Source organism: Homo sapiens, chromosome 11 (genome assembly GCF_000001405.40).
Source record: "Homo sapiens chromosome 11, GRCh38.p14 Primary Assembly".
In the NCBI taxonomy this organism is placed as follows: domain Eukaryota; kingdom Metazoa; phylum Chordata; class Mammalia; order Primates; family Hominidae; genus Homo; species Homo sapiens.
This window is the reverse complement of record NC_000011.10, coordinates 1,343,186-1,614,453: the sequence shown is the minus strand read 5'-3', so window position 1 is coordinate 1,614,453 and position 271,268 is coordinate 1,343,186. Positions and strand designations below refer to the sequence as shown.

The window sequence follows — 271,268 nt, the reverse complement described above, 5'->3', positions numbered from 1 at the left end:
TCCTGACTGACACTGGGTGACCGAGGGGCTGGAAAAGAAAACATGCCGAGAAAGGCAGTTTCCACACGAATACACAAAAATCTATACTGCATTAATCAGGGTTCTCCAGAGACACAGAACCAGTGGGAGATTAGGTACATAGGTAGATTAGATAGATAGATAGATGCATACATACATAGATAATAGATACATAAATGGATAGATAGATACAAAGATAGATAATAGACATATAGATACATAGATGGATATATATAGAGATACATAGATGATAGATAGATACATAGACACATAGATACATACATAGGTAGATACATACATAAATAAATAGATGATAGGTAGATAGATAGCTACATAGACAGATACATAGTTAGATAGCTACATAGATAGATACATACTTACATAGATACACAGATAGATACATGGATACATAGATACAAAGATAGATACATAGATGGATAGATACATATATAGATACATAGATGATAGATACATGCATAGATAAATAGATACATAGCTACATAGTTACATAGATAGATAGATAGATAGATACATACATACATACATACACACAGAGAGAGATACACAGATACACAGATGATTATGAAGAATTGGCCCATGCGATTCTGGAGGCTGAGCAGCTCCATGATCTGCTGTCTGTAAGCTGAAGACCTAGGAAAGCCGGCGGGGTCATTCTGTTCAAGTCCAAAGGCCCGAGAACCAGGGAGCTGACGGTGTGAGTGTAAGTCCGAGGGCAGGAGACCGATGTGCCAGCTGGAGCGGTCAGGCAGAAAGGGACTTCCTCCACGTTTTGATCTATTCGGGCCCTCAGTGGATCAGAGGAAGCCACCCACATTGGGGAGGGCGTCTGCTTTCCTGAGTCCACTGATCCCAATGCTGGTCTCATCCAGAAACTGCCCTCACCGACCACCAAGAAATAACATTCAGCCAAATATCCGGGCACCCTGGGATCCAGCCAAATTGACACATAAAATTAACCATCACATATACCTGATTCAAGATTTTAAAACAGATGACAAAAGTTTTCAACTTTTACAGAAAAATATATCATGATCTCAGAGAAGTATTTCCTAAATAAGGCCCCAAATACTCTAATTCTAAAGGAAGAGGTGGGTGAATTGATAAGTTAAAATTAAACACTCAAGGATTCTCATTTAACAAGGGAAGGCCTCGCGAGAATGAAAAGATGAACCAAGGAGGATCTTGCAACATAAAAGCTGACCACACGATAGTTTGCTGAGTAAATGACGAGTAATGGGAGCAGCACACCAACATGGCACATGGATACATATGTAACAAACCTGCCCGTTGTGCACATGTACCCTAAAACTTAAAGTATAATAATAATAAAATAAAATAAAATAAAATAAAATAAAATAAAGCTGACCGTGGCTCAGCATTTGAAAACCCAAAGAGCTCACACCAATTAGCAAGCAAAGAAAACAACTAAACAGAGGAACCAACTCATAGACATCAGCAGGCATTTTATAAAAGAGGAAAGACAGGTCGGGCGCAGTGGCTCACACTTGTAATCCCAGCACTTTGGGAGGCCGAGGCGGGCAGATCACGAGGTCAGGAGATCGAGACCACGGTGAAACCCCGTCTCTACTAAAAATACAAAAAAAAAAAAAAAAAAATTAGCAGGGCGTGGTGGCGGGCGCCTATAGTCCCAGCTACTCAGAGAGGCTGAGGCAGGAGAATGGCGTGAACCCGGGAGGCGGAGCTTGCAGTGAGCCGAGATCGGGCCACTGCATCCAGCCTGGGTGACAGAGCGAGACTCCGTCTCAAAAAAAAAAAAAAAAGAAAGAAAGAAAAGAAAAGAGGAAAGACAAAGACTTGGTGGGTGCAGTTACCTTTGTTCCCACGGGCTCCATAGTCTGGTGATGGGGGTGGGGGCTGGAGTGAGCAGGCATTTCCCAGTCTTAGAACTCCAGCTTCAGCCTTCAGCCTTCTCCAATTGCCCACATGGCACAGGGGCTCTCTCCAGGGTCTTTCCCGTGCCTCAGCTGTCTATTGCAACAGCAACGGGTTTTTTGGTATTTGAGATGATCAAGTTGGTTCTAAAATTTAGCTGGAGAAGTAAAGGAATTGGAAACAAACAAAACAATCTTTAAAAAGAAGAATGAAGTTGGAGTCTCACAATACTTAACTTCAAAACCTCCCATAATGTCACAGTGACGCTGTGTTTGCATTAGGAAGCGGCATACAGACCTGCGGAGCGGGACACAGGAAGAAACTCGCCATCGTGTCGGCTGATTCTCATTAAAAACACCAGTGATTTCAGTGGGATAAGCACGGTTTGTTTGTTTGTTTGTTTGTTTATATCGAGACAGAGTCTCACTCTGTCACCCAGGCTGGAGCGCAGTGCTGCAGTCTCGGCTCACCGCAGCCTCTACCTCCCGGGTTAAAGCGATTCTCCTGCCTCAGTCCCCTGAGTAGCTGGGATTACAGGCGCCCCCCACCATGTCTGGCTAATTTTTGTATTTTTGGTAGAGACAGGGTTTTGCCATGTTGGCCAGGCTGGTCTTGCACTCCTGACCTCAGGTGATCTGCCCTCCTTGGCCTCCCAAAGTGCTGGGATTCCAGGCGTGAGCCACTGCGCCTGGCCAGGAAGGTCTTTTTATCAAATGCTGCTGAAACAATTGGATGAAAATGTGAAAAAATGGATCTCAACTCCTACCTCACATTACACGCAAAAATTAGCTTGAGATCCATCATAGAACTAAATATAGAAACTAAAACTCTAATGCTTCTAAAGGAAATGCTAGGAAAAAGGGTTTTCAAAGAGGTCACAAGAAAGCACTAGCTGTCAAAACAAATGTTAACGTGGACTTCAAAATCAAAAACATTTCCATATAAAAAGTTCAGATAACAATAAGGCAAGTCAAATACTAGAAAATTATATACAATATATATATTCTACATATATATATTATATACACACATATACACATGTATATGAAATATATATGTAAATATATATACGTACATATGGCAAAGCACTTCACATATTCATTCTTGATATAGAATTTATGAAGAGTTCCAACAACTCAATAACAAAAAGACAAAAAAAAATCACAATAAAATGGGCAAACAATTTTAGCAAAACTTTTTAACAAGAAAGATGTGCAAATGTCCAATAAGTGCAAGAAAGAATCCTTGCGAACATTAGTCATCAGAGAAACACAGGTCAAAATGCACACGAGATGCGATTTTACACCCATCCGATGCCTCACATTTGAAAAGCCGCTGGCTGGTACTGACAGGCCTGGGGCAGCGGACACTCTCAGGCATTGCTGGGGAGGGGGAAAGCAGCATGAGCATTTGGAAAGCTGTCTGTTTCTTAGCAAGTTAAGCATACACTACTCTATGGTCTAGCAAGGCCAGTCCTCAATATTTGACCAAAAAATTAAAACTAAAAACATGAATACGGAAGGACTGGAAGGCATGATTATGTGTTATTCATCATCGCCCCAAACTGTGAACGATTCAAATATGTATGAACGTGAGAACGGGGGAACGCAGTGGAGAATATTTTTACATGGAATAAGGGGGGCCCCACCCCTCATATTTTCTTATGCCCAATTTCTGTCTCCAAAGAAAAAAGAAGTAAAAACTAAATCCACAGGCAGACAGCCCGGTGCCACACCCTGGGCCTGGTAGTTAAAGATTGACCCCTGACCTAATCGGTTATATTATCTATAGATTCCAGACATTGTATGGAAAAGCATTGTGAAAATCCCTGTCCTGTCCTGTTCCGTTCTGATTGCCGGTGCATGCAGCCCCCAGTCACGTACCCCCTGCTTGCTCAATCGATCACGACCCTCTCACACAGACCCCCTTAGAGTTGTAAGCCCTTAAAAGGGACAGGAATTGCTCACTTGGGGAGCTTGGTTTTTGGAGACCTGAGTCTGCCAATGCTCCCAGCTGAATAAAGCCCTTTCCTTCTACAATTCAGTGTCTGAGGGGTTCTTGTCTGCGGCTCGCCCTGCTACAGAAACACTATGCGGTGATTACAAAAGAAGAAGAAGGCCAGGCGTGGTGGCTCATGCCTGTAATCCCAGCACATTGGGAGGCTGGGGCAGGTGGATCGCTTGAGCCCAGGAGGTCGAGGCTGCAGTGAGCCATGAGCGCACCACTCTGCACTCCAGCCTGGGTGACAGAGCAAGACCCTGTCTCAAAAAAAAAAAAAAAAAAAAAAAAAGAAGAAGAGCAAATCATTGACACACAGAATAACATCGTGAGGGAAAGAAACCAGAGTACATTTTTAATGATTTCATTTTTGCAACATTCAACAACAGGCACAACTGGTCAGCAGAGCTGTGCCTGGAGCGATGGGCAGGAAGGGAAGGCGGCGAAAGGGAAACTTCTGGGGGTGAAGCAGTTGGTCATGGTTGGAGTGATGGGCACACGAGTACATGTTTAGCGGAACTCATGGAATTGTACACTCAAAATATGTGCAGAGCCCAGGAGACCAAGGCTGCAGTGAGCTAGGATCACACCACTGCCCTCCAGCCCGGGCGACAGAATGCGACCCCGTCTCAAAAAAAAAAAAAAAAAAATGCAGCCCAAGCCTGGTGGCTCATGCCTGTAATCCCAACACTTTGGGAGGCCAAGGCAGGTGGATCACCTGAGGTCAGGGGTTCGAGACCAGCCTGGCGAACATAGTGAAACCCCGTCTCTACTAAAAATACAAAATTAGCTGGGTGTGGTGGTGGGTGCCTGTAATCCCAGCTACTTGGGAGGCTGAGGCAGGAGAATTGCTTGAACTCGGGAGGCAGAGGTTGTAGTGAGCTGAAATTGCATCACTGCACTCCAGCCTGGGTGACAGAGGGAGACTCAGAAAAAAAATTTTTTTTCACTGCATGTAAATTTTACCTTAATAAAAAATTAAAATTTGGCTGGGTGCAGTGGCTCACACCTGTAATCCCAGCACTTTGGGAGACTGAGGCGGGTGGTTCACCTGAGGTCAGGAGTTCGAAACCAGCCTGCCCAACATGGTGAAACTCTGTCTTCACTAAAAATACAAAAAAATTAGCCAGGCCTGGTGGTGGGCGCCTGTAATTCCAGCTACTGGGGAGGCTGAGGCAGGAAAATTGCTTGAACCCAGGAGGCAGAGATTGCAGTGAGCCGAGATTGCGTCACTGCACTTTAGCCCTGGTGACAAGAGCGATACTCCTTCTCAAAAAAAAAATATTAAAATTAATCTTTTAGAAAATAAAAGTGTGTTAGAGAGGTTGGCTAATCAAAATTTTTGTAGCCTTCAAGAAGAATAAACTTGAAGAATATCCATTGATTTGTAGAATTTTTACAAAGAATTAATAGAGGAAAACTCAAAAGCATTAGAAAGGGTCCTGTTCCTCTGTTCCCTCTGTGAGCCCAGCTTGCCTGAAGGGAACGTGGGTCTAATCCGTGTCTGGAGGAGTGAGCCAAACCGCAGGAGGAAGAGGTAAGAAAGACAAAGGAGAACCAGGGCCACACTCAAATCCATGCTCTTCAAAACTTTGTTTTACAGATTTGACAAAATATTTATACTTGAAGTTTTTAAGCGGTGGAACCTATAGACAGCCTTTCTTTCAGCTTATTTTTTTAATTTTTATTTTATTTTATTTTTTACCAAATGACCATCCTTGATATAAACACCAATGCCAGGGGGTGGAGGGTCTGCATCGCTGAGGAGAGCCCTGAGCACCAAGGACAATGGTCCACCCTTCGGCCAAGCAACCACCGCCTCCCAGGCTCCTGGGACACCCACTGGAGAGGGAGCCCAGTGTCTTCTAACAAAGGGAAACACCTATGAGGAAGAGGCCAAATTTAGAAACCAAGGAAAGGACAGCTTGGCTTGAGCTGATGGTGGCTCATGGGATTGTGGAGAGATTAAAAATAACACTTGTGCATGTGAAATAGCAGAAACAACAACAGAAGTATTCACGTGTTCAGTATAAACACCTGGGCAGGAATATAAAGAGCCCGGGCTCAGAGAACTCCACACCTGCACACCTCCCTCTCACCTGCTCCTCTACCTGCTCCACCCTCAACCCACCAGAACCATGGGCTGCTCTGGCTGCTCTGGAGGCTGTGGCTCCAGCTGTGGGGGCTGTGGCTCCAGCTGTGGGGGCTGTGGCTCCGGCTATGGGGGCTGTGGCTCCGGCTGCTGTGTACCTGTCTGCTGCTGCAAGCCCGTGTGCTGCTGTGTGCCAGCCTGTTCCTGCTCCAGCTGTGGCTCCTGTGGGGGCTCCAAGGGGGTCTGTGGCTCTTGTGGGGGCTGCAAGGGGGGCTGTGGCTCCTGTGGAGGCTCCAAGGGGGGCTGTGGCTCCAGCTGCTGTGTGCCCGTCTGCTGCTCCTCCAGCTGTGGCTCCTGTGGGGGTTCCAAGGGGGTCTGTGGATTTCGTGGGGGCTCCAAGGGGGGCTGCGGTTCTTGTGGCTGCTCCCAGTGCAGCTGCTATAAGCCCTGCTGCTGCTCCTCAGGCTGTGGGTCATCCTGCTGCCAGTCCAGCTGCTGCAAGCCCAGCTGCTCCCAGTCCAGCTGCTGTAAGCCCTGCTGTTCCCAGTCCAGCTGCTGTAAGCCCTGCTGCTGCTCCTCAGGCTGTGGGTCATCCTGCTGCCAGTCCAGCTGCTGCAAACCCTGCTGTTCCCAGTCCAGCTGCTGTAAGCCCTGCTGCTGCTCCTCAGGCTGTGGGTCATCCTGCTGCCAGTCCAGCTGCTGCAAGCCCTGCTCCTCCCAGTCCAGCTGCTGTGTCCCAATTTGCTGCCAGTGCAAGATCTGAGGCTCTGCCCACAAACCTCAGTGGGTCCTACAGATCCGGGCTCTCCAGGAATGATTGCAGCTGTGTCCTGAATTCCTGAAGCACGTCTCTGAATCTGTCCTCCTCTGGACTAAGGCAGCCTAGCGTCCAGGGCTCAGTACTCAGCCGCTCAGCCTCTGAGGTCATGAGGGCTTCTGGCATGCTGGGTCCTGCCCATCAACCCTCCCGGAATCCCGTCTTCCTTTCCTGACCCCACCACTTCAACCTTCTCAGGGCTTCAAGATCCCACATCCCTGGGCCCCTCCTGTGAGCCTGCTGGAAACACGCTGACACTGGAATCCTCCGACCTGCTGCCGCCTCTCCCCGGTCCCCGCAACCTCCTGGCTCCTCCCCGCTTCGTCTTCATCCTGCCTGAGCTGCCACCGCTCCGATTGCTTTTGGAGTTGACCTAGAGGACTCGGAATTATTGGAGACCCCAGGATCCTCTCCTGAGGAGGAGGGGCGCCCAGTCTCCTCTTCTACCTCCGACCTGGCCCTGTTTCTTTCCCCAGGGCTTCGCCTTGTAAGTGCCTAGGCTAGATCTTCTAAATAAATACGATCTGCACCTCCCACGAGTTTGCATTGTGATTCTTTTGTTTCAACTTCTGTGTGATTAGAGAAATGTACACTTTCCACAGAGTTGCACTCCCAGGCATTTGGGAACCCCCCGTACCCTGCTGTGTGAGTTTGCTAGGGCTGCTCCACAAACCGTGTGGCTTAAGCAACAGGAGTGGATTGTCTCACAGTCTGGAGTCCGGAATCCGCCATCGAGGTGCCTCAGGGCCGGGTCCTCCTGAGGCCTCCCTCCGTGGCTTACTGATGCCGCCATCCCTATATCCTCACGTACTCATCCCTCTGTGTGTGTCTGCGTCCTCATCTCTTTGCATAAGGACACAGATTAGACTAGGGCCCACCCTACTCCATTAGGTCCATGTTTGAACTAATCACCCCTGTAAAGACCTATCTTCAAATAAGGTGCCATTCTGAGATACTGCGTTGAGGACTCCAACATATGAACCAGGGGGCACAACTCAGCCGTGGCATCCACTTGGCTTGGGGCGTCTCCGTCTTTCCCATCTTCCAGGATACAGAATTGGGAGGCCCCTTGGGCTTCTCTCCCCCACAAGTCGCCAAATCCCTCAGCATCTCCTGGAAGGCTTCCTACAGACATCTATTTCCTGCCTCCTTGTGACACCTCCCTACACAGACTTCTGATTCAGGTGCCCACCTGTCCCTTCCCTGCTGCCTCTGTCAGCTGGGGCTGCCAGAACAAAACCCACAGAGTAAGCCTGGAAGACGGAACAACAGACACCATTTCTCCCAGTTCCGGAGGCTGGAGGGCCTAGACCAAAGTCCAGCATGTTCGACTCATGGGGAGGGAAGGCAGGAGCTGGCGGAGGAGGAGGTGGGCTGCAAGGCTGGAGCCCCCAGACCCAGGCGTCTGTAACAGCAGAGCGCTGGAGGCTGCTCGGGAAGCCACCGTCTCACAGGATGGTAGGCAGTGAGTGCCTGGCGGAACTGCGACAAGAAAGTGAAAACTCAACAACACGGAAGTTTCAGAAATTGCTTCTGAGTTTCTGTTTCGGTAGTAAGGTTGACTAGACACTATTCACAACCCTGAAACTTCTAAAAGGACATGGTGAAACCCCGTCTCCACTAAAAATACAAAAATTAGCCAGGCATGGTGGTGGGCGCCTGTATCCCAGCTACTTGGGAGGCTGACGAAAGAGAATTGCTTGAACCCAGGAGGCGGAGGTTGCAGCGAGCCTAGATCGCACCACTGCATTCCAGCCTGGGCGACAGAGCTAGACTCTTTCTCTAAATAAATAAATAAATAAATACATAAGTAAGTAAATAAATAAAGCTTTAAAGTGCTATGTTTAAAGCATATATATTTTTTTTAAGTCACTGAGCTGTTGAAAAACTAAATAATCCTCAGAGCCAACAAGCAAGAGAGAGCTGGACCCACAGAGGAAGGTGAAAGTCAAAAACGGCCTCCACCCCATGGCTGGACCAGAAAGAGGCCCTGTCTGTTTTCTTCCACCTGTGTTATTGGAAAAAAATATTTGACAAGGAAACATACACCAAACCCAGCTCTTTTGTTTAAAAGCCAATTGCAAAAACACAGAACGAGTGACCTGGTTTAATGGTGGCTAAGAACGATAGAAAAAGGGCCTGGTCTATCTGAGTTAAATTTGAGCTCAGGATGAGGCTAGGGTGTGGTGTTGCTGCCGAAATCCACTCTGTGGTCTGAGGGTGGATTCGTAGCCACACGGTGTCCAACTCAGGGGTGAATGAGCCCCTCCCCATCAGCCCATGCTAGTTCCTTTAATGGACTTTTTTTTCAGAGCAGTTTTAGGTTCACAGCAAAATTGAGAGGAGTGGGCCACAACATCCCCCGTGCTCTACAATGAGAGCACTTCCTCAGAGCCCAAGACAGTAGGCCACTCTCTGGGGGTCCCCAGGGGCTCAGGGTGTGGCTGGCCTGTCCCCAGCTCAGGAGAGACCAGGAGTTGTCTAACAGTTCCTTCATTGGAAGTCTCTGTGGATGCCTCCCACGGACCTGAATGTTGAGGGCCCATGATTTCTACAGTACATTGAGGAGCCGGGATGCAGGGCCCCTATTTCCTCTATGTGTGCCCTGGACACCCCAGGCACAGGGGACAGGCCTGGCCCTGCAACCCCACCAGGGTCCTGACACCAGGCTTGGCCTGGCCTTGTGATGAGCAAGAGAAGAGGCAGGTCCAGAGACACCTCCTGCACGGGATCGCCTGCTTCCGACCCCCATGACAGGCAGTGGCCAGCATGGTGTGGAAGGGGCCAGGATGGCACACGGCAGGCTGCCCTGTAGCCCCAGATGGCTCCTGGCCTCAGGAAATTAATATCCACTGGAAAACTCATCACTTGGAGGCTGCCAGAGGGAAGGGTGAGTGTCACGTTCCTGCAGCCATGGCCAGCCAGCAGCATGCCCTGTGGCCTCTGGCCCAACCTGTGGGACAGGGACCCCAGACAGGGCACAAGTCCCAGTCCCAGAGGGTCCTGGCCTGATGCTAACCCAAGCCCTGTCAAGGGAAGGGCATCAGGGGCGCCATGGGCACCCAGCAGCAGCCAGGAGGATCACACAGGGGACTGAGCCTTCTGTGGCAGTGGCCGGACCCAGAACTTAGCCAAAAGCAGGGCAAGCCTCCTGGATCAGAGCGGGTGCTGCTGCCTGTGCATGCCCAGCAAGGCTGAGCCAGTGATGCTACCAGGGTCCATGAGGCAAGGGTGGGGCAGGAGCAGGCTGACCAGCCGCCAACCTCGTCCACTCCAGGAGGCAGGGATGGCCAAGCTCCCACGCCCTCGTGGCCGCCACCTGACCACCGATGGGGCAGAGGCCTGAGGCCAAGCAGTCAGTGCTGGGGCCCTGCTTCCAAGGTCTACAAACTGCTCCAGTCCGGAGGGCCAAAGATAATTGGGCACGTGAGGGCCCAGGAGGTCAGTTCCCTACGTCTGCCATCCTTGGCAGGTGCATTTCATGGTCAGAAAAAGTCAAGAAAGGTGACACCTCTCAGGTGTTATTATGAAGGACTCTCCCAAGACACATCTTTTTTTACATTTATTTTTATTGTACATATTCATGGTGGACAACATGGTGCTGTGGTAAACATGTACACTACTGAAATGATGGCTGCAATTAATATCTCCAACACCTTCCATGGTTCCTTTTTGTATGTGTGTGTATAAGTGTGTGTGCATGGGTGTGTTTGGATAAGTGTGTGTATGAGTGTGTATGCATGTGTATGAGTGTGTGTGTTTGTATGATTATGTGTGTATGAGTGTGTGTAAGGTGTGTTTTTAATTGTGTGTGAGACTGTGTGTATGTATGTATGTGTATGAGGGTGAGTGTGTGTGTGTATGTGTGTGTATGAGGGTAAGTATGTGTGTACGATGTTAGTGTGTGTGTATGTGTGTGTGGTAGGAGCACCTGGAGTCTTCTCTCAGCACACCTGCCACACACAACACCTGACTGTCACCTGTAGTCCTTGCACTGTGCACTGGACTGCTCGGCTCCCTCTCCTACACAACCGCAAGCCCTTGACCTCCTCCTCCCCCTTTCCTTCTTCCTCCAGACCCTGGTAACTACTGTTCTATTCTATGTTTCTATGTATTTGACTTTTTCAAAATGTGGAATATATGCATACATCTATACGTGTATATATGGAATATTCTTCAGCTTTCAAAAGAAGGAGATCTGGTTACTTACAACAACATGTACAAATCTGGAGGACATTACACAGGGTGAAAAGAGGCAGACACAGAAAGACAGACATCACACGCTCTCCCTCACACATGGAGTCTACAGGAGTGAAACTCACAGAAGCACAGAGTGCAAGCATGGGAACCAGAGGCAGGGAAAGGGGAAATGAGGAGGTGCTGGCCCAGGGGTCCAAAGCTTCAGTTCTTCAAGATAAATAAGGCTTGGAGACCCAATGCATAGCAAAGTGACCACAGGTAACAACACGGTGTTTATTATGTACTTAAAACGTACTGAGAGGGTAGATCCTACATGTTCTCACCACCAAGAAAAGAGAGAGAGAGAGAGAGAGCTATGTGAAGTGGCAGATGTCTTAATTATCTTGACTGTGGTGATTATTTCACAATGTAGACATATATGAGATCATCGAATTGTATGTCTTAAATATACACAATTAAAAAACAATAAAAGCCACCCCCAGTGCCAGGCCCCACAGGCACCCCCACCCAACCCTCCTACTTGCACATACAATGTATAAAAAATAGATGCGCATACACAATTGGGTATTGCTACCAATTCGGATTTTATTATCCACATTTCTTTGCAACTTAATTCTTTTCACTAGAACTTGTATCATGGTTGCCTCTCCTAGGAAGTAGATCTGGGTATAAGTCTATGTTTCTTTACGCGCATGCGTATTCATATATGTGGAGTTTTTCCACAAGTAGGATCACACATACTGGACTCACTTTTCACTGTCATTTGCTTTTTGTTGATTCCTACACACCTTCCCCACTCCACCCAGCCACTGTCCTACGTACCCCAGGCACACACTCAACATATGTGTAAAAGATATTTTTATTGCTTGCTACTAAAATAGGATCCTACAGGGCTCATTTCTCTGCATCTACATTTCACACTAGCCAGAGCCTTGAGGAAATTTCTCCAAGTCCACTGGTACAGGTGTAATCTTATTTTTTAGTGGGTATGACTTTTAGTATTAATTTTCAATTTGCTAGGATTCTTTTTCTGACACTGTAAATAATAGATCATACACATATATGTATACACGAATATGTTTACGTTTAATCTTTTTTCAGTAATTTCAAGACTAATTGTATTGATATGACCTAATTTTATTAGATATTGTTTTCAAAAAAACTGTAATAAATTGTATCCCCAGAACAATGTATGAGTACCTTTTCCCCCAATTTCACTAGCAATAGGTGTTATTATTCTTGTTAATTTTGGTCAGTCTAGTAGATATAAAATGTTGCAGGTAGCCACTAACTGAGTCCACTAGCGTGGGCAGAAAAGGAATTTACCAAGACAGTTGTAGGTAAGGAAAGGCAGATTTATTAGAGAATGTAGGAAAATACGTTGCAAGAATGGAAAGGGCAGGTCAGCAAGGGAGGAGCTGGCTGCCAGGAGACAAAGGCTTGCTGGGGATTTTATAGGATGGTGCTTGTGCCGGAGAGGGTTACATGCAGTGCTGATAATGCCAAGGTTTCAGTGAGCTAATTTGCATTTTTCTATCAACTGAGGTCATAAGTTGAGTGCAGGAAGATTGTGAGTTATGTGAGTTATTTGCATAGGAGGGCTAAGTCCTGCACCAGGAAGAAAGGCAGACTTGTAGTTCATCTGCCTTCTCTTTTTGCTTTCCCTTGGTCCAACCAACCTGGCTCCTTTTCCATCATTAGGACTCCACAGAAAAGATCCCGTGTATCTGACTACCAGTGAGTCTGATTTACTTTTTATATTTTTAATTGCACACTTCCATTTGTTTATCAGAGAATCATCTTTTTAAAAACTTGGTTGTTTGTATTCTACTTGTCAATTTGTAAGAGCTACTAATGTTTTATAGATTTTTTTTTTGAGACAGGGTCTCGCTCGGTTGTTGGAGTGCAGTGGCACAATGTCAGCTTACTACAACCTCTGCCTCCTTGGTTCAAGCAATTCTTCCACCTCAGCCTCCCAAGTAGCTGTGATTACAGGCATGCACCACCGTGCCCAGCTAGTTTTTATATTTTTAGTAGAGATGAGGTTTCACCATGTTGGCCTGGCTGGTCTTGAACTCTTGGCCTCATGTGATCCACCTGCCTTGGGCTCCCAAATTGCTGGGATTATAGGCATGAGCCATCGTGCTCGGCCAGTGTTTTATAGATTATAGAACTAATAAATGAATCCAGCAAGTTTTCAGAATACAGGACCAATATATAAAAATCAATTGTATTTCTACTCACTTGCAACTCTGAAAGTGACAAAACACTGTTGAAAGAAACTAAAGAAGATCTAAAACATCCCAGATTTGTTGTGGACTGAATATTCATGTTCTTTCAAATTCATATGTTGAATCCATCACTCCCATTGTGGTTGTATATGGAGACGAGTTCTCCAAGGAAGAAATTAAGGTTACGTAAGGTCATAAGGGCTTCCACAGGATTTGCATCTTCATAAGAAGAGACACCAGGGAGCATTTGCCTCTGTCTCGCTCTCTCTTTCTCTCTCTCTCTCTCTCTCTCTCTTCCTCCCTCCAACTCTTTCTCTCTCCACACACAAAGGAAAGGCCATGTGAGCAAAGAGTGGGAAAGCGGCCATCTGCAACCAAAGGAGAGAGCCCTCACCAGAAACAAAAGTTGCTTGCACCCGATCTTGGACTTCTGAATTGTGAGAAAATAAATGCCTGTTGTTGGGCCACCAAATCCGTGGTATTTTGTTATGGCAGCCCAAAAGCAGACTGATGTTCATGTATCAGGAGACTTAACATTTTTCAGATGGCAATACCCCCAAAATTGATCTACAGAGTCTATGCAATCTCTATCAGGAAAGCAGCTGGCTTCTTTGTAGAAATTCACAGGCTGATTTTAAAGTTCATGTGGAATCTCAAGGGACCCGGAATAGCTAAAACAAGGTTAAAAAGAAGAACAATGTTGGAGGGCTCACACTTGCCAATTTGAAAACTTACTACAAAGCTGCAGTCATCAGGGCAGTTTAGCACTGTTGTTAGAATAAATGTATAAACCAGTGGAATAGAATTGAGAGCCAGAAATAAACCCTCATGTAGATGACCAACTGATTTTTGACAGGGTGCCAGATCATTCAATGGAGGAAGAGCAGTACTTCAACAAATGATGCTGGGAAACTAGACATCCACATGCACAGGAATGAGCTGGACCCCTACTTCACACCACATACACTAATTAATTTAAAATGGGTCAAAAGGCCTACATTTAAGAGTCAAATCTATAAAACTATTAAAAGAAAACATGACCTTGGATTCGGTGTGGATTCATAGATAGGACACCAAAAGCACCAGCAACAAAAGAGAAATACAAATACATTGGATGCCATCAAAAGTTAAATATTTTTGCACCAAAGGACGCTATCAACAAAGTGAAAGAACAGTCTACATAATAAAGGAAGAAAAGATTTACAAATCAGATATCTGATAAGCATCTAGTATCTAGAGTATATAAAGAACTTTTTCTTCAACTTTTATTTTAGAATCAGGCAGTACATGTGCAGGTTTTTCACATGGGTATATTGTGTGATGCTGAGGTTTGGAGTATGAATGAATCCATCACCAAAATAGTGACTGTGGTACCCAGTAGTTTTTCAGTCCTTGCCCCCTTGCTCTCTCCTCTTGTTCCCCAGTATTCAGCCTTTGCCCCCTCCCTCCCTTCCTCCCTCCTCTTGTTCCCCAGTGTCTATGGTTTTCATCTTTATGTCCATGTGGACTCAAAGTTTAGCTCTCACTTATAAGTGAGAATATGTGGTATTTGGTTTTCTGCTTCTGCATTAGTTCCCTTAGGATAACGGCCTCCAGCTTCATCCATACTGCTGCAAAAGATATGACTTCGTTCTTTTTTGCAGCTGTGTAGTATTCCATGGTGTATATGTACCACATTTTCTTTATCCAATCCACCATTGATGGGCACCTGGGTTGATTCCACATCTTTGCTTTTGTGAATAGCACTGCAATTAACATATGGATGCATGTGTCTTTTTGGTAGATTGATTTATTTTCCTTTGGGTATATACCCAATCATGAGATTGCTGGGTCAAATAGTAGTTCAATTCTTAGCTCTTTGAGAAATCTCCAAACTGCTCTCCGTGGTGGCTGAATTCATTTACATTCCCACCGACAGTGTACAAGTGTTCCCTTCTCTCTCAAGCTTTGCCAGCATCTGATTTTAGGTTTTTTTGTTTTGTTTTGTTTTTTACTTTTTATCAAAAGCCATTCTGACTGATATGAGATGGTATCTCGTGGTGGTTTCGATTTACATTCCCCGAATAGTTAGTGATGTGGAGCATTTTTTCATATAGTTGTTGGCCAGTGTTGAAGGAGGGGCCTGCAGGGAGGTGTCTGGGTCATGGGGGTGGATCCCTCATGAGTGACTTAGTGCCACCCCCTTGGCGATGAGTGTGTTCACTCAGATCTGGTTGTTCACAAGTGTGTGGCTCCTCCTCACCCCTTGCTCCCACTCTCACCATGTGGTGTGCCTGTTCCTGCTTCGCCTTCCACCGTGAGGAAAACTCCCTGAGGGCCTCCCCAGAAGCTGAGCAGAGGTGGGTGCCATGCTTGTGCAGCCTGCAGAACCATGAGCCATTCTAACCTCTTTCCTTTATAAATTACCCAGCCTCAAGTATTTCTTTAGAGCAATGCAAAGAATGGTCTAACACACCCGGAAAGCTGAGACTGGCATGAGTATAAAGATCGTGGATAATTTTGAAATCTAAAAATGTAAAATTAATATTATTGAGGGAGTCAACACAGGAAAGATGAGAGCACGTGGGCAGAGGCTGTTGCCCATTGGTCACATGTGGTCAGCAGAGAGCAGGTGACCAGCACCCTGGAGCTTTGCAGGAAGAACCAGACAGCCTGGAGCTGAGGTTTTAATTGTAGGGGCCAAAACAAATGGGGAAAAAGACAAATTTAGAAAACAAAGAAAGTAGATGCTCAACTGAGCCAGAAGGAAGTCACTAGCAAAGAGGAAAAAAATAGAGCTCTGGAAAAATAGTGTAAACAGTCACAAGAAAGGGACCCTGTGTCATGCCTGACATCTGGACAGGTATATAAAGAGCCCAGGCTCAGGGAGCTCCACACCTGCACCTCCCTCTCACCTGCTCCTCTACCTGCTCCACCCTCAATCCACCAGAACCATGGGCTGCTGTGGCTGCTCCAGAGGCTGTGGCTCCGGCTGTGGGGGCTGTGGCTCCAGCTGTGGGGGTTGTGGCTCTGGCTGTGGGGGCTGTGGCTCCGGCCGTGGGGGCTGTGGCTCTGGCTGTGGGGGCTGCAGCTCCAGCTGTGGGGGATGTGGCTCCAGATGTTATGTGCCTGTCTGCTGCTGCAAGCCCGTGTGCTCCTGGGTGCCAGCCTGTTCCTGCACCAGCTGTGGCTCCTGTGGGGGCTCCAAGGGGGGCTGTGGCTCCTGTGGGGGCTCCAAGGGGGGCTGTGGCTCCTGTGGGGGTTCCAAGGGGGGCTGTGGTTCTTGTGGCTGCTCCCAGTCCAGCTGTTGTAAGCCCTGTTGCTGCTCCTCAGGCTGTGGATCATCCTGCTGCCAGTCCAGCTGCTGCAAGCCCTGCTGCTGCCAGTCCAGCTGCTGTGTCCCCGTGTGCTGCCAGTCCAGCTGCTGCAAGCCCTGTTGCTGCCAGTCCAACTGTTGTGTCCCTGTGTGCTGCCAGTGTAAGATCTGAGGCTCTGGACCCAGACCTTCAGGTTTCTCCTGTTTGGTGAAAGCATTTCTTATGGTTCCCTGAGTCAGTTCGTCCCACACATCCTCCCTGAGGCACCTGCACCTGCTCTAGCTCACCATCCATGCACACACCTCCTTCCATGGCTCAGCTCTCCTCTGGGCCCTGCCTTCAGCCTCCTCACTCCAGAAACGTGTGTTTCCCTGATGCGGGAGGTGTCCTCGCCTGGACGCAGGCACCCAGCCGACTGCCACGATGTTCCCTGCACTTGGGTGTGGACCATCTTCTTCTTCTCCCTGGGCTGACTGAGATGCAAGGTCTGACCCCACAAGGCCAGGCCGACGTTTCTGAGTGATCACTAAGAACCAGCTTCTCAACCACCATCAGGACCCTGGATCCTCCTGGGCCGCTGCCTGTTCTCCTGTGGCCCAAGTGTGACCAGGAAGGTCTCTTTCCTTCCTGTTGTCTCCATCTGTTTAAAAAAAAATAACAAAATAATGAATGAATTTCCTTGCAATAAAGCCTCTCATGTCTGTAAATCAACTGTATACTTGGTGCAATTCTGTCCAACCCCTTTCCTGTGCGGTGACCGATTCTGTGTTCTGATCTGTCAGCTAAGCTGGGAAACGCCTGCCAGCAGGCCTGGTACATTCACAAAAAAGCCTGCCATTCCCTTCTGTCCTCCTCTCGGCCTCAAATATCTTCACAGTCTCTGCTTGCAGGAGAAGAGGGCTCAGCCCGGGGAGGATTCGGCATTCAATGCCCGCCCTAGAGGCGCAGAGGGGCAGGCGGGCCCTGAGTCCTGACGACCAGCCAAGCAGGGCCTTGCACAAGACCCATGGCTTCCAGCTTCCCGCTCTCCTCTGGGGCCTCGGAAGGACCCCAGGCAGGGCAAGGTCGGAGGAGGGAGGAGTGAAGCACCGCTGAGCTCCAGCGCGGTCTGATTCAAACACTCAATTAGCCTTTTACAATCATGAGGTCAACGGCTTTCCATAACTAAAGGTAACCAGGAAGTTACAGAATGGCCCAAGGTGTCCTCGGAGCTCAGTCTCCCGGCAGGAAAGGGGAGTTCCTGGGAAATGACACATTTGGGGACCCTGAGCCAAGTCCATCTGTTTCATGGTGACGTGCCACCACGCTGAGCCTGTTCTCTGACCAGTGTCACAGGCAAGGCTTTAGAAATCACGCACTGGGGAGGAGGGGACGAGAGTGATCTGAGGATGATCTCCAGACAAGCGAACCTGGAGGGAAAAGGTGGAGGGAAGAGAGCACACAGGGAGCGCTGGTGAGAAATGAGCTCCCACAGAACACCCACAGATCTAAGCGACTGCTGATAATGCCAGGGAAGAGCAGAGTGGGAATTTCCAGGACAAATTTCTGAGAGAAAAGAGATGCAATGTAAGGAAAAATGAAATAATCTAGAAATAAAGGCTTAGATTAATTCAGCCACTTTTAGGAGAGGGAATAAAAGTGTGTCAAAGGTGCATCTTGCTAGGGGACATGGCTATCGTTAGTTTCACGACGTTAAAAGGAAATGCTGCTTAAGACAGTTTACTCAAAAATCCAAACTGGGAAACTCCAGAAGGTGGCAGCAGACATGAACGCAGAGTTCATTACATTTGGGCCCTGTACATTCCCACAGCCCACAGGACACCGAGCAACTCGGTAACAAAACCAAAAATGCATGCTGGAGACTTATAACAAAACCAGGTAAGCCAGGCATGGTAGCGCAAACCTGCAGCCCCAGCTACTTGGGAGACTGAGGCAGGAGGATGGCTTGAGCCTAGGAGTCTGAGGCTGCAGTGAGCTGTGATCGCACCACTGAACTCCAGCCTGGGCAATATAAAGTGAGATGGTGTCTTAAGAAAAAGCAGGTGAACCTAAAAGTACAAGAAGGTGGGGATAAATTTCCAAGAGCCACAGTCCCCCAGGGTTTCAGTGTCTGTGCAGGAGAAAGCGAAGAAACATCTAACAGAGACGAAAACAGGGGAACCTCAAAAGAGCCAACAGGTGTGTGCTGGAAAAGCGCAGCATGAATTTTGGATTTGGCTCCTGAAATGGGGAAGGTTTTCCTCCCTCTAGTGGTGAGTGGGTGCAAGGGCCCTCGGTAAGTCCCTAGAGGCAATGGAAGAAAGCTAGGAAGCCTGCCGTGAAACAGATCACAGTGGTAGCCTACTGTTTCCAAAGGAGCTAATGAACAATGAAAGGAAATGATACCAGACATAAATAAGGCCGGGCGCGGTGGCTCACACCTGTAATCCCAGCACTTTGGGAGGTGAGGCAGGAGGATCACTTGAGGCCAGGAGTTCAAAACCAGCCTGGGCAACATAGTGAGACCCCCACCTCTACAAAACATTTTAAAAACTAAGTGGGTATGGTGGTGTGTGTCTTTAATCCCAGCTGCTAGGGAAGTTGAGGCGGGAGGATTGCTTGAGCCTAGGAGGTTGAGGCTGCAGTGAGCTATGATCCTGCCACTGCACTCCAGCCTGGGCAACAGAGTGAAACCCCATCTCAAAAAAAGAGACATAAATGAACAACAAAAGTCATAAATAGAAGAATTGCTAAATGAGGGGACATCACTTAAGAGAAAATTAGAGTTAAAAGAAATCACTCTAGAAATAAAGTCTAAAGTGGGACAAACGTATGAGTAAAAAAGTACAATAAATTTTAAAAACCAAAAAGAAATGAAGAACTAAAAAGGATTCAAGAGACAATGACAAAAATTGAAAAGAAGCAAAGAAGATCCAAGACTCCTAACCAAAGTCATGTATGACAGTCAAACAATTACATAAAAAACTAGAATAAAAAAGCACTAATCAAAAAGAACAGAAGAGAAAAAGAAATATAGATCAGGTGATGCAATAGAAAATTCAGACTAAGAACATAGGTTTTAAACCCAAATATTTCAGTAATTATTTCACAAGTAAATGGACAAAATGCTCTAGTTTACATATAAAGATTGCTAGACAAGTTTTCTTAAAAAATGTATAACTAGATGTAAAGTCAAAAGTTGCATCTAAAACATAAGGATTCAAAAATGTAAAAAAAAAAAAAGAAGGGGGGGTAGAAAAAGACATAACATGCAAAGCAAGCTATACTAATAGTAGGCAAAATAAAAACAAAGGCCTGGCTGGGTGCAGTGGCTCACACCTGTAATCCCAGCACTTTGGGAGTCTGAGGCGCACAGATCACCTGAGGTCGGAAGTTTGAGACCAGCCTGACCAACGTGGTGAAACCCAATCTCTACTAAAACTAACAAAAAAAATAGCTGGGCATGGTGGGGCACGCCTGTAATCCCAGCTACTCAGGAGGCTGAGGGAGAAGAATCGCTTGAACCCAGGAGGCAGAGGTTGCAGTGAGCCAAGATCACGCCACTGCACTCCAGCCTGGGCAACCAGAGTGAGACTCCATCTCAAAAAATATATATATACATATATATATATATGCATGCATCATATATGTGCTGAGAATTTTATAGATCACAATCCTCAGCTAATGAATCCTATATAGACATTGTTTTTATTTAACTTTTTTCTCCTTCATTATCCCAAGTCCCATCATCCTCTCCACCCATAGGCATCCATCCTTGCAGGTATCTTTCCAATTCATCTTCCATAAGTTATTTACAAACATTTGCATATAATCATGACAAATATGTAGCATTTTTCAATGTGTATGTATTTGGTTTTGGTTTTGTTTTTGAGACAGGTCTTGCTCTGTCACCCAAGCTGGAGATAGAGTGCAACGGTGCAATCTCAGCTCACTGCAACCTCCACATCCCGGGCTCAAACGATCCTCCTGCCTCAGCCTCCCAAGTAGCTGGGACTACAGTCGCACCTCCACACCTGGCTAATTTTTGTATTTTTTGTAGAGATAGGGTTTCACCACGTTGCCCAGGCTGGTCTCGAACTCCTGGACTCAAGTAATCCACCTGCCTGGCCCTCCCAAAGTGCTGGGATTACAGACGTGAGCCACTGTGTCCAGCCTTGTGTATGTTATTTAAATTCATGATGGTTATAAATTCTGTTCTGTTTCTTGCGTTTTAAGCAAATCTGGTGCTTTTGGCATGTATTGCTACATGAAAATACAATGCATTATTTCTGGCCACTGAAGTGTGTTCCACTAGATTCCTGCCCCCCATTTCCCACATCCATCACCCTTTTTTGAGCTCTTTGCTGCCATATAATCCACCATGATGAATATCCTCATTGCTCAGCATAACACCCAGGAGTGGTGAACCTAGTGAATGAGTTTTCAATGATCAATGAGTGGGATGCTGAAATGGGGAGCCTGGGAGAACAGATTTCTTTTCCTTTTTTTTTTGAGATACAGTCTCATTCTGTCGCCCAGGTTGGAGTGCAGTGGCACGATCTCAGCTCACTGCAAGCTCTGCCTCCTGAGTTCACGCCATTCTCCTGCCTCAGCCTCCTGAGTAGCTGGGACTACAGGCACCCGCCACCACGCCCGGATAATTTTTTGTATTTTTAGTAGAGATGGGTTTTCACTGTGTTAACCAGGATGGTCTCCATCTCCTGACCTTGTGATCTGCCCACCTTGGCCTCCCAAAGTGCTGGAATTACAGGCGTGAGCCACTACACCCGGCCCCAGATTTCTTGAGAAGTATCTGTTTTGGAAGGAAGGCGACTGAGGTGTTGATCAGTGCCATATCTACATCTTCTTCATCAATATGGAATGATGCTTTCATGATCTAAAAAGGCAATAGCCATAGAATGAATGTGCTTCCCAGAATCAAAAGGCCATACCAAAAAAAAAAAATGCAGTTTATAACAACCAAAAATATTGCTCCTCCTCAAGGCTGTGTACAGAGCTAGTATATTTGTGTGATGGATGGATCCCATTACACTGTATGTGCTTGAAAGGCAGAAGTCACGTAACGACTCCCGCTGTATGCTGCAGGTAAGCACATAGCTGCTCACGCCTCTCACTAAATACCACGCGCTAAATGTAACATATCAGTAAGACTGCAGGTGTTTCCATTCTCTTCAAAAACCAGGGGCGTTTTGTTTTCATTGCTTAACTCTGATTAAAAATAAGGTTGAAGGTCTTTTCGCGTCCTCACTAGCCATCTGTGGGTGGTCTATTCCTATGCTTTGCCCACTTCTCCACTAGGTCTCCTGCCCTCTTCTGTTGATTTTCAGGGTTCCTGTCTAGACATTAGCTTCTAGGGGTTATAAATATGGCAAATGGCAAATATCTTCTCCCAGTTGATCAATCTTCTTTTTTTTTGAGACGGAGTTTCACCTTGCTGCCCAGGCGGGAGTGCAATGGTGCAATCTCGGCTCACTGCAACCTCCACCTCCCAGGTTTAAGCAATTCTCCTGCCTCAGCATCCCGAGTAGCTGGGATTACAGGCATGCACTACCACACCTGGCTAATTTTGTATTTTTAGTATAGATGGGGTTTTACCACGTTGGTCAGGCTGGTCTCGAACGCCTGACATCAGGTGATCTGCCCACCTCGGCCTCCCAAAGTGCTGGGATTACAGGGGTGACCCACCACACTTGGCCCCAATCATCTTTTAATGGTTTTTTTGTGGGGTGATATCCAGACATATATCAGTAATTTTGATGTGGTTAAATACAGCATTTTCCTAATTACTGTTTATGTTCTGGGGATCATATTTAAGAATTCATTTCCTGACCCCAAGATAATAAACACAATCTCCTATATTATCTTCCACTCTTTTTATATTTTCCTTTCACTTTTACATATCCTTTTAGGTCTTCAATCCATGTGGATTATAGAGGGTGTGAGGTAGGCATCTAATTTTAATTCTCTGCATAGAGTGAGCCATCTTCCCCATTCAATTTGTTAAAGATTAAAGCTCCTCTGGCTGGGCACGGTGGCTCACGCCTGTAATCCCAGCACTTTGGGAGGCTGAGGCAGGTGGACCACCTGAGGTCAGGAGTTCGAGACCAGCTTGACCAACACGGAGACACCCCGTCTCTACTAAAATACAAAATTAGCCAGTGTGGTGGTGCATGCCTGTAATCCCAGCTACTCGGGAGGCTAAAGCAGGAGAATTGCTTGTACCCGGGAGGTGGAGGTTGTGGTGAGCCAAGATCGTGCCATTGCACTCCAGCCTGGGCAATAAGAGTGAAACTCTATCTCAAAAAAAAAAAAAAAAAAAATTAAAGCTCTGCAATAGATGGGTCTTTTCTGGGTTCCTGTTCTGTACTTCTAACTATTTATCCATTCATGTGCTAGTAGCAAACTGTTTTAACAACGAAGACTTTATTATGCCTTAATATCAGGCAGAGACTACCCCTTCTGAATATTATTCAGGAGTGTCTCAGTTATTCACAAGTTTGCACATAAATTTTAGATCTATGGAATAATTTTCAGAATTAAATCCTTCTGGAATTTTAATTGAATAAAATCCATTGAATGTATGAATATAAGAAACTGAACTTTTTATAATGTTAAGACTTTCCACCCATGAACATGATATATTTCTCCACTTATGACGGTCTTCTTTTATTTATTTATTTTTTTGAGATGGAGTCTCACTCTGTTGCCCAAGTTGGAGTGTAGTGGCAAGATCTCAGCTCACTGCAACCTCCGCTCCTGGGTTCAAGCCATTCTCCTGCCTCAGCCTCCCAAGTAGCTGGGATTACAGGCATGCACCACCACACCCAGCTAATTTTTGTATTTTTAGTAGAGACAGAGTTTCATCATGTTGGCCAGGCTGGTCTTGAACTCCTGGCCTCAGGTGATCCACCCACCTTAGCCACCCAAAGTGCAGGGATTACAGGTGTGAGCCACCACGCCTGGCCAGATTGTGGACTTTTAAATAGACAAACTGTATATGCACATTTATCTCAATAAAACGGTTTTCTTTTTTTAAAAAAGACACATGGGGGCCAGGCGCAGTGGTTCACGCCTGTAATCCCAGCACTTTGGGCAGCCAAGGCAGGCGGATCATGAGGTCAGGAGTTTGAGACCAGCCTGGCCAGCATGGTGAAACCCCTTCTCTACTAAAAATACAAAAAATAAAATAAAATAAAATAGCTGGGCATGGTGACAGGCGCCTGTAATCCCAGCTACTTGGGAGGTTGAGGTAGAAGAATCACTTGACTCCGGGAGTTGGAGGTTGCAGTGAACCAAGATCTTGCCACTGCACTCCAGCCTAGGCAACAGAACAGGGCTCTGTCTTAAAAAAAAAAAAAAAAAAAAAGACATATGGGGACATGTAGTAGATTTGACATTTGTCCAACTAGAGATGAGAGAGACTCGGGAGAGGTGAGACAGGGAGAGTCTCCCAAGGTTGAAACTGGAACCCTCGGTCCAGGAAGGACATGGCATGAAGCAGGTGGGAGAACCAAATGTGCAAGCCAGCTTCCACAGCAGACATGGAAGGCCAGGGACTCCAGCCTGCACAGCAGACACAGAAGGCCAGGCAGCTCCAGCTTCCACAGTAGACACGGAAGACCAGGACTCCAGCTTTCACAGCGGACACAGAAGGCCAGAGACTCCAGCTTCCACAGCAGACTCAGAAGGCTGGGGACTCCAGCGGAGGGGCAGAGAAAGTGACAGCAGCAACAGACGAAACAGCCGCCAGTGACACCTTTCAAGCACTGAGGAATTTTGTGCCAACCAAAGCATTATTCAAAAGTGAGGGCAGGCCAGGCATAGTGGCTCACGTCTGTAATCCCAGCACTTTGGGAGGCCAAGGTGGGAGGGTTGCTTGAGCCAAGGAACTCTAGACCAGCTTGGGCAACTTAGAGAGACCCCATCTCTACACAGAAATTAAAATTAGCTGAGTGTGATGGTGTGCCTTTGTCATCCCAGCTGCTGGGGAGGCTGAGGAGAAAGGATGGCTTGAGCCCAGGAGCAGGAAACAAGCCACCTCCATGTGAAAATGCAGGCTGTCTACTGATGAATGCTCGGGAGGAGCAGGAAACAAGCCACCTCCATGTGAAAATGCAGGCTGTCTACTGATGAATGCTCGGGAGGAGCAGGAAACAAGCCACCTCCATGTGAAAATGCAGGCTGTCTACTGATGAATGCTCGGGAGGAGCAGGAAACAAGCCACCTCCATGTGAAAATGCAGGCTGTCTACTGATGAATGCTCGGGAGGAGCAGGAAACAAGCCACCTCCATGTGAAAATGCAGGCTGTCTACTGATGAATGCTCAGGAGGAGCAGGAAACAAGCCACCTCCATGTAAAAATGCAGACTGTCTACTGATGAATGCTTGTGAGGGAACTTCCGGAGGATGTTTTCAGGAAGAAGGAAGCTGAGCCCGGAAGGAAGAAGTATGGTGTAAGCAAGAACCACGCCTAGAGTTGTTGGTGGATGTGTGGCAAGTTTAAGCAAATACTGACTATAAATAAACAATGATGAGCAATGTGAGAGGAGCTAAGACGCTGGAGAAACTCCCACAGCTGACACCGGAGGGGCTGGGCAGGGGAAGAAGCTGTCCCCAGCTCCCTGCACAACTCTCAGCAGGGGAGGAATAGAGGGCCATCACGTGTAGACAACATTTGTTTAAAAATACACATGAAATGCATAAGGTTGCTGCTAAAAACAGGAATAGTGTATATAACTTCTAAGTCAGTCAAAGCAAAACAAAATAAAAACAAAAACAGAACCTTAAAAACTCCATCTAAAAGAAGAGGGGAAGGAAGCACTACCACAGGATGGTGAAATGCAAAGGGTGGTGGGAAGCAGCCCACGTATGTCAGAAATCACAGCAAACCCCACAGGCTTAGCTCATCGGGTAAAGAACAGAGACCCCAAAATATGGGAGCTTTTAAAGCAGCCCCACAGTAGTTACCTCACCCAGAAGCTTGCAGAAAGGCTGAAAGAAGCTGAATGAAAATGACTGCAGAAAAGGGAGGGAGGGAGGGAGGGAAGGAAGGAGGGACAGATAGAAAGCCCAGATGGCAGTGACTCTCTATCGCACGCCTCCTGGCCTGACAGTCCACGTCCAGCAGACAGTCACGCACCCCAGCACCCGCATGTTTAGAAAGTGCAAAAAGAACAATGGAGAAAATAAAGATATGAGCAGAACTAAATAAAAATGTTTAACACATACAACAAACAGAATCAACAAAATCAAAAGCTGGTCTTTCAAAAGACAAAGAAAATCAACAATATTTAGCAAAACCAATGAGGAAAAAAAGGGTCGGGCAGGAGAAAGAGCATGTATAACCTGAAGCAGGGATGAAAAACGGCAAATAGGCTGGGCACGGTGGCTCACGCCTGTAATCCCAGCACCGTGGGAGGCCAAGGCAGGTGGATCACCTGAAGCCAGGAGTTCGAGACCAGGCTGGCCAACATGGCAAAACCCTATCTCTACTAAAAATACAAAAATTAGCCAGGCATGATAGCAGGTGCCTATAATCCCAGCTACTCGGGAGGCTAAGGCAGGAGAATTACTTGAACCCGGGAGGCAGAGGTTGTGGTGAGCCGAGATCACACCACTGTACTCCAGCCTGGGTGACAGAGTGAGACCCTGCCATAAAAAAAAAAGAAAGAAAAGAAAGCAAATAATGACAAATTTAGCAGCTATTAAAAATAACAGGCTACTAAGCCAGGCGTGGTGGCACACGGTAGGGATTTGTAGTAGTCAAATGTGGTAGTCTGTAGTAGTCCCAGCTACTTCAGAGGCTGAGGACCACTTGAGGCCAGGCGTGAGTTCGAGACTGCAGTGAGCTATGATGGTGCCTGTGAACGGCCACTGCACCCCAGCCTGGACAACATAGCAAGATCCCATCTTCAAAAACAGAGGCAACTATGAAAAGTACATCCCAATAAATTTGAAAAACTTAGAATAAATGACATCTATGTTAAGAAGAAACACAGGAGGATGAGGCAGGAGAATTGCTTGAACTCGGAGGCAGAGGTTGCAGTGAGCCGAGATCACACCACTGCACTCCAGCCTGCGCAACAGAGCGAGACTCTGTCTCAAAAAAAAAAAAAAAAAAAAGAAGAAGAAGAAGAAGAAGAAACAAAAGGCTGGGCGCTGTGGCTCTCGCCTGTAATCCCAGCACTTTGGGAGGCTGAGGCAGGTGGATCATGAGGTCAGGAGACCAGCCTGGCCAACACGGTGAAACCCTGTCTCTACTAAAAATACAAAAATTAGCTGGGTGTGGTGGCACGTGCCTGTAATCCCAGGGGAGACTGAAGCAGGAGAATTGCTCAAACCAGGGAGTCAGAGGCTGCAGTGAGCCGAGACCATGCCACTGCACTCCAGCCTGGCAACAGAGCAAGACTCCATCTCAAAATAAAAGAATCCAGAAAATTCAAAGAACTTCAGACACCAATAAAAATAATAATGATCTTGGCCAGGTGTGGTGGCTCACACCTGTAATCCCAGCACTCTGGGAGGCCGAGGTGGGTGGATCACTTGAGGTCAGGAGTTCAAGACCAGCCTGACCAACATGGTGAAACCTTGACTCTACTAAAAATACAAAAATTAGCCAGGTGTGGTAGCACATGCCCGTAATCCCAGATACTCGGGAGGCTGAGGCAGGAGAATTGCTCGAGCATGGAAAGCGGAGGTTGCAGTGAGCCGAAATCGCACCATTGCGCTACAGCCTGGGAGACAGAGCAAGACTCTCCATCTCAAAAATTAATAATAATAACTATCTCAATTTTGTAAAGTGGGCCAAGGACGTGAAATTAACGAGACTCTAATGACAGGTGACCATATGGAAAGAGGCACAGCATGGCTAGTAACCAGGAAGAGGGAATATTAAACCACAGTGTGTAACACTGTGTTACACACCCACATGAAGGGTGTAAGTTGACAGTTGCAAGTTTTGGTGGGGGTGCCAGGAAACAGGAGCTCTCTGGCAATGCTGGTTGGACAGCAGCTGGCTGGGGGGATCCCTTGGGAAGACAGCTTGGTAACAAGAACCTCCTGACTTTCAGGCACCCACACCTGCAGGAGGGGTTTTGGGCAAGAAAGTTGCAGCTTGCTTGAAATAGCAACAAAAAGGAAACAAAAGGTCCATCAACAAGTAAATGGATAAGTCAATGTATATTTAGAAATCAGAGAAAACAAATAAATTAAAACCATATGTATCCCTAGAGAAAATCTCTTTAGCCTAACACCTATTTTTTTCAAAAGCAATTTACAGAAAGAGAAATACAGTGTAATACCCATTACATAAAGTTTTCAGCATGTAAAATTTTTTTTTCTTTTTTCTTTTCTTTTTTTTTTTTTTTTTTTGAGATAGAGTCTCACTCTGTTGCCCAGGCTGGAGTGCAATGGCGTGATTTCAGCTCACTGCAACCACTGCCTCCCAGGTTCAAGCGATTCTCCTGCCTCAGCCTCCCGAATAGCTGGGATTACAGGCACATGCCACCATACCTGGTTAATTTTTGTATTTTTAGTAAAGACGAGGTTTCACCATGTTAGTGAGGCTGGTCTCAAACTCCTGGACTCAAATGATCCGCCCACCTCAGCCTCCCAAAGTGCTGAAATTACAGGTGTGAGCCACCGCGCCTGGCCACAAAACATTTTTAAAGGAACATACATATTAAGTAGGAGTGTGAGGACCTTCATGAGAGTGGTGAATTCCAAATTCAAGAAATTATTAGGGTGGGACAGAAACAATATGGAGAGATGGAGGAACAGAGACTTCATTTATTTATGCCATTTTTTCCCAAGTTGAGTAGGGTTTTTTTTTACATTTTTTAAATATATTACTCTTTATACCATCGTTCAACTAAAATAGATCACTTTTTTTTTTTTTTTGAGACAGAGTCCCGCTCTGTTGCCCACACTAGAGTGCAGTGGTGTGATCTCTGCTCACTGCAACCTTCACCTCTGGGTTCAAGCCATTCTCCTGCCTCAGCCTCCCAAGTAGCTGGAGTTACAAGCATGCACCACCATGCCTGGCTAATTTTTGTATTTTTAGTAGAGATGGGGTTTTGCCATGTTGGGCAGGCTGGTCTCCAACTCCTGACCTCAAATGATCCACCTGCCTCGGCCTCCCAAAGTGCTGGGATTACAGATGTGAGCCACCACACCCAGTTAATTTTTGTGTTTTTAGTAGACACGAGATTTCACCATTTTGGCCAGGCTGGTCTCCAACCCCTCACCTCAAGTGATCCACCTGCCTAGGCCTCCCAAAGTGCTGAGATTACAGGTGTGAGCCACCATGCCCAGCCTAAAATAGATGCTTTTGTAAATCCAGTGTGACTCTGGAGTCAACAGGGAGAGGCTAGACCCTTGGGGGCCTCCATTAAGTCTGGACACAGATTCAGCAAGAGAGCAGCAGCCCACTGAGCAGCCCATACACCAAGGGGCGGATTTCTAGAGGAAACAAGAAAAAGGGGCCCTAAAAATGGCACAAACAGGAACCAGGAAATGTGTGCCCAGCCTCACACATGACCCTGGGCAGGGATATAAAGGGTCCAGGCTCAGGGAGCTCCACACCTGCACCTCCCTCTCACCTGCTCCTCTACCTGCTCCACCCTCAATCCACCAGAACCATGGGCTGTTGCGGCTGCTCCGGAGGCTGTGGCTCCAGCTGTGGGGGCTGTGGCTCCGGCTGTGGGGGCTGTGGCTCCGGCTGTGGGGGCTGTGGCTCTGGCTGTGGAGGTTCTGGCTCCAGCTGCTGTGTGCCCGTCTGCTGCTGCAAGCCCGTGTGCTGCCGTGTGCCAACCTGTTCCTGCTCCAGCTGTGGCAAAGGGGGCTGTGGCTCTTCTGGGGGCTCCAAGGGGGGCTGTGGCTCCTGTGGAGGCTGCAAGGGGGGCTGTGGCTCTTGTGGGGGATCCAAGGGGGGTTGTGGCTCCTGTGGGGGCTCCAAGGGGGGCTGTGGCTCTTGTGGGGGATCCAAGGGTGGCTGTGGTTCCGGCTGTGGGGGATGTGGCTCCAGCTGCTGTGTGCCTGTCTGCTGCTGCAAGCCCATGTGCTGCTGTGTGCCAGCTTGTTCCTGCTCCAGCTGTGGCAAAGGGGGCTGTGGCTCCTGTGGGTGCTCCAAGGGGGCCTGTGGTTCTTGTGGGGGCTCCAAGGGGGGCTGTGGCTCCTGTGGAGGCTGCAAGGGGGGCTGCGGTTCTTGTGGGGGATCCAAGGGGGGTTGTGGCTCCGGCTGTGGGGGCTGTGGCTCCGGCTGCGGTGTGCCCGTGTGTTGCTGTTCCTGTTCCAGTTGTGGCTCTTGCGCGGGGTCTAAGGGAGGCTGCGGGTCATCCTGCTCCCAGTGCAGTTGCTGTAAGCCCTGCTGCTGTTCCTCAGGCTGTGGGTCATCCTGTTGCCAATCCAGCTGCTGCAAGCCCTGCTGCTCCCAGTCCAGTTGCTGTGTCCCCGTGTGCTGCCAGTGCAAGATCTGATTTCTGGCTTTGCAGGACTCTTACCATGGCCAGGCATTCCTGCCCAGCCTTTACCTCCTTTTCCTGGCACCCAGTGAGCCAGACTCTCCTTCCCCACCCACTACCCTATCTCCCACCCTCCTGCCTTGCCAAGCATGAACACTTCTCTTTGACCTTCTACCAAGAAATGCCATGGGCCCATGCATCCAAGAAGAATGACTTTCAAGGCCTCCCTTCCAGGCATCTGGAGACCAGCCCCCCACCGCCCCAGCCACCTGCAGCAAATGCCTATCCGCAAGCCCTGCCTGCTGGCACCACATCCAGCACGGACAGCCCTGCAGGACAGCCCAGGGTGCTTGCTCACTCTGCAGTCACTAGGAGTTCAGATCTCTGTCCTTTAAACATCCAATAAACCGCTCACCCCAGCACCCCATAGCTGTCTTGGTATATTTATGTTTATTTCCCTCTCGAGGCAGGTGGGGGGCATCTGTGGCTACACTGGGTCCCCTGGGAACCACACACACACACACACACACACACACACACACACACACCGGCCCTGAACCAAACCGGAGCAGGCAGGTGGGCGCCCTGGCCAGCAGGGATCCTGGATACATGGTGGCGGTCAGAGGCAGGAGCACCAGCAGCCACCTGGCTCAGCCCCTTGCCGTGCAGCCTCTACCACACCCTCTCAGCATCTGGCTCAGGGCGGGGGTGCCTTGCCTTGATCAGGCAAAAGCAATCACTAGGGGGTCATCATGGCCTGTTACCACGCGGTCTTATTCTCTTTGGGCTGATGTAACAGAACACCATGGACTGGCATGTACAACAGAAGTGTATTTCTCAGGGTTCTGGAAGCTGGCAGTCTGAATTAAAGATGCCGGCGGCCAGGTGCGGTGGCTCATGCCTGTAATCCCAGCACTTTGGGAGGCCGAGGGGGGCGGATCACCAGGTCAGGAGATTGAGACCATCCTGGCTAACACGGTGAAACCCCCCTCTCTACTAAAAATACAAAAATTTAGCCGGGCATGGTGGCAGGCGCCTGTAGTCCCAGCTACTCAGGAGACTGAGGCAGGAGAATGGTGTGAACCCGGGAGGCGGAGGCTGCAGTGAGCCGAGATCGCGCCACTGCACTCCAGCCTGGGCTACAGAGCAAGATTCCGTCTCAAAAAAAACAAAAAACAAACAAAAAAAGCCAGAAGAATGCAAATATGACATTCCAGAGGGGATGTATATGGAAGGTCAGCAATCCCATTGCAGCAACCAGAGAAGGCCACATTAATTACAGAACTCAGATGGTAAAATAAATAAATAAATAAATAAATAAATAAATAAATAAATAACTTCAGGAAATCCTACCGTATGTATCTTACCACAATTTTTTTTTTCTGAGATGGAGTCTCACTCTGTTGCCCAGGCTGGAGTGCAGTAGTGTGATCTCCACTCACTGCAACCTCTGCCTCCTGGGTTCAAGCTATTCTCCTGCCTCAGCCTCCTGAGTTTCTGGGACTACAGGCATGAGCCACCATGCCCAGCTAATTTTGTTTTGTTTGTATTTTTAGTAGAGATGGGGTTTCACCATGTTGGCCAGGCTGGTCTCAAACTCCTGACCTCAAGTGATCTACCTGCCTCACCCTCCCAAAGTGCTGGGATTATAGGCGTCAGCCACTGCATCCGGCCCACAATTTTGAAATACCGGAAAAATGTATCTATAAAAAAGACATTGGAGAACTGTAGAAGCAACAAGAACCAGATGAAAACATTCAGAGAGAGCCCTTCCAAGATGAGCTGAATGTCGGCTTCTCTCCCTTTAAGGAATTAACCAGTGCTGGGTATGAGCTGAGCCTCGGTCCCACTGGGGAAGAGGAATTCTACTGGGAGAAATACCCAGCAGGGCTCTTGGCAACCACAGGGGCTGGAGCAGAAAACTGGGACATTTGCAAATTTCTGGGGAGGCTAAGAAGTGAGGCCTGAGGCCTCCGCAGGTGCGCTGAAGTCTCGCATAGCCTTGTGGAGCTTAGTACACAGAGCTTTTCTAGAGGAAGGGGTCCTGCCCCAGGCACAGGTTAATCTGGCCCTTAAGACATTTTCCAAATTTTGAAGCTGCCTGAGCAGACAACTAAAGAGCTAAGCCTGTACCTCAGGGAAAGAAGTGACTCTCTGACAGCCTGTCAGGGATAAGAAGACACGGACTGGCCAGGCTCTTAACCAAAACTCCAGGAAAGCCACACAGAGGGACGATTGACTGAAGTGGCCCAATCCCTAACTGAGCGGGTAGACGAAATGTTCAGCTCCTCTCCCTGTCTGCACTAGAGAGGGAGGCCACGTGCTCACTGTTGGAAGAGAGCAGCTAGACCCCCACAGTCCTTAGATGGAGACCCCCACGGTCCCGAGATATAGACCTCCACGGTCCTTAGATACAGACCCCCATGGTCCTGAGATATGGAGCCCCACGGTCCTGAGATATAGACCCCCACGGTCCCGAGATACAGACCGCCACAGTCCTTAGATATAGACTCCCACAGTCCCTAGATATAGACCCCCACGGTCCCTAGACACAGATCCCTACGGTCCCTAGATACAGACCCCCACGGTCCTGAGATACAGAACCCCACGGTCCCGACATATGGTCCTTAGATATGGACCCCCACGGTCCCGAGATATAGACCCCCCACGGTCCCGACATATGGACCCCCATGGTCCCTAGATATGGACGCCACGGTCCTTAGATATAGACTCCCACAGTCCCTAGATATAGACTCCCACGGTCCCGAGATACAGACCCCCACGGTCCTGAGATACAGATCCCCACGGTCCTGAGATATGGACCCCCACGGTCCCTAGATATAGACCCCACGGTCCTTAGATATAGACTCCCACAGTCCCTAGATACAGATCCGCACGGTCCCTAGATACAGATCCCCACGGTCCCTAGATACAGACCCCCACGGTCCTGAGATACAGAACCCCACGGTCCTTAGATATAGACCCCCACGGTCCTGACATATAGACCCCCCATGGTCCCAAGATATGGACCCCCACAGTCCTTAGATATGGACCCCCACGGTCCCGAGATATAGACACCCCCACGGTCCCGACATATGGACCCCCCACGGTCCCTAGATATGGACCCCCACGGTCCCTAGATATGGACCCCCACGGTCCTGAGATACAGAACCCCACGGTCCTTAGATATAGACCCCCACGGTCCTGACATATAGACCCCCCATGGTCCCAAGATATGGACCCCCACGGTCCTTAGATATGGACCCCCACGGTCCCGAGATATAGACACCCCCACGGTCCCGACATATGGACCCCCCACGGTCCCTAGATATGGACCCCCACGGTCCTTTGAGGCATACCTCTGACAGAAAGCACGAGATACAGGACACAGCAGGAAACAGTGATCAATAATCATGCGGAAAGCTAACAGAAGAAGCAGATTACAGATAAGCCACATATTGGAGTTAGGAAACAAGGGCTTTAAAATAACTATGATTGGGCCAGGCACAGTGGCTCACGCTTGTAATCCCAGTGCTTTGGGAGGCCGAGGAGGGCGGATCACCTGAGGTCAGGAGTTCGAGACCAGACTGGCCAACATGGTGAAACCCCATCTCTACTAAAAATATAAAAAGTAGCCAAGGGCCAGGCACGGTGGCTCACGCCTGTAATCCCAGCACTTTGCGAGGCCGAGGTGAGTGTATCACAAGGTCAGGAGTTCAAGACCAGACTGGCCGACATGATGAAACCCTGTCTGTACTAAAAATATAAAAAGTAGCCAAGGGCTGGGCACAGTGGCTCACGCCTGTAATCTCAGCACTTTGGGAGGCCGAGGCAGGCAGATCACAGGTCAGGAAATCGAGACCAGCCTGGCCAACATGGTAAAATCCTGTCTCAACTAAAAATACAAAATATTAGCCGGGTGTAGTGGCATGCGCCTGTAGTCCCAGCTACTCAGGAGGGTGAAGCAGGAGAATCGCTTGAACCCGGGATGTGGAGGTTGCAGTGCGCCGAGATCGCACCACTGCACTCCAGCCTGGGCAACAAGAGCAAGACTCTATCTCAAAAAAAAAACAAAAAAAAAAGTAGCTGGGCATGGTGGTGGGCACCTGTAATCCCAGCTACTTCGGAGGCTGAGACAAGAGAATTGCTTGAACCTGGGAGGCAGAGGTTGTAGTGAGCCAAGATTGCACCATTGCACTCCAGCCTGGGCAACAGAGCAAGACTCCGTCTCTAAATAAATAAATAAAACAATATTCAATGTCCTATAAAATTTTTAAACTTTGTGGAAGTAAAATATATGACAACAGCACAGAAGTCAGGAGAGGGATAAACAGAATTAAATAGTTGTAAGGTTCTTGCCTTGTTTATGAAGACACGAGATTATTAACTGATAATATGTTATCATAATCTCTGGATGGGTGCAGAAGCTCACGCCTGTAGTCCCAGCACTTCGGGAAGCCAAGGCAGATGGATTGCTCAAGACCAGGAATTCAAAACCAGCCTGGGCAACATGGCAAAACTCCATCTCTACCAAAAATACACAAATTAGCCGGGTGTGTTGGCAGGTGCCTATAGTCCTAGCTACTCAGGAGGCTGAGGTGGGAGAATCACCTGAGCCTGGGAGGTCAAGTCTGCAGTGAGCCATGATTATGCCACTGCACTCCAGCTTGGATAACAGAGTGAGACCCCATCTCAAAAAAATAAATAAATAAATATAACCATCTCTAAGGTAGCCATTAAAGGATAATGAATACATAACCCGGAAGCTAACAGAAGACAGAAATTAGGCCAGGTACGGTGGCTCATGCCTGTAATCCCAGCTCTTTGGGAGGCCAAGGCAGGCTGATCACTTGAGGTCAGGAGTTTGAGACCAGCCTGGCCAACATGGTGAAACCTCGTCTCTACTAAAAGTACAAAAAATTAGCCAGGTGTGGTGGCCCGTGCCTATAATTCCAGCTACTTGGGAGGCTGAGGCACAAGAATCGCTTGAATCTGGGAGGCAGAGGCTGCAGTGACTCGAGATTGCACCATTGCACTCCAGCCTGGGTGACGGAGTGAGACTCTGTCTCAAAAAAAAAAGGAAAGAAAAAAAAACAGAGAGAAGTTAAATAAGATGCATGTTGTTTAGAAAAAACAAACCCTAAATATCAAGATCCAGGAAGATAGAAAGCAAAAGAATAAAAAAAAAGATATATTAGGCAAACATTAATGTTTTCAAAAACCTAGTATAATGATAGTAAGATCAGACAATGTGGACTTTGAAACAAAACCATTATTAGAAGAGATAACATTTCATGATGATAGGAGAGTTCATGCAACCAAACAGAAAACAATCCTAAACTTCTATGTGCCAAATAACTGAGCTTTAAAACATATAAAGCAAACATTGACAAAACTAAAATAAGAAATAGATAAATCCACAAATACAATTGGGACTATAATTGGGAATGTATAGGAATAATTGGGAATTTTAATGAACCTCTCTCTCACTCCACACAATGTGCCAGCTTCCCCAAACCCTCAGACACTCTGGCCTGCCCAGCAGCTGCCAAGAGGGGCCAGTAACACCACCTGAAGATGCAGGGAACTTAATTCCTCGGGAGAGCAACTCTGACCTATGAGAGCAGAAGACAGGAAGGAGCTTGCAGAGAAACTATTCTCCCTTCCTCCTCCCTGTGGACCATTCTGAGGTGGAGCATCGCTGTATGGTCTCGTGGGAGAGGGTGTGCAGACGTGGCCAGCTGAGCTGCAACTTCCAAAAAGCCACAGCAGCTGAGTAAGAAGCAGCCTTGCCTCAGCTTCACCTCCTCCCTGGCTCGGTGTGTTCCTCCCTTCCAGAAAATGTGTACACTGAGCTTTGCATCTGGCTACTTTCTGGGGAATGGAAGCTAAGACTCCCACCATCACCATGTCCACTTAGCATTATAATGGTGATGCCAGCCCATGCAATATGACAAGAAACAAGCAATGTGAGGTTTGGAAAGAAACGAAAGTGCAGATTCATAGATGATAGGGCCATCTACCTGGGAAATCCAAGTGAACCTACAGGCGGCCTGCTTGGAGGAGTAAGAGAAGTCAGAGAGGGTGATCGACAGCCAGCCCATGACAGGCAACAACACATCAGAAATTGTGGTTTTTATAACCTTTCACAAAGCAACCGAAATCATAAGCTCAGGAGTAATATACGCAATGGGAAGACTGTAAGGCCTCCCTGGGGAAGATTATAAGGCAATATAGAAGGACGTCTTCAAACTAAATATGGAGTCTGTGTGAGAAGACACTCCAGTGTCCTCCTAGTCAACCCATCAAGTAATGCAGCTATAATCAAAATGCATAAAATCCCAAGTGTTGGCAAGGGTTTTATTTTATTTTATTTTGAGACAGAGTTTTGCCCTTGTTGCCCAAGCTAGAGTGCAATGGCACAATCACAGCTCACCGCAACCTCCACCTCCCGGGTTCAAGGGATTCTCCTGCTTCAGCCTCCTAAGCAGCTGGGATTACAGGTGCCCACCACCACACCCGGCTAATTTTTGTATTTTTTAGTAGAGATGGGGTTTCACCATGTTGGCCACGCTGGTCTCAAGCTCCTGACCTCAGGTGATCCGCCCACCTCAACCTCCCAAAGTGCTGGGATTACAGGTGTTAGCCACCATGCCCAGCCCTGGCAAGGGTTTTAAATGGAGTTCTTCTAGCCTGCTGGCAAGTTATTAGAATTCTCCACTCAGGGCAACTTTGCAATATCTGGGGACATGGGAGTTGGGGGCAGGGGGCGCTGTGGCTCACGCCTGTCATCCCAGCACTTTGGGAGACCGAGGCGGGCAGATCACCTGAGGTCAGGAGTTCGAGACCAGCCTGGCCAACATGGTGAAACCCTGTCTCTACTAAAACTACAAAAATTAGCAGGGCATGATGGCAGGCGCCTGTAATCCCAGCTACTCAGGAGGCTGAGGCAGGAGAATCGCTTGAACCCAGGAGGTGGAGGTTGCAGTGAGCTGAGATCGCACCAGTGTACTCCAGCCTGGGCAACAGAGCGAGATGCCATCCAAAAAAAAAAAAAAAAAAACTAGGAAAGAAAATAATCCTGTAATCCCAGCATTTTGGAAGGCTGAAGGCCAAGAGAGGAGGATTGCTTGAGCCCAGGAATTTGCGACCAGCCTCGGTAACATAGTGAGACTTCATCTCTACAAAAAAAATTTTTTTTTTCTGAGATGGAGTTTCATTCCGTTGCCCAGGCTGGAGTACAGTGCCACGATCTTGGCTCACTGCAAGCTCCGCATCCTGGGTTCAAGCGATTCTGGTGTCTCAGCCTCCCGAGTAGCTAGGATTACAGGCACGCACCACCACACCTGGCCAAAAAAAATTTTTTTAATTAGCTGGAGATGCTGGCACATGCCTGTAGTGCCAGCTACTCAGGAGGCTGTGATGGGAGGATCCCTTGAGCTCAGGAGGTTGAGACTGCTGTGAGCTATATTTCCACCAGTGCCCTCTGGCCTGGGTGACAGAGTGAGATCCTGTCAAGAAAGAAAAGGAAGACAGGAAGGACAGAAGGACAGAAGGAAGGAATGAAGGAAATGGAGAAAGAGAGAGAGGGAAGAAAGAAAAATAATCTGAGAAGTGTGTTACAAACATGTAAGAGTTGGGTGTGGTGGCACGTGCCTATAATCTCAGCTACGGGAAGCCTGAAGCAGGAGGATCACTTGGGCCCAGGAAGAGTTCAGTCCAGCCTGGATAAAATAGAGGGATCCCATATCTCTTTTTTTAAGCATATACAATAGGATGCTGTCTGCTGCAGTTTTTTTGTTTGTTTTCTTTTTTGTTTTTTGTTTGAGATGGAGTCTCGCTCTGTCACCCAGGCTGGAGTGCAGTGGTGCGATCTCGGCTCACTGCAAGTTCCGCCTCCCGGGTTCAAGCAATTCTCCTGCCTCAGCTTCCCAAGTAGCTGGGACTACAGGCGCCCGCCACCACGCCCAGCTAATTTTTTGGATTTTTAGTAGAGACAGAGTTTCATCACATTAGCCAGGATGGTCACGATCTCCTGACCTCATGATCCACCCGCCTCGGCCTCCCAAAGTGCTGGGATTACAGGCATGAGCCACCGTGCCCGGCCTGCTGCAGTTTTTTATAGCCCAAATATGAAAATAATCTAATATGTAAAAAATAAAGAATTGGTTCCACTCTTGCCATACACCCATGAAATACAGAACCACACAGACGTTATCATCAGGTTGTGGGAAAGCAGCAATGTGGACGAATCTCAAAAGTATTTCCTTAAGGCCAAGCAAGGTGGTTCACGCCTGTAATCCCAGCACTTTGGGAGGCCAAGGTGGGCAGATCACCTGAGGTCAGGAGTTCGAGACGAGCCTGGCCAACGTGGTGAAACCCAATCTCTACTAAAAAATACAAAATTTAGATGGGCGTGGTGGCGGGCGCCTGTAATCCCAGCTACTCAGGAGGCTGAGGCTGGCGAATCGCTTGAAACCGGGAGTCGGAGGTTGCAGCGAGCTGAGATCGCGCCACTCCACTCCAACCTGGGGGAACAAAGAGACTCTGTCTGGAAAAAAAAAAAAGTATTTCCTTGAGTGAAAGATGCCAGGGGCAAAAGTCCTCTCATTGTTTGTTTCCATTGTTTCCATTTTTATAAAGTGTACGAACAGATAGCAGTAACTCACGGTGACAGGTCAGAGGGTGAGGACAGGGCACCAGGGAACTTCTGGGATAATAAAGTTTCTAGGTCTCATTTTGATGGTGATAAAACTACATATACAGTTGTCAAAACCCATCTACTGGCTGGGTGCAGTGGCTCACGCCTGTAATCCCAGCACTTTGGGAGGCCAAGACGGGAGGATCACCTGAGGTCAGGAGTTCGAGACCATCCTGGCCAACATGGTGAAACCCCATCTCTACTAAACACACAAAATTAGCTGGGCATGGTAGTGGCCGCCTGTAATCCCAGCTACTTGGGAGGCTGAGGCAGGAGAATCGCTTGAACCCAGGAGATGGAGGTTGCAGTGAGCTGAGATCGTACCACTCCACTCCAGCCTGGGCGACAAGAATGAGACTCCGTCAAAAAAAAAAAAAAATCTACTTGAATAATGGGTGCCAAGGGCTGGGGAGGGGGTTGGGAAGTTGGTGTCTAATGAGGACAGAGTAGAGTTCCAGTTTTCCAAGACGAAAAGCTCCAGAGATGGGTGGTGGTGACGGTTACACAGAAAGTGAATGTACTTAATGCTGCCAAATTCACTTAAAAATAGTTAATATGGCACACCGTATGTTCCTGCATGCATTTTACCACAAGAAAAAATCATACGGTTTTTAAAGAAATAACGGGAGAAAAAGTCTACTTGAACAGCTGGGATGGGCATTGTATTGAGTTAGCTATGCCTTGACTTAAAAAAGTTGGGGAAATAGTGGCATGGAGGTTTGCTACACATAATTAGTTGCAACGATTATATGCACATTAGCGAGAAAAGTGAACCCCACTGTTCCTTCTGCGCAATAGGGATGCTTTAAGAAACGACCTTGGACGTCCTCCCGGAGGCGAGAGGAGCTTCAGGCGGCCGAGCCTGCGCCACGGCCTGCGGACGGCAGAGGGCGCGCGCGAACCGCCGGGCCGGCCCCGCTCGGACCCCCACCTGCACGGCCCGGAGCGCGCGTCCCCGCCCCAGGCTGCTGGACCCCCGCACGTCCCTCGCCGCGGCCTTGGCGCCTCCCCGGCCCCTCGCAAGGTCCTCCCGAGCCCCAGAGACCCCCGAGGCGGCGTCTACAGGCCCGGGCCGGGACTGACACCGCAGCCCCCTCCCTGGTCGCGCCTCCCACCCCCGTCCACACCTGTGCCGGGAGGCGGTGCGGCCGCCGAGCTGAGCTGAGCCGAGCCGACCTGGTCGGGCACCCAGGCCCCTGAGCCCACCGCCCAGGCCGGCCTCTGCTGGGTGCAAAGGCAACGTGGAACTAAGGCGGGGCTGCAGAAAAACCACCGTCCTCCCCAGGGTGCCACCTCCCTAGTCCGCCAGCCTGGTTAGGGGCAGAACCTAACGCTCTCAGTGCTTATTTGCATGAAAATGGCTACGGGGATTATAACAATCGCCGCCCAGGGCACTCTGCCCCCCAGGGACAGCCCAGGCCCTCCAGGGGAGCCGTATTCCCCTCCAAACCGCCCCCTGGGAGCCTCCAGGAGGGACTAAAGGTCGCTGCCTGCCACCTGCTCCAGCCTGGCCAGTAGCTGCCCAGGGTATAACCAGAGCTCTTAGGGGACAATGGGCACTCCCAGGCCACAGGCAGATGCTGGCCACATCCCAGCTGGGCAGAAGACACGCCCATCGGGCTCACCTAGGCCTGGCAGGGGGAACAAGCCAGGTGAGGCTTCCCCCCAGGCGACAGCCCCTCTATCTAACGGCTAACAGCTCCCATGCCTGCGGGTCCCAGGTCCTTTCAGGCCTGTGACTGCCTCCTCAAGGACCTCCTTCGCCCCCTCCGGGTCTCAGCCTGAATCCTCCTGCCCCCTCCCAGGGCCAAGCCTCCCCCACTTTTCAAACCCAGCAAGGCTGCAGCAGGCAGCCCTACTCACCTGGCCCCGCATCCGGGTCCGGCACCTCCAGTCTCAGGGTCCCCCTCCAGCCAGGGCCTCCCTTCTCGCAGGGCCCTCCCGCTTTGGGGCGCAGCCCCAACCCCAATAACCCCTGGGCTCCCTTCCGGGACAGACCCACTCCCGCCAAGGCGTTTGTTTGTGCTGTGTGCCAGCTCTGCGCCAGGACGCACTCCACCGCCACCCCCACCCCATACGGGCCACTGCCGCTCCCCTCAGGCTGGCCAGGGAAGGGAGCTGCAAGCGCTTATTAATCGCCAACGGTGTACTCAGCTCTGAGGCTGGCAGGAAGACTGAGTATGGAAAGGGGGAGCCCCAAACCCCGCTCAGCATCCCCTGCTGCCCACAGTACTCCCCACCCCCAGCCATCACCATTGGCACCCTGAGCTCCGTGGTCCTGGTGCCCACTGAGGGTTCTGCGGTCGTTGCGCCAGCTTCATTTTCTGTGGCCCTTCATTCAACCAGCGGCCGAAGCCCCCTTCAGAGCCCCAGGGTGACCCTGGGGGGCCCAGGCTGGCTGGGGGCTCGGGGGCAGAAGGCGGATCCCCCCACGCTCCCTCTCCACCCGGCAGCGGGGAGGGGGCCTTTTAGAAATGTCTAGGGTGTCTCGTGACAACCCCCCCCCGCCAAAAAATCATTACTTTCAAAGGCTCCCAGGCTCCTGGGCAGGGGTCTTTGTCCCCTTCCTCCAGGACAGCGAGGCCTCCCCCGCCCTCCCCCTGCAGCGCGAGTCTGACCCCCTTGCTCCCGCCCAACACCTGCCGAAGGTGCAATTACCCGTGCGTTCTTCCTGCCCCGGACTCGCCGCGTCCCCGCCGCACGCGCGGAGGTGTTCCCACAGCGGTCGGCGGGGTGCGGCCCCTCAACAGCCCGCACAGGGGTCGTCGGGGCGGCTTTCCACGGAAGCGGGAGGGCTGGGGGTCGTGGGGGGTCGGCGGCGTCCTGGGGAGCCCGCCCCCGGAGTTCGCGGATGTGTGACCCGAGGCAGCCGGCTCGCCTCTGAGGGTCCCAGGTCCGCCCGAGTGCAGGGGGATCCGGCTCCGTCCTGCGGGGGTCGCGGCGGGGCGAGCACAGCCGCTGCAGGTAAAACGCCGCGCCTGGGTCTGGGGAGGGCTCCCCGGCGGCGGCCCAGCGCCAACAAAGGCCAGGAGAAGGGGGGAGCGGCGCCGGCGCCTGTCCGGGTCGGGGGGAGGACTTCGCGCCCGGAGCCGCTCAGCTGGACCGTCCGGGGTCTGTGCGACGCGGCCGGGGGCCCGGGTGACGGGGGGCCTGGGTGACGCGGGGCCCGGGGCCGGGAGGGCTTCCTGGAGGCGGGGTCCCGGACGCCGCGTGGTCCCTTTAAGAGCCGGTCCCGGGGTGAGGGCGGAAGGCGGCGGCGGCGCGACCCACCCGCACCCTGCACCCCGCCCCCCCCCCGCGGCAGCCGCCTCAGCTTCACCCCGAGCCCGGGCTCCGCTGACGTCACCTGCCCCCGAGCCGCGCGCGCTGATTGGCTGCAGGTGACGTCAGGGGCTTTTTTCGCTCGGCATGACCTCATCCCCGCCGGCGGCCCCGCCCTCCGCCCCGGGCCTGTCACTCGCGGCCGAGCGCGGCGGCCGAGCCGGCTCCCCCCACGACGCCCCGCCGGACGCCGGACGCCCGAGCCCGAGCCCGAGCCCGAGCCCGAGCCGCGCCGGAACCTCCCGGCCGCGCCCGCCGAGCCGCGGGGCTGGGATGCGCGCCGCGAGCGCGCGTGCCCGCCCGCAGTGCGCGCGCCCCGGCCCGAGCGAGCGCTCCCCGCGGCGTTGGCGGCGGCGACGGCGGCGACGGCGACGCGGCCCGCGCGCTCCCCCGGCCCCTGCCCCGGCTGCGCGGGCCCCCGCCGGGCCCATGGACGGCGCGGCCGAGCGGGCGCCCTGAGCGCGGCGCGGGTCCCCGGAGCGCCCCCGAGGCGAGCGCGAGCGAGGTGAGCGGAGGCGCCGGCGGGGCGGGGGCGGGCGCCGGGGATGGGGTTCACCGGCCCGGGCCGGGGGGCGGAGGGCGCCGCGTCGGGGGCGCTGGGGCAGCGGCACCCGGTGGGCGCCCGGGAGGAGGAGGCGGCCCCGGAATGAGCGGCCACGGCCGTCCAGGACGCCAGGGACAGGGAGGCCCCTTCCCCGCCCCCCGCAACGCCCGGCGGACCCGGGCCCAGCCCACGCCCGCCCGCCGCGTTGCCGCCCTTCTCCCCGCAGCTCCTTCTTTGGGTGTGGAATGGGGGGGGGACAAAAATCCAGGACCCACCAGGGCCGCCTGAGATCCAGCGCGGATCTGCGCGAGCCCCCGACGTCCCGAACGTCACCCCCGCGGGGGCCAGAACCGGAGCAGGCGGACCCTGGCCCGGAGTCGGTCCGGGAGGTGTGGAGCCTCGGCCGTGGGAGGGACGCGACGGCCTCTGGCCTGGGACACCCGGGAAGGGGCCTTCCCCTGTCGGGGGGGAGGGCTGCAGATCCATCCCCCCAGTGTCCAGGCCGCACTGCCTCCCCATCCCGGGGTGCCCAGCCGGCCCCTGAGGGATAAAGCCCCCGCGCCCTTCCGCCTGCTGCAGAGGCAGCCGCGGCGCTGGGGGAGGGGCTGGCACAGCCAGGCTGCTGCAGCCACCTCGCTAGGCCCAGCTGCCCAGCCTGGGATGCGGAGCAGACCAGGTGGGGATACCTAATAGTCTGGCCTGGAGGGGAGGGGGCAACAATAGGCCCAGCCCCAACAGGGTCACCCCTTCTGGGAGAATCTGCCTCCGTCTCCCTGCTGCGGGGTGTACCGGCCTCTGCTGAGGGGAATAGGGGCTCTGGTGCTGCAGTGATGGGGGGCGGGGACACTGTGGGATGGAGGAGGGGGTGGCAGGATGTAGCGTGGCTCCGCAGTGCTCTTGCTGTGCAGCTTGGGGTGGGGGTGGGGTGCTGCAGGCCAGGGAAGCTCCTTTTGTGCCCCAGCGGGGGGTCTGAGGGGAGATCCAAACCCCGGCACTCTCCCTTGCCTCCCTTCTGGCACAGCCCACCCAGAGACACTGTTGCACCTAGGGCGGTCCAGGGGTGAATGTAGCACCCCAGGCCCCAGCCCTCCACCAGGAGGACAGTCCCATGCATTCACTGCTAATAAGCACTGGATGCGGATGGCAGATCATGTGACCCCAGCTGGAAGTTCATCCTGAAGTCTCGCTGAAATACCTCCTGCTGCAGCCAGCCGGGGGCTGCACGAGTGTGGCTGGGCAGGTTCTATTCCCCTGGTATCCTCTGTCCTCGGGGAGGCTTCTGGGAATAAAGTCCCATTAACAGAGGTGCAGAAAGACGCTTAGAGTCAGTCTCTGCTCCAGGACCCTTCTCTTCTCAGGCTGGGGCTGAAGTCAGGGCCTAGAGGCTGCCACTGGACAGGTGCCTCGAAGGGGCATCAGCTAGGGCCTGGGGAGACCTAGGTGTCACTTCTTGCAGAAGGCAGGGAAAGGGGCAGACCCACAGTGAGAGAGAGGTGGTTGGACTCTGGCCATGAGAACTGCACCCGCTGAGGCCCCCTCTGCCGGAGTTGCTCAGGGCAGTGAACCTTGGAAGCGCCACACTGGTCCTGATGTTTAGCATGTGGCACAGTGACCAGGAGGAGGGACACAGGTCTGGTGGGAAGGGAGGGAACCTGGATATGTCCGGCTCTGAGACTCGACTGTCACGGCCCCTTGTGCCAAGTCCTCCCATCCCCTGCCCTGCCCGGACCCCGTTCCTGGGATCGGAGGGAGCCCCCCGCCCCACCCCACTTTCTCCCAGGTCCACAGCTTCCCCAGGCCAGCGGAGCAGAGTGTAGGCCAGCTTGGGTCCTACAGCACTAGCCAAGGGAGCTGAGGGGAGGCAGGGATGAGGGCATCTGGGGGAGCCCAGTGAGGGAAGATGAGCTGACCTGTGTGAGTGCAGGGTCCCTGCCTCCCAGAGTTGCCACCCACCAGTCTCTCCTCAGCCTCCTTAGTGTGACGATTTCTGCCTCCAGAAGCATCCCTGGGTAACAGTGAGCCGGACAGCTCCAAGAGCCTGCCTAGGTGTGAGGGGGAGACACAGTCCCATCCCCCCATGCTTGACAGTCCTGGCAGCTGTCTCTGAAGGTAGTGAGTCCCCATTTCTAGGTGCTGAGCAGAAGGTAACATGGTAAGGATGCTGTCAGTTGAGAGCTGGGGGTGGCCTGGGACTCCCTGGTCCCGTCTGTGCTCAGGGACAGGAATGTGCTGCACAGAGACGCTGGGTGTGGGAGCTCGTGTTTGTAAGGAGTCTGAAGCTGACCCCTCGGGTACTGGAGTCCTGGGGTTCTCAGGGGATCCTGCATACAGAGGGCAAGGACGTGCGTGTACTCTAGTGTATGTCCAGCCCACGCGTGTGCACATATTCACGCGTGGGTACTTGCACACAGGGCAGGTGGATTGTGGGTAAGGAGCACCAGCCCTGTGTGTGGAGTGGGTGTGCAAAGAGGTGTGTTCTGGCACGCACAGAGGGCAGTGTGCACGCAGCACTGGAGCCAGGCGTGCTGTGTCCCAGGGGAGGGTGGCGGCCTGGTGCCTCCTGGAAGGTGTGGGCCTGGGAGGAGCCTTCTTCTGACTTTGGACTTGGAAACTGCTTCCTCCTGGGCTCAAAGACTTTTGAAAAGGGTGTATGGGGCTGTGCTAGGGGGCATCCTGTCCCCAGCCCTGCCTCTCACCCCCCAACCCCTAGGCACTGGAATAGCAGGGCCACAGGTACTCAGGAGGGCTTGGCATGTGGGGCCGTGAAAGGAGAGGCATGGAACCAACACCATCCACATTTCCTTACCTCTGTTCCCACATGGCCAGTGCTGGCCCCACTGATCTGCACCAGACTGTCCTTAGTGTCTCTGCTCCCCACCCCACCCAACCTGCCCCATCCCTGGCATAGCTGAGCCCCGATCCTTAGCATCTGGGGAGACAGAGGTGAGGAACATGTCCCCCTGGGAGCTGTAGGTCCAGGGAGACCCTGTGGGTGAGGATGCTCTCCCAGAGGCCAGCATGGCACAGAGGCTTCCTGCAGGAGGGGGCACTCGGCCAGCCCTTCGCAGTACAGAGAAGGCCTCTGAGGGGGCGGGGAGCCGGCGAGCTGCAGGGAGCATGCTGGGCACAGCAGGTACCTGGAGTGGGAAGGAAGGTTAGGACCAGGTAGGGCAGAGGAGCGGAGGGGCTGAGGACTGGGCTCTGCACTGCCGGGCACCTGCTGGGGTGGGTAGGAGAGAGCAGGGAGGGGCGCGTGCCCACTCTGCAGAGGAGCCTGCTCCATGGTGGTGGCTGCCGCAGGAGCAGCGGTTGCCTGGCACCTCTGCTGTTGCCATGGTGACGATGGAGGTGCTAACTTGCTAATGAATCCCCTTCGGCTGCAAATAACAATACTATTGTGGGTGATAGGCCCAGCTCCAGCTCAGCGTTGCTTAGGAGGCAGAGCAGGGCCAGGTAAAGGCCAGGACCCGTCCTCCCGCCCCTCCAGCCCCTGCCCACCACCCTGCAGCTGGACTTGCCCTCCTCCCTCCCCTCCCTCTGGGTCTCAGATCTGGCTGGCTGCACCGAGGTCTCTCATGGCAGTGTCAGGACTCAGGGCTGCATGAAGGCTAGGCCCTGGCTGCAGAGAGGGCGAGGGCCTCTCCTCACACCTGCCCTCCTCCCTGCACTGGGGGGTATTTGCTTCTGTTGTTTTCAGTGAGAGAGAATCCACCCCCACTTAACGGATGAGGACATTGAGGCCGGGGCAGCTCCTCAAAAGACCCCCAGCCCAAGTGTCCCTGCCACTGCAGCCTTCTCGGGGTTCTGGGTCTCTGAGCTGGACCCTTGGGTATCCTACGGGGCACCTGGAGCCGCTGTCTCACCAGAACCACACATCTGGGCCCTCGCCTCTCACCACCTGTGCAAGGCTCAGGTAGAACTCGGGAAGGACAAACAGCTCATCAAGGACCCCCTGTGGGTAGTCAGGGACCCCCTTGGCAGGCAGAGACCCTCCACAGCAGGCAGGCAGCAGGCCCTTTTGCTGTTGAACTTGCTGGGTCTGGCCCTGGAGAGGACTCCCAGGCCTCGTTCCCCACCCTGTGGTGGAGGCTGGAGCACCAGCCCAGGAACGTTATCTGAGTGGGATCCTGAGGCCCTGCTGACCAGGTGCCACTGCAATCCCTGGTGTCAGCCGTGGGGTCAGCTGAGGCTGCCCATCCACAGTCAGGTGTTTCCCTGGCCTCTGGCAACAGGAGGGATGGTGGGAATGCACAGAAGCCTGGGCCCAGTCGAGGCGGGAGGGGCCAGGCAGGGGCCAAGCTTGAAGTGTCTGGAGAAGGAGAGTGAGTGCGAGGCTGGGGCTCCTGGGCAGGGAGGAGCTGGGACCTGCCCCTCAGTGTGGAGTTGGGGCTGGGCCAGGGACGAGGTCCACACCAGCCTTGCACCTGCTGCTCTGTGAACTCTCTCACTGGCCCCCGCCGGCCTGGGAGCTGACCTGGAGAGTCCAGAAACGGTGGTGGCCTCTGTCCCCAGCCTGCTGTTTGCAGTGCATGGGTGTCCTCAGGGCGCCTCCCCCCAGTGCCTCCTGTGGCTGTGGGTTGGGGGTCTGGCTTGCTGAGGGCCCGCTACCCACCGTAGCCCGCTTTGCACAGGGCGCAGGGCCCAGGGTACATCTATCTCCCAGCCTTCCCTCAGTCCTGAGCTGGGTGGAGTAAACTTCCTGACTGCCTGGCAGCTGTGGGGGCACAGGGAAGATGGCATTGCAGGGACACCCAGTGCCCATCTGTGTGTGACCCAGGTGTGACCCAGGTCCCAACCCTGCCCCAAGCCTCGGTTTCCCCATAGTTAAAGCAAACTCATCATCCTTAACACTATGCGCCTCCTAGGGGCTGTGAGTGTAAAGTGGACCCAGAGGAAGGCCAGTCCTGGCAGGTGACAGGGAGATGGGGCCCGGCAGTGGGGCAGTGACAGGCTTGTCATCAAGCCTGCAGGAGGGGCTTCCGGAGACTCCATCCTCAGACATCCCTACTCCACCTGCCCACCCGGCAGTCTGAGGCCTTTGCAGGCCATGCCGAGGGCCTGGCACCTGCGGGGTCCCCGACACTGACCCTCCTCCCAGGGCTGCCCCGCCCCTCCCATCCTGGGCCCTATCAGCCCATGAAGGAGCCTCCTAGACCCCAGGCTCCGCTAGGGGAGAGGCACTGTGTGGGTGCAACACGCCCCTGCAGGAGCTGGGCACTCACCCCCAGCAGGCACGTGGCGCACACTAAACCTCAGCCTGCAGGTCAGGAGGGCAGCAGTGGCAAAGGAGCCGTGCCTCTGTGCCTGAGCCCCTCCCGCACCCGCCTGCTATCCGGCTGCCCCCGGGAGCCCACTCTCCAGTGGAGGCAGCCCCAAGGCCACCATCCACCAGGGGCTGGATTATCGGCTTACGGAGCTGCCCTGGAGTCAAGTCTCCAGGGATTGGACTCCCTGGGGCTGTGCTAGGGAGAGAGGGGCAGGTGTGAGGACAGCAAGCCCGGAGGAGGGCAGAGAGCTTGACCATGTGGGAGGGTGAGGTGCAGTCCAGACCCCGACTTGCTGGGGGTCCTGTGGTGGAAAAGATGCAGAAGTCACAGCAGGGAGATGCCTGTGTCCCAGGGATGAGATGGAATGTTCTGGAATGCCTAAGGGTCCGTGAACCCCAGGGCCCACAGGAAGGACCCCTGGCCTCTTCCAGCCCTCAGACCCTTCTCTGTGGGGCCCATTTGCCCCCCTCTGCCTTGTTGCATCCTGCTGAGAGCTGGCCTTGTGACCTGGACGGGGTCTCTCCAGAGGGAGAAGGGTTCCCACGGGCACATGTTGGTGTGTCCTGGTGGGCGCAGCTCCCAGCTCTGATCTGTCCTGGGGAGCTTCTGGGTGCCACCCAGGGGCCCGCAGCACTGCTGACCATCCCCCTGTCCCTGCAGGTCCAGCACCATGTGCTAGGTCACTCCCAGCGCGAGGCCACACCTGGGCCGTCGGAGCAGCCCCTCCTCACTTCAGGGGTCACCCTCCCCAGCACCCATTGCCCCACCATGGCTGGGGACCGGCTCCCGAGGAAGGTGATGGATGCCAAGAAGCTGGCCAGCCTGCTGCGGGGCGGGCCTGGGGGGCCGCTGGTCATCGACAGCCGCTCCTTCGTGGAGTACAACAGCTGGCATGTGCTCAGCTCCGTCAACATCTGCTGCTCCAAGCTGGTGAAGCGGCGGCTGCAGCAGGGCAAGGTGACCATTGCGGAGCTCATCCAGCCGGCTGCACGCAGCCAGGTACCCAGCCCACTGCCCACCAGGCATGCATCACGTCCAGGGTCCACAGCTAAGGGGCCCTCAGCTCGGGCAGCACCCCCCTCCTCTGCCTTCCAGTCCAAACTCGACTCCTTGGGGTCACAGCCAGGGGCGTGTGGAGCAGTCCTCCCTGGCACTTGCCTCTCACCGCTGCCTGTTGCCCCTGCTCAGGGCATCCCCCGCACCCCCGCCCGCAGCACCCTTCCCTACCCTCCCTCCAGGGCCTCCTTGCTCAGCTTCTGCACAGAGGTGCCGGGCCCTCCCCACGCAGATAGGACTGTGTGGCCAGGGCCAACCCAGGCTCACAGAGGGGAGCAGTGAGTGGAATAGCAAGGTGTGACCACATGGCAGTGGGAGCAGCCCAGCTGGCCTACACGGGACAGGGACAGCTGTGTGGTCCACTTCCACTGCTGTGAGGACAGGAGGGGTGGTCAAAAGGCACACGTGAGCAGTCCATGTCCCCGTCCCACAGCTTCCCCCAGCCCGCAGAGTATTCAGGGACCCAGAATTCTCTCTGTGGCCCCCCAGGAATGTCCTTCTGGGGAAGGACAGCTCATTCTGCCCAGGACCATCAGGTGCAGCTGGGGAGGGACCAGCGGGGCTGTTGACCTGTGAAGGTGGCGGCACCTCCTCCTTCTACTGCCTCGCAGGGGACAAGGGTGACAAGCTCTTGGCCCTGGAGGCTTTGAGAGGGGTCTGGGTCACTGATAGGCCCTGTTCAGAGCTGGGACATGGGAGGACTCAAGTGGGATGGCCACTGGCCAGGAGTCCGCCCACCCCAAGGCCAGAATCGGCTCCCTTTGGTTTCCAACAAGGGGAATCTGGTGATTAATGACCCCCAGCAAGGACTCCCGGCAGAGTGCGATCCCATTGGCTGCCGGTGACGTCACCCAGCCCAGGGTTGGCGGCTCAGCTGGCTTAAGGGCTGAGTGTGTGCTTGCAGGGCGGGGGCACCGGTGCTGTCTGAGCAAAAGCCGCTCAACATCTGGGCTGGCCCTTGGGGTGGGGGAGGAGGGCAGGAGGAACCCAGCTTCCAGCTGCTGCCTCCGGAATTGGTGCAGGGGCCTGGGGTCCTGCTGCAGCCCTCTGTTTCTCCGCTGGGGGTTGGGGAGGGGATAGGGTGGGGAGCAGAATTGCTGGCTACACAGTTAGCCCCACTGAGAGCCCACACCCGAAGGCATGCGTTTCAGGGCCGAGCTTCTCTGTCCCTCCGCCACCCTGGGAGCCAGCCAGGTCCTATCCTGGGCTCCCATCGCACTCACCTGTGTCTCCTCCACACAGGCCTGGCCCAGAGCGTCCGTCCCCTTCACCCATGTGCATGGCATGGGGGCACAGCTGCGCAGGGCAGGAGTCCACCCCTCCCTGCCCCCATGGCTTGCTGTGTGGTGTGGGTGTGTGCATCTGGGCCTCTGGCAGATGGAGGAGAGTGTGTGACTGCACCTGCCCTCCCCTCCAGGCAGCAAGGTGACAGCTGCCTGCCTCCCATCATCTGATGCCCTTACTATTCCCTTGAGCCAGCATATCTGGGACGGGGCCAGGGCATCGATAGGTGGAGGCGGCATGCTGATCTCTGCCCCATGGCCCCCAGGTGGAGGCTACGGAGCCACAGGACGTGGTGGTCTATGACCAGAGCACGCGGGACGCCAGCGTGCTGGCCGCAGACAGCTTCCTCTCCATCCTGCTGAGCAAGCTGGACGGCTGCTTCGACAGCGTGGCCATCCTCACTGGTGAGTCCATGACCCACGCCTCCCCGAGGCACTTGCTCCGCCAGCAGTGGGGCTGGGGCTGGGGCTGGGGCATCAGGGAGGTGTCCGCTGGGCACGGGGGGATCTCCATACATCTGTGGTTCTTGAGGCCCCACCATCCTCTCCCCAGGACGCCCACACTTCAGGACCCACCAATATGACTATCCTCAACACAGAAGGAAACCTCACAGTACAGCTGGGCTCCAGAGGTGTAGGGCAAGGCATGCAGGCTGGGAGCCCCTCCCACTCCCGGAGCTCCTGTCAGAAGCCGGAGGCAGAGGCCCCATCCTCTGGAAACTCAGTTGGAGCCGTGGGGTCCCGAGGAAGTCCCCCCACCTCCGAAAGCCCAGCTGAGTGCAGGTTGCCTGGCAACAGCCTGGCACCAAGGCTGCTGCCTGGGTCCCAGCAGACAGCCCCCAGGGATCCCTGTGGCCCAAAAGCAGCCTGGGCAACTGGCCCCAAGCCCTGGAGGCAGGGAAGCCGCCCCCCTACACACGCTGATACACACTCATATACACTCACACACTCGTGGTCCCAGAGGGTTCTTTCTTTCCTTGGGCTGTGGCTGAGGGCGTGTCTGTAGAATCCACCTCCTGGGGTCGGCCCAGGTCCCAGAGCCGGACGGAGCTGGCCTGTCCCAGGGATGTGCACCCTCCCCCATCCAGGTCTGGGGTCTTTGTCCAGGCTCCTTCTGCCTGGCCTCTGCTACCAGGGGCTGTTCCAGGCAAGCAGAGGATATGGGGGACTGTGGGGTGCAGGCACGGTGGGGTGAGGAGTAGGCAGCCAAGCCAGGCCCTTGGCCCTGCATCCAGTGGAAGCAGGGACCTTCACCCAGCCTGAGGGCGACTGTGGGGGATGAAGGGGTGGCAGCCGCTTTGGCCAGGCCGACCTCCCGACATGGCATGTCCTGGGACCTAAAGGGCACCTGGGAGGCTTGAGGGTGGTCCAGTGTCCTGGGCAAGAGCATTGAGGCCAGGCTCCCTCCCCACCTCTCTGTGGGTGAGACCAGCACCCTGCACTGCTGGGTGGCCATGGTCAGAGGGTGTCTGTGCGTCTGTGCATGGCTCTGGGCGTCTGGTGACCAGCATCTGCCTCTGCGAGTGTGTACGTGAGCATGTGTGTGCATGTATGTGTGTGTGTGCATGTGCATGCATGTATGTGTGTGCATGTACATGTGTGCATGTATGGGCATATGCATGCCTGTGTGTGCGCATATGTGCATGTACGTGTGTGCACGTGTATATGCATGTATATACATGGAGGTATATTTGTGTATGTACCCGCCTGTGCTTGTCTGGGTGAGATTTGGGATTTGTGTGCATATGTGTGAACTCTCAGAACCAGAAGCCACAGAATGACGCACTCTGATCCAACCCTGTTCCCCTAGGTCCAGTTTGAGGACTGAACTGGTGGGGGGCGGGGAGAGAGTAGTTTGGGGCTTTTTACAGCTCACCAGGTGTAACAGGACCCCTCCCAAAGGCCAGTTTGCTGCCCTAGCCAGGAATGGGAGTCAGGAGACTCTTCTTGGAGGCTGAGAAAGGTCCCAGAGTGGCACCTCCCTACCTGCAGGCAGATCCCAGGAAAGTCCCAAGCCTGGAAGGGCCTGTCTCCCTCGAGGCCAGAGTGGGACGGTTTGGGGGGCTGGGGCCCTCACCCAGCACTGGTGGGTGGGACAGCATGGGTGTGCAGGTGGGCGTGGATGAGTATGGGCATGGGAGGGGCCGGGCCTGTGCTAGGATTTGCCAGGAGGGCACTCCCAGGGCCTGGTCATGCCACCCTCAGAACTGCCTTTCTGTGCTGACATCTGCCCTGCAAGGTTGAGGCTGTGTCCCCTTTTCTCCAGAAGTGCAGCTGCCAAGGAGTCCCAGGCCCCGTGGTATACAGTGGGCTCATGGCGACACCCAGGCAGGCCCACGGGCTCTGCCCTCAGGCTCCCTCCCACCCTGTGGTGGGCACAGCCCCTGCTCTGGGCTGGCTCTGCGAAGAACCAGGGAGAGTGGGAAAGAATATATTGGGGGGGGCAGGGGTGCTGCCCCTCACCCAGGAGAAGGGATGTTCCAGGATCCCGCGGCACAGGCAACACAGCTCCTTGGTCCATTTGCAGGGACAGTAGAGGCCGGAATGTGAGGACCAAGCCTCTGTCCTCCCCACAGCAGGGCAGGTTTGCGGGAAGCGGGAGAGAAACAGTGGCAGGACAGGCTGTGCTGGGGTCCCAGGACTGCTGTGAAGCCCACCTCCCCCTGCCGCTCCTCTTCCCCCACTCCAGCTGCGCTGCTCACGATGTTGGGGGGCAAGCGGCAAGGGATGAGAGAGGGGCCTGGCCCTTTAAGCAGCGGCCCGCAGTCGGCCTTGGACCCTTGGCCGGGCGACTGCACTGCAAGTGGGTGGGGTGGCGGCCCCCGCCCTGGCGGGGAGTCCAGGGGTCATGGAGGTGGCGGGCAGAAGTGCGTCTGTGACTGTGGCCATAAGCGCTTGCAGGGTCTCCCAGGTGGCATGGGGCAGGCACATGTCCTGGTACACACGCCTTTTTTCAAGTCTGGGATTTCACTGTGAGTAACAGGTGAACTGCAGGCGCTGCCCCAGAAACCCCCGAGTCAGGGAGCAGGGATACTGGGAAGGCGCCTTTGGAGATGCCTGGGGGTAGGGGTGCCTCCCCAGGGCCCAAAGAGTGCTGGGACCTACAAAGGGTCCACTGAACCCCAACACCCCTCACTTATCACTCACCCCCAGAGCCTGGGTGGTTCTGAAATCCCTGGAGCCTCGGTCCCTGCTAGGCCTGGCATCCACAGTGGGGTGTGTAGGGACATCCACACTACCTGCTCCGCCTGGGGAGGTCCTGGGAAGCTTCCTGGGGAATTGCTGACATAGCTGTCGGTTCTCTGCACCTGTCCAGAGACTTTCCTGCCTTTACCTCCTCTGGGAGAGGTGGGAGGGTACTGATGGAATCCCCAGCACCTCCTCCTTTGGCCAGGCCCTGGAGAAAGCAGAGAGTAAGGCACAAAATCCCTGGGAGAGCCACAGGGAGGAGGAGAGGCAGCAGGTGGCAGAAGAGTCTGCAGAGAAGTGGTGCAGCCCTTCCGCCTCCCCGGGGCTGTCCTGCAGCGGGAACATCCAGGGCTACCCCAGCTCAGAACAGTGAGTGGAAGCCAGCTACAGTGCCCATCCCAGCCTCTGCTCAGGGGAACCTGCAAGCTGGGGCGTCGTTGGTGACAAGTCACCTACCTGCTTTCCCCTGTCCAGTCAGCAGGTTCCCACAGAAGAGACTGTTCCTCCAAGGCTGCTGCCTCAACCCACCCAGCCTGGAGCTTCCCCTATCTCCACAGTCCCCCAGCGTCACGCCCTTTTTAGGGACACGGGGAGCTGGCACAGCAGGTGTTCTGGTTGGGGGTTTGCACACACTCCCCTGTCCTCAGGAGTTATCCAGGGTGGCTCTACTCCACCCAGCAGGGGAGAATGGAGAGAGGAGGAGCCCTAGGCACTGGGGGCACGCGGGGCAGGCAGTGGGCACCTGCTACACATGTGGCACCAGCCTCTTCTGCAAACCAGGACAAAAAAGAGCCCTGGGGTTCCCAGGCCCTGAGCTCCCGCCGTCACTCCCCTGCCCCGTCCAATGGGATAGGGCAGGCCTCAGCCCAGCTGCCTCAGGCTCTGCACAAGCAGGAGCCGGCTTGCCATGGGGGCTTATGTTCTGGAAGGTGTCCTCGGGGTGGTGCTGGGCCATGCTGGCTTCACCCTCCCAAGAGCTGGCAGCCACCAGGTGGGTGCTGCCCAGTTTCTGGTCCACATCGGTGGTCGCCCCAGCCAGGTCAGGGACGGCCAGGTCCATTCTCACCATGTGTCTTCGTGCTCATTATCTTCTTGGAACCACATGATGCTGTGTGGCAGGCAGGAGGAGGAAGCTGAGACCAGAGCCATGGTGTGCACTACCCATGGTCACTGAGTCAGACATCCAGGGATTCACGTTCGGGTCCTTCCAGCTGGTGCAGGGCAGGGGACTTCCTCCCACCAGCCTGTGGCCTCGGACTTGGACGTGTGTGGAAGGCAGCAGCACACGCTGGTCACGTGTGCAGCGGGTGCCCACTGCCTGCTCTGCGTGCCCCCAGTGCCCCGGGCTTCTCCACTCTCCGTCCTCCCCTGCTGGGTGGAGTACAGCCATAACCAGACAGCAAATGCCCCGAGGGCTGTGCCAGGGTGATGTCATGCCTGGGGACGGGGAGGGCCTCTCGGAAGCCCTGGCCTCCTGGTCCTGGCACCCAAGCCCAGGCCTGGGGCTCCCAGCCAGCTGGAGGCAGGGAGGCATTGCATCAGTGCAGGGGAGGAGGAAGGCCCAGCCTGGCCCCAGGCCATGGGTATGGGAGATGGCCGGGCTCGTGAGGGCCTCTCCTCTGGGCTGTGTGACACACACCCTCAGCAGGAGACCCCTGTGGCCTCTGAGCCCACCCCTGCCTGGGCCCAGCGCGTGCCGTGATGGCCAGCCACCTCAACGCCACCTTTACGGGCATCCTAGCGGCGTCCTCAGCTGGGTCAGCCCCTAATTAGCATGAGGAGGAATGTGGGCGTAGGTGCAGGCTGTAAATGTGTGGCAGTACCCCCTCCCCCCACCGCGGGCAGAGCAGGTGCTCCGCCAGAGGCTTGCCGGCTGGGCTCAGGCTCGGGTCTGGGCTGGGTGTGACTGATCCTCAGCAGTAGATGGGGTGCCCTAGGCGGACAGGGCACCCTAGGCGGACAGGGAGCCCTAGGTGTTCTCTCAACCCACTTGACGGCCCTCCTCCTACAGGGGGCTTCGCCACCTTCTCCTCCTGCTTCCCCGGCCTCTGCGAGGGCAAGCCTGCTGCCCTGCTACCCATGAGCCTCTCCCAGCCCTGCCTGCCTGTGCCCAGCGTGGGCCTGACCCGCATCCTGCCTCACCTCTACCTGGGCTCGCAGAAGGACGTCCTAAACAAGGTGTGTGTGCAGTGGAGTTCGGGGGGTGGTCAATGGGAAAGGGGCAGGAGCTCCAGAAGCAGCTTGGCAGCGGAGCGGGGGATGAGGGAGGAAAGGAGCTGAAGGCAGTGGATGAGCTGGGTGTGGGAGAAGCATGGGTGGGGGCCCAGGAGGACCCCAGGCTCCCCACCCATGCCCCTGGAAGGACCACAGCAGGGCTTGCGGGAGGGCCCGGCAGGGCTCGGGGGAGGAGCGGGGAGCTGGCATGCCAAGCTGCGGATGTCACTGGGCCTCTGGCCAGCTCTGAAAGAATCCCATGTTTTAAAAATGGTGACGAGGGAAAAGGGTAAAAGCCACCACCCAGGCAATCATAAAATTCCTAGGAGCCCACCACCAGCCGTGGGTGGGGCCTGCAGTCGGAGGCCAGCCGTGCCCCACCCCCCGCACGGGCCCAGGGTGCCAGGGTGGACCAGAGAGGCCTCCTGGGCCCTCCCCTGGATACACTGGGATCTGGGACAAATTCCAAGGCTCCCAGGATTCTAAAGGCCCTCCTGACGGCAGGGCAGGAAAAGCCTCCACCTTCACTCCCGCCCCGAGCTTCTCCCACCCCTTTCCAACCCGCCCTCCCGCCCCTCCAGGATCTGATGACGCAAAATGGAATAAGCTACGTCCTCAACGCCAGCAACTCCTGCCCCAAGCCTGACTTCATCTGCGAGAGCCGCTTCATGCGGGTCCCCATCAACGACAACTACTGTGAAAAACTGCTGCCCTGGCTGGACAAGTCCATCGAGTTCATCGGTGAGTCTGCGGTGGGCGGAGGGCAGGGACCTGGCTAGAGGAAGGCTAGAGCTGTGTGTGGCCACAGACACAGGAGGGGTCCCCAGGAAGTAGCCGGAACTGTTGGCAGTTGGGCGGGTGGGGTCCCCTACCTGGGCCAGGGAGAAGCTGTGCAGTCTTAGCCCTCACCTGGCCCCCATGGCCCACCTGCCCAGATAAAGCCAAGCTCTCCAGCTGCCAAGTCATCGTCCACTGTCTGGCTGGCATCTCCCGCTCTGCCACCATCGCCATCGCCTACATCATGAAGACCATGGGCATGTCCTCCGACGACGCCTACAGGTACCACCTTCCCCAGTCGCGCACTTGTGGCTCACAGCGTCGCTTCCCTTCCCCCGGCTGCCCACTTGCACCAGAATGACCCCACCGTCCAGGACCCGTGGCAAGGGAGGAGGGCCTGAGACCAGCCTGGCGCACATGAGCTCGTGGGTGCCCAGCGGGTGCGTCAGGTGGGCAGCCTGGCCCCGGCGGGCGCCTGGGACTGAGCCTCCTCCCCCGCAGGTTCGTGAAGGACAGGCGCCCGTCCATCTCGCCCAACTTCAACTTCCTGGGCCAGCTGCTGGAGTACGAGCGCAGCCTGAAGCTGCTGGCCGCCCTGCAGGGCGACCCGGGCACCCCCTCAGGGACGCCGGAGCCTCCGCCCAGTCCTGCCGCCGGGGCCCCGCTGCCACGGCTGCCACCACCTACCTCAGAGAGCGCTGCCACAGGGAATGCGGCTGCCAGGGAGGGCGGCCTGAGCGCGGGCGGGGAGCCCCCCGCGCCCCCCACGCCCCCGGCGACCAGCGCACTGCAGCAGGGCCTGCGCGGCCTGCACCTCTCCTCGGACCGCCTGCAGGACACTAACCGCCTCAAGCGCTCCTTCTCCCTGGACATCAAGTCTGCCTACGCCCCTAGCAGGCGGCCCGACGGCCCCGGGCCCCCCGACCCCGGCGAGGCCCCGAAGCTCTGCAAGCTGGACAGCCCGTCGGGGGCCGCGCTGGGCCTGTCCTCGCCCAGCCCGGACAGCCCGGACGCCGCGCCTGAGGCGCGCCCACGGCCCCGCCGGCGGCCCCGGCCCCCCGCCGGCTCCCCCGCGCGCTCCCCCGCGCACAGCCTCGGCCTGAACTTCGGCGATGCGGCCCGGCAGACTCCGCGGCACGGCCTCTCGGCCCTGTCGGCGCCCGGGCTGCCCGGCCCTGGCCAGCCGGCCGGCCCCGGGGCCTGGGCACCGCCGCTCGACTCCCCAGGCACGCCGTCGCCCGACGGGCCCTGGTGCTTCAGCCCCGAGGGCGCACAGGGGGCGGGCGGGGTGCTGTTTGCGCCCTTCGGCCGGGCGGGCGCCCCGGGACCAGGCGGCGGCAGCGACCTGCGGCGGCGGGAGGCAGCGAGGGCTGAGCCCCGGGACGCGCGGACCGGCTGGCCCGAGGAGCCGGCCCCGGAGACGCAGTTCAAGCGCCGCAGCTGCCAGATGGAGTTCGAGGAGGGCATGGTGGAGGGGCGCGCGCGCGGCGAGGAGCTGGCCGCCCTGGGCAAGCAGGCGAGCTTCTCGGGCAGCGTGGAGGTCATCGAGGTGTCCTGACCCCTCCGCTGCCCTCGGCCCCGCCGCCCGCAGCCAGGCCCGTTATAAATGTATATTATATATAATGCAAAGAAAGGTAAATGGTTTTACTGGGATTTTTATCGAGAAGTAAATATTTCGATTTTTTATTTATTTAAGCTGTTCATTCTGGCAATGATTTGGCAACAGTGCGGGTGGTCCTCGAGCTCTATTTTTACTGTCTGGTATTTAAACTGAAACATACGTTTCTAAGCAATACGAGGCCACCTTCAGTCGCAAGCTGGGTGCCAGGCCTGGGGCCCCTCCCAGTTCCCCCGCCCCAGGAAACACTGCTGACCTTTGCAAAGGCTGCCGAGCTTTCGTGCACTTTTTACATAACAAAAAGGTGAAAAAAAGGAAAAAAAAACTTCTTTGCCACAAACTGAGCCGCAGAACCCCCCTTCTCCCCCCACCCACCTCCCCTGCTCCCTCCCTTCTCTGCGCCGGCCTAGGGCTCTGCACCAAAGCCATAGGATGGAGGAGCAGGAGCTGGTGTGCCCCGGAGAGGTGCGGCCAGCCCTCCATCAGCTCCAGGCACCAAATCTTGGTGGCAAGGAGGGCACCCCGCTGCCCGTTGCCCCAGAGCTGTTCTCTGGCAGGGGAGGACAGGCATTGGGCTTCATGGTGCCAGGGTGTTCAGAGGGGCTGAGAAATAGAACAGTGTGTGTAGGGGCTTCGGGCAGGGGGTTCTGGAACGTCAGATGAGGTGCAGCCCAGGGGAGGACAGAGGTGTTAGTGCCCCCAACTCCTGCCAGAGCCCCAGTCCAGCCACAGAGTGGCTCAGAAAGGCCATTCCTAGAGGGCTGCGGCCCTCCCTTCTCCCTTGCCCATGCCCCCAGAGCTGCCTGCCGGGCAGGGTGGCACCATTGCAGGAGAGGAGCTTGGCCTCCGGGGGTCAGGCAGGAGGCGCCTGGCTAGCCAGTGCTGGCTCCACTGGGCAGGAAGCCCTGGACCCCCAGGTATGAGGAGGGGGTGGTCTTAGGGTTCTGTTCCAGGTCTGCCCCGCCCCCCTCCCAGCCATGCCCCAGGCAGAACTTGGAATTCAGGTGTGCACCTGCAGGCTGAGGGGCTCTGTGAGCAGGTGCTGCTCACACAGGGAGTTCAGGCGCCAGCCAAGCCCCTGTGCTGCTGGGATAGGCCTGCTTCACTTAGGGAGCACTGCCTCAAGACAGGTAAAGCCCCCTCGTTTGCCCCCACCCCCATGGGGCCGCTCAGGAGAGAAACTCCCATTCACCCCTTTCCCAGGGTGCTCTCTCTCTAGGTGGCATGCCAGCCCCCAAACACAAGTGGCTTTTGGGCCCAGGTGGGTCAGCCTGCTGCCCCTGCCCCATACCCCCTCGGGCCATTGGGACCCCTGCCCTTCAGATGTCCTAGGGTCTAGGAGTGGGGCCAGTCACTGTGGGAAGAGGCCAGGGGCTTGGCCGGAGAGGCAGCCCAGGGCAGGACCCAGTCCTGAGTCCTGGAGCAGGGCCAGGGAGGCGCCCATCCCGCCCCAGCCAGCCGCCCTCTCTGCTGTTTCTTCTATTTGTTCTTCTTTTCACCCACAGCTCTGTGTTCCTGTCATCCCTCCTTTCAGCAAAAGTCCTGTTCCCGTTCCCTCTGTCCCCACCCACTCCTGTTCCCCCAAGAAAATAAGCTATCGTTGTATTTGCAATCTATGGATTAGAGGTTTAAGTATTTATTATTATTGGTTAATTATTATTAATTATGTAAATTTGCCTCCCATATGTCTGTTGCGTTGGGTTTCTGAGGAGACCCTGGGTGAGGAGGATGCACTGGCTTCCCGCTTCTCGCCCCCCACCCCTGTGCTGTCCGGGAGACAGTGGTCTGGGGCCACTGGTTGGGCCCCCTTCTCCCTTCCCCCTTCCCCTTGTCCCTTCTGCAGGCCGTTGAGGGGGGCTGTCTGTCTCAGTCTGTCTCTGCTCCCACTCTTGAGGCACTGGTTACCGCAAAGTGAGCAGCCAGCAGGGGGGCGAAGGTCCTGTGTTGGCCACTGCCTCCTCCAGTGCTGCAGGAGGCGGGCTGAGGCCCCACCTGGTGGCTTTCACCTGACCCAGCCCTGAGTCCTCTCCAAGCCTCTCTCCGGCCCCTCCCACCTGGCCACTGCCTCCTCCAGTGCTGCGGGAGGCGGGCCAGGGCCCCACCTGGTGGCTTTCACCTGACCCAGCCCTGAGTCCTCTCCAAGCCTCTCTCCGGCCCCTCCCACCTGGCCACTGCCTGGCATTGGGATCGCCCCAAAATGGACCCGGCCCCTCCTGTTATTTGCTGGGAAGTCCAGCGGAGGAGAGGGTGCAGGTCCCCCGCTGAGCCTCCAGTCTCTGTAGACTGGGCTGCCGGCCCTTCAGCCCCCCTTGGAGCCCCTCCCGCCACAGCCGCACCTTCTGCTCCCGGCCCCTCCCTTTGTATTTGGAGACAATGTGTTGTAATAAAGCTTAAAGTGGATGTTTTCCCCACGACTCCGCGCCTCTTCCTTCAGACTGGTGGTGGGCAGGGTGGGGGCAGAGGCTGCTGGGAGGCAGGCCTGAGGCCAGAGCCTGGTGTGTTGGGTCTGGAAACTTGCCCCAGGCTCACACCGCGGGTGAGCTCTGAGAATAGTCCCTGGGGGCCAGGCATGGGCACAGGTCCTCAGCTGCACCTTTAGGGTGTAAAACACACTTTTTCAGTTGTTACAGGCTAGTAAAAGCTTAAATAACTTAAAACGATATAAAACCTCAGTGTTACCCACCAGTCCCCTCACTCCCACAATCCCAATGTGAACAGTTGGATGCTTCCCTCCCAGCCCCTCCATGTGTGCTGTGTGCTGTGTGCATGTGTGTGGGTGCATATACGTACCAGCAGAAATAGGGGTCTAGCTATATATAGTGTCTCCAACCAGACTTTTTTTTTTTTTTTTTTTGAAATGGAGTTTCGTTCTGTCATCTAGGCTGGAGTGCAATGGTGCGATCTCCGCTCACTGCAACCTCCGCCTCCCCGGTTCAAACAATTCTCATGCCTCAGATTCCCAAGTAGCTGGGATTACAGGCACGTGCCATCACACTTGGCTAATTTTTGTATTTTTAGTAGAGATGGGGTTGCACCATGTTGGCCAGGCTGGTCTCAATCTCACTGACCTCAAGTGATCCGCTTGCTTTGGCCTCCCAAAGTGCTGGGATTACAGGTGTGAGCCACCGTGCCTGGCCTCCAACCAGCTTTTCAAATCTTAAGTAATGTGCATGTCATACAAGGATTAAAAGCACACCAGGGTATGTGGTAGAAAGTACTGGTTTGTCTCCCCCAGGCTTGTCCCCAGCCTCCAGGGTCCTCTCCCTGGAGGCAGCCCCAGCCCGGCCTGCAGAGCCCCGCCTCCCCCCCCCCCACCCCCCACCGAGGGCAGACCTGGCTGCTGCAGGTGCCACAGGCTGCAAAGATTCACAGTGTGCGTGCAGCCCGGGCTGAGGCTTGTCTACACTGTGGCGGAGGATACCAGATCTGTCCTTACCACACAGACCTGGTTCATGCAGCTTCTTCCAGGTTTAGTATACCTCTCCCAGGGACCCCTCCCAACCAGTGATGCTGTCCAGACCGTGTGTGTGAGTGCTCATGAGACAGGAGGAAGAGGAAGCAAGAGAGGGGAAGAGGAGGGGGCCAGTCCCTCCTCGGGGGCTGCAGGAGGAGGTAGGGTCCTTGAATCCTGCATCTTTAAGAGTCCTCAAAAAGGAGGAAAGCTAGAAACATAGTCTGATGCTCCCGCAAGGCTATTTTTGGCTCAAGAACATCTATTTATAACTCAGGCAGCCCCCAGCAGTCAATAAAACTGAGGCCTGGAAAGAGCTGATGGCTGACTCAAGCAGCACCGAGGTGCTCCCTTACCCCCTGTGCGCAGGAGCACCTGCAGCTCCAGCAGGTGGGTGACGGCCTCTCCTAGGATGCCCATCTGGGGCACATAGGTCTCAGGACCCTGGGGGCAGTGTAAGACTCCAGATGGAAGGAGGGGGTCTCATTTACCAACTCAATCAGGCTCCTAGTGGTCCAAGAGCTGCCCAAAGTAGGCGGTGAAGCAAGAGTTGAACACTGGTGGACTGGCCTCCAACTGCTACGTAGAGTCCCCTAAAGGCTTGTTGCCCTGCCTACAGCTGTGTCTCCCCCCAGGACAAGAGCTTTAGTTGCTGGATGGGTCTTGGATGGGTGGGTAGATGGGTGGATGAGGGAGGGAGACATGGATGGATGGATAGGTGAATTTATGGATGGGCAGATGGATGAATGGTGGATGGATGGATGGGTGCATGGATGGGTGGGTAGAAGGGCAGATGGATGAATGGGTAGAGGGATGCGTGGGGTGGGTGGGTGGGTAGATGGATGGATGGATGGATCAATGAATGGGTGGATGGGTGGGCAGATGGATGAATGGGTAGAGGGATGAGTGGGGTGGATGGGTGGATGGATCAATAGGTGGAGGGATAAATGGGATGGGTGGATGGATGGATAGAGGGGCAGATGGATGAATGGGTGGAGAGGGATGAGTGGGGTGGATGGATGGATGGATGGATGGATGGGCAAATGGATGAATGGGTAGAGGGATGAGTGGGGTGGGCGGGTGGATGGATGGATGGGCAGATGGATGAATGGGTAGAGGGATGAGTGGGGTGGGTGGGTGGATGGATGGATGGATGGGCAGATGAATGAATGGGTAGAGGGATGAGTGGGGTGGGCAGGTGGGTGGACGGATGGATGGATGGGCAGATGGATGAATGGGTAGAGGGATGAATGGGGTGGGTGGATGGATGGATGGATGGGCAGATGGATGAATGGGTAGAGGGATGAGTGGGGTGGATGGGTGGGTGGATGGATGGATGGATGGGCAGATGGATGAATGGGTAGAGGGATGAGTGGGGTGGGTGGGTGGATGGATGGATGGGCAGATGGATGAATGGGTAGAGGGATGAGTGGGGTGGGTGGGTGGATGGATGGATGAGCAAATGGATGAATGGGTAGAGGGATGAGTGGGGTGGGTGGTTGGATGGATGGATAGGCAGATGATGAATGGGTAGAGGGATGAGTGGGGTGGATGGGTGGGTGGATGGATGGATGGATGGGCAGATGGACGAATGGGTAGAGGGATGAGTGGGGTGGGTGGGTGGATGGATGGATGGATGGGCAGATGAATGAATGGGTAGAGGGATGAGTGGGGTGGGCGGGTGGGTGGATGGATGGATGGGCAGATGGATGAATGGGTAGAGGGATGAATGGGGTGGGTGGATGGATGGATGGATGGATGGGCAGATGGATGAATGGGTAGAGGGATGAGTGGGGTGGATGGGTGGGTGGATGGATGGATGGATGGGCAGATGGATGAATGGGTAGATGGATGAGTGGGGTGGATGGGTGGGTGGATGGATGGATGGATGGATGGGCAGATGGATGAATGGGTAGAGGGATGAGTGGGGTGGGTGGGTGGATGGATGGATGGATGGGCAGATGGATGAATGGGTAGAGGGATGAGTGGGGTGGATGGGTGGGTGGATGGATGGATGGATGAGCAAATGGATGAATGGGTAGAGGGATGAGTGGGGTGGGTGGGTGGATGGATGGATGGGCAGATGGATGAATGGGTAGAGGGATGAGTGGGGTGGGTGGATGGATGGATGGATGGATGGGCAGATGGATGAATGGGTAGAGGGATGAGTGGGGTGGGTGGGTGGATGGATGGATACGTGGGCAGATGGATGAATGGGTAGAGGGATGAGTGGGGTGGATGGGTGGGTGGATGGATGGATGGATGAGCAAATGGATGAATGGGTAGAGGGATGAGTGGGGTGGGTGGGTGGATGGATGGATGGGCAGATGGATGAATGGGTAGAGGGATGAGTGGGGTGGGTGGGTACATGGATGAATGGGTGGAGGAATGAATAGGATGGATGGATGGATGAATACATAAATGGGTATTCATAAATAGGCAAGTAGATGTGTGGCTAGGGAGTAGAAGGAAAGGAAGGTGGACAGATGGATGGACGGGTGGAGAAGTGATGGGGTGGATAGGAGGTGGAAGAATGGGTAAATGAGAGGGAGGGAGGGAGCGAAGGTGGGTGGGTAATAATGTTACATTGCGTTAGTTGCACTTCTGTTAGTCTTACATTAAAGCCAGCTTGTGCTTACCTCCATTCTCCATTGGACTGCAGATGGGTACCTGGTCTTTGCATACAGAAGGTACCCAGTGAATGTCCAATGAATAAGCCACATACTAACTGTCTTGGAGTGGGACATCACAGGAGAGACCCTCTCCAAGGCCCAGGGAGAGGAACAGGCTTGGTCAATGTCCCTTAGAGGGTCAGGGGCCAAGTTGGGGCTGGGCTTGGTTCCTGGTCTCTCAGGCACCATTCCTCTGCCTGCCGAGCCATCCCTGGAAGTAAGCTGGAGGCTGGTCTCAGTGGCACCCCTGCCAGCTGCCACTGTACTCCTGTGGATGGACTTACCAAGGCCCTTCCGGAGCTCAGAACTGAAGAGACTGAGCAGGAGAAAGGGCAGAGGGCCAGTTCTCAGGAAGCCTTTCAGGAGGAGAGTTTTGGCCTCTGAAGGCCAGGTTGTGTTTGGAGGGGCTGGGGGCAGGTGGGGCAGGAGGACATTGCAAAGGTCCACAGCATGGGAGAAAAGGCAGAGGTAGGAGCGCCCTGCGGGGAGCCAGGCAGAAGCTGAAGGCCTCTGGCCAAGGCAAGGCCCGACGGGAAGAGGGTGCATCTCGATGGGGCTCTGAATGGCAGGTGGGTTGGGGGAGTGTCTAAGAAGAGTGGTTCTTTGTGGGCAAGATGAAGGGAGGACTTGCTGTTAAGGGGAAGCCATGGAGTCTTTGAGGGGCCTATACAATGGACACCAGCAGAGGGTGCCCCAACCTCCCCGGAAGGGCGCAGGGCACAGGGCAGGGCGGGCCCTGGACAGAGGGTGGGAGAGGAGGGGCTGATTCTCAGCAGAGCTTCACAACAAATGCCTTGTGTCCATGGTGGGAGCACGTGGGGAAACTCAATTATCCCTGCAGGCAGCTGGGGCTCGGCGGCACAGTCCCTCCAGAGAAAGCACAGCCTTCTGGCCCAGGGGTGAGGGTCTAGACCTGTAAGGCAGCCCACAGTCCCAGGCCCCACTCCTGCCCCTGGGAATGGGTCTCCTGGGGTAGGAGCCTCTGTGGAAGACACTAGGCCCTGAAGGCGTGATGATGGCTTGTTTGTGAAGCGAGTGGTCCCTGACTGTGGGGACCAGAGCTCAGAGGGGATCCTGGTGGGGCGAGGGGAACATGCGTGTGCCTCCCACCCCCAAGCAGGGCGATGCCAGGGCAGGCCTTTGCCAAACACTAGGCAAGTGCCTGGGTGGATGCCCTTCAGTCCTTCCAAACTGAGCAGGTAGACTTGTCTTGCTTCAGAACCCTTCAATGTCCCCCTCCAGAGGGGCTGGGTTGGGGGTGGCCTCAGGGAGGGAAGGGGTATGGGAGCTGAACTGGAGTTGAGTGAGAATGCTGGGGAGAGGGAGGCCTCAGTAGTGGGGTGAGAGGAGAGGAACTCAGTGAAGGGCCTTCATTCTGGAAGGTGGGCGGGGGGAGGGGGACGGGTGCTAGGTCCAGGGGCATCTCTCCCAGTCTTTGCAGACACCACCCATGAAACCAAGGAACAGTGGCCTGTCCCCAGGCAGCTCCCAGGAGGAAGCTCTGGGAAGGAAAGGGGAAGACGCCGCTTACCCCTTCCCCGCCAGGAATTCTGCTGCCCCCCCCCCCCACCAAGTCCAGTGCCCTCCCACTCTGCCCCAGCACATGCGCCCTCATGGCTGAGCGCACCTGCAGAACGCACTCCCGCCCCCCACACACCTGGGGCCTCCGACCAGGACAGCGCAGGGCAGGTGACTACCCAGGAAGGGTAGGGGAATGTAGGGGGACTGGTGGCACCGTTGGCATCGCCGGCCGAAGCCTGCCCCTGACTGACGCAATTGCCGGCCGGTCGCAGCTATAAATAGCCAAGGAGAGCTGGAAATAGAAGCCAGGGAAGGGCCAGAGGCGGGTGGAGGGAGGAGCTTGGGCTTGAGCACCTGATGCCAGAGGAGGAAAACAAAACTCCATTCTAGGGCTCCCCTCCCTCATCCCACCCCAGCCCAGAGGGGCGTTTGCACCCGGAAACGTTTGGGGAAGCAGGGTGAAGTCAAGAACCTGCCCAACAGTGGGCGGGGCCTCCCTGCCGCGAGGGTCGGGGCGCGTGGAGCCTGCGCTGGCCACAGCCCGCGGTCTTCGGCTCTGGGTCATCTGCGGGGCAGTGGCCCCTCCTGATATCCGCCCGCCCCCACTCCCAAGCAGAAAGAGATTCCGGTGCCTCTCCACCCTCCCCACCCCACTCCCTCCGTCAAGCCCCTGGCCCAGGAGACCCCCGACAGCCCTGGAACACAGGGCCGATTGGCGAGATCAGTGGACACTAGGCCTGCCCAGAGCCTAGCCGGTGGGGGCGGCGTCCTGGGGGTGGGAGGGGGGCTTGTGGGGCAGTTTCCATATCTTCCTCGCCCAACCCAATCCTTCGGCCAGCGGCAGGAATGGGGCTCAGAGACTTTGCCGGCCTGGGGCAGGGCGCACTGCAGCCAGTGTGGAAGCCAGACCCAAACCGGACGGTCCCGGTGCCTGGTTCTGCTCGGTCACCTCTTGCCCACCTACCCAGCGGGCGCTCACAAGCTGGGGGCCCAAAAGAGGAACAGAAAACCAGAGGACTGGGGGGGCTTTGAGGCTGAAGGGCGAAGGCCCTTCCCGGACACCCTTGAGCCCTCCACCCTGAGCCCCTAGCAGCGCCAGGGAGTGACTTCAGTCCGGGTTCCTACTGTGGGGCCTCCGCCTCTCGGAGGGCATTAGGGCTGGCAAGGCGCGGCCGATGGGGCCCTTCGCCTGTGTGGACCGTAACAAGAAACTCCAGGAGGGGCAGGATTGAGGGCAGTAGGACGGGGTTGGTGTGGGCGAGGGGAGGTTTGGGTCCCCCCACCTCTCCGGGCAGCTGGTGGCGGCCCCGCCCTCCCTGAGGGCAAGGAACCCGCAGCCGGGAGGACGGCGGCTGCAGGCCAGTGTAGGGTGGGCGCGGTCCCATTAGAGCGGGCGGGGTCCGCCAGGATGGGCGGTGAGGTCAGCCCCGACGTAGGGGGCCCAGAGCATCGCTGGGTGGCTCGGGTGGCACCGGCGTCCGGGCCGCCAACCCCGCAGGAAGCGCCCAGTCACAATCCCGCCCCAGGGCTCCTCCACGCCCCGCCGCCCAGAGCCCAGAACCTGCCCAACCTGCGCGCGCCGCGGGGCGCAGCCGGGGGCTCCGAGGACCGGGAGGCAGGCGCGGGGGGTGCGCCAGCTGCTCGCGATGACCTCACGCCCGGCGGGGCCGCGCCCACTCCCAGACTGCCCTCCGCGGCGCTCTCCATCCGCAAAGCGCCGCTGCTCCTCGGCTCCCGCGTCCTGCGCGCCCCTCGCGGGTCCGGGTCCCCAGGCACTGCTGGCGTGGAGGGCGGGCGCGGGGAGCAGCTGCTCCGCTCCGAGCACGTGGGCAGCGCGGCTCCGGGTCCGGGGCCTAGGTGGGCAAACACCTGTCCCGCATGGGCGGGGCGAGCGCCCCTCCGGAGCCCGCCTGTCCGGCCCGGGGAACGTAGTATGAGCTCTTCTCCCGCCTCGGGCTTCGACTTGGGCTCGCCCGCCACCCCCACCCGGCGCTCCCCGAACCCGAGGCGGAGCGCAGCCCGGCAGCGCCATCTGCTGCCCGCGCCCGCCGAGGCTGGGGCCGGTTCTCGGGCCGGGGGCCCTGCACGCACGCCCACCCGTCGGGAACCCACCTGCTGGGAGGAAGGCACAGCCCTGTCTCCACCCCGCGCCCCCAGCCCACCCTCCTTCTAAGGCCCTCCCCTTGGTCCTTCGGCTGCCTCAGCTGTACCCACAACCTGCACCTGCTCTGGGCTTGCGGGTCCCGCAGGAAGGTCGCCCACACCGCGGCCCCAGGGACTCAGGCAGTCAGTGACCAGCTGTGTCTCCAGCCAGGTTTTCTCCCTGTCCTCCAGACCGGGCAATGCCAAATGGCAGCGGCCACCTGCGTCTGACTAGGCCCCCATCCCAACGCCTCCAACCCCCTTCGCGGCCACCCCCCCTTCTCAGGTAAGCAGTACACCTAGCTGCTGTTCTTGGCTCTCCCGCCACCACGCCCTCACCTGGATGGTTCCGCCAGACCCCGCAGGCCCCTTAGTCCGCCCCAGCCCTACCCAGCTGTCTACAAAGCGCATTCCTGGAAGGGCCCCTCCCTGGTCTGCCGGTGTGCTCTGCGCTCCTCCCCCAGCCCAGGTGCAGGGCGGCACTCTGAATCCCCTACCGTGCAGAGGGCATGTTCACCTCGGCCCTTGACTTCCCAGCAGGGCCTGGCATTGAGGGTGCCGCCCTGGGATATTGTGTGTGGCCTGAGGCTGCTGGAGCCAAGCACCGCAAACCAGGCGGCTTCAACAGAAACGTCTCTCCAGCCCTGCGCGGTGGCTCATGCCTAGAATCCCAGCACTTCGGGAGGCTGAGGCAGGCGGATCATCTGAGGTCAGGAGTAAGACACCAGCCTGGCCAACATGGTGAAACCCCAGTCTCTACTAAAACTACAAAAATAAGCCGGGTGTAGTGGCAGGCACCTGTAATCCCAGCTACTCAAGAGGCTAAGGCCGGAGAATCCCTTGAACTCGGGAGGTGGAGGTTGCAGTGAGCTGAGATGGCGTCACTGCACTCCAGCCTGGGTGACAGAGCAAAATTCTGTCTCAAAACAAAACAAAAAAAGAAGAAAGAAGGAAAGAAAGGAAGGAAGGAAGGAAGGAAGGAAGGAAGGAAGGAAGGAAGGAAGGAGGGAGGAAAGAAAGGAAGGAAGGGAGAGAAAAAGAAAAGAAATGTCTCTACAAGGTCTGGAGGCCATGAGTCCAAGATCCAGGTGTAGGCAGGTGGGCTCCGTGGAGGGCCAGGAGGGAGCATCTGCCTCAGCCCCTCGCTGCAGCCTTTCACAAGGCCGTCCACCCACCCTACTCCAGTGTGGCCTCATCTTAACTAGGTTCTTCTGCAGTGACCCTAGTTCCAAATAATGAGGTCACATTCTGAGGTACTGGGGTCAGGACATCGACATATGAATGTGGGATGCACAATCCCACCCATAACAGGTATCGGTGGGAGAAGGAGGCGTGTGCAGGCTCTATGACCACCACCGGGAACCCTTCAGACTGCCCTCACCACACTGCTGGCAACCAGTCCTAGGAACGGGCTCCGCAGAGGTGAGTTTGCAGAGCCAGCATCCCAGGAGGTGGGGCCCGCATGGGTTTGATAAGTAAAAGCTGTCAGGCTGTCAGGGTCCATCTGGTCCGGGGACTCCCACCCTCCTGCCCTCCAGCAATGCCTGGGGGGATCTTTAAATGCAGGGCCCAGGGACCTACATAGCCAGCCTCTGTGGGGGCAGGGCTCAGGAATCTGTATTTCCAAAGTTTCCCTACGGAGTCTGCTGCATCTGTTGATGAGACATGTACATTTGGGGACCTGAAATCTAGGGGTCCCTACCCAGTGGATGGAGGGGACAATAGTGAACCCCAGCTGGCTAGAGGCAGAGCCAGGAGGAAGGCTGAGCCTCCTGGCCTCCATCTGTAGTTACTGTGTGGGTGCATCCCCACGAGGCCGAGGCCCTGCTCCTTCACTGCTTCCTGACCCTCCACGCCTCCAGGCCACGCTTTGGCCATGTGCACCATGCACTCTGTGTCCCAGGGCACAGGCTCCCACCAGGACAGCTTCTCCCAGTCTGGCTCCAGGCACTGCGTGGCTTGTGGGAGCAGCAGCAGCTCCCACTGGACCCTGGAGGGCAGAGCTGTCCTGCCAGTACCCCACCTGTGTAATGGGCCTCAGTGTCCCAATCCAGGAGAGGGAGCTGGAGCAGGCCTGGTGCCTCCTCCTTCCCATAGGGAGACGGGGAACCTGTGCACAGGCTAGCTCTGTGGGGGCCAGTTCCATACTGTGCCGCACCCACTGGGCCCTCTGGGGCCTCAGGGTCTTGTCTGCAAAATGGGAATTGGGGAGGGGTGGAATGTCAGTAACTTACTTTCCCGTTCCTGCTTTTTGTGGATTTTTTCCATTAACATGTGTGGAACCCTTCTGGTGCTGGGGATGGCCCCTCGGAGCCCCCGTGCCTGGGAAACAAGCCTCTGTCATCACTCTGAGATCAGTGGTTTCTGTGACAGGTGTGTACAAAAGGTGCCACCACTCAGGAAGGCTGCCTGGAGGAAGGGGCATGTGAGAGAGGCCTTGTGTGATGAGCAGGAGTTCTTTGAGAGGAGCAACTCCTTCCCAACAGTAGCAGCACATTCGAAGCCCCGCAGTGCAGGGGAGCCCATGACTGCAGCCACGGGAGCCCCTGACCGACCACACACCCACCTAGGGCCGGGCACCCTGCCGAGTGCACAGGATGAAGTAGTTCCTAGAGCTGGGGAGGGGGCAGGGAACGGTCAGTTCCCAAGGATGTCAGACTCTGTCCCCAGGGCAAGGGGAGCAAACCTGCAGGTCCTTGCCTGAAAGGGTGTTTTGTTAGGGGCTGGCACCACCGGCCAGGAAGGGTGGTGGATCCCGGCCGGGTGGGGGTGGCAGGAAGGGTGCTCATTGGGGACACAAAGGGCAGGTTCCCAACTCCCCAGGTCAGTCACCTCTTTGCTTCAAGGAATGGCCTGCAGGTGACCCTGGGGGTCAGGGCCTCAAGGAGCAACCCACGGCAGCCTGGACGCTGCCTGCCCTGAGCGCTCTCTGCCCAGGTCTGGACAAGGACTCTGCCCATCCTGCACTTGCCAGCTGGCAGGTGGCCTGTGCCCCAGCCTCAGGCCTCATCTGCATTTGCAGATCACTGGCACCTTACAAGAATGATTCCCAGGGGAGATGAGCCCCGTCTCAGCCTCAGGTAAAGCACACCCTATATGCTATGAATCATGTGGCCGGTAACTGCACCTGTTACAAGTTGAATTGTGTGCCCCAGAAAGATATGCTCAGAGATGGGGCACGGTGGCTCACACCTGTAATCCCAAGGCTTTGAGAGTCCAATGCAGGAGGATCGTTTGTACCCAGGAGGTTGAGGCTGCAGTGAGCTGCGATGGTACCGTTGCACTCCAGCCTGGGCAGCAGAGCCATACCCTGTCTCAAATAAATATATATATATACACACACACACACATATATACACACACATACGTGTGTGCGCATAAAATAATAAACATATTTTATATATATACATATATATGTGTGTGTATGAGAGTGTGTATATATGTGTACATATATATGTATATATATGTGTACATATATATGTATATATATGTGTACATATATATATGTATATATATGTGTACATATATATATGTATATATATGTGTACATATATATGTATATATATGTGTACATATATATGTATATATATGTGTACATATATATGTATATATATGTGTACATATATATATATATGTATATATATATATGAGACAAAGTCTTGCTCTGTCACCCAGGCTAGAGTGCAGTGGCACCATCTCAGCTCACTGCAACCTCTGCCTCCCAGGTTCAAGTGATTCTCCTGCCTCAGCCTCCCGAGTAGCTGGGACTACAGGCATGTGCCACTACGCCTGGCTAATTTTTGTATTTTCAGTAGAAACAGGGTTTCACCATGTTGGCTAGGCTGGTATTGAACTCCAGACCTCAGGTGATACACCTGTCTCGGCCTCCCAAAGTGCTGGGATTACAGGCATGAGCCACTGCTCCTGGCCAGGACAGGGCAGCTTTCTGGGAGCAGAGGCTGCAGCCCTCCCTCTACTGGACCTCAGTGAATCCTGGCTAGCGGGACCTTTGATGGGGGTTGTTGCAGCCGCCTGCAGGTCCTGGGGGAGGAAGTGGCCTGGAGGGCCGTGCGTGAATGGGCAGGTGACAGCCCTGGATGTGGGTAGCAGCATCCACCAGAGATGAGCAGGAGCACCCAGCCTGCCTCCCTGTGGTGCCGCCGTGGCCTGTTTACTTAGCCACACCTGGAGATAGGGAGGCAGAGGGCACCCTCTCAGAGAGCACTGGCAGCTGCTTCAGGTCATGCACACGGAGCTTTCGGCTGCACCTGGCTCATGGGACGGCCCCAGCCATAATCCCAGGTGACACTGATTATCAGCATCCTCATGCCCTGCCTGCATTCCGGTCACCCCAGGGGCACCAGGCCCCCACGGAGAGCTAAGCCAAATGCAGGGGCTGTCCTGGCCTCTGGAGGGGAGGCGGGGATGACTGAAGCCTGGAGAACACTGCCCAGCCTGCTCCCAAGGGTGACCACCTTGACTGTTTCCTCAAGACCCAGGGAGGAGCATCCCTTTGGTAGGCAGGTCATGGTGGGACAATGGCGGGCTTGAGAGCAGATGTTTCTGGAACCCCAGCTGCCCGCCCACTCGCTGAGTGACCTCGGACAAGCCTCTGGTCCTCCAGGAGCCTCAGCCTCCTCTCTGGATTGTCACTGCCTGGGGATTAAGTGAGGGAGCAGGAGCAGGACAGCAGGCACAGTGCGATCAGCAGGAGGGCATCTGAGGCGTTTGTTGAAGGCTTGGAAGAGCTGGCGGCACCTTGGGACCGGGAGGCAGGGCAGGCTTCTGCGCCACCATCCCCAAATCAGACTCTGTTCAGGTCTAGGAGGTACAGGGAATGCTGAACCATGGGGGTGCTGGGGATGGAGGGGCTGCCCAGGCAGGCGCTGGCAGCTGTGGCTACCCTCAGCCTCACTGGGGACTGTCCCAAGCACAAGAACCAGCTCAGAGGTGAGAGGGAGCCATTGTTCTCCAGGCTCTGCAGCGTAGGAGAATGTGTGTGTCACGAGGCCTACCCCGTGCCAAGGCCTCTCGGCGGCGCAGCCTGGGACAGAGAGGGGACGCTGAGCACCAGCTATGTCCCCTGCTGGCCCCGAAAGGCAATGAGTGGGCCCGAGAGAAGGACAGACAGGGTCAGAGCAGAGTCCGTGAATGACCCCGCAGGGCTTGGCCTGCATCCTGGAGTCAGCGGTTGACTGGGGAATCAGGTCTTTCCCCTGAAACATGCCATGAGGTCACCCTTATCCTGGAAGCCCCAGCTTTCCACCCCACAGTGGAGGACAGCTGCCCGAGGATCTCCACAAAGGTCCTGCCTGTAAGGGGTCCCCAGTCTAGATGGAAGCATGATTGGGAAAATCAAGCCCCTCACTTCTCTGGCCAGGAACTCCCAGTGGGCACAGCAGCCCCTGGGGCTGCTCTAGAGCCAGGCAGAAGGAAGGAGCCTGATTAGAAAGGGCAGGGGCTGTCACGAGGCGGCTTCAATCCACAGAAATGGACTGTCTCTCAGTCCTGGAGGCCAGAAGTCTGACATTGTCAGCATCACCAGGGCTGGTTTCTTCTGAGGGCTGTGAGGAAGGGTCTGCTCCAGGTGTCGCTCCTCGGTTTGTGTTGTAGATGGCCTTCTCCTTCCTGTGTCTCTTCACACTGTCTTCTCTACGTGAGGCTGTGTCCAAACTCCCCCCGACCCTTTTTATTTTTTTTGAGACAGTCTCTCTGTCACTCAGGCTGGAGTGCAGTGGTGTGATCCTGGCTCACTACAACCTCTGCCTCTCGGGTTCAAGCGATTCTCCTGTCTCAGCCTCCCGAGTAGCTGGGATTACAGGCGCCCACCACCAGGCCCAGCTAATTTTTGTATTTTTAGTAGAGACAGCGTTTCACCATGTTGGCCAGGCTGGTCTCGAACTCCTGATCTCAGGTGATCCACCCGCCTCTGCCTCCCAAAGTGCTGGGATTACAGGCGTGAGCCACCGCACCCAGCCTAAATTCCTCCTTTTTATAAGGTCACCAGTCATATAGGATTGGAAGCCCCCACCCCACCAGGACCTCATCTTAACAAATGACATCTGTGGACAGGGCATGGGGGCTCACGCCTATAATCGAGACCAATCTGGCCAATGTGGTGAAACATCGTTTCTACTAAAAACATAAAAATTAGCCGAGCGTGGTGGTGGACACCTGTAATCCCAGCTACTCAGGAGGCTGAGGCAGGAGAATCAATTGAACCTGGGAGGCAGAGGTTGCAGTGAGCCGAGATCGCACCATTGCACTCCAGCCTGGGCAACAAGAGCAAAACTCCATCTCAAACAAACAACAACAACAAAAAATGACGTCTGCAGTGACTCTTTTTCCAGATAAGGTCCCTTTCAGACCTTACTGGTACTAGGGGTTAGAACTGCCTCTTATCTTTCCAGGGGACACACGTCAGCCCATGACACTGAGTGTGCCGTGACCCTCTCCCTGGCTCTGTTTACCCCAGGGTACTGGTCATTTTGAATGCGCTGCCTGCTTTATTATTTTTTTCACTGACACTCCACAGCTCCTCAAGGGGAGGCTTTAGTCTGTTGTGTCTACTACTGTTCTCCAGGCACCTTACAAGTGCCTTGTCCTTGTACGTAGTTGGCACTCACTACCTATTTGTCAGATGAATGGGTGAATGGAAGGAGGAGAGGGCTGAGTGGGAAACGCTATGGGTCTTCCTTCCTGCCAGAACTGTCAACCAAAAGCAAACCTTAATCTCCAGAGATGCCCAGAAATGGGTGCCACCCTCCCAGACCCCAAAGTTGCAGAGAAGGGGCCCCTCTAGGATTCCAGTCTCACTCCCACGTGTTGTCTGTGCGGAAGACAGAGAGTGTTGGTGATTGACAGTGGATTGAAAGATGTAATGATTCCAACTGCAGCTGTTCTTCCAGACGTGGTGTCCTTATTGGAGCCAATCAACAGTTATGATTCAGCTATTGATCAGGCAGCCACACCCACCTCAATCCCAATAAACAGAGAACATCAGAAGCAGGGTGTTGTTATTTGGAGAAATTGGCAGTATACCTCCCCACTCAGGCCTCAGGGTCCTGCAAACTCGAATTCGCTCTGCCACAATTTCATCCACATCGACTTTTTTATTTTTTTTTGAGACAGAGTTTCACTCTTGTCGCCACGCTGGAGTGCAGTGGCGCCATCTCGGCTCACTGCAATCTCTGCCTCCAGGGTTCAAGCAATTCTCCTGCCTCAGCCTTCGGAGTAGCTGGGATTACAGGTGCACGCTACCACGCCCAGCTAATTTTTTTTTGTATTTTTGGTAGAGATGGGGCTTTACCATGTTGCCCAGGCTGGTCTCCAACCCGCCTCAGCCTCCCAAAGTGCTGGGATCACAGGTGCCTGCCACCACGCCCAGCTAATTTTTGTATTTTTAGTAGAGACGGGGTTTCACCATGTTGGTCAGGCTGGTCTCAAACTCCTGACCTCAAGATCCGCCCGCCTTGGCCTCCCCCAGTGCTGGGATCACAGGCGTCAGCCACCGCGCCCGGCCTCGTCCACACAGATTTTGATTGTCTCTTAGGATATCACATCGTATGAATGATGCCACGTTCACAGGCCCCGGAGCCGAGGACCTAGATACTCTAGAGGCTAAATAATACACGTGTGGCCGGGCGCGGTGGCTCACACCTGTAATCCCAGTACTTTGGGAGGCCGAGGTGGGCAGATCATGAGGTCAGGAGTTCGAGACCAGCCTGACCAACATGATGAAACTCTGTCTCTACTAAAAATACAAAAATTAGCCAGGCGTGGTGGTGCACGCCTGTAATCCCAGCTATGTGGGAGGCTGAGACAGGAGGATCCCTGGAGCCCAGGAGGCAGAGGCTGCAGTAAGCCGAGATTGTGCCACTGTACTCCAGCCTGGCAACAGAGCAAGACTCTGTCTAAAAAGAAAAAAAGAAAAAGAGAAAAAATATACATGTGCTTGCCAAGAGATATATCCCATGAACATTTAGGGATTTGGCAACATTTTGGGGATCTAATGATCTGAGAACATTCTTTTCAAAGTAAAGGATGGGCTGTTTCACCTCCAGCACCATGATACACCGATGGATGTGTCAATTAGACATTGTCTTTTCCTTCAAGTAGCAGAAATTCGGAAGAACGATGATTTAACCCATATTTCTTTCAAATAACATAAGCACCTTGGTAAGAGAATCAGGATTGTCGTGGAGGGTTCTGAGTTTCAGCAGGAACCCAGGTTCTTTCTGCCTTTCTGCTCTCCATCATCACTTCCTCATGCTCCAAGGTGGCTGCAAGAGCTCCAGCCATCATTTTTTTTGTCTATTCTGGTCAGGAAGCAGGAGACTGGGACAGGGCTGGGGTAGACAGGAAGGACAAAAAGGATTTCCTGGAAGCTATGCAATAATTTCACCTTACATCTCGTTGGCCACCTCGCCTACCTGGGAAGCTGGATAAAATAGTTTTTCCTGTGGTCATATTGCTCAGCATTCAATTACTAAGTAAAAAGAGGAGAAGGAAGGAGGAGGAAGAGGGGGAGAAGCAAAGAGAAGAAAAAGGAAATGGAAGTAGACGTGGGGCAGCTAACCTACCCTCTCTGACCAGTACTTACTGAATGTGCTGTTCTTAACTAATTAGCAAGAGACCCAAGAGTGCATGAAAGCTTTAAATGTGCCCCAGATTGAAAACAATGTTTAGCTGGAGCTGCAGTACAAGCAGTTCTGTCAGTTGCCACTTTTTTTTTTTTTGTCTCATTCTTGCTGCCCACACTAGAGTGCAATGTCATGGTCTTGGCTCACTGCAACCTCAACCTCCCAGGTTCAAGTGATTCTCCTGCCTCAGCCTCCCAAGTAGGTGGGATTACAGGTGCCTGCCACCATGCCCGGCTAATTTTTGTGTTTTTAGTAGAGATGGGGTTTCACTGTATTGGCCAGGCTGGTCTCAAACTCCTGACCTCAAGCGATCCACCTGCCTTGGCCTCTTAAAGTGCAGGGATTATGGGCATGAGCCACCACGACCAGCCTGGGGGACAGATTCTTGTGACCCTTGTTAAGACTTTGGTAACCAAGTAATCCTCCAGGGAAGGATGGTGGTACACTCATCTCATGGGCCCCAGGCTGGGTCTGGGTGCCAGGGGAAGGCTGGTGAGGACCTTGGAGCTGCTGCCTCAGAGGGCCCTGGCCAGGGAAGAGGTGTTTGCCGTTGCCTGGCTGTAAAAGTGGGCAGTTCCAAGAGGGCAGTGAGATTTTCAAGTGGGATTAGCATGGAGTGCAGTTATCTTTGCATATGTGGTTTCAAATCTATTGGACGTTGTGAATCATGAATTCTTTAACAATTCCTTAAATATATGCTTCCCCCCCTCCTTTTTTTTTTTTTTTTTTTTTTTTGAGACGGAGTCTTGCTCAGCTGCCCAGGCTGGAGTGCAGTAGCGCGATCTTGGCTGGCTCACTGCAACACTGTTTCCCGGGTTCAAGTGATTCTCCCCTCTCAGCCTCCTGAGTCGCTGGGATTACAGGCGCCTGCCACCACACCCGGCTAATTTTTTTGTGTTTTAGTAGAGATGGGGTTTCACCATGTTGGCCAGGCTGGTCTTAAACTCCTGACCTCAGGTGATCCGCCTACCTTGGCCTCCCAATGTGCTAGGATTACAGGCGTGAGCCACCGCGCCTGGCTGTGCTTCCTGTTTTAAGAGGTACATTTCAGTGGTCAAGTACTGCTTTTCCTCCAGAGCCTGTTTTAAGCTGGTATACAAGGATGCAGGGCAGAGAGGGCCCAGGGACTACTCTGTCTCTCCTTCCCTCTGCTCATTTCACATGTTTATTGAGCATCTACTATAAAAATAAGTTGTAAAAGCTGAAGAGTGAGCGAGCCGCAGGGACCCACAGGTCTCTCTCATTCTGGTCCACTGCTCACTTAATCAGGCTCTGCCACTGGAGAGGGGTCAGCGGTGAGTGAAGAAGCTTGCTCCTATCTCAGCAGCTTTTGTGTGGTCATTGCCAGCGCTTTCGTTGGCCATTAATCCTTCAACTAGCTGTCAGTCTGGGATTGGGGAAATGTGTTATTTTTGACTATTTCTTGATATTTTTAATTAATTCAAAGCACTCACTGTCAGCCAAGTAGTTAGTTTGGAATACAGGTCTCTTACGTTTTAAAAGTTTTTGTTTAAAGAAAGGATTTCTTTGAATTAGTTCATCTCAGATGACAAAGTATGGACTTGACAGTAGCAGCAAACAGTGCCTTTGCCTGCCGTGTTCTCTTCTGATCACCGGAAGAGTGTTCTGTGGATGTGCAAGTGAAAAGCCATGTCTTCCTTGTCACTGGGAGAAGAGCTAAGAGCCTGGCCTGCTGAGCATTCTAGCAGCCTTATCATCAGCACTCCTAGCCGCTCCTGAGGAACGGGGGCCCTGCAGGGAAACCTGCTCGGGAAACCGGAACAGAGCCCAGCACGTCAGGACTGGTGATGATGAGCGTGGCTGGGGCTTTTCCGGAGAAGGTTTGCAGGCATGGCTCTCCACCATCTCTTTCTCGTAGGTTTCCTTTGCTTGGCATTGCTTTGAGTTTGCTGGTGAAGTAGCTGTAAAGGTAAACTTTTTTTTCTCTCTTTCTTCCTTTTACAAAGAGTAATTTGTAACTTGAAAGCGGTTTCCACTTTTTGTATACAAGCTCTGTTCCATTCTGGGCAGCCAGTGACAGGATGTCATCCCGCGCCACTGAGTTGTAGGCAGGTGGAGAGGAGAAGCTTGAGCTGCGGTGGTTTCTGTGGAGGCTAGGGAAGGGAGGAACTCTACCACACACTGTTTGGAGTTTAGGAGAAACTTTTGTCTTGTCTTCAACTGACAACAGGCATTTGTGAAGAGGTGTGTGTGCAGTCAGTGTTACCCAACGGAACGCACAGCCCAGGAGCAGCTGAGCATCTGGGAATACAGGAGAGGAAACACACTTCCTCCCCTCCCGACTGATGGGAATGTAGCCGCCCTCCTGCTGGCCCTGCACAGGGCCCAGTGTGGTGGAGTTTGTGGGGAAAGGCCCCTCTCCTCCAGGCACCTTCTCTGGCTGGCCACAGCCAGGGCAAGGGGGCACGTATCTCAGGCACCCTTCCTTGGGGCTCTCCTGGCTCCTTCTGAGGCCGCACGGTGCCTTGACACCAGTGCCCTGGTTACTCTCCAAGCAGCAGGTGAACTGTGGGTTAGCGGGCTCGGGCTGTGGCACCACAGTGCTGGTGATTGAATACAGACTGCAGGTGAATGGGGAGGGCCTCTCTGGGGCCGCTGGCCTGTGCTTACTGACTCAGCTCTGATTGAAGACAGACTGCAGGTGAGTGGGGAGGGCCTCTTTGGGGCTGCTAGCTTGTGCTTACTAACTTGGCTCTCCCAGCTGCCTTCAGGGGTCCTCCTCTCTGACCGAGATAAAATCTCGTGAGTGTGTGTCTCTGCAGGAATGTGAATGGAGTGATGATGACCTTGTTTTTCTTCTTTCTTTTCTTTGCCGCATGGGAGGATGTTACTGGTGGTTGACAATTGATTCTGATTATGAGGACACCCAGGCTGAACTTGCTTGAATCTCTAGAGTTCTTTTAACAGCCTCATTGAGGTATAATTTACATACCATAAAGTTAACTTAAGTTTGCAATTAAATAATTTTTGGTAAAATTACAGGGCTGAGTAACCATCACCACAGTTTAATTTGAGAACTTTGCTATCATGCCCCAGAGAAGCCTCATGTCCACTGGCACTGCTCCCCATCCCCACCTCCAGCCTCGAGGCGGCCACCAGTCTCCCGCCATCTGTGTGGGTGAGCTGAATCATGCAAATGGAATCCCAGTACACGGGCTGTGTGCCTGTCCTATGCGGCGCAGTGTTGCGAACGTCCATCCATGGCGTTGCGTGTGTCTGCAGCTCCGTCCTCTTCATCACCAAGTGCAATTCCGTCCTGGGGAGATGTGCATCTGCCACTCTCCTTCCACCACTGATCCGCGGTTTGTGACTGTGACTTTTAGGACAGTGAGCTGGGCCTGTTCCTCAGCCGGGGGCCCCAGATTCCTGAGTTCATGGGCTGCCGTGTACCAGGCTCTGTGCTGGGGCGGAGGTCCAGAGATGGAGACACAGCCATTCCCGCTTTCCTAGAGCTGTCAGGCTGGTAGAGAAGGGCCCCAGGCAGCAGGAGAATTGAGGAGTGGGTGAGTGCGGCCAAAAGCAGGGGGCTCGGTTAGAGCAGGTATGAAGGGCTTTTCCAAGAGGGAAGGAGGAAGGAGGTGGCCCAGGAAGAAGCAGCAGCACATGCGGAGGTGTGAGCAGAGAAGCCGGCTGGCCCAGGTCTGCTGTATCTCCAGCGGGCAGCCCTGGAAGGTCTGGTTTCAGGAATAGCCTCTTTCCATCAGGGCTCCACCAGGGCACTCTTAGGCCTGGGTTTCAGAGGTGTTTGCCTAGGGTGGTGTTGCATTCAGAGTCCTCTTCTTTAAAAAAAAGTTTTCCATCATCCCTCCCGTTTCCAAATTAACCTTAAAAAGAGCAGTGGTCGGCCAGGTGCAGTGGCTCACGCCTGTAGTCTCAGCAGTTTGGGAGGCCGAGGCGGGCGGATCACGAGGTCAGGAGGTTGAGACCATCCTGGCTAACACGGTGAAACCCCGTCTCTACTAAAAATACAAAAAATTAGCCGGTCGTGGTGGCGTGTGCCTGTAATCCCAGCTGCTCGGAAGGCTGAGGCAGGAAAGTCACTTGAACCCGGGACGTGGAGGTTGCAGTAAGTGGGGATGGCGCCACTGCACTCCAGTCTGGGTGACAGAGTGAGGCTCCATCTCAAAAAAAAAAAAAAGCAGTGGTCGTGGATACATGGAGCCCTTTTTAGAATGAGCCTCCCCGTAAACCCCTAGCGACACCCCTCCCATTTCTCCTGCTCGGACTGACTACTAGGAACCCTTGCACAAGTGTCCTTGAAGCTGGGGGTGAGCCCACCAGGGGAGCTGCAGACGGCCTCCCCTGGTCGGGGGCTGGTAGACAGCAGGGCTGCGTTTCTCATCACGAGTGTATCTGAGACAGCGCAGCCCCCACCTTTGCCACCACCAAGTGCCACCCTTGTGTCCTGGCTCATGAGGGCCTCTTCCCAGCCCTGGGAAAGCCAGCCACCCTAGGGGTCTGCCTGCCAAGTGCTGCTGTCAGATCGAGCAGGGGCTTGGTGTACCACCAGACCCCCTCTCCAGAGGAAGCTGTGGTCTCTGCTGCGGTCATCCGGTACGGGAGGAGGGGTGTTGAGGCCACTGTGAGGGAGGACCCCTGTGCCATGCCCCTGTCACCCCAGTGTTTCTCCTTTGTCCACACAGCGGTCTGGGTTAGAAACACCAGGGCCCACTGCAACTTTTGTTAGGGCCACTTAGTGCTGGTTGGGAGCCACAGGGCCGTGGCCTTTGTTTCTCCGTGGTGATTACTGCTTGTGCAGCCTCCTGCCAGTGCTAGACCTGTCTGGAAGGGAAGGGCGTGTGCTGTTCCCGTCTGTCTTTGGCCAGAAGAGCCTCCCATTCTTTGCCTTCACCATGTTTGTTTTTTTCTGCACAGGATTTCTCCTGGCTGGGGCACACCCATTGGTGTTCAGTGGAAGTAGAAACAATTGGAACAAACAAAATGTGGAAGCTTAAAGAGAAAAGAAGGAGATGGTGGGCAGGGCTTCCAGGCCACGTGTGATCTGTGGCACTGCTTGGCCTGTGGACTGTGGCCACAGTCGCGTTGCTGTCCCTGGCTCCCTTCTCTTTGAAGGTCTCCTTTGCCAGCGCACACGGCTCCCTGGGCTGGAATGTCTGTTCATTCATCCCTGCAGTTGTTTGCGGATGTCCCGGGGCTAACGTGAGTTAGTTAATGTGAGTGAGTTAAGTGCCGCAGCTCCTGTTTTTCGCCCTGCGTGGTGGTGATTTTGGTCTGTGTCATCGAGCATTTCGCTGTGGTGGGCGGGGAGGCAAAGAGCTCCCACAAAGGTATGCAGCTTTTCCCTGCAGAAAGCAGGCAAGCTGGAGGGTTGGAAAGCATGGAGGCACCATGCTGTTTCCCTTTTGCCCGTGACCTTTGCGGGTTGGGAGACTTTTCTTCCAAGCACCCTTTCAGCAGCGCCTTTTCCCCTCCAGACATGGTGGCTGTGCAGGCTGTGGGCTGGCAGACCCTATCCCCACAGCAATGCAATCTCAGGAGCCCAGGTGGGGCTGTTGTCTCGGGGTTTGGCCTGCACCGTCTACGGAAGCTCCTAACTCCTGCTTTGCTGGGACTTGTCCTCAGCCCATGGAAAGGCCTGATGGTGCCAGGTGGCCCTGAGGAGCCAGATGCCTGAGCCTGGGGCCAGGCCTGGGCGTGAGCCCAGGAGCATAAAATTAGCTCCGGCGTGGGTTGAAAGCTGCTGGCGTGAGCATGGCTTGTCTGTGTTGAGTTTGTCTTGCACAGCCCTGGCCTCTCCCCACAGCCTGCGGCCAGCCCTCTACATGGGCGGCCGCTCTGGGTTCCTCCTCCCGGCACATCTGCCCTTCTGCTGCGTGCCCTGTTCTTTGTGCCACATGTGACAGGACCATTTGTCATAGCAGTGGTGTCATGAAATACAAGAGTGTGGGCCTGAGAATCTGGGTTGAGTCAGGTTCCTGTTGGAGGCCTGCATGCGCGCAGCCTGCTCTGAGTGCTCCGGACACGCGTGAACAGAGGCAACAGGAGCCACCCCTGGGCAGCTTCCCCACTGCCGAGGGGGACGGGAGTAAGGAGGTGTGGGATGGGGTGCCTGGAGGGGGTGCGTGGGAGAGCTGTTTGAATAGGAGCTCTAGAAGGCCTCTTTGAGAAGGTGCTGTTGAGCTGAGACCTGCGGAGGTGAGGGAGGGGACTCGCCATGCAGGCCTATGGAGGGAGCCCTGGCTCCCTGGTGCTTTGTCTCAGAAGGGCTGCCTTTGCCTCCTCCCCCTCATGGTTCCAGGGACACGTGGGTTTTTATTTAATATTTTTCAGTCGATTGTCGTCTTTAATAATATTTTGATGAATGGGCTGTGTCAAATTTAGCCAGCAGGAGCGCATGTGACTCAGCTCCCGTATCAGTTGAATAGACGAAGGGGCAGGGAGGGAAGCCTCTGTGAGCAGGAACTGGTGAGCCTGGCTGTGTATCACCTGGATAACCTCTGAGCTGAAGAGCTGTGCCAGCAAAGCCCTTGAGCTCATGTGGGCATGGGGGACAGTCTGAGGACAGGAGGAACAGCAAGGAGACCTCAGGCTGCGCTCAGGAGGCTTCGGTGGCAGGTCAGATTGCTCTTACAATTTGGCAACCATCTTATGAATATTGTGGGTTAAAAGAAATAATCAGTGTCACCGGTAGCCAAGTTTTTAATGTTAAAAAAGATGACAATATAGAATAAAATGAACCCCTGCAGGGTTCCGTGGGGAGTATTACCATGAGAGCATCATTCTGTGCGTAGGCTGTGCTCCCTGCCAGCGGTGGGCTTCCCAGCAGGCGGCCTTGGCTCTGCGTGTGACATGCTCAGCCTGCAGCACCGTGTGCCCTCCTGAGCAGCTCTGCTCTGGTGGATGCTCTCAGCAGAAAACACACAACTTCGTGGTCCCCTCTTCTGCCCCTGGGTGGGCCAGGGTGCGGGTGTGCATCCCATGCCCAGGACTGCCAGGCAGGCCGCATGGTCAGCCACCAGGGTCAGGTGTCAGGCGCTGCTCCAGACGCGTGCGTCTCTGATCTTGGGCATGGCTCAGCAGCCTCCGGCTTGGCCGTGGGTGGTTCCTGCTCACCTGTTTCTGAGTGACCAACCCTGAAACTTCTGGGCCTAACATGAGGCCTCATCACCTTTCCCGCATCTGTGGGCTGGTGGGTGGGGCTCTGGCCCCACAGGTTATTCCTGCACTGCCACCCGTGGTGGCTGGGCTGGCAGCCCTCAGGGGCCTTGCTGTCATGGGTGTCTGCTGGGGTGCCACAGTTTCCCCCACATGGATCTCTCCAGGCAGAGTTTTATATCCTCACCCTAGAGCAGAGTTTTTGGACTTCTTGCTCTCAGGACCCCTTAAAGTCCTTGTTGAGGCTGGGCATGGTGGCTTCTGCCTGTAATCCCAGCACTTTGGGAGGCCAAGGTGGGAGGATCACTTGAGACTGGGAGTTCAGGACCAGCCTGAGCAACATAGGGAAACCCCATCTGTACAAAAAAGTAAAAAGAATTAGCCAGATGTGATGGTGTATGCCTCTAGTTCCAGTTGTTTGGGAGGCTGAGGCGGGAGGATTGCTTGAACCCAAGAGGCTGAGGCTGCGGTGAGCTCTGCACCGCTGCACTCCAGTCTCAGTGATAGTGAGACCCTGCCTCTAAAATTAAAAAAAAAGTCCTTATTGAGTTTACATGATGGAGCTATGAATATTCATCTTTCAGAAATTAAAATTGAGAATGTAAAACAACTTTAATTCATTTAGAAATAATTAAAAACCCAGTATATCTTAACATAAGTAATATTTTTAAAATTAAAAAAAAAACCTATTATCTTCTAGAGTCAAATAAATAGAGTGGCTTTACTTTTTGCAAATCTCGAGAGCTGGATCTGTCAGGTTCTGTGTTTATCCTGCTGTAATTTTACAGGCCAGGTGGCTTCCACAAGGCTTTGGCACATGGCACCTTTGTGGTACTGTAAAGACAGTGCTAACCTCATGGTCCCAGACCACACTTTGGGCTCTAGGACTCCCCACGTGGCCTCTCTTTGCCTCTGCCGGGACGGCCTTCATCCCAGGAGAGCCATCATGAAAATGGCTGGAAGACAATACATCCTTTCAGCCACCTTCTGTTGGTCAGGGAGTCACGGAGCCACCTGGATCTGGGGGTGGGAGTGGTTAAGAGTGGACAGCCTGCCTCTGGATGGAGGAGGGCTCTAGGAGGCCCTGGTCCTCCTGCCTCCTTCAGGAGGCCCTGGCTGGTCACCTCAGAGACCAAGGCCTTTTCTCTCTCCCTCTAACTTCTGGGCAGGGCTCGGCCCTCCTCACGGGCTACCTTCCTCTTCCTGCCATTTAGTTTTCCTCCCAGGGCGTGCAGCCCGGCACTACTGTGGGCCATGGGGTTGTGCAGGTGGGGCAGGTGCTGTCTCCGGGTACCACCGAGGGCTGCCGAGGCAGAGCCAACACTGGACAGCCCGCGTTTCCATTGCTGAGCTTTCATGGTGCCCGCTCAGGTGAGCGTCGGCCTGTGCAGGCCATGGCCCAACGTGTTCTGTGGCTTCACCCAAGCTTTCAGCTTGATTCAGTCCAGTGTCACTGTGACAGGGCTTCAGTGTGGCCCGGGAGACGCCTCTAGGGAGAGGCTGCTCAGGCAGCCCCTCGTTTAGGAAGAGTTCCTGAGCCCTAGTCGCCGGTCTGAGGGGGTGTCGGTACTCAGTGCTGGCCTGGACTGTCTTGGGAGGTATGGGGAGCACACCCCGGAACCCACCGAGCCACACTGCCTGGGACTTACCAAGCAGCAAGCTGGCCCTAGCAAAAATGGCAGAAATCGTATAAAACAGGCTACGAGCAGATAAGCTGCTCCTGTGTGGCTGTGTCCGCGGTGTTTTCAGAAGCCGCTGTTTGTGGGCTTTTGTCCTTTCTCGTGTTTGGTCAGGCTTCTCTGTGGAGGCACTGCACGCCCCTTCACCAGACGTCTCTCTGCACTGGCAGTGGTCTTACCAGCCCTGGGTGGGTTCCTTGGCTACTCAGCAAGACAGACCCCACAGGGCTTCCCAAGTGCCATTCTCTGACTCAGCAAACGGGACCTCAGCATGGGCCCAGTGGTCTCCAACAGGGAAGGAAAGGTGCATGGGAGGTGAGGTTTACTGAGCCGGGTTTCTGGCCCCACAGGGTGGGTAGAGGGAACCGCGGGCAGGGACAGCGGGACCCTTCCCTGTCACCGCAGCTCCCTCTGGGTTGATGCTTTTGTAACAGTGGGTAGCGCTGGCTGGTGGAGTCCAGGAGTGGTGCTGAGGGTGGGGCTGACCCGCACCTGCCTCTGGCTCCGCAGGGCCTGGCCTCAGGTTGTTGTGCTCAGCAGCCATTCATCTTCCCAGCACCCATTGGACCCTGCTGGTGTCCTATGTGCCTTGTCCTGCGGGGGTGGGGGGACCTTAGGAGGAAGGACACATCCCTGCTCACCTGGGACTTGGTGTTACATGTCCATTGTAGAGACACAAAATACAGGAAAAAAAACCCAGAAAATCAAAAGCAAATCCTCCTACCACCCAGCGATAGTCTGTACTTAACATTAAAACCAGCCTCACTCTGTAGTGGGACTCTTGCTACCCAGGGGAGTTGTCCACTGCTCCCCTGCCGGTGGGAATGGGGACGTTCCCAGGTTGTGTGATGCTTCCCAAGTCCCTGGGAAGGGAGCGTGGTGCCAGTGCTGGTGTTTCCACAGGTCGGTGCCCGCCACTTGTGTTGGTCTTTTCTGAAGAAGATCTTTGCCACGTTGACAGGCAGAGAGCGGTGCCAAGGTTTAGTCCGTGTTTACTGCAGGAGGGCTGATATGGCCGATGCTTCTATGCACGGTGGGCCATGCCATTATCTGCTTGGTCTTTGCCTACTTTGTCTTGAACTGGTCCAGTTTTCTTATGACTGGCATGGGTTCTCTTTAAGGGTATTAATCTTGAGTGTTAAGATTTTAGAGCTTGTTCTTAAAGAGAAAAGTAAAAGCCCAGGCGGAAACGATGGGAAGTGCTGGAGCCCGAGGCAGTGTCTCCACGACTCCCCTGGCCTGCAGAGGGGCAGAGGACAGGTACACTGCGAGCCAGCCCAGAGGGCCAGGGAGAGCCGGGGGCCGGGGGAGCTGGGGGCCAGGGGGCAGCCTGGGAGGGCGAGTGCCAGGAAGCCTTGGGCACCTGCTGGCCCTGGGCCCGCTCCTGCCCTTGGCTGGCGCCTGAGGGATGCTCTTCTTTTCACCATCCCTTACTTTTTATTTTTTATTTTATTTTATTTTTTTTTTTGAGACGGAGTCTCACTCTGTTGCCCAGGCTGGAGTGCAGTGGTGCGATCTCAGCTCACTGCAACCTCTGCCTCCTGGCTCCTGCCTCAGCCTCCCCAGTAGCTGGGATTACAGGCGCCCGCCACCACAACTGGCTTTTTTTTTTTTTTTCTTTTTGTATTTTTAGTAGAGACGGGATTTCACCAGGTTGGTCAGGCTGGTCTTGAACTCCTGACCTCGTGATCCACCCGCCTCGGCCTCCCAAAGTGCTGGGATTATAGGCGTGAGCCACCATGCCAGGCCTGTCCCTTACTTTCTTTTACAGCCTCCCACCTGCCTCCTTTCTGAGTGGCTGGAGCTGTGCGCTGGTTAGTTCCTCTGTCAGGAAGAAATCCAGGCCACGCTGGCACCTGACACCACTGACCTGTTCAGGACTTTGGTATGGCCTGGTACAGGTTGGGACCACGTTTAGTCACTGAGGCTCCTCAGAGCATGGAGACGGCAGTGGGCACGGGGCCACGCAGAGGGCTTAGGGCCATGTTTCTCACCGTCTCTCAAGAAACACTAGTCCTCCCAGACAACCAGGTGAATTCAGGAAGCCCCAGGTAAAGTCTGAGGCCCTCTTGGAAGCTCAGTGGATGGCAGTAGTTACAGGCTCTGAGCAAGGGAACCGTGGTTGACTGTGTGACCTGTAGTTGCCACTGCCCGGCCGCTGCCACCCGCTGTTCCCACCCAATTCCTACTCCCGTTGCCCGCCCTCAGCCTGTTCTTAGCTGTCAGAGGGGATGGTGGAACGGGAGCAGCCAAGAGAATTTAAAGCCGCCGATGGTCCACAGGCACCACCCCCAGTGCCGACGGGGGTGCAGGCCTGGTGTCTGCCCGGCTGTGCTCCAGAGGTGATTTTACTCCCCACCGGGGAGTCGGGTATTATGCCCTCAGAGATCCTCTTTTCATGCCACGGGGCCTCTGGGATGTGTGGCCTGAGACTGCCTGGGGCTGGTGGGTAGCTGTGTGGCGGGTGTGCAGTTGAGGCTTGCTGCTTCCTTGAGGGCAGAGTGGGCACCTTCATTTCCCAAAGCTGGCTATCTCTCCCTTCGTGACAGCAGCGTTTTCTGCTGAACAGTTTCCTGTGTCCTCCTTGCCTTCATAAATGTGTAACAAATACTGCTTCAGGGCAGGCTTCATCTTCTCCACAGACCCACACGTACCCCTGCTGTACCTGGCGTGCCCAGGGCAGGGAGCAGGCGCTGGATGGGTCTGACCACCCAGGGTATGCCTCTGCCTGGCCAGCTGGCTGCCTCCTGGACACCTGGACGCAGAGCTTTCTGAGATGAGCTCTGCGTTGGGATGCACAGAAGGGATTTGCTTCCTCTCGTGCTTGGGGTCTTGGGAATGCTTTTTTTTTTTTCCCCTGAGACAGGGTCTTGCTCTGTCATCCAGGCTGGAGTGCAGTGGCATAATCATGGCTCACTGTAACCTCCGCCTGCCTCCCAGGTTCAAACGATTCCCATGCCTCAGCCTGCTGAGTAGCTGGGATTATAGGCACATGCCACCAGGCCAGTGTAATTTTTTTTTTTTTTGGATGGAGTTTTGCTCTTGTTGCCCAGGCTGGAGTGCTGTGTCGCGATCTCGGCTCACTGCAGTCTCCGCCTCCCGAATTCAAGCGATTCTCCTGTCTCAGCCTCCCTAGTAGCTGGGATTACAGGCGTACTCCACACCTAGCTAATTTTTGTATTTTTAGTGGAGACAGGATTTCGCCATGTTGGCCAGGCTGGTCTCGAACTCCTGACCTCAGGTGATCCGCCCGCCTTGGCCTCCCAAAGTGCTGGGATTACAGGTGTGAGACACCCGCGCCTGGCCAAATTTTTCTATTTTTAGTAGAGATGGGTTTTCACTGTGTTGGCCAGGCTGGTCTTGAACTCCTGGCCTCAAGCAGTCTGCCCACCTTGGCCTCCCACAGTGCTGGGATCACAGGCGTGAGCCACTGTGCCCTGCCTTGGGAGTGCTTTTTGACATTCACTCCTGCACTGTGAGTGTGGAGACCCAGGGGCTTTTCTGGAGGTGGCCACTGTCAGGAGGTTTAGAAACCCTTTTTCATTAAAACCTTTATCTTCAAGTACATTCTGTTATTCCTGCTGGGAAGGCCTCCTACCTTTTTGGCTGAAGAAGTGCTGGGCCAAGCTGAATTGTGTGAGGGTTCCTGGGTATTTATAATTCATGTGAAAATAAAAGTGTTGTTTTCTGTGACCCCGTGCCTCTCCGAGGCCCTTACTCCAAGGCAGACCGAAGGCAGCTCTGTGCTGACGACGCAGGATCCTGGCCCACAGTTGTCCTCAGAGACTTCTTGGTAGGAGTGGTGGTGTCTCGGGTGCTCTCCTGCCCAGCAGTCTTCCCTCCTTTGCTGTCTTCTCCTTGTTGGACACACAGGTTCTAAGTAGCAGCATTTGTGGTTTGTCGGCTCCCGAGCTCTTCAGTGTCCCCCGGAGTGCAGCAGGTCCCAGGGTTCACTAGCTAAGTGTCCTGGCTCCTGAGCTGCCCTGGTGGTGGAACAGGGACTTGGGGCCTGGGTGCCCCCCGAAACGTTTGTGGAGCTCATATCCCACTCCCACGAGGGTCTGGACAGGCCTGGGTCCAGGGACTTGCTATGCCATGCAGTGGCTGTCCACGAGGCACCTCTGTGAGGGCGGGGCGGGAGGCCTGTTCTGTCTGGGCCCACGGTGCAGTGTGGACTTCAAGGGCGTCAGTCTGTACTATGCTGGGGCCTGTGGCCACCTTCCTTCCCCTTCCCCAGCAGGCTGGGGATCAGCTCAGGTGATCCGCCCGCCTCAGCCTCCCAGAGTGCTGGGATTATAGGCGTGAGCCACCGCGCCTGGGCAGGTCATTTCATTTCTAATCAAAATAATGAAATGGGACCCGGTGGCTCACACCTGTAATCCCTGCAATTTCGGAGGCCGAGATGGGTGGATCCACCTGAGGTCAGGGGTTTGAGACCATCCTGGCCAACATGATGAAACCCCGTCTCTACTGAAATTACAAAAAATTAGCCAGGCGTGGTGGCATGCGCCTGTAATCCCAGCTACTCGGGAGGCTGAGGAAAGAGAATTGCTTGAACCGAGGAGGCAGAAGTTGGAGTGAGCCAAGATGTGCCACTGCACTCCAGCCCGGGCGACAAGAGCAAGACTCCATCTCAAAAAAATAAAAAATAAAATAAATAAAATGTCCCCCAAAATGACGTGTGGAGGGCTCTAGGGTGAGGATGGAGCCCTTTCAGATAAGGACCTTTTGCGTGGGTAGGTCCCTGTTACAGAGCCTGAAGTTGTGGTGGTGGCCTGTGTGTCCCGTGCCTCGAGCCTGCTGCTCAGGAAGGCCACGTCCTGCCTCCCCTCACGCCTCGCCATCCATGCCATGGGGCTCCATCCAGAAGGCTGTGAGGGTTTTGCTGGATTCCCTAAGCAAGCCCGCAGTTCCCTGGGCTGAGGCCTAGGCTCTTATAGCCATAGGCACCTGGCGGTGGCGGGGATGTATGTCCTTATCTTTGACTCATGCTCCACACAGCCACCTGAGAGGATCCACATGTCATCCTCCTATATACAAGGCACTTTGGTGGACCCCCATTGCCTGTGGGGTGAAGTCCCCTGTCTCTCTCCAGCCCCACCCTGTGTGGCCCATGTGCACTTCAGCCTGGCTGGCCCTCCAGTGTCTGCAGTTCTGCCGAGACACCTGGCCTGTGTGCACACATGTCCTTGCTGTGGCTGTTGTCAGGTCTCTGAGCTTCTTTCCTGCCACCTGTTGTGGGCACAGGGCTGTGACCTGCTGACTCCCGTCTGTCTTTCTGACCCCGTGCAAGCTTCTCTGGCTGTGGGCTCTCAGGCACTTGAACTCCAGCCTCCCTTGTGTCCTGAGCTTCAGGACTGAGACATAGGTGGGGGCAGGTGGAGCTTTCTAGTCACCGTCTGGAAGATGCTTGTCCTTCCTCTTCTTCCTGCCTTCCTGCGGCTCCTCGACAGCCCTTGGTGAGAACAGGGCTGCCCCATGGCTGGGGCCCCAGGAAGGTGTTGGAGGGTGAAGTTTGACCCCTGCCCTGGGCTAACACCAGGGAAGGACTTGGGGCCTGGGATGGTGGGCCTTTGTCCCAGCAGCTCAGCTGTACTCACAAGTCAGCATGAAGATTTCAAAGCCAGATTCACACATTTCACCTGACAGGAAGAATAGGGAACCCACCCCTGACAGGCTGTGTGCCCCCTTTACACGCTGATGGAACGTTGACCAAAACCTCCGCTTATCTCGGTGAATTGAATTCCTCTGGAGTGTGCTCTTGACCCAAGTGGAGTTAAACTAGAAATCAGCAAAGTGATACTCCTAGTATTTAGAAATTAGGAAGCACACTTCCAAGTAACCAGTGGGACAAAGAAGAATTTGTAATGGAAATTACAACATACTTTTTAGCTGAAAGATAACAAAAATATGCCATGCTGAGACTTGCAGGGTGCACACCGGCCAGGAGCGGTTCACAGCCCTCAGGTACTCGTCACTCTCGGAGCAGTAGCTGGGCTCAGAGACGGTGGATGGAGGGAAATGAGGCTGGAGCAGAAGTTAACAAAGCAGAAAGTCAGTCTCCCACAGATATAGTCATCGAGGCCAGAGTTGGATTCTTTGAAAACAGGAATATAGTGGAAAATCTGGCAAGAGTGATCAAGACAGGGAAAAAGAGATGGCACAGATAGCCAGTCTTTTTCATAAGTCATGCTGGCCAACCAGATAGCCATATTTAAAAAAACCTTGGCCTGTACCTCACACCCTACAAAGAATAATTGAGCCCAGTAGAATGTAGGTCTAAGTGTAGAAGGTTCTGGAACTGCTGTCCAGCACGGCCTCCAGCCATGTAGCTTGGCAGCGCTAGAGATGTGCTGAGTGTAAAATACGCTAGACTGAAAAAAATACAGTGGCACCTTGTATTTTCTGTATTGATTGTAAGTCGAAAATATTTTACATCTGTTGGGTTAAATAAAATTAATCTTGGCTGTTTCTTTTACTTTTCAATGGGGCCATTAGAACATTTAAAATTATATCCATGGCTCAGATTATGGCTTGTGTTATATTTCTCTTGAACAGCACTGTTATAGAAGATGCTATTCTTGACCCATGGGTTAAGAAAAGTTTTTTTAAACAGGACTAAAAAGTACTCATCATAAAGGAAAAGATAGATAATTTGGTTTACATTAAAATTAAGCAGCTCTGTTTATCAAAGATATTCCTCAAAAACTGAAAAGGCTGGCCGGGGACCGTGGCTCACACCTATAATCCCTGCACTTTGAGGGGCCGAGGCTGGAGGACTGCTTGAGCCCAGGAGTTCAGGACCAGGCTGGGCAACATAGTGAGACCTCATAAATAAATAAATAAATAAAAATAAATTAACTGGACGTGGTGGCATCCGCTACTCAGGGGGACTGAGGTGGGAGGATCCCTTGAGCCCAGGAGGTCGGGGCTGCGGTGAGCCATGATCTCACCACTGTACTCCAGCCTGGGCCACAGAGCAGGACTCTGTTTCAAAAAAAAAAGAAAGCAACTTTTGCAGGGGGAATTTACCATACCTAGAACTTACCGGAGCTCAGATCCAGACTTCCCCACGGGCTCCAACAAAGAACAAGAAACAGCTCGTCCCGTAGAAGATGGGCAGAGGCTTGAACAGATGCCTCATGAAGAAGGACGTGCAAACGGCCCCGAGCCCTGGGAAAGAGCCCTTGACCACGTCTCCCCTGGGGTGAGCCCGGGAAAACCCCAAGCCTTAGACGCACTGCACGTGACAGCGGGTGTCTAGTGAGCACCGCGCCACTAGAGCGGGTGTCAGGGCGCCTTGCTAACCCTTTCCACCTGGTGTGCTCGCTGCTGTGTGGAACTCCCATCTTGTGCTTTTCATCTTCCCATGCTTTGTTTGAATTTCTTCTTTTTATTTTTTAATTATCCTTCTTTCAAATTGCCTTGGAAGTTAGGTACTTTATTTTATTTGATTTTTTGTAGAAGCAGGGTCTCACTGTGTTGTCCAGGATGGTCTCAGACTCCTGGCCTCAAGCCATCCACCCACCTTCACCTTCCAAAGTGCTGGGATTACACTGTGAGCCACCGTGCACACCCTCCTTTAGTGGTTTTCTTACAGCACACGCTAAACCTCCAGGGTCTGATGTTGATTAACAGCTTTATCCGCCTCCCCGAAGTACCCAAGATACTAGACCGCTTCTGGGTACTTCCCCTCTTGAGTTGTGAGCACTTGCTGTGTTTTAAATTCTGTACACTTCGGACCCCCACATGCTACTGCTGTGTTTTAAATTCTGTACACTTCGGACCCCCACATGCTACTTGTACGCTGGTATTTATTTAGGTTGGCTGGTTTTGTGCTCCATCTCTTTGGCTGTACCCTCTCCTTCCTCCTTTGTCCTTCTGGGTTTGTCCTTTTGCGTCTGTGACCAGTTTTCCTCTGCTTGTGCTGCAGCCTTGAGCTTTCTTGGATTTTCTTTCAGGTGACTCTGCTGGGGGCGCCCTCTCAGTCTCTGTCTGAAAATGCCTTCAGTTGTCCTTCATTCTTGGCAGAGCTTTTCGCTGTGTGTCGTGTTCTTGGTTGGCTTGCTTTCAGCCCTCTTTCGACGTGAGGCCGCCGACCTCCGGCTTCCGGCGTTGCTGTGGAGAAGCGGCTGTCAGATGCACTGCTGCTCCCTCGAGGGTATCTGCCACCTCCTGGCCCCAGCTGCTTCTGACGTTTATATTTTTAAATTTTTACATAATTTCAAAGTTAGAAGTTGCCAAAGTAGTGTGAATAATTCCTGCATACCTTCTCCCAGATTGGCCAGTGTCAGCGTTTCTGCCACATCTGCCTTGCCGTTTTCTCTCTCTCAGTACCTGCACGTGGGTCTTTTCTCAGCAGTTTGAGAGTGACTTGCATCTTTACCCCAGCATAGGATAGAATGCACTTCTGCAGGGAGACACCTCGGTGCACCCACACAGAAAGAGATGGTGAAGGGGCCAGACTGCCCGCCCTGTTCAGGATAAACTTTGAAACAGGCTCAGAAGTTACTTCATGTGAGATGTGGGGGAGACACGGAGGCATGGTGTGAGCGAGTGATAGCAGATCAGGCTTGCTGCATACTGGGAGGGGGACTTCAGTGGAAACTGCCAGCACAGAGCAGGACCGTGAGGATGGAGGGAGCCCGGGGGTGGCCAGCCCGATGGCCAGCGTCTCAGTGGCATCTCCCTGGGCTGCAGCCTGAGAGGGGCAGGGCAGCAAGCACGGCTGCTCTCTGGAAGCCCCACTCTCAGTATTGACGTGCAAGTTCACAGTCTAGTTCCTGACGCCGTGGAGACCAAGCCCTTCCCTGGGGACTGGAGGAGAGATGAGCAAAGGGAACAGAACACGACCCTGAGAAACTGGGGATCTGACCCCGGGCCCGCAGAGTGAGCTGCAGAAACAGTGGGCAGTCCCCACATGGCCTTGTTACAGCCTAGATTTCTTACCGAAATAGTTTTTTTGTTTTGGTTTTTATTTTTTGTTTAGAGACCAGGCTGGAGTGCGGTGGTGCAATCACAGCTCACTGCTGCCTTGACCTCCTGGGTTTAACAGATCCTCCTGCCTCAGCCTCCTGAGTAGCTGGGACCACAGGTGCGCACCACCGTGCCCCACGAATTTTGAAAAAAATTTTTTTATAGAGGCAGAGTCTTGCCGTCTTGCCTAGGCTGGTCATAAACTGAAAGACTTAAAGCAGTCTCCATTAATGAAAATTAGCAAGACTCTGTTTTTCATTTCTCCACTGATTCAATAGTATTTAGTTTTACGTTGTTTAAAAGGAACATTCAATCTCCTTTGCAGTCATAGTTCTTGATTTCATATTACTGAATGGTTGCATTAAAATCCCTTTTGACTAATTATGAGGTTGGGAATTCTAAAGTCTGTTGAGCAGACAGCTTGTGTCAAGTGAGGCAGCTGGTGATTTCTGGACACTCTTGATTCCATCTGAGCTTCCTTTTCCAGCACAGCCTTATCCTGAACACCTGATTTTGGGGTAACTTCTTATAAAGCCCACTGTGTGTTATTGTGGACACGGTCTCCTGGTGTCCCCCCTTGTGATGACAACTAGAATGCCTCCGGGTTTCCAGCACTCGCCGTCCTCACTGGTGTAAAGCTTACCGCTCTGTTCCGTGTCCTGCATCTCTGGTCAGCACCGCAGTCTGTTTCCTGTGCTTCTGCCTGGGTGGCCAGGGGCTGCCCAGAAATGACCCAGATTCACACCCCAGCCTCCTGCTCCCCTGTAGCATGCTGGGTTTCTGTCCATGGTAGCATTTGCTGGAAACATCTGTTGTTCCTTTCCATCCTGGCCTTCGTTCCTTCACTTGCTGGCCTTCCCTGGGAGGCAGGGGCAGTGAGTTCTTGGGTTCGGAGTCCCAGGGCAGTCCTGGGGCAGGTGTCCAGTGGATGGATGTGTGCTGGGGGTGTGTGGAGGACCCTGCAGAGCATGCATCGAAGTCCCTCTGCTACACTCACTCACCCTCAAGGGGAGTCTGCTGCGTGCCGGCACCGTGCCGCTGAGAACTGGGTGCACACGGCCCCACTTGGTCCCCATTGCATCTCTGCCCCAGAATGGAGGTGCAGAGAGGCCAGGTGTGTGCCTGGCGCTGTAGGGCAATGGTTCCCCAGGTGGGGTGTGGGCACCAGCAAGGGCAGTGATAAAAGAAAAACTTAATGTAAAGGTCTTTAATTGAACAACAAACGATTCTTGGATTGACAGCCTCTTGAGCCAGAGTAGGCTCATAGACTCCAGAGCAGCCCTGTGGGGGAAGATTTATGGAAAGGGAAAGTGACCTACGGAAAACGGAAGTAAGGCATAGAAACAGCCGATTGGTTACGCTCGGCATTTGCCTTATTTGAACACAGCTCGAACAGTTACCTACATATGATTGGCCAAAACTTGGTGATTGGCACAAGTATAGGCTATGATCTGTTTACACCTGTACTTGTCATAGTTCACGATGTACAAAGAAACCTTTAGGTGGAACTTAAAATATGTAAGGAGGCAGCTGTAGGTGAAACTTAACAGTGGGTTGCTTGGGACCTTGTTAGAAATGCACGTTCTTGGGTTCTACCCGGAACCATTGCTGCAGAGACAAAGGGTGGCCCGGCTGGCTGTGCAGACGAGCCCTAGGCAGGCGGCTCCAGGGACCACGGGGGCCCAGCTCCCCGCAGGCTTGTCTGGCCCGGAGGTCCTGCTCCCCTGCTGTCACACGCGTGAAGCCGTCCCTGTGCGCAGGCCAGTCTCGCGGGGGTCACCACGGAGCGTGTGCACCACACTTTCCCCATCCCTTGATCCATCATTGGGCGTTGAGGTTTTCCCATGTCTTGACTGTTGTACCTGGCGGCTCTGCGGAGTAACCGCTGCGGACACACAGTAGGACGGGAGGGAGAAGCCATTGCGTTTCACCCTTTCATGGCCCTTCCTTTCCCCTTCCAAGTGAGCTCTTTGAGGTGAGTCATGGAGGGCAGTGTCCCTCTGCATCCTGTCTGGGGTTGTCAAATATGGCCAAGTGGGCTCCATCGGGGCAGCGGGTGGGGTGGGGGGTGTCTGTCAGAGCAGGCAGCATCTTCCTACTGTCCCCAGACCCTTGTTTCTCAGCCACCTCCTTTCTCTGTGGTTATGTGGCTAGTTAGGCCTATAGCTGTGACATCAGGCAGAGTCACAGTGGGCACAGTGCTGGCACAGGTGCTGCCGTGACCAGCCCTGGAGTTCCGACTGTCCCCCTGCTCACCGCCACACCCTGCAGGGCGCTTACCGTGACCCTGTTATGTAGGTGGCAAAATGGAGGGACAAAGTGATAGGAGCCTGCCTGAAGAACTGAGAGGTGGGAGTTGCGTCTGGCCCAGCTGTGCTCGACCCCCTTCCAGGGTGCTCTGGCCGATAACGGAGGGAATTGACAAGCCTCACTCTGGGGAGGGAGGTGGTGGAGATGGCGGCCGGGAGTCCCTGAGCAGTTGTGGTGGGGCATCGTCTGTGGAGAGATGGCAGGCGTTGGGGGCGCCTCTCAGAGGCAGACACGGTACCTGTGTCAGACATCTCTGGACACAGTGAACTGGAGGTGAGCTGTCTGGTATACCCTGAGCGTGCTGCCTGGGGGAGCCAGAGGTGGGGGTAGCGGTGACAACAGGAAGAGCTGGTGCGAGAGAGAAGGAGCTGGAAGGAGCTGTGACGGGTGGCTGCAGGGGAGGCCATGATCAGCCTCCACAGGTGCCTGCCCTGTGTTACAGGGATGGGAATTGAGGACACGGCCAGCTGAGGGTGGCCTCAGCCAGAGCTGTTTGTGGCATGGCGGAGGGTGGTGGAGAAGGAGAGGCAGGGGGTTGAACCCCCAGAAGGTGAGGGGGTGGAGCCGGCACATGAGGGTAGCGTGTACCCATTGTGGCTCTGGAGGGCCGGAGAGTGCTGCTGGCCGGGGAGGTGGGGCCGGGCAGCCTGGCCCCTGGGCACTCTCTGCCCTTTGCATCCTCTCCAGTGAGCCTGGGGTCGTCCTGGAACGGGGGCCACAGAGGCTGGGCACTGGCCCAACTGTCCTGGGGGGGCTTGTTGTGGCTCTGTGTTTTATTTTTTGGTTTATGTAATGTTTTTCTTCATCGTTGGAAGAGAGACTATAAAAGTAAAGTCACATGCTTCACCTTACAGTGGTGAAAAGTAGCACTGAAGCCTCCATCCCTCCCCACAGGGGCCTGTGTGCTAGACCGGGACATGCCTGTCTTCCTTTCTTTGTCTGAAACAAAAATGGGTTCCTCCTCTGTTCTGGATCCTGCCTAACGGCATCCCCTGCAGGCTCTGCATTTGAACGCAGCCCTGCTGCAAACAGGACTGGACTCCGATTTCTCTCTCCTTTCTGCCTGTTTGTGGCGGTCCACTCCACCCCACCGTGCAGTGCTCAAGCAGCAGGGCCCGCACTGGCTCGTCTCTCCCTTGCTTGTGTCTAAGAACGGGCACCCGTTCCCCCTCTGGCCTGATAGGTTTCACCACTGTCTAAGTGTCCCCTTCCCCTACAGGGCAGGTGCCACTCTTTCCCTGCCCCCCGCTCCATCAGTGGCATGTGGAGGTTTCACCACTGTCTAACTGTCCCCTTCCCCTACAGGGCGGGTGCCAGTCTTTCCCTGCCCCCCACTCCATCAGCGGCATGTGGTTTCACATGCATCAGGCTGCTCTGTTTATTGGTGAGGCCGAGCATATTTCGTGTCCTCATTACCAGCCGTCTCCTGTGATTTGCTTACCATGGCCTCAGGATGCCGTGCTTCTGATTCATGTGGCCACCGCTGAGCAGTGGGTGTTTTGGGTACTGCCCTGGGGCTGATAGGAGGGGGATGACAGTCAGACCTAGAGAGACCTAGAAAGCAGCCAGTACTTGGCACCTTCTGTTTGCACAGCTAGAAGATTCAGCTTCTTCATGGCCACTCGGAGCAGAGCTTGCCATAGAAGTGCCTTTTTTCTCGTCACCTTGGTTCTGTTAATTTTGAAGATGATTGCCCAAATGGTGTGTTCAGAAGCACTCGGGTCACTGCTGCCCCTGTTGGTGTGGACACTCCTTTTGGGCAGCTGGGAGGTGACTTTGCTGGTCTTGCCATGCCCAGGAGCATCCAGGGGTGTCCAGGGGCTGGTGTTGGATTCCCCGGGGAGGGCCACAATCTTCTACCTGCTCAGGACATGCTGGAGGTCAGCATTCCCATTTTATAGGTGGGAAAATGCAGAGAGGTGATGTCACTGGCCAGGGCCCTGCAGCTGGGAATTGAGCCCAGGCCGTCTGGCTGATAAGTGGCAGCCTCCTCTGCTCCAAAGCCCCTCGTGCCTCTGTGAAGGCTGTGCCTCTGAGGAAGGTCCAGGCAGATCCCCTTCTCTGCTTCCAGGAGCGCCCCTGAGGCCGGTAATTCCTGGAGGGCCAAGGAGTGCAGGTGTGGAGAATGGGCGCCAAGGACCCTGCCAGGGCTGAGGGAGAGAGAGGGGCCTCCTCTAGGACTTGGGGACTAGATGGACCACTGCCGTGGGAATGCAGTGCCGCGGAGGCCGAGCCAGTCTCCACCAGAGGGCGCTGCTGGCCACTCGGAGGGAGCCGGGCGCTGGGCAGGGACTGCCGTTGGCCCAGCCTGCTCGGTCCTGGCTGTGAGCATAGTGGTTGGGGTTTCGCTCTGGAGCCCCGACCACGTTAGTGTGACTCCCTCTGTGAGGTCTCTCGTGTTGCTGGGGGGTCGAGCCGGTGAGCACCGGGGAATGCACCAGCTACCTGGGGCAGAACAGGAATGGGGTGCCAGTGCTACGCAGCACACATGTGTGCACACGTGCCTGAGGAACTAGACATCCAGGGCTGTCCCTTTATCAGGCATGTGGTGCAGCCGCGGCGGGAGAGCTTGTGTGCTCACCTGAGTCGGCGCCGGCTGGCATCAGTGCCTTCGCCTCTGACCGTGAGCAAAGGTATTGTCTTAGTTGAACCCCTCTGTCCTGTTTACTTTAACCTCCCCACCCTAGTGCTGGAGTCTTGTGTGAGGGCCTTCTGGCACCTCCCAGGTCGAGGGCCCGGGATTGGTTCCCCTCCCGAGCTCCAAGCCCTGGAGGCAGGTAGTACCCATGCCTGGTTCCGTGCCCAGCTCATGATGGGAGCCAGTGTTTGAGTACCTTTTCTGAAGGGGGCACTGGGAGGAGGTCTGCGTTTCCCCCAGGGTCGACCTTGGTTTAAGTGTTCACTTGTCGAGGTCTCTCTGAAGGTTGTGCCCTGCTCAAGGGCTGCTGTCCACCGCTGTCCCCACTCTCACGGTACGTGGGGACCTGGAGCCGGTCACTGCCGAGATTGGGGCTCCCTGTGGCTCTCCCCGTCGGGGTGGGACTCTCCGAACCTCACGAGCTCATTCCACGGTTATTGCCATTAGACGCATGGCTGAGCTTGCATGCAGGCGTGGACTTGGGCCAGCACACTCTGTGCTGTGGCTCAGAGCTCCTGCTTGGCGGGACTCCTCATCAGTCCGCTGTGTGAAGAGAGAAGCGGTGTGGGTGTCGCTCAGCAGCTGTGGTTGGGGGCCTCTGGGAAGGACAAGCGCCGTGGCCTGCGGTGATGAAGGGCTCCGCGTCATGGTGCACTTGTGTTCCCTGGGTGCTCCCGTCCCACTAGGATGCTGAAGAGCAGAGAGACAGGGCTCTGGCTGATGAGCACCAGTGAGCCTCTGTGCTGGCCCTGCTTCTCGACCCCACTTGGATAAGCGCCCAGGGAGTTTCGGAGAGGCAGAAATCTGCAGGAGCAGAGAGTGCAGAGGAGACGAGAGCAGACACATTTTGGAAGTTGGAAAGCTGAGGGTCGGGTGGAATGAACGCAAACTCAGGAAAGCTGAAATCTGACCAGCAGGGGAAGTGTTTTCACTGAGAAACTGTGGATGGCTCCCATGGAGTCTGGGAGCCCCTTGGATGGTGGAGCTGAAGACAGCAGAGCTGGTCTGGAGGCTGGAGGTGTGTTTAGAAGCAGCTGGACACCCCATTCATGTCTGATCTGTGTCTGGAGGATTAGTCCGAGCACGTGGGATCATAGCACTGTCCGCTGAGACCCAGGCGTAGTGGAGGGCATCATCCTGCACATGAAGCCTTGACAGCTTTCCACATCCACCAGGGAGGTCCCCTTCTGCCCCTCCCACACCGGGTCCTCAGGACCCCAGCAGCTGAGGTCCACCCTCCAGCAGAGAATGGGAGTCTCCTCAGCCAAGAGAAAAAACCCTTGGGCACTGGGAGTGGGGAGGAGGGGCCACCCATGTCCCTTAGTGTTCTGAAATGTCAGTGTGTTCCCTGATGTGGCCTCTGCATTCAATGACGTGGATGCTGGGTGAGTCCCTTCAATCTGGTAAGTCGTTTCCTGTGATGCTGGAAAGGTGTTGAATACAGCCAGACTCCCCCAGCGAAGCCCCCTCCGTGCACCTAGAGCCATCAGTGAGCTTTGCAGTGCCTCCTGCCACATGTGATGTGAGGGGGCAGGGGTCACCAGATAGACCAAAGCAGATGAAAAAGCAGGAAGCCAGCCCAAACCAAAGAGTAAAGCATAGCGTTCGTGGGTCTCCTCAGAGTTGTAAAGACCACGTAGCAAGAGCAGACTTGTACAGAAAGGAGCGTCCGGTGCACAGCAAAGAGTGCCTGAGAGAGGAGGATCGGACAGCCAGTGAGGTGTGGGAGATGGTGCTGCGCGCCCTTCCCAGCAGGCCGACTGCGCAGGGCGGGTATCAGGCATGGACACCAGGAGCACAAAGGTACGGAAACCGAGCATCAGGCAGGGGTCACTGTAGCTTGGTAGGAGTTCCAGGAAGAGCAGGAAACAGAAGGGAGGAAATCACCAAAGGAACGCCACAGTTGTCCAGAAATGAATTCACAGATGAAATGGGCTCACACAGTGTCCAATGCAGTGAATGAAAAGGCGACACCAGAAGACACCAGGGATAAAGAGCATATTTTTACAACTTCCAGAGAGAAGAACAAAGCAAAACAAAACCCCTTCGTCTGTTTGTGCCGCTGAAACAATACCTGAGACTGAGTGGTTTACAGAGAACAGAGGTTTATTTCTTACAGTTTGGAGGTTTGGAATTCCAAGATGGAGGGTCCCATGTCTGGCAAGAGCCTTTGTGCAGTGTCACCTCGTGGGGAGAGGTGGAAGGGCAAGAGGTGGAACTCACAGCCCCAAGCCCTTTCAGAATCACATTAATCCATTCCTAGGGCAGAGCATCCCGCATCCCTAATCACCCCCCACCAGGCCCCACCTCCCAGCCCCACCCCTAATCACCGCCCACCAGGCCCCACCTCCCAGCCCCACCCCTAATCACCGCCCACCAGGCCCCACCTCCCAGCCCCACCCCTAATCACCCCCCACCAGGCCCCACCTCCCAGCCCCACCCCTAATCACCGCCCACCAGGCCCCACCTCCCAGCCCCACCCCTAATCACCTCCCACCAGGCCCCACCTCCCAGCCCCACCCCTAATCACCCCCCACCAGGCCCCACCTCCTAGCGCTGCAGCACTGGGTGTTCAGTTTCCAGCACATGCCTTTGGGGGACACATTCAGAGCGTAGCACCAGGTTATCTACAGTGTACTGAGAACCAGAATATGAATTCCAACCTGGAAAGTAGAAGATGGTCTTCAAAATGCAGTCAGAAAAGGATTTCCAGAGTAGACTTCAGCATCAGTTAACCTGTCAATGATGTAAGAGTAGAATGAAAATATTTTCTGATGTGTGAGTTCTGAAAGAGTTACTTCCCAAGCACCCACTTCAGGAAGTTCTGAGGAGGTCGAATGTGAGGAGAGAGGAAGGGTCTAAGGATGCGGAGAGAGTGGGCAGTGGGCAGCAGGACCACCGTGTGTGGCTGTGCCAGCAGTGGGGAGTCAGAGATGAGACTTTGCCCCTGGTCGTCAGGAACCACTTGGAGTCTGCCGGGGAGGCCCAGGGCTCTTCCCCAGCTGTGTTTCGCTGGGGGGCCACCTCTGCCACCTGTCTTGCCTCAAGCCCATCTTGGGTCTTCCACATTCTGAACAGGCTGCACCTGGCTTCAGTGTAAGCAACTAGAGTGACGGCGCCTTACCTGAGACTGGCGGAGGGGTGCCTGTTGCCTGCAGTCCTGACACACACATGTGTTCATGGTACCCGCCCATGCTTTTCATTCTTCCTTGTTCTACGTGCAGTGTCTACTTGTTAAAGACAGTTTGAGGGGAAACCATTTCCCTTTGAGGGAAAACTAGTTTACTTCTTAAAACGGAGGAAAATTCAACCCTAGCCCTGTGTTCCATCCTGAAGAAAGTTCTAATGATGGAGTGAGTTGTCCCGGCCGTGGTACCAACCACCTAGGAGCCCACCTGATGGGGGTGGCCGCCCAGCCCCCCAGCCCATCTCCACAGCCATCACCTTGTTTGTGCTTCAGCAGCTTCTGCTTGAATTGGAGAAGTGTGCGTGTGAGCAGCTGGTTTTTTTTATGATACAGGATTTTGCACACCCACGGGGGGGCCACATCCAGAAGCCCAGCAGCTTCAGACAGCCCCAGGAGGCAAGGCCGGTGACACACCAGGCTCATCCCCTGCAGTGTGAAAAGTCACGATTCCCAGTGATAGAAACATCCCAGGAGCCTCAGCCTCCTGAGTAGCTGGGACCACAGGTGCACGCCACCATGCCTGGCTAATTTTTATTTTTTTTGTGGAGATGGGGTCTCACTGTGTTGCCTTGGCTGGTCTTGACCTAGGCTCAAGAGATCCTCCTGCCTCAGCCTCCTAAAGTGCTGGGATTTCAGACGTGAGCTACCACACCTGGAAGCAGCTGTGTTGAAGGTGTTGTTTACATACGGCAGAATTCTGTGATTTCAGGCATGCAATTCAGCAAGTTTTGGTGAACCTACAGGTCTGTGTGGGCAGTGCCTGCAGCCTGTGCCATCCTCAGGAAAGCTCCTCGTCCTGCTGGAGGTTTTGCCTGTTCTAGAATGTGGGGCGGATGCTCCCCATGGCCCCGCTGTCTTCTGTGTGGCTCTCTCCATTCTAGAATGTGGGGTGGATGCTCCCTGTGGCCCCGCTATCTTCTGCGTGGTTTTCCCACTCTGGTGAGTCAGCACACTGCGTGTGGCAGTTGGTCCTCTTGGAGCTTAGTGCAGATTCGGTGACTGATGTCCCTGTTCCCCAGCAGTGAGCATCTGGGACCCAGTTTTCAGCCATCACTACCAGATTCCTTTGATTCCTCGCAGACAAGCCTCCAGGCGCGTAGTGAGGCAGGCATCATCGAGTGTGTGTTTAAGTTTTTAGGAAACTGTGAAATGTTTTCCTGTATGTACTTCTCAAAAATCTGTTAGAATGTAGATAGTGCACTTTTTTTTTTCAATTATAAAAGGAAGATTAGTGAAAATTTGGAAACTAGAATAAAATGCCTCCTCTGGGCATTTTCTTTGGAGGTCTTTTCACTTTTCCCAAAATTAAATTTTTTTTTTCTTCTGATTGTGGTGATGATGTATTTTAACATGGAAAATTCCAACAATTCGGAGAAATATAAAGAAAGTAAAATACACAGGCTTACCCCTAAAGCTCTGGAGGTGTGTACCTTCCAGCTGTCCCCCAGCAAGCCTGGCTCTGACCTTCCGGGTCCCCCGGCAAGCCTGGCTCTGACCTCCCGGGTCCCCCGGCAAGCCTGGCTCTCACCTCCCGGGTCCCCCGCAGCCCTGGCTCTCACCTCCCGGGTCCCCCCGCAGCCCTGGCTCTCACCTCCCGGGTCCCCCCGCAGCCCTGGCTCTCACCTCCCGGGTCCCCCCACAGCCCTGGCTCTGACCTCCCGGGTCCCCCGCAGCCCTGGCTCTGACCTCCCGGGTCCCCCGCAGCCCTGGCTCTGACCTCCCGGGTCCCCCGCAGCCCTGGCTCTGACCTCCCGGGTCCCCCGCAGCCCTGGCTCTGACCTCCCGGGTCCCCCCCGCAGCCCTGGCTCTGACCTCCCGGGTCCCCCCCGCAGCCCTGGCTCTGACCTCCCGGGTCCCCCTGCAGCCCTGGCTCTGACCTCCCGGGTCCCCCGCAGCCCTGGCTCTGACCTCCCGGGTCCCCCCCGCAGCCCTGGCTCTGACCTCCCGGGTCCCCCCCGCAGCCCTGGCTCTGACCTCCCGGGTCCCCCCCGCAGCCCTGGCTCTGACCTCCCGGGTCCCCGCCGCAGCCCTGGCTCTGACCTCCCGGGTCCCCCCCGCAGCCCTGGCTCTCACCTCCCGGGTGCCTCGCAGCCCTGGCGCTGACCTCCAGGTCCCTGCCCACTGGGCTCTTCTCCCTCTTTGATGACTGCATAGCAGGACTTGCTAAGGAGACCCTGCGAGTGTTAGGCAGTTTCCAGCATTTTCTTTTATGAGCAATGCTTCATTCAGGTTTATTATTCATAGTCATTCCGAGTTTGAATACTTGAGATAAATTCCCATTTTACATTCTCAATGTTCTGAGGAGCTTCTCGGCTGGGGGTGCCTGGCACTGGCTGTCATTGGAAGGTCTTGTCTTCAGTTGCTTCTAAATTAGGCAAGTTGATCTTCTTATGTTTATTAACCATTTGTAGTTATTTTCTGCCTGTGAATGGTTTTTTCTTTGCCCCTTTTTTTGGGGAGGGGTGATGGTCATTTTGTTCTTATTGGTTTGCACACATTCTTATTTGTATATGAGCAGCTCACTCACTCAAACGCTTTCAGGTTCCAGCTGCCAGCACTGCCCCTGTTCTCAGCTCCCAGGACAGAGCAGAAAATCACTGCTGCACTCCTGCTTCCGCTCCTGTTGGACTGTTAGGACCCAGCAGGACACAGAGCGGATGGCATCTCTGGTTGAGGTGGAAGCTGGGGTCTCCTAGATGACATTGGGCAAAGGCTGGCAGTAATGATGTTGGGGGTGGGAGGAACAGTCTGGAGGCTCCTGGGGCTGAGGACTCCGGGGTAAGGCTGGCCTCAGGGGGCACGTGCATGACCCTGAGAGGGAGAGGCAGGCCCTGGTGACTTGGGTTTGAGGAGGATTCTCTGGCTGAGGCCCGAGGCTGGGTCAGGGTTGGCTGGGTGGCCAGTGCAGAGGCTGCGTGGAACTCACTGTGCATGAGGGACCAGGCTGCCAGGCCAGGCCTCGCCCTGTGTGGGGACAGCTGTTGGCACCCCTCTGCTCCCAAGGGCACCCTGTGCTGTGTCTCCTCCCTGCGCAGCCTCAGCCACGGACCCCACTTGAGGAATCTGAAGTGTGGGCCGTGGCGCCTCCCGCTGTAGTTTCTCCTCTTGCCTTGGAATGTGGGGTTCTCCCGCATGTGACGCATTTTCTCCAGTTTCACAGACAAAAACAGCGTTTCCTATTAGAGGGGAATGTGCCCCTGCAGGAGCAGCCCCTGCCCGCCCGGTGTCCTTTTCCCCTGGGAGTGGGCTTCCGGGTCTTCAGTTGCCTTCCTCCCAGCCTTCTGGAGTCCACCCTGTTACCCGCTTTACCAGACACCTCGGGCCAGAGCCCTGTCCCAGGCGCACCCCACACCAGCGTCCACAGCAGGACAGGGAGGATGGTGTTTGTTCGAACTGTCACCTCAAGGGGGTCTGTGCAGTGACGTTTGACCACACCCTTTGCAGTGTAGCTGGTGTGTGCCCAGGAAGCTGCCCTGCCCACCCAGAGCTGCCTGCGTGCACATCAGGAGTGCCCGTTCTCCCGCAGGCCTATGGCGGGTGGCTTTGCTGAGGGCTGTGAGGGGGAGGGCAGGGCACCAGTCACCTCCATGCATATCTCGGGGTTGTGTCCGTCTCTGGGGACCCCCACCCACCGTTCCAGAGCGCAGAGGGGCGGGCAGGGCACAGTCACCTCCATGCGTCTCTCGGGGTTGGGTCCGTCTCTGGAGGCGCCCCCCCCCCCCCCGCACTGTTCCAGAGCGCAGGGGGGAGGGCAGGGCACCAGTCACCTCCATGCGTCTCTCGGGGTTGTGCCCTTCTCTGGACCGCCCCACCCCATTCCAGAGCGCCAGGGCACGTTTCCATTTCTCTCTGGCATTTTTCTAAGGAAAAGCTGTTTCTCGACTGATCTCAATATTTTTTGGGGAAAAAAATACTGACAAAAACATTGATTTCCAGTTTTTCTGTTTGAGCCCCTGCAGGCCAGGTGGCCATGGCAGCACCCGGGGTCAGGCCCGTGACCAAGAGGGTCCCCACAGCCAGGCGTCCTCAGGAGCCGGCGAGTGGGCGCTTCGGGCTGACTTCTCGCCAGCTCCAGGGGGCCGTGGGGTGGGGGTTGTGCTCTCGCAGGCCACTCCTCCTCCCTTGTGGGGCTCCCAGCTTCCTTCCTGTGGGACTCAGGGACTCAGCCTGGACTAAATTTTGCAGCCAAGGTTTTTATACCAGCCAGAGAAGGGCAGCGTGGCCTGGCAGGGCTCCACCACCCTGTTCTTAGGCGGCCTGGGCCCTGCTGGGCTCTGTGAAGCTGGGGGTGGGGAGAGCGCAGAGTGACAGAGAGGCAGGGTCTCACCTATCCCCTGGCTTTTCTGAGCCTGTGAGCTCCTGAGGGATCGTGAGCGCTCTTGTTTGTTTTAACCATCAGTCCACGCCCCACCGCCTTGCTGTGAGCAGGTGAGTGTGGGGGCTCCTCCACTTTTTTCAGCAGCATGATAGATGGGGGCTCTTAAGTCCTACCTGCCCCCCAGCCCAGGGGTTTTCCTGGATGAGCGAAATGCAGGCATCAGGAGGGAGAGGGGTCAGAGATCCCTGGAGGCCCCTGCCCTCCCGCAGTCAGTGGTGGCTGGGGGCCGGGAGAATGACTAGGCAGGCTCCAGTAGCCACTTTAATTGTTCAGAGTTTGGCTTGACTTGAGCTTGAAATGGACAGTTTTGGAGGTGCGGTGGTGCATTACTCTGCCTTCTAAATTTATACCGAAATCTCGGCCCCCAGCCCCACCGCCGATGGCTCCAGGTGGCTCCTTCTGCATGGCCTCCACCTGGCTCTTGGCCTCCTGGCAGTCTCTGATCACCCTTACCCCAGGAGGACCCTTGACCCCCAGCCTGGCCCCCCTTGTCTTCCTTCCTGGATGTCCCCTGGCCCACGGGCTGTGCTGTGCTTGGAAGGCATACTGTCTGAGGGTACGAGCCCTGTGGCACTGCCTGGGACTTCTTTCAGGGCTACGATGGCCCTGGCTTGCTTCAGTCCTTCTCTGCATGCTGGCAGCGCCACAGCCTGTCCAGGCCCCATGGACGTTGGCACCTCCAGGTCAGCTGTGGCAGAGAGGCCCCTTGCACTAGGAGGAGAGGCTATCACTGTCTCCTACTAGGGTGGCGTGGAAGAAAGCTGTTGTGTTTCGGGTGCTTTCCTGTTTGGTGTGAGGCTTGTTGGCCAGCTTGCTAGGAGCAGGGGTGGGTTTGGGGTAGACTTGATGGCATTTTCTCCTCCTCTGCCTCCTCCTCTGCTGACTGGGCTGTGGGAACTAGGAGGGCAGTGCCCCCCTGGGAACAGGAGGTGAGCCAGGGCAGGATGGGCTTGTGCTGCGCTCTGGGCCGGGCATGTAGGAATAAGCTCTTTCCCCTTCCACATGCTGCTGTCCCCTCTTGGGGGACAGTCACGTGTGAAGGCTAGAGCCAGGCTGCCAGCACGGGGGTCAGCACAGAAATAGCCTTGGCTGCTGTGTGAGGGGAAGTGCGGGGCTTAGGGGGCCATGTTCACCCCTGCACCAGTGGCTCTCCCTGCAGAAACCTGCCCCATCTGCCCATCCCCTCCTAGTCCAGACTGCGTCTTCCTCATGGTCTGTGGTCTCCTTTTGATTTGTGTTGCCGATGGACATGTGTGTCCTGAGTGGTCTCTCCCCGACTCCAGCCGGGGTTTTACTTGCTTGGCAACTCCAGTTTTCCCTGCCTCTGATGCACAGTATGGAGGCTCCACGTGGACGTCCAAGGCTCCATGCAGTGCTCCTGACTGTCCGAAGTCATAGAGCAGCTTTTCTCAGGTGGCTCCTGAGACGTTTCTTTGTTTTTGTTTTGTTTTGTTTTGTTTTGTTTTGAGACGGCGTCTCGCTCTGTCACCCAGGCTGGAGTGCAGTGGCGCAATCTCGACTCACTGCAACCTCTGCCACCCAGGTTTAAGCAATTCTCCTGCCTCAGCCTCCCAAGTAGCTGGGACTACAGGCGCCCACCAGCACGCCCGGCTAATTTTTTGTATTTTTAGTAGAGACGGGGTTTCACCATGTTAGCCAGGATGGTCTCGATCTCCTGACCTTGTGATCCGCCCTGCTTGGCCTCCCAAAGTGCTGGGATTACAGGTGTGAGCCACCGCGCCCGGCTTTTTTTTTTAAAACCTTCTCTGCCCCTGCCGCTACAGAGGTGGTATTCCAGGACTCTAGGGAGGCTTGGAACCTCCAGTGGTACTTTTCAGTGTTTGTACAGGGTCTCTTTTCTAGATCCGAAAACGCCATCAGCGGATGCCAGGACCCTGTATGAATATCCTGTTGAGCTTGCTTCCTTATCAGTAAAATGGGCAGGGACAGGTCTCGGGGGTGCCAGTTGAGGAAGTCGAGGGGTTCTGAAGCCTGGTTATTCAGAGCTGGCTGGAGCGCTGCTCTTGGACTGGCTGTTCTCAGAATCCAGCTACTCCCTTCTTTGGGCAGGCCCTGTAAGAGCGCCCCTTCAGGTCAACCTTTAGCTTGATGTGGGCGTGGTTCCTTTCTGGGTAGTGTTGCCGATCCCTACCTCGGGGCTTACTTGCTTCAAAAGCCATTTTTGGGGGTCCTGGAACCAAGTTCAAAGGCAGTGTGTTTGGTTCCTAAAACGCACATTTGTGTTTCCTTTAACTATCATTGATTTATTTAGAGAGTCAGGGTCTCGCACTGTCACCCAGGCTGGAGTGCGGTGGCGCAACCATAGCTCCGTCGCCTTGAACTCCCGGCCCCAAGCAGTTCTCCCACCTCAGCCTCTCAAGTAGTTGGGGCCACAGGTACACCACCACGCCCAGATAATTTTGAAGATTTCTTTGAGATGGGGTGGGGGGGTCTCCTTATGTTGCCCAGGCTGGTCTCAAACTTCTGACCTCAAGTGATCCTCTCACCTAGGCCTCCCAAAGTGTTGGGCTGGGGTGGCTAAATTTGTTTTTTCTGCAACAGGACCGTGCTTTAGAGGGAGGCAGCCTTGAGTTCCAATCAAAGGCCTCCTTGGTAGCGGAGGGTCCGGTGAGGCTGTGCACGTCTGTTCAGGTCTGCCCTGCAGCGGCCTGTTGGCTGAAGTCGGGGGATGCCTGGGAAGCACACGCCAATGTCATGCGAGGCCTGGCACTTAGAAGGTTCTCTGTGAACGAGTCTCTTTCCCTTCCCTCGCGTTTTATTCCACGGTTTGCCTAGAGTCTTCTGACAAAGCCAGCCATTCGGTGTCTGTGCCTGGCGTCCGTGCCCCAGTGCGGTCCCCTTCCCCTCAGTTCACCCTCGGGTGGCTGCCGGGCTTGGTGTGTGGTCAGGAGAGCAGGTCCCCGGCCTAGCCTAGGCACTCTGTGCCGCAGATGTCTCGTGACACAGCTGCTGCGGAAGCCCTGGGGGTCTTCTGGGAGTCCCGAGAGTGCCCTGCCCTGGCTGTCTTGGACTCGCGTGAGTGCAGACACAGCGTGGGTTTCTCCCCGCTCGCTGCAGCCTCCACCTTGAGTTCTCTAGCTGGCTGAGTCTACTCTGAAGGGAGCTGTGGGGAAGAATTCACACATGGGGCTCTCCTGTCACCTGGGGTTTTTCAGTGCCCCTTGTTTAACAGTCTTAGCTTCTGGGGCAGCTGAGAGCATAGCGTGGGTGCCAGGAGCCGCCAGCCATGTGGGCTGCCCAGTGGGCAGGTGCTGTGAGCCCTTCCATGGACAAGGCCCTGGCGGCCCCAGAAAACTGCCTCCTGAGTCCAGACCTCCCTTCTTCTCGCCCTCCCAGGGCTGACATCCCCCTTGGTGCAGCTGTCATTGTGATTTTCGACCTCATGGGCCATTTCTCAGCTATAAATTGCGTAAGCTGCTGAGAAAGGGCAGCGGATGCTATCTGGAGTGCAGCTGAAGGCTGCTCCCTCCCACCTCCTTGCCCCTGCCAGTCTCCTCTCCGTTCTAGGAGCACTCTGCTCCCATCATGGGTGGGCGGGCCAGGCAGTCACCCTCTCTGCATCCCCTGGGCTCTCTGGCCTCCTTCTGCCTGGGGGCATCTCCTTTTCTGCAGGCTCTCAGCTGTGGGCTTCTGGTGACTGGAAGGCAGGAACGAGCTGCCCCAGCCAGGGCTGAGCGGGTGGCGCTTTCTCTTGGCAATCAGAAGGCTGCCGCTCATTCTGGACCTCTTCCTGAGAGTGCTCTCCCGGGCATGCGGCTTGCGAGGAGTGGCTCCCACACCCCAGCCGGGTGCGCCCTTGGCCAGCGCCTGCCAGCCACCTCTGTCACTTCCAGTGAAGTCCAGGAGCCCACAGGGCCAGCGGGTGCCATGTGACCTTGGAGACCAAGGGCCCCTCACCAGACTCTCCCATGTGCTCTGGAGAGCGTGCTGGCCATGCTCACTCGTGACAGGCACTGAGAAGCCGCTTTGCCATTGTCTGTGCTTTCCTGACAAGTGGATCTTGCCCCAGGAACCCGATCCAATTGTGAAGTTGCCCCAGATGTGGCCGTTTGTAGACATCAATGTATGAGAGTGTGTGGGGGACACCTGTGCCCACGCAGGGGCCCTGCTTTGGGGTGCCCGCTGTTCTGGGGACCCACGGTAGTAGCTGTGCAGTGCGGCAGCCGGCTCTGTGGGCTCCTGTGGCCTCTGTGGTCTTGGCCATCTGCCCTTGTGTCCGGCACTACAGACCATGTGTGCGGTCACCTGGACAGGGCCCAGTCTGGAGCCAGAGGAAGGAGCTGTTTGGGGGTGTCTCTCGGTTGACCTGGGGCTGCCTCATTTCTGTCTCCAGGGTGGGACAGGGCCTAGGTAGGGATTCCATACTTCTACATGGGGATGAGCAGTGCCACCTGAGGTGACAGTGTGCGTGGTGTGGCATCCAGGATGTCCGGGTCAGGGCCAGGGCCTGGCTCCAGCCCTGTTAGACGAGCCTCGCGCCCATGTCTGGCTGCGGCCCAGGGCTGTCTGGATCTGTCCACTTCTCCGTCTGCCTCCTCTGGGCTGCCAGCCTTCCCCTCCCCATCCCTTCTCCACAGGCTCTGCAGGCTGGGCAGCCTCAGCTTTCTGTGCCTTGGCCAGAGTCCAGAGCCGAACCTCACACACTTTCCGCACCCCGCCTCACTGTGCTTTTGGTGGGTGGATTTAAAGCCTCCTCCCCAGCTCTCTTCTGCACATGCCTCTCTCCAGCCATCCAGAGCCCTCCTCCTCTTTGTCGCCTGAGCCCCTCACCCCTGAGGCCTCCCTCATCCCACGCCCTTCCCCTTCCCTGGTCGCCTCTTCCCGCAGCCTATCGGTTTGGACATTCAAATGCTGAGACCCTGGGCTTACTGGCCACAGGTCCGGGCTGTGGTGGGCTCGCCGTGAGCAGAGGGCGTGTGACCTGAGCTCAGAGGGGAGCCTGCCCGGAGCGCCCCCGGCACGCTGTGCCTGGAGCTCCCCAGGAGCAGCACTCTGGCCTGATGGCCCCACCTGGGCTGTGGGGGAGCTGGGATGGAACCCAGGATGTCCTGTGGTGCCACATTTTCTCCCTCAGGGCGCTGGGGGCTGCCAGGGTGTCCTCGCCTGGCCGCGTGGTACTGCCTGGAGCAGGTATCCATCTGCTCATAGAAGGATCTGCAGGAGAGCAGGGTGTCAGATGCTGGCTTTTCAAAGTCAGGTGCCCAGGAGCCAGTAGGTCGTGCCTGGTGGGAGTCATGGGGGCCCAGGCCTGGGGACAAAAAGCAGGGCCGTCTCCCTACAGCACCAGGCAGGACACTGCAGTTCGAGGGCCTGTGGACCTATGAGGCCACATCTTCACCTTGGGCTGACCCCGGGGCTGACCATCAGGCCTTCCTCCCTCTGGTGGCACCTGAGGCCCCTGGCCTGGGTGGGCTGGAGGAGGACGTGGGTAATCCATGGAACAGGCCTTCCTAGCTGAGGTTTGATGGGACCCCAGCCCAGCGATGTGTGGAGCTGTGTATCTGTGCACTGGGTAGGGCTGGGGCTTCAGCGTCTGGCAGCAGGCCTGGGGGATCTCCAGAGCAGCCCCCTCATGTACAGTTGTCCGGCACCCTCATCTCTGTCCCTTAACACAATTGCAGCTAGTGATGAATGCTCAGTGTCACCGGAATCGTCCAGTGCAGGATCAGGCACGAGGAAGGCCGCAAGTATGAACAGATGGCTGGGCTGAGGGTTGACTGTAGGCACAGAGAGACGGTGGTGGTTCTGGCTGGGTGTGGAGGGGTGCAGGATTCGTCCCCTGGCCTCCCATCTCCATGGCAGGCGCAGTGGGGTTGGAGGCAAATCAAAGGAGGTAGAAGCAGATGAGAGGTAGCAGTGCAGCCACAGGAGGTGGTTGTGTGTGCAGATGTGCACTTGCGGGGTGGCGGGGCGGGAGGCAAGCCTGGAGGGACGGGAAGAGCCGCAGACCCGACGCTCACTGCCTAGCTGGCCACCCTGCCGCAGGCCCTTTTCAACTGGGCCAGATCCCACGTTCAACAGACAGGGCACGTGGTTGGCTCTCCCCCAGTCCCTTCCCTTGGCACAGGTGCCACAAGTCCCGAGGTCTGCTTCCCCCAGATGCCACCATGGCCAGTGCCGGGGCTGTGGTTCCCTTCTAGTTGAGTGCGCATTTAGTGCTGGCGTCCGCCCTAGTGTGGGTGACTGAGCCCTGGTAAGCACCGGGGCAGAGTGTTTCGTGCAGACATCACACCTGGCTGGAGAGGTTCAGCCCCCCTGAGGATCCCCTGGCACCCTGGGTGTTAGCATTGCCCTGGATGTCACTGTGCAACTGCAGGGCACGGGCATGGACTGAGAACATGGGTGAGAAGGGGAGACAGGTTTCATTCGCTTGCCCTCCACTCACCCAGCACCTCTCTGCTTTGAGAGCTGCTTTCTTGCTCTGATGCTGACTTGGCATTTCTTCCGTTCATTTAGCAAATATTGACTGCCTGCTGTCCCCCTGTTCCGGGTGCCGGGAATATAGTGGACACAAGACCCCTGCCCTCCTGTTCCGGGTGCCGGGAATATAGTGGACACAAGAGGCCTTACATTGTAACAGGAGTGCTGGACAGATGTGCCTGTCTGTCGCAGGCTGAGGAGCGCCAGGTAGGGCAGCCAGAGACGGAAGAAATGAGTGGCCGACCGGAAAATGGGATGTCTGAGGAGGAGCGCTCCAGCCACAGCAAAGGACAGGTGGCCAGCCCCGCGGTGCCAATGTGCTGGGTGCCCAGGCCACAGAGGAGACTCGAGGGACCAGAGCGAGGGGAAGTGGGGAGGGCACAAAGGCGGCGTGGGGAGCACTCAGGCTCATTCGCTGCATGGCGCAGGAGTCGTGAGGGGCTTTGAGCAGCAGGGGGTGGGATCAGAGCTGACTTGCCAGGATCACACTCCCAGTCATGTGGAGAGTGGATTGGAGGGTGGGGGCACAAGGGGGCCTGCCTGAGACCATGGTAGTGGCACAGGAGGCCCGCAGGGGTGTGTGGGTGAGGGACGTAGGGGGAAGAGACACCCCCCGGCGTGTTTTGTGGGTAGAGCCGTGAGGACCTGCTGATGGATGGATGTGGGGTCTGAGAGGGGTCCAGGGAGGACTCCCACATTCCTCTGAGGCAGTGGGAGGATGGAGCAAGTGTCTCTGGAGTTGCAGAGGACACCCGAGGAGCCAGTTCTGGAAGGAATGCCTCAAGTCTGAGATGCCCATTAGTCTAATGGGGACAATGGGCAGGCACTGGGCCAGGAGCCCAGAGAGGAGTTGCTTTTCTTTTAAACCTTTACTGCAGTCTGCTTGACATACCGTGAACCGCCTGTGTTTAAAGGGTGCAGCTTGACAAGTGTGGACATATGCATGTGTATCCCTGAAGCCACAGCCACAGCCAGGGAGAGGAACACACCCATCACCCTGGGGTTCCAGTTTACTCCTGCCTTTCTGTGACACTTCTCTCCCCCACTTCCTCGCTCCCAACCACTGACAAGCTTCTGTCATTGTGGTCACACCTTTATGTTTCCTGGAATTTCCCGTGAACGGAATCACAGTGTGAACCTGATGTTCACCTGGCCTCCGTCACTCAGCACACTTGCTGTAGGAGTCTTCCGTGTTCCGCGTGTCTCCCAGGCCACTCCTGTCTGTGGCTGAGGCGCGGTCCGTGGATGCTGAGGCCGCACTGTGTCACCTCCCCATGGTGGGTGTGCAGGTTCTCTCCTTTCTGACCAGCACACTTGCAGCTGCCGTGAACATTCGTGTGCGAGTCTCAGTAGAAATGTGTGCTTTCCATGAAGTAGCTGAGAGTGCAGTGCTCAGACCGTAGGTGGATATAGGCTTAACGCTTGTAGAAGCTGCCCAATTGCATTCTAAAGCAGTTCCAGTTCCACCATTTTGCATCCCCACCAGCAGCCTCAGGGCCCTGCTTCTCGGCACAGTGGTGGGCACGTGGCAGGCATGTGGCATGCTCATCCCATGGTCATCCCACAGGCATGTGGCATGCTCATCCGTGGTCATCCTGCAGGCACGTGGTTTGGCTGTCCCATGGTCATCCCGCAGGCATGTGGCAAGCTCATCTGTGGTCATCCCGTGGGCACGTGGCCTGGCCGTCCTGTGGTCATCCCGCAGGCATGTGGCAAGCTCATCCGTGGTCATCCCATGGGCACGTGGCCTGGCCGTCCCGTGGTCATCCCGCAGGCATGTGGCAAGCTCATCCGTGGTCATCCCGTGGGCACGTGGCCTGGCCGTCCTGTGGTCATCCTGCAGGCATGTGGCATGTTCATCCTGTGGTCATCCCACAGGCACGTGGTGTGGCCATCCCGTGGTCGTCCCGCAGGCATGTGGCATGCTCATCTGTGGTCATCCTGCAGGCACATGGCCTGGCCGTCCTGTGGTTGCAGCTATCCCTTGCGTGGCTGCAGCATCCTGTGCTCGTGTTTGGCGTTCTGCTGATGGCCAGTGATGTTGAGCATCTCTTCATGTGCTTCATTCGGCTAATCATCTCTCTTCTTTGGTGAAGTTTCTGTTCAGTCTTTTGCCCATTTTTTATTGGGTGACTTGCCTTCTTGTTATTGAGTTGTAAGAGGTCATTATCTGTTTTAGATAGAAGTCCTTTATCAGATCTGTGTGTTGAAAAAATGTTTTCCAGCCTGTGGCTTGTCCTTGTTAGGTGGCCTGAGCTCAGGCATGGGCTGTTCATTTTCAGTCCTTTTCTGCTCTGGTTTCCTCTGCAGAGTTGCCGCTGCTGTGTCTTTGAGTTCAGCCACCTTGGCTCTGCAGCGGCCCCCATGGTGCTCATCTCAGACATCTTCATGCCCACATCTGGAAGTCCAGTTTGGATTTTAAGAAAAATCTTCTTTATCTCTGTTTACCACGTCTCATGTTTCTTCTGGCTTTCTGGATGGGTGGGATACAGGTAGCCTGACTTAAAATGTCATCTACTAATTCTGCCATTCGGCCATTTATGGGACTTTTCCTGTGGATCGATTTGACTCCTAGGAAGGGATTATTTTCCTTTCTTCCTTGAACACGTGGTGATCTTTGATTACAAGCAAAACACTGTGACCTCTTGGCTTTGTGCTGATGCACACACAGGCACACGTGCACATGCATACACACACACATGCACACATGCACATGAGTTTTGTGAGCCAGCAGTGCTGTGCATGCACCCTTGCTGAGAAGAGCTCACATCCTCGAGCCACACCTGACCGTAGAGCTCTTCCGTTGTGGCCCCATGATGCCCCCACCACGGCTGCGACGCTGCGATGGAGTATAAATCGCTAAGCTCAGGTAGCTCTGCTGTTCCGAGGAGCCGGGAGAACCGATGGAAAGCTGTTGTTAGGGAAAAGACTAGTTGGAGTGTTCACGGGGCAGCTTCTCTCTGGAGAAATTCTGTGCATGTCTTTGATAGAGATTGGATTCATGAACTGATTTTAAAAGAAGGGTGAGTGATTTTGGTGGGTACGTGTGTTCAAAGCCACACCCACCTCAGCTGTAATTTTCCCGCATCACCCAGATGATTTTGAAGGAAATTCTGAACATGTTTCATCCGTGACTATTCTGTATGTCTGTAAAGGAGAGGGATTCTTTTCCTTAAACATAAGATGTTTCATTATCATACCAAAAGTAGTGATTTCTTCATAACATTGAGTATCAAGCCTTTATGTTTGTCTGGTGTCTCATGACTTGTTTTTAGAGTGTTGAATGTGGATTCAAATAAGGTCCATGCGTTGCACTTGGATGACAGATTTTGAAACTCTTTAACTTTCTATTTTGAAATCATTATAAATTCATAAGAAGTTGCAAAAATAGCACAAATTCCAGGGCCACCCTCAGCTAGCCCCTACAGGGACAGCACCTTACACACTGGAGCGCGACATTGGACCAGAGGTGATGGGCACAGGTGCCGAGTGGTGACCAGGCTGCAGGCTCCGCCCCATGTCTCTGGATCCACTCCACCCTTCCTGTTTGTTTTTTTTCCCATCCACTTACTTTGTTAGTGGAGCCTGCCTGCTCTTCCTGTGATGTCTCCCAGGGTCTGAATTTTGCTAATTGCATGCTGTGGTATTGTTTAGAACATTCTTTTTATTTCCTGTAAATTGGCAGCTAGATTTAGACCTTGATCGCATTCTCATTCTTCTTTGGAGGCCAGTTGGCTCCGCTGGTGGCTGTGTTCCACCACAGGAGGTGCATAATATCTCGTTGTCTTTTTGTGTTGTTTGCAGCTACTGCTGACCTCTGCCTAGAACCTTCCTCTCAGTATAAGGCCAGTAATCCTATCTGGGGGGCCCCACCCTATTTCATGACTTCATCTAACCCTGATTACCTCCAGTGGTGCCATCTCCAAATAGCATCACAACACTGGGGGTACGGGCTTCAACCTGTGAATTCGTGGGAATTCCATCCATGACAATAGCCTTTTGATTTAAAGTGTTACTGGTGTCTAATGGAAATACAATTTTCTTTCCTTTGTATGCAAACTTACCTTTTATCAAAGGACTTTCTGTTCGTCATAAGTCTAGTAATATTACTAGAACGCCTTGGTGTGAGTTGGTCTGAGGTGACATGTGCCTTTTCCATATGTAGTTGCAAGTGTTTTTTCCCTTTAATTTTGTCTGCCATTTTCTCTTAAATGCTTTCTCTCTTTCCTCCTTTGTAGAAACTTTTAGTTTTTCAGAAGTTGACATATAATTTACAAACAATGAAATGCACGGATCTCAAGTATTCAGTTAAGTGAGTTTTGATGAATATGAATTCCCCTGTAGCCCACACCCCTGTCAAGATGCAAAATGTTTCCGTCTTCCCGGAAAACACCACCACATGCCTTACCAGTCAGCCCTGTTTGCCTGCCACCTCCCCTCCCAACAGGCAGCCACTGTCTGATTTATTTTCATCAAGGACTAATTGGGCCTTTTCTAAACATCAGATACATGGAGTCTGATGGTCCCCGCTCTTGTCTCTGGCGTTTTCCCACTGACATCACATCTGTGGGGCTTAGCTGTGCATTGCATCTTGGTGGTGGTTTTATGCTTTGGGTTGCTGAGTGGTGTTTTGTTGTATGAATATACTGTCGTTTGTTGAGCTGTTCTTCTGTTCATGGACTTTGGGTTGTTTCCAGTTTCTGGCTATTGTGAACACTGCTGCTGTGAACGTTCTTGTAGGAGCCTTTATGTGGATGTATGTTTTTGTTTCTTTTGGGTCAGTACTTAGCCATGGAATTATGGAATCCTACATGCATATTTAACTTTCCAAGAAACTGCCAGCCCTTTTCCTCAGTAGTTGTGGCTTTTTCCTCAGTAGTTCCTCGCCCTGCCTGTAGCGCATCAGTCTCCTGGTTCCTGCCTCCTCCACACCTTGGGTGTTCTCAGTCTGTGCAGGTTTAGCCATTCTGGAAGGCGTGGCACTTGCTCTTGTACTTATCGGCCATTATTTGTCTTCTTATGTAAAATGTCTGTTCCAGTCTTTTGCCCTTTTTAAATGTTGAGTTGTCTCTTTTATTGTTGAACTGTAGACCTGCTTTCTATAGTTTAGCTAGAAGTCTTTTGTTGGATATATGCCATCCGTGGCTTGCCTATTCATTTTTCTTAACAGTATATTGAATAGAAGTGTGTGTATGATTAAATTTTGATGAAATGTATTTTGTCACTTTTTGGTTAGTGCTTTTTACATTCTAGGAAATCTTTGCCTACTTTGAGCTTGGCACAGATACTGTCCGTGTTTTATTGTAGAAGCATTGTAGTTTTGCTTTTATGTCTGAGTTTCTGATCCGTCTTGGTGTGAGGTAGGGATTGAAGGTTTCTTTTTCTTCAGAGATACTCAGTTTTCTCCAAACTATTTATTTAAAACATTTTCCTTTCCCCCTTAGATTGATTTCACACTTTTATTGAAGTCTAGTTGACCATGTAAGTGTAGGTCTAGTTCTGAACATTATTCTGTTTTATTTATGTTTATTTCGGTGTTTAATACTGTAGCTTTAAGGTAAGTCTTGAAATTCGTGTGAGTCCTGCTACTTGGGTCTTCTTTTGCAAGAATGGTTGGATCCTTCAAAGTCCTTTTGCATTTCCACGTGGATTTAAGAATCCTCTTGTTAGGCCGGGCGTGGTGGCTCATGCTTGTAATCCCGGCACTTTGCGAGGCTGAGGTGGGCAGATCACCTGAGGTCAGGAGTTCGAGACCAGCCTGGCCAACATGGTGAAACCCCGTCTCTACTAAAAATACCAAAAATTAGCTGGGTATGGTGGCGGGTGCCTGTAATCCCAGCTACTGAGGAGGCTGAGACAGGAGAATCACTTGAACCCGGGAGGCAGAGGTTGCAGTGAGCTGAGATTGTGCCATTGCACTCTAGCCTGGGTAAGAAGAGTGAAACTCCGTCTCAAAACAAACAAACAAAAAACAAACAAAAAACCAAGAATCTTCTTGTTAATTTCTTTTAAAAATAAGAAATTATCCCGGGATTTTGATAGGATTGTATTTAATTAAGAAAATTGACATCTTAACAATATTGAGTCTTCTAATCCATGGCCATGGCAAATTTTTTTATGTGTTTAGGTCTTTAATTTTTCTCAGCATTGTTTTGTGCTTTTCAGTGAGAGGCTTTGTACATTTGTGTTAAGATTATTCCTAAATTTAAAAATTATATTGTAAATAGCAGTTTTATAATTGTATTTTCCATTTATTTGTTGCTATTATATAGGAATAAAATTAATTTTCTTTACTGACCTTGTGCCCTGTGATGCCACTAAATTTACTTATTAGTTCTAGCAGACTTGCCCCAGTTTCCTTAGACTTTTCTGTTTACATAACCATGTTACCTGCCAAACAAGACGACCTTTTCCTTTCCAGTATTTATGCCTTGTATACCTTTGTCTTGCCTCATTACAGTGGCCTCATTGTGCCGCTGGTATAAGAGTGACACCGAATAAGAGTGGTGAGAGTGAGAAGTGCTCAGAGCCCCTTCCTTGTTTCTGATTTTAGGGGGAAAATCTTTACTCCATCAGCAGCATTTGATGTTAGCTTCAGATTTTTTATAGGTGTCCTTTCTCAGCTGAGGATGGTCCCTTCTGTTCCTGGTTTGCTGAGAGTTTGCATACACGTTTTGCCATGTGCTGTGTCTGCATCTAATTGAGATGGCCATATTTTTTTCTCCTTTCATTAATGTGGTGAATGACATTGATTTTCAGGTGTTAGCTAAGCTTACATTACTGGGTGAATCTCTCTTGGCTATGCTGTATTATCCTTTCAATACGTTGTTGAATTAGTTTGTTACTATTTTATTACAGAGTTTTGCATCCACATTCATGAAGGATATTGGGCTGTAATTTCCCTTTTCTAGGAATGCTGTTGTCTCACTTTGGCAGCAGCATTATGCTGGTCCTCCTCCTCTGTTTTCTGAAAGAGTATGTGTATGGTTTGTATTATTTCTTACTTATATCGTGTGTAGAGTTCATCCGTAAGCCACCTGCACCCACCATTTCCTTGTAGAAAGATTTTTAATTATAAATTCAGATTTTCTACTTCTTTGTATGTCAGTTTTGGTAGCTTGTGTTTGTGAAAAATTTGTCTGTTTCATCTACATTTTCTCTTGGCATTCAGTTCCTTATAGTGCTTTGTTACCCGCTTAATATCTGTAGGATCTGTAGGAATGTCCCTTTCATTTCTGATATCGGTAATTTATGCCCTCTTCCTCTCTTGGCTCTCTGTCTCTTTTCTGCTTAGTCTGCTTGGGAAATTGATCTTTTTTTTTTTTTAAGTTTTCCAGGCTAACTTTGTGTTTAATTCTTCATTATTTGTCTATTTTTCATTTCATAGATTTCTGTTATTTCCTTCCACTTTGCATTTAATATGCACTTCCTTTTTCTGGCTTCTGAAGGTGGATGTATGAATCACTCATTTTAAGCCTTCTCTCCTAATATGAACATTTATAAATTTCTTCCTCAGCTGAGCTTTAGCTGCATTCTACACATTTTTATAAGTGATGTTTTTATTGTAATCTTCTCTTTAGCACTGTTTAATCTGATGTTCATTTCATCTCAAAAATTTCATTTTCGATGTATTCTTCAGTTCCAGGAATTTTTGTTTATTATTTTGTGGAGTTTCCGATTTTTTCAGAGCCCTAATTGCTTTGTTGATTATGTCCAACCTTTCCTCTAAATCTTTGGATATATTGGCCGGGCACAATGTCTCATGCCAGTAATCCCAGCACTTTTGGGAGGCCAAGGCGGACAGATTACTTTAGGTGAGGAGTTTGAGACCAGCGTAGCCAACATGGTGAAACCTCATCTCTACAAAAATACAAAAATTAGCTGTGCTTGGTGGCGTTCGCCTGTAATCCCAGCTGCTCTGGAGGCTGAGGCAGGAGAATCACTTGGGAGACAGAGGTTGCAGTGAGCCGAGATTGTGCCACTGCACTCCAGCCCGGGCAATAGAGGACACTGTCTAAATAAATAAATAAATCGTTGAATATATTTATTTCATTCTTTTAAAGTCTTTGTTTGTTACTTTCATTATCTTTGTTATCTCTAGGCCTGTTTCTGTTGACTTATTTTTCCTGGTTATGAGTTACATTTTTCTGCTTCACCTGTCTAGTAATTTTTTTGTACACTAGGTATTGTGGTAGCAATGTTGTTGAAAGTCTCAGTTCTGTTTTCCTCCCTTAAAGAGTAGTGTGGTTTGTTCTGGAAGGCAGTTAATTTGCTCTTGGTTAGCTAGGATCCGTTTGAGGCTTGTTTTTAAGCTTTATTATGCCAGGTCCAGAGAACCCCCTCACTCTGGGCTATTGTAGCCCAGTCCCCATGGCACAGCCATTGTGGAATCTCTGTTAAATCTATTCGCCCAAGGTGTCTCCAGTCTGGGTGTGGGAACACGTCTGTCTCCTGCCCCGTGTGGCCTCCAGAACCTCTCTTCCTCACGCTTCCCAGAGCTGTTCTCTGCCAGGTCTTGCAGATGTTCTCTCTGACACCCTCAGCTATTTGTCCAGAAGCTTCCTTGGATCCCTGTTGATGTTTTTAGAGTCCCTTCTCTGTGCAGCTCTGTCCTGACTGCCTCCTCATCCTGCAAATTTCAACAGCTCAGCGGCTTGAGACTTCCATCCCTGCCACCTCAGCTTCTCCAGACTGCAGGCCCCATGTGGTTTCACCATCCCCACCTGCAGCCTGAGAGGCTCCCAGTCATCGCCTGTGCGCAGGGGCCACCGTCCTGCACGGCGGTATCCTGGGTCTGAAGCCAAGCACTTCATATATTCTACCCAGTTTGTAGTTGTTGACAGTGGAGGTGAGGTCCAGTGTCAGTTACTCTGTCATGAGTGGAAGCAGAAATCTCTTCTTTCCTTTATTATTTTAAGAAATTCTTCCTTCCCATCTTCTACTTGGACATCATGGTGGTTTTTGTATTCTAATTTAGACTTCATTTCAAAAATGGTTTATCCTCTCATTCCTGATTCTTATTTTGCCTCTTTTTTCAAATATTTTCTTTTTCTTTTTTCTTTTCTTTTTTGAGACAAAGTCTCGCTCTTCTCCCCCAGGCTGGAGCGCAATGGTGCAATCTCGGCTCACTGCAACGTCCATCTCCTGGGTTCAAGCGATTCTTCTGCCTCAGCCTCCCAAGTAGCTGGGATTACAAGCGCCTGCCACCACGCCCAGCTAATTTTTGTATTTTTAGTAGAGACAGAGTTTCACCTTGTTGGCCAGGCTGGTCTTGAACTCCTGACCTCAGGTGATCCACCTGCCTCAGCCTCCCAAAGTGCTGGGATTACAGGCATGAGCCACTGCACCTGGCCTCAAATATTTTCTTAAATTGCATTGTTTCCCTGATTGTCTTATTGGGTTGTAGTCTTCATCTGTGTTATGTGTCTTCATCTGTGTTGTGTCTTCATCTTTGTTGTGTGTCTTCATCTGTGTTCTGTGTCATCTGTGTTGTGTGTCTTCGTCTGTGTTGTGTGTCTTTGTGTGTCTTCATCTGTTATGCGCGTGTCTTCGTCTGTGTTGTGCGTCTTCATCTGTTGTATGTCTTCACCTGTGTTGTGTGTCTTCACCTGTGTTAATGTGTGTGTCTTCATCTGTGTTGTGTCTTCGTCTGTGTTGTGTGTCTTCGTCTGTGTTGTGTGTCTTCACCTGTGTTATGTGTGTGTCTTCGGCTGTGTTGTATATCTTCGTCTGTGTTGTGTGTCTTTGTCTGTGTTGTGTGTCTCCGCCTGTGTTATATGTATGTCTTCGTCTGTGTTGTGTGTCTCTGCCTGTGTTATGTGTATGTCTTCGTCTGTGTTGTGTGTCTTCATCTGTGTTGTGTGATTTCGTCTGTGTTATGTGTGTGTCTTTCTGGGATGTTTTAATTGTCAGTGGGAGAGTGTTACTCTCCTCTATTCTTCTTGATTTTCATTGGACTCAACTGTGAAACTTTCCTGCTTGCTTTTAAGTGACCCCACTTTCCCTGTGCCTTTGTGAGGGTGCCGGGGGCATTGTTTTGCTGCTTCCGTAGCTTTTGAGCTCCTTCTTCTGTTGTTTTCACAAAGTGATTAAAAACACGAAGCTCTCCACGAGTCTCCTTGTTGGAGGGGAGGCTACAGACGAGCAAGTGGAGGGGCCAGTGTGGTCCAGGCAGTGATGGCTGCAGGGGTGGGCTGGAGACCTCAGGGGAACCCCTGCTTAGCTTAGTATAGATACAAATGTCGACATGTGGGTGGAGATTGAGGCGTATGAGTGCATGTGTGTATACACATGTGCCTCCGTGTTCTTCCAGCTGAGAGGGCCTGGAAGCAGTGACACCCACTAGCAACGAGCCCACCCAGTGCTCTGATCTTAGTGTTTTCGTTTCTCGTTTGTGTAGACCCAGGCTGGAGTGAGGTGGTGTAGTCATGGTTCACTGCAGCCACCAACCTCCTGGGCTCAAGTGATCCTCTCACTTCAGCTCCTCAGTTGTTGAAACCACAGGCACATGCCACTATGCCCAGATAATTAAAAAAAAAAAATTGTTTTAGAAATGGGGGTCTTGCTGTGTTGCCCAGGCTGATCTGAAACTCCTGGCCTCAAGCGATTCACTTACCTGGGCCTCTCAAAGTGCTCTTGAGATTCCAGATGTGAATCAACGTGCCTGACCAGGTCTCAGTTTTGAATTCATTCATTACTGTTTTGGGGCAGGGTCTCGCTCCGTCACCCAGGCTGGAGTGCAGTGGTGTGATTATGGGTCACAGCAGCCTCAATCTCTTGGGCTCAAGTGATCCTCCTGCCTCAGCCTCCCATGTAGCTGGGAACACAGACACACACCACTATGCCTGGCTAATTTTTACATTTTTTGTAGAGATGGGGTCTCCCTTTATTGCCCAGGCTGGTCTCAAACTCTTGGGCTCAAGTGATGGTCCCTTCTTGGCCTCCCAAAATACTGGGATTACAGGCATGAGCCACCATGCCTGGCCATTTTTTTTTTTTTTTTTTTTTTTGAGACGGAGTCTTGCTCTGTCGCCCAGGCTGGAGTGCAGTGGTGCGATCTCAGCTCACTGCAAGCTCTGCCTCTCGGGTTCACGCCATTCTCCTGCTTCCGCCTCCCGAGTAGCTGGGACTACAGGCGCCTGCCACCACACCCGGCTGATTTTTTTGTATTTTTAGTAGAGACAGAGTTTCACTGTGTTAGCTCGGATGGTCTCGATCTCCTGACCTTGTGATCCTGACCTTGTGGGAGGCCCGTCTTGGCCTCCCAAAGTGCTGGGATTACAGGCGTGAGCCACCACGCCCGGCTGCCTGGCCAGTTTTTAATATTTTCTAATGAAAAGAACCAGGGCTCCTTGGAGAAGGGGCTGATTCCCGGGCTGGGGCTGGGAATGCAGGGGGAGCCTGGAGCACCCTGCAGTGCCAGGAAATCAGGACATGCCCCAAAATGAAAAGTCTGTTGATGGGGGTGCATCAGGGGACCCAGCAGCTGATGGCAGGAGCTCCCCAGGGCCAAGGACGGACAGTGTGATTCACAAAACAAAGTAGTGTTGTGTTCTAGCTCGGAGTGCAGCCTCAATAGCCAGGACTTCATCCCAATATAAACAAATGGCTGAATATATAAATGAGTGACCAAGAAGAGGCCGCTCTCTGGTGCCGAACTTCCAGTAATTCCCGTAGCTACTCCTCCGTCAGGGTGGTAAGGGGTGGTCCCCACCCCTTCAGTGTGGTCTGCGTGCAGCAGCTTCGTTCGAGAGCGCGGTGCGGGGCGGGGAAGACGAGAGCGTCTTTGCGTGGGGAGGCCTGGCAGTCACAGCCTCAGCCAGGAGATCGGGAGCACCTCCCGCGATGAGCCGTGCTGACAGGACGGGCCGTGGGCACGGGGCGACGAGGGGGACATTTCCCTCTGTGCTCTTCCTACCCACACCCACAGCCCAGCCTCGTCGTGAGGAGAGCAATGGATGGATCCAGACGTCTGAGTCAAGTTTGGACCTTGCTGCATCAATGTGGATTTGTTCATTGTTAACAAACAGACCATCCTAGTGTAAGGGTTAGCAATAGGAAGAGTGAGTGGGGGGCCATGGGGATTCTGTGTTTGCAGTTCTTTGTAAATCTAACACTTTTCTAAAACTAAAAGCTTATTAAAGGTAAAATAACCTCTGACACAGACACATGGCCCGTGCCCCCTGCCCCGTCCCGCCTTGGTTGCGACCGTTCCCCCCTGCGTGGTGCCTCTGCCCCGCTCCTGTGCTCTCTGTTCCTGGCCAGCTCCTGGCCCTGGCTGTGCCCAGAAGGTGCTTTTGCTCTTCCTTTTCTGGGGTGGCGGGGCCAGGCCACACTGGCACCCGTCACTGGCCTGCGGGCCTCTGTGGCAGCTCCTCGTGGAGTCTGCAGAGCCTGCTCCAGGTCTGCTCCTCTTCCCAGTGCAGTGTCTGTCGCTCAGTGTCTGTGGGTTCCAGCTGCCCCTCACCCTACCCCACTCCTGCCCCACTACCTAAGTTTTGATCAATAGGAATACCTGCTCCCTGCACGTGTCCCCCAGTGAACAAACACAGATGAATGTGGACGTTCCTCTGGCGCCAGCCCAGCCCTCTCGGGACAGTGGCATAAGCCACAGAGCTGCCGTGTGCTGACCAGACCCACTGGGCACACTTGGTGTGCTCCCCCACCCTACCGGGCACCTTGTCTTGACTGTTCCCCCGCCCCCGTGCCACCCTCACCACTGCCTTGCCTGGACCAGACTAGGCACGCTTGGTGTGCTCCCCCCACCCTACCCGGCACCTTGTCCTGACTGTTCCCCCGCCCCCGTGCCACCCTCACCATTGCCTTGCCTGGTTGCCTGGCTTCTTGTGCCCGAAGCCTCCACCATCCCCAGCTTCCTTTATGCTCTGCCCTCCAACCCCCAGCAGCTCATTCTCCCTGTCATGGGCCTCTGCACGGCCTTCTCTGTCCAGGCCATGCCTCCCGAGAGTGGGCAGGTCTGCGTCATGCACCTCCTGGTCCCAGCCCTGCTACTCACGGGGGCCTCCCCAGGCCTGGAGCCCGCTCTTCCTGTGGCTCCCTTTGCCACTTGGGTGACCTGCCAGCACCTGTGTCCCTGCTGTTGGTGGAGCCCCCGAGGGCAGACCGGCAGCCGTGAGCACGGTGCCTAGGTGCGTGTGGCACCACAGGGCTGTGGGATGGCCTTGCCAAGGCAGAGGAAGGCCTGTGGGCGCATGGACGTCCTGAGCCTCACCGGGCTGTTTGTTCTGTAGAGACCAGTTACGCACTGCTCAGAGCATGGCTTAGGGACTGGCCTAGTGGGGAAAATGAAACTGCAGCCTGTTGGGCCTGCTGCTGCTGCTGCTTAGGGAGGCGGGGGCCGGCCTGGGGCCATCCTCTGCTGTGGCTCCTGGAGAGTGTGTCTGTGCTGGGTTGGTGTGCTGTCTCCCCGTGCGCCCAGGCTGTGTGTGTGCGTGCAGTCCAGACACCACAACTCCCATGGGGGCTGGTATTGATGGGGGTGAGCCTACCCTGGCTGCTTTCCTGATGGCTCTGTGCTCCCCGCAGCAGCTGGTACCTCAGGCTGTGTCCTGACTCCTACAGGGCTTCACACCGACAGAGGTGCTGGGACAGCTTCTGAGGGGCAGTGGCTGGAGATGCTGGGGTCTCTTGATTGGCAGGAAGCACAGGAAGTATGGCTCCCATGCGGGTGGGGGATGCTCCTGATGACCCCGTGTTGTCAGGGGGCTGTCACTGCCAGTGGGGTCCACGCTGACTCAGGATGAGGAGAGAGCATTGCCCTCTCAGGTGTTTGCATTTTCAGGATGTGGTGGTCTCCTGTGTGCAGACCAGCCAGAAGGAAGGCCGGGGCCGTGCCGCTCTGTGCGCCCCCATGGGGAGCTGCTGTGGGCATTTCTGTTGGGCTGGGTGCCCTGTGGTCCTGGCTGGCAGCAGCCTCAGCCCAGCACCGTCCAGGCACCGCAGAAGCTGGTCGGCCCCTTCTCTCTCCAGGGCCATCCAGCAGGAAAGCCACTTTGAGTGCCTCCAGCTGCGTACACACTGCAGGGCAGGGCGGCCCATCTGTCTGTCCGTCTGTCCGTCCCTGGCCCGAGCACTGACTGGGCTAGGCTGGGCCGGACAAGGGAGAGGGGAGTGCCATCGACCTGGAGCTCGTCAGCAGAGTTGCTGCCTGTGTTCAGAAGGCCTTTCCTGGGGGCTTGGCAGCAGAGGACCTTGAGGTGGAGCCCAGGACCTTTCTGATGGATCCTTCTTGCAGGCCAAGGACGGCCCTGTCCCCTCCCTTCTGGTCCCACCCCCACCGCCTCTTCTGGCAGCCTGAGGTGGAGCCCAGGACCTTTCTGATGGATCCTTCTTGCAGGCCAAGGACGGCCCTGTCCCCTCCCTTCTGGTCCCACCCCCACCGCCTCTTCTGGCAGCCTGAGGTGGAGCCCAGGACCTTTCTGATGGACCCTTCTTGCAGGCCAAGGACGGCCCTGTCCCCTCCCTTCTGGTCCCACCCCCACCGCCTCTTCTGGCAGCCATGCCACTTGGAAAAGGCCAATTCAGACGCTCCCTCGTTTCACCAGCCTTGGCCAGCCCTTGCCTCTGGAAAGGGGGCAGCTGTTTGTCTCTGCCAGGCGTCCCATTGGCCAGGGAGTGAGGCTGGAGGGCCCGGCAGCAGGCATTTGCGAGTGCTGGCCAGCCGGCACCCCGCCCCGCTTCTCCTCCCCACCTTCCCGTCGCCCACTCATGCTGGGAGACCACTGCAGTCTCCCTGAAGACCAAGCCCGGCCCGGCCAGTCCCTGCAAAGTGGACTCTGCTGCAAAATGGTGCTTCAGGCTGTCAGCAAAGTGCTCAGGTAACACCTGCCAGCCTGGCTGGGGGAGGGGTGTGTAGCACATCTGTCTGCCCTGTTCTTGCCCCCAGGAAGGAGGTCAGGGTGGGGAGGCGGCGGACTGTGTCCGTGGCTGCCCTCCCAGTGTGGCCGGCGGCTGTGCAGCGAGCTGTGCTGGGCCACACGCAAGCTGTCCAGGGCAGAGGCGGCTGTGCAGTCCCGGGCCAGCCTGGCGGGTTTGCTCTGGAGCCCTGCCCAGTGGGGCTTTCCTTAGCCGCCTGCACTTCCTGTTGCTCTGTGGGAGAGGAGCGGGTCTTGGTGTCCTCGACCTTCGGGGTTGACCCCACCTTGCCGGCACAGGAGCCTGCCTTGTCCTCCCGCAACCCACAGGGTGTGGTTCCTCAGCCGCCAGCAGGTGTGCCTGTCTTTGTCCCAGCGTGCGGCTGTTTGTGCCCTGGGCAGGGGCTTCAGCCACCCAGGCAGAGGTGACCCGGAGTCTGTCCTTGTGTGGCCTTGTCCAGAGAAGTGGCATGGGGTTCCCGGGTGCCTATTTTTGTGCTGGCTGCCATAGGGATGTTGCCGGAAAATCCATTTTTGACATTTTTCTCACCTGTACTTTCTCTGACCTGCTGCGGGGGTGCCTCCCTGCCCACACCACTCAGCTCGGTGTGTGCAGGGGCGTGTGTGGGAGTGTGCGCCCAAGTGTGTGGGAGCGTGCACCCGTGTGTGTGGGAGTGTGCACCCGTGTGTGGGCATGAGGGGCCGGGGGAGTGGGGCAGGCACAGCCAGCTGCAGCAGTGAGTGTGTCCTCCCGGGTGGGGTTGCCTGGTGGGGGTGTGAGGCGAGCGTGGCCTGCTGGACGTGCCCTCCAAGGGCCGGGGGCTGCGGCACCCGTGTGCATCTCCGTGCCTCTGCCTGTCCCTGGGCACCCGGCTCCATCTTTCTCTTCATAGGCTCCTTCCCTATCTCCCGATCACCTGTGCATTCAACAGGGAGGGCTCCACAAGTAGACACAAGAGTGCCGGCCGGTGACCCTGCCTAGGATGTCCTATCTTAAGGTGAAACTGTGAGGTTTTGGAAATGTGTGGGCAAGTTGGCAGTACTCGTGAGTTCAAATCAGGAATGGTGCCTGACATCAGTGGTGTGAGGGGACTGGCGTGTGTGTGTGTGTGCCTGTGCCAGTGTGTGCTTGTGTGTCTGAGGCCAAATGCCGAAGGCAGCTCCACAGGAGACACAGAGGCAGGCCTGGAGCCCAGCCAGGCCCTAAGGAAGACGGGCGGAGTCCCTTCCCTGGGGCTCAGGAAGGTTTCAAAGGAAGCGATGAGGAAGCCACCTTGGCTGGGAGCTGGATGCATGGAGGGGCCGAGGCGCAGTGGAGCATGGTGGCCACGTGGGGCTGAGGTTCTAGGACAGCAGCAGCACCTGCCTGTTTGGACGTTTGGTCTGGGATGTCTGCGGGCGTTCCTTGTGCCATCTTGGCTTTTTCCTTCTCAATGGGCCTCTGCAGAGGGCACAGTAGGCTGGTAAAAGCTCGCTTTGTCTGGGGCTGCTGACCTGTTTGGGGGGGCAGACAATTAAACTCAGAAGAAAAGAAGCCACACTCCACAGCTTCCAGCTGGCTGAAGCCTGTGGGCAGTGCAGGCTGTGCTGAGAGATGGACAGGGGCTCCGGAGGCCTTCCCACCCCTCAGCCTGAGGCCGTGTGACAGAAGTGGGATCAGCACCCAGGGAGAACTCGGGTTAGAACACGGTGTTAGAAATGCAGTTTTCAGGCCCCCCCTCAACACCCAGAAGGCCACATCAGAAATGTAGGGGTGGGGGTGGCGCCAAGCACCCCAGCATGTGGTGCCCTCCCTGCATGTTGGGGTGACAGGAGGTGCCCGTGGCGTGCACCCTGGGCAGCAAGGTGTGCTGAGACCCAGGCTCTGTACCGGGTGGCTACTGGGGGCTCTGCCTGGCCGGGTCTTGGGGGAAGGGGTCACTGGGAGCCTTGACTTTCAGGCTCTGGGTGGACCAACCAGCACTGACATTCACCCGAACCAAGGAGCATGAGGGGCCCGGTGCAGATGGCTGAGTGGGGTCCAAGGACCATGCCCTCCTCAGAGGCGTCACCTGCGGGCCTTTCTCCTGCACCCCACACGCTGCCTGGTCACCGTATTTTCCAGGCCTGGGCTTGGGGACTTGTATTTCTGGGCCCCTCGTGCCTGCCCCACCCCTTGGCGTTGACCTGTGGTGGGAAGTGCCAGATGAGGGCCACCTCCTGCTGCTGCCCACTCACCTCAGGGTCTACAGGCTCGACTTCCATAGCAAGCGTGCTCTGGGCGAGTGGGGGTCTCTGAGCCTGGAGCACCCCATTCCTGTGGGCCGTGGGGCCTGGCCAGGATTCCATCCCTGTGATAATGAAGTTGACACTCGTGGCAAAGGTGCAGGGCACTCGGTTGTGCTGTCCTCGTCCCTCAGGGCGGATGAGGAGTGGGCGGCTCCCAGCCCACTCCCCAGCTCCCCCTGCCTGTGAAGCAGTGTGCACCTGCTGTGGGCAGGGTGAGACCCCCTGTGTGTTGACTGTGTGGTTGTCTAAGTTTTCCACGGGAGCCCAGCAGCTCTGATGCCTCCCTGTGCCCCTTCCCTTGCCCACCAAATTTGTGTCTAGCAGGGATTGCCTCACTTCCCAGTAGGGATCAGTTACGTGCTGGGTGCCAAGGAGGCCGACTGGCACGTCATGGGTACCACTGGCGAGAATGGGGAGGGTGGCATTTGACAGGCTCTTAAAGGACCAGGAGAAGTTTGCTAGGCCTGGTGTAAGATGGGCAAGTTGGCAGAGCAGCAGCTGGTGCCCACAAACAGGGTGCAGACCCCTGTGGCAGGCAGGACAGGTCATCTAGAGCAGGGAGGAGGGAGGTGAGGCTGGTGAGTGTGTGGGAGGCAGGAAGGAGGTGGTTCCATCTGGCCCGGCCCTCCTAAGTGCATGGTGCCTGCCAGGCAGGACCCAGGCTCAGAGCCCACCTGTTGGAATAGTGTGAGGGACTTTGTTTTGGGGGCTGTGCACACAGCATCTGCCCTTCTGCTTCTTCCAAGTGGTCACGGAAGCCCTGTGGGTGGGCTGAGGTCCAGGGTCCACTCCCCAGTCCCTTCAGCGCCATCTCTGTCCTGCCTGCGGCCGGGGCCTGCTCCCACAGTCCTCCCTCCACATCGAAGGACTTGGTCTTTCTGTGCCCCGGGGCTCCTAGCCAGCAGCACAGGGGGAGCTGGGAGCAGGGCGCAGGGCCTCGGCACTTCCCTGGGTGAGGGGCAGCTGGGCCACTGAGGCAGTGACTGGGCAGACCTCTGGGCCTGGACGGCACAGAGCCTGTTTCAGAGCCTGTGAGCCTGCGGGGGGCGCCGCAGAGGTGTTTTCTCCACTGGGCAAAGCCAAGAATGACTAAGGACGAGAAGAGTGCCATGGAGGTGTCGTGTGCTCTGAGGCCTCCTCGGTAGCTGCCGCTGGCTTGGACCGAGCAATGGGCTGCCTCAGAGTGACTGCTTCCTGCCCAGGCCTGGGCCTTCGCTGAGAGCCTGCCCTTCTGGGAAGGAGGGCACTTGAGGTCAGGGAGACGTGGGTGCTGCCAGGCGTTCGGGGCTTTCCCATGGAAGTCCCTCTGTTGGTGCCCGCACAGCCGTTCCTGGAGCAGAGGCCATGTCCTGCGCGTCCCCTTGGTCCTACTACCTTTGGGCCAGTGCCCGTCCACCTGCCCCATGGGAATGAGTGACCCGGTCCAAAGAAGGTAGGCTTGCAGGAGGCTTGTCTCACAGTGCACTAAGCTCCGGGGCCCGGCCAGCCCTGGGTGCTGGGGACAGGGTGAGACTGGGGGAGCAGCTCGGGGAGGCCCAGCCTGGAGGGCCTCGTGCGTACTTTTCTTCTGTGTTCTAGGAGAGCAGGTGTGGACGGGAAGAGGCAGGGAGGCTGAGGTGCCAGTGCCGGAGTGGCGGCTGCTCACTACCTCCTGACCACAGCCAGAGCCTGGGAGAGGGAAGCCAGGTCTCCAGGTTCTGCCCCTGCCCAGCCCTCTCTGAGGACCGGAGGTGGAAGGTAGCCCCAGCCTGGAAGGCTGGCAAGGGGGCAGGAACTGCCAGTAGGGCAGCCTCCCTGAGTGGGCCCTGGGGCACACCCTGAGAGTGAGCGCGCTGACAGCTGCTCCTGCTGGCAGCCCTGCGTGACCGACCACCAGGTAACTGCCACCTGGAGCTTGCCAGTTGACACAGCTCCTAAGACACAGAGCAGGGAGACGGCTTGTAGCCCGCTTGGCAGCCTGGGCCACTGCAACCCACCCCTCCAAATGGGAAGGCCGAGCCCAGGCTGTAGCTGCCCGGGTGGGGTGTGGTGTGCTGTGCTGTGAGAGCACAGGGCAGGGAGGTGCAGGCCCACCTGCCGGTGGTCAGGGCCAGGCCCAGCGTCATGGGGAGAGCCTTCCCTGTGGTGGACACGCTGGGCATGGCCTGGCACAGGCTGGTGTGGAGTCTGGGTGCCTCGCTGTGCTGGGGCGAGGGGCTGCAGGCTACACGGAAGCTCACCCTGTCTGTCCCACCCCTGTACTGTGAGGACCCCAAGTGCCCACGCTGCATGTGGCCCATCCACACCTGTGCTTCCTCTTCCTCAGACCCCACGCCCTGTGCTCTGGAGAGATGGCAGAGTGGGAGTGCCAGGGCCCAGGGGCCCTGCCCCTGCCCCTCCCTGCCCCTGCCCCTGCCCCTCCCTGCCCCTGCCCCTGCCCCTGCCCCTGCTCCTGCCCCTGCTCCCTGCCTGGCTCTGGCTACTCCCAGCACTGCCCCCAGAGGCCTGCGCTGGTCTCCTTTTAAGGCGAAGATCTGCTGTGAGAAGCTGAAAGGGAAACATTTCCCTGGCATTCAGGGAGCATTTTTCCTTTCTCTTTCTCTTAAATAAACCATTAGCAACTTTTCAAAACAAGAAAGAAAAAAAATAAGGACAGGGTCAGGTTGCCACAAAGACCTTTGGCCCCCATCCTCATCACCCTGTGGCCTCCCCAGGCCTGGTGGACAACAGGGATACTGGAGCTGCAGGCCAGGCTGCCGCCTGATGCCAGGGGCCCCGTGCTCTCAGGCTGGCCAGGAAGGCAGGTGCCCTGCACAAGGCCTGTGGTATGTTTTCACCGGGGCCACCAGCGGCAGGGGCAGGGACAGGCTGGCCAACTCAAAAGAAGCCAGGAGTGAGAGGGTTTGCTTCTCCTTTCCTTCCAAGAGCACTGGAAAACTGGAAGGTGGGCGCTGGGGGCCCTAAACCCTGGGCCCCTCCCTGGTTGGAGGACTTGGTGAGGGGTGAGGATGCCCTCCGTGCAGGGGCCCGTGTGGCAAGTGGGAGCGCCAGCCCTTCTTCCCAGGAGGTGCCACGCAAGGCAGCTCCACTGGCCCCTCTGCGGAGCAGCCTCACCGTTGGTGTCCCGTTGGTGTCCTTTGAGCCTGGCAGGGAGGCAGTGTCGCCCCGATGGGCTCGGGCAGCTCCCTCTACACCTGCGCTGGCCACAACTGACCCCCCGGGCAGACCCTGGGTCTGATGGGCGTGTAGTGACCACACCGCGTCTCCTCTCTTGGCAGGAAGTCCAAAGCCAAGCCTAATGGCAAGAAGCCCGCTGCGGAGGAGAGGAAGGCCTACCTGGAGCCTGAGCACACCAAGGCCAGGATCACCGACTTCCAGTTCAAGGAGCTGGTGGTGCTGCCCCGCGAGATTGACCTTAACGAGTGGCTGGCCAGCAACAGTGCGCGGGGGCCTGGGGGCGGGCCCCCTCCCTCCTCCCTGCTCCTCCTCGAAGCCCCTCCTCAAGGGGGACCCCCACGGCTGGTGCTCAGCAGCCCCCTGCCGCGAGGGGAGAATGTGGCCCGTGGACGGGCAGAGCTCACCCAGCCGAGCTCCTGCACCTGTTGCTGGAAGCAGGGGTGGACGGGGCGGCTCAGCTCTGGCGTTTTTCACATCTGGCTCCTTCTCTTCTCTTCCAGCCACGACGTTTTTCCACCACATCAACCTGCAGTATAGCACCATCTCCGAGTTCTGCACAGGAGAGACGTGTCAGACGATGGCCGTGTGCAACACGTGAGTGCTGCCTGGCTACAGCCCACTTTCTCTTGGGAGACTCGGTGGGGCTCTGAGCCCCCGCTGCCCCAGGCTCCTGTCCTCTCAGATTCCGTTCTCACCTGGAGACCCTGAGAAGTCTTGGCACAGGCCTTCCACAACATCCACCTTCCTGTGGAAAGGCCACAGGCTGGGCCAGTGGCCCAGCTACCCAGGTCCCCAGTGGGGCCCAGAAGGTGCAGGAGCTGGTGGGGGTTGATGGGCTATGTTTCTAGGGACAGAGACGTTTCCAGAAGGAATGCCCTAAGATTGCAGAGAGCCCTTCTCCGCTGGCTCCCGTGACAGCTCTGGATGGGACAGTGAGGGCTGGGCTGGGCAGGCCACAGGTCCTTGCTCGGCCATTCATTTCATGGGGGCTCAGTTACCTTCTCCGTGACCATCCAACATGCCTGGTGCTGGTAGCTCTCTCCTGGAAGCACTGCACCCTGATTTCCTCAGTAAATGGGTGTCCGTTAGTGGCCCTGAGCACCTCACTTGCGTAGCATGGGAAGGAGCGCCGCCAGGCCTGGGTTGCTGAAAGCAGCCTTGGAGGCTGCAGGCAGGAGGAGGCTGGGTCTGCTGGGCTTAGCCTGGGACATGTGCGGCTGAGGAGGGCGGAAGCTTTTCCCTGATGTCCCGTTGTTGTCAGTGCACACAGGTCAGGGACAGAATGTGTGCCTGTGAGTGCGTCCTGAAAGTCATCCTGCCCACAGACATGGCTTTCCTGGCCCTGGCACAGGGAGACGTGGTCCCCAGACAAAGCTGAGTTCTGCCTTCAAGAAGCCAAGGGGAGCTTCTGCACAGGCAGCTGGCAGGCGTCCCCTTGGCTTCAGTCCTGCTGGGCCCTGCCCTCATGGCCATGATGGGTCACAGCTTGGTTTGGTTATGGGTGACACCGGGGCAGGTACAGACAACAGCTGGCTTCACTGTCTTAATTCCCCAGGAAAATGAGGTGTCACAGCCAGGCATGGCCCAGGAAGATGGGGACAGTGCTTATGGCTTTGAGGGGAGCAAGCTCAATGTGAGACGGCGGTGGCCTCCATGGATCAGGCATGGAGATGGGTCCTGAGGTGGCAGGGCAGCACCCGAGAGCTACTCGAGAGCCTTGTGTCCACTGTGGCTCTGGAGCCACCTGTGGCCAAGTGCTGGCTCAGCGCCTCTGCTCCTGGGCAGACGGGGCCTGGCACCCTTCCCAGAGGCTCTGCTCCTGCATGTTCTGTGGTACTGGGTTGGTTTGGAAAAGGGGTCCTTGGAGGAGTGTAGGATGTGGTGTTGGGCAGACCTATGTCCCCTTGGAGGGCCTAGGCCACCCAGATTTGCCTCTTGGTCCTTCTCATCTGGAGCTGGCATCATGGTGGTAGTAGATGTGTGTGAATTAATTGCATGTAATGCCTTTCCAGGAATCCTTTCAAACCAAGGGACAGAAATCCACTCAAACTAAGAGAAACATGGAGACTTCTCAGAGGGCCTCAGGGCCACTTGCCACCCAAAAGACCAGCAAGTCTGCCTGGGTCGTGTGAGGGCTCTGGGATTGAGGCGCGTCTCCTCCCTGCTAGGGCCTGTAGGACAGTCCCAAAAAGGCTGATGTCTGACTCCTAGGGAGACGAGAAAGGGGGCGGGGCCGGAAACACATTGCAGCAATAATGGCTGAGAACTTCCCACAAAGACACAAACCTGCAGACTTAAGAAGCTAAGCAAACCCCAAATAAGGCTCACAGACACGTGCAGATGCATGCAACCAAATGCTGAGAACTGGGGGCAAAGAAAAAGCCCTTGGCAGCCATCCTCTGTCAGCAGTCAGACGGCGGTGGCCTGGTACTGACAACAGATGCCGCAGTGAATGACCGTGGCACTTTTAGAAACCCAGGAGGCCAGAAGGAAGAAGGAAGCCCCACACATCTTCCAGTGCTGGGAGAAAAGAAAGGTCATCCCAGAATTCCACATCCAGTCAGTGTCCAAAGTCACTCAAAACCAAGAGCCCTCACAGCCAGCAGACCTGTTCCAGAGGCTCCCTGCAGAGTTCTCCCAACAGGAGGGCCTCCTCCCACTGAGTGTTTGTGGAGACGCCAGTGATGGTGCAAGAAGACAAGAGTAGTGTCCGGCAGTGCCTGTGCAGTGCCGTTCCCAGGGCGGCCGTGGGGCCTGTGCAGTGCCATTTCCAGGGCGGCCGTGGGGCCTGTGGTGGCGGTGGGGCTGTGGCGGCTGTGGGGCCTGGCGGCGGTGGGGCTGTGGGCAAGAGAGCTGCTATGCTCCAGTGGAAGCACATGTGTGGGTGCCATGGAGAGCATGTGGGGTTGAGTTGCGTGTTACAGCCCTTTGAGCAGGCCTTGCAGAGCTTATGTGAAGAGACGCAGTCAGAATCAGAATAGGTAAATTTAAATGAAATACAAAAACATTTCAGTGGCCCAAGAGAAAGCAGGAAAGAAGAAATACCATAAGGAATGAGAAACAGAGGCAACAAACAGCAAATAGTGGAAAACCTAAATGCTAACAGATGAACAGACGGGACTGGGCAGCTTATGAGAATGTATTTTTAAAATAACCAACTCTCTGGTGTTTACAAGAAGCTCATTTGTTGTATTTCATTCGGGATGCTGTCACGAAACATGATAGGCTAGGTGGCTTGTGAACAACAGAATCTTATTTCTTGCGGTTCTGGAAGCTGAAAGTCCAAGGTGAAGATCCACTGTGGACCAGGAAGGGGGCACTGACCACGTCACTGGATCTGATTAGCCAGATTCAGTGTCTGGTGAGGGTCCCTTTCCTGGTCCACAGACAGCACCTTCTTGCTGGAAGGAAGGCAGGGCGACGGAGCCACCAGTTCTGTTCATGAGCGTTCTACCCTTGCAACCTCATCGCCTCCCAAAGGCCCCATCTCCAGATACCCTTGCGTCTGGGGTTAAGCTTTCAACATAGGAATGTGGGGCATAAGCACCCTGTGTGTCACACCACTCTAGGTGCTGTGGTGCAGGCGGGTGAGAAGTAAGAGGACAAGATGTGCTGAGAAAACACCCATCAGAAGGAAGCGGAAGTGGCTATGTCAGTGCCAAAGGAGACTCCGAGGAAGGAAGTGACCAGGAATAAGAAGGTTATCTAATTAGAAAAGGAGCAGCTCTTGAAGAAATCCTGCCATAAATGTGTGTGCGCCAGACAACAGGGCTTTCCACACAAAGCAAACGGACGGCCTGTGTAGAAATCACATGATCGCCGGGGATTGCAGCCCTCTCCTCAGTGATGGAGCCTCATAGACAGTCAGCGAGAGCACGGAGCCCGATGACCCCACCCGTGGGTTGGATTGAAATGACACATGCACTGCAGCCTCAACAGCAGAACACCCATCTTTTCAACTTCACAAAGATTAGCCACCAAGATGGAGCATACCTGTCACAAAAGAGCCCTTAACAAATTTTAAAAAATCAAAACCATACGAAGTAAGTTTTCTGACCATGGTGGGGTTAAATTAGAAATCAGTAACAGAGAACAGGAAAGTCTCCAAACACTTGCAGACTAATACAATTCTGAGTAGTCCATGGGTCCGAGAGGATGCCTCAACAAAAAAACTTTAACAAACTGTACACAGGAAAATACAGCATGTCAGAATTTGTGAGACATAACTCAAGCAGTGCCTAGAGGGGATTTATAGGATTAATGCTTTCTTAGAAAAAGAAGATGACTTTCAGTAATCTACGTTTCCAACTTAAACTAGAAAAAGAGCAAAATAAGTCAAAATCAAGGACAAGAAAGTAAATAAGAACAGAAAGCACTGAGATTGATTTTTAAAACAATAGGGGAAATGAGTGAAATCAAAATGTGATGACTTTGAAAGGTAATAAATTGGTAAGCCTTTAGTAGGTACAAAGATAAGAGAGAAGATGCAATGATCAATAAAAAGGAGTGAGTGTCACTAAACCCTGTGGATGTAAAGAGGAGTATCACTGTAGACCCAGTGGATGTTAAAAGGATAATAAGGAAGTATTGGAAAAAAACCCTCTGTGCACATGAATTCTATGGCTTGGGTTAAATGGACCAACTCTTTGGAAAGCGCAGTATATCAGAACTCGCCTAAGATAGGCAGTGCCATAAGGTAAGAAGAAAGAATAAAAGGCATCCAAATTGGAAAAGAAATAAAACAATAAGCCCCCCTTATCTACAGTTTCCGTTACCCACAGTCAACTATGGTCTGAAAATAGTTAATGGAAAATTCCCGAAATAAACAGTTAATAAGTTTTCAACTGCATGCTGTTCTGAGCAGTGTGATGCGGTCTCCACCGTCCTGCTCCAGGTGTGCCTCCTCCTCCCTCGGCCCAGCTGTGCCTCGGCCCCCGTGTGGATCCACTGCCGCAGTGCCAGGGTGCTCGTGCTCAGGTTGCTCTTATGTGACATGAGGCGGCCCAAAGCGCAAGAGCGTGATGCTGGCAATTCAGATATGCCAAAGAGAAGACAGAAAGCACTTCCTTGACCTAAAGATGAAAAGGTGAAAGTTCCTGACTAGAAAGAAACAGATTGTGTGTGAGGTTGCTAAGATCTAAGGTAAGAACAAATCTCTTCTTTATGAAATTGTGAAAAAGGGAAAAAAAGTCCCTTTAATTTCGCTGTTACATCTGAAATTGCAAAAGTGACAGCCACAGTGCGTGTTGAGTACTTGGATCTGTGGGTGGAGGAGGTGAGAGGATGGGAGCAGCAGCGTGTTGCCATTGAGCCTGCAGGAGGCCAGCAAGGGACCCCCTGATATGCGACCCCAGCCACTCACTGCAACTGATTGTCCTCAGTTTATGAATTACACTGGGTGTGGTGGCTCACACCTGTAATCCTGGCTACTCAGGAGGCTGAGGCGGTGGATCACTTCAGGAGTTCGAGACTAACTTAGCAACACAGCGAGACCCTATCTCAGTCAATCAATCAAGTCTGCCTGTCTTTATTTTAGTAATGTATGTATAGGAGAAAGCGCAGCATATATAGGGTTTGGTGCTCTCTGTGGCTTCAGGCATCCCCTGGGGGTCTTGCAGTGCATCCCCTGTGGATGGGGGGGATTGCTGTATCCCTGTGCACACGTGTGATTGGGAAAACCTCAAGGATTGTAGCAAATAATAATATAAATTTAGTGAGGTCAACACGCACAAATCAGTCATAGGTCTGTATATTAGCAATGTGAAATTTAAAACTGAAATTAATATTTAACATGCCATTTATAATAGCTCCAAAAATAATGCGATCCTTAGTTATAAACTTAACAAGACATTCCCAGGATCTGCACCCTGGAAACTACGAAATGCTGTTACAGAAAATCGAAGGTCTACATAAATGGAGAGACGCACTGCGTTTATCACCTGGAAGATGACTCCAAACACAAATTCTCCCCCAAACTGATCTGTTGATTTAGTGCAGTCTCAATCCAAATCCCAGCAGAGTTCAAGTATAGACCAGTTAGTTCTAAAATTTATATGGAGGGACAAATTAACTGAAATAGCTACAATGATTTTGAAAAAATAAGAGGAATCTCACACTTTTGAGACTTACTGTGAAACTCTAGTAATTAAGACAGTGTGCAGTGTTGAAGGAATGGATACAGAGCTCCATGGAACACAGTAGAGTCCAGAGATAGCCCCACACAAACGTGTGGACGGAGAGTCCGGAGACAGCCCCACACAAACGTGTGGATGGAGAGTCCGGAGATAGACCCACACAAACGTGTGGATGGAGAGTCCGGAGACAGCCCCACACAAACGTGTGGATGGAGAGTCCGGAGATAGACCCACACAAACGGGGCCATCAGAGTTTTGACAAAGAGCAAAATAAATTCAAGGGAGAAAGGGTAGTCTGTTCAAAAATGCTGCTGGGAAAAGCAGTCATTTGTGTCAAAAACCAAACGCTGACCTATCCCTCATGCCTCGTGCAAACATCTAAAACTCCAAAGCTTTTGGAAGAAACCATAGGAAATCCTTATGACCTGACACTAGGCAGCAAAATTCAGAACTTTTGCTTCAAGACACTTTTAAGAGAAAGAAGACAAACTCCAGGCTGGGAGAGAAAACATTTGCAAATCACACATCCCACAAAGGACTGATATCCAGAATACATAAAGAACATACACAACTCAGCAGTAAGAAAACAAAACAGTCCAGTTAACTGTCAGCAAAAGAAATGAGCAGACAGTTTGCCAAAGAGGGTGTAAGGATGGCAGCTGGGGCTATCCTGTGTTGTTAGCAATTAGAGAAAGGCAAGCCGAAACCATGGGCAGACCCATGTCCACCTGCCCACATGCCGGTCGGGACACTGGTGCTGGCCAGGATGTGGCCACCTGGGACTCTGTTCTGCTGGCAGGGACACAGGTGAATAGATGAGCACGCCATGTCCATCTCTGCAGGGGCAGTGTCTGGGCAGTGAGGAGCCGTGGACTTCCGACACGTCTGCCACGTGACTGCATCCCAGGGGCCTCCGTGCAAGAGGGGCCCAGATCGGGAGGATCCGCGCGGTGCGATTCCTTCCCGCGGCCCATCCCTGAGGAGCCATCCCCGGGGTGCTGGGGGCACAGCAGCACGGGTGTGAGGGGCCACGTAAGCCGCCGCGTGTCCTGATTGTGGTTATGAATGCGTGAGTCCACATGTGGATAAAAATCTTAGAACTATATACCAGAAACGGTTTACTGATAATTGAAGAAGTACAGGAAACAGTGGTGTTCCATCTTTCAGAACAGATGGGACAATCCACAGTGTCCCTGAGTTACTGCTTTCTCTGGGTTTGCATTGTGGAAAAGGGTTTCCGTCTCTAACCTCCACTGTTTTGAGACCTGTCGCACACCTGTGGCCAGGTGCATCAGATGTCAGCTTGCAGTGTCAGGGTACCTGGAGCCAGTGTCTGACTCCTGCAGAGTGCTGAGCCATCCTGGCTGGGTCCTCGCCCTGGAAACATGGGCCTCAGCCTGGCCCTTAGGGGCTGGGCCTCCCCTACACCATCTGGGAACCCCAGGACAGTGGGGATACGTGCGTCCTCTACATCATTCTCGAGGAGCAGATGCTGAAAGGACTGTTGTCTCTGCATTCTCAGAGGGTCTGACAGCCTGGTGGCGATGCCCACGGTGAGGCCTGCAGCCTGGGAAGGTGGGCGTGAAGGTCATGCAGAGCTGTCCCAGGGGGAGGACAGCACCTGAGAGGCAGGTGTGGGCACTGCATCCCCGTCCTCATGGCCTGTCCATTTTGGGGCTGCACTTCCCCTTCGGGTGGGCTGAGTCAGCCCCGCACAGGGCACACATGAGAGCTCCTGGTTTGCATTCTGGAGGTGGGTGCTGGGAGGGGGTTGTCCTAGGGCCCTGGTGGTGCTGGGAGGTGGCCTGATGGCTGTTTCTGTTGCAGAGGGCAGGGTGCCAGCATGCAGGGCTTGCAGTGTCATCCTCTAGCTTCTTGGTAACTCTGGTGACTCCCCCCGGGATCTGCAGTGCACAGGCTGAGGGGCTTCTTGGACACAGCAGAGGGGTGCCCAGAGACGCTGGAGGCCCTGTGCCCAGAGATGCTGGAGGCCCTGTGCCCGGAGACGCTGGAGGCCCTGTGCCCGGAGACACTGGAGGCCCTGTGCCCAGCTGGGAGGATGGCTTCTCTGGCTGCGCAGGAAGTGGGCGAGCCCCCCGTGGCCCTGTCTCAGCCCTTGGGGCGTCTCCCCAGGTGCCTTGGTGGGCTCTGGAACCCAGGGCACGATGCTTGGAGCTGGCCAAGAGAAGAGTGGCCTCCAGAGTGGAGCCTGGGTCCATCCTTTTCAGCACTGCCCCACCCAGGGCCATTCCAAGAGGAACCGTGACTGGATGAGGAGGGTGGGAGCGGTTCATGTGGAGCCTGGTACTGGCAGACTGCCTGTTGGTCTAGCTGGGGCAGTGGAGGCGATGGTGGTTGTGGCCATGGTGTGGAGGGGGCGTTTGCTCAGTGGCCAGTACTGCTCTGTGCTGTGTGGCCCATTCCCACCTGTGGTGAGCTGGGAGCTGGCTCTCAGGGAGGAAATCCCGACCCATAGTGTTGGCTGTGTCTCAGGTGTGAGCACTCCCACCACAGCACTCTCCACTGCCTGTGGGTGGGGCTGCGGCATCGGCCCCAGCATGCCCTGGTTCAGGCCTGCGGGGGCGGCCGCTGTGGGCATGGCCTTGGAGGACTGAGACCCAGCACCGTGGCAGGGGGAGAGGGGTGGTGGCTGCCAGGTGGGTGCCCTGGGTTTTGGTGTTGTGCTGGGGGAGGAGGGGTGTTAGGGGCTGGGGGTCACCTTATATTAACATGAACTAGAGCACACCCTTGTCATGGCTGGACCCAACAGTAAGAGGCAAACCCAGGGTGTCCATGTCCCTAGGATGCTCCAGCCTGCTCTGGGGCCACGAGTCTCACATGAGGACTGGCCGCCCTTGTGTACAGGGGCAAGAGGGGGCCAGGTCCCTGTCCTGGCCAGGCTGTTAGCCGCAGGTACCCACAGAGACCACCGCCCTCCTCTGCTTTCCCCGGAGAGGGGCTTGGCTTCTAGCAGTCAGAGCAGGGCTCTCCCAAAGGGTGGGGCCTGGCCGGCGAGCCACAGCACAGCTTCCTGGGAAGAGAAGGAGCCTCTGTGTGCTTTCAAAATACAACAGAAAAACAGCAGCACGCACTTGTGTAAACGAATACAACTGAAGCCATGTAGAAGCGGAGAAAACGAAGATGACCCCTTCATTTAATCACACACCTGTACAGCCATGTGGCTGGCAGGCTCCCCAGCGTGATCCTGGCGTAGTTCTAAGTCAGCGCAGGCAGACCCCTCCATAGAGTGCAGTGTGGTCCCCGCAGACAGTGTGTGGGGACAGTGTGCATGTCCAGGGAGGGAGACACCTGGGTCTGCCACACCTCCGCTGCTGGCGCCACCTCTGCCCGCAGATGACCTGAGCGGGTGGGACCCAGTGGCTGGGTGGGTGTGCAGCGGGCGCATGCCCTGACCGTGTCTCTGTCTCCACAGACAGTACTACTGGTATGACGAGCGGGGGAAGAAGGTCAAGTGCACGGCCCCACAGTACGTTGACTTCGTCATGAGCTCCGTGCAGAAGCTGGTGACGGATGAGGACGTGTTCCCCACAAAATACGGTTCGTCTCCCCCAGCACTGGGCGGTCATCCTCACAGTGGGGCAGGGAGCATTCAGGACGTGTCTGCAAGTGACCAAGCTCCTGTGCCGGGAGGGGCAGAGGCACGGAGGGCGGCAGCTGCACCACCCCAGTCCCTGCTTAGCATGGAGCCACCTGGGCTGTGGGGTGAGGCCGGAGCCCTTGGGCAGGGGTCAGCCCAGCCAGGGCCAAGGGCCATCTCCCTGGCCCTCTGGGCCATGCGGCTGCACTGGGCCCCTCTTGGTTTCTGCCGCTCATGCTGCTCTCACCGTCCAGCTTGTGGGCACTTGGGCTGGGTATCAGCCGCCAAGCCTGTGTCCAGATTTTGGTGGGATGTGGTGGGGCTCCACGCCACTCCCGTGCTGCCAGAGGGACGGCAGGGGACAACAGGAGAGGCCTGTGCCACCATCGCCACCTCCGTCCTGGCCCGGGAGATGGCCCCAAGTGTCCATCAGGGAGACACCACGGGGGCCCGAGTGCCCGATCACAGGCCCCTTCCTGAGGAGGTGGCCAGGATGGCCCAACGAGCTCCCAGCCCTCAGGGCAGGTGCAGCCTCCGGAGCCTGAGCACGCAGGGAGGTCTCAGCAGCCCAGACCCGGGGTTGGCAAGTCCCTGTGGTGCCTGCTGATGGGCAGAAGCTGTTGCTGCTGGGGCTTTGTAGGCCCTGAGGGTGGCAGGGTCAAGGTGTGGGTGGCAGGTACCAGACCCACCAGGCTGGGTGCCAGGGGCCTGGCCTCTGTTGGGGCCAAGGGATGTCTGCAGCTTGTGACACGGTGGCCTTCCCCAGGCAGAGAATTCCCCAGCTCCTTTGAGTCCCTGGTGAGGAAGATCTGCAGACACCTGTTCCACGTGCTGGCACACATCTACTGGGCCCACTTCAAGGAGACGCTGGCCCTGGAGCTGCACGGACACTTGAACACGCTCTACGTCCACTTCATCCTCTTTGCTCGGGAGTTCAACCTGCTGGACCCCAAAGAGACCGCCATCATGGACGACCTCACCGAGGTGCTATGCAGCGGGGCCGGCGGGGTCCACAGTGGGGGCAGTGGGGATGGGGCCGGCAGCGGGGGCCCGGGAGCACAGAACCACGTGAAGGAGAGATGAGCCCCCCGGGCCGGACAGGGGCACACGTGTGCAAAGAGACGGTGGTGTGTGTTCTCTCCTGCATCTGCGTGTGCACACATGTGCTGGGCACGCGTGTGGTGAGGTCTGAGAGGGCCCCGGGCTGCACTGGTGTGGGCTGCACAGGCACAGACGCAGACGGCCCCGGCCGTGTCCTGTGGCCCCCTGTCGGATGGATGCGTGCCGTTTGTAGAGAAGAGCCTTTGGGCCCATTCACTCGTTCAGCAGACACGCATGGGACTGATGCTTTGAGTTTTCTTCTGTGGGGTTTTCCTTTCTCTGGTCTCCGTGCAGCCCCTGCCCTCCCTCGGGTGCTGCTGGCCTCAAAGGAGGAACTCGTGGGGGGAGGGTGTGATTTGCAGACCTGGGTCTCTGCTCTGCTCTGGGGGTGGGGCTTGCTTTCACAGAGACCCTCCTTCCCTCTCACCCCTCCTCTCCCGGCCTCGCCAGGAGTCTTGGCTGTTGGCAGCTCAGAGGTGGGGGAGGCCTGTGGTGTGAGGTGCCCTGCACCTGCTCCTGCTCCTGTCACCCCTTCCTGCTGCCTCCTCCATGCCCAAGGAACACCCATGGTGCAGTCCTCAGGCAAGGCCAGGACGGGGCTGAGGCCCTGCGTGGAGATGCTGCACCAGCGGAAGGCTGAGACCCGCTTACCTTAGTTCATCTGTTCACTCGTAATAAAAAGAATTCTCTCAGGTCAGAGCCTGTGTACGTCTCAGCGTCTCGGTGACCGCCCCCCCCCCACACTGTGGGCATCCCGGCCACTTGCTTGGTGGGCAGCCCCAGGAGCAGGCACCCCGGAGGCTGCCCCGAGAGTGGGGGTTGGAGCAGACTCGCCCCTCACTGCCTGCGAGGGTCCACAGCCAGCCTGCAGGTGCCGTGGGGGCAGCACATACCCTGTGTCACTCGCTCTTCCCAGCTGCCTCAGCCCCCTGCCTCTCCCCGTGCTGGTGGCGGGGACCCTCAAATGTGGCTGCAGTAAGCTGGAGACATCTTCTCCGAAGGGCTCTGGGCCAGCCTGAAACAGTGGCTCTGCCGCAGGGGCCATTCCTGGCCGGGACAGCGTGGCCCAGGGGCAAGCAGGTTTGTGTCCTCAGCCTGGGAGTGGGTGGGCACGTGCTGCAGGGAGAGGGGCCCTAAGCTGAAGCCTGGAGCTTATCAGGACCTGAGTGGGCTGAGAAGCGGGAAGAGAGGGCTTCCAGGGTCAGGGCCTAGTTGGTTCAGACTTCAGGACTGTGGGCTCCTGCCGATGGCGCCTGCTGCACAGTGACCTCGGGCAGTCCGCCCCCCCCCCATCCCCCTTAGCTAGGGGGGCCTGCCCAGGTCGTGGTGCTCCCCTGGCCTCGGGCTCAGCCTGCATGATGCACCTGTGGCCAACAGGCCCCTTCTTGGCTTTCCCAGGGATCGAGCTGCAGGTCAGAGGCCCTTCCCCTGCCCTGTCTCTGCCTCCCACCCCGAGAGCTGACAGCCTCTGGGCTTCTCAGAACATGTCTGGAGTCAGCTGGGGGCGTCTCCTCCGACATCCACGCGTACCCTAAGGCCTTCACCGCCTGGTCCGCCACCTCCCCACGAGGGCCCGCACTGACTCCGTGACCCTGGGCTGCATGGTGAGTCAGTGCCTGGAGCCAAACCCAGTTCCCAGAGAGAGGCCTGCTGGGTGCCACCCACCCTTGTCTTCTGATGCTCTGCGTGGACCCCCAGAGTGGAGGCCCCAGGACACCCACAGAACTTGACTGAAGGGGCTGAGCGTAGGAACCTGAGGCAGGGACCGGCGCTGGCCTAGGTAGCAAGGAGGTCCCCCGGCGAGGGAGGGCAAGAACAGGGGCGGGTGGCCTGGTGGGGCCACCCTCTGGCTGAGGCCCCGTCTAGGGTGTGCAGGGAGCTCCTGGCTGAGGCCACAGGGAGCCAGCCTGGCACACAGCCTGGGTCGCTGTGTGCTGGCGAACCTGGGGCCTGGCTGCCGAGCGGAGGCTGGGTGGAAGATTGGACTGAGAGTGCTGTAGGGCACAGGGGGCTGGGGGCCAGCTCCACTGGGGCTGAAGGGGCTAGGAGGACACCGGGATTCCAGCCAGAGCCTCCAAGGCAGCCTCAGATGGAGCGTGTGTGGAGCCCGTGGGACGGCCTTAGGAGGTGTCCAGGGCGCGCATTCGTGCCGGTCTCACACTCAGGATGCAGCTGCAGGGTCCCCAGGGCACGTGGGAGTCGCGGGCATGAGTTCCTTTGGGAAGGGTGCCTGGGATGAGGGCTGGCGCTGGGCGTTGGGGGCGCCTGCTGCTAGGCCATTGTCTGGTGGACCTGTCCCTCTCCTGGGCTGAGGGGACTGTGCTGTGCGCTGTCCTCCACTGGGATGGGTTCTTGCTGTAAGACCTGGAGTCCTGGTCAAGCCTTCCTGCCTCTGCCTCCGTTTCCCTCCGTGAACAGGAGGCCTGTACACTGAGGGGGGTCTCAGTGTTGAGGGCTCAGCCTCGCCCCCAGCTGCAGCCATGGCTCACTAAGTCTCTATCTATGGTCTGTGTTCTGAAAGGCAGAATGATGGTCTCCAAAAGAGATCCGTGTCCTAATCCTAAGAGACTGTCTCCTTAGATAGCACAGCAGGATGGAAGCTGCAGATGGAATCAGGTTCCCGGTCACTGACCTGAGGAAGGGGAGGTTATCTGGATGGGCCCAGTGTTGTCAGGAGAGCCAAGGGCACTGAGCAGGGAGGCAGCGGAGGAAGACAGCGCGGCGTGGGAAGGGCCTGAGTCAGCAGTGCAGGCAGCTCCTAGAAGCTGGGAAAGGAAGGCACCCAGAAAGAACTGGCCCTGCAGACTAGCCCGGTGAGGTCCGTTTGAGGTAAGTTCATTTTGCCTCCAGCCACGAAGTTCATGGCAACTGCAGCAACAGGAGATGAAGGCAGATTTTGGTTCTAGGCATGAGGCACTGCTGTAGCAAATACCTAGAAAGGTGGAAGTGGCTTTGGAATTGGGCTGAAAGAATTTTGAGGGTGATAGAAAAAGCCCGTGATGTTGTTAAACAGGTGGTAGAAGGATGGAGGCGAGCGGGGCTCGAGGGGCTCGGAGGAACCAGCCTGGGCTCTGAGAAGAGTCAGAGCCCCTCTGACCCGCCCGTCCTCGGACATGTGGGGTTAAAGGTGCAGGTGGGAGCTCAGAGGGAAAGGAAAGAACGGGAGCCAGGGAGAGCCCCGTCCATGGGGGCAGAGGTGCAGCTGCACTCTGTCCCGTTGCCACGTGCGGGCAGCACTCGAGGGTGGTCAGCCTGGGCCCCTTGCGCTGCTCAGGTTGGCCACTAAGTGAGAGAAGGACATTAGCAGAGGGGTGAGCACCCTGCCATCGGGAATTCTCAGCTGAAGATGCTGATGTCAGGAGATTCACTGTCAGGAATGTGTGCTCAGAGTAACGGCCACACCAAGAGCTCCTGGAGGAGGGCGAGCCTGTGGCTGGTGGATGCCCCGGGTCACCCAAGCAGATGCTCAAAGCAGGGACCGCTGTGGGAGGTCTGTGGACGAGCCTTGGGTCTGTGGACGAGCCTTGGGTCTTACGGATCCGGTGAAGCCCTGTGGGAACCACGAGAGGCTCTTAAACCATCAGAAACTCAGCTGGCTTGGACTGAGGCAGAGGGGATGTGATGAAAGGCTCTTGAGCCCCAAAAATCAGCAGGCAGGAAGCAGACTAAACTGTTCAGCTGCAAACACTTGCTACGTTTCATAAATAGAGAGCATGGCCCTGAGGGTGGAGGTGTCAGCACAGAGGCAGAGTTGGGACCCACAGAAGGAGTTCCCAGGCCTTGCTGGGACGGAGGAAGTGTACCCAGCTGGATTTTGGATTTCTTGGGAGCAGCGACACAAGCACCTTGCAGCTTTCTCTGTGTGTCACGTGTGTGTGTGTGTGTATGCACATATAAATGACTGGGTTTCACCGTCACCCAAACTGGAGTGCTGGGTAATCCTAGCTCACTGCAGCCTCAGACTTCCGGGCTCAAGGGGTCCTCCCCCTTCAGACTCCTGAGTAGCCAGCACCACAGGTGCGAGCCACCACGCCCGGCTGATTTTGAAATATTTTGTAGAGTTGAAGTTTCACTACCCAGGCTGGTCTTGAACCCCTGGACTCAGGTGATCCTTTCTGTCTCAGCCTCCCAAAGTGCTGGACCGTCACACCCAGCCAAACTTTCCTTGAAAACAGGAGTGTCTGTGACTGGCATTCCGCGTCTGTTCTCTGGTCGTATTTTGGGAGCAGGTAACTGGTTTTCTAGCTTTCGGGGTCCACAGATGGAGAGGAAACTGCCCCAGGGTGGAATGCCCAGAGTGTCACCCATACCTGATCGGGGTAGCTTAGAGGGTGCGACTTGCGACTTGTGAGCTGATGAGCTGTACGTGAGGTTTGGGACTGGACTGGGTGCTGTGTTTGGTGGAGACTGTTGGGGCCGTGAGGGGAGGGATGCATTTGCACGTGGGATGGGTGTGAAGCAGCGGGAGTGGGAGGGTACTGCGTTCGGCCTGAGACATCCCTTACCACTGGTGATGTCCACATCTAGTCCCATGGAAGTGAACGTGCCACCCAGCAGCAAAGGGGAATGAAAGCAGCGATGGGATTAAGGCAATCAGCTGACCTTGAGAGGCAGAGATGGTCTGGGCCCAGTGAGAGCACGAGGCCTTCATCGTGGAAGCTGGACGCAGGTTGGGATGCGCAGGACACAGCTGTGAGGAGGCTCCACCCACGCTCCTGGCTGCGAAGGTGGAGACCCCAGGCCACGGGATGCAGGCGGCCACAGGTCCTCCCCTGGAGCCTCCAGGAGGAGCACACCTTGATTCTAGACCAGGGCACCCCTTGAGTGAGACCTGCCCAGTCCTTGACTCTGGGACTGTGAGGTATTGGTGTTTTAAGCTTCTTACTTTGCGGTAACTATGGCGGTGATAGGAAACCACAGGAGACAATGCATCTACCAAGCAGGCCAAGGCGTTCTTACAGGGTCCTGGGGGCAGGTGCACAAGAGGGCCCAACTCCCCGGCATGAGACCCACAGTGTAGACTGTGCCAGTCTGGCTGGCACGAACGTGGCTCCCCGGGTAGTGTTCCCTGCACGTCTGTCAGCCCTGCCCGCTCTCCAGCAGGCCCCGCTGCCTGGAAAGTCGCCACTGGTTCTCCCTCCTGTTGCTGGCCTCCTCCTCTCTGGCTCTCTGCTGACCCCGACCCCTTGCCAGATCACACCAAGAGACTTGGGTTGGTGGTAGGGAGTTGGGGTGGGATGGGGAGAAGTCACTGGAGTGAGTGGGGAGGCACTGGACTTAGGGCAGAGGGCCTGGGCACCACACCACTGGAGGGCAGGAGGCAGGCAGGACGGGGAGGCAGGGCCAGTCCACCTGTGGTGAGCTCCCTGGCGGGATGGGAGCAGGGCAGCTGGAACGCCCCACCTTGAAGCTGGCATGCGGGCATCAGCCTCCTGCAAGCTCTGAGGCTTTGTGACACCAGGAATTGTTCCATCTTATAGCTTAGGAGGCTGGGGCTCTGTGCCTCTGCCTTCAGCTGACGGAAAAGCCCAGGGCAGGCTCCCCATGGAGCAGACCTAGGCCTGGACTGCTGTGTGCAGGGCCCCTCCCTGGAGCACCCACCTCCCACCTGCATCCTGTACAGGAGGTGGGTCAGACTGTCGTCCCCCGCCACCCACCTGCCATCCCATGGGTGGGCTCACCAGTCGGCTCGTTCACCAGGGCCCTAGCTCTCAGGCCAGGCCGTGGCAGGCTCTGAGCCCAGATGTGTCCGTCGGATTAGCCACCTGGGAACTGAGGACCAGGACTGTGAAGCCATCCTCTAGGTGGGCAGACCGGCCACCACATCCTTTTTCAATCTCCATTTTAATTTCTTCATAGAAATGATGTGAGGACCGACTGGTGTAAAGTGAGACTAGTGTCTGCCACATCAGAAGTCCTGCCATATTTGTTTTCATTTTTTATATAAACCAGCAGATTCTGGCTTAGCTCGCTTTGGGTTCTGTTACTTACAACCAAGAGAGCTTGGTGTCAGAAGTGGGACTGCAGGACACAGCCCCTTCCTGAGCAGTGGGGAGCTGGCAGGACTCTTGACACACTGTTTCCTTTTGGGCCTCCAGTCATGGGCCTGAGAAGGCTGACTTCTCACCGTGAATGTTTAGAGGAGGGCCAGGAGTGCGTGTGTCAGCCGCTCTCAGAGAAGCAGGTGCAGGACCACAGGTCAGGAAGGCTTCCGGTCCAGGGCCAGTAGCCTGCGACCCCACAGACTGTCCTGTGCCTCACTGAACCGTAGCAGCCAAATTCCTTTCCTCAGCCTGTTTCTTAAGGTAAAATGAACTGGGAAACTGTAATCCAGGGATTGGAATGGATCCTGATTCCCTGGGCCCCTCCCAAGTGCCTTCTCTTCAGGGTACCAACCTCCTGTGAGCTCAGCCACTTGGCAGTCCAGGGTCAAACAGAGGACGGCTCAGCTTCCCTCTGTGTCCTGGGCTCTGAGCGGAGCCCTGAGCTAACTAAGCCTGACTAACATGGTGACCCCCTGGCTCCCTCCAGAGAGATGGGTACAGGCACAGCTTGAAGTTCAGGGCAGTGGCTCTCACCTGGGGGTGATTCTGTCCCCTACCAGGAGACTCATGGCAATGTCTGGGGACGTTTTGTCACAATGGAGGTGGGACAGCTACTAGCTTCTGTTGGGCTGAGACCAGGGATGTGGCCCCCACCCCATCATCATCTCCCCCCTCAGCCATGTGCTTAGCACCTGCTCCAATGATAGACAGCTGGGTGCAGTCCGGCGCATCTGAGTCCTTCACGTGGGAGGGAAGTGTGCGTGGGCCTCCCAGGGCAGCTCTGTGGACGCCGCAGTCTCTGCGTGGACCCTGCTGAGGCCTGCTGCTGGCCTCCTCCAGGCCGCGGTGGACTCCCGGCCACTGGCCTCACACAGCATGGGCCTGGACTTGCCCTTCTGCTGCGGCGGCAGAGGGGCAGCTGGGCCAGGGCGTCGTGCCAGTGGAGCCCACGGCCCTGGCTGCCCTCTGTGGCAGGTATGGCTGGGACCATCCCCGCTCTAGCTCCAGGGGCTGTGCTCAGCCTGGGCCCCTCACTCCCAAGGCTGGGTCATGGCACCCTATCCGGACCCTTCCCAAGTAAGGAGTGGGAAGAAGGCTCATTCTCCAGGAAAAGGCCCAGGCCCTGGGTGGCCGTGCAGGCCTTGTGGGGTGGCAGAGGTGCCGTGCAAAGAGAGCTCCGCCCAGGCCCTGGCCCTCAACGGGAGCCCGCCTCAGGCTGGGGCAGCCTCGGGGGATGGCCCCACACATCGGAAGTGACCTCTGACCTTGGCCGCCCGGAATCTCACCCTCTTCAGCTGGGCAGAGGGTAGCTGCATTCACACTGGCGCAGCCCAGGGGCTGCAAGTGGGGAACAAGAAGCTGTCCCGGGCTGTCACAGAGCCCTGCGCGCCCGCCCTGCCCAGATGAAGACCTGCGTCGCTGTCTTTGCGGAAGGGATTTATTGTTCCGGAGCTGCAGCTGCTCACAGTTATGACAGGGGTACACTGCAGGGGCTTGCCCATTTCCGTGGCGCCTGCTGGAGTCCGCGTGTGTCCGAAGCACAAAAGGGGAAGGCAAGCAAGAGGCAGTTTGCTTCGTGTCCTCGATCTCCGTGGAGAGCCCCTTCCCGCCTGTACCGCCTGGCGTTTGCTGTCCTAGGTGTTTGCTTTTGTTCTTATGTATAGAAATCCCAGCCTGTGGCAGAGGTCTAATGTTAACAGAAGCGTTAAAATCTATACACGAGGTGGGTGGGAGGCAGGGGCAGGCACCGAAGCAGACAGACGACTCCATGGCAGAGGCATGCATCAGACCCGCCGTCCCCCACGGCCGCCGCACCCGGGCTGTGCCCGCCTGGGAGGGCTGGGCACATGGGCGGAAGGGAACACAGAAGCTGGAGCTGGGGTGAAGCACGGCGGCGGGCACTGGGCAGGGTGGGCCTGCAGCCCTCTGAGGGCTGCGCCCTGGGCCTCGCTCTGCACAGAACGCCCTGCAGAGGAGCGCCACCGACTCTTTGTCCTTTTTTTTCAATTTTTTCATTTTAATAAGAAAAGCCTCACAGTGCCCCTGCCGTCCTGTGTGTGGGGAGGGCCAGCTGAGGGCCCTCCTCCTACCCCTTCACCTTTGGACACAAAACCAAGATTGCCCCAGCCTGACAGAGGGGCGCTGGCGCTGCCGCCCGCTACAAGACACCGCCCCTCTGCCCCGAGCCCCCCCAGAGGTGGAGCTGCTTCTCCACAGAGAGACGGAACCCATGACAGAGCGAGCCGCACCGTCTTTAGATGTGTGTGTAGAAAGAAGCAGGAGCAAGGGACTAAAACACAAAACCTGGCCCTGCCCCAGCGGCGCCCCCACCCCCACACCCTTTTCCAAAAACCACCAAGAAAAAAAAGTTTATAAAAATATCTTGCAGGAATTCTTTAAAGTTTACAGTAGCTCGCCAGCCCCCCCGCGCCCCACCAGCTCTGTCCTCAGAGGGCGCCCTGGCCCCAGCCCCCCCACTGCCTGAGACACGCAGACGGCAGGGGATGTGGCCGCCGCCCTTCCCTGAACAGAGGTGCGGAGAATCCATAAATTAAAACGGCAAATAAATAACACTGATCCCAGCCCAGCGGCCTGGCCTGCTGGGAAGGCTCTGGTGCCGCAGGGTGTCTCTGTTTCCACCTCAGCCAGAGAGGAGCGCCAGAGCCCACAGCCGCCCCAGATGAGGCAAGGGAGGCGCGGGTGAGACGAGAGGACGGGAGGCAGCCTGAGGAGGCCAAGACTACACGGAGGCGGCGCAGCCAGGGAGGCGGGGCACGGGCCTGCGAGGAGGCCTCCAGGTGCGGCGTGGAGGCGGTGGACGGGGCCTGTTCCTGTGGCTACGTTGCCCACCAGGGGTCCTGGCCCCAGAAGGCCACCAGGCAGGCTGTTCTTGCTGAGGGGTCAGGTGACCGGGAGTCCGGGTCGGCCGGGCTGGAGGAGGCTCCCCCGAGCCTGGCCTTCCTCCCACGGGCCGTGCGGAGCTGAGGCGAGGAGCTGCCGCGGGGTGGACGGGGCGCTGGGCTGGGCCTCACTGCCCGGCAGCAACAGCAGGAGCGGAGGGAGGGCGGGTCCGCAGCAGCTGCCTTCGGTCACAGAGGATGGCCTCGTGGAGGTGACATGTTAACTTTTCGGGATAATTCCTGGTATCAGAGTGGAAACAAGCGATGCTGTCAGAGACAGGCAGAGGCAGAGACAGAGAGAAAAGAGAGCGGGCGCGGGTGGCGCAGCCCACAGGCCGGCCCCAACGCCCCTTTCCTTTCCTCCCAGGCTCTGAGAACAGTCTGGACGGACGGGCGGCGCGGCCGCGGGTCCACTCGGGGCAGGGCGGGCGGCGGGCGGCGAGGCAGCCGCTGTCAGTGCTGTGCTGGGGGGGGGGGCTAGTGTGTCTAAGGCTGCTCGCGGCGGGCGGTGGGCGGGCCCATCTTGGCCGTGTCCTTGCCCGTTGGGTACTCGGCGTCCCCTCCGGGGCCAGGGCCAGCGGCCGCGGAGTCACCGAGTGGGCCGTGGGCACTCCGCTTGGCGGGCGTGCTGGGGGCCTGGGCCGCCTGCCCGTTCTTCTCGTCTGAAAAAAGTTGTTTAATTACGTCAAAGAAGTTACTCAATGGGCTGCCTGGGTACACAGAACAGAGACAAAAAAAAAAAAAAAAAGGAAAAAAGAAAAAAAAGGGGGAGAGAAAGAGGAGGGGAGGGAAGGAGAGAGAAAGAGAACAAACAAACAAATGAACGAAGAGGCCTCGACGAGGGAAAGAACCCAGAGATGAGGCTGAGATGGGGCCGAGCGGGGACCGGTGGGCGGCAAGCAGGGTGGGCAGGCGGCGGCCGGCAGGGGCCCTGTACGCTGGGGGCTGTGCGGTGGGGAAGCTGTGCGCCGTGGGGCCAGGAACTTAGGACCCCAGCGCCTCCGAGCTGTTGCGCAGGACCCAGTGCTCCTTTGGCGAAGCGAGGCTCGGGGCAGGTGGTGAGACCCCTCCCTCCCCACCAAGGCCTGGCCCGGAAGGCCCTGCCCCACCCCCCTTCCCTCCCCACCTTGCAGCCGTGAGGGCCGACCCACCCCAACGCCGGAGATGACAGCGTAAAGACAAGGGCCTGCTGGGAGCTCTGAAGCCTCGCAGGACCCTGGGGGCAGCTGCTGGCCCCACTGCATGAGGCCCAGTGGATGACAGGGAGAGGGTGTGCCCACCACACCTCCCCAGAGAGGCCTGAAGCCCGACCCCTGGCCAGCTTGGACACAGTTTAGCAGCAGACAGACAGATGAACAGATGGGTGGACAAGCATGGAGGGGTGGATGTGGGAGGCAGGCTGGGGGGCTGGGGGCAAGCAGCTAGAGTCATGTCCCGGGTCCCTGGGATGGGGGCAGTCCTGAGAAGAGGGGCGGAAATGGGGAGCCCACCCTTCTTGGGGCCCTGTGCTCACTGCCCAGGTGTGTCGATGGAGGCCCCTCAATCCCACTTCCTAAGCCTAACCCCCACCTGAGCCCTGAGCTGTGGGCCCCTCCGCTCCCTGCCAGGCACAGCCTCCAGTGGACAGAGGGATGGGCACCGGCCCCTCCCCTAGGCCACAGCCTGCACCAGTGGGACCAGCGGGACCCTCACTGGCTTCAGGCCTTGGGAGCCCCTTCTTGGGCCTGCCCTGATCCTAGGGCCTGGCAGAGGTGAGTCTGGCCAGGAACCCCGCCTGGGCTTGCTGTGGTAGGGGAGCGACCTGGGCTGCTCCTGGTAGAGGATGGGGCCGGGGACATCTGGGCTGCTGGGTGCCTACATCTACACAGGGAGGCCGGGACAACCCGGGCGGCAGGTGGCGGCCACAGCGGGCTGAGGGTGAGCGGTGAAGTGGCAGGTGGAGGTGCCAGGTGAGCGTGGGGGATTCTTACCACATTTGGAAAGCCGCCCCGTCATCATTTCCATACAGTTAGTGGTGTCTGGAGTACAGAATGGAGAGAGGAGGGAGGGAGTGAGTGAAAGGCTGTCCTGGGCCTTCTGGCTGGACGCCCACAGCCTCGATGGGGAGGGGGTGGAGCCAGGAGTGGGTAGGGCCCCAGAGGCATGGGTGGGGAATACTGGGGGGGCCAGAGCCAGAGGGGGCGGGGCTTATAAGGGGCAGTGCAGGGGCAGGGCCTGGAGTGAGGCGGGGCTGCGGAGGCAGGGAACAAGGCGGAGCCACCTGGGCAGCAGCCGGACCTCCAGCAGCCTGAGCCTGAGCCTGGATATGGCCGGTGCCCTGGGTGGGCCTAGCCCCTCCCCTGGGCTGACAACTCTGCCCTGGCCGTGGCCTGCATCCTCACTGTGCCACTCAGCAGCTCCAGGGCCCTGTGGCTTCCGGCTGCCCTTCAACTCAAGGCAGGCACCCTCTTCCTCGGCCCTCTTCCCTACTGCTGGGCCTGGGGATGTTGGTGCTGCCAGTCCAGGACTGGGGTGGGAGCAAGGCCCTGGGAGGGGCTACTCCCTCAAGGCCCTCACTGGCGCCTGCACAGGGTGGACACACGCCCTGGTCTGCCTGTGCCTGCTCACTGGGGGCTCTCAGCCTCCCCTCCCTCGGCCGCAGTCTCTGGGGGGGTGGGCAGTGTCTGAGGAGGCCCCCTGCTGGCTAGCCACCTTCCACACATCCTTGGAGCTGGGCTCACTGGACAAAAGCATCCAGTGTGGGAGGGGGGCAGGGCTGGGAAGGGCTGGGCGTAGCGAGATCACGGGGATAGGCTGGGCTCCCCAAGTCCACAGGGAGATAGATGGGGCCCAGAATAGACCCCCAAGAGCCTCTGCAGTGGGCTCCACTGAGGTCAGGGTCCGGGGCAGGAATGGAGAGGGGCTTGGAGTTGGCTCCAGGGGAGTGCTGCGTGCTGACAGGCGGTACCACACTTTAAGGGGCCAGGCTGGGGGAGCTTTGCCTACAGCCCACGCAGGAGCGCTCGACTGAGGCACCCAGATGGCTGCTCAGGTGCGGGGACACCCTGGGCAGTACCCCGGGGCCCGTTTCTGCTTGCCCTACCAGACAAGCCCTGTCCATCCCTGGCCTAGGTGGCTGCCCTGTCGTTCCCTGGCCTCGGTTTCCCTTCCTAAGATGAAGGCTTTCAAGGCTCAGAGAGCCAGAGGCTGCTGCCGGCCGACGGCATGGCCTCCGCTGTAGGGAAGCGCCACGTGTACCTGCGGGGCCGAGCACCTGGAACCCTGCTCCTCCTTACCCGCTGTGCCAGCCTGGCTCCCAAAATCAGGAGAAGGGGGCTACTCCTCCACCCACTGGGGCTTCGGTTAGGGCCAGGGCTGTTGGGGACCTCAGCCCCCAGCCCGCAGCAAGGTGAAGCACACTCTGGGGGGGCTCCCACAGGTGATGGCATGATGATGGAATGAGGATGTCATGGGGAGGGGCAGTGGGGCCCTCTTTGGCTTCCAGGACCCCACATGGAAACACAGGAGGTGACCCTAGCATGCCACGGAGCTGCTGAGATGCAGGCTGGGAGAGGGGACCCCCAGGGTCCAGCCGGGTGCTCCCCCACGACGCCCAGCGCCCCCACGCCGTACCAGCGTTCAGAGGCACACCCACACCCCCTTGCTGACAGACCAGGCCCATGCATGTGCCCAGTGCTCCGCCCTGCCCCCACCACACATGGGCCCAGGGGAGTGGGGGGAGCCCTCCCTGCCGTATGCCGAGTGGCACGGACCCTCGGGTCCTAGACCCTGGTGGTTCCAGGCTGGGGCAACCCTCCCCTGTGTGAGCCCATCAGGCTGTGGTGAAGCCCCCGCTCTGGCTGGGCTCAAGCCCCTCTGCCCTGCTGGAGGCATGACCCTGGGCTGTCAGGAAGTATGGAGAGATGAGAAGTCACAGCCCGTCAGGCAGCCCGCGGCCCTCCTAGGGTGCCATGGCGGGGAGTCCCGAGGGCAGGGCCTTGTCACTGCTCTCCCAGGTCCTGTGCAGGCTGCCCTAGCAGATGGGCCGCCCGGGGCATGCTTGGCCTGTCCAGGGCCGAGACCTGTGGGTGGGCATGGAGGGCCCTGCTCAGGGCCAGCCTGGCTCCGCCGAGGACCTGCCCGCAGCCCCTCCCCGCCCCAGCACAGGCCGGGCGCCTTACCTGCCAGCGTCAGAGGCTACTCTCGTAGCTGGTGGCCACCTTCTGGCCCTTAAGCCCAGCACCCCAGCTTAGTCCTGGCGCTGGTGGGGGGGGTTCTACGGTGGACAAGAGGCGCCTTTCAGTGTGGTGCGGCTGCGCCCTATGTCCCTGGCGTGCAGAGGCGAGGCGGGTGGTCCCGCCAGGCCAGGGAGGGGCTCTGCTCCCTGAGGGGTGCAGCCACAGCTCGGGGCAGGGAGGTGGGGGCGTCCGTCAAGAGGGGCCAGGAGGCTGCGCCCGGGTCCTCACGCCTCCCGTCCGCGCAGCACCAGCTGGCCACGCCCCACTCGCAGGCCGCAGGTTGGCCGGAGCTGAGCCCGCCTCACCTGACAAGTGCTGGGCCGCAGGCGGGTCGTGTGTGCTCAGCAGCTGGGCCTGGATGGTCTCCACCACCCTCTTGAAGCGACGGCTGGGGCCTAGGGGAGACAGGGGGTTATGCCCTGGACGGGCCTGGGCCCGGAGCCGCCCTGGGGGCGCCAGCTCACCTGAGAGCAGGGTGAAGGTGACGGAGTAGATGCCGTTCTCCTTCTGCGCCTCCCCACCCTCCGTGTAGGTGATATCAACCTGGAACTTGACCGGCTTCTGGAACACGGCTGGCCCCCCCGTGGCCTTGTACTCGGCCCGGAAGCTCGTTTGGGAGATGACGCTGTGGCTGAGACTGGGAATCTGTGGAGAGAGAGCAGCGTGAGCGTGGCTGGCCTGGCAGGTCCCACCCTGGCCCTCTGGGGAGGCAGCCCTGGGGCGAGCCAGCCCCACCGTGCACACATTGTGAGCACCCAGGCACCTCTGCTTCCGTGAGGGGCACAGTGCGGTTGGAGACGGCTGGAGCAGGGGGAGGGGCGTTTCCAGCCCCCACCCTCCAAAGCTTTGGTCCACTTAGCGGGCACAGCTAAGCCCCTGCCGGGCTTTTCTCAGGCAGCCACAGCACAGGATGACCAGGACCTTACAGAGGAGCCTTAAGGGCAAAGATGGAGGTGGAAGGTGACCCCTGCAGCCTGAGGTGGGGGTCCAGGGTGGAGCTGAGTGGGAGGTGGGGGGTCTGGGAGCTGCCACTGAGAGGGAGGTGCAAGGGCGGGGCTGGGGCTGTGCCCTCCTGCTGGGGCTTCCTGGGACTCCCACTGGTTGCGGGACCTATGGTGCTGGGCACTGGCTGGGTGGGCTTCACAGTACCGAGGGGGCAGCTGCAGGAAGCAGAACTCAGGGCCACCCAGCGCACAGGGCCCAGGCTGGCACACAGCCGCCTCACTGGGGCCGGCATGGGGAGGGGCTGAGTCTGAGGTTAGCCGTGGCAACCAGGGGCAGCATGAAGGGATGTGGTGAGGGAGGAGGCCGAGGAAGTGAGCAGCCTGTGGGGACGGGGACGGGGACGCTGAGGACCCCTGAGGCCAGGGTCCAAGTGCAGTCTGAGGCCTGCCCTGCCCAGCGCTGGGCTCTCCTGGCCCTGGAGCCTTCTGCAGGGGCTCCAAGCTGTCCCCACAGCGTAAGGGAAGCTCAGCTGCAGCCAGGGCAGCAGTGGCCTGAGTGCCCGGGGGCAGAGCATATGGTGGGGTGGGGGCCAGTCCCTAGCTAGAGAGGCTGCCGAAGCGAACCACGGCCTGATCTTGCCAAGACCCTGGGGCCAGGGAGGGCGCCCGGGCAGTGGTGAGCACAGGGCAGGACAGCAGCCCTGGGGAGGCAGGCTGGGGGCGGTGGGGGAGGCGGGTGGGGGGCAGCCCCTGTGATGCCTGGGCGCTGGGTGCAGCACAGGGTGGGGCAGGGCCGGCAAGGAAGGGGCGTCCTGATGGGACTGGGTGCTGGAGTCCTGGCAATAAACTTTCTCCATTTGAGGCTTTTAGGGCCTTTCTGCTCCTCCTAACCCAAAGATGCCCAGCAAAGACAAATGAAGCCCACCCAAGACCCCGAGCGCGACCACTCTGTGGAGAGCCACCCGGCCTCCGAGGGCAGGGTGAGACCAGGGAAACTGAGACACCTGAGGGCTGGGGCTGTCCACTGAGGGCCAGCAGAGCCCCACCGGTCCCTAGGGCCATGGCCTCACAAGGGCTTCTCCCCGAGTCTGATGGAAATGTCCCCCTCTGAGACCCACCCAGCTGGAGCCTTCCTTCTGCCCCACGTGCCAGCTGCCCAGGCCTGTCCGGCACACACCTAGGGCTGCTGGGGACCAGTGAGCAAAGCCCTGACTCCCTCCGCAGGCCAAGCACCCCAGATGGGCAGTGACCCCTCCCTCACGAGGGTGGGCAGGAGAGAGCGCCTGTCCAGTGAAGGCGGCCAGGCAGGCCCACGGGTGAGCGGACGTCCGTGCTGTGCGCGTGGACATGTCCTGTCTACGTGAGGAGGCTGGATTCTCGGGGCTGGGCCGTGTGGGGTTGGGAGGGCTGCCCGCCTCCCCCAGCGCCCTGTGGCCTCACCGACAGGAAGGCGTGCACGATGTCAGCCTTGATGGAGCTCAGAGGTTTGTCTTTGATGACCACGAAGATCTGCTCCTCCTTCTCCAGGCTGATGAAGTTCCCAAACCAGGACTTCTTCGCCAGCCTGGGCAGTGGGAGACAGAGGCTGTGAGGATTGAGGTGTGGCACCGTCCACACCCCTGCCTCCCTCGAATCTGGGGTTGGAACGGCGGAATCTTCCATCGCTTCGTGATAGAAACGGCTGTCTCCACAGTGCTAGCCAGAACCCATGGCCCTGACCCCAACGCCCTAACCCTAGCCCATATGCCCTGACCATCACCGTGGCTCTAACCCCAACCCCAACCCTAACCTTTCTCCAAGCCCTAACGCCCTGACCCTGGCCCATATGCCACCCACTCCCAAGTCTGGGGATGCCCCTCCACAGGTGAGCCCCCCACAGGTGAGCCCCCCCTCACCAAGGCCGCTGTGAGAGGTGGCTCAAGCTGGGCTCCTGAAGTCAGCTGTGCCCCCCACCCCCAGGAGCAGGCGGGGCCTGCAACTCGCTTCCAACAGGAGAGTGGGGAGGCGCTTCTGAGGCCACAGAAGGCTACTCCTGTCTTGCTGGCAGGCTCACCCCAACATGCAGAGGCCCTCTGCTCTCCAGCTCAAGAGCACCCGAACCCCACCCACCAGCGCGGGGGCCAGGAAGCCCAGCCGTGAGAGGACCATGGCCAGAGGCGCCTCTAGCACAGCCCGAGACTCAGGCAGAGCGCGCCTGGGTGGCTGTTCAGAGGTGGCACGCTCTGCTGGCGTCCCCTGCCGTTGCTGCCTGGAGGTGGAACCAGGTGTGCTGAGAGGCAGAGGCAGGGACCGGGAGGAGGGGCCAGCAGGGCTGGGGCTCAGTGGTGCCCTCTCCCGACTGATTCTGAGGCCCCTCCCAGCGGCCTCACAACTCCCCTTTCCCTTGCCCATTCCTGGAGCTGCCTCCTCGGCCACTGTGCGGCCTGGGAGTCCTGCCGGACAAGCACGGGGACCAGGTCCAACCCTCACTCAGCCCCTCGACGCCTCCTCAGTGTCCTGCCGGTCTCGGCGGCTGTCTGTTCTGGGTTCAAAACTCCGAGGGCCACCACTGGCCCTGACCTTACCCCAGCCCCATGCCAGGGCCTGGAGCCAGGAAGTGCACAAAGCAGCCTGGCAGTTCTGGAAGCACAGGTGAGTTTCTACATGGTCGATGTTCTGCCCGATGAAGAGACAGGACAGATGGTACAAACGTGACTCTCTGCTTTGCGGCCCAGGGGTGCAGCATTTGGCAAAAATAGTCCCATGTGTGAAAGATGCCTGACGGCCCAGGGAGGCCAGGCCGACGAGGGGTGAGGGGCCTGCACTGTGACTCCAGCACCCACGTGGTGGGCAGTGCACAGCCTGGCCGGACACTAGTCTGGGTGTTGCTATGAAGCTATTTTTAGATGAGACGAACTTAAATCAGTCGCCTGTTGAGTCTGGCGGGGGACCCTTCCTCACAGGGTGGGTGCATCCGCCAGGTTCGGTCTTCCTGGGGAAAGAACGCCCCTCGAGGCTGCAACCTGGAAACTGCCTGGGCTTCCAGCTAGCACTTCAGACTCAAGGACATCAGCCCTGAGTGTCCCAGACAACCGCATGCATCCCTTCCTGAAGCCAGCTGCCTCCCTTGGTGCTGTTCCTCTGGGGTGCCTGGTTGACATGGGGCTGGCAGCAGCTGGGGCTGGGGGTTATCTCAGGTCCCCAGCAAGCGAGTTGTCGCCAAAGAGGGACTGTGGGAGGCATCCGTGCTGGACCCTCGTCCAAGGCGTCTGTGCAGGACCCTCAATAAGGGCTGTCACAGGCATCTGTGCCGGGCCCTTGGGTGGGGCTGTGGGAGGTGTCTGTGCTGGACCCTCGGGAACGGCTGTCGCAGGCATCTGTGCCGGGCCCTTGGGTGGAGCTGTAGGAGGCATCTGTGCTGGACCCTTGGGAAGGGGTGTCTGTGCCGGGCCCTTGGGTGGGGCTGTGGGAGGCATCCGTGCCGGACCCTTGAGAGGGGTCAGGGCCTCCAGGCCATCTCAAGATGGGGGAGGGGAGAAGCGCAGGCAGCCACAGTGGCATCAAAGCCACCTTCTCGGCTTTGATGTTTTCCACCTTCTCTGAGGAAGATAATTATGAGTCTGTTCATGAAAGCTTTTGGTAGCAGCAGAAACGGCAATGTCAGGGCCTAGGCGGAAGGTTCCCAAGTCTGCTGAGCCCTGTGCATCTGGGCTTGCGACAATACCTACACACCTCCGACCTGGGCACCCAGCTGGAAGGGCCACCTGATCGGCGCAGAAAGGCCACTGGGTGGAATCCTGGCACAGGCTGCAGATGCTGCTCCTGGGGCTTAGCACTGAGCAGTTTCCACAGGGGCCCCTGGTTTAAAGCCAGCAGCAGGACGAAGGTTCTCGTCTTACTCAGTCCACAGCTGGCCACATCTTCATTTCCCGGGGTCTCCTGTGAAGTGACTCCAGCCTGACCGCCGCTCTCTGCCGCTGCCTGGCCTGGGGTCACGCTGCAGGCTCATATGTGTACACCGCCAGTCGCCTGGTCTCCGAGACACTGCCCAGTGACTGAGGCCATCGTGGAGAGGAGGGAGAGGGCCTGGGCGCTGGGAAGGGGTCTCTCTGGGGACATCTTTGTCCAGACACCAGTCACAGCGGCCCCCAGGGCATCTCAGCACCTGGGCGCTGTAGAGTCTCTGCAGTGGCACCTCTCACGGCTCAGAAAGGCGGCGGGGCCAGACCTCGGCTTGGCTGCTCCGCTCCGCCCCTGCACACGTGTTCCCACCAGGCCTGCTGCCCCTTTGTTCTTAACACGGGCTGCTTTCTCCTTGAGACCTGAGCGACCCGGTCTCTGCCCTTGGCGAGCTCAGGCCCTGGGGAGACTCTGCCCAGTGTACCCCCTGCTCGCCTCCAGCCAACCCTAGGCTCTCCCAAGGCCTGAAGCTTCTCAACAGGGCTGGGGGCTCCTCCCCTGGCTGGCCTTCCCCTCACAGCCGGGAATTCGAACTTCAGAGACTCAGTGGCCGAGACGGGCCTGCCTGCAGTGGGAGGTGGGGCCACGTGGAGAAGGAGCACCCCGTTGGCCATAGGGGAAGGGTTCCATGCCCCTCTCCCGGCCAGCCTGGTGTCAGGTACCAGGAGGCCTCCAGCAGGGGCCACTTACTCTGGGGACGACTCTGGTGTCAGGTTGGACATCTCCTCCGGCGTCGGAACTGTGCACACAGGATGAACAGGAGGAAAGGCGTGGTGACCGCTCCATCCTTCCCCTGCCCTGGCCACCTTGCGCCGAGGTCAGGGTCATCAGGAGTCCACCCACACACACTGGGACAGCCCCCCCAGGGGCACTGGTCCACCCCAGCTCCCGGCCACCTTAGAGGCCCACTGGCAGTGGCGCCCCCCAGGCTAAGGGGAGCTGTCCCCGCCTCTGGTGCTGAAGTCGGCTGTGCCTTCTCCAGCAGCACTGGCTGGCCCTTGGTGCCCCACACATGGGGCCTCCTGACTGGCAGTGCCCCCTCGGTGGCCAGCTCTCCTTGCTGTGTGCCTGGCCCCAGGACACAGAGTGGGTAGACTCAGGAACACAGAATGTCTGGAGGGGATACCAGCCTGTGCGACAGGTAGGACACAGGCTGCTGCTGGGCGCTTTCGGGACAGTGAGACGTGGGCAGGCCCAGGCCACCCCTGCAGCTACAGGCCCCTCGGACTGGTCTGGCACTGCCGGGCGGGGCCCTCCCCAAGGCAGCCTCTGCTCTCTCCCAGCCCCACTCTGGCGCCTCCGGGCAGACACTCACCTTGCAGTTTCCGGCGGTGGAAGCGGGGTGAGCCCAGAAAGCTGTTCTTGATGGAGTTGAGCCGCGCCCTCCAGGGCACCCCTCCGACGCTGGGGCTGGACGGGGGCGTGGGGTTGGGCGTGCCAGCCGGGCTCTCCTTTGGCGTGTGGACAGGTGTCCCCTTGGGGGTGGGGAGGGGACTGCCCCTTGGTGAGGGGTGAGGGGTCACCTGTATGGTGGGGACAGATTTGGTGTTTGGTTCAATCCCGGCGGGTGGGGGCCGGGGGGGCACCCGCAGGGCAGGCGGGCCCAGGGGTGGTGCCAGCTGGGGACAAAGGCCAGTGGCGGGAGGCCGGGCTGGGGTGCTGGCCGGGAAGGGGTTGGACTTGGTGCCCTGCAGAGGCTTGTCGGTCAGCTTGGCCTTGCACGGCAAGGTCTGGGTCTTGGGGTCGGGCCGCAGGGCGGCCTGCAGAGGGAGGACGTGTCCAGGCCTCGAGGCGCTCCCACAAGCTTCGGGCTCCGTGGAGGTGGCCAGGGGGCGGGCCACGAAGGGCGGCTCGGGGGGCGGTGGGGGCAGGACAAGCTTCCTAATAGGCTACGGGGAGGCGCAGGGAGCGAGCGGGGTGGGGGCAGCCGCGCGGCACATGCACCCCAGTCCCCCGCATGCACACGGCACAGGAGGACCAGAAAGAAACAGGCGGGAGCGGGAGGGTGGGGAGGCAGGCAGGCATGGGCAGGAGGATTAGCCACAAAAGAAAAGAAGTGACACACAAGAAAACAAACAAAACAAAACAAAAGAGCGTGCAGTTAGCAGAGCAGCCTGCGCCACAGAGCAGCAGCCGCCACAGGAGCGTGGGCATGGGGGGCGCCTGGGGCTGCTTCCCAGGGTCCGCGAGGCTGCCCCCACCCTGGCACACGCTGACTGGGAGGGTTGGGGCCTCTGTGCATCCGAGCTGGGTGGGGGCGGGGGGTCACTCACCCGGGGGCTGCTGAGTGGGCTGGTGGAAAGGCCTGAGGAGGCACCGCTGATGGACCGAGACCTGGAGGTCACAAGGTACAGGGCCACTGCTCAGCCAGGGGGCAGTGGAGCAGCAGGTGCTGGGCTCTGCTCCCCCCAGGTAAACCCTCCAGGAGGCCTGGAGCCCGGGCCAAGAGCCTCGAGGCCCTGGGTCCTGCTGCACACCCTGTCAATTCAGGAGGGCCCAGGGCGCCTGGCTGTGCCCAGCCCCACTGGGGCCCCCATCAGAGCCCACGTGTGGGGGCCACCCCATGCCAGCAGCCCAGGCACAGCACAGGATACGGCATCAGACAGCCGCGGCAAAGGACCATCCAGCGTGGGGGTGGACGGAAGGACGAGGGGACAGACGGGAGCTTCCTGTATGCAGCCCCTTCTGCTCCAGGCCTCGTGCTGGCTCCAGCCTCCCACCTGCCAAGCCCCCCCTGGCTGAGCTCTCACAGGGCCTGCAGCCTGGTCCTCCATGTCCCTAGATGCCCGTGAGGGATGCCTGGGTCAGCGGCCGGCCCTTCCCTTGTCCACAACCAGGAGGGCCTGGGCAGGGCCAGGCTGGGGCAGCTGCTGGCAGGGACGGTGGGGCCTTGTCCCACCACTGCCCTACTCAGCCTGAGACCTGCACACAGCAGGAGGGAGGCCCTGGCCCGGCGTGCCCGGCTGAGACTCCGGTGTGTGGCCGCCACCCCCGTGCAGGGACCAGGACGGCTGTGCGTCGTTCCACCACACTGCACGGACGAGCCGGCGCCCACGTGCCCAGACAGTGGCAGCTGCCATCCTTGGAGGAAGGAAATGCAGGGAGGGGCCGAGGCAGCCGCCGAAGAGAAGAGGACAGAGAAGAGTAAAAGCCCGGCCTGCACTACCCACCAGGCCTGCCCACCGCCAGCCGGCCACGAGGGGCCTCGCTAGTCCACACCACGGCCCAGGCCCCGGACCGTGGAGAGTGCCACGCTGGCCACACACCTGGCTCCCGGACACCCGGGGGCTGGTCCCCACGGTGACGACCCTCCAACTCCCTCACCAGACACAGCCAAGGGGCAGGGAGGCGACGGGGACCCCATGCACAACCCAGCCTGTCTGGGCCAGGATGACACCCAGGGCTGGAACTGGACCCAGAGCTTTCAGGGCTGAGCTGGGAGCGCGGACAGCCCTCATGGGGGCAGCAGCCACCAGTGAGGCCCTGGACCTGTGGTTCCTGTCGAGCCCGCCCAGAGCTCGTGACTGGGCACGAGGAAGACAGAAGAGGCGCTGGAAACCCCGGGGTGGAGGGGCCGAGCCCTGGTCCTATCCGGCCAGGCAGCTGCTGGGAACACTGAGCTACAGTTGCTGGGGCAGGGGCAGGAGAGACGGCGCCAGCCCTGAGGGCAGCCAGGGCAGGCAGAGTGAGGGCACACAGGTGAGGGTCCCAGGTAGGCACGGGGCCAGGGCTCAAAGAGAAGGACCCCGACCGGCAGCCAGCACACTGCAGCCTTGGGGGCGGCGCCACCCGCCCAGGCTCGCAAAACTGGCCCCAGGTAGAGGCCCCTCTTGACGGCGGCGCCTCCTGCCCTCCTCAGCTCCTGCAGGTGGGCACAGGACGGCTGCTCGGCTTCAACTCTGGCCGGCCCCAGGGGCAGCAGGGCCACCGAGGCCCACCGGACACAGCACAGGGGCTGGCAGGAGGAGCGGCTCGGCCTGCAGCCACGCCGGGCTCTAGCCCCAGGCCCTGTAAGCCATGGTGCGTGGTCCCTCACAGGCAGGCGTGGGCCACGCCTCAGCAGCCCCACCCCTCCTCGGCCTCTGCCTGGCCCGCGGGCCCTTGCCTGGCTTGCTGGCTGGCTTCACCGCAGCAGGAGCCCTGCAGCCCAGCCCGCCACCAGACCCGCCCATGTGCCTGCCCGGCCTGAGGCAGGACAGCGTGTCTGGGGCTGGGAGGTGCGGGGACGGGTGGTCGGGGTGTATACCTGTCTTCTTTGCTGAATTGGGGATGGGCCTCAGCGATATCCAGGCTTTTACTGAACATTGCTTTACTACAGCAGAACAGAGCGAGAAAACACAGTTACTGACGGCCACACGCGGGCACAGGTCGGCCCCCAGGGCCCGGGCCACACCGGGTAAGAACTCCACGTGGCTCTGAGGCCGCTGCACAAAGATGGCGAGAGAGGAGGCTGGGCCAGACAGCACACCCCGCACCGTGTGACTGCTGGGCAGGGTGGCCTGGTAGCCCCCACCCCAGCCCCCAGGACCCCTGCGTCCCCAGTCAGCAGCCCTGTGTGGCCCAACACCAAGCAGCTGGGTCTCTGCTGGCTGCACAGGTGGCCCCACCAGGAGTGGAATCTGGCTGGGACATGCCAGGACTAGTGGCCTTCCAGAGGCCCCGGAATGGTCCATGGCCTGGCCCATCCCACACCTGCCCCAGGCAGCCAGGCCTGGGAGTTGCAGCAGAGGCCAAGAGGGCGGCCTCCCACGCCGCTGACCGGAGGGGCCAGGCAGTGGGGTGGTGGGGCCTGCCCTGCAGGGTCGGGGAGTCCGGGGAGGTGGCCACGCAGGCAGGAGGCAGGCACCTGGGCTACAGGTTGTGGTGCCCCCATGACATGCAGGCCACTGAAGGTCAGGACAGTAGAATGTAGATAGGAGGGCCCCTTGCTACCCCCTAGTACTGGCGTCAGGGCTGCGCTGACTGGGCCCTGGGAAGGAGGTTCTGGGGGCTGGGACCCCACGTTGGAAGCTGGGCCAGCCTGAAACCCTGGGGAGGGCCTAGGACTCCCAGGGGGCCATGGCCTGGGAGCTGCCAGAACTGGGACCACCAGTACTCTGGCCAGGGCTGGGGCTGGAACAGGTTTAGCCTGATGGCTGCCAAGCTACCTTGCAGTTCCCCACAGCTTCCCCCAAGTTCCCGAGGAACAGGCCACGCCTGTCCCACCCCCCACATCTCCAGTACAAGGAGGGGGCCCTGGGGTGCTGAGGCCCAGATCACAGGGCAGACCAGAGACTGCTGCCCGGGCTCCTGGACCTCCTGGTGTGCTCCTGGGCCCAAGGGCTGTCCCCAAGTGTTGGAAGCTGCCACCTGGTGAGGGACGTTTGAGCTCATCCCCAAGAGGCCGCACCGGCTCCAAGGATTTGCTGAGGGCCTCGTGCGGGCAGCCCAGCCCTGCCCCCACCCAGCAGAGGCTCCAGAGGGGCTGGGTGCCCTTCCTCCGGCCACGGGTCTGCTCATCACTGCTGAGTTCTGTGATGTCCCTGGCCACACACACCACACTTGCCACCCAGAGACGGGCCCAGCATTGCTGGGACCAGGGGGACAGGCTTGCTGGGCTGATGGCTCTGAGCATGGTGTGACCATATCACAGCTCAGCCCAGCCAAGCTTGGGTCAAGCCAGCCCAGCCCAGCTCAGCCCTGCCCAGCCTGGCTCGGCTCAGCCAAATCCAGTTTAGCCCAGCCCAGCCCTGCCCAGCTCAGCCCAGCCCTGCCCAGCTCAGCCCAGTCAAATCCGTCTCAGCCCATTCTAGTGCAGCCTAGCCCAGCTCAGCCCAGCTCAGCCCAGCCCCGCCCACCCTAATTCAACTCAACCCTGCTCAGCCGCGCAGTCCAGTACAGCCCAGCTCGGCTCAACCAAGTGCAGTCTAGCCCAGCCCAAACTAGCCCAGCCCAGCCCAGGCCAGCCCAGCTCAGCCTAGCCCAGTCCAGTCCAGCACAGCCCAGCCCAGCTCAGCTCCCAGCCCAGCCCAGCCCAGCTAAGCCCAGCCCAGCCCAGCCAAGCCCAGCCCAGCCCAGCCCAGCTAAGCCCAGTTTAGCCCATACAGCCCCACCCAATGGCCTCAGCCGAGACCCCAGGCCAATGGGTAGCGATGAGCCAGGCGGCAGTGCCGCGCAGCCAGGGCCCAGGGAGGGAGGCCCAGCAGCCTCGGGGCACACACACCTCTGGCCGTGCTGGGCCATCTCAATGGCCCGCCGCGCAGGCACCGGGGAGCCGCCGTCCGTCACGCTGAGCACCTCCATGGATTTGCGTTCTGGCCGCCGCTTGCCGTGCCGGTTCAGCATCGGGGAGTCCACACGCTTCCGGGGAGGGTCTGAGTACAGACGAAGGTCAGGCCAGACAGCCCCCGGACCCCGGTGGGGCAGTGCAGGCCGGGCTGGAGGCCACCCCTGGACCCATACCTATCTCGTTCCGGGGGGGCAGGTCCTCATCCTCCTGGCTCGGGTACCTTTCTTTCCGGTCCAGGAGGAGGAAGTAAATCATCTTCTCCTGGTTCTCCCTACAGCGGGCGAGAGGCGCGAGACGCGCTGGCACACGGGGCCGCCGGCTCCTCCGGGGCAGCGCTCCCACCTCAGGCCCCGTGCCCCACCCGGGAGCAGCCCCAGACGCACTCCTCGGACAGCAGGTCCTGCAGCAGCTTGTTGCGGTCTCGGAAGCAGCCCAGTGAGTGCATGCTGTCCAGCACGTCGGGGTCGATGTCCTCCAGGCTGGGCAGCGAGCGGATCTGCACCTTGCGAGGAATGGGCTGCTCTGGTTCGGGCTCATTCTTGCCCCCTCTGTGGACACAGGACGGGCCACCCGCTCATCAGCTCCGGCCGGGCCTGGGCGGCTGCGAGGGTGGGACGCCCGCCCTCACCTGGGGCCCTTCATCCTGCCACTCTCCCTGTGCCCAGCCCGGGGAGGCCTCCTGCGTCCTGCCCGCACCCCGCACCCAGCGCAGGCCACGGAGGGCCAAGGCAGGGCAGGACCTGCGCTGGGCCGGCGCCCTCCCCCCGCCTTTCCTAGCAGGGCCTCCAGGCCACAGCAACAGGCAAAGCAGGCGATTAGTGGGTGGAAAAGCTACTTACATATACCATATGTGTTTCTGAATGTGCTCTAGCTACAAGGAAAGAGAAACAGGGAGTTAGTACGGACGAGGGACGGAAAGAGCCCACATTAGGAGGTGAGGGGGAAGGCAGGGGCGCTGGGAGCACGGAGAGAGCAGGAGAGGGTGAGGGCAAGTGAGTGGGGGGAAGGTGGGGAGGAAGATAGGGAGGGGGCTGCGTTCCCAGAGGCTCAAGGCCAGCACCCCTGCTCCTGCCTCTCCCAAGTGGAGAAGAAAACACACACCTCAAGGAGGAGAGAAGTCGGGGGAGCTGGAGTCGGAGGGGGTGCTCCAGGTAGGGGCAGGGGCCTGGGGAGCGGAGGGAGAGGGGGAGGGAGGGAAGCTGGAGCCAGGGCAGCCCCAGGTGCCTGTGCTGCCTGGGCTGGGCCCCTCCGTGGCTCTAGGAAGGAACCAAGGCAGGAGAGCAGGGAGCAGCCAGGAGGGAGCTGAAGCCAGAAGAACCCGGCCCACCTGTGCGGCGGGGCAGGGCTGGGTGCAGGTGCAGGCAGGAGGCTGGGAGGGCCGGCCAGCCACACGGCCCCTTCTCTCCACCCTGACTCAGGGACAGCTCGTGGGGTGTGAGGCAGTGGCCACTTGGGAACAGGTCAACGCTACCCTGGAAGGGTCAGCCCAGAGTGTGACCTGCTTCTGTCAAGTGGACACGTGCGGTCCCCACACCAGGCAGCCCTGGAGGAGGTCAGGACCAGCAGCTGGGGGCTACCTTTGGCTCTTGCTAGCCCCCACAGCTGCTGGGGGCACTCAGCAGAACTATTCACGCTGCCTGGAGCTTGCCCCAGCAGCGTCTGGAGGCAGGATGGCCGTGATGGGGAAGCACCAGTGCTTTTGTGTAACTTATAGCCAGGTCTCACCTACATGTGCACACAGCCCCCCACACCTGTGCACACCCCACACTGGTACAAGTGCTCATAAGCACCTGGACACACCTCCCCACACGTGCACATGCCCACACCTACGCCCTCACCCAATCACATGAACCTGGGCATGTGCCTGGGTACCCCCACACCCTTGAACACACACCTGGGCATGTGCCTACATTTGTGCACCCACACACCTGAACACGAGCCCACACACGCCTGGGCACTCCCACACCTGGGTGCGCACACACACTTGAACACTCACCTGGGCACCCACACACGGCCATGGGCCCACATTTGGTCACCCACACCTGAACACAAGCCGACACCTGTGCACACGTCCACACACCTGGGCACCGACCCACACACCTGGGTGCCCACACGTCTGGGCACACACCTGTGCACACACAGGCACACGCCCGCCCCCGCGCCCCCCCGCCACGCTCTGGGGCCGCCCCGCTCCGAGGGCACGCACCGTGAGGCGGCGTGCGGCGTCCACCTCGATCATGCCCCGTAGCAGACTCTGGCAGTCGGGCGGGATAAAGTGCGGCATGTGGAACACGCCCCGCTTCACCTTCTCCAGCAGCTGTCGCAAGTTGTCATCGTCGAAGGGCAGAGCCCCCTGCGGGCGGCCGGGTGTGGGGGTCAGCGTGGGGGGGCAGGTTTGGGGAGAGGCCAGGGCAGGGTTGAGGGGGCCAGGGTCTCACCACCAGCAAGGCGAACAGGATGACGCCGCAGCTCCACACGTCCGCCTTCCGGCCGTCATACTTCTCCCCCTGTGGACAGCAGTGCCCGGGCTGTTGGGGGGCGCAGGGCAGGGCGGGGGCCTTGGAGGGCCTGGGCTCAGAGGGAGTCGGCCCGGGGACAGGCAGCCTAGCAGCACCTGGGGGTGCGGCAGGCTGGGGTCCCACCAGGGTCAGGTCCCCGCCACCCTGGGCCCCACAGAGCTGCACGCGGCGGCGCTGACTCACCCGGATCACCTCGGGGCAGGCGTAGTGGGGGGACCTGCGGGCAAGGGCAGAGGTCAGCGGCGGGGCTCCGGGCGCTGCCAGGCCCTCCCCCCAGGGTGATGGTGCACCGCAGGGCCCTCAAGGAGGCCTCCAGGGCTGTGGTGCCAGACGCCCCCACATTCCCTGCATCCCCAGGCGGGCTTTTGGGAGGAGATCAAGGTGGGGCACTGGGTCTCTGCTGCGCCCAAAGCTGTCTGCCCACTCGGCTGGGCAGGGGCCAGGGGGTCCCCAGGAGAGGGGCATGTAAGTGGGTCCCAGCCTCTCTCCCAGGCAGGCCAGGGCCAGGGCTGTACCCCTACCCTTACTGTGCCGGGAGGCCTGTCTCCCCACCACCACCAGGCTGTGGGGTACTGGGAGGCTCAGGCACATTGTGGGGGGCCTGCCTGTGGGGTGCCGGGAGGCTCAGGCAGGCTGGGGGCCTCTCAGTCCACTGGCTCCTCTTCCCCCAGCCCAGCCTGTCCCCCAGCCTCTCTCCAGGGCAGAGGGCCACGTACCCACAGCTGGTCTCCAACAGGCTGTCGCCAACCTGCAGGGACGCCATGCCAAAGTCTGCGATGCGGATGTTGTTCTTCTCGTCCAGCAGGAGGTTTTCAGGTTTCAGATCCCTGTGGCTGGGGAGGAGGGTGGTGAGGCTGAACAGGGCCAGTCTCTGCCTTGAGCGCCTCCCCGCCCTGGAGACCCCCTGCCCAGAGCCCACTGCCTCTCCAAACGCCAATCACACATAAGGGCCAATAGCAGCCCAGCCTGGTGATGTCATAGGCAGCCAATCAGAAGTCGCCTGCCTGGTCCGTTTGGCTCTGGCCTTTGGTCAGGCATCCCTGTTTCTCCTGCCATGCCCTCCTGCACCCTGGCAGGCTCCTTCCTGCCCCCTCCTGCTCCCTAGCACACCTGCTCTGGCCTAGACCAACCTAGGGCCCCCAGGCACGTAGGGATGCAAGCAATGGCCCCTGGAAAGGCCGAGGGGCTCCCAGAGTGCTTGGGTGGGTGCCAGGCAGAAAACTTCCCGACACACTGCCCACTCGGGAAAGGGGAGGTGCAGGGGGTCCTCAGGGGGAAAAGGGAAGCACCTGGTGCACATGGTGCACTTGAGAGGTAGCTAATGGGGTGGGGGGGACAGTGCACTTGAGGGGTAGCTAATGGGGGGGACGGTGCACTTGAGGGGCAGCTAATGAGGAGGGGATGATGCACCTGAGGGGTAGCTAATGAGGGGGATGGTGCACTTGAGGGGTAGCTAATGGGGGGACGGTGCACTTGAGGGGTAGCTAATGGGGTGGACGGTGCACTTGAGGGGTAGCTAATGGGGTGGACGGTGCACTTGAGGGGTAGCTAATGGGGGGGAGGGGATGGTGCACTTGAGGAGTAGCTAATGGGGGGGACGGTGCACCTGAGGGGCCACTATGGGGGGACAGTGCACTTGAGGGGCAGCTAATGGGGGGGATGGTGCACTTGAGGGGCAGCTAATGAGGAGGGGATGATGCACCTGAGGGGTAGCTAATGAGGGGGATGGTGCACTTGAGGGGTAGCTAATGGGGGGACGGTGCACTTGAGGGGTAGCTAATGGGGTGGACGGTGCACTTGAGGGGTAGCTAATGGGGTGGACGGTGCACTTGAGGGGTAGCTAATGGGGGGGAGGGGATGGTGCACTTGAGGAGTAGCTAATGGGGGGGACGGTGCACCTGAGGGGCCACTATGGGGGGACAGTGCACTTGAGGGGCAGCTAATGGGGGGCACGGTGCACTTGAGGGGCCGCTAATGGGGGGGATGGTGCACTTGAGGGGTAGTTAATGGGGGGGATGGTGCACTTGAGGGGCAGCTAATGGGGGGGAGGGTGCACTTGAGGGGCCGCTAATGGGGGGGACGGTGCACTTGAGGGGTAGTTAATGGGGGGGATGGTGCACTTGAGGGGCCGCTATGGGGGGACGGTGCACTTGAGGGGCAGCTAATGGGGGGACGGTGCACTTGAGGGGTAGCTAATGGAGGGGACAGTGCACTTGAGGGGCAGCTAATGGGGAGGAGGAGATGGTGCACTTGAGGGGCAGCTAATGGGGGGCATGGTGTACCTCGGAATAGCACCATAGGGGGTGTAGTCCTTGGGGCACAGGGGGCATCTGTGGTAGCGCACTGGGTGTGGGGGTCCCTGGGGAGTGGGGGGCACCAGGGGTGGGGCCTCACCATATGGAGTGGCTGTGGCAGAAGTCCAGCGCAGAGATGATCTGCCGGAAGAACTTCCGAGCCTCCTTAGGCGTCAGCCTCCCCTTCTTCACCAGGTAGTCGAAGAGCTCACCACCTGACACGTGTTCTAGCACCAGGTACCTGCAGGAGACGGGGCCACCAGTGCGCCCAGCTGTGGCTGCCCGCCGCCCCTCCTCATCCCAGGGCCTCCCACAGCCGCCTCCTGGCCCAGCCTCTCTGCAGGCCGCCCCCATCCTCTTGCTGGCTGGGGGGGCAGCTGAGAGGAGCCCTGACTATGGTGGATCTCAAACCATCTGGGCTCCTGGGGGTGGACCTCAAATGAGTCTTCAAGGAGCCTGGGTTGGGGTGGGGTGGGGTGAGGGTGGAGGGACAGGTGAAGGGATGGTTCTGGGGGCACAGCCGCCAGGGAGGGTTTGGAACCCACAGGCTGAGTGTGGCGGGTGCTGGGGCCAAGGCTCGGTGCATGGGGTAGCCTCGGGACTCTGCCCTGCCTGCTCTGGCCCTCACACCCTGTGGTCCTCAGTGGCACAGGCACCGAGCAGGGAGACCACGCAGCCGCATCCAGGGGCCCAGGGACTGTCTGGGCCTCTGTGGGGGGAACAGGAGGTGTGAGGGCCAGGGGAAGGGGGTGAGGAAAAGGTTGGCCTGGCCCTCCCCTTCCTGCCCTGGTGGGCTCCCAGCACCGCCCCCGTGGGGTCTCAGCCACATGGAGGGTCCTGAGGGGCTGGTTCCTGGTGAGAGGCCCGTGGGACGCTGCATGCAGCTGCTTGGGGGCCGCTCCACCCAGGCTGAACCAGCTCGGGGGGGAGGCCTGTGAGGGTGGTGGCCCCTGGTGTGGCTGTGGTGATGTAGGGGGGCTGTACAGCCAAGGGGGTGGCACCTTGGTGCATGCTCAGAGCTGCCGTGCGGACTGGGATGACTGGCTGTCCCAGGAGCTGGTTTTGGCAGGAGTCAAGGGCCCAGTGTGGGGATGGGAGCAGAGGTTGTGGTGAAGCCCCCAGGGCAGGGGAAGGTGTGAAGCCCCCAGGGCAGGGGAAGATATGAAGCCCCCAGGGCAGGGGAAGGTGTGAAGCCCTCAGGGCAGGGGAGGGTGTGAAGCCCCCAGGGCAGGGGAAGGTGTGAAGCCCTCAGGGCAGAGGAAGGTGTGAAGCCCTCAGGGCAGGGGAAGGTGGTGGGGGCCAGGGTGGGATTCTGGGCAGGGGGGCGGCCAGGCCCAAGGCTCAGCATAGGCCACATGGTGTCCAGAGGGGGTGGGACAACACCCAGGGCCAGACCTCGGGAGAAGCCGCGAGCCCGGCCATGCCCACCTCCTGGGCTCTTTCCTGTTCTTGGGCCTTGGCCTGCTGTGCCCATCCCCCCCGCACTCCCCTGCCCTCCCCTCCGAGAAGGCCTCCCCAGGACCCCACTGCACCGGCACCGTGTCACCATGAGGAAGCCATGCCCCTTGTCACAGTCCACCTTGCCAGCATCAGGGCCAGGACCACCCCCGCCCCCCCAGTCCTCTGGTGACAGTTTCTGAGCCCCTGCTCATGGTGGGGCAGGCGGGCTCCCCACACCCCAACCCTGGGTTTCCTCTCCCCAGCTACACACGAGCTGGCCACCTGCACATGCTCCCCACGAGAATGCAGAAACCCAGGCCAGAGCAAGCGTGGACGTTGCTGCTGGGGGAAGGGGAGCTGCTGGGTTCAGCCAGGCCCTCAGCCAGCTCACCCTGAGGGCAGCCCCCAGCCCAGCCCTGTATGTTCCCTGCTCCCTCAGAGCCTGATGCCTCAGAGATGCCCGGCTAGGATCACCTGGCAGGTCACGCCGCCGCCCTGGGACCAGCGAGGGTCAGATGAGGCTCAAGGCCAGACAGCCCTTGGGCAGCAGCGCCTCATCTGTCAGAAAGCCCCATCAGAGCACACAGAGGAGACTGCCGTGAGTGACCACTGTGCCCATTCCCAGGAGCTCCCTGAGGCTGGGTCTGGGGGGATGGGGTTCACAGCCAGGCATGCCTGGGACAGGGTAGGGATTTCTGCTGGCCTCAGCGGCTGCGGAGGTGACACTTTCAGCCACACTCAGCCACGGTCCAGCCAGGGCGGGATCCTGGTGGCTGTGCCTCGTGTGAGGGAGCCTCAGGGATAGAGACATGGCTCACTGCCCAGGGCTGGGGACGTCCTGGGCAGAGGCCAGGAGGCTCAGCGTGGCCATGTGGGGAGGGCCAGGTGCTCCTGCCCCTTGCCCTGAAACTCCTATCTCCCCTCCAGAAGGTCCTGTTCCCCCTTGCCAGCCTCAGGCTGGTGGCTCTGCGAGCCTCCACAGACCAGGTCTCCGGTTTGGTCCAGAAGCAGAGACCACAGCAGCCTGGGCTGAGACCCTACCCAGGCAGGTGTTCATGCTAGCAGGGCCAGGGCTGCTGGGATGCAGCAGGCGCCCCTGGCCTCCAGCCCCTGTGCTCCCCAAGCCCCAGACACCCACCCCTGCAGCGACAGCTGCCACCTCCGCCACCCCAGCTCTTCAGACCCAGCAATACCTACAAATATTTTTTGTTTTCATAAACGTCGTGCAGCTTTAGGACGTGGGGGTGCTCAATGAGCTTCAGGATCGCGATCTCCCGCTCCACCTGCATGGGAGAGGCCAGAGAACATCACGCTCACAGGGCTGGGGCACGCATCGCTCCCCACAGACACTGCCTTTGGTGCCAGCTGTGGGGGTCGCAGGGGCCTTTGGTGCCAGCTGTGGGGGTCGCAGGGGCCTTTGGTGCCAGCTGTGGGGGACGCAGGGGCCTTTGGTGCCAGCTGTGGGGGACGCAGGGGCCTTTGGTGCCAGCTGTGGGGGACGCAGGGGCCTTTGGTGCCAGCTGTGGGGGACGCAGGGGCCTTTGGTGCCAGCTGTGGGGGATGCAGGGACGTGGGCTGCTCAGCTGGGGCCCTGGCTGGTGGAGAGGGCAGAGGGCAGGGGCCTCAGTGGAGGGAGCCCAGGCCGCCGGGCTGACACCAGCCTGTAGGGCTGAGGACTGGGGGCCCCTGGAGCAGGAGGGCCCCTCCCCACACTGCCCAGGAAGGCAGGCAGCCTGGGCCTCTCTGTGAGCCCAGCCTCAGGAATGGGGCCTGGAGCTGTTGGAGATAAGGCCTCCCAGGCTCCCAGCCAGTCGGATGCAGGGCCCTTCCAGGCAGGCTGTGCCTGGGCTCCGCCCTTCCTTACGGTGGAGGCCTCACAGGAGGAGGGGCCGGGACAGGCCTCTGTGGGCCCCATGAGGTGGGGGCAGGCATCCTGTTGTGTGTGGGACATACAGTAGGTGTGCAGGCCGTGGGCAGGGCACGTGCCCCCCATCCACAGGCTCCCAGCTGGTACTGTCCCCCAAGTGGGGAGGGCCCCAGGGAGGGGCAGAAGTGACCCCAGAGGGCACCTGACTCAGGACACCCAGTCCTGCTCCGAGGTAAGGGCAGGGCCCCCTCCCTCAGACATGCAAGCCTGGCCACGGGCAGCTGGTGCTCCGCCCAGCACAAAGAAGTGGCCGTGTCAGTGGTGGGGCCAGTGAGGCCACGGCCTGGGGTCCCAGCCCTCAGGAGCCAGCGTGGACCAGGCTTTGGAGCTAGGGCCAGTCTTGTGATGGGGTCCCAGCCCTGGCGAGTTGGCCAGCCTGTCCCCAAGTCCTTCCCTCCCAGGCGGACATCTGTGCACAGCGCCTGCAGGTGACAGGGACACCTCCCCTTTCCCGCATCCCCAGGCCCTCCTTTAGTCGGGGCTCACAGGCACCTCCCAAATTCAGCATGGGACTCTCCCCAGCTACGCCCCGCACTGGATCTCTCTGCCAGGCGCTGTCCTGGCCCCATCACTCCCAGGGCCTCTGTTTCTCCTCCAAGGCAGGGTGGGACCCTGCCAGCCCCATCCAGGCAGCCCTCAGCAGCCCTTAACCCCACCCCCACCTCCCCATAGGGTCCCCAGGCCTCCCCAGTTTAGTCTGGTTAATTCCTCCACACCCCAGCAGCTGGGGGGTGCCCAACATGTCACAGTCCCCAACCCTTAGCACCTTCCACAAGCCTCCCCTCTCTTGGCCACTCCCACTGGCCTCGTCCCCGGGTCCTGCCCCACCCGCAGCCCTGCATGCCAAGGAGCGAATGGAGAGGAAGGGAGAGGAGGGGGCTCGACTGGCCCCAGTGCTGGGAGGGTCGCACGCTGCCAGCCCAGGTCCCACTGTGGGTGGGACCCGGAGCAGCTGGGAGCCCCAGCCTCTTCCTCTACACCCAGGGTCAGGCTTCCCAGCAGCCGGGGCCGCCCCCTCCCCACTGAGAGGTGGGTCACAGCCCAGAAACCCTCCACCCAGGGGGCCTGCCTGGTCTCCATGGTGACCAGACACCACCGGATGGAGCCGACGGAGGCCAGGCCCCAGTGGAAGAGGAAGGTGCAGCTCCCCTCTGCCAAGCTGTGCCCTGGTAGGAGAGGGGTGCTCTGAGGCAGGGAACTCCTCTCCATTCTAGCTGGGAACACTGAAGCCCCGCCTGCTAGCACAGCAGGTCCTGCAGCAACTGAACTGCCCAGCTGCAGCCTGTCCCCTCAGGGGTGCCCACTCTGCTTGGAGGCAGGAGAAAGGTGGGCAGGGCTGGAGGGAGGAGCAAGAGCAAAGGCACCCTACCAGGGGACCAGCAGGGGTGTGGCGGCCCAGGAGCCTGCAGGGCCCGCCCCCCCACCCGCATCCAGCACCGCAGGTCCCCACAACCTTGGCTCCCACCCCTGTGCTATTCCCCGCCCCACCCCACCGCCGGCCCCGCCTCCCTCCCCGGCCCCACCCACCTTCATCAGCACCGACTCGCTGAGCTTCTCACGGTTGACGATCTTGATGGCCACCTTCTGGCAGGTGACGCAGTGAACCCCCAGCTTCACCAGACCTGCGGGAGAGAAGCAGCCGCGCTCAGACCCACCCAGGGTGCCTGCAGCGAGCACCCAGCCGGACAGTGCAGGTTGGGGGCCTCCTCCCACGTCCTGGACAGCAGGGGTCCCACCCGCTCCAGGGCCGGAGGCCCCTGCCCGCCTGGGTCGCTGTCCAGAACAGCTCAGTGCTGGCGTCACGCTGCCCCTGCAAAGCTGTGTCTTCCCTCCACGCCGGCCCTTTGGGCTTCTCAGGTCTCTGTGGCCCCCCTCGCCCTCTCCCCATCCCAAGGCACCCAAATCCCCTCCCTTCAGCCTTCAGCCACCCTCAGCTGGGAGCCAGGGTGCCCTCGAGGTGCCTGCCTGGCCCAAGAAGGCTGTCCCCCGCACACCCTGCCGAGACCCCCACCTGCAGCCTTCTGCAGAGATACCTCAGCCGCAGCCCTCCGCCGAGACCCCCACCGACACCCCTCCTCCGCCGAGACCCCCACCGGCACCCCTCCTCCGCCGAGACCCCCACCGGCACCCCTCCTCCGCCGAGACCCCCACCGGCACCCCTCCTCCGCCGAGACCCCCACCGGCACCCCTCCTCCGCCGAGACCCCCACCGGCACCCCTCCTCCGCCGAGACCCCCACCGGCACCCCTCCTCCGCCGAGACCCCCACCGGCACCCCTCCTCCGCCGAGACCCCCACCGGCACCCCTCCTCCGCCGAGACCCCCACCGGCACCCCTCCTCCGCCGAGACCCCCACCGGCACCCCTCCTCCGCCGAGACCCCCACCGGCACCCCTCCTCCGCCGAGACCCCCACCGGCACCCCTCCTCCGCTGAGACCCCCACCGGCACCCCTCCTCTGCTGAGATGCTCTGCACCTGAGCCCCGGCCCTGTGTTCACCCCAGGACACCAGGACGGGCCCCAGGTAGCTCCCCAGGCAGCACTGCCCTAGACCTCCACGGCCCGGCAGCCCCTTCCTTCCCAGACCCACCTAAAAGGCAGGCAGGGTGCTCTGGGAATGTGCCTTGGCTGGGCACACGGTCCCGGTCCCCCTCCGCGCCTCGGCCCACCCTCCCTTTCTCCTCTCCCCACTCTTTTCACAGCCAGATACTTGCCCCTGCCCAGGACAGCCCGGCCACACCCCTGAGCCCCACCTGGCCTGAGCTGTGGCCTTGACACTGGAGATGCCCCCAGGAGCCCACAACCCAGGCCCTTTCCTACCATCAAAGGTCCTCAGGCGCACTCATGTGCCATTCCATGTTGGGGCATGTTGGAACCATGGGGGGATCAGGTTATCACAGGGGACCCCAATCCTAGGTGCGCCCAGACACCCAGAGCCGGCCCAGGTTATCACGGGGACCCCACTCCTAGGTGCCCCCAGACACCCAGAGCCGGCCCAGGTTATCACAGAGGACCCCACTCCTGGGTGCCCCCAGACACCCAGAGCCGGCCCAGGTTATCACAGGGGACCCCACTCCTGGGTGCCCCCAGACACCCAGAGCCGGCCCAGGTTATCACAGGGGACCCCACTCCTGGGTGCGCCGACACCCAGAGCCGGCCCAGGTTATCACAGGGGACCCCACTCCTAGGTGCCCCCAGACACGCAGATCCTGGCCCATATTATCACAGGGGACCCCACTCCTAGGTGCCCCCAGACACGCAGAGCCGGCCCATATTATCACAGGGGACCCCACTCCTAGGTGCCCCCAGACACGCAGAGCCGGCCCAGGTTATCACAGGGGACCCCACTCCTAGGTGCGCCCAGACACCCAGATCCTGGCTGGCATTCCCACTGGGCTTTAGTGGCCGCCATCCTTCCGTGCACGCGCTGTGCTCAAATTTCACCCAGACTCGGCCTCGCCCTGTTGACCCGCGGGACGTCACCGGTGTTTACTGACCGTGTGGGTGTGCTCTGGGCTCCTTTCCTGTTCTCGTTTTTATCCTGGTGCACGCACATGTGTGCATTTTCTTACCAATTTGCAAGAGCCCTTTGATTTTTTTGGGAAATTAATCCTTTGTCTCACGCGTCAAACCTCCATTCCCCCGGCCCCATCGGCTTTTAGCTTTATTTTGCCCTTTCCGTCAGTTTCATCTGTGTGGCGTCACGCCTGGATCTGGGTGAGCCCAGGCCGGGTGGGGGACCCAGGACCTTGCCGAAGAAGCGGGCTTCCCCAGAGGCAGGGGGAGCTGCAGGCCGGGCAGTGACACAGGCTGGGCACAGAGGGGAGCCCAGTGCCAGGGGTGGGGGGTGGCCTCGGCAGGGTGTGCTCATGGAGGAAGAGCTGCTTCTCCCTGAAGGCCTTTGATCCAGCACAAGGCTTGTGATTCGCTCAGCCGGAGGAGCACTCAGGAGGGCCTAGAGCCCTTCATCCATAATCCAGGGCGGCTGGAGGCGCCCACAGCGCATCCCTCCCCAGGCACGAGGCTGGCCTGCATCCCGGGGCAGGGGTCCCTGCAGGAAGGACTCAGCCCCACACACGGAAAGGAGCAAGAGCTCAATGTCCCCCAAACCTGGCTGCAAGGCTAAGGCGTGGTCCGTGACAAAAGCCTCTGGTCCGAAGGGCATGGAGCCCCTAAAAACCCTCAGGACAAACTCCTGGGAGGATGCAGCCGGAGGCCAAGACAGAGGCTCTCAAAGGAGGGAGGAAATGACCCAGAAATGCCCAGCATGAGGCACCCTCAGGAGACCCCAAAGGATGAAGGGCCCACACCCTGCCCCAGGGCATCATGAGGGTGCAGGGGTGAAGCAGGAGGGAGGCTGTGGTCAAAGCCCCCAAGGGCACCGGGACAGCATTCCCAGGGTAGGTGGCGAAGCCCTGGTGGCTCTGCATTTTCACAAAAGATGGCCCCAAACAGGAGGGGAGTCATTAGGGCACAGCCACCAAGGGCACAGGGCAGCTGTTAGACAGTGGCAAAACCTGACCAGACCGCAGAAGACGCTCACTGCTGAGCACAGTGGCAAAACCTGACCAGACCGCAGAAGAGGCTCACTGCTGAGCACAGTGGCAAAACCTGACCAGACCGCAGAAGACGCTCACTGCTGAGCACAGTGGCAAAACCTGACCAGACCGCAGAAGACGCTCACTGCTGAGCACAGTGGCAAAACCTGACCAGACCGCAGAAGACGCTCACTGCTGAGCACAGTGGCAAAACCTGACCAGACCGCAGAAGACGCTCACTGCTGAGCACAGTGGCAAAACCTGACCAGACCGCAGAAGACGCTCACTGCTGGGCACAGTGGCAAAACCTGACCAGACCGCAGAAGACGCTCACTGCTGGGCACAGTGGCAAAACCTGACCAGACCGCAGAAGACGCTCACTGCTGGGCACAGTGGCAAAACCTGACCAGACCGCAGAAGACGCTCACTGCTGGGCACAGTGGCAAAACCTGACCAGACCGCAGAAGACGCTCACTGCTGGGCACAGTGGCAAAACCTGACCAGACCGCAGAAGACGCTCACTGCTGGGCACAGTGGCAAAACCTGACCAGACCGCAGAAGACGCTCACTGCTGGGCACAGTGGCAAAACCTGACCAGACCGCAGAAGACGCTCACTGCTGAGCACAGTGGCAAAACCTGACCAGACCGCAGAAGACGCTCACTGCTGAGCACAGTGGCAAAACCTGACCAGACCGCAGAAGACGCTCACTGCTGAGCACAGTGGCAAAACCTGACCAGACCGCAGAAGACGCTCACTGCTGGGCACAGTGGCAAAACCTGACCAGACCGCAGAAGACGCTCACTGCTGGGCACAGTGGCAAAACCTGACCAGACCGCAGAAGACGCTCACTGCTGGGCACAGTGGCAAAACCTGACCAGACCCCGCAGAAGACGCTCACTGCTGAGCACAGTGGCAAAACCTGACCAGACCGCAGAAGACGCTCACTGCTGAGCACAGTGGCAAAACCTGACCAGACCGCAGAAGACGCTCACTGCTGAGCACAGTGGCAAAACCTGACCAGACCGCAGAAGACGCTCACTGCTGAGCACAGTGGCAAAACCTGACCAGACCGCAGAAGACGCTCACTGCTGGGCACAGTGGCAAAACCTGACCAGACCGCAGAAGACGCTCACTGCTGGGCACAGTGGCAAAACCTGACCAGACCGCAGAAGACGCTCACTGCTGGGCACAGTGGCAAAACCTGACCAGACCCCGCAGAAGACGCTCACTGCTGAGCACAGTGGCAAAACCTGACCAGACCGCAGAAGACGCTCACTGCTGAGCACAGTGGCAAAACCTGACCAGACCGCAGAAGACGCTCACTGCTGAGCACAGTGGCAAAACCTGACCAGACCCCGCAGAAGACGCTCACTGCTGAGCACAGTGGCAAAACCTGACCAGACCGCAGAAGACGCTCACTGCTGAGCACAGTGGCAAAACCTGACCAGACCGCAGAAGACGCTCACTGCTGGGCACAGTGGCAAAACCTGACCAGACCGCAGAAGACGCTCACTGCTGGGCACAGTGGCAAAACCTGACCAGACCGCAGAAGACGCTCACTGCTGGGCACAGTGGCAAAACCTGACCAGACCGCAGAAGACGCTCACTGCTGGGCACAGTGGCAAAACCTGACCAGACCGCAGAAGACGCTCACTGCTGGGCACAGTGGCAAAACCTGACCAGACCGCAGAAGACGCTCACTGCTGAGCACAGTGGCAAAACCTGACCAGACCGCAGAAGACGCTCACTGCTGAGCACAGTGGCAAAACCTGACCAGACCGCAGAAGACGCTCACTGCTGAGCACAGTGGCAAAACCTGACCAGACCGCAGAAGACGCTCACTGCTGAGCACAGTGGCAAAACCTGACCAGACCGCAGAAGACGCTCACTGCTGGGCACAGTGGCAAAACCTGACCAGACCGCAGAAGACGCTCACTGCTGGGCACAGTGGCAAAACCTGACCAGACCGCAGAAGACGCTCACTGCTGGGCACAGTGGCAAAACCTGACCAGACCCCGCAGAAGACGCTCACTGCTGAGCACAGTGGCAAAACCTGACCAGACCGCAGAAGACGCTCACTGCTGAGCACAGTGGCAAAACCTGACCAGACCGCAGAAGACGCTCACTGCTGAGCACAGTGGCAAAACCTGACCAGACCGCAGAAGACGCTCACTGCTGAGCACAGTGGCAAAACCTGACCAGACCGCAGAAGACGCTCACTGCTGGGCACAGTGGCAAAACCTGACCAGACCGCAGAAGACGCTCACTGCTGGGCACAGTGGCAAAACCTGACCAGACCGCAGAAGACGCTCACTGCTGGGCACAGTGGCAAAACCTGACCAGACCCCGCAGAAGACGCTCACTGCTGAGCACAGTGGCAAAACCTGACCAGACCGCAGAAGACGCTCACTGCTGAGCACAGTGGCAAAACCTGACCAGACCGCAGAAGACGCTCACTGCTGAGCACAGTGGCAAAACCTGACCAGACCCCGCAGAAGACGCTCACTGCTGAGCACAGTGGCAAAACCTGACCAGACCGCAGAAGACGCTCACTGCTGAGCACAGTGGCAAAACCTGACCAGACCGCAGAAGACGCTCACTGCTGGGCACAGTGGCAAAACCTGACCAGACCGCAGAAGACGCTCACTGCTGGGCACAGTGGCAAAACCTGACCAGACCGCAGAAGACGCTCACTGCTGGGCACAGTGGCAAAACCTGACCAGACCGCAGAAGACGCTCACTGCTGGGCACAGTGGCAAAACCTGACCAGACCGCAGAAGACGCTCACTGCTGGGCACAGTGGCAAAACCTGACCAGACCGCAGAAGACGCTCACTGCTGAGCACAGTGGCAAAACCTGACCAGACCGCAGAAGACGCTCACTGCTGAGCACAGTGGCAAAACCTGACCAGACCGCAGAAGACGCTCACTGCTGAGCACAGTGGCAAAACCTGACCAGACCGCAGAAGACGCTCACTGCTGGGCACAGTGGCAAAACCTGACCAGACCGCAGAAGACGCTCACTGCTGGGCACAGTGGCAAAACCTGACCAGACCGCAGAAGACGCTCACTGCTGAGCACAGTGGCAAAACCTGACCAGACCGCAGAAGACGCTCACTGCTGAGCACAGTGGCAAAACCTGACCAGACCCCGCAGAAGACGCTCACTGCTGAGCACAGTGGCAAAACCTGACCAGACCGCAGAAGACGCTCACTGCTGAGCACAGTGGCAAAACCTGACCAGACCGCAGAAGACGCTCACTGCTGAGCACAGTGGCAAAACCTGACCAGACCGCAGAAGACGCTCACTGCTGAGCACAGTGGCAAAACCTGACCAGACCGCAGAAGACGCTCACTGCTGAGCACAGTGGCAAAACCTGACCAGACCGCAGAAGACGCTCACTGCTGAGCACAGTGGCAAAACCTGACCAGACCGCAGAAGACGCTCACTGCTGAGCACAGTGGCAAAACCTGACCAGACCGCAGAAGACGCTCACTGCTGAGCACAGTGGCAAAACCTGACCAGACCGCAGAAGACGCTCACTGCTGAGCACAGTGGCAAAACCTGACCAGACCGCAGAAGACGCTCACTGCTGGGCACAGCAGGATGCTGGCGACAGAGCAGCAGGGCCCTGGGCAGGGACAGCACGTGTGGCCACGCACACAGACATGCACCTGTGTACACCCCTAGGTGTGTGCATACCTCCATGCGTGCACACCCCTGTGCCTACACTCAGTGCACACACACCCATGTGCACACACCCACACACCGAGTGCACATGCACCCAGGACACACACCTGTGCGCACACGCACACACACCCAGGACACACGCCCAGTGCACACACCCACACGAGTGCACACACACCTGTGCACATGCATCCAGGACACACCCATGGGCACACGCCCACACACCGCGTGCACACACACCCATGCACACGCGCATGCACCCAGGACACACACCCGTGCACACACACCCATGCACACGTGCACACACACCCAGTGCACACACCCACACACCGAGTGCACACATGCACGCACCCAGGACACACACCCATGCACACACACCTGTGTACACATGTGCATGCACCCAGGACACACCCGTGTACACACACCCATGCACACACACCCAGGACACACCCAGTGCACACGCCCACACGCCAAGGGCACACACCCGTGCACACACACGCACCCAGTACACACCTCCAGTGCACACAAGCACCCAGTGCACACCCCCAGTAACCCGTGTGCACACACCCATGCACACACAGTACGCACGCCTGTACACACACCCATGCATGTACACACGACTGCATACATACACCCCAGTGCACATGCACACACACCCGCAGTGCACACACACTCGTGCACATACCATCATGCACACATACGTACAAACATGCACACTCCCAGTGTGCACACACATCCTTGAATGACAGGAGCCAAAAGGTGTGGAGAGCACAATCCTGCCTCCAGAAAAGGAAAGAAAGTGGGGACTGAAAATGGGAGGGAGCCTGACAACCACCTGGGCCAACTTTATTGAAAGGACACTGCTGGGCCCAGCACAAATCAGGACAGCCAAGTCTCGGAGCACTGGCCTTGCTCCAGGCGCTGCTTTGAGTGGGGCCCCTTCACCCCTATTTCACAGATGAGGAAACAGTGGTTCCATCCCCTGCCAGCACATGTGGCTCAGAAGGGCTGTGAGGACAGTGGACCACATGGAAGAAGGCATTCCTGGCAAGCACCCACCTTCCCAGAGGAGGTTACGGAGGGGATGGAGCCACTGGGGGTGGGCCTGCCGCATCCATAGATCCTGCCCACGTCCTTGAGGCTGGAGTCTGGGGGCTGCAGGTGGCCTCTCAAATAGCAACAGAGTCACAGAGGAGCCACAGCCACCAAGAGCCTCCTGCCTATGCTCAGGAGCCTCGCAGTGGCTCAGGTAAAGGCAGCCACGACGCAGCAGGCTGGGATGTAGGAGAGCCGTCCCCAGCTGCATCCTGGAGCTCTGGTCACTCCTCCTGCCTCCATCTTCTTTCACTTGCTGCCCCTATGCCTAGAAAGTCCTTTCCCCATTACTGTACTCTGAAGACTCCTACACACTCCTCAGAGCCCAGCATAGAGGCGTCCCTCCTAGGTAAAGCTTCCCTGGGGTCCTAGGCAGCAGTGCAGGCCTCTGCGTCCTGGTATCCCTCAGCTCCGAGTTTCTCTGAGCAGAATGTTTGGGTTATGAGCAGTTTTGCCACTTTCTGGAGGCAGGGAGTGGGGAGTGTGCTGTGAGAGGCCCTCCTGACTGGGCCGTAGCCTGGAGGATGGGGGACTGGAAGCTGGAGCGGGGAAGCCCAGGGCCACCCTTCATCATCTCCCCCTGCAACTCACTGTGGCTTATTTTCCAATTGAGAGTCCATCTCTAATTGCTGTCTTTACACAAACACAGGCTTGGCTGTCGAGAGGGAAGGCACGCAGTGCCACAGATCACTGCCCAGGGCCCTGAGGGGGCAGGCGGTGCACAGCAGCTCACGCCAGGCCCCATTTCTGTGGGAGCGTGTGCCGGCGGGTGCCCAAGAGTGCTGGGTCTCCCTGCGCCCCCCACAGGGAAGGGCCTGGGCATGTGGAGCCCCAGGGCATCCCAGGGAAGCCACGGGTATGCCACGAGGATGCTGGGCCTCAGGGAGCAGACTAGCACGTTAACACGGGTGCCCCCAGGTGCTCCTGAGCCGGCCAGGAGAGTCAAAGGGAGCCCCAGGACTACCCTGCACGTGGTATCTGAGAGCAGGCCCTGACTCAAGTCCCAGGCTGGCCAAGAAGTGAGGGGCCTTCTCCTGCCTGGGCCGGGCGAGGCAGCAGGACAGCCCCTGCCCCTGCACTCAGCTACCCAGGAGGACTGGCAGGCAGGGTTGTGCCAGGAGGGCTGGCACTTTCTGGAGGGGCAGTGAGGGCTCAGTTCTGCAGCTCTGCCGGCAGCGCCCTGCCCCCAGGAAGCCAGTGGGGCTGTGGGGAGAGAGGGGATGGGGGGCTGCAGGTCCAGGAGCCAAGCCAGCCTAGGGCTGGACGGGCTGCTCTTTAGTTTGGGTAGGGGGCCCTGGGGCAGGTGGCAGTGTTGGCACTGGGGAAGGACCCCGCGCAGCCCCCTCACCGCCCCGGCACGCACCAGACTAAAGTTGCGCAGCAGGTATGGGGACAGCCTGGGGTGCCGCCCCCCCATCTCCCGCATGCAGACCCAGGGGGCTTCCCACCAGGCGGAGTGGTCCCGTTTCATAGACTTGCCTGCTGCTGGCCACTACAGGGCCCTCCCCACATGCACTTGGCTGAGGGATCCTGAGCTCCTCCCCAGCAGCCCCGCCACATCCTGTGTCTGCACCCCCAGGTCCTCTCTGCTCCCCACCACGTGGCTGCTGGCCCATCTGTTGCCCCCACCCCCGTTGCCAGCAACCACCTCCTGGAGGGAGGACACCTCACAGGTGAGAGTCACACAGAAAAGACACGGGGCACCTTCACCCAGGGCCAGGCAGGAGTCACACAGAGAAGACACGCGGCACCTTCACCCAGGGCCTCTGCAAGTTCCCAGCAACCCAGGGCCTTCCCTGCACACTCTACATTTGCGGGGACAGACCCAGGCTCGAGACCGAGATTTGCCAGGACTGGGCACCCCCAAGGGCTACATGTGTCCTCCCCGGCGTGCTCTGTCTCCTGCGGAGTCTGAAAGGATTAAAGTGACAGTTCAAGCCTCTTCTTTCCCCTGGAGGGGCCGTCTCAGGTATTTACACCCCACAGATCCAAGCCCAGTCGCCAGCAGAGCACGCCCCACACACATCCCCAGAGCACGCCCCACACACATCCCCAGAGCACGCCCCACACACATCCCCGGAGCACGCCCCACACACATCCCCGGAGCACGCCCCACACACATCCCCAGTGCCCGCTGTGTGCCAGGCCCCCATCCAGGCCCTGATGGCCACGTGGCCCTGCCCGTCCCATGCAGCTGGGTGCCCAGAGCACCCAAGGCCCCACAGGGACCGGTGTGTGCTGGTGTTTGCTTTCCTGAATGGGCGCGCACAGGCTAGGAGCCAGGGGCCAGCCCACCGTCCAGAGCACTGGGTTTAGGGGGAAGGCTGGACAGGTGAGGTGTGCTCACCGTGGCACCACACCGGACAGCAGAACCTCAGCCCTCCCCAGCCATGAGGCCGCAAATCCGCTCTCCAGAGGCCTGAGGCACTGGCCCCGGGGCAGGTGTACCCAGGAAACTCAGCGTTCCCCCCACGCCCTCCCCTGCCCCACACCTCTTCCCATCTCCACAGTGCACATCTAGTGCCACGGCCTGGAGTGCCACCTGGGGACCCTGTCGGGTGCCTGCTACCCACCCTCGCCCAGAAGGGGGTGGGTTCCCAAAGAAAGGACGGGGGCAGCTCATCTACCCCAAGGCCAGTGGAGAGGACACAGAGTGGGAGACGAGCGGGGGTGTGGGGGGCTCGGGATGGGCTGCTGACCTCGGTGCTGAATGCGTCCCCTGTAGGTGAAGAGCCTCCCGTGGCCCCTGGCCCAGGCTGCACGGAGGAAACGTCCTGAGGGGGTGGGGTCATTGGACAGGCCTGCCCTGCCTCCACCCCACTGAGGCGGCTCCCAGAGACCAGGACAGGTGACAACCTGCCCCGTCGCTGTCACCAACCCGCACCTCTGGGACCAAGCGGGCCTCATCCACAGACCACAAGGACACCACAGCTTCCTCCTGGACTCTGGGGAGCTCAGTGGGCATGTCTGGCAGCAGTGCCCTGCAGGGCGTCCACGTGCTGAGGACCCGAGGCCCCCACACAGCCTGCGGGACCCCCCAGGAAGCAGCCCCTCCAGCCCAGCCTGCAGATCAGGCAGCCCTGGGTGACGCCTTCACCAGAGCCACCTGAGAGGCCTTAAGCCGAAGCCACCTGCTGAGTGGCTTGGACTGATGACCCGGGGAGCTGAGACTCCAAGTGCTGAGAGCGCCGGGACCGACCGGCCACGCAGCGCAGGACGATGCAGACGTCAGGCTTCCCATCACGGGCCTCGGGGCAGCACTCAGGACCAGGGTCCGAGTCCCCACGCCTGGCAGGAACAGCCTCGCTGAGTGGGAAACACGTGGCGTCACAGCAGGGCCTGGGCGCCAATCCCACTGACCCCGCGGTCTCTGACAAGGGCCCCAGATTCTTTGCCCATGGAGGCGGGGAGAACACCCCTCCCGCCAGCACTCTGGGCCCACGAGGTGCTGTGTGTGAGCCCCAGGAAGGGGAAGCATGCAGGCCAGGGGGTCCTGCTCCACCCCCGCAACCTGCCCCCCCGCCAGTAGGTCCCAGGGAGCCCACCTGGCAGAGGCCCAGGTCCAGAGCCCCCAGCAGGCTCCACAGGGCCCTGCCTGGCCCCCCCGACTCCCTCTGTCCAAACAGTCCCAACGGGTCCTGAGCCTGGGCCTCCCAGGCCAGGATGGAGGGTGAAGCACGGGAGGAATGGCCTGTTGGCTGGATGCAGATGGAGGGCAGGGCAGCAGGTGTGTGGCTGTCCCGTCCTGCCGGGGCACAAAGCAGCCCAGGTCCTGGCGAAGGGTCCTGGACCCTTCTCCTTTAGATGTTGGGGGAGTTCCTGCCACTTGGCCCCACCCCAGTGAAGGGGGTCCCTCACCTATCCCCAACTCCCACACTGGTCACACAGCCTCCACTGTCTGCCTGGAGGGATTCTGAGGGCAGGTGGGGGCCACCCCGGCAGGACACCTTGTCCCCACCTGGCTCTCCCTGTCCTTCTTCCTTTTGCCCCCACACTCAGACCCACCCAGTGCTGGGGCACCCCCCACATGAGGCAGTAGGGGGTGAGGGCCTCGCAGGTGGACACCCAGCAGAGACCTCCCTCCGCCTGGCCGGCAGGACCCACTGTCACTCCAGGGGAATGGTGGGGCTCCCCGGGGCTCACGGAGCAGTTCCGGAGGCCACAGGGGTGCCGAGGGGTCCACCATGGCCCCACATCACAGCTGGAGGATGTGGGGGTGGAATGGTGACCCCCAAAAGATGTGTGTCCCAGTGCCTGGGGCGCATGAATGTGACCCGACTTGGAAAAACAGCCTCTGCAGAGGTTTCTAAGTTATGGATCTCAATATAACATAGCCCCAGATTTGGGGTGGACACTAAACCCAACTACCAGCCTTCCTATCAGAGAAAGGCCGAGGAAAGTGTGGCTGGGGACACACGGGGTGGGATGGGGGCGCCACGTGAGGGTGAAAGCAAGATGGGGGTGGGGGAGCACTTCTGCAGGCCCAGGGGCACCGGGAACACTCAGCGGGGGAGGCCTGGGGCACCCGGAACGCCCAGCGGGGGAGGCCTGGGGCACCCGGAACGCCCAGCGGGGGAGGCCTGGGGCACCCGGAACGCCCAGCGGGGGAGGCCTGGGGCACCCGGAACGCCCAGCGGGGGAGGCCTGGGGCACCCGGAACGCCCAGCGGGGGAGGCTTGGGGCAGGGCTTCCTTGAGGCCTTGGAAGAGCCAGCCCACCCTGGACCTTGGACTTCCCGCCTCCAGAATGTGAAAGAGCACGTCTCTGCTGTTCGGTGACCGGGTCTGAGGAGCCCCAGGGAGCTCGCGAGTGCCGTCCTCTGCTCACACGACTGTGGGCCGCATCCTTCATCATGAACCTCCTAAGGCACCTCAAATTCCAGAACCACTGTGGCCACAGCACACCCCTACCCCTCCCACAGTCTCAGAACTTCTCCCCACACACACTCTCCACGTGCCTGAACCTGGCCAGAGGCCTCGGCTCCTAACTGAAGGCTCTGCACTGAAGTATTTACGAGGTCTCGAACTCACCCCTAGCCTCAAGACGCTAAGGACAGGACAGTGGGGAGGGTCCCTGGTTCTGCCGTTTCTGAAGCCTGGACGGCCACGACCCCACCGTCTCCACCACGTACCCCACAAGGCACCATGTCCCCCACGAGGCACCGCATCCCCCACGAGGCACCGCTCTGGGGGAGGCCCTGAGGTACATGGAGGCACAGCTCTTGGGGAGGTCCTGGGTGCATGGGGCCTGGAGGTACCTGGACATTAACCCTCCGGGCTGCTGTCTGGCTGAGCTAAGGCTCCCAAGCTGCATTGCCCTCCCCTTGATCTTCGCAAAGCTCTGTTCCCTTTCCCAGGAGGGGACACAGACACCTGAGGAGCTCAGAAACCCAGGTCTGAGAGACCTCGAGGTCCATCCTCCGGACACCACATCACCAGGTTGGGACTGGCTGTGGGGCTTGCTGGGTGGGCAGCGGCCCCCAGCTGGGGCCAGCACAAGCTTCATCTCCGTCACCCCCTCGGTCCTGGCTTGGGGAGTGGACATGGCGCTGGGCAAACAGCTGGCAAAACTGAGACTCTGGAGGAAGTGTGTCCAGTTCCCCACAGGCAGCCGAGCCTTGGACGGTCAGGCCTGCCTGCCTGTGGGGTCGCCAGAGCTCTTCCAGCACCATGGACAGGACTGTCAGGGAGGAGTGTCCTTGGAAGCAGGTCTTCAGCTCCTCAGAGGCCCTGCCCTGGCCACACCTTTGTCAAGGCCACCCAGTGGGGACTGTCAGCCATGCATCCTCGGGGTGGGGGCACTGTAGCAACTGCAAACTCAGGAGGTGCACAGGCCCCTCTGCACCGTCCCCACAGCTCCTCACTCGCCAGGGCCCACCGCAGAGCCTCCGGCATCCTGAGCCAGCCTCGGCCCCATAAGCTGCTCCCCTTGTGGTCAGCACACCTTCCCCAGCAATACAGGGACCCCCACCCCTCCCCAGAGCACCCCATGGGTGGCACACGGCAGACAGGGTGGAGGAGCGGCTGGAGGAGGGCAGGCCCCACCTGGGACTCTGCACACACAGGGTACCAAACAGCTCAGGAGGGGGCTGGGGGCTGTGAGCTGCGATGAGGCCTGGCCAGCCCCCGCCCCCAATCTACTTGGCTCACCCCTGATCATCCACCTGCATGCTCCCGTGAGGGGCTCATGGGGGGCCCACAGCTGGGGCTGGGCTGGGCTGGGCTCTCACCCGACACACAGTTGGCTCTGACCCCGCCTCGAATACACCCGATGATGCAGCCCAGGCACGGGCGCCACCCTCCCCCCGTGGGGCACCCCAACCTCAGGCTAGACCCCCTGCAGGCCCAGTGACACCCCCAGCCTGCCCCGACCCCACCCCCACCTGCCCCCTCTCTCCCGGGCCCTGGTCAGGCCGCCGTGCTCACATCTCCAGCAGAGACCCCGGTGCTGGGCCGGCAGGTTTGCTCCCCAGGCTGGGGGTTCTCCCACCTGCCCCGAGAGGGGCCTCTGAAGTTGCCACAGACATTGAAGCCTTGTTCCTTCATTAGCACCCAGGCCCTTGCTCCCCGACCCTTCGGCCTCCTCAGTCTGGGGGCACCCAGGCTCTATGCACCCCCACCCTGCACACCCACGGTAACAGCCCCGACACAGGAGCTGGGGCAGGGGGCAGGAAGGAGCGAGGCCCTCAGCACACGCTCAGAACATCAATAGATCCCACAGCCTCCACCGCCCACCAGTGCCAGGTGCAGAGGGAAGGGGCGGCGCATCTCTTGGGAGACAACTGCTCACGTTGGAAAAGAACCTCTCTAGTTAAATTCGTGCCACCCTGAAGCATTTCACACGCACTGCAGCCGCTCCGCTGCCTCTGCCTGGCTCCCGCCTCCTAACCCAGCACCCAAACAAAGGTGGGATGCAGCTCCCACTGGGGACCAGATTGTGGAGGAGGAAGCAGCTTCCCAGCCCTAGGCTGTTCCAGGATCCAGGTCCCTTCCAAGCAGAGGCAGGCATCTCTGCAGCCAGAGATGGGCAAGGGTGGGCCTGAGCCAGGGCCAGACTGCAGACGCCTGCCTCCCTCCTGGGTGTGACCCCAGACGTGCCTGGCCTCAGGGGTCTCCTGACACCCCGTCCTGGGGGGTGAAGATTAAATGAGAGCCCCCACACTGTCCCTCCCCTCCGAAGCGCAGCCTGGGACCCAAAGCACAGCCTGGGACTGTACCAGGAGGAGGCCCAGGGTCAGCCAAGCCAGGAGCCCACAGGCAGCCCAAAGATCTGAATCCTAAAGATCTGAGGGTATCACTCTGAGCATCCCAAAGCCCCTCTCTGCTCTGCACCCAGATGAAAGATGTCGGTGGGAGGCCCCAGTCAGGCTCCAGGGTTGAGACCTACTTGCCAGCACCCAGCCAGAGGGCCGAGGGGGCCCTGGGGGGCACAGGCCCCTCCCCATGAGAGGCTCAAGCCAGGCTCTTAAGGTCAGGTGGAAAAACAGGGAGTTGCCGGGCACCTGCTGGATGCCACATGGAGGCTGAGCCCCCAGGACTGCCAGCCCCACCTAGAGCTGAGGACAGGAGTAACCAGAGGAGTCCCCCAGGCAGGCCACAAAGAGGGTGACAGCCAGGGAGGAGGCTGCAGGGAGGAGGTGTATCCCGAGGGGACAGTCTAGGCAGTGGAGGAAGAGGCTGGAGCTGGGGACCAAGGGGGTGGAGATAGGACTTGGGGGAGTCACAGGGGGTCCAGGCAGGGCCTGCATGGAGGGGCCCAGGCCCAGGCTGGCAGACCTCACACTCACCTGTCAAACCTTCCTGAATTAAACAAAAGGGAGCCTGGCCGTGACGGGGGAACCTCTAAACATTCAAGAACCTTCTAGAGGCAGGCAGGCAGAGAAGGCAGGGGGTGGGCCTGGGCCTGCCTGTCTCCAGGGGACCTGGAAAACTGAAAATGTCTGTTAGCCAGAGTGCAGGGCAGGCCTCAGGTGGGGCTGCAGACACCCTGGAGCATCTGCCAAGGGCGTGCACAGGTTGGGACAGCCCTGGCCAGCCTCTCCCCTCTCTGGGCCAACAAGAAGGGTAGTTGGGGTCACACCCAGCAGAGCAGGGGCCGGCCCTGTGGCAAAATCTGTCTCATCCTAACAAGGCCACCCCACTTCCTGCCCATTAGGCCATCACACATGCACACACGCACACATGCACGCACGCACACTTGCATGCATGCACGGACACCGAGCCTCCGGGCAGAGGCCCTGCCTTCCAGAGACTCACACAAGACAACATTCCCTCTTATCCAAGAAAGAGGAGGCTCTGCACTCAACCAGGCTTCCTTGGAGACGAACGACCACGTGCCCGGGTGTGGGAGGAGGCGCGGAGCCTGGAGCAGAATCGGGAGCACCAGTCCTCAGGAAATCAGGATTTCAAACATTCTTGTTTCTGTTTTTTTCGAGATGGAATCTGACTCTGTCGCCCAGGCTGGAGTGCAGGGGCGCCATCTCGGCTTACTGCAATCTCTGCCTCCCAGGTTCAAGTGATTCTCCCACCTCAGCCTCCTGAGCAGCTGGGATTACAGGCGCATGCCACCACCACACACAGCTAATTTTTGTATTTTTAGTAGAGACGGGGTTTCACTATGTTGGCCAGGCTGGTCTCAAACCACAGACCTCAAGTGAGGCCCCGCCATGGCCCCCCAAAGTGCTGGGATTACAGGCGTGAGCCACTGTGTCTGGCCAGAAATGAGAATTTCAAAAATTCTGTTGATTGCACCAGTGTGCTAGGATTTAGTGAGTGGCTGCATCTATAAACAAGGTCTACAAAAACGACTAAGAAACAAAAAAAAGCTCTAAGACATGAAAAATAATAACTGCTAGAATAAGAAACTATTTAAATAAGGACTGAAAAAATGAGAAAATTCCCAGCAAAGCAGAACAAGATAACAGAAAGACATAGAGAGACCACCGACCTGACAGCTCAGTATTTGGAGCTGCCCGGGCAGCCAGCGGCTGGAAACACCACCCAAGAGGGAATCACGTCCCAGGGCCCACAAACACAGCTCAGCGAAGGCCCCCCGGTGCCCAGACTCACACCTGACATGCACCTGCAGAGCCCACAAACACAGCTGAGCAAAGGACCCCCACCCCGCCAGTGCCCAGACTCACACCTGACACGCACCTGCAGAGCCCACAAACACAGCTGAGCAAAGGCCCCCCCCGCCACCAGTGCCCAGACTCACACCTGACACGCACCTGCAGAGCCCACAAACACAGCTGAGCAAAGGCCCACCCTGGTGCCCAGACTCACGCCTGACACGCACCTGTAACTGGGAGCTCCCAGACACTTGCTGCATTCAATCAATCAACCGATCAATCAATTAATCAATCAGGTATTCACTGAGCTTCTATTAGTGACAGGCACTTATGGCACTACAGAAAAAAAAGAAAAAACTTCCCCACCCAGGGGTTCAGTCCCTTGGATATGTGTTAGAGCTGAACAGAAATTTGCTGGAGGGACCCCCAGTCCCAGTCCAGCTGAAGTCCTGTTTGGATCTGGCTGAGCAGCCCCCCACATGCCCAACACAGGCAGGGAGCCCCTCCAGGATGACAGCTCCTACTTCAGTCTGAACTGCTGCTCTAAATAAACAACATGCAGTATCCAACAAAACATTACAGCGTATGCAAAGAGGTGGGGAAATGGGACCCCCTCCAAAGAGAAGAAACAGCCAACAGAAGCAGGACACAGTGTGACCCACTCTCAAGAGAAGAAACAGCCAACAGAAGCAGGACACAGGTGACCCACTCTCAAGAGAAGAAACAGCCAACAGAAGCAGGACACAGGTGACCCACTCTCAAGAGAAGAAACAGCCCACAGAAGCAGGACACAGTGTGACCCACTCTCAAGAGAAGAAACAGCCAACAGAAGCAGGACACAGTGTGACCCACTCTCAAGAGAAGAAACAGCCAACAGAAGCAGGATACAGGTGACCCACTCTCAAGAGAAGAAACAGACAACAGAAGCAGGACACAGGTGACCCACTCTCAAGAGAAGAAACAGCCAACAGAGAAGCAGGACACAGGTGACCCACTCTCAAGAGAAGAAACAGCCCACAGAAGCAGGACACAGTGTGACCCACTCTCAAGAGAAGAAACAGCCCACAGAAGCAGGACACAGGTGACCCACTCACAAGAGAAGAAACAGCCAACAGAAGCAGGACACAGTGTGACCCACTCTCAAGAGAAGAAACAGCCAACAGAAGCAGGACACAGTGTGACCCACTCTCAAGAGAAGAAACAGCCAACAGAAGCAGGACACAGGAGAACCACTCTCAAGAGAAGAAACTGCCAACAGAAGCAGGACACAGGTGACCCACTCTCAAGAGAAGAAACAGCCAACAGAAGCAGGACACAGGAGAACCACTCTCAAGAGAAGAAACTGCCAACAGAAGCAGGACACAGTGTGACCCACTCTCAAGAGAAGAAACAGCCCACAGAAGCAGGACACAGGTGACCCACTCTCAAGAGAAGAAACAGCCCACAGAAGCAGGACACAGGTGACCCACTCTCAAGAGAAGAAACAGCCAACAGAAGCAGGACACAGTGTGACCCACTCTCAAGAGAAGAAACAGCCAACAGAAGCAGGACACAGTGTGACCCACTCTCAAGAGAAGAAACAGCCAACAGAAGCAGGACACAGTGTGACCCACTCTCAAGAGAAGAAACAGCCAACAGAAGCAGGACACAGGTGACCCACTCTCAAGAGAAGAAACAGCCAACAGAAGCAGGACACAGTGTGACCCACTCTCAAGAGAAGAAACAGCCCACAGAAGCATGACACAGTGTGACCCACTCTCAAGAGAAGAAACAGCCAACAGAAGCAGGACACAGGTGATCTAAATGCTAGAATTTTCAGAAAAGGATAAGATAATATCACACATATATATATTTCATTGGAGAAAAAGATGAACGAAATTAATTCAGTGGATTGGCTGAACAGCAGCGTGGGTACAATAGAAGAACAGTGACCTCAATGACCAGCCAGCAGAAACTATCCTGACAAGCACCAAAGCAAAAAAGGGAGGTGGAGACCTCACAGCATGTCAGGTGCCTATGGAGCCCCCTCATAGTCTAAGGCACTTGTTCCCAGAGTCCCTCAATACAGGAAAGAGCAAATAGGGAAAAGGGCGCATTTTATTTTTATTTTTTTCTGAGATGGAGTCTCGCTTTATCCCCCAGTGTGGAGTGCAGTGGTGCAATCTCAGCTCACCGCAAACTCCACCTCCCAGGCTCAAGCAATTCTCCTGCCTCAGCCTCCCGAGTGGCTGGGATTACAGGTGCCTGCCACTACACCTGGCTAATTTTTGTATTTTTAGTAGAGATGGGGTTTCACCATGTTGGCCAGGCTGGTCTCGAACGCCTGACCTCGTGATCCGCCCTCCTTGACCTCCCAAAGTGTTGGGATTACAGGCATGAGCCACCGCGCCTGGCTGAAGAAGCCACATTTTAAGAGAGAACAATGAAGAATTTCCCCAAATGTACTAAATACATCAGCCCGTGGATCCACGGGGCTCACTGAACCTCAAGCAGGACAGACACCTGGAGGAACACACCAAGGTGGGTCACTGCGAAACACACAAAACCGAAGGATAAAAAGAAAACCTCAAAAGCAGCCAGAGACACACATCATACCCAGGGCCTCAGTGGTGGCTGCCTCTCACCAGCAGAGGACCATGGTGTAGCACCTGCTAAGCACTCAAAGGAAACCCAGAATTCTACATTCAGCAAAAGTATCCTCCAAAACTGAGGCTAAATACAACCGCCGGTAGTTAAATGAAAGCCGGGGGAACGTGTTGGACACAGACGTGTGGGAAGCCCTTCGGTCCGAGGGAGGTGAGCCCAGGCCACAGCCTCAGGGAGAGGTGACGGGCACTGGGAAGGGGGCACATGAGCCTAAAAACCTGTTCTTACAAGAGCATTTCTCGAAGACTGACCCTGCAAAACAGCGGATTTTGCGGACGTGACACCCAGGAAATAGAACACTCAATGCTGCAGTCCACGGGCTGTGTGGCTGGAAGGACGTCCTCACAGGCATCATACTCTGTGCCCACGAGACCCCCCAGCCTCAGGACCCTCCGTACTCTTAAGAGTTACTGACAAAATCAAAGTGCTGTGGTTTGTGTGTTTCTATCCACCAACATTACTGTACTTGAAATTAAAACAGAAATTTTATAAACACATCCCTCCCCCTCCCCTTGCCCTAGCTCGGGTGGCCCCAGGCCCTGGCCATTGCAAAGGTCCCCGTGCACCAGGTGAGCCCTGAGGTTGCCAAGAGCACTAATGAACTTGGTTCAGCTTGCCTGGTTCCAGTTCCCACTGGCAATGGACTTTGAAACTCTCAACTTTTCCCAGTCTGAAAAACCTACATCACAGAAAAGAACTGCCAGGGGCACTCACCTGCCCAAAGCTGGGAGCTCCGGCCTTTACCACAGCTGCCCTCCCAGGGGACAGTGGCCGAGGAGGCCGTGGTGGAGCCCGTGCAACAGAAGGGGCAGCCGCTCCAAGTCCTCTGCTGGGACCAAGTCCTCTGCTGGGACCACCGTGTGGGCAGTGAGCAGGTAATGGGTTCCTCCAAGCCAGTGAATTCTATGAAGGAAAGTGAGGGACCCAAGGGGGCAGAGCAGGCCCCGGGCAGGCAGGGGTGCCAGCTATCCAGCAGGGACCAGGGCTGCCTTTTCTGTGGGGCCTTAAAAAACCCAAATGAGGCTGACTAAAACTGGGTCCAATGAGAAAGTCTGGCAGCTCCTCAAAGTTAAACACAAGCCAGGTGCAGTGGCTCAAGCCTGTAATCTTAGCATGTTGGGAGGCCAAGGCTGCAGTGAGCCACAATCAAATCGCTGCACTCCAGCTGGACAACAGAGTGAGACCCTGTCTCAGAAAAATAAATGAACTAATTTTTTTAAAAAGGTAAAGACAGGGCCAGGCGCAGTGGCTCATGCCTGTAATCCCAGCACTTTGGGAGGCCCAGACGGGCGGATCATGAGGTCAGGAGATCAAGACCATCCTGGCTAACATGGTGAAACCCCCTCTCTACTAAAAATACAAAAAATTAGCCAGGCGTGGTGGTGAGCGCCTGTAGTCCCAGCTACTCAGGAGGCTGAGGCAAGAGAATGGTGTCAACCCTGGAGGCGGAGCTTGCAGTGAGCCGAGATCACGCCACTGCACTCCATCCTGGGCAACAGAGCGAGACTCCATCTCAAAAAAAAAAAAAAAAAAGGTAAAGACAGAATTACCACTCTGAGGTCTATGCTCCCAGGAACTGAGCTCAGGGACCCACGTGGGTACTCACACACACGTCCACAGCGCGCCACTCCTGAGAGCCACAAGGTGGAAGCAGCCACATGTCCACGGCAGATGATAGGCGAACAACGTGGTCTGTCCACACAGGTAAGTGCGTTCAGCCTCAAAAGGAAGGAAACCCCAACAGGGATGACAACAGGGATGGCCCTGAGTACATTCTGCTGTGTGAAGGAAGCCAGACGCAGACGGACGCACAGCATGGGACCAGTGTCTGTGACACGTCCAGAAACGGAAGGCAGGCCACGCTCCCACGGATGGAGGAGGGGCAAGAGAACGTGTGGCGCAGGGTCCCTTGGGGTGGAACATTCTGGAACTAGACAGTGGTGGCCGCGTAGCACCGTGAATGCGCTAACCGTCCCTGAATTGTATGGTTAATTTTATATTATGTGAATTTCATTTTAATTAAAAAAATTCAGTCTACTTTTTATCACCCTACACTAAACAATGTCAGTGATAAAATACATGCCATTTCCAAAACACAAATCTTCCTTGGCCTAAGTTCCAAACAATTGCTGCCTTTGAAGCTGCACCTTAGCATACTCTGAGGCTCCTTAGCTTCTAATGAACACCGCATTCCACACATAAGTTCATCCTGGGATCCCAGTGATGCCAACTCTCTACAGAGGGAAGTTCCTAGCGCCCTGAGATCCCCGGAGCACACTGTGGGGCAGTGGCATCCCCAGCCTCAAACTGCCACAGGGGCATGGAGACACCTTTCCAGGCGGAGAAGCAGCCTGGACACTCCCAGGCCGTCCTCCTCCTGCCCGGCCTCTGGAGATTCTATTTGCACATAGAATTTTAAACAACGGGACAATGGCAACTTTGGGGTGTGGTATTTTTGACCAGCACAAATCCTAGTTCGTACAGAAAAATTTGAGTATCTTTAATTTGAATATCTTTATGTTTGAAGGCAAACTCTTCCTTTTAAATTAATGAACAATTGTTTTTAAACTAAGCACAGATGGAGAAAACGCAGTTATATATCCCTGGGGATCACATGACTATTTCCAAGTCTGGCTACAGTAAACCGTGTGAGGAAGTGGCTGGCGCTGTGTGTCCAGTGTGGGAGGCAGCCCATTTTCCTCGGGGCAGAAGGCAGAGCTGGGCGCTGTGGCTGCCCACCACTGTGCAGCAGCAGCCCCTTACCCACCCGACCTCACCTGAGCTCCAGCCCCTGGGGCTGCTCCTTGGCTCTGGGGCCACTGATGCCCCCAGAGATGGCAGGAGGGGCTGATGGAGTGGGGGTGCCAGGCCCCACCACCCCAGGCTCAGCTCAGGCCCCTCCTTTTGGTTCCCCCGTTCTGCCCAGGCCCCGCCATGGACCTGTGTTGTCAGGGTCAGTGGGTGGTGGGCAGTGCAGGGAGCCCAGGCCACATGGCCCAGCTCCAGGCACACAGACCCCAGACGCCCATGACCACTTCCTTCCTGGCTTGGGGAAGTTCTACTGGGGAGCTGGATGCCAGGGCCCATGTGGGCTGTAGGGCTCCCAGGGCAGAAGGTCAGGGCACAGCCTGGGCACAGGGCCCCTCCACCTGCAGAGATACCACTGCCAGGGCCCTCAGGGCTGGACAGAGACAGCTCAGGCCCTGCAGAAGCCTCTGGCCTCCAAGAAGGATGAGTCTCCTACCATGGTCCTGGGGCACTGCCTCTGTGAGTCTCCCCGTGGCCCCTGCAAGGGGCTGCAGGGGTGGGAGGGGTGGGCCAGAGGGAGGGTCTCCTGGGCTGACCCCAGTGGACAGTGGGGTCAGGGCACACCACACCTGAGGGGGTGTCCCGAGGGGCCGTCCCCAGGGGCCGTCTGGGAGGCAGAAGCCCCCAGGGGAGCTCATGGCAGCTGGACATCTGGCTGGCTCCAGTCAGAGATCCTGGCTTAGGTCTGAGCTGGTGCCATGAGATGGGGAGAGACCCACCCCAGTCCCTGCCCAGCCCCATCCTCCCCAGGAATGCGGGTTCTGAACGCAGGCTCCTAACATGGGAAGAAGGAGGCCAGGGCCTGGGGTGCCGGGGGCAGCGCCTGCAGTGAGCCCCGCCCATCCACCCCTCAGGCCTACAGCAGTCAGAAAGGGCGTGCACGGTGGGAGGCCATGGGCGGTCCCGTCCCATGCGAGTGACTGCCACTACTGTGCCCTGGGCCAGAGACCCGACGGGCCTGGGACGCAGGGTTGCCTGGGACGCGGGGTTGCTGTGTGCGGCCAGGGCTAGTGATCCAACGGGCCTGGGTTGATCTGTGCAGCCAGGGCACCGTTGCCCACTCCCAGCAGGCAGGAGGATCCCCTCTGGGCTGGGGCTGCCTTATCTGACCCCCCAGCCACTGTCCCTGGCTCAGTAAAGGTTTTCCCACAGACACCTCAGCTCTGCTGGGCCCCTCCCACCACTGGACGCCCTCCCCGCAACCCGACCCTGTCTCGCATTTTCTGAGGGCGCCTGCTCCCTCGGCCCCGCCTACCAAACAGCTCAGACTTCACAGACCAGAGAGGACAGAGCAGCACAGCTCAGAGTTCACCAATCACAGGACGGGGCAGCACAGCTGAGACTCCACCCACCACAGGACGGGGCGGCGCAGCTGAGACTCCACCCACCGCAGGACGGGGCAGCGCAGCTCAGACTCCACCCACCGCAGGACGGGGCGGCGCAGCTGAGACTCCACCCACCGCAGGACGGGGCGGCGCAGCTGAGACTCCACCCACCGCAGGACGGGGCGGCGCAGCTGAGACTCCACCCACCGCAGGACGGGGCGGCGCAGCTGAGACTCCACCCACCGCAGGACGGGGCGGCGCAGCTGAGACTCCACCCACCGCAGGACGGGGCGGCGCAGCTCAGACTCCACCCACCGCAGGACGGGGCGGCGCAGCTGAGACTCCACCCACCGCAGGACGGGGCGGCGCAGCTGAGACTCCACCCACCGCAGGACGGGGCGGCGCAGCTGAGACTCCACCCACCGCAGGACGGGGCGGCGCAGCTGAGACTCCACCCACCGCAGGACGGGGCGGCGCAGCTGAGACTCCACCCACCGCAGGACGGGGCGGCGCAGCTGAGACTCCACCCACCGCAGGACTGCTGTTAAGGCTGGTGACCAAGGCCACGTTCCCCACAGGATGGGGCAGCACAGGGGGCAGAGCTCTTTTTGGGAGGGCAAGATGAGGGCCCGGATGCCAGGCCGGGCCAGTGGGCAGGAGCCTCTCCACATAGGGGCAGGCGCCTCTCCACATAGGGGCAGGCAGCGCCAGCGTAGGAACCCGCACAGCTGGCCCTCCCAGCAGGTGCAGCCCACCAGTGCTGGCGAGGTCCCCCGTCCCTGCCGTGGGGGCTGCATCCCTCACACATGAACACACTCCTCCCTCGAGGGGCCCTGGCCAGCCAGGGAGCGTGGCACGCACCTGCTGGGCTGGGCTGCAGGCAGAGCCAGGTCTGGCCTTGAGGAAGGTGGAGGTGCGGCTGGAGCAGCTGTGGGCCGGGAGTGTGGCCAGCTGGCACTCTGTGATGTGCGGCCCCTCCCCTGCCCACCGCTGGGCCAGACCTGGGCTCTCTTGGGGAGCAGAGGGAGGAAGGACAGATGCAGGGCCGGCGGGGACGTGCCCATCGGCTGGGGTGGCCCTCAGGGCTCATGGGGTGAGGCTGGTGCCCTACCAGGCTCCCTCCCCAAACTAGGGCCAGATGGGGCAGAACTGTGCCCCCTGCTCCGGCCCCAGCTTCAGGACCCCACCCGGGCAGGCCATGGCGGGGCACTGGCTGCTTTCCTGCTGATCTGGCCCAGGAGCAAGGCTGTGAGGAAGGAAGCTCAGAGCACGTCCAGAACCCGCTCTCCCCTCAGCAAGGCTGGCTCAGTGACCAGGAAGGAGGAACTAGCCAGCCTGAGACTGGAGCCCCCACCCTAGGCCCCTGAGGATCCCCAGCTGGTCTCCAAACCTGGGCTGCCTCCTCCAAAGCCCGCCCCCTCCTCCTTCCTGCCAAATCTCCATCTGTTGCCATGGTGATGGGAGCAGAAAAGGCAGACGCACGGCTGTTCTCTCCGCCCCTGCTCCTGCCCCCCTCAGCGGGGCCCTGGGCTGGAGCCCCCACCCCAGCCAGCAAGGGCCCTGGCCTCTGAGACTGGGGAACACCCACCTTCTGCACAAAAGGGCCGTCGAAGGCCCTCCTACCAAGTGGCTGCTGAAGCTCCTCCTCAGGCCACAGTGGTCTCGGTGGTGCCCTGCTGTGCCTGCCGGGTGGCGGGGGGGCCACCTGTGGCCTTCTCAACCAGAAGGGGTGTCCCCCAGCCCCTGAGAATGGAGGACCAGCCTCCCCCATGGTCCCACCCTAGGCAGGCGGGGGCTCCTGAGGGTGGGCGTCAGGCAGTGCTGACTCAGGGCCACAGGTGTGCCTGGGTGGGTGACCAGCCCTCAAAGACACAGTGTGAGCCCTGCACTCGGAGCCCCCGAGTCCACTCCCGGGGACCAGAGAGCCTGACGACATCAAAAGCGGCGTCTCGTGCTCAGCAGTGAGGCCTTTGAAGCACCGAAGTCTGCGGGCCCAGCACCCATCGCACACAGCAGCATGACTACGCTGGGTGCTTTCACGGCGCCCCCAAACACGGACTCTGCAACTGTCACCGCTCTGCGAGGCCGACGTCACAAACCCCCCCAAACACGGACTCTGCGACCGTCACCGCTCTGCGAGGCCGACGTCACAAACCCCCCCAAACACGGACTCTGCAACTGTCACCGCTCTGCGAGGCCGACGTCACAAACCCCCCCAAACACGGACTCTGCAACTGTCACCGCTCTGCGAGGCCGACGTCACAAACCCCCCCAAACACGGACTCTGTGTCCGTCACCACTCTGCGAGGCCGACGTCACAAACCCCCCCAAACACGAACTCGTCACAAACCCCCCAAAACACAGACTCTGCGACCGTCACCGCTCTGCGAGGCCGACGTCACAAACCCCCCCAAACACAGACTCGTCACAAACCCCCCAAAACACAGACTCTGCGACCGTCACCGCTCTGCGAGGCCGACGTCACAAACCCCCCCAAACACGGACTCGTCACAAACCCCCCAAAACACAGACTCTGCGACCGTCACCGCTCTGCGAGGCCGACGTCCCAAACCCCCCCAAACACGGACTCTGTGTCCGTCACCGCTCTGCGAGGCCGACGCCATGAGCGCCCCACCTGCACGCAGGGCTCTTCCCTCTGCTTTTGGAGCCGCTGGTGCGCTCAGAAAACCTGTGTCTCCGGCAGGCTCCCCATCTCGGTGGTTCCTGAAGCTCTGTGGAGGCACGACTGACACGTGACAGCCAGCACGCATTTAAAGCACACGCGTGTGAAACCATGACCTGAGGGCCATCATACCTGACACCCCCAAAGCGTCCTTGTGCCCTTCATACACCCCCCACCCACCTCAGCAGTGGCTCTGTCTCTGGACGGCGCCTTCTCTACAACACCCATAAACAGAACCACACCGCACAGACACCAACTTCCGCGGACGCCACACAGCCTCCAAGGAGACACAGAAGTGACTCAAAGCCCCCGGCACACCCTGAGCAGGGGAGCCCCGGTGAACTGGGGGAAAAGGCCCTTCTCACGGAAGGTGCTCTGACCAGTTCGTTACAAAACCACCAACACTCCAACTGTTTTAAATGAGCCAAGGACAGGTAAATCGCTAAGGAAACACAGATGACTAACACCTGTGCGAAGGAGCTCCACTCCCACGGCCCAAGCAGCACGACTGAGCACAGGGAGAAGAGGCGGGCACGGGAGCATGAGGATGCCAGCTGCCCCGTCTGCAGCCCCAGCCTCTCCCTGACTCCCCCAGCTCCAGGCTGCAAGGGGTGAAGGGGATGGCTGGGGCGGGGCAGAGAAACAGAGAGGGAAATGCAGGCCCTGAGGAAAGCCAGGCCCATGCCTCCAGGGTCAGACGGCACACACAGATGTGTGTACACACACCCTTACACAGGCACACACATACACACACATCCCTGTACAGGCAGACACACATACATCCCTGCATAGGCAGACACATATGCACACCCCTGCACAGACATACACACACACACACACACACCTGCACAGGCAAACACCTGTATACAGATACATACACACACACACCCTTGCACAGGCAGACACACATAAACCTCCATAAGGCAGACATACACACCCCTGTACAGGCAGATATGCACACACACCCCAGCACAGCCACACACACACACACACACACACCAGCACAGGCAAACACACACCCTTGCACAGCCAAACACACACACACACCCCTGCACAGGCAGACGTGCACACACATACCCCTGCACAGGCAGATGTGCACACACACACACCCCACCTGACTCACTCTCAGATCTAGTAAGGACCAGCGGGGAGGGTTCCGACGTGAACCCTGACCTGTGCCATCAGGTTGAGGGTCTGCGATGAATTCCGCCTGTCAGGATGGCAGCCACAGGGGTGTCCTTGAGGGTCCAGGCCCTGGACCTGACAAGGAGTGGCCATAGCACTCAGGTGTCTCCTGGGAAGATGGGGGGACGTGGCACAGGCTTTGACCTCAGGATACCCCCAGCCTGGTGGCCGCTGTGTGAAGACCCCCACCCCATACAGCCTTCTCCCCAGTTCTCCCGTGGCTGCTGCCCTGGGGCTGGACGCTGGACTTCTAAGGTGGATGGTGACCTGGGACCCTGGACTCCACCCTCCCCAAAGCCAGGGGCTATGAGAGGATCAGCAGGAGCTGGATGGATTCCTGGGGCATGAGTGTGGGACTGCAGAGGACTGCTGGACACAGGGAGGGGAACTGGTCAGGTGGCCAAGAGAAAGCTCCAGCAGTGGAACTGTGGGCTCTAGGAACAGGCGGAGGGAGGCTGGGGCCCGAGGCCAGGCCCGCCTGTGCTCCCCACGCCATAAGCCTCACAGTTTGCCCCAGGGAGGCCAGAGGATGGGCTGCAGAGAGTATGGGGCTCAAAGGTGGATTCTGGAGTGGAAGGACCTGGGACCAGGAACCCCTCCACCAGGAGGTGATGGAGGAGGTGCCCAGGCAGCCCCTGCCCCCTCTAGCTGCAGGGCAGGTGGGCTCAGCTCCAGGGTGGGCAGGAGACCCAGGCGGCCTTCCCTGGAGGGCACAGGTGCCCTGAGGCTGTGGATCTGAGGGCACACTGGGCAAATGGAGCAGCAAACAGCCCCTCCCTGCCGGGCCCGCCCCACACTCTGGGAAAGCCCTCCTGGAGGTGGCACCTGCCTGGAGGCGGCGGGACCCAATCCCAGCGGAGCCAGTTGATCACGTTAGACTTCTATTAACTGGTTTTCACAATTCAATATTGAAAGATTAGCCCGATGAAACATTTTGATTGAATCCTGTAACTATTTGGTGATTCAGTCTCTGAAGCTAGTGTCCTAGTTTAGGGGCTGCGTCGAGGCCCCTAGAGGGTCTAGAACCCCTGCAGAGCTGCTAGAACCAGGCTGCTAGAACCCCTGCAGAGGTGGGGTCTGAGGCACCCCATGAAGGAAGGGGTCTCCTGGGGGTCAGCAATTTCCTTGAAGGTCATGCAGGGCAGGCGGCAGGAACAAGGGCCTCGGAGGGGAGGCCCGTGCAGGAAGACGGGTGGCACTGTGGCCAAGGGTCCGATGTGAGAAGCCCCCCAAGTGGACTCTGTGGGGCCAGGAACCTACTTCCTGTGGGGACACCACGGTGTTGCCAGAGGGCATAGGGGGCAGCAGGGCCCTCTGCAGGCAGTGGGGCTGTCGTGGACACAGCAGAGGTGGCCAGCGGGAGCCAGTCAGAGCCGGTGACCCACACCAAGCTCAGAGAGGGCAGGGGTGGGAAGGAGACATCAGATGTGGGGGACCCACGCAGACACCACAGCCACCACAGCAGCCTCCTCCAGGGCCTGCAGCTCCCTCCGCTCTGCACCTGCCAGGCCCCACCCTCGGCAGCCCAGGGAATGGCTACCAAGTCGCTGTGGTGACGTTGGGACCCCCTTCCCTGGGAAACCCTAGGAGCCTCCGCCTGTCATCCTAGGTGCAGGCAGACAAGGATGCACAGACCACACACATGCGCACACACGTTTGCACGCACAGGCAGGCACGCACGCACACACCTGCACATGCAGACGCACCACACACACACACGCACACAGACACACAGATATGCAGGCGCACACAAACCTGCACATGGACATGCACACACATGCGTGTACCTCGTGGAGGGAGCAGATGCCTGGGCTCCTCTTTTCCAAGCTGCAGGCTGACACCCTGCCAGCCCCACCACAGGCCCTGGGATGTGGCCCAGCGACAGGCCCACCCCCGCACCCTCCAGCAGCACAGCCAGCAGGCGGCCGAGTGCTGGACACACAGCTGTCCTGGCCTCTGCAGGCCTCCTCATGCCAGCTCCGTGTGGCCCATCCTGAGAGCCTGGGGCTTGCTGGCATCCTCTGCAGGGGTTTGGGCCCCCGCCCTCCTGTGTTGCCAAATACCAGCTCCGCTCGCCCCCCATGCAATTTGCTGAGCTCTCTGGGGTCCTGAGTGGCAGGGACAGCCCAGGTGTGGCTCAGTTTATCTTTTTATTGAGACAGAGTCTTGCTCTATCACCCAGGCTGGAGTGCAGTGGCGTGATCTCAGCTCACTGCAAGCTCCGCCTCCCGGGTTCATGCCATTCTCCCGCCTCAGCCTCCCCAGTAGCTGGAACTACAGGCACCCACCACCATGCCCGGCTAATTTTTGTTTTGTTTTGTATTTTTAGTAGAGATGGGGTTTCACCGTGTTAGCCAGGATGGTCTCCATCTCCTGACCTTGGCAGCCTTGGCCTCCCAAAGTGCTGGGATTACAGGCGTGAGCCACTGCGCCCGGCCCAGTTTATCTCCTAAGAAGGGACCTCTGGCGGCTGGGCAGGGAGAGGAAGGCCAGGCAGGAGGAGGGGAAGGCTGGGCAGGAGGAGCCGCTGGCCGAGGGACACCCTGACCTCGGCAGGGGAGCGGGCAACAAACAGTGTGAGGAGCTGGGACAGAGTTGGGAGGTTCCTGTCTCCGTATCTTGGGTGGGTTTAGGAGCCTGTGGGGGCTTGTGGGGGTCTGGGAAGGCTGGGGATGGAATGGCACAGGTGCAGACCAGCGTCTGACGTGGACAGAAGGGGCGCCTGGGGCTGGGCCAATCACTCGGCAAGGGGTGTGGGGCCTGCGGGGCCAAGGAGCAGGGGCTGGATGGGGTCACTGCCACGCAGGTAGGCAGGAAGGACCGAGCGCTGGAGATGCGGGCTGCTGGCTGGGGCCACACTCAGGAAAGGACGGACCTCCCCACCTCGGCACAGAGCACAATCTTTAGGCTGCCCTGAGCCCAAGAGCTCCGCACCCCATCTTCCTGGCTCAACCCTGGGTCCTCAAAGCTGGGGAGCAAAGGTCAACGGCCAAGCCTGTGCCCTTGGGGGTAGCTGGCGCCGCTGGTCGGTCCCCCATCCCAGACCCCTGGGCAGGACAGGGCATGTTTTCCTAGAGGAAGGGGCTGGGGCTGGCAGCTCGCTGCCTGTAACTGTGGGGTGCTGGCTGCAGGCAAGCCCTAGGATCCCAACTTCTCAACTATCATGCAGTGGGGCTGCCACCAGCTCCCCCAGCCATCCTGAGCTTCACGAGCCACAGGGGGAAGGCTGGGCAAGGCTGGCACCTGCACACACAGGTGGGCACGCACACACACACCTGCATATGCAGACACACCACACACACATACACAGACGCACACACCTCCCACCCCAGCTGGCACGCAGGGCTCCAGGAGCAACGTCAGCTCCTGTCCCAAGTGGGGAGACGTAGAGGATCCCAGGCAGAGGGCTAGGAGGGCAGTGTCCACATTCCCTGCCCCACTGACTGGCCCAGGGCTGTGGATGAGGCAGCCTGGCCCGGGCCGCTCCCAACCCCCTCCCAGGGTGACTGACCTCCCTGGGGAGGGGCTGGAGGCTGCTCAGGCCCCTCAGAGAGCCCCCCTACAACCCCCTAGACCACCAGAGATGGAGGCCCACACCCCTCAGAGAGCCACCCCCACCCCCTAGACCACCAGAGACAGAGGCCTGCACGCCCGCCTGCCTGCCACACCTTGGGGGCCTTGTGTCAGGACACAGGGGCAGCGAGGGCTGGGGAGGGACTCCACGCAGGGCCCTGCGGCCACCCTCCCACAGAGCGGGAGTGCTGAGCCCTGCCCCCAGCCCGGCGAGCCTGCCTGTCCCAGAGGAGCCGTCGCAGCAGTAATCTCCAGGGCGCGGTAAGAATAGAGCTGCTTAGTGGGCAGTGGGTAGCGGGCGGCTTGCGGGAAGGGCAGAGAGGGGAGAGGCAGGGGCTGCAAGCCCACGCCCGTTGCTCCTACCCTCCCAAACGTTAGCATCTGTCCCTGAGTGCCTTGTGGTCTTAGAGGCAGGGGCCACATCAGGAACCAGGGCAGGGCATCCACCTCCGGGGCGCCCCCTCTGCCCTCCCAAGGCTGGTGCTCTGTGGCATCCAGGGAGGGGCCGTGCAGATGGTCTCCCCCGAGGACCTTTCCCCACCCCAACCTCCTCTGGGTGCTGGGACAGGGACGGAGGGGAAGACAGAGCAAGGGCAAGGATCAGAGGCAGGTGCAACTCTCGGCCAAAGGGACGTCTGTCCTGGGAGGCTGAGGCAGGCGGAGGGCTGGCTGGGACGATGGCCTCCTCCCGTGGCCACTCCCCTGAAGAGGGGACGTGATAGGAGAGCAGGGTCAGGAAAAGGGGCAGCATCAAGGACACGGGGCCCAGAGACAGGAGGGGAACACAGAGGAGTGAGGCCCTGGGCAGGGACACAGCTCCGCGCACCCAGATTGCGGGCAGCTGGGGCAGGCAGCAATCAAAGGGTGGCCGCAGGGCTGAGTCTCCAACCTCCCAGGGCCAGGCTGGAGGTGCTGTGTGCCCACACCAGCTTCTGTGGGACAGTGGAGAGGGTGCTGGCTCTGGAAGCTTTCACCCAGACAGATGTGAACTCTGCTCACACTTCACTGGTCAAAGAGCGAAGCCCAGGAGAGGGGCAGGGGCTTGGGTACAACTCCAGGCCAGGCTCACCCCATTCGCCCCATCTGACCAGGCCCACCGCCCGCCTCCCATCCCAACTCCCGTGATGCCACCGTCCCAAGTTGGGCAGTGGGGCCTGGAGCCCGGCCGCCTCCCCACGTGGGGAAGCGCTCAACGTGTTTCCCCCAGAGAAGCCAGGACACTTCCAGGTCACTCTCTGCACAGGCCCTGTGGGGGCTTGGTTTATCCAACGCCACCAGGAGCCACAGAGCCCAGAACAGAGCCCACTTCTGTCTCACCAGCATGGGGGTCCACAGGCGACCATCAGTGCACCAGGTGCCACAACAGGACTGTCACCAGCAGGTGAGGGACCTAAGGGGGCTGTCAGACACCACTGAACTGGGGTGATGGGAGCTCAGGACACACCGTCAGAGGTGGGGTATCAGTTATCCCCCTTTCACACCAAACAGCCAGCTCCAACCGCCTGGGCCCCTCCTCCGCAGCCCCTGCCCATCCCATGAGCCTGCGGGTTTCGTGGCCTCCTGAGTGGAAGGAGCAGAGAGGGGGCTGAGACCAGGAGCGCAGGGCCCCCAGGCCCAAGAGCAGCCTTCAGCTCCAACCCCAGCACCAGCAGGGGCACCAGCAGGGTAGCCCTGGTGGGGAGGACCCCACAGTGACCGGTGAGCCAGTGACGCTGTGGCCTGCGGTGAGGGGTGGCTGCCTCACGTGCTCTGCCACGCACAGCAGCCTCCATCCTGGGCTGGGGGACAACTGCCACGTTCCCTCCAGCAGACAAGGCTGGCCAGTCCGGTCACAGCAGGCAGTGACAAGGGCACTGCCCCAGGGGAAGGGTAGCGTGACACAGACCCCCCGAGGATAAGGCCCCAAGCCAGCTGACCCCACAGTTGAGCTGTGGAATGGGGAACTCAACACCCCATGGGTGAGAGGCCGGGCAGAGGCCTGCAGCCAGGCACCTACCCCGTGGTGGCCCCGGGGGGTCCCGCCCGTCCTCCCACCCACGCCATCTGCAAACGCCCTCGGCGGCTCTGGCTTTTGCTGGAGAGGGCGCTCATCTGTGCACTTTACGATGAGTCACAAATCCCCGGGGATTTGGGGTTTAGGGTCAACAAACCTCCAAGCAGATCCGAGCCCTCCATCTCCTCAGAGGCAGTCACAGCCCCTCACTCTGCCGAGCTCAGCGCCGCTCCCGCCTCCTCTGCTGGGGGCCTGTTCCCTCCCCGTGTGTCAGCTGCCCCCACTCCACTCCCTCTGCCTTTGGCAGGAGACCCTGTGTCCCTGAGTGAGGGGCTGTGGGCCTCAGTGGCCTTTTCTGTCCTGGCCTCCTGAGTCCTGGCCCTCTGCCAGTGCCCAGGCAGGATCAGATGAGGCCCTAGAGAACCCTCTCCTGTGTGTGGGGAGCTCCAGGGAGACGCTGCCCCTCACCCCCCAGGAGGAGTCAGGAGGGCTGGCTGGGCTGGCCTGAGGGGCAAGTCCCTGGAGAAGGGTGGGGCAGCCAGAGGGTTACACGCAGCACCACCCACCCTTTGCAATGCTCCTCCCCGGAGGCGGGGCTCAGGCACGGACAAGGTTCAGGTGGAGGCAGCTTGGAGCTGAGTTTGCGGCAGTAGCTCCTCTGCCCATGACCATCCACCCCCAAGGCCACCTTCTCAAACTCCTGCAACTAACCTACCCTTAGGCCACATGAGCCCTGAAACAAGGTGACTTGGAGGAGTCTGTCACAAAGGGCTCCCAGGAGTGCGCTCCAGGGGACATGGATCAGACCCCACCACAGCCTGCTGTGCCTGCCCCGCCCCGGGGAGCCCCGACACCCACCGCCTCTGGAGAGCGCAAGGTCAGGCCCCCCAGCCTTCCCCAGGCTGCTCCATGCCTGCTCTCCGGCACCCACACGCAGGGGCACCCTCAGCTCTGCGGGGCCCTGGCCCTCCCTCTCCCCTGTAAGTTAAAGACAGAGAGGCCCTGGCGGGGCACGAGGGGTGGGTCCTGTGGGTCTGCTCAGGGCCCAGGGCTGGGGGACTGGCCAGCAGGAGGCACCGAACACATCTGGTTTCCTCCTGCCCCTCCTCAGCACGGAACCAGAGACCCACAGCTGACGACAGGTTTGGGATCTTGCCAAAAATCACCGGCCCTCACATAGCTTCTTTCCAGCTGCAGCTGGGCTGTGAGGACCCAGCGCCAAGGCAGGCGCCCTCGCGGGAGGAGGAAGCTGCAGACTTCAGCACGGCTGGTGCTGGACAGCTCCCTGAGGGCCTCTCCGCCTCCCGAACAGGGCATAAGGTCCTTTCCTCCTCCTCAAAGTCGGCAAACTCCCTGCTGTGTCCCCACAGTCCGCTCTGGCACGACGCAGCAGAGCAGGGGCTTCCATACCACCCACGGCTGCTGCCGCCTTCCCTGGAGACCAGAGAGGACGGGCAGAGGCTGCACCGGCGGTTGGCATGGGCCCGAAGGGGCTCAGTGCAGCCTGCAGGAGGTGGGGCTGCTGGCCCAGGAGTGATGTTCCCTGGCTCCAGGAACATACTCCGGGGTATGCTGGCCCTGGTCCCAGGGGCTCCTGAGCGACCCTGGACCGTGCAGGAAGGTGGGGGACTGGAAGAGCGACCTATTCTTCCAGGTTGTGACAATCCCAGGCAGACAGACTCACTATGAGACACAGACACTTCCAGGAGGGCACCCGCACCCCGGGCGTGAGCCCCGACTCACAGACACTGGCAGGAAATCCCAAAATACAGACCCGCGAGGGTAGCCGTGCATCAGTTGCTCACGGGTGAGGTGTGATGCCGGGGGCATGTGCTGAGGACACAGGCCAGGTGCCTCAGCAGGAGAACTCTGTGAAGACGGGAGCCTAGAGGCCTGCGGAGTGGGCAGGGCGTCCCCTGCCCCATGCAGCTCTGTGACCGGCTCCACCCTGCCCCGTGCAGCTCTGTGACCGGCTCCACCACTATTCTGTCTGCTGGTCCTCCCTGATGCCCAACGGTGGCTGTCCTGACACTCATGTGGCCTGAATGAAATGAGCCCTCATGCCCCGCATTGAGGCCAGGCTGGGAGCTGGGCATGCACCAGCAGGGATGGAAGGAAGGAGGGTCACACGGCCCCGCCGCCGGCAGCCACTGGGCCAGAGGAGCAGACGCCACAGGGTCCCAGCACCACGAGGAGCCTGGGGAGGGCCATGGCTAGACAGGAAGGGCCCTAGCCCTGGACCGGCTCCTCATCTGCACCCCTCCCAGTGCCACAGTGTCCGGGGTGGGTGGCCGCAGGGCCCAGGCAGAGCCGGCAGGTCCTCCACTACCTGCCCCCACCCCCGACCACAATGGAGAACACAGCTGACAGGGGCCCATTCCTCCCATGTGGCATCTGCCCCCCGAGACCACCTGCACGTGTGTGACACACAGTGAACGTTCCAGCATGTGTGTCCCCAGGCGGGCAGGGCATTTTGCTGGCCCCGTGCCTGGCTTGGTGCTGGCAGTGTTCGGTGCCCAGGAAGGATGTGGACGGGTGGAAGACAGTACCCACGGCCGCTATACAGGGTCAGGGATTATGGAAGAGGTGGTCACTGCCCAGGGTCAGGGGTTATGGAAGAGGAGGCCACCGCCCAGGGTCAGGGGTTATGGAAGAGGAGGCCACCGCCACCCCAGCTCTCCAAGTGGGGTCCCCCAACCAGCGTCAGCATCACCTGGAAACTTCTGAGAGATGCAGAGCCCAGGCCCACCCCATGCCCGGGCCTCCGGGGAAAGCTGAGGCTTAGGGCCCCTGGGAACAGCTCCCAGCCATGGAGGGGGCGGGAGACTGAGTCCACGGCCCCACGCAGAGCCCAGCGCCTGCCCACTCCCTCCTGCAGGGAGACTGGGCTGGCGGCGGAGGCCCAGGCCTGGGAAATGTTCTTTTAAAGTTAAAATCCCAGCATCCGACTGGCTTCCTGCCAGTTTCTAGAAATCAGTGCTAATTTCTCAGGGTGATAACGGCCCTTTGGTTTTCAAGAGTTTCTCTGTTATATGTGCAGACCAAATGTTTACAATAAATGGTGGCTGGGACTATTCCTGCGTAACGGAGGTGGGGGGTGTTGCTGGCGGCTACAGGCGGTGCTCGCCAGGCTTGGGGCACTCTCCTCTGCTATGTGAAAACACCAGGACCCGGAGCGAGGCCTCCATCCCAGAAAAGCCTCGGGAACCACAGAGCTGGGGTTCAGCCACGACACACCCCAGGGTGCCAAGGAAGAAGGAGGCTGGGCCCGACGGCACCGGGGAATTTGGTCGGCCCAGAACTCACTGCTTCCCTGTACCCCAAATCCCCCATGTCCACCCGGCAGAAGGCAGGGCCACAGCAGATGACATGGGATGTGTCCGGGGTTACTGTGGCAGCAGAGGGACGGGCAGGACAAGCTCCTCACCAGCCCAGAGCCCTGGGGGGACAGCTGCCAGTTTGAGCCCCGAGGGACTGTGCGGCCCTGGCATCCCCAGCTGACCAGCCCGGCCTTGCCACAATCCCTATCACGGCTCACGGCTCCCCTCTCATTGTCCCCAGCAGAGAGAGCTCCACAAAAATCCCATCGGCTGGGGGAAGGCAACACAGTGACGCCATCTGAGCTGCTTCTCCCCACCCTCGGGCATCCTGGCCCACAAGCCATCTCCCCTCCTCGGCTGTCCTGAGGCTGACGCTGGCCCCAGTGGCAGGGCCAGGCCCTGGGCTCAGTCCCAGCAAGAGCAACCCCCTGGCACCACCCCACCATCCTATCCAAGCCACTTCACAGATAGGGAAACTGCGGTGTGGACACAAGTGACCACTCAGCCAGCGTCTGGAACCAAGTACCCTGGAGGTGGCCCTGCCCTGGGGGGCCTGCCCACAACAGACAGCACAGGAACGTCCTGGCCAGAGACCCCCAGTCACAACGGCTCTGTGGCTCTGGCCTGGGGCGGGGCTGCCTGCCCAGCTCCTTCCTGGCTGGAGGTGCCCGTGTGCTGTGGAAGGGACGGAGTCATTCCGCAGCCCCCCTGCAAACCCTGTGTGCAAGAAGTCACCACGGGGCTGGCAGAGGGACCCAAAGACCCAGGACGGCGCAGGACGAAAGCCAGGGACGGCCGCGGGTGCCAAGGGCCAGTCTCCGCCCCAGACACCAAAGATAAGCGGAGGGGCTGGGGGGGCTCCAGGCTCCAGGGGGCCCCACACATCTCCTGGCGCCTACCAAGGACCTGGGTACACCCAGGCCCCATCACAGATGAGCAGGAGGGAAGCTTGAGTGCGGGGACCAGGACTCCTGAAGCCACACCGGCAGGGCCTGCAGCCTAACCCTGGGGAAAGGGCTGCCCTGGGGAAAGGCCTATGCGGACTGGGGCCACCGCCTCCTGTCTGGACACCTCGGAGCTTGTGTGGGAGGGGAACCTCTGGCCCCCTGGCCTGGCTGGCCCTCTGTGCTGCCCTGCGCTCTGCAGAAAGTTAATGGCACCAAGGGGCTGCACAGGGGGCAGCTGAATGAGCCCCCATCTGGCCACCCCAGGTCTCTGAGAACCCAGCTTTGGGGCTGCCTCTCCACCCCCTGTATCCCCAGGGGGCAGGGCCAAGGCGCCTGACATGGCCACCCTGGCCACCACCCTTCCCGGGGCGGGTACCACACCTATTACCTCTGTCCGCACAAGATAACTCTCGGACCCAGGGCAGCAACGTCACCCCCGCCCAGGGAAGCAGCCAATCAGGGGCCCAGGCCAGCCCCAACCAGGCAGCTCAGGCAGCAGCTAGCCCTGCAGCTGATTCAGGGTGCCGAGGACACGAGGCCCGATGCTAGCTGTGAAGAGGGGCTTTCCCTCAGCATGGAGGGCCACTAGGCACTGCCCCCCAGCCCCTATCCTGACCCCTTCTCCCATACAAAGGGTTCCCCGGGGGCTCCCAGGCCAAGACACCCGCAGAGGCGACATTCCTGGCCAGGCAGGCTCCCTGTGCCCCCGCAAACCACCCACAGCTGGACTCAGCCCGACTTGCAGCCATCCCCGCTGTATCACGGGGATCATGCAGGCAGCCGTCCAGGCGCCCTCCCACCTCTGCCCGGGGCCGGGAAGGCCAGCCTGCCCTCCAGGGCCCTGGGCTCCAGCTTAAGCCAAGTGGGCAGTGATGGCGTGAATGCCCTGGGCACCCCCATCCCCCTCAGGCCAAGGTGCCCAGAACTCCCACTGGCCCTACCCAGCCCCACCCCAGCCCAGCTCCATCCCAGAAGTGTCCATTCCCCTCAGCCAGTGCCATGAGGCTGCCATGGCCACCCAGGAAAGGCAGCTCTGTCCTCATAGGATGGTACCCCCAGGGCAGACAGGACCCAAGCTCAGCCCAAGGACGTGGCACCCAACGAGGAGCATGGTGCCCAGAGAGACACATGCCAACCGATGGGACCTTGCCATCCACTGGGGGTGGTGCTGTCACTCTCCAGGGTTCGGGGAGGAAGCCAGGCCCAGCCTGCAGCCCAGGCCCCTGGGGCAAAGCAGCGTAGGGCAGCCACGGCCTCCGTGGGCCCCGGGACTGAAGGCAGAACGAGCCTGGGAAGCTGGAGGCGTCCAGGAAAACGAGGAGTTTCTCTTTAACAGCAGGACTTTCGGGAGCACTGCTCTGTGGGTGGGGCCTGGCTCCCAGCTGCTGGGCCCAGAACACTGGCCCCTCAGAGGCGGTAGAACAAGGCCTGGACCTGGCAGGCCGGGCCCTGAAAGGCAGCCGGCTTGGCACAATCCGTGCTTTGTCCCTGCAGCCTCTGCCCCAGCCCAGCCTCCATCTTGTCCAGAGCCCCAGGCAGCTGGCTCAGGGCAGCCTGGCCCGGCGGACATCCCTGGGGTGAGGCCTCAGGGAGATCTGCAGGCCGCTTGGTCAGCCTAGGCTAGGACCTGGGGCTTGGGCCTGACACAGGCACCAGCCCTACAGGTGAAAGCGGGGCTGCCCTGCACAGAGGAGGTGGCAGGGTGCCGTTAACTTCCTGCAGAGCACAGGGCAGCACAGAGGACCAGCCATGTGAGCCCCAAGGGGCCTGACAGATGCTGGTCTGCCGTCCTCCTGCGCGGTACGGTGTTTCCAGCCATTGGAACCTCGCACAAGCTTCAGGGAAACCCCATTCTACACTCAGGGGCCCTGAGGTCCCAGTCCTTCCACTTCCGAGGGGCCAGGGTCCAGGTGGGCTGTCCAGAGCTGAGGGCAGGGCCCAGAACTGCACAGTGATGCCCCACAGTGCCACCATCTAGGCACAGCCCCACATAGGTGGATGCCGGCGGCCGGCAGTCACGGGGACCAGCCCGCCTCCTCTCCTGGTGCCGGCTGCCCAGCAGGGCTGCTGACTTCAGAGACAGCCTGACCCTCCCCAGGTGCCCAAAGAAGCTAGTCTGTGCCCAGTGAGGACTGGAAGGCACAGAAGCCCTCAAGCAAGCGCCACCAGGTGATGGCAAAGGGGCCTTCCCGACGGCTCCTCCTGAGCGCCAGTGGCCGACGGGGAGGCACAGCCCACTCAGGCTGTTCCCAGGGACTGGGGTCTGACCTGCCCTCGGGCCAGCCTGGAGGGGGTCTCCTGTCTGCTTCAAAGCACCCAGAGCGCCGGAGCAGGGTGAGGCCATGATGAGAGGGCCCGGGGTCACTCCGCAGACTCGGGAGTGAGAACCAGGAGAGCTCGCTTAGGCCCAGGTCCGGGAGCCGGTCCGAGCAACTCTGGTGTCCTGGGGTACAGGCCTTGCTGGCCCCATGCAGTCCTCGAGGCGGCTGTAAGGGAAGAGGGACCAGGAGTGGGGGACGTGGGTGGAAGGGAAGAGGGACCAGGAGTGGGGGACGTGGGTGGAAGGGAAGAGGGACCAGGAGTGGGGGACGTGGGTGGAAGGGAAGAGAGACGAGGAGCGGGGGACGCAGGGGTCCACACACACCTGGCACAGCGACAACCTTAAGACACTCCCAGCCACCCTCAGAGCAAGGAAGGGACCTGGCCACCTCGGCAGCCAACGATGGTGGGGACCCAGAGGCCCTGGAGCTTGGGTCGTGGGCAGGAGCCACGGCCCTTGATAGTAGCTCCAGCTGGGCCTGCGTGAGATTTGCCAGAAACAGATCCCCTTGAAGCCTAGAGGCCAACCTCACATCACAGCCCAGGCCCTGCATTCCCCAGTGGTTCTGGACACAACTCCCTGCTCGGGCAGATGGTGGAGCAGGCGGGGCAGCAGCCAGCCACGGTGACTCTGGAAAGCCCTCCCTGGCACAGCTGGGGGAGGGGGCACAGCCTGGCCTTGAGGCTTCCACATCCAGGAAATCCACGGCGTGCACGCACCTCAGCAGAGCAGGGCCAGCACGGCCAGCACGATCAGGGCCGGGCGGTGCCCTCTGCCCAGCGTGTCTTTTCCAGCCATTGCCAGTGACAAGGCAGGGAGACCCACGTCAACAGGGACACACACACCTGAGGTGCCCAGGGCCACAGTGGGTGGGGACAGGACAAGGGCCTAGGGCTCCCGCCTCCAACGACCCTCCCGCCCCCGCCTAGGGGAACTGCCGTCCTCACCACCCGGAACCTCTGTGCCAAGGGCCCTGACAGGGACACTCAAGGCCAGCTCTCAGCTGGAAAGGGGGCTCCCTGTGGAGGGCATGCAGGGCAGGAAGACGCCAGGGGCAGCATCTTGAGGCCTCCACCCTGGCGCAGTCACTGACATGGCGCCCAGCGACACCAAATGGGCCTTTCCAGGGACTTCAGGGGGCCAGGGAGACTTCAGATGGGAGGGCTACCCACCATGCTGGCTCCCCGGGCTCTGTGCACGGCGCCCCTGAGAACAGCGTCCTGAGACCTCAGCTTGTAGAAACCCCGTGCAGGGCAGATGAGGGGTTCAGTCCAGCCCCAGGCTGCTGCTGCCCTGACAAAACAGCTGGGGTCAGATGGCCAGGGCCTGATGTGGGGAAGGCCACAGAATTCCTGGGGTCTCGCAGCAGACACCCCACGCTGAGTCCACCTTCACCTTCATGGCTGGGGAGGCTGCCGGGTCCTGTCTACCCATGCGCTCTCCGGGCTCAGCCCTGCACAGCCCATCTCCAGGGGCCCATCTCCAGGACCCATCTCCATGGCCCATCTCCAGGGGCCCATCTCCAGGACCCATCTCCAGGACCCATCTCCAGGACCCATCTCCATGGCCCATCTCCAGGACCCATCTCCAGGACCCATCTCCATGGCCCATCTCCAGGGGCCCATCTCCAGGACCCATCTCCAGGACCCATCTCCATGGCCCATCTCCAGGACCCATCTCCAGGACCCATCTCCATGGCCCATCTCCAGGGGCCCATCTCCAGGACCCATCTCCAGGACCCATCTCCATGGCCCATCTCCAGGGACCCATCTCCAGGACCCATCTCCAGGACCCATCTCCAGGGGCCCATCTCCAGGACCCATCTCCATGGCCCATCTCCAGGACCCATCTCCAGGACCCATCTCCATGGCCCATCTCCAGGACCCATCTCCATGGCCCATCTCCAGGACCCATCTCCAGGACCCATCTCCATGGCCCATCTCCAGGGGCCCATCTCCAGGACCCATCTCCAGGACCCATCTCCATGGCCCATCTCCAGGACCCATCTCCATGGCCCATCTCCAGGACCCATCTCCAGGACCCATCTCCATGGCCCATCTCCAGGGGCCCATCTCCAGGACCCATCTCCATGGCCCATCTCCATGGCCCATCTCCAGGACCCATCTCCAGGACCCATCTCCATGGCCCATCTCCAGGGGCCCATCTCCAGGGGCCCATCTCCATGGCCCATCTCCAGGACCCATCTCCAGGACCCATCTCCAGGACCCATCTCCATGGCCCATCTCCAGGGGCCCATCTCCAGGACCCATCTCCATGGCCCATCTCCAGGGGCCCATCTCCAGGACCCATCTCCATGGCCCATCTCCATGGCCCATCTCCAGGACCCATCTCCAGGACCCATCTCCATGGCCCATCTCCAGGGACCCATCTCCATGGCCCATCTCCAGGACCCATCTCCAGGACCCATCTCCAGGACCCATCTCCATGGCCCATCTCCAGGGGCCCATCTCCAGGGACCCATCTCCATGGCCCATCTCCAGGACCCATCTCCAGGACCCATCTCCAGGACCCATCTCCAGGACCCATCTCCATGGCCCATCTCCAGGGGCCCATCTCCAGGACCCATCTCCAGGACCCATCTCCATGGCCCATCTCCAGGGACCTGCACACCACAGCCCATCGCTGCCCGTCCTGCTCAACTTTCTAAACAGACCCCATCTCAGACCAGCTTCCTTCCCCTCCACATCTGCCTCCAGCTTCTGGGCCTGGGGTCACCCCCAGGGTCTCCCAGGCACAGGCTCTCCCTCCCCTCACCTGTTCCATCTTCAATGACTCCTCCCATCCCAGGACCCCTCTCCACCCTGGCAGCCACCAGGGCTCAACCTTCCTAAAGGCCATTGAGAACATGGAGGGGCGGCCCCAGGTCCCTGGCAGCCTAGGTCCCTCCCCCACGCCACAGCAGGTGAACACTGCCAGGTGAGCTGCAGGGCAGCCCCTCATCCTAGCTCCTTCGTTCCCTCGCAGGGAGCCCTATCGCGGCCATTATTCCTTTCTCCCGCCCCCCAGACAGAGGATTCCCGAAGGCAGGCCCCTCATCGTCCCATGCAGCCCACCCGCCTGCCCCCAAGAACAGCTCCAAGGGCCCGAGGTTCTCCAGCTCCTCCCACAGGGCCCTCCCAGGCCTCCCAGATTTCAGGAGCTAAGCCGAGGTTTGGGCAAGAAGGTGCCCTGCTCCACGTACTGATGGGGCACAGGGACAAAGGCGCGCAGGGACAAAAGCCACCCAGCCCGTGCCACACACCCTCCTGGACCTGCATGCTCCAACTCGGAGTGTCTGCGCCCTCCAACCTCCATGGTTGCCCTTGCTGGCAGGGACTGTGTCTCGGCATCTCTGCAGGGGTCAAGCTCAGATGAGGCTACACAAGCCTTTCTCAGCCCCAAGAAAAGCTAAGGCAGCACCTTTGCAGGTGGGTTCCCACCCCAACCCCAGCCTACATCCCCCTAAGTCTTGGCCAGAAACCACCAAGCAGCCGGCGAGGAGGCTTCCACAGATGCTCAGTGCTCTGACGGCTTCACCTGGTGCCTGGCACCGGCAGTGAGACCACTGAAGGCAACCCCCACAGCCACCGAGGGGAGCTGTGCAGAGGACGCCCCATGCAGAAGGACGACCCTACAGCCACACTGGCCCTGCAGGACGCACAGACCCAACAAGACAGGGAGGTGCCGTACAGGTGAGACCATGCAGCGCTCACGCTGAAAGGCAGAAGAAGACAGCCGACCGGACCCTGCGGCGTCTAGAAGGGCGTCCTCCAGGCCCCGGTGGGGGTGCTGCGTGGTCTCCCCTCCCCACACGGCCAGACTCCCCAAGGGCAGGTTTCGGACCACATCTTTGGCCCACCGTCCAGCAGGCCCCAGCTTGGGTCAGCCGGGTGGAAGGGCTCTCGTGGCACCACAAGGCTCACTGCCACTGCCACTGACCACCTCCCTCTCAGTGGCCACCTCAAGTCGAGCAGCTCCTCCTTCCAAGGTCTCAGGCTGAGAGAGATGAACAGAGAGGGCCAAACAAAGCTGCCAGCCACAGACACGGGGAAGGGGCTGGAGTCGCGTCCACACCAATGGCCCCCCAAGCAAGGCCTCCACAGCTCCCCTGTGGCCAGGTCCCTGGAAGGAGAAGCGTTCTCAACGGCAGGATCAGATCGTCCTCGGGTGGTGGCGGCCAGAAGCCCAGCCTCCCGTTCTCCCACGGAGGTCTCCTGGCAGGAAGCCTATCTCCCTCTTGAGCTTGGGACCTGGCAGCTCTCCTGGCATCTGGTGCCAAGTGGCCCAGCACACACACTCCAGGCCCCATGTCCACCCAACTCCTGGTGACCCTTCAGCAGCAGCAACAGAAGACGCACAGAAATGGTGGCCTTCTCCAGGGCCCTCCCGGTGACACGCTTGCGCTCTGCCCGTCATAACTCGGGAGAGAGGGGCCGCTTTGTGCCCCCCCTCGAGCTGTTTTCTAAATATCTCTCTCAGCACGTTGTAGACACACACAGCCCATCCTTTTGTATTCATTACTGTTAATTACAGTGGAAACCTCCCGTAATTAACTGCCGCCAGCAGAATGCCATGAAGAGTGGAGACCAGCCCCTACCCACCGAGGCCGCGCACAGCACATAACTCATCGTGTCTTCATTTACACGCAGATGTTTCCTTATAATAACATTTTATTGGGACCGTAATTGGATTATCTCACTGACTCCTGCATCCTGCTGCCCTGGGCCCCTCCTTCACCACGGATTTCACACACTAGTTTTTCTTTCCGGGAAAGACGAGAATTTTGAACTCAGGTGACATGGGCTGAATGCCACCTCCTTCTCCAACCCAGGCTGCACCACCCCACCTGCCCAGGTCCTGCCCTGTGGCCAGGGGCCCTTCCGTGCCGTGGCGGGTGGCGGAAGGCTGTGCACCCAAGGTGAGGCAGCTCCCCTGAACCCCTCAGTCTAAACCCCTTCCTGCAGCTCTGCCGTAGTTACATCACAGCCACGGCCCTCCCCCAAGAGCCTGGGCCTGGCCCACTTTCTTTCCCCAACGCCACCTCCCAGCTCCTCCTCTGTGCAGCCGTGAGGGGCTGAGCCTCCACCCTGCACCAGCGCTCTCCTCCTCCTTCCCTCCACCCCTGCCCGCCCGGGTCTAAGGAACTTCTCGGATTGGAAGGGAGAGGCAGTGCCGTGGGACCTCGGGGACACCAAGAGACAGGCCGGTCCTGAGAGAAGAAAGAAAATGGCTGAGCCCCAGCCTCCACAAAGGCGACTCTGTGAATGTGCCTGACCAGATGAAGGGCTAGCCAAACCCAGCGGGCCGGGGAGAGTTGGCCACATGCGAGGGTAGCTGGGTTGCCTCTGGCCTGGGTTCGGCCCCGCAGGGACCCGGCCTGTTCCCTAGAATGACAGCCAGGCCCCACCGGGAAGCCCCCTCCACCGGCAGGCCGCGGGGCTGCTCCACGGGTCAGGTCCCACGCACTTCTGGTCCCAGCACCAATGGCCTCTCCCTGCCCCGTGGGAATGCAGGTCACAGACGCTCCGCCCGCCCGAGCCCGAGCCGGAGCAGCGCAAGGCGCTGTCCAGCCCTCTGCAGGTCCCCGCACTCTCCCGCCCCCACCGCGGAGGGAGATCGGGCCTGCCCGGAGGCCCCGGTGGCCGGCGCGCGGAGGTGGGAGTCCCGCCGGGGGCGCAGCTGCTCGGGCAGCACGCCTATTAGCGCGGCCGCGGCAGACGGCAGATGGGCGCCCGCGCGGCCCCCTCCTCCCGCGGCACAATGGGCCCGGTCGCTGGGGCGCACAATGCGGCCCGGGCCGCGCACCTGCAGCGGGGCCCGAGGGGCGCCGTCCCGTGCGCCCCTGTCCGCCTGCGCGCCCCGCGCCGCGCCGCGTGTCCTTGGGCCGCGCCCGGCCGACCGCAGCCAAGCGGCCTGCGGGATCCGCGGCGGAACCGGGGCGCACGAGCGGACGGGGGCGCACGGGCCGCCCATTGTTCGCGGCCGGGGCCCGGGCCGGGCCTGCGGCTTCGCGGCCGGGGCCTCCCTCGGGCGCCCCCCACCCAGCGCGCTGCCAGCGCGGCCTCCCCGGCCCCGGTCCCCGCCCCGGCCGCACGCACCTGTCTGCCCCTTGCCCAGCGTCTTCTCCAGCCGGTAGGGCCCAACATACTGCGCGTGCTGCGCGCCGCCGTCCTTCCCCGTCGATGTCATCGCTCTGGGGCCCGGCGCCGGCCAGGGGCGCCCGGGCGCGCGGGCAGGGAGGGGCCGCCCAGCGTCCGCCCGCGTCCGCCGAGTGCCGTCCGCGCCGACCCGGCCGGGGCGCCCCCGCGGGCCCCGCTGCTTCGCGCCGCCCGCGTCCGCCCGCGCCGCCGCCCCCCGCGTCCACTCCGACGCGGCAGTCCGAGGCCTGGCCCGCGGCGACGCCTCCGCCTCGTCGAGAGGACAGGGCGGGCGGGGGCACCTGGCTTCCGCCGCCGCCGCCGCCGCCGCCGCCGAGGCCCGCGCCCCGCGCCCCGCGCCCCCAGCGCACGCCCGTCAGCGGCCGCGCAGCCGAGCCGAGCCGAGCCGAGCCGAGCCGTGCAGCTGAGCCGAACAGCCGAGCCCAGCAGCCGAGCCGAGCCGAACAGAGCCGAGACGAGCCGAGCCGCGCAGCTGAGCCGAACAGCCGAGCCCAGCAGCCGAGCCGAGCCGAACAGAGCCGAGCCGCGCAGCCGAGCCATGTAGCCAAGCCGAACAGCCGAGCCCTGTAGCCAAGCCGAACAGCCGAGCCGAACAGCGGAGTCGAGCGCAGCTGAGGGGAGCCGAGCCGGGCCGCGCAACGGAGCCGAGTCGACACGAGCCTGTACGAACGCAGCGGGATGCCGTGGCGGCGGCAAGCGGTGCCCGCGCCGGCCAATCAGCGCCTCCCCACCCCGCCCCGCCGCTACGAGCGCTCGGGGAGACTCTAGGGGGCGAGGCGAGGCCAGGGCGAGGCCGGGACCTGGGAGCCTCCAGCCCGCCGGCTGCCACGTCCGGTCCCACCAGGCAGCAGAGCTCCCGCTGCCGCCCGACCCGCCATTAAGGCGCATCCCGGGACGGAGCAGGCAGTGGGCCCATGGCGAGGGGGTGCAGATGGCTGCCCTGGACGGGGGTTTTACCCTGCAGGGCGTGACCCCGGGTGTCCCAAAGAGTTTCCCGCCCCTCGAGGGGGTGCTGCACGCGCGGGGGATGGGGATGCTGCCCTGGAGGGGGGCGAGTGTTGCATGCGGGGCGGGAGTGCTGTACTGGGGAGAGGTGCTGTATTCGGGGCAGGGGTGCTGCACACATGGGGGGTGCTGCACGCCAGCGAGGGGCATGCTGCGCTGGAGGGGGCGGGTGTTGCATGCAGGGCGCGGATGCGGCACACGTGGCGGGGGGGCTGCATGGGAGTCTGTGGGGCTACTGCACGCGGGCGTTGTCCAAGCAGAGATTGTGCACCCCCAGGGAGGACGTGGCCCTCCGCCTCCGCTCCCGAGGGAGAAGCGGCGGTTTTCCCAGTTATGCCACAGTGACCTGCGCGGCGCGGAGTCAAGGAACTCACCTGGGATCCGGCCGCAGCGCCCTGGCGCCTCCCGGCCCTTGCTACCGACCCCTCTTTCAGGTTGAGCAGCTGGGCAGGGGTTGCCGGGAGCAGCCTTTGGAGGTCTAAACACAGGCAGCCGAAGAGGCAGCCAGACCTGGACGGACCCTCTGTTTCTTTGCAGAAAAACACTGGTATTTCCTTAAGCCCGTGCTGCAGAAGGTGGTGGGAGGGGAGAGGTGAGGGAGACCCGGAACGCTGCAGAAGTGGGGGTCCCAGATCTTGCCCGTGTATGGTCTGCGGGCAACGTTTCCCCTGCGGGCTCTGCCACACACTGCTGCTGACCGTGGTCCGCTCCCCACGCTGGTAAGCCCGTATGAGCTCAGGAAACTGCGGGGTCTTCCCAGTGCGCCCTCCTGCTCTTTGGGCTGTCTGTATTTCCAGCTGGGGAGGGGAGTGGGCCCCAAAGCACCTGTCCACTCTCGGCCTGCACCCGCCCGCCCTGCTTCCCTTCAAATGCTGTGGACTAAGGGTCCTCCCTACCCAATTCTGGGGCCTCTGAGCATGAGCAATCAGGGCCCCACCAGTGGGGGCAGGGGAGGGGGGCTGAGAGCATGGGACAGAGGCAGAGGGCACTCCCCTTTCCCCCGCTGCTGCTGCTGTGAGTGGGGACAGCAGACATTTTTAGCTGAATGTAGACTGGGACCTCCAGCTGGAGAAACTGTCAAGCAGTGAGGTCTGGCTGGAGGCTGACTGGGAGTGGTCTGGTCCAGGTGCCAACAGAGGCCGAGGGTGTGCAGGAGACCAGGAGAGGGCGTCAGGCCACAGCCAGAGGGCAGGGGCACTTGACCTGAGATGCCCTCTCTCTGCTGCCATGGTCACCTGGCCTCCCAGGCTGCAGCAGAGTCAGACGCACCTTTGTGACATCCTCAGCAGCATTTTGCCCTATTGACCGTTTGCATCCGGCTACTCCAGTGGCCAAAATTCTTGCTTTCTTCCTTCCCACCTCCTTGCCAGCCTGCATCCCTCTCCCAACCCTCACTGCAGCCCTGAGGCCTTTTCTTCCCTGTCTGTGTCTGAGCAGCCTATGCCATTGGTGGCCTCTGGGGCTCAGTCTGGGGCCTCTCTTCTGGCTCCCTGCCTGTCCTCCGGGCGCAAGAGGCTAGTCAGCCTTCAGCCTCTTGAGTGCCTATCCTCAAATCGCCCTCCCAGCCTCCCTTGGCCCTGCTGTCCCCTCTTGAAGGTGCTGCACAAAACCCCAGACTCAACGCCTTCTCCATAGCACGCCGCGCCCTCCCTGCTGCCATCTTTGTGGGGATCAACAGGATGACTGCCCTTCCTTCCAGCGGGCCTGGTACTGGGGTGCCCCAGGAGAGGGTGTACCAGGGTGTGGCCAGCCAGTAGATGCCCACGACTGTGATGCCACAGCCCTCGGTCCCCCTCTGTCGCGTGTAAGGTGGGAGCAGGAGCCCCAAAGGAGCCAGGGCTCTCGAGCACGAAGGTCTGTTGCCGGAGTTAGGAAAGGGCCCAGTCTCACAAAGACGTCCAGGCCAAGACTCACCAGTGGAGCCCACCAAACACTAATGGAGGAAAAGCACCCCGCTACACAGACACTTCCAGGACACAGAGGAAGACGGGCCATGTCCCAGCTCCTCTGTGAAACTGTCATCACCCTGGTGCCAAAACCATGCAAGGACATGACAAGAAAATTAAAGTCCACTCAGGAGCCTAGACACAAAAATCCCTTAACAAAACATCAAATCAATTCCAGCAATATATAAAGAGAACACATATGACCTTGTGGAGCGTACCCGGGAATGCAAAGTTAGTTTAACATTTCAAAATCAATTGTCATTCACTATTAGCAGACCAACACAGAAAAACCACACGGTCATTTCCACAGATGCAAGGAAAGCATTCAACAAAATTCAGCACTCATTCACGACAAAGGCTCTCAGTAAACCAGGAGGAGAAGATTCGAATCTATTCTGCTCCTGCACTCCCAACCCAACAAAGGGAAACTACAAAAACCCACAGCTAATGTCAGGCTTAGTGGTGAGAAACTGAAAGCTTTTCCTTGGGTCAGGGATGGGGCAAGGTTGTCCATCATCATCATTTATTTCAGTGTCGTGCCAGAGTACATGCCGAAGTAATGAGGCAAGGAAGACAAAATTTGTACCAGTTGAAAAGGAAATTTTTTATTATTATTATTATTTTTTTTTTTTTTTTGAGATGGAGTCTTGCTCTGTCGCCCAGGCTGGAGTGCAATGGCCCGATCTCGGCTGACTGCAAGCTCCGCCTCCCGGGTTCACGTCATTCTCCTGCCTCAGCCTCCCAAGTAGCTGGGACTACAGGTGCCCGCCACCACGCCCGGCTAATTTTTTTTTATTTTTAGTAGAGGCGGGGTTTCACCGTGTTAGCCAGGATGGTCTCGATCTCCTGACCTCATGATCCACCCGCCTCGGCCTCCCAAAGTGCTGGGATTACAGGCGTGAGCCACCGTGCCCAGCCAAAAAGGAAATTTTAGGTGATCTTTATTAGAAGATAACATTAATGGCCGGGCACGGTGGCTCACGTCTGTAATCCCAGCACTTTGGGAGGCTGAGGCGGGCAGATCACCTGAGGTCAGGAGTTCGAGACCAGCCTGGCCAACCTGGTGAAACCCTGTCTCTACTAAAAATACAAAAATTAGCTGGGTTTGGTGATGGGCACCTGTAATCCCAGCTACTCAGGAGGCTCAGGCAGGAGAATCGCTTGAACCCACGAGGCAGAGTTTGCAGTGAGCCGAGATCATGCCATTGCACTCCAGCCTGGGCAACAAGAGCAAAACTCCATGTCAGAAAGTAAAACAAGAAGATAACATTATTGTCTGCAGAAAATTCTAAGCTACAAACTGGTACTAAAACGAATAAGTAAGTTTACCAAAGCCACAGGGTACAAAGCCAAAAAAAGGTCAATTCTATTTGTGTGCTAACCATCAATTAGAAGTTGAAATTATGAAAACAGTACCACTTACAAAGAGAATTTAAAAACCACGAAATACTAGGGGTAAATTTATCAGAATTTGCATGAGATCTGTACACAAAAAACGATTATACATCTCTCAGTATATTAAGTGAGACTTAACAAGGCCCAAGTAATCGATTTAATTTTAATTTGATTTTTTAAATTTTCTCTTTTTTTTTTTTTTTTTTTTTAGAAATTGACAAGCTGCCAGGTGCAGTGGCTCATGCTTGTACTGCCAGCACTTTGGAAGGCCAAGGTGGGAGGATAGCTTGAGCCCAGGAATTTGAGACCAGCCTGGGCAGCATAGCAAGACTCCATCTGATATAGTTTGGGTATTTGTCCCCGCCCAGACATATGTTGAAATGGAATCTTCAGTGTTGGAGATGGGGCCTGCTGGGAGATGTTTTGGTCATGGGGTGGATTCCTCGGGGCTTGGTGCTGTCCTTGCAATGGTGAGTATTCGTGAGATCTGGTTAAGTGGGAGCCTCCCCTCCCACTCTCTCTTGCTCCCACTTCTGCCGTGTGAGACCCCTGCTCCCCCTTTGCCTTCCACCGTTATTGGAAGCTTCCGGATGCCATGCTTCCTTTACAGCCTGCAGAACCATAAGCCAATTAAACCTCTTTTTAAAATAAACTACCAGTCTCAGGTATTTATAGCAACACAAGAACAGCCTAACACATTATCTCTATGAAAAATAAAAATAAAATAGCCAGGCATGGCTACACACCAGGACTCCACACTTGTAGTCCCAGCTCCCTGGGAGGCTGAGGTGGGAGAATTGCTTGAACTGGAGAGATGGAGGCTTCAGTGAGCCACCATAGAGCCACTACGCTCCAGCCTGGGCAACAGAGTGAGACCCTGCCTCAAAAAAATGATGACGGAAATTTAGACGACACAAAGCACCTCGAACTCTCAGACGTTGCAGATGGGAGTGCAAAATGATGCTTTGGGAACCAGTCTGTCAGTTTCTTATAAAATTAGACACACCGTTACCATACGATCCAACAATCCCTCTTACAGCTATTTTCCCAAGAAAAAGAAAACTTACGGCCACACACAACTTGCATGCAAATGTTCATAGCCACTTTATTAGTAACAGCCAAGAAGTGGAAAGAACCCCGTTGTCCTTGGGTGATGACTGGACAGACAGGCTGTGGTGCACCCACACGGGGAACGCGACTCAGCCGTGACCACAGCGGGCCAGGAAGCGTGGCTGAGATGTGGGCAAATCTCAAACACATTAGGCCAAGTGAAAGAATCTGGCCTCAGAAAGCCATGTGCTGTATGATTCTATTTCTATGATATTATGGAAAAGGCAAAACTGTAGCTACAGAAGGCAGAGGGGTGGCTGTGGGTCCAGGGCGATAGGAATTCTTGCACATCCTGACGGCTGGCTTGTTTGCTAAACTCATCGAATCATATACGTACAATCTTACTTCAGTAAAGCTGCGCAGAGGCTCTTCTGAGCTCCACCCAGAAGAGCCTGTGGGCCACGCGGGGAGACACACCTGGGTGCACCGGGTGCCCTGCCGGCCACAAGGTCCATGGCAACCCAAGGGGAAGCCCCGCCTTTGGGTGGGTGGGTGGGTGGGTGGCAGGGGGAGGGCTTCCTGCAGGAGGCGGCTCCAGCTGCCTGAGGATGTAAGTGCAGGCCAGTGGACAAGTGGGTCATTGAGGCTGGGGGCAGTGGCTCATGCCTGTAATCCCAGCACTGTGGGAGGCCAAGGCAGGCAGATCACCTGAGGTCAGGAGTTCAAGACCAGCCTGGCCAACATGGTGAAACCCCGACTTTATTAAAAATACAAAAATTGGCCTGGCACGGCGGCTCATGCCTGTAATCCCAGCACTTTGGGAGGCTGAGGTGGGCGAATCACGAGGTCAGGAGATCAAGACCTGGCCGGGTTTCACCTGGCTAACACGGTGAAACCCCGTCTCTACTAAAAAAACAAAATACAAAAAAAAAAAAAAAAATTAGCCAGGCGTGGTGGAGGGCACCTGTAGTCCCAGCTACTCGGGAGGAGAATGGCATGAACCCAGGAGGTGGAGTTTACAGTGAGCTGAGATAGCGCCACTGCACTCCAGCCTGGGCGACAGAGGGAGGCCCCGTCTCAAAAAAAAAAAAAAAAATTAGCCGGGCGCGGTGGCACGCACCTGCAGTCCCAGCTACGAGGGAGGCTGGGGCAGGAGAATCGCTTGAACCCGGGAGGTGGAGGTTGCAGTGAACCTAGGTCACACCACTGCACCCCAGCCTGGGAGACAGAACAAGAGGCCATCTCAAAAACAAAACAAAAAAGTGGGTCATTGATCACGCAGCCCTTCCTGGAGGACCCCAAGGGAGAGGAGGATACAGAGGGGGTCACCAGATGTCCCATCTCCATTGCCAGCCTAGAAGTTTCCGGCCGGCGGGGGTGGCCTTTGTTTCCAGGCACCGGCCCTCAGGAGAATGTGTGTGCAGAGGTTGTGAGGCTCCGGGCGTCAGCTGGTGTCTCACGTCCCCGGCCGCGGCCTCCGCTGCTGCGGAACTGGAACCACTGACGTCACCAGCCTTCCCTCCCTCCCCTCCCCGCCACCCCCGCTCCTGGCGCCCCGGCCCGGCGTGTGTCTCCCCGCGCTGAGGGCTCACGGCGCCATCCCTTCGCTGTCTCACTCCACGTTGCCCTGATCCCCGCACCGGCACCGGGGATTAAAGACGCTGTCCCAGCCCCTGCCCCAGACTGAGCAGGCGCACGACCAATGACGAGGCGCCCCGCTAAGCAGCATCTCCGAGCTGCGGGACAAGCTCACGGCCACCAGGAGCTGGGCCGAGGGCCCGTGGGGGGAGGGCAGGTGGCACGGGTGGGCAGACGGCCTGCCGTCGCGCGCATTCCCGGGGCCTCCCAGCCAGCCTCACACCCCCTCCTGGACCCGCCCCCTTCACCGCCTGAGAGCTGGGCTTCCTGCGCCCGCCCCGTCCCTGACCCGCCCCGTCTCCCTCACCAAGGTGGCTGTGTGGAGGAGGAAGAGCAGCCGCTTTCTTGGTTGCCAGGACCATCCACGGACATCAGGGACACCTCTGGCCCAGCCGTAGGAGCAGCCACCTCCTTCCCCACTGGCAGGGCCTCCCTGGCTGGCCCAGGCTGCCCATGACTCCGTCCTACAAAAAGATCCCCCACTACCACGGGGGACCTTAGAGAAGCCACCCTGCCCACAGCCACACCTGCCTCCGTCCTCTCTGCTCACACCCCGCACCCACCTGTCCCTGGACAGGGGTCAGACGGCTGGGTCAGCGGGCTCAGGTTAGGGTCTCTGTTGTGCGGCCCCCGTCCCACTCCCGCCCTGCCTTCGTCATCACCTCTGGTCCTCCCGCTGCTCTCTCATCAGTCGCTTCCCGGAGGCTTGCCCCACGCCCCGCCAGCCTGGCGCCCACCAGCTCCGTGCCCGACAGCTATCGGCCTCTTATCTCGACAATCGGTTGCTCTTGGCCAGCCCGTCCTGCTGCAGAAAGGAACGGGGTGCAGTTCTGGAGAGGGTGGCCACAGTCTAATTCCCCCTCTGTTGTACATAGGTGGCCAGAGTCCCCCATAGAGACAGGCGGGAGGTCAGTGTGCAGGTGGGAGCAGGTGCGGGGGTCTCCCACCCAGGCCCCTCTGGGTGTCCCCACCACCAGGTGCTCCCAGCCACACTGGTGGAAAGCAGAGCCTGTCACAGTGGGGACATTAGCTGTTGAACCTCCTGTCTCCATCTGAGCTCCTGTCCCTGCCCCAGCCCGGGGGCTTCCTGCTGCACCCAATGGAGGTGACCAGGAAGCCTGGAGGGGCACACTGAGGCCTCTGATGCTCAGAAGCCCAGCACAGATCCAGCATCTGCCGAGCATGTGTGCTCAGACCCCCACGATGGCCCCCACTGAGGGACAAGGAGGGAAGCCTGGGAAGGGCAGTGCCCAGGTGGCCCTTGCTGGGGGTGGCAGGGGGGTCAGCTCCACACTGCACACATTGTCCTGGAAGCTCTGCAGGTCACCAGCACACAGAGGTAAGCGTTGCCCACCCAGGAGCCAGACACCCAAGGAGGGCTTGCAGAGTGAGAAGACAGGCCAGAGGGTGGGGAGGGCGACACGGAGGGATGGTGCAGTAAGGGAAGGCCCCGGGAGAGAAGGAGCAGAGCAGCGGGAGGAAAGCAGGGGACAGAGTGTCATGGAAGCAAGGTACAGCTCCCGCAGTGGGGAAGAGGATTCTGAGGGTCAGAGTGGTGACCTGACTTACCCAAAGCCGGCCTTTGACGCAGAGGCCCCTGCTCCTCTTCCTGTTGAGAGAAGCCAGGAATGGGGAGGGAGAGGCAGCAGGATGAGCTGATAGCCAAGATTTAGACAGGAGGGTGGGACCAATGTGTCTGAAAAGACAGTTGAGAAAGTGATGCTATGTGGCTCTAAATTGACAAATACATGTATGGGTATTGAAGAAATTTTGAAAAATGTAGCCAAATGAAAAGACAATAAAAATCACCTCTGGTCCCACCACCTAGAGCAAACCACTAGTTCACCTCTAGCTCTGTGTCTGCCAGCTGTCTTCTGCTAAATGTGATGTTTGTAACATCCTCCTTTCCGTTAAAAATGTTTAACGGCTTTATTAAAATATAATTCACGTATCATACAATTCACCAATTCACACTGCACAATTCAGTGATGTGTATTTTTTAGTGTATTTACAGAACTGTGCAGCCATCACCACAATCAATTTTGTAACATGTTCATTATCCCCCCCAAAAACCCACATCCATTAAACACACTCCCCACTCCCTGCCCCTGCAATTTCAGGCAACGACAGATGTACATCTTTCTTTTTTTTTTTTTTTTTTTTTTTTTTTTTTGAGACGGAGTCTCCCTCTGTCACCCAGGCTGGAGTGCAGTGGTGCGATCTGGGCTCACTGCAACCTCTGCCTCCTGGGTTCATGCGACTATCCTGCCTCAGCCTCCCGAGTAGCTGGGATTGCAGGCGTGCGCTAATTTTTGCCTTTTTAGTAGAGACAGCGTGTTGCAATGTTGGCCAGGCTGGTCTTGAACGCCTGATCTCAGGTGATCCACCCATCTCAGCCTCCCAAAGTGCTGGGATTACAGGCATGAGCCACCGCGCCCAGACCATTCACCAATTTAAATGGCTCAATTCAGTGATTTGTATTTTTTAGTGTATTCAAAGAACCACGCAGCCATCACTGCAATCAATTTTGGAACATTTTCATCATCCCCCCAGAAACCCCACATCCATTAAACACACTCCCCACTCCCTGCCCCTGCGATTGCAGGCAACCACAGATCTATCTCCTCACTCAGTGGATTTGCCTGTTCTGGACATTTTACACGGACAGGATCACACAATATGTAGCCTTTTGTGTCTGGCTTCTTTCCCTAGGCACAGCGTCTCTGAGGCCCATCCATGTTGCGGAATGTGTCGGCATTTCCTTCCTTCTGTGGCTGAATAATGTTCCGTCACACGGACACTGTAGACCATGCCTTACTTATCCATGTAACTGTAGACCATGCCCAGCCCATATGAATTTTAGACTCAGCTTGTCAATTTCTGTAAAAAAGGCAGCTGAGATTTTAACAGCAATCGCATTGAAGGTGTAGATTAATTTGGGGAGTATTGTCATCTTAACAATGGTAAGAATTCTAATCCATGAACATGGGATATCTTACCATTTATTTAGGTCTTCTTTAATTTCTTTCAATAGTGTTTTGTGGTTTTTAGAGAACAAGCTTTGCACATTTTTTATTAAACTTATTTTTAAGTATTTTATTCCTTTTGATGCTATTTTAAATGGAATTGTTTTCTTTTCTTTTCTTTTTTTTTCTTTTGAGATGGAGTAACGCTCTGTCGCCCAGGCTGGAGTGCAGTGGTACGATCTCGGCTCACGGCAAGCTCTGCCTCCCAGGTTCACGCCATTCTCCTGCCTCAGCCTCCCGAGTAGCTGGGACTACAGGTGCCCACCACCACGCCCGGCTAATTTTTTGTATTTTAAGTAGAGACGGGGTTTCACCGTGTTAGCCAGGATGGTCTCCATCTCCTGACCTCGTGATCTACCCGCCTCAGCCTCCCAAAGTGCTAGGATTACTGGCGTGAGCCACCATGCCCAGCCGGAATTGTTTTCTTAATTTCCTTTTCAGATTGTTCATGGCTAGCACACAGAAATAGAATTGATTTTTGCATATTGATCTGCACCCTGCAATGTTGCTGAACTTGTTTGTTAGAACTTGTTCTAATGGCTTTTCAGTGGATTCATTAGGATTTTCTATATACCAGTTTATGTCACCTACAAATAGAGATAGTTTTACTTCTTCCTTTCCAATCTGGATGTGTTTCGTTTCTTTTCCTTGACTGATTACCCTGTCTAGAATCTCCAGTACAATGTCAAATAGAAGTGGTGAAAGCAAACATCCTGGTCTTTTCCTGATCTTAGGGGAGAAGCAGCAGTCCTTCATCATTAAGAATAATGTTAGCTGGCCGGGCGCGGTGGCTCACACCTGTAATCCCAGCACTTTGGGAGGCCGAGGCAGACAGATCACGAGGTCAGGAGTTCGAGATCATCCTGGCTAACATGGTGAAACCCCGTCTCTACTAAAAATACAAAAAAATTAGCCAGGCGTGGTGGCGGGCGCCTGTAGTCCCAGCTACTCAGGAGGCTGAGGCAGGAGAATGGCGTGAACCTAGGAGGTGGAGCTTGCAGTGAGCCGAGATTGCACCACTGCACTCCAGCCTGAGCGGCAGAGTGAGACTCCATCTCAAAAAAACAAAAAAAAGAATGATGTTAGCTGTGGCTTTTAAAAAAAAAATGCTGTTTATCAGCTGGGCGTGGTGGCTCACGCCTATAATCTCAGCACTTTGGGAGGTTGAGGTGGGTGGATCACAAGGTCAGGAGTTCAAGACCAGCCTGGCCGAGATGATGAAACCCCATCTCTACTAAAAATACAAAAAATTAGCCAGGCGCAGTGGCACGTGCTGTAATCCCAGCTACTCGGGAGGCTGAGGCAGGAGAATCACTTGAACTCGGAGGGCAGAGGTTGCAGTGAGCTGGGATCGTGCCACTGCACTCCAGCCTGGGCGACAGAGTAAGACTCCGTCTCAGGAAAAAAATCAAAAACCAAAAAACAAACAAAAAAATTGCTCTTTATCAGGTGGGAGATATTCACTTCTATTCCTACTTTGTTGATTTTTTTTTAATTATGAAAGCATGTTGGATGTTGTCAAATGTGTTTACTGCATCAGTTAAGATGATCGTGTGGCTTTGTTTTTTATCCTATTGATACGGTGTATTTCATTAACTGATTTTTGAATTTAAACCAGCCTTGCACTCCTGGGATAGGCTCCAGAAATTGGTCATGATATATAATCCTTTTCTGTGTCACTGTATTCAGTTTGCTAATATTTTGTAGAAGGATTTTTGTGTGTATATTCAGAAAGGATATTGATCTATAGCTGCATAGCTGCCTTTTTTTTTTTTTTTTTTTTTTTTTGAGACAGTCTCACTCTTTGCCCAGGCTGGAGGGTTGGAGGGCAGTGGCGTGATCTCAGCTCACTGCAACCTCCGCCCCCTGGGTTCAAGCAGTTCTCCTGCCTCAGCCTCCCTAGTAGCTGGGATTACAGGCATGCGCTACCACGTCCGGCTAATTTTTGTATTTTTAGTAGAGATGGGGTTTCACCCTGTTGGCCAGGCTGGTCTCGAACTCCGGACCTCAAGTGATCTGCCTGCCTCGGCCTCCTGAAGTGCTGGGATTACAGGCGTAAGCCGCCGCACCCGGCCTATAACTCTTTTCTTGTGATGTCGTTGTCTGATTTGGGTGTCAGGATGGTTCTGCCCCCATGGAATGAATTAGGACATGTCCCCTCCTCTTTGATTTCCTGGAAGAGTTTGTGAAGGATTGGTATTAATTCTTCCTTAGGTGTTTGGTAGAATTCACCAGTGAAGCTATCTGGTCCAGAGTTTGTTCCTTCAGGAAATTTTTAAATTATTCCTTTAATCTTGTTTATTCAGTGTTTCTGTTTCTTCTTAAGTCCATTTTGGTAGATTGTGTTTTTCTAGGAATTTGTCCATTTCAACTAACTTACCTAATTTATCCAGTTAAATGATCTAATTTGTTCAACTAAATAATTTAATTTGTTGGTATAACATGTATATTCATATTGATGAGTTCTCTGTGGCCTTTGACTTTTACCCTTGGCCCCTTATGAGGTAAACACAGGCTCCGAGGGACCCTCTAAGAACATAAGGCAGAGTCCATCCCCCATCTGCTTGCAACTCTTCCGTGAGCCCTTCTCACTCAGGGTCAAAGCCAAGGTGCCCCCCATCTCTCTGACCTCATCTCCCACTCACTCACGTGCCGTGCACTGCTCCAGCTGGCCGGCTTCTCCTCACGGTGCTGTGTGGTGGGCACACGCTTGCCTCAGGCCACCACCCTGGACTTGGCCCAGAGGGCCTTCCCTTCCCATGCACTTGACTCACTCCCTCAAAGCCTGCCAGTTTTTCACCAAACGCCAGTGCATTCATCTGCTATGGCTGCCAAGACAAAGCACCCAGGACCAGGCGGCTTGGACAACAGACACTGATTGTCCCACAGTCCTCGAGGCTGGAGCCGGAGATCAAGGTGTCAGGGCTGGTTCCTCCCAAGGTCTCTCTCCTCGGCTTGCAGACACCGCCTTCTCCCTGCATCCTCACGTGGTCATCCTTCTGTGTGTGTCTGTGTCCTCATCTGCTCCTCTTATAACACACCAGTCCTATTGGATTAGGGCCCATCCCAGGGACCTCATTTAAAATCAATTACCTTTTTAAAGACCCTCTCCTCAGATACAGACACATTCTGAGGCCCTGGGGGCTAGGACTTTAACCTCTGAATTTTGGGGGGATGCAGTTGACCCCATAACGGTCAGCATGGCGACTGTCGCCCAGGCTGGAGTGCAGTGGTGCAATCTCAGGTCACTGCAGCCTTCTGGGCTCAAGCAACCCTCCTACCCCAGCCTCCTGAGTAGCTGAGGCTATAAGCATGTACCACTACTCCTGGCTAATTTTTGTATTTCTTGTAGAGATAGGGTTTCACCATCTTGCCCAGGCTGGTCTTGAACTCCTGAACTCAAGAAATCCTCCCTCCTTGGCTTCTCAAAGTGCTGGGATTACAGGCATGAGCCACCGCGCCGGGCCGAGTTGCACTGATTTTACGGCCATGGGCTCACGCCCGTTCCTTCCTCCATCAACTGTGGATGTGAACCAGCCACCCTGGTGTGCCCTCATGGGCCGAGCTCTGACGCTTGTTACCCTGCACGTTTTCATTCACTGCTGAGGCTCCGCATTTTTTCCATGTATTTAGTAGCCATTTGCCTTTTTCTTTTGTGAGTTGTTCATGTCCTTTCCGGTTTTTAATACTGATTTATAAAGCCCTTTGTAAACGGAAGATATTAGCATTCTCTGTGGCGTACATGTAGAAATGTTTCTTTCCCAGATCGTTTGGCTTTCGGATTCATTGTGGTATTTTGGGGGCTGGGGACATTTTCCCATCTGTGTTTATTTTATTTTATTTTTTATTTTTTTGAGATAGAGTCTCACTCTGTCACCCAGGCTGGAATACAGTGGCAAGATCTCAGCTCTCTGCAACTTCTGCCGCCTGGGTTCAAGTGATTCTCCCGCTTCCGCCTTCCAAGTAGCTGGGATTACAGAGATCTGCCACCATGCCTGGCTAATTTTTGTGTTTTCAGTAGAGATGGGGTTTCGTCATGTTGGCCAGGATGGTCTCGAACTCCTGACCTCACGTGACCCACCGACCTCAGGCGATCCGCCTGCTACGGCCTCCCACAGTGCTGGGATTCCAGGCGTGAGCCACTGCGCTCGGCCTTCCATCTGTGATGTCGGAGCTCATGGCCTCCCTCTCTGCAGCTCAAGTGCAGCAGGGGCCTCGGGCTGTCGCTCCAGGTCAGGGCTCTCCTCGCTGTTGAGCTCTCATCTAGGGCTGGGCCCCGAGTGGTTCTGTGCGGGTCCCGGCTGTGGCTCCGTGGACCGTCTGCCTATGTGCAGCCCGCCAGGTCCTCCTGATGATTTAACAGAGAAGCCCAGAGGTGCCCCAGGCTGCTGCTTGTGTAACCTGAGGTCACATAAGCTGGGATGCTACGAAGGTGCCACAGGGGCCCTGAGAGGCGAGGAGGGAGGGGTGTGGGAGAAGAGGCTTGAGGGGATGGGAGGTGCATGGTGGACGGAGGCCAAGAACCCAGCAGGACCCGGAGGCTCCTCGGGCCGGGCCCTGCCTCACAGGCGCCAGTCCCGTATCCCCAAGGACACGATCCTGTCCGCCGGGCTCACCAGGTGGGTCACTGGCCACCCACCGTCGAGGGGACCAGAGCAGATCCCAGAGCTGTGTCTGGCAGCCTTACTCTCTGCTGTGAAAATGATAACCTTTGTGAGGGCCAAGTGCTGCCCACCTGCGTCACCCCCTCAATACCCCCAGCTCACCCTGGGGCACCCCAAGTGAAAGCTCCACTCTCTTCCCAGCTGGGCTGGCCGCTACCCCATCCCCTGGACTCAGGGTGCGGGAAGGAGAGCTGAGGGGGTGGGAGGCGCTGGGAGCACCCCGTGGCCAGTCCCCACTGCCCACCCTTGCTGGGTCGTGCTGAGGCGGCTCCCAGAACCTCTGTCTGCTGGGGTTGGAGGGCCCAGCCTCTGTAGCCCAAGGGTGACGGTTCCTGCCCACTCTTTGGGCAGCTGAGGAGGGAAACAGGGGTGCAAGGGGGCTCGGAGTCTGTGTCTGCCTCTCATTAGCACAGGCTGTGCTGGAGAAAGATGGGGGCCTTGTTCCTGGGTGGCTCCGAGGCCAAAGGGCCCAAGTCCCAGGGGGCAGGACCCAGCCACAGGCTGCAGAAAGACCTTCCAGGGACTCAGAGGTGGGCAACCGCCCTGGGGCCCCAGGAGGCTCAGCCCAGCCTGGGTGGGGCTTCCGTACATGGGTGGGAGGGAGTGGAGGGGTCAGATGTCTGGGAGCGTAGGAACCTTCAGACCCGGCCTCAGATGAAAGCCCACAGCTCTGCCTGCTGCCCGTGAGAGCCCCTGCAGTTCCCCTCCTCGCTAGGTATCCATCAGCCGTGAGCAAGGAGGAGGTGGGGGTATAGAAAGCCCGAGAGCAGGCTGCGGGGGGCGGGGGGAGGGCTGCGCAGTGCAGCATGTATTCGCCCATTCTCGCGCCACTATAAAGAATCACCTGAGACTGTGTACTTGATACAGAAAAGAGGCTGAATTGGCTCACGGTTCTTCAGGCTGCAGGGGAAGCCTGATGCTGGTGTCTGCTTGGCTTCTGGGGAGGCCTCAGGAGACTCTCAATCGTGGCGGAAGGCGAGGGGAAGCAGGCTGGTCTAACCTGACAGGAGCAGCAAAAGAGTGAGCGGGAGCTGCTGCATCCTTAAACACCCAGAGCTAGAGAGAACTCAGGCCGGGTGGGGAGGACAGCACCCAGGGACGGCACTAAAATCGCCCCCCACCAGGCCTCACCCCCAACTCTGGGGATTACAATTCCACCTGAGATTTGGGCGGGGACACAGAGCCAAACCGTATCAGTGCAAACGTACTGAATGCTCCCAAACTGTATACACTTAGAATGTGTCAGGTGGTGCCTTTTATGTATATTTCAGAACAATTTTTTAAATGCTTAAACAAGCTGGGAAAAACATGGGGGTCACATTCTTAAAAGTGGGGTTTTTCCCACTTTCCCCTCCATGGACTTCTGGGGGCTGCACCAGGCTGTCTCTAGCTGGTGCTGGGTGCAGGGTGGGAGGGGCAGGAAGGAAGGCGTCATCTCCGAGGGGCTCCCAGGTGCAGGCTGGATACTTTTGGAGCATGAATCCCATTCCTCAAGAGGAACAGGCCGAGTCCACACAACCAGCATCGTGGTGGTTAACCGGAGCGGAGTGAGGAGGGACAATGGGCCCCACCCGCAAAGGAGGAAAGAGGGGAGGCCACGCCTGACATCAGGCTTACTAACAAAGCACGGCATGCCGAGGCCACAGGAGCCCAGGAGGCCACTCTCCTCCCTCCTGTCCCTTCCTGAGATAGCCACGAAGAAGTGATGTAGAAAGAAACTGTGTCCAAAGCAATTGAGCCGAAAATGCACCATGAGGAGCCTCCACCTCTGACCGATAACAGGAATATGAAGACGGAATGGTGTTTATAGTCTGGTGAATTGTGGCTTAACATTCCATGAATTTTTAGCATGACTGTCTTTGTATTTATTTGTTTAATGAAATATGGCTCTCGAGACCATGGCGAGGTCCCCGCTGGGGAACAGCCACCACGGCCGCAGGGGTGCCCCAGCCCTGCCTTCCCATCCACCTGCACCTCGCCTGTAGTGAGACCGTTTATTTACGATTTCAATTTGTTTTTTATCATTACTATTATTTGTTTTTCAGATTTAGGAGAAGTACATCAGACATTCTCTCACCCCCAGAACAGGGCCACACAGCCCCACTGCACAGGAACAGAGCTTTCCTCGGATGCAAGGAGAAAGATAGCTCATAATTACACTGAACGTTAATAATTAAAGTTAATACGGCTCGATGGGTTGAGCCCGTATTTCTTGAAATGTGCCTGTCCATCGCTAGGCAACCCTGCGTGACAATTCCTCATGCCTAAAAGGCTGGTAGATTTCCAGTTTTGTAAAGTTATTGTTTTCTGTGAAATCTGCGTTTAATAAGAGATTTTCTCTTGGTTCTCCAGATCCCCCTCAATACCAGGACTGGTCGCCTGATCTTCTTTTACTGAGACAGGGTCTCTCTGTCACCCAGGCTGCAGTGCCTGGTGCGATCTTAGCTCACTGCAGCCTCGACTTCCTGGGCTCAAGCCATCCTCCCACCTCAGCCTCCCAAGCAGCTGGGACCACAGGTGCATGCCACCACGCCCTGCTAATTATTACTATTATTATTTTATATTTTTTTATTTTTATTTTTATTTTTATTTTTGTAGAGATGAGGTCTCCCTATGTTGCCCAGGCTGGTCTCGACCTCCTGGGCTCAAGTGAGCCTCTCTCCTTGGCCTCTGAAAGTGCTGGGACTGCAGGCGTGAGTCACCGCGCCCGGCTCCATCACTTGACCTTGACCTGTCTCTGGTGTGAGGCCATCTGTGGCTGGGGGTGTGGCCATCTGGCATACGTTGCGCTGGTTCCCTGGAGAAACCTTTGTCCTATCCACCATCCCAAAGAGCCGTGGCTCTTGGGTCTCCAGCCCCTTCTGTGAATGAGCCCCACAAAAGGTTCCTGCCTCCCTGTAGGGGAATGGGGTCTGTGGGTCACCCCCACCCCGAAGGCAGCTCTGCAGCATCCCTGAAGCTGGGCACTTTTGGACAGAGACTCCCTGTAGCCAGACCCCCATGGGGTAGCCTGGGATTAGGGTGAGCTCAGGTATGGGGGAGCCTAGGATTAGGGTGAGCTCAGGGTAGGATTAGTCATCTTTTCTGGCCACCTGAAGGTGAAGCCTCCCAATGGTTGGGTGCAGTCGCTGGGACCCCGTGTGAAATCCTGGAGGCCCCTTTGCTGAGGGAGGCCATGGTTGGGCCTCAGTGCAGTGGCTGGGACAGGGCGGCGGCAGTCACTGAGGGGCTGATCCCAGAGGGCCCGGTTCCCACAGGGGAGGGAGGAAGGCCCACCCTGGTACAGCAGCTGCAGGTGCAGTGGCGCTAGGGAAGACTCCCTCCATGGGCCTGTTGGCCCTCAAAGGGTTGAGTCCTTCGTCCTTCCCTGACGCTCCCTGGCCTGGAGCCTGTCCTCCTTCTCTGTTCCTCAGCCGGCGCCAGCCCGACGTGGAGCCGCAGCAGGGCGGGTACAGAGCCTGATGGGCCAGCCCAACCCGAGGGGAGGCCAAGGGCACTGCAGGCCGCCAAGGTCGGCCGCTCCCTTGGTCTCTCCCGCACCTGCCGCACCTCTGCTCCCGGGACTCCCGTGGTCCCCAAGGCCCCCTTGGCCCCTGTGCACAGAGCTCCCTGCTCTGTGTCCCGTGGCCTCCCCTCAGGCTCGGGGCCCCCAGCTCCCCCCACCATCCCTTCCCCTTGCTCCCTCCCGGGCTCCTCCATGACTCCTCCCACCCGGCCCCCTCCTGTGGGTGTTCTGGGGTCTCTGGTCTGCAGCCCCTCTCCCCTCTCCTGTCTCCCGCACGAGGTCCCATGCACTCTTGGTGAAGATCCCAGCCCCACCTGGATCCTCCGTCCCGGCCCCTGCTGAGGGGAACAGCCCCTGTCACTGGCTCCTTGGCATCAGCATTGGTCTTTTATGTCTCCCTGCTCTTGACCCTCTAATACGGAAACCACAGCTGGGGTTAGAGGGGAGAGGATACAAATTCTCAGGCTGGGGAGCAGGGGCCCCCCGGGAGGACGGCCAGAGCCAGGCTGGCCCCAACTATGCAGGCGAAAGCACATGGAGGGCGGGTGTCACCGATGCCGTCCTGCATCGGCTGCATCGTGTCCCCCAGATTCATGCGTCAAAGTCCTGACCCCCAGGACGTCCATGTGGTTGCATTTGGAGGTAGGGCCTTTCAAAGGGGAATTTTGTTAAAATGAGGTCTTTGGGGCAGGCCCTGTTCTGGTCTTCTCCCCGTAAGAAGAGGAGACTTGGACACTTCCCCCCCGCCCGCCCCCCGGGGAGCCTGTGCACAGATGGACAGCCCCGTGAGGAGGCGGGGAGAGGTGGTGTCTGCAGGCCTACGACAGAGGCCCCGGGAGAGCCCTGTGGTGCTGTGGTCTCCACTTTCCCAACTGTCCGAGCAGGTGAGAGTACCCTCAGCACCTTCCCGCCGCTGCCCAGCCCTGGGTGTGCTGCTGTCTAGTGATGGCAAGAACGCCCAGTGCCACCCTCAGAGGCTTACAAGCCTCCAGGGCAGGCTGCATCCAGCTGTCAAGCAAGGCCAGGGCGCAGGGCCGGGGATGTGGGGTGAGTCGCTGTCCCCCGCTCCCTCCAGCCCCACCAGTCCCCGCCAGCTTCCCTCCAGTCCCTGGTGGTGCCTTCCACGGACACAGGTGCACACGTCAGAGGTGGCCACGGGCCTGGTGTAGGCCAGTGGGACGGGCAGAGCGGTGAGGCACTGGTTCCCAGCTGGACCCGCGAGGTGCTGTGTGCTCCACAGTCACCTGGGGACGGCAGGTCTCGGGGGCTTCCCCAGATGGGACTCGGAGCAGAACAATCCCCAGCCCTGGCCACGGCCGTCCTTGAGCCTGCTCCATTGCCCTGTATGGCACCGGGTGACCGAGGCTCCAGCAGTGCTCTCTCCCCTCGGCACCACCCATGACAGCACACAGGGTCCAGCTGCCGAACGCCTTGGTCCAAGGTTTGTATGCCTTGGTCCCCGACACATGCAGGGACTGCTGGCCTCATTGCCACTGCCTGGCCGAACCCAAAATGCACAATGACCCCAGCCCACGTTGGCTTCGACCAGCCCCCCAGGGCCGGGCAGTGGGACCCATGCCTGGGACTCCTGTGCCTCGGGGGAGCCAGGAGGCCCCAAGGCCCCAGGCCGAGCTCCCGACTGCCTGCACGGCCCTGCTGCCCCATGGGCTGCCCTGGGACCCTGGGTGTGGGTCTGGGGACAGATTCAAGTCCATCTCTGCTGTGAGTGTCTGTGCTGCCCAAACGAACGGGAGGATGGACTGAGGGCACAGAGGGGACCCTGCCGGGTGTCTGTGGGCCTGAAGGTGCTGCAGCACCCGTCGTCCAGCGTGGAGGGCAGCGGGCGGGGGGAGGGTCGGCGAGAGGTCATGGGAGGTCAGGGCCCCCCACCAAGCCCCAGTGCCTGCCTGGCAGAGTCCCCCACACACTCAGGGCGGCCAAGGAGGACCCCCAGACAGGATGAGCCTCACCGCCCCTCCTCCTCCTCCTCCTTCCCTTCCTCCCCCTCGTTGCTTGTCCCTGGAGAACTTAGCTGGGCTGGGCCGCAGGTGACATACAGCTCCTCCATGGGGCTCATGGGGGCAGGGGGGCCCCACCTCTTGCTGAGTGGCAGGGCTGGAAGGAACGGGTGGGACCAGAAGTGTCGCTGAGGCCACTCTGGGAACCCATGACGGGCCACACCAGCGCCATCCCCTGCTGACCTGGGTTCCCCTCGCTCCTGCTTCCAGGGCTGTCTTGAGTCCCTTTCTTGCCACAGGCCTCCCACACCCGTCCAGAGCACGGCCAGCTTTCTCCCATCCCAATAGCTTTGGGGACCCCAGGCAGGAAGCTCCTGGAGCCTGGCGCCGCCTCTCCCACCCAGCCACCCCACGCTGGACTGCTGGGTCCTCAACCCCAACCCCATTCCACCATTGCCTCCCTTCCTGCAGCCCTGGAGGGTACAGTGCCCAGACCCTGGTACGCAGCTGGGGCCTGAGCCGCAAAACCTCGTGCTACAGCGGCTCTGAGACGCCTCCTGCCTCCTTCTGGTCCTCCATGAAATGACCAGAGCAGCAGGTGTGGGAAGTTCCAGCCAGTTCACCCCTCCCTGATCTATTGCTGAGTTCCCTGGGTGAAGGCTGGGACCTTCTGCTGTGGCTCCCCTGACCTCTCCACCCCGGCGTCCGCACTCCACTGGCCAGTAGGTCCCCATTCAGCCCTTCCCTGGATGCCACCTCCTCTCCCTTCCCTTCCCTGTCCTCCGCAGCACACACACACATGCCCTCACACACATCTCCGCCCTCCCTGGCACGCACACAGGTGCCCTCGCACACCTCCGTCCCGTTCTCCCTGGCACACACAGGTGCCCACACACGCCTCTGAGGTCTGGCCAGGGGGCATGGGATCCCCTCCTCTGGGAAGCCCCTGGGACTCCTGCAGGGCCACATGTCCACCCCGGACTCCAAGGGCTGCACGTGCCCAGTGAGTGTCGGCTCCACTCAGGGCTGAGTCGATGAGCTTGGCCAGGAGCTCCTCAGTGACCCCCGCCTCCCACCGGGAGGGTCGCCCCTGGGTTCAGCTGGAGCCCACGTCAGCTCCCAGCAGGTGGGCTTGGAGGCCGTGGGTGCAAGAAGGTGACTGCTCACCCAGCTCCCGTCCCCGACGCACGTGCATGATTTGTTTTGCAATTACATCATCTGTCGAGTTGATTTCATGTGGGTCCTTGCTGCTCCCCCAACTCGACTGTAAACCCCGTGACACCAGGGACCTGGCACCTCCTCTGCCATTCGCAAAGTTAATAATGATGATTTGTATCTGAACCAAACTCTGAGTTTCCTAAAACCATTCACAAAGTTAATTATGATGATTTGTGTCTGAACCAAGCTCTGAGTTTCCTAAAACCCGTTCACCCAAATTATTCTACTCACCAAATCAGCCTTGCACAAGGGGCTTAGTGTCCCCAAGGTCACAGGTGAGAGGCATGAGGCTCAGGGTCACTCAGCATCTAGGCCATGGCTGCAGGAGGAGAGATGGAGAGGCGGGCACTGCTTACCCAGAGGGCAGCCACAGAGGCCAGCCTGGCTGGGGAGGCAGACGCAGGGCAGGGTGACCCTGCAGTAAGAGGTCACGTCCAGTCCCGCCAGGGCCCAAGGCCACTTTCCAACAGGGTGGAGGAGGCTCCAGGTGGCTTTGGGTCAACAGAACACAGGGGCGTTTGGGGCAGGGTGAAATGGGTGTTGCGGGTGGGCGAGCAGGGACCCAGTACAGCCCTGAGTGCCACGTGGAGCTGAGGTAGGGGCAGGACTTGGTGACAGAGGCCAGGCTCTGACACCGGACCAGATTGAGGACTAGGTAAAACAGGGCAGGGTGAAAGCAGCTTTCCAATCAGACCTGCCCTCCGCCGTGCCAGGTCAATTTACCGTTGACGTGGCAACACCCAGGCCTTGCCGCCCTTTCCACAGCAACGACCTGATGGCCCAGAAGTTACTACCACTTCCCTAGAAATTTCTGCATGAGCCACTCTTTAAAGTGCATGCAATTACAAGTGGGTATAAACGTGATGCAAACGGCCCTGAGCAGCTGCTCTCTGCCTGCTCGCCCTTGGATTCTTTCCTGGGCAAAGCCAAGAATCCCCAAGGGCCAAGCTCCACGCTGGGGCTCACCTGCCCTGCATCAGAAGGGCTGGGACACGACCATCACACACAGCCTGGCTGGGAGCGGGGTCTCCATCTCCCAGTGTGGGGGGGCCTCCTGGTACCCCCACCCCTGGGTCCTGGCAGAGGTCCACCATGCCCAGAGAACACTGTCCAATGCCAACCTTTCAACCATGTGGACATCTGTGCTGTGGCCATGACACGACGTGTGCTCCCATGTTCCATTTACACCCAGAAAGAGGGGGCAGGGTTCCACAGGTGGTGTTTCCGGGAGCAAGTCTGTCTATCATGGGCTCCAGAACGCCTGTCAAGTTATTGATCTTTTTCCTTCTTGTTTGTTGTCTACCGGAGGAAGTGAGTTAAGATTTCCAATGACAAGGCCAGGCACGGTGGCTCACGCCTGTAATCCCAGCACTTTAGGAGGCCAAGGCGGGTAGATGCCGAGTTCAGGAGATTGAGACCATCCTGGCTAACACAGTGAAACCCCATCTCTACTGAAAATACAAAAAAATTAGCCAGGCATGGTGGCAGGTGCCTGTAGTCCCAGCTACTCAGGAGGCTGAGGCAGGAGAATGGCATGAACCCAGGAGGCGGAGCTTGTAGTGAGCCGAGATGGCGCCACTGCACTCCAGCTTGGGCGACAGAGTGAGACTCTGCCTCAAAAAGAAAAAAAAAGATTTCCAGTGACAAATGTGGCTTTATCAACTTCATTTAGCTCACAGGTTTGTCTTAAAATCAAGAGGGAAAACATCACAGACAGTGAGATGCAAAGGTTTTCAGTGCATACGATTGCGTGGGTTGTGGCGGAGCCACACTCCCATGTGCCCAACATGTCCCTTGAGGGAACCAGGAATGTCGTCACCACTAGCCCCAATGCCCCCTCACCCGCTCCAGCCTCCCCTCCGTGGGCAAACGCAACCCCAACTTCTATTACCCCGGGCCCATTTTGCCGACTCTTGGATTCCACAAAAGTGAAATCAAACTGTGTGTTGTCTTTTGTGTCTGGCTTCTTTCACAGGTGGTAACGCCTTTAAAATGTGGATTAAATCTATTTTGCAGCTTTATGTTGTTGGGAGCAAGCCTCCCAAAATCTGGCCATAAACTGGCCCCAAAACTGGCCATAAACAAAATCTCTGCAGCACTATGACATGTTCATAATGGCCCTAACGCCCAGGCTGGAAGGTTGTGGGTTTATGGGAATGGGGGCAAGGAACACCTGGCCCACCCAGGGCGGAAAACCGCTTAAAGGCATTCTTAAGCCACAAACAATAGCATGAGCGATCTGTGCCTTAAGGGCGTGTTCCTGCTGCAGTTAACTAGCCCAACCTATTCTTTTAATTTGGCCCATCCCTTCGTTTCCCATAAGGGATACTTTTAGTTAATTTAGTATCTATAGAAACAATGCTAATGACTGGTTTGCTGTTAATAAATACGTGGGTAAATCTCTGTTCGGGGCTCTCAGCTCTGAAGGCTGTGAGACCCCTGATTTCCCACTTCACACCTCTATATTTCTGTGTGTGTGTCTTTAATTCCTCTAGCGCCACTGGGTTAGGGCCTCCCAGACTGAGCTGGTCTCGGCATTATGCAGATACAATGGAAGTCCATGCTATTAACACAGAACCAATGGTTACCACACGAATTCATTTCAGGTGAAGTTAACTCTTTTTCACTACAGTGGAATGCGCATAACATAAAATTTACCATTGTAAATGCATGCAGTTTTAAAGTGCACAGTTTAGTGCCATTAGATACATTCACATTGCTGTGCACCTGTCACCACCATCATCATCTCCAGAACTTCTTCAGCTTCCCAAACCGAAGCTGTCCCTGATACATTCACGTTGGTGTGCACCTGTCACCACCATCATCATCTCCAGAACTTCTTCAGCTTCCCAAACCAAAGCTGTCCCTGATACATTCATGTTGGTGTGCACCTGTCACCACCATCATTATCTCCAGAACTTCTTCAACTTCCCAAACTGAAGCTGTCCCTGATACAGTCACGTTGGTGTGCACCTGTCACCACCATCATCATCTCCAGAACTTCTTCAGCTTCCCAAACCGAAGCTGTCCCTGATACATTCACATTGGTGTGCACCTGTCACCACCATCATCATCTCCAGAACTTCTTCAGCTTCCCAAACCGAAGCTGTCCCTGATACATTCACGTTGGTATGCACCTGTCACCACCATCGTCATCTCCAGAACTTCTTCAAGTTCCCAAACTGAAGCTGTCCCTGATACATTCACGTTGGTGTGCACTTGTCACCACCATCATCATCTCCAGAACTTCTTCAGCTTCCCAAACTGAAGCTGTCCCTGTCCCCATGGAAGACTGACTCCCATCCTCTCTGCCAGCCCCTGGTGCCCACCATCCACTTCCTGTCACTGGGGATTTCACTGCTCTGGGTTCCTCATATACGGGGAAGCTTATAGGATTTATCCTTTGCTGAATGGCTTCTTTGATTCAGCATAATGTCCTCAAGGTTCATCCATTTTGTAGCCTGTGTGAGAATTAATTTCTTTCCTTTTATTTTTTTTCTTTTTTAGAGACAGGAGAGATCATAGCTCACTGCAGCCTCAACTTCCTGGGCTCAAGCTATCCTCCTGCTTCAGTCTCCTGGGTAGCGGGGACTACAGCAAATTTTTTAAATTGTTTTTTGTAGAGACGGGGGTCTCATTATGTTGCCCAGGCTGGTCTCAAACTCCTGGCCTCAAGCCATTCTCCTGCCTCAGCTTCCCAAAGAGCTGGGATGACAGGCGTGAGCTGCAGGATTTCCTTCCTTTTTAAGGATGAATAACATTCCCTGCTATGGGTAGATCACACTTTGTTTCATTCATCAACGTCCGTTTTGCAGAGGCCCCTGCAGTCATTGGCAGCAGTGTACCTTGGCTTCTGGAGTCAGTTTGAGAATCACCCTGAGGTGCTACAAGCAGCTGGGATCACTGGGGTGGTTTCTAGCCATGTCAGTGGTACAGTTATCAGGGGGCAATGGATGCTACCCTTCTATCCCTGCACTTCCAGATCTCCTGAAATAACCTTCAGTCCCCAAAGTTCTCAACATTTCTGTAAGCCTAGAGTTCCCTGCAATGAATCTCCTTCTACCCAAAATACCTAGAGTGACTTTAGTGTTCCCGACCAACCATTCCTGGTACCAGCAGTGTTTCCAGGAAGGCAGAACCTTGAAGATGGGAATCTGGAGTTAGTAATTGGACAGACCAGGTTTTGTCTGATGTCAGTGAGGACCACGTGAGGAGTGGGAAGCAGGATGCAGATAATCTATAAACATTGTCACTGGTAAAATCATTACCTTGAGGTCTCTGCGATGCAGTGCCCATCACAAGCCTGGGTTTCAGACACCAGGGGGCTCTTGCAATAGGACATTAGGATGTGGATGGAAACCATGCATACAAGGATGTGGCATGGGGTGGCTGCTGCTTATTGCACTGGGGAACTGACAAAGAAAATGACAAGCTGTGGCCTTAAGTGCTCAGCTGAAGGTATAGACAGAGAACCAGAGCCCTTCTATAGCTGTCCTAAAAAAACCATTTTAGTTCTTGTAGCTGTAGAGTCAACTTTTTTTTTTAAATGCAGAGTACAAATTTGATCTTGCAGGCTAATGAATTACAACTAAAGAATAATTAAATGTCTTACTAAATCTCTTAAGTCAAAGTTAAGGCATTTATTTGGAAAGAATGAGACCTCGAGAACTGGAGAGGGTGGATTTCTCTGACTCTGAGTCCCCTGAACATTAGACCTTCCTGAGTCTCCCTGTAAGCAGAAGTGACTCTTCCTTAGAGTCTGAGGTGAGTAAAACTGTGCCCAAAGATCTGTGATGGCTTCACTTGAGGAAACAGCCTTGCAAGATGACAGATCTCCCTTGAGATCCACCTCCACCGACCCTCATTATTCCCAGAGCCATGACTAGAGTTGGGTGCAGAGGGATAAACACACAGTGAGACCCAAGAGGAGCCACATACACACTGAATGCAAGTTTTTGCCAATTTACATCAGCAGAAACCCAGGGGCGTCTGAGGCCGTGGACTCTTGGAGTGTTGGACCACAAAGGAGGTAACAGAATGTTAGATCAGGGTAGTTTTACCAATGAGACTCACACAGCAGAGACTCACTTAGCAGAGAAGTGTGCAGAAGCAGTGGCTGGAAGTGGTTCTCATAGTTTGTTCCGTTGTTTGACAGAAGCTTGCACACCACGTGAAATGAAGTGAGCTGTCAGAACTTCCTCCATACAACGGAGAGGAAAGGAGGCAAAAGCACAGACGTGGCAACGTTAGAGGATTTATCGCATGGCCCTGTTCATCCATCCCAGCAATGCATCCTGGGAGAGAAAGGCGTGGCAATATGCTGATGGAGGGCACCGCATCTTGGAAGGCTCTGTGGACCAAGATAGTGGTGCAAGTTGCTCTCATTGAACAGGCTGCCTGAGTGTTGGCAACCAGGTAGCAGCTCCAGCACAATGGGGTGTCCTGGTCTCAATGGGTGACAGGGCCAGGGCAGCAACTGTGTCCTTCACCCTGTAGGACTTTGGGGAATGTCTAACTGATTGAAGTGTCCCCAGGACTAAAACACGTAAGTAGCCTGCCAAAGTGTTCTCTGGTCTCTGTCTTAGTCTGTTTGGGCTACCATAACAAAAATATCATTAAAGATCTGGGTGGCTTATAAATGACAGAAACATGTCTCACAGTTCTGGAGGCTGGAAGTGCAAGACCAAGGTGCCAGCTGTGTTTGGTGGAGGCCAGTTTCCTCTCAGACAGCAACTTCCGGCTGCACCCGTACATGGGGCAAACAAGGCTCCCATGGGCCCCTTTCATAAGGGCACCAATCCATTTATGAGGGCTCTGCCCCCATGACCTTGCCACCTCTTGAAGGTCCCACCTCCCAACACCATCACCTTGGTGATTAGGTTTCAATACCTACCTTTCGAGGAGGACACAAGCATTCAGACCATGGCAATCACTGTAAGTGACAAAACCCTGTAGGTCTGGTGAACAGAGAAATGGCGTCAGCCAGCATGGTGGAGAATCCTGGCTTTTCCCCATATCCCAGAACTGAGCAGCTCAGAACCCCTGAATGCCGGGGGACCAGACCTCCTTACAGAAGGGCTCTGAGATACCACTGGCCCCACGATTGTGGGCCAGTCAGAGCGGGTGGGATGCTCGGCTCAGAGGTGCTGCCTAGCCATTCTCCAGGGCGAACTGTTTCCTTCCTTCCATCTGCAGCCACGCTGCCAAAGGGCTGCAGACTTCTTCAGAGAAATCTAGGAGAAAGATTTACAGTGCATACTGGCAACGGTATCCTGGATTCCTCTTTTTTTGTTTGTTTGTTTGAGACAGAGTCTTGCTCTGTCGCCCAGGCTGGAGTGCAGTGGTGTGATCTTGGCTCATCGCAGCCTCTGTCCCCCAGGTTCAAACAATTCTCCTGTCTCAGCCTCCCGAGTAGCTGTGACTGCAGGCGTGCGCCACCATGCCCGGCTAATTTTGTATTTTTAGTAGAGACAGGGTTTCACCATGTTGACCAGGCTGGTCTCAAACTCCCAACCTCAGGTGATCCACCCGCCTCAGCCTCCCAAAGTGCTGGGATTACAGGTGTGAGCCACTGTGCCCAGCCGATATCTCAGCTTCCTATCACATCGTTTTGCTTCACCTCTTTGGCCTGTGAAGGACAGAGGTGGATTTTGGAGAGTGACTGTGGATGGCTGCAAACACAATCGGGTGGGGACTCCAATTGCATCTGCCCCTCCAGATGTACCTCGTGTGATGGAACACCCAGCCATGGCTTCCATGAGGAAACTCATCTGACCAACGTTTCCTTCCACACACAACAGCTGAGCCACAGGGGAAGGCTACTTTCACCTGGCAGGGACAGCAATACACCCCGGCTCGTGCTTCTCAGAACTGTGCCCATCGTCCATCCCTTTGTCAAAATATAGACCTCAGGGCCCTTGACCATCTCAGTCCTGGCCATCCCATGGGACAAAGTGCCAGTTCACTATGCCGATGGTGTAATGGAGATCAGACCTGGTGGCAGGAAGTAGTAAATACTCTAACTGTCTTAGTAAGGCCCTTTCGTGCCTCCATAGTAGGAGACGCACCTCACAAAATGAAGGATTCTGTCATTTCAGTGAAATTTCTAGACATCCTGTGGTCTGGGATATATGAAGATATGTGCCCCCAGCCAGGCATGGGCTCACACCTGTCATCCCAGCACTCTGGGAGGCCATGGCAGGAGGATCGCTTGAGCCCAGGAGTTCAAGGCTGCAGTGAGCTGTGATGGCACCACCACACTCCAGCCTGGGCAACAGAGTGAGACCTTGTCTCAACAATAATGATTAATAATAATAATAATAAGATACTTGACCCAACTTCCTGTTCTTTGCACTAAGAAGGTGGCACAATGCTGCTTGGTAGGCCTTTTTAGACCCCAGAGAGCTCATGCACCATATTGAAGCAGGCTGCTTCGACCATATGGAAGCCTCCGAGGCTGTCAGTTTTGAAGGGGCCTACAGCAGCAGAAGGCTCTGTAGCAGGTCCAGGCTGCCATCAGGCACCTCTGCACGCGTGTCTCAGCAAATCAGACGGTGACAACAGGTCCGTGTCAGACAGGGATGCCGTGTGGAGCTTCCGACAAACCCTTCAGAAGAATCCCAGCTCAGCCACCCAGCGTTTTGGAGAAAAATCATGCCCTCTTCTGAAAGTAACCATTTTCCTTTGGAGACCCAGCTCCTGGCTTTCCACTGGGCCTCGGAAGAGATGGAAGTGTCAGATGACCACGTGACCTACCGGTCATGAATGAGGCAATGCAAGATTCACCAAGCATTAAAGCTTACCGTTCCCAGCATCCCTCCACCGTCACTTGGGGTGGAGACTATGGCACAGTCTCTGGGAGGGCCTGGGACTGCACTCCTCCCACTCGTTCAGGTGGCCGCCCATCTGTGCCATGCACCCACGTCCACGGCACCCAGGCCCACGGCACCCAGGCCCACAGCACCCACGTGCACAGCACCCACGTCCACAGCACCCAGGCCCACAGCACCCACACCCAGACATTGCCATTTCTCCCTCCACAAGCACCAGTGCCTTCCAGGGCAATTCCCAGCCACCAGGGGAGTGAGGAATCAAACACTCACACTCAGTTTCCAGGTAGGTCCAGACAGTTCCAGACAACACTGGCACCAGCTGAGAGCACACGGGGCAATGCTGCAGCCTCATCTGGGGATGGCCCTGTAGGGAGGCAGGACAGGGGCGTCGTCCTAGCGAGCAGCGCTTGGGGCGGCCTCACTGGCTGTGTCCTGTGCCTGGACAAGAGGACAGGACCAGACCTCTTCAGGGGATGTGGCTAACGGTTTGCCGGATGGTCCGGGACTTGGAAGCCATCTGTTTGAAAGGTTGATGACAAGGAGGCTGGGGAGAGACTTGTGGACGAACCTTTCCAGAGGGGCACAGGACGTGGGGATATTTGCGTGTCCACGGAGGAGGCTCATCACAGCCAGCTGAACACACGGCTTGTTTTGGGGATGTCACCAGCCACCCCAGGCATGCTTGATGGCTCCTGGGCAGTGCCCACAGCAGTGAGCATGGAAGCTGCGCCCAGCCTCAGACATGGGCCCCCCACCACGGCCAAAAGCCCAACAACCAACAGCAGAGAGCCAGAGCTGTGGGCCTGAAACTGCACTGTTCCCCACGGGATGAGCCGGTCACGGGGGGAGGTTGGTTTCACTGGACCCCTCCATCAGGGAGGGTGCAACGATGTGTCCCGGTTGGAATAGACGCTTCCTCTGGACATGAGTTTCTGTCCCTGGTCATGGCACTTCTGCCGACACCACATGCAGAGTCTGAGCAGCTGTCATGGTCCTCCACAAAGCATTAGCTGCGACCCAGGGCCCCATTCCACAGAGGAAAGGGAGAGAAAGGGCTCAGGCCCATGCGTTCCCTTGCTGTACCTGGGCCACGTCACCCCCATCATGGGCTGTTGAAGGCTCACTTGTGTGACAATGTGTGACAGCTGTCTACAGGACGAGGCCTCTGGAGGGTGTGGTCCCACAAGGTGGGCCAGGTCCATGTGTGATGTTCTCCCAGAGCCGGGACACGTAGGCCCAGGGTGGTTCCCTGCACCATGGCCCTAGTGACGCACCGGCTAAGCCCATGCTCCCCGCGTCAGCACGTCTGGGTTTTGCAGGTGCTGAGGTGGTGCGGAGTATTCACGTCACACACACGCTTCCCCTGAAGGGGACGCCTGGACAGCCACAGGCCCAGGAGTCCTCTTGCCACCAGAGCAGTAGACCTCCTGCTGGGGCAGCGGGCTCAGGCGGCCAAGGACAGTCAGGACGGCTCCTTCAAGGGAGCAGCGGGAGGAGGCTGAGCCTGGAGTCTCCCCAAGACCACCTGGAAGCCAAAGTTCATGAATGACATTTTGTTGTTTTTATGTTTTGCTATTTTTTTTTTTTTGAGACAGAGTCTCGCTCTGTCGTCCAGGCTGGAGTGCAGTGGTGTGATCTCAGCTCACTGCAACCTCTGCCTCCTGGATTCAGGTGATTCTCCTGCCTCAGCCTCCTGAGTAGCTGGGATTACAGGCGCCCGCCACCACGCCTGGCTAATTTTTGTATTTTTAGTAGAGACGGGGTTTCACCATGTTGGCCAGGATGGTCTCAAACTCCTGACCTCAGGTGATCCGTCCGCCTCGGCCTCCCAAAATGCTGGGATTACAGGCATGAGCCACTGCGCCCGACCATGGATGGCATTTTGGAACAACCCCAAAGAAAAGGACGAATAACGGCTCAGTCCCTTTGAGAACACAATGGCTATGGAGCCACGGACAGGACACCGTGCCGTGCAGAGGCGGCGGCGGGGCTGGGGCAGCCACGCACGTTTTCTCCTCCCACCACTTCCCCTCCTTGAGCCCTTCCCTGCTGTTTTACATGGGGTGTGGTCAGCATTTATTTATTTACTTATTTATTTATTTTATTTTTCCATAAGTTATTGGGGTACACGTGGTATTTGGTTCCAGGAGTGAGTTCTTGAGCTCTGATCTGCGAGATCCTCGTGCACTCATTACCTGAGCAGTATACACTGCACCCTATTTGTTGTCTTTTATCCCTCGCCCCCTCCCATTCTTCCCCTCCAAGTCCCCAAAGTCCACTGTATCATTCTTATGCCTTCGCGTCCTCACAGCTTAGCTCCCACATATCAGTGAGAACACACAATGTTTGGTTTTCTGTGGTCAGCTTTTAAACTTGGTATCTGATTTACAGGATGGCAAGAGAGGACCAGTGTTGACCTAGAAAAGCAGCTCGCCTGGACTGGAGGTTGCCACACCGACTCACAGGCCTCTGTTTACCCGTGCGGGGGGATGGCAGGTGGGCCTCACTGGAGAGCCGTCGCTGGGGGGCAGCAGCCGGGTGGCGTGGGCCTCACTGGAGAGCCATAGCCAGGAGGGAGCAGCCGGGTGGCGTGGGCCTCACTGCAGAGCCGTCGCCGGGAGGGAGCAGCCGGGTGGCCTTACAGGAAGTCTTCACTCTGCAGCAGGGCAGGCCTGGCCAGTGACCAGAAGCAGGCCGTGCTGGCCTGTTTGCTGGTCACAGCCCTGCACACCCCCACCCTCATGTGCTTTCCTCCCACAGCGCAGGAGAAGCTTGGACTACACCACTTGGGATGTCTTTCCTGAATGGTTCTGGGTCAGCCTCTGCCCGTGGCATCATCCAGGAGCCCTGAGTGTGGCGGCAGCATCTTCTGAGCCTGTGCCTGGTGCTGCACAAAGCAGGGGCCAGGCAGCAACTCCCCTGCCTCTCCTGTCCAGAGCCCACCTTCCCAGGTCTCCCGAAAGCCTCTCAACCTCTGTGCTCCCTACAATCCAACAGTTGAGTTCCTCGGGGAAGTGGAGAAGGAATCGGAAGACTGAGGAGTGCAGAAGGTTGGGTGGAGCTCAGGCATGACCAGCTCACCCGCCCGAGTCTCCCAGGAGATAGTCACTCCATGGCCCAGCCTTGTGATTTGCCACAAAAACAGTGCAAAAAGAAAAACCACATGTCAATTTCAATAGAGGCAAGATAAATACTTGATAAAATTCAACAGTATTTTAAGATAAAACTCTTACCAAACTAGGAATAAAATAATTTTTTTAACTTTATAAAAGGAATACGCAAAAAAAACCAAAAAAAAACAAAAAAAAACAAAGCACAGCAACCATCACAATTACACATTTTTAAATAAAATCAGGAATGAGACAACTCACCCTCACTGCCTCTAACCCACAAAGAACTTGAGGACCCACTCACCACCAGACAAGAAAAAGCAACAACGGGCCGGGCGCGGTGACTCATGCCTGTAATCCCAGCACTTTGGGAGGCCGAGGCGGGTGGATCATGAGATCAGGAGATCAAGACCATCCTGGCTAACATGGTGAAACCCCGTCTCTACTAAAAATACAAAAAAATTAGCCGGGCGTGGTGGCGGGCGCCTGTAGTCCCAGCTACTCGGGAGGCTGAGGCAGGAGAAGGGCATGAGCCCGGGAGGCAGAGCTTGCAGTGAGCCGAGATCGCGCCACTGCACTCCAGCCTGGGTGACAGAGAGAGACTCCATCTCAAAATAAATAAATTAATAAATAAATAAAATAAATTTTAAAAAGAAACAATGGATATTAAAAATTGGAAACAAAGAAACTAAACTATGTATTGAGGAAATGATTACTTACAAAAAATACTGCAATCCACAAATTATGAGAATTAAAATAGTTTAACAAGATGCTCCAATCTAGAAATCAACATTCGAAAGTCATTTGCAGTTTTCTATATGGGCATCAAACACAAATGTGAAAATTCAAACCCCAAAATAAAAAATACTTAGGAATAAACCTAACAAAATACATATAAGATCTGTGAGCAGAAAATTATTAAAGTTTAATGAAAGACTTCAAAGAAGACCAGAGAGAGAGAGACAGAGTGAGAGAGAGCAAGAGAGAGACAGCATGAGAGAGCGAGAGAGAGGGAGAGACACAGAGAGAGAGCGAGAGAGACAGAGAGAGAGAGAGAGCAAGAGAAACAGAGAGAGAGAGAGACAGAGAGAGAGCCACAGAGAGCATGAGAGAGCGAGAGAGAGAGACACAGAGAGAGCGAGAGAGAGCGACAGAGAGAGCAAGAGAGAGAGCGAGAGAGACAGAGAGAGAGAGAGCCACAGAGAGAGTGAGAGAGAGCAACAGAGAGAGAGCATGAGAGAGTGAGAAACACAGAGAGAGAGCGAGAGAGACAGAGAGAGAGAGAGCAAGAGAAACAGAGAGAGCGACAGAGACAGAGAGTGAGAGAGAGCGACAGAGAGAGAGCATGAGAGAGCGAGAGGGACACAGAGAGAGCGAGAGAGACAGAGACAGACAGCAAGAGAGACAGAGAGAGCGAGAGAGAGTGACAGAGAGCATGAGAGAGCGAGAGAGAGTGAGAGACACAGACAGTGAGAGAGAGCGACAGAGAGAGCAAGAGAGAGAGCGAGAGTGAGAGAGAGAGAGACAGAGAGAGAGCGAGAGAGACAGAGCGAGAGAGAGCAAGAGACAGACAGAGAGAGAGCAAGAGAGAGAGCGAGAGAGACAGAGTGAGAGAGCGAGAGAGACAGAGAGAGAGCGAGAGAGAGAGAGCAAGAGAGAGAGAGGTTTGTGTGTGGGAGTCAATGTTGTAACAATGTTATTCCTTCCCTCTGTAATATCTGTGTACAATGCAACTCCTATCTAAATTTCACCGGCATTGTTTGCAGAGGCAGGGAAAGGGAGTTGATAAGAAGGCAGAAAAGGGCCACAAAGATAAAGTAGTCTAAGCTCCAGAAGCTCCGAGTGCCGTGGTGACGGCAGGGCAGCGTAGGTGGACGGCAGGGGAGCATGGGTGGACGGCAGGGCAGCATGGGTGGGTGGCAGGGCAGCGTGGGTGGACAGCCAGTGCTGGGGCCGGGTAGAAAGTTGGTATTCTGAAAAAATCACATCTGCCTTTTCTCCTGTCCTATTCTCAGTGGGTCCCTAACCCAGGCAAGGAAAAGAGGGGCTGTTTGTGGTGGTTCACACCTGTAATCCCAGCACTTTGGGAGGCCGAGGCGGGCAGATCACGAGGTCAGGAGATCGTGACCATCCCGGCTAAAACGGTGAAACCCCGTCTCTACTAAAAATACAAAAAAAATTAGCCAGGCGTAGTGGCGGGCGCCTGTAGTCCCAGCTACTTGGGAGGCTGAGGCAGGAGAATGGCGTGAACCCGGGAGGCGGAGCTTGCAGTGAGCCGAGATCCCGCCACTGCACTCCAGCCTGGGCGACAGAGCGAGACTCCGTCTCAAAAAAAAAATAAAAATAAAAATAAAATAAAATAAAAAATGAGCTGGGCATGATGGCACAAGCCTGTGGTCCCAGCTACTCAGGAGGCTGAGGTGGGAGGATGGTTTGAGCCTGGGAGGTTAAGGCTGCAGTGATCCATGATCATGCCTCTGCACTCCAGCCCGGGTGATGGAGCAAGACCCTGTCTCAAAACAAACCAAAAAACCCCCACGTAAAACCACGCTGTAGGCTGGGCTCGGTGGCTAATGCCTGTAATCCCAGCACTTTGGGAGGCCAAGGCGGGCGGATCACGAGGTCAGGAGATCGAGACCATCCTGGTTAACACAGTGAAACCCCGTTTCTACTAAAAACACAAAAAAATTAGCCAGGCGTGGTGGCGGGCGCCTGTAGTCCCAGCTACTTGGGAGGCTGAGGCAAGAGAATGGCGTGAACCCGGGAGGCAGAGCCGGCAGTGAGCCGAGATCGTGCCACTGCACTCCAGCCTGGGTGACAGAGCAAGACTCTGTCTCAAAAAAAAAAAAAAAAAAAAGAAACCACCTGTATAGTGTTGAGGGTCACATGTGTGCTGTGAGGTCTACAAACGTGCCCCGGCACGACACTCCAGATGTGGAATCTGCCCCAGGAGGGAGAGCAATGGCACCACAGGGCACCAGGGGCTTTGGGTGGATTGGACGGGTTGAATCCACTTAAAATCATGGCACAGACACAGCCAAATGTCAGGGAGTCTTAGAGCTGGGAAGGGCTGAAGGTGCTTATCATATCATTCTCTATGGTTTTCCGTATGTTAGAGACATCCCATAACAAAACAGAACAGAGGAAGAGGAAGGCCAATCCGTGCTGCACTGATTTAGCAACGAGCAACTCACGAGGGAAACAAAACCCTGGCTGGAGGCACTGGCCAATTTCCGTGGTGTAAACATTCCCACCATGGCCGACGCCCAAACCACCCACCTGAGGGGGCTGACAGAGCAGACACATAGCACCGGCCTCCCAGCTGGCAGGGGCCGGCCCCCAGCACACATCGTGAAGGACACACAGCACCAGCCCCCAGCGCACACCATGAAGGACACACAGCACTGGCCCCCAGTGCACACCATGAAGGACACACAGCACTGGCCTCCCAGCTGGCAGTGGCCGGTCCCCAGTGCACGTCGCGAAGGACACACAGCACTGGCCTCCCAGCTGGCAGGGGCCGGCCCCTAGCGCACGTCGCGAAGGACACACAGCACACCTCCCTGAGCTGGAGCCAGCAGGCAAGGGTCACGTCTCTACAATCAGGGAGAAGAACAGAGAGGCTGCTGTGGGAACCCAGCAGGCATCCGGCTCACCGGCACACCCGGAAGCTCGTGTGGAGCAGGGCCGGGCACGTGCAGGCTGTGCCCACCCTCGCACTCACGTTCACGTCTGGAAGGCAGAGAACGGCCCAGCAGGGCAGCAGGCAGGTGGTGAAGGATGCACCTATGGTGATGGCTTAGACAGGAACTGGAGGGGCAGGCCCTGCCGCTTTTGTGGCCAGGATCTCCCCAGTCTCTGCCACTCCGGCCGCCACAGCAAAACACCCCCGTCGGCGGCTTCAAGCAACCGACATTTAGCTCACAGCTCTGGAGACTGTGAGTCTAACAGGCCCCGGCAGACTGTGGTTCACAGCCAGCGCCTCCTGGCCACATCCGAACGTAATGAAGCGGTGAGGGGCTCTCTGAGGTCCCTTTTGTCTGGGCACTAATCCATTTACGAGGCCGACCCTCACGGCCAGACCCGCCCAAAGGCCCCTCCTCCCAATAGCATCACCTTGGCAGTGAAGGTTTCAACAGAAGAATTTCTGGGGATAGACGTTCGGGCCATGGTGACCTCTCTGGGGGTGCCCCTCAGTGTGAGAAGGACGGAGAGAAGGCGCCGGCTCCACAGGTAGCTGCGGATTCACATTCCAGGCGGAGGTGCTGGGGCAGAGGCAGGGACGGGTGTCTGGGTGTGATCTAGATCCTGAAGGGAGGCCCGGGGGCCAAGCAAGGCGGCTGGAGCGGCCCCAGCACCATGGAGGCCACTCACTCACAGGCTCTCAGAGGCATTGGGCTTGATGCCCCCCAGGCTGTCCTGTGGGTCGGGCACCGCAGTAGGGCTGGGAAGACCAGGCCTGGCCCTGGCCGGCCCAAAGCAGGAAAATGGGTCGGCAGGTGGAACGTTTGCCCTTTGAGGGAACTGGGGCTGAGGTAGGCAGGGAGGTGGCACTCTGCTCCGTGGGCTGGAAAGAGCCCTGGGAAAGGGGGAGAAGAGCCACGTGCAGCCACGGCCATGCTGAGTCCAGACCCAGGACCAGCAGGGGTGGCTGAGGAAATGAGATGCAGAGAGGTGGTCATATAGTGACTAGAGGAGGGGGTGGTCTTGGATGGGGCGTCTTGGATGCAGGGTCTTGGATGGTGGGTGTAGACACATTTTTTGAGACAATTTGCTATGAATAGAAGAAAATTAGGGAGTTGCTAGAGGGGTTCCATGTTCCAGGAGGCACTGTGACAGGCAAGAGGGGGTGGGGGACCTGGTGTAGGCCTGGGAGGGGAGTCGGCGGGGATGAGGGGTAGGGGATGGGGGTCCAGGTGTGAGGCCTGGGAGGGGAGTCGGTGGGGATGAGGGTGAGGGTGGGGGTCCAGGTGTGAGGCCTGGGAGGGGAGTCAGTGGGGATGAGGGGTGAGGGTGGGGGTCCAGGTGTGAGGCCTGGGAGGGGAGTCATTGGGGGTGGGGGTCCAGGTGTGAGGCCTGGGAGGGGAGTCGGTGGGGATGAGGGGTGGGGGTGGGGGTCCAGGTGTGAGGCCTGGGATGGAAGTTGGTGGGGGTGGGGGGTGGGGGGTCCAGGTGTGAGGCCTGGGAAGGGAGTCAGTGGGGATGAGGGGTGGGGGGTGGGGGGTCGAGGTGTGAGGCCTGGGAGGGGAGTTGGTGGGGGTGGGGGTCCAGGTGTGAGGCCTGGGATGGAAGTTGGTGGGGGTGGGGGGTCCAGGTGTGAGGCCTGGGAGGGGAGTTGGTGGGGGTGGGGGTCCAGGCATGGGGCCTGGGAGGGGAGTCAGTGGGGGTGGGGGTCCAGGTGTAAGGCCTGGGAGGGGAGTTGGTGGGTGTGGGGTTCCAGGTGTGAGGCCTGGAAGGGGAATTGGTGGGGGCAGGGGTCTAGGTGGGAGGCCTAGAAGGGGAGTGGGTGGGGGTCCGGGTGTGAGGCCTGGGAGGGGAGTTGGTGGGGGTGGGGGGTCCAGGTGTGAGGCCTGGGAGGGGAGTTGGTGGGGGTGGGGGGTCCAGGTATGAGGCCTGGGAGGGGAGTTGGTGGGGGTGGGGGGTCCAGGTATGAGGCCTGGGAGGGGAGTTGGTGGGGGTGGGGGTCCAGGTGTGAGGCCTGGGATGGAAGTTGGTGGGGGTGGGGGGTCCAGGTGTGAGGCCTGGGAGGGGAGTTGGTGGGGGTGGGGGTCCAGGCATGGGGCCTGGGAGGGGAGTCAGTGGGGGTGGGGGTCCAGGTGTAAGGCCTGGGAGGGGAGTTGGTGGGTGTGGGGTTCCAGGTGTGAGGCCTGGAAGGGGAATTGGTGGGGGCAGGGGTCTAGGTGGGAGGCCTAGAAGGGGAGTGGGTGGGGGTCCGGGTGTGAGGCCTGGGAGGGGAGTTGGTGGGGGTGGGGGGTCCAGGTATGAGGCCTGGGAGGGGAGTTGGTGGGGGTCCAGGCATGGGGCCTGGGAGGGGAGTCAGTGGGGGTGGGGGTCCAGGTGTGAGGCCTGGAAGGGGAATTGGTGGGGGCAGGGGTCTAGGTGGGAGGCCTAGGAGGGGAGTGGGGGTCTGGGTGGGAGGCCTGGGAGGGGAGTTGGTGGGGGTGGGGGGTCCAGGTGTGAGACCTGGGAGAAAAGCTAGCAGAGGCAGAGGGTTTAATCCACCCACCTCGCAAGAGTGTCAGGAACAACAGGTCATTTCTCAAAGGCAGTGAGGCATAGAGGTTGGAGATCAGACCTCACATCACACTGAGGGTGATCCCGGTAATTACAAATTACATTTGCAACAGATCAGTACACAGAGAACATTTAAATAGAACATAATTAGTACGCTCAGAAAAATCGGTAAAACACATAATTAGTAAGCTCAGAAAAATGGTAAAACACAGAAATACTAATGAAAACAAACACATCTGCATATTCCAGTGCGGCCGAGCTTCTGTGAGAGACCCGTTGCCGTTCGCAAGTCCGAGGTGATTCAACCTTTTAAAGCCAAGGTCAGCGTGATTCTTCCAGGATAATGAGAACATCGACACCATTTGACTCAGGATTATAGTTTCTGGGCCAAATTTTAAGGAAACAATCCCTAAGGAGAAACAATTGTTTTCTCCTTTCCATGTTAGAGTGTTAGCTCTAAGAGTCAATATTACTAGCCTAAGAGTCAATATTACTAGCCTGGGTGCAGTGGCTCACACCTGTAATCCCAGCACTTTGGGAGGCCGAGGCAGGCGGATCGCCTGAGGTTGGGAGTTTGAGACCAGCCTGGACAACATGGTGAAACCCCGTATCCACTAAAAGTTAAAAAAAAAGTAGCTGTGTGCATTGGTGTGTTCCTGTAGTCCCAGCTACTTGGGAGGTTGAGGCAGGAGAATCACTTGAACCCGGGAGGCAGAGGTTGCAGTGAGCTGAGATCACACTACTGCACTCCAGCCTGGGCAACAGAGCATGACTATCTCAAAAAAAAAAAAAAAAGAAAAAGAAAACAAATGAGAGTAAACATGATTGGAAATCACTCAAGTGTCCACAGTAAAAGAATGGTTGGGCAGATTACGGTACATTCACTTAAAATCCTATGCCATTGGGGATATATTGTCATAATGCCGAAGGGAAAATGAAAAATTACAGTGGCCAGCGTTTTACGACACTCACCATGGGTCAAGAATGCTCCGTGTTGAACTCATTTAATCTTCACAAAGGTCCAAGGAGTAGCTTTGATCGGTCCCCACCTTTATGAATCAGGAAATGAAATCTCGTGCCCACAGTCACACAGCCCGTGAGCTGCAGATCCCAGGCCCACCCTCCCTGGCCTCTTGTGGTCCCAGCCTTGGGGTCAACTCTCTCCCACGCAGCTGGAAGGCTCGAGAACGGAGAACTCTTCAGAAAACTGTTTCCTGGGCAGAGAAGGGCCAGCTGGAGGGAGAGGAGCCCAGGGGAGCTGACCAAGACCACACGTCTGGGGTGTCGCTGCCTGGTTTACACCTGGTCCTATGGGTGGGGCGGGTACCAGAGGGTTTGAGCCTGACCGGTCAGGTGGGCCTGGCTGGGTGGTGTCCACTGCTGTGGGGGCCTCCACGTGGGAGGAGAAATTCCCAGAGCCAAAGAGGAGTGTGGTCCCAGAGCACGGCTCCCGGGCGCCAACCTTGGGGGAAGCGGAGGAGGCTCCCAGGCCAACCCTGGGGGAGGTGGAGGAGGCATGGGGAGAGGGTTGGGCAGCAGTGCAGGGAGGGTTGTCAGAGCCAGGGCGGGGCGGCCTCGCCCTCCCACATCAGCCTCGCTGCCTGCCGGGGGTCAGGGCGCCAGGGCCTCTCCTGGGGCTACGACTGCACCCGGAGCCGTCAGATTCTCCCAGGCAGAGGAGCCAGGTCCAGGACCCTCTCATTCTGCAGGGCTCTGCGGAGCATGGGGGCAGGTAGGGGAGGGCAGCAGGACCCTCAGAAATGGACGGACTCGGGCTGGACCCGTAAGATGTGGCTGCACCCAGGCTGAAGCCAGCTGTGCTCTGGGAACAGCTGGGGAAAGGAGCTGTGTCCCCCGGGGCCATCGTTCCCTCTGTCGGGGGCTTTGACTGCCGGAGAAGAGGGAAGGGAGGAGTTATCCGGCAGGACCAGGGTGGGCACAGGTGGCCTCTGAGACCCTGTCTTTGTGCGTTGCTCTCCATGCAGCGACGTGGCTGGAAAACCAGAGCCCTCGCCAGGAGAGAGTGAGGCTTGACAGACAGCGCCTCTCCCTCCGCAGGGCACCGGCCCTGAGATGGTACAGGAGCAAATCTACCCACTGGGCCCCAGGCTGGCCGCCGCATAGGAGGGGCTGGGTCGGCCGAGACGTCTCAGAGGGAAGCTGGAGTCCCCGGAAGGTTCTGGTCCAGAGGCCCAGTGGAGGGACACACAGACCCACCCCCGAGAGCACTGAATTTGGGTCAGCGCCTGGGCCATCTGCAGCCCCGAAGCCCACACCCTGGGGTCTCCAAGCCCCCCCCAGCACAGGCTAGCGGCTCCAGGCAGAGGCTTTTCTTCCTGAGGGGTGTCTACCCGGCCCCCCGGCCTGCAGGGCAGAGTCACAGCGCAGGGCTGGCAGGCCTGGCAGGGAGGACAAAGGGACAGAGGCCGAGTCAAGACGTTGTGTCTCCCGAGCAGACGGAGCAGGTGGGGCCTCAGGCCTCCAGGGCCGCAGGAGTCATCCATCAAACTGAGTGCCCCTCATTGAAATTCTAACGGCAATGCGGCCACAGGCAGGGCTCCTCCAGGGCATGCCCTCCCTGCCTGCCTGGTGCTCCTGAGAGCCAGACCCAGGTCACAAGGTCATGAGGCCGCACGCAGAGGCCATCCCCGGGGAGCTCCGGGTGGGCGCCCTGCATGGCCTTCCTGAGGACCACACGCCCCTCCCCCAGACGCTGGACAGACACACTTCTCATGGGGAGCTGGGTTTTTCTCGGGTTCTCGGTGCCCACATGGCTCTGCCGTATATGATAAAGCATGTCCTTTGCCACCAGCTAGTGCTTTGTGTGTGTGAGTTAATCTCCCCTCCCGGGCGGAAGGATGCCGCCCTCCCCAAGCTCCCCACACGGGTCGGCCCACCCACGACCAGGGTCGGCCGCCCAGCCTGATCCACATGTAGGACCCAGCTTGGCCCCCTGTGCTCATGCAGAGTCTTGCTTTTCATTTAGTTCAGAAGGTGGGTAGGGAAGAGAGGGCTGGGGTTGATCCCTCCAGCCTCCCACAGTGTCTGAGGACCAGAGAGGGGCCCTGTGATACAGAGAGAGGGTGACGTAGAAGGGGGTGCGGTTTGCAGAACAGGCTCCTGCCAGCTGTGGCAAGGACTTGGGGTTTTATTCCAAAGGAACTCCCAACTAATCATTAGCCAGAAACACAGAATCTGGGTCATGACCCCTGCTTGGTCCCCAGCATTGTTTGGAAGTGGAGGTGAGGATGGGGGAAAGTCACAAGCGTTCCTGGCACTCTTTCTGCTTAAGCAGTGGGTGGCTGGTGGTTCTATTTACAGAGATGGTGGGGTTGAGTCTGGGGCCCTGTGGGTAGATGGGGCTGAAGACCCGGCGTGGGAAGCGAACCACAGACATGAGTGACTGTGACGGCGCTACTGACAGCCGGCATCTGGAGTGTAACATGCCAGGCATCGTCCCCGCACTTACACGGATTGTTCATGAATCCTGCTCTGCAAGCGTCTCCCTCCTATTGGAGGGAATCTCCTCAAATGAGGCCATTCCTATAACTAAGGAGGGTTGACCAGGCCCCTGAGGAGGCCGCAAGACCTCTGGAGAGGCCACAAGACTCCTGAGGAGGCCAGGAACTCCGAAGAGAAAGGGAGTGCCAGCTGAGCATGGAAAACTCAGCAAAGATGTCTTTCAAAACTGTTTCTTTGCTGTGAGGCCAGCGTGTGTCAGTGGGGTCCTCTGGACCAGCTGAGTCAACAGTTTCGTAGGTATGCAGGACCTGAAGGAATTTTTTTTTTTTGAGACGGAGTCTCCCTCTGTCACCCAGACTGGAGTGCAATGGTGCGATCTTGGCTCACTGCAGCCTCCACCTCCCGGGTTCATGCAATTCTCCTGCCTCAGCCTCCTGAGTAGCTGGGATCACAGGCACCTGCCACCAGGCCCAGCTAATGTTTGCATTTTTAGTAGAGATGGGTGGTTTTGGCCAGGCTGGTCTCAAACTCCTGACCTCAAGTGATCCACCTGTCTCGGCCTCCCAAAGTGCTGGGATGACAGGCGTGAGACACCATGCCTGGTCCGTACCCACCTTCTGAACCAAATGAAAACCAAGACACAGCCGCCACCCCATGAGGCCAAGCCGGGTCCCACGTGCGTATCTGCTGGGTGACTGCCCCGGTCCTGGGCACACATGCAGATGATCCGTGACGTGCTGTACACTGACAGGGCCACAGACAAACGTCACGTTTATTCCATCCCGGCGGACATGGAAAAGCACTGGACAAAACCCATCACCCACTTGTGATAAAAATTCTCCCACCAGGGCCAGGAAGGAGAAAGGGCAGCTCCGTGTACACCGACTCTTCACTCAGCGAATTGTTCGTGTGCGTCACTGTGGGCTCGCGGCTTTTTATTCTGTGGGTTACAATCCAGTAAACTATCACCCGGCGCGTGGGAGCTTTCATCTTGACTCCCAGGTCCCCTCCCCACAAGCCCTGCTCCCGTTCACGCATTTCCTCACGTTCCGGGACTGTGAGTGCTCCAAGCTCAGCCTGACGTTTCCCTGCCCCGGCCTTGGTGCCAGCCGAGACTCCGAGGCCTGTGGGGTCCTCTCACTGGAGGGTGACGTCGGGGACCGAGACCTGCACCCTGTGCTTCCTTTGGTACTGGGGTATCCCGGTGTCTAGGCCCTCTTGGTGGACAGAGCCAGAAGATGCATGCCTGTGTACTCACCCCCATGCACAAACAATCTACATGTGTGTAGATTGACCGTGTGAGCTCATGCTGCTGCCACCCACCCTAGGGCACACGTCCATCCTCGCCCACCCCAGCAGCACCGGCCCCTCCTCACCCACCTCAGGGGCATGGGCCCTGTCCTCACCCACCCCAGCAGCACACACCCCATCCTCACCCACCCCAGGGCACACATCCATCCTCGCCCACCCCAGCGGCATGGGCCCCTCCTCACCCACCCCAGGGGCATGGGCCCTGTCCTCACCCACCCCAACAGCACACGCCCCCTCCTCACCAGCACATGCCCCCTCCTCACCCACCCCAGGGCACACATCCATCCTCACCCACCCCAGGGCACGTGCCCCATCCTCACCCACCCCAGGGCACACGTCCATCCTCACCCACCCCAGGGCACACGTCCATCCTCACCCACCCCAGGGCACACGCCCATCCTCACCCACCCCAGGACACACGTCCATCCTCGCCCACCCCAGTGACACGGGCCCCTCCTCACCCACCCCAGGGCACACGCCCATCCTCACCCACCCCAGACGCATGGGCCCTGTCCTCACCCACCCCAGGGCACACGTCCATCCTCACCCACCCCAGCGGCACGTGCCCCATCCTCGCTCACCCAAGTGGCACACGCCCATCCTCACCCACCCCAGGGCATGCGCCCATCCTCACCCACCCCAGGGCACACGCCCATCCTCACCCACCCCAGCAGCGCGGGTCCCTCCATGCCCACCCCAGCAGTGCAGGCCTGTTCTCGTCCGCCGCTTTACCTGTTGCATCTCTTGTCTGAAGAAACCTGGCTTTCACACCTTCACCTGCTTGTCTAGTCCCAGCTGCGGGTGAACTGGCTCCAGACTTGCTGATACACCCCCGTGAGGGACAGACCCACCACCCAGAGCCTGGCATCCATGCACAGCGTGTCTTGTCTTCAGCCTCACCTTCAGCGTCCAGTCAACGCTGTCCCCGCGGTGACTTCAGGCGTTCCTTTACTTCTCGACTTCCTTCAGTGTGACTGTGTCATTCCTCTGCAATATGGTCACATTCATCTGTTGGGTGGATGTGGTTAACCCTTGAACGATGCAGGCTGAGGGGCAATGACGCTTGCACAGAGAAAACCCACATAGAACTTCTTTGACAGGGTCTTGCTGTGTCACCCAGGCTGGAGTATAATGGTGCAATCTCAGCTCACTGCAGCCTCGAAATCCTGGGCCCAAGGGATACTTCCTCCTCAGTCTCCCAAGTAGCTGGGACCGAAGGTGCACGCCACCACACCCGGCTAATGTTTGTGTTTTGTAGAGATGGGGTCTCCTTTCATTGCCCTGGCTGGTCTTGAACTCCCGGGCTTAAGTGGTCCTCCTGCCTTGGCCTCCAAAAGTGCTGGGATTACAGGCATGAGCAACCGCGCCCAGCCTGATTCCCTAAAACTTAACTGTTAGTAGCTTATTGTTGACCGGAAGCCTTCCCCAATAACATAAACAGTTGATGAACAGATATTTTGTATGTTATATATGTTATCTACTGTATTCTTACAATCAAGTAAACCGGAAAAAAGAACGTTATTTAAAAACTCATAAGGAAGATAAAATATATTCACTAAGTGGAAGTGGATCATCATCAATGCCCTCATCCGTGTCGGCTTCACATTGAGTGGGCTGAGGAGCAAGGGCTGGTCTTGCTGTCTCAGGGGTGGCAGAGGCGGGACAAAGTCTTTGTCCAAACGGACACTGGGTTATTAGCCAGCACCATTTATTCAAAATTCCAGCCTTGCCCCTGTGACTTGTGCAGCTACCCGTGTCCTGGGGTCTCCTGTCTGCAGGCCTGGGGCATCTGCACCTGCAGCCACCCATGTCCTGGGGTCTCCTGTCTGCAGGCCTGGGGCATCTGCACCTGCACCAGACACAGTTTCTTTCTTTTTTCTTGTGGGGGGGACAGAGTCTTGCTCTGTCGCCCAGGCTGGAGTGTACTGGTGGGATCTCGGCTCACTGCAAGCTCTGCCTCCCGGGTTCACGCCACTCTCCTGCCTCAGCCTCCTGAGTAGCTGGGACTACAGGCGCCCGCCACTACGCCCAGCTAATATTTTTGTATTTTTAGTAGAAACGGGGTTTCACCATGTTAGCCAGGATGGTCTCGATCTCCTGACCTCGTGATCCGCCCACCTTCACCTCCCAAAGTGCTGGGATTACAGGCGTGAGCCACCGTGCCCAGCCTGCACCATCCACAGTTTCTGCCTTGAGGTTTCAAGGAGTGTTCTGTCTGCTAGTGTGTTCCCACCTCTTCTTACCTGAGTGCTTTCCTGTAAAAACTTTGCTATCAACCCGTCTAACTCCATAAAACTGCAAAAAAGGTGTGGGGACCTTTGCGGCATTGCACTGACCTCGCCTGATGCTTGGCCCCACGTACATCTGCTCGGTACCACTCAGGCCTCCTTTCGGGGTCTTAAGGTTTTCCCTAGACACATTTCAGCATTTCTCAAAACGGTGGCCCACTGACACCGCCGGGGTTTTCTTCTGAGCGGCTGCTGACAATTTTGCAAATTCTAATGCTGGCACTTAAGAAAAAATCTCACTGAAAGGTGTTAAGCCAGGCTTCAGCCAGGGGCAGGACTTGTGTTCCTTCTCCAAATTGTCCTGAAATGGCGTTTTGCAAGACACCTGCCGAGGGCCACTGCTGTCCAGCCTCGCCCAAGGAGGAGCCGCCCAGGTGGAAACTGCCAACCGTGCCCGTGTCAGCTGTCCTAGGCAGTGCGATGACAGTCGTTAGGAGATGGCGTCCACAGCAACGTGGAAAATCCATGCCTGAGGAGTCACCGACCCAGGACCCCGTGAGCATGCGACCCGTAGAAATGGCATCCGTGCGTGCACCACGTTAGCAAAGGAAGGAAGAAAATCGCACACTCATCTCCACAGATGCCAAAAGTGCTTTTGATAAAATCCAACATTCATTCATGGGTTTTTTAAAAAACAACAAGAAAACCTAGCAGACCAGGAGTAGCAGGAAACATCCCCAGCGTAACTGTGGGTGAGGCACAGGAGCCGTCCCTGACGGCGGGAACAAGGCTGGGGGCCTGGTGTCGCGCTGTGTGCGGCGCTGGGCTGAATTCCAGTGCCCAAAAGAAGAGAGATTAGAGGAGAAAGCAAGGTGATGGCGTCACACAGGACGTGGTTGGGTGTGTAGAAGACGCAGAAGAACCTCACGTCCCGGGCTGAACTGGGACCCCCGCCCTGCACTCGGATGTTACAGCCCTGACCCCAGGACTTCAGAGGTGACCCCCGGGACCTCAGAGGTGACCCCCGCCCTGCTCTCGGACACTACAGCCCTGATCCCCAGGACCTCAGAGGTGACCTTATTTGGAGATAGGGCCTTGCAGATATAATGAAGTTAAAGTGAAGCTATCAGGGTGGGCCCTAATCCAACATGACCAGTGTCCTAGCAGAAGGAGGACATTTAGACAGAGCTGTGCACGAGGGGGACGCTGTCTACCAGCCAAGGTGAGAGGCTTCAGAAGGACCCAGCCCTGTGCGGGTCCAAGAAGAAACCTTGATCTTCGGCTCCAGCCTCGAGGACTGTGAGAGTAACTGTCTGCTGCTCCCGCTGCCCGCCCATGAAGCTTTGCTTTTTTAGAAATGGCGTCTTGCTCTGTCACCCAGGCTGGAGTGCAGTGGTGTGATCTCGGCTCACTGCAACCTCCGTCTCCCAGGTGTTCAAGTGATTCTCCTGCCTCAGCTTCCCAAGTGGCTGGGATTACAGGCATGTGCCATCACGCCCAGCTAATTTTTGTGTTTTTTAGTACAGACGGGGTTTCACTATATGTTGG

At 57.5% G+C, this 271,268-nt stretch overlaps 7 protein-coding genes and 3 long non-coding RNA genes across 44 annotated transcripts, besides 33 other annotated features; 6 read left to right on the top strand and 4 right to left on the bottom strand.

The window, feature by feature from the left end:
• The first annotated feature begins 5,990 nt into the window (after positions 1-5,990).
• Positions 5,991-6,889, top strand: KRTAP5-3 (keratin associated protein 5-3). The gene has a single exon (NM_001012708.2). The coding sequence runs from the start codon at positions 6,069-6,071 to the stop codon at positions 6,783-6,785; it is 717 nt and encodes a 238-aa protein (NP_001012726.1). The 5' UTR covers positions 5,991-6,068; the 3' UTR covers positions 6,786-6,889.
• Positions 6,890-15,269: 8,380 nt separating this feature from the next.
• On the bottom strand, positions 15,270-41,713 carry KRTAP5-AS1 (KRTAP5-1/KRTAP5-2 antisense RNA 1). The gene is made up of 2 exons (NR_021489.2): positions 41,386-41,713; positions 15,270-17,206 (listed from the first exon to the last, which is right to left on the bottom strand). It is a non-coding gene; the product is annotated as a KRTAP5-1/KRTAP5-2 antisense RNA 1 (long non-coding RNA).
• On the top strand, positions 16,160-17,277 carry KRTAP5-2 (keratin associated protein 5-2). Its single transcript, NM_001004325.2, has one exon. The coding sequence runs from the start codon at positions 16,204-16,206 to the stop codon at positions 16,735-16,737; it is 534 nt and encodes a 177-aa protein (NP_001004325.1). The 5' UTR covers positions 16,160-16,203; the 3' UTR covers positions 16,738-17,277.
• Positions 16,384-16,957: an enhancer, noted in NCBI's record as "H3K27ac-H3K4me1 hESC enhancer chr11:1618727-1619300 (GRCh37/hg19 assembly coordinates)". NCBI's record gives its function as "activates a minimal SCP1, AML or CMV promoter by ChIP-STARR-seq in primed H9 embryonic stem cells {active_cell/tissue: H9 hESC(primed)}" and the evidence as "EXISTENCE:reporter gene assay evidence [ECO:0000049][PMID:30033119]".
• Positions 17,532-18,105: an enhancer, noted in NCBI's record as "H3K27ac-H3K4me1 hESC enhancer chr11:1617579-1618152 (GRCh37/hg19 assembly coordinates)". NCBI's record gives its function as "activates a minimal SCP1, AML or CMV promoter by ChIP-STARR-seq in naive and primed H9 embryonic stem cells {active_cell/tissue: H9 hESC(naive and primed)}" and the evidence as "EXISTENCE:reporter gene assay evidence [ECO:0000049][PMID:30033119]".
• On the top strand, positions 29,171-30,112 carry KRTAP5-1 (keratin associated protein 5-1). Its single transcript, NM_001005922.1, has one exon. It carries the CDS (start codon positions 29,205-29,207, stop codon positions 30,039-30,041), a length of 837 nt encoding a protein of 278 aa, NP_001005922.1. The 5' UTR covers positions 29,171-29,204; the 3' UTR covers positions 30,042-30,112.
• Positions 41,488-42,033: an enhancer, noted in NCBI's record as "H3K27ac-H3K4me1 hESC enhancer chr11:1593651-1594196 (GRCh37/hg19 assembly coordinates)". NCBI's record gives its function as "activates a minimal SCP1, AML or CMV promoter by ChIP-STARR-seq in primed H9 embryonic stem cells {active_cell/tissue: H9 hESC(primed)}" and the evidence as "EXISTENCE:reporter gene assay evidence [ECO:0000049][PMID:30033119]".
• DUSP8 (dual specificity phosphatase 8) lies at positions 41,606-60,403 on the top strand. Of its 4 annotated transcripts, none has more exons than XM_011519933.3 (7): positions 41,606-41,691; positions 48,520-48,858; positions 50,465-50,603; positions 55,399-55,565; positions 56,183-56,342; positions 56,537-56,660; positions 56,880-60,403. In XM_011519933.3, the coding sequence occupies exons 2-7, from the start codon at positions 48,628-48,630 to the stop codon at positions 57,934-57,936; spliced, it is 1,878 nt and encodes a 625-aa protein (XP_011518235.1). In that variant the 5' UTR covers positions 41,606-41,691; positions 48,520-48,627; the 3' UTR covers positions 57,937-60,403. The 4 variants fall into 4 exon arrangements, with proteins under 4 accessions (XP_011518235.1, XP_047282469.1, NP_004411.2 ...); XM_047426513.1 differs by lacking the exon at positions 41,606-41,691 and adding an exon at positions 42,183-42,553 and having other exon boundaries at positions 48,520-48,816; NM_004420.3 differs by lacking the exon at positions 41,606-41,691 and adding an exon at positions 42,183-42,553.
• Positions 42,582-43,129: an enhancer, noted in NCBI's record as "H3K27ac-H3K4me1 hESC enhancer chr11:1592555-1593102 (GRCh37/hg19 assembly coordinates)". NCBI's record gives its function as "activates a minimal SCP1, AML or CMV promoter by ChIP-STARR-seq in naive H9 embryonic stem cells {active_cell/tissue: H9 hESC(naive)}" and the evidence as "EXISTENCE:reporter gene assay evidence [ECO:0000049][PMID:30033119]".
• Positions 44,645-45,583: an enhancer, noted in NCBI's record as "H3K4me1 hESC enhancer chr11:1590101-1591039 (GRCh37/hg19 assembly coordinates)". NCBI's record gives its function as "activates a minimal SCP1, AML or CMV promoter by ChIP-STARR-seq in naive H9 embryonic stem cells {active_cell/tissue: H9 hESC(naive)}" and the evidence as "EXISTENCE:reporter gene assay evidence [ECO:0000049][PMID:30033119]".
• Positions 45,584-46,522: an enhancer, noted in NCBI's record as "H3K4me1 hESC enhancer chr11:1589162-1590100 (GRCh37/hg19 assembly coordinates)". NCBI's record gives its function as "activates a minimal SCP1, AML or CMV promoter by ChIP-STARR-seq in naive H9 embryonic stem cells {active_cell/tissue: H9 hESC(naive)}" and the evidence as "EXISTENCE:reporter gene assay evidence [ECO:0000049][PMID:30033119]".
• Positions 46,523-47,461: an enhancer, noted in NCBI's record as "H3K4me1 hESC enhancer chr11:1588223-1589161 (GRCh37/hg19 assembly coordinates)". NCBI's record gives its function as "activates a minimal SCP1, AML or CMV promoter by ChIP-STARR-seq in naive H9 embryonic stem cells {active_cell/tissue: H9 hESC(naive)}" and the evidence as "EXISTENCE:reporter gene assay evidence [ECO:0000049][PMID:30033119]".
• Positions 54,302-55,097: an enhancer, noted in NCBI's record as "H3K27ac-H3K4me1 hESC enhancer chr11:1580587-1581382 (GRCh37/hg19 assembly coordinates)". NCBI's record gives its function as "activates a minimal SCP1, AML or CMV promoter by ChIP-STARR-seq in primed H9 embryonic stem cells {active_cell/tissue: H9 hESC(primed)}" and the evidence as "EXISTENCE:reporter gene assay evidence [ECO:0000049][PMID:30033119]".
• Positions 55,896-56,693: an enhancer, noted in NCBI's record as "H3K27ac-H3K4me1 hESC enhancer chr11:1578991-1579788 (GRCh37/hg19 assembly coordinates)". NCBI's record gives its function as "activates a minimal SCP1, AML or CMV promoter by ChIP-STARR-seq in primed H9 embryonic stem cells {active_cell/tissue: H9 hESC(primed)}" and the evidence as "EXISTENCE:reporter gene assay evidence [ECO:0000049][PMID:30033119]".
• Positions 58,290-59,087: an enhancer, noted in NCBI's record as "H3K4me1 hESC enhancer chr11:1576597-1577394 (GRCh37/hg19 assembly coordinates)". NCBI's record gives its function as "activates a minimal SCP1, AML or CMV promoter by ChIP-STARR-seq in primed H9 embryonic stem cells {active_cell/tissue: H9 hESC(primed)}" and the evidence as "EXISTENCE:reporter gene assay evidence [ECO:0000049][PMID:30033119]".
• On the top strand, positions 58,974-59,847 carry LOC124902608 (uncharacterized). The gene is made up of 2 exons (XM_047427956.1): positions 58,974-59,505; positions 59,774-59,847. Exons 1-2 carry the CDS (start codon positions 58,974-58,976, stop codon positions 59,845-59,847), a joined length of 606 nt encoding a protein of 201 aa, XP_047283912.1.
• Positions 81,934-82,434: an enhancer, noted in NCBI's record as "H3K27ac hESC enhancer chr11:1553250-1553750 (GRCh37/hg19 assembly coordinates)". NCBI's record gives its function as "activates a minimal SCP1, AML or CMV promoter by ChIP-STARR-seq in naive H9 embryonic stem cells {active_cell/tissue: H9 hESC(naive)}" and the evidence as "EXISTENCE:reporter gene assay evidence [ECO:0000049][PMID:30033119]".
• Positions 87,598-88,097: an enhancer, noted in NCBI's record as "H3K27ac hESC enhancer chr11:1547587-1548086 (GRCh37/hg19 assembly coordinates)". NCBI's record gives its function as "activates a minimal SCP1, AML or CMV promoter by ChIP-STARR-seq in naive H9 embryonic stem cells {active_cell/tissue: H9 hESC(naive)}" and the evidence as "EXISTENCE:reporter gene assay evidence [ECO:0000049][PMID:30033119]".
• Positions 92,246-92,495: an enhancer, noted in NCBI's record as "active region_4289". NCBI's record gives its function as "activates an Ori minimal core promoter by ATAC-STARR-seq in GM12878 lymphoblastoid cells {active_cell/tissue: GM12878}" and the evidence as "EXISTENCE:reporter gene assay evidence [ECO:0000049][PMID:35858748]".
• Positions 93,433-93,933: an enhancer, noted in NCBI's record as "H3K4me1 hESC enhancer chr11:1541751-1542251 (GRCh37/hg19 assembly coordinates)". NCBI's record gives its function as "activates a minimal SCP1, AML or CMV promoter by ChIP-STARR-seq in primed H9 embryonic stem cells {active_cell/tissue: H9 hESC(primed)}" and the evidence as "EXISTENCE:reporter gene assay evidence [ECO:0000049][PMID:30033119]".
• Positions 93,934-94,434: an enhancer, noted in NCBI's record as "H3K4me1 hESC enhancer chr11:1541250-1541750 (GRCh37/hg19 assembly coordinates)". NCBI's record gives its function as "activates a minimal SCP1, AML or CMV promoter by ChIP-STARR-seq in primed H9 embryonic stem cells {active_cell/tissue: H9 hESC(primed)}" and the evidence as "EXISTENCE:reporter gene assay evidence [ECO:0000049][PMID:30033119]".
• Positions 98,699-98,888: a silencer, noted in NCBI's record as "silent region_3056". NCBI's record gives its function as "represses an Ori minimal core promoter by ATAC-STARR-seq in GM12878 lymphoblastoid cells {active_cell/tissue: GM12878}" and the evidence as "EXISTENCE:reporter gene assay evidence [ECO:0000049][PMID:35858748]".
• Positions 100,390-100,889: an enhancer, noted in NCBI's record as "H3K27ac hESC enhancer chr11:1534795-1535294 (GRCh37/hg19 assembly coordinates)". NCBI's record gives its function as "activates a minimal SCP1, AML or CMV promoter by ChIP-STARR-seq in naive and primed H9 embryonic stem cells {active_cell/tissue: H9 hESC(naive and primed)}" and the evidence as "EXISTENCE:reporter gene assay evidence [ECO:0000049][PMID:30033119]".
• Positions 100,890-101,391: an enhancer, noted in NCBI's record as "H3K27ac hESC enhancer chr11:1534293-1534794 (GRCh37/hg19 assembly coordinates)". NCBI's record gives its function as "activates a minimal SCP1, AML or CMV promoter by ChIP-STARR-seq in primed H9 embryonic stem cells {active_cell/tissue: H9 hESC(primed)}" and the evidence as "EXISTENCE:reporter gene assay evidence [ECO:0000049][PMID:30033119]".
• LOC124902607 (uncharacterized) lies at positions 101,811-102,695 on the bottom strand. The gene is made up of 3 exons (XR_007062546.1): positions 102,609-102,695; positions 102,289-102,391; positions 101,811-101,900 (listed from the first exon to the last, which is right to left on the bottom strand). It is a non-coding gene; the product is annotated as an uncharacterized LOC124902607 (long non-coding RNA).
• Positions 104,858-105,689: an enhancer, noted in NCBI's record as "H3K27ac-H3K4me1 hESC enhancer chr11:1529995-1530826 (GRCh37/hg19 assembly coordinates)". NCBI's record gives its function as "activates a minimal SCP1, AML or CMV promoter by ChIP-STARR-seq in naive H9 embryonic stem cells {active_cell/tissue: H9 hESC(naive)}" and the evidence as "EXISTENCE:reporter gene assay evidence [ECO:0000049][PMID:30033119]".
• Positions 106,524-107,357: an enhancer, noted in NCBI's record as "H3K4me1 hESC enhancer chr11:1528327-1529160 (GRCh37/hg19 assembly coordinates)". NCBI's record gives its function as "activates a minimal SCP1, AML or CMV promoter by ChIP-STARR-seq in primed H9 embryonic stem cells {active_cell/tissue: H9 hESC(primed)}" and the evidence as "EXISTENCE:reporter gene assay evidence [ECO:0000049][PMID:30033119]".
• Positions 114,405-114,927: an enhancer, noted in NCBI's record as "H3K27ac-H3K4me1 hESC enhancer chr11:1520757-1521279 (GRCh37/hg19 assembly coordinates)". NCBI's record gives its function as "activates a minimal SCP1, AML or CMV promoter by ChIP-STARR-seq in primed H9 embryonic stem cells {active_cell/tissue: H9 hESC(primed)}" and the evidence as "EXISTENCE:reporter gene assay evidence [ECO:0000049][PMID:30033119]".
• MOB2 (MOB kinase activator 2) lies at positions 127,675-145,006 on the top strand (the record flags this gene model as incomplete). Of its 2 annotated transcripts, NM_001172223.3 has the most annotated exons (5): positions 127,675-128,007; positions 133,569-133,729; positions 133,968-134,061; positions 143,035-143,159; positions 143,966-144,997. In NM_001172223.3, 5 exons carry the CDS (start codon positions 127,898-127,900, stop codon positions 144,280-144,282), a joined length of 807 nt encoding a protein of 268 aa, NP_001165694.1. In that variant the 3' UTR covers positions 144,283-144,997.
• Positions 145,007-151,764: 6,758 nt separating this feature from the next.
• Positions 151,765-224,520, bottom strand: BRSK2 (BR serine/threonine kinase 2). Of its 29 annotated transcripts, none has more exons than NR_046331.2 (21): positions 224,079-224,520; positions 178,320-178,414; positions 176,063-176,148; positions 173,526-173,666; positions 171,848-171,964; positions 171,315-171,348; positions 171,051-171,119; positions 170,819-170,965; positions 169,452-169,483; positions 168,996-169,160; positions 168,786-168,883; positions 168,547-168,697; positions 164,618-164,678; positions 163,660-163,867; positions 163,035-163,083; positions 159,846-159,969; positions 157,926-158,106; positions 157,767-157,856; positions 157,405-157,499; positions 155,215-155,262; positions 151,765-153,484 (listed from the first exon to the last, which is right to left on the bottom strand). NR_046331.2 is itself a non-coding variant. In XM_017018533.2 (21 exons), the coding sequence occupies exons 1-21, from the start codon at positions 224,167-224,169 to the stop codon at positions 153,731-153,733; spliced, it is 2,643 nt and encodes an 880-aa protein (XP_016874022.1). In that variant the 5' UTR covers positions 224,170-224,520; the 3' UTR covers positions 151,765-153,730. The 29 variants fall into 29 exon arrangements, 28 of the variants coding, with proteins under 28 accessions (XP_016874022.1, NP_001427594.1, XP_006718437.1 ...); XM_017018533.2 differs by lacking the exon at positions 157,405-157,499 and adding an exon at positions 166,591-166,656 and having other exon boundaries at positions 151,765-153,954; positions 163,660-164,233; NM_001440665.1 differs by lacking the exon at positions 157,405-157,499 and adding an exon at positions 166,591-166,656 and having other exon boundaries at positions 163,660-164,233.
• Positions 155,912-156,474: an enhancer, noted in NCBI's record as "H3K27ac-H3K4me1 hESC enhancer chr11:1479210-1479772 (GRCh37/hg19 assembly coordinates)". NCBI's record gives its function as "activates a minimal SCP1, AML or CMV promoter by ChIP-STARR-seq in naive H9 embryonic stem cells {active_cell/tissue: H9 hESC(naive)}" and the evidence as "EXISTENCE:reporter gene assay evidence [ECO:0000049][PMID:30033119]".
• Positions 160,726-161,435: an enhancer, noted in NCBI's record as "H3K4me1 hESC enhancer chr11:1474249-1474958 (GRCh37/hg19 assembly coordinates)". NCBI's record gives its function as "activates a minimal SCP1, AML or CMV promoter by ChIP-STARR-seq in primed H9 embryonic stem cells {active_cell/tissue: H9 hESC(primed)}" and the evidence as "EXISTENCE:reporter gene assay evidence [ECO:0000049][PMID:30033119]".
• Positions 165,846-166,345: an enhancer, noted in NCBI's record as "H3K4me1 hESC enhancer chr11:1469339-1469838 (GRCh37/hg19 assembly coordinates)". NCBI's record gives its function as "activates a minimal SCP1, AML or CMV promoter by ChIP-STARR-seq in naive H9 embryonic stem cells {active_cell/tissue: H9 hESC(naive)}" and the evidence as "EXISTENCE:reporter gene assay evidence [ECO:0000049][PMID:30033119]".
• Positions 176,868-177,606: an enhancer, noted in NCBI's record as "H3K27ac-H3K4me1 hESC enhancer chr11:1458078-1458816 (GRCh37/hg19 assembly coordinates)". NCBI's record gives its function as "activates a minimal SCP1, AML or CMV promoter by ChIP-STARR-seq in naive H9 embryonic stem cells {active_cell/tissue: H9 hESC(naive)}" and the evidence as "EXISTENCE:reporter gene assay evidence [ECO:0000049][PMID:30033119]".
• Positions 214,149-214,349: a silencer, noted in NCBI's record as "peak1160 fragment used in MPRA reporter construct". NCBI's record gives its function as "represses an SCP1 promoter by STARR-seq MPRAs in K562 erythroleukemia cells {active_cell/tissue: K562}" and the evidence as "EXISTENCE:reporter gene assay evidence [ECO:0000049][PMID:32103011]".
• Positions 224,754-225,123: a silencer, noted in NCBI's record as "silent region_3055". NCBI's record gives its function as "represses an Ori minimal core promoter by ATAC-STARR-seq in GM12878 lymphoblastoid cells {active_cell/tissue: GM12878}" and the evidence as "EXISTENCE:reporter gene assay evidence [ECO:0000049][PMID:35858748]".
• Positions 230,138-230,311: a silencer, noted in NCBI's record as "fragment chr11:1405373-1405546 (GRCh37/hg19 assembly coordinates)". NCBI's record gives its function as "represses an EF-1alpha promoter that drives an FKBP-Casp9 reporter gene in an ReSE screen in K562 erythroleukemia cells {active_cell/tissue: K562}" and the evidence as "EXISTENCE:reporter gene assay evidence [ECO:0000049][PMID:32094911]".
• Positions 231,007-231,456: a silencer, noted in NCBI's record as "silent region_3054". NCBI's record gives its function as "represses an Ori minimal core promoter by ATAC-STARR-seq in GM12878 lymphoblastoid cells {active_cell/tissue: GM12878}" and the evidence as "EXISTENCE:reporter gene assay evidence [ECO:0000049][PMID:35858748]".
• LINC02689 (long intergenic non-protein coding RNA 2689) lies at positions 249,256-264,147 on the bottom strand. Of its 3 annotated transcripts, XR_930972.2 has the most exons (5): positions 263,692-264,147; positions 253,646-253,739; positions 251,607-251,776; positions 251,437-251,500; positions 249,256-250,893 (listed from the first exon to the last, which is right to left on the bottom strand). It is a non-coding gene; the product is annotated as a long intergenic non-protein coding RNA 2689 (long non-coding RNA). The 3 variants fall into 3 exon arrangements; XR_001748092.1 differs by having other exon boundaries at positions 249,256-250,737; positions 251,437-251,776; XR_930969.2 differs by having other exon boundaries at positions 249,256-251,776.
• Positions 254,218-254,717: an enhancer, noted in NCBI's record as "H3K4me1 hESC enhancer chr11:1380967-1381466 (GRCh37/hg19 assembly coordinates)". NCBI's record gives its function as "activates a minimal SCP1, AML or CMV promoter by ChIP-STARR-seq in primed H9 embryonic stem cells {active_cell/tissue: H9 hESC(primed)}" and the evidence as "EXISTENCE:reporter gene assay evidence [ECO:0000049][PMID:30033119]".
• Positions 254,718-255,219: an enhancer, noted in NCBI's record as "H3K4me1 hESC enhancer chr11:1380465-1380966 (GRCh37/hg19 assembly coordinates)". NCBI's record gives its function as "activates a minimal SCP1, AML or CMV promoter by ChIP-STARR-seq in primed H9 embryonic stem cells {active_cell/tissue: H9 hESC(primed)}" and the evidence as "EXISTENCE:reporter gene assay evidence [ECO:0000049][PMID:30033119]".
• Positions 260,300-261,047: an enhancer, noted in NCBI's record as "H3K27ac-H3K4me1 hESC enhancer chr11:1374637-1375384 (GRCh37/hg19 assembly coordinates)". NCBI's record gives its function as "activates a minimal SCP1, AML or CMV promoter by ChIP-STARR-seq in primed H9 embryonic stem cells {active_cell/tissue: H9 hESC(primed)}" and the evidence as "EXISTENCE:reporter gene assay evidence [ECO:0000049][PMID:30033119]".
• Positions 265,328-265,880: an enhancer, noted in NCBI's record as "H3K27ac-H3K4me1 hESC enhancer chr11:1369804-1370356 (GRCh37/hg19 assembly coordinates)". NCBI's record gives its function as "activates a minimal SCP1, AML or CMV promoter by ChIP-STARR-seq in naive H9 embryonic stem cells {active_cell/tissue: H9 hESC(naive)}" and the evidence as "EXISTENCE:reporter gene assay evidence [ECO:0000049][PMID:30033119]".

What these genes read in the sequence shown, in the direction of transcription:
- KRTAP5-3 (NM_001012708.2), top strand. Translation starts at nt 6,069, where the DNA reads ATGGGCTGCTCTGGCTGCTCTGGAGGCTGTGGCTCCAGCTGTGGGGGC.
- KRTAP5-2 (NM_001004325.2), top strand. Translation starts at nt 16,204, where the DNA reads ATGGGCTGCTGTGGCTGCTCCAGAGGCTGTGGCTCCGGCTGTGGGGGC.
- KRTAP5-1 (NM_001005922.1), top strand. Translation starts at nt 29,205, where the DNA reads ATGGGCTGTTGCGGCTGCTCCGGAGGCTGTGGCTCCAGCTGTGGGGGC.
- DUSP8 (XM_011519933.3), top strand. Translation starts at nt 48,628, where the DNA reads ATGGCTGGGGACCGGCTCCCGAGGAAGGTGATGGATGCCAAGAAGCTG. An exon ending in CAAGTCCATCGAGTTCATCG is followed by an intron (nt 56,343 to 56,536) that starts GTGAGTCTGCGG and finishes CCACCTGCCCAG; the next exon opens with ATAAAGCCAAGCTCTCCAGC. An exon ending in TCCTCCGACGACGCCTACAG is followed by an intron (nt 56,661 to 56,879) that starts GTACCACCTTCC and finishes CCTCCCCCGCAG; the next exon opens with GTTCGTGAAGGACAGGCGCC.
- LOC124902608 (XM_047427956.1), top strand. Translation starts at nt 58,974, where the DNA reads ATGCCCCAGGCAGAACTTGGAATTCAGGTGTGCACCTGCAGGCTGAGG. An exon ending in TTCTTTTCACCCACAGCTCT is followed by an intron (nt 59,506 to 59,773) that starts GTGTTCCTGTCA and finishes GCTGTCCGGGAG; the next exon opens with ACAGTGGTCTGGGGCCACTG.
- BRSK2 (XM_017018533.2), bottom strand. Translation starts at nt 224,169, where the DNA reads ATGACATCGACGGGGAAGGACGGCGGCGCGCAGCACGCGCAGTATGTT. An exon ending in CAGGACCTGCTGTCCGAGGA is followed by an intron (nt 168,884 to 168,995) that starts GTGCGTCTGGGG and finishes CGCCCGCTGTAG; the next exon opens with GGAGAACCAGGAGAAGATGA. An exon ending in GCCCCCCCGGAACGAGATAG is followed by an intron (nt 168,698 to 168,785) that starts GTATGGGTCCAG and finishes GTCTGTACTCAG; the next exon opens with ACCCTCCCCGGAAGCGTGTG.